The 288,358-nt window shown below is 42.2% G+C and overlaps 9 protein-coding genes and 1 non-coding gene across 14 annotated transcripts in view; 6 read left to right on the top strand and 4 right to left on the bottom strand.

The window, feature by feature from the left end:
- The window catches only part of LOC129332120 (carboxypeptidase B-like), a 37,422-nt gene extending 5,063 nt beyond the window's left edge, over nucleotides 1-32,359 (top strand). Inside the window, exons 3-11 of the mRNA XM_054982971.1 lie at nucleotides 2,716-2,840; nucleotides 6,376-6,475; nucleotides 6,725-6,826; nucleotides 9,163-9,264; nucleotides 12,617-12,727; nucleotides 13,053-13,143; nucleotides 19,916-20,118; nucleotides 30,838-30,922; nucleotides 32,133-32,359. Coding sequence (XP_054838946.1) covers nucleotides 2,716-2,840; nucleotides 6,376-6,475; nucleotides 6,725-6,826; nucleotides 9,163-9,264; nucleotides 12,617-12,727; nucleotides 13,053-13,143; nucleotides 19,916-20,118; nucleotides 30,838-30,922; nucleotides 32,133-32,320 — 1,107 coding nt within the window. The 3' untranslated portion in view covers nucleotides 32,321-32,359. The remainder of the gene's footprint in view (nucleotides 1-2,715; nucleotides 2,841-6,375; nucleotides 6,476-6,724; nucleotides 6,827-9,162; nucleotides 9,265-12,616; nucleotides 12,728-13,052; nucleotides 13,144-19,915; nucleotides 20,119-30,837; nucleotides 30,923-32,132) is intronic.
- Nucleotides 32,360-36,996: 4,637 nt separating this feature from the next.
- On the top strand, nucleotides 36,997-56,081 carry LOC129332552 (mast cell carboxypeptidase A-like). Of its 2 annotated transcripts, none has more exons than XM_054983743.1 (11): nucleotides 36,997-37,079; nucleotides 37,325-37,400; nucleotides 38,654-38,778; nucleotides 40,875-40,977; nucleotides 41,111-41,212; nucleotides 41,635-41,736; nucleotides 44,912-45,022; nucleotides 45,831-45,921; nucleotides 48,530-48,732; nucleotides 51,410-51,494; nucleotides 52,832-56,081. In XM_054983743.1, exons 1-11 carry the CDS (start codon nucleotides 37,006-37,008, stop codon nucleotides 53,017-53,019), a joined length of 1,260 nt encoding a protein of 419 aa, XP_054839718.1. In that variant the 5' UTR covers nucleotides 36,997-37,005; the 3' UTR covers nucleotides 53,020-56,081. The 2 variants fall into 2 exon arrangements, with proteins under 2 accessions (XP_054839718.1, XP_054839719.1); XM_054983744.1 differs by lacking the exon at nucleotides 52,832-56,081 and adding an exon at nucleotides 51,609-51,620.
- Nucleotides 56,082-60,360: 4,279 nt separating this feature from the next.
- Nucleotides 60,361-79,547, top strand: LOC129332210 (mast cell carboxypeptidase A-like). Its single transcript, XM_054983149.1, has 11 exons — nucleotides 60,361-60,499; nucleotides 60,586-60,661; nucleotides 66,488-66,612; nucleotides 66,888-66,990; nucleotides 67,919-68,020; nucleotides 68,335-68,436; nucleotides 68,991-69,101; nucleotides 71,898-71,988; nucleotides 75,188-75,390; nucleotides 76,611-76,695; nucleotides 79,322-79,547. Exons 1-11 carry the CDS (start codon nucleotides 60,429-60,431, stop codon nucleotides 79,507-79,509), a joined length of 1,257 nt encoding a protein of 418 aa, XP_054839124.1. The 5' UTR covers nucleotides 60,361-60,428; the 3' UTR covers nucleotides 79,510-79,547.
- A 42,752-nt stretch (nucleotides 79,548-122,299) lies between these two features.
- On the top strand, nucleotides 122,300-148,703 carry GYG1 (glycogenin 1). Its single transcript, XM_054984162.1, has 7 exons — nucleotides 122,300-122,389; nucleotides 130,927-131,062; nucleotides 133,438-133,612; nucleotides 134,239-134,401; nucleotides 138,271-138,397; nucleotides 146,079-146,298; nucleotides 147,866-148,703. The coding sequence occupies exons 1-7, from the start codon at nucleotides 122,383-122,385 to the stop codon at nucleotides 148,049-148,051; spliced, it is 1,014 nt and encodes a 337-aa protein (XP_054840137.1). The 5' UTR covers nucleotides 122,300-122,382; the 3' UTR covers nucleotides 148,052-148,703.
- Nucleotides 148,704-150,176: 1,473 nt separating this feature from the next.
- On the bottom strand, nucleotides 150,177-186,406 carry HLTF (helicase like transcription factor). The gene is made up of 27 exons (XM_054983628.1): nucleotides 186,320-186,406; nucleotides 182,486-182,675; nucleotides 181,257-181,423; nucleotides 178,518-178,651; nucleotides 178,211-178,302; nucleotides 177,451-177,525; nucleotides 177,064-177,255; nucleotides 176,650-176,742; nucleotides 175,606-175,639; nucleotides 174,440-174,506; nucleotides 173,797-173,864; nucleotides 173,246-173,312; nucleotides 170,004-170,083; nucleotides 169,865-169,909; nucleotides 168,638-168,724; nucleotides 167,961-168,055; nucleotides 166,842-166,985; nucleotides 166,064-166,202; nucleotides 164,022-164,157; nucleotides 163,609-163,788; nucleotides 162,546-162,670; nucleotides 161,421-161,599; nucleotides 156,800-156,919; nucleotides 154,705-154,817; nucleotides 154,361-154,541; nucleotides 153,731-153,811; nucleotides 150,177-153,050 (listed from the first exon to the last, which is right to left on the bottom strand). Exons 1-27 carry the CDS (start codon nucleotides 186,337-186,339, stop codon nucleotides 152,907-152,909), a joined length of 3,048 nt encoding a protein of 1,015 aa, XP_054839603.1. The 5' UTR covers nucleotides 186,340-186,406; the 3' UTR covers nucleotides 150,177-152,906.
- A 4,345-nt stretch (nucleotides 186,407-190,751) lies between these two features.
- HPS3 (HPS3 biogenesis of lysosomal organelles complex 2 subunit 1) lies at nucleotides 190,752-214,700 on the top strand. The gene is made up of 17 exons (XM_054982269.1): nucleotides 190,752-190,987; nucleotides 194,026-194,520; nucleotides 194,830-195,007; nucleotides 196,354-196,442; nucleotides 197,954-198,146; nucleotides 199,205-199,286; nucleotides 200,269-200,423; nucleotides 202,562-202,667; nucleotides 202,868-203,049; nucleotides 203,915-204,095; nucleotides 204,925-205,155; nucleotides 206,287-206,472; nucleotides 208,203-208,391; nucleotides 209,908-210,015; nucleotides 212,137-212,343; nucleotides 213,441-213,531; nucleotides 213,783-214,700. Exons 1-17 carry the CDS (start codon nucleotides 190,765-190,767, stop codon nucleotides 213,908-213,910), a joined length of 3,024 nt encoding a protein of 1,007 aa, XP_054838244.1. The 5' UTR covers nucleotides 190,752-190,764; the 3' UTR covers nucleotides 213,911-214,700.
- TRNAA-GGC (transfer RNA alanine (anticodon GGC)) lies at nucleotides 198,380-198,448 on the top strand. The gene has a single exon. It is a non-coding gene; the product is annotated as a tRNA-Ala (tRNA).
- Nucleotides 214,701-214,736: 36 nt separating the features above from the next.
- Nucleotides 214,737-253,533, bottom strand: CP (ceruloplasmin). 4 transcript variants are annotated; one of them, XM_054982264.1, is made up of 20 exons: nucleotides 253,153-253,533; nucleotides 244,033-244,277; nucleotides 243,689-243,901; nucleotides 241,129-241,302; nucleotides 239,199-239,453; nucleotides 237,994-238,159; nucleotides 234,953-235,092; nucleotides 233,165-233,305; nucleotides 232,819-233,030; nucleotides 230,498-230,645; nucleotides 227,779-227,991; nucleotides 226,827-227,034; nucleotides 225,202-225,341; nucleotides 224,045-224,173; nucleotides 221,690-221,796; nucleotides 220,488-220,704; nucleotides 217,858-217,997; nucleotides 216,890-217,052; nucleotides 215,696-215,772; nucleotides 214,737-215,068 (listed from the first exon to the last, which is right to left on the bottom strand). In XM_054982264.1, the coding sequence occupies exons 1-20, from the start codon at nucleotides 253,305-253,307 to the stop codon at nucleotides 215,027-215,029; spliced, it is 3,285 nt and encodes a 1,094-aa protein (XP_054838239.1). In that variant the 5' UTR covers nucleotides 253,308-253,533; the 3' UTR covers nucleotides 214,737-215,026. The 4 variants fall into 4 exon arrangements, with proteins under 4 accessions (XP_054838239.1, XP_054838240.1, XP_054838241.1 ...); XM_054982265.1 differs by having other exon boundaries at nucleotides 216,893-217,052; XM_054982266.1 differs by lacking the exon at nucleotides 215,696-215,772 and having other exon boundaries at nucleotides 253,153-253,532.
- A 6,616-nt stretch (nucleotides 253,534-260,149) lies between these two features.
- TM4SF18 (transmembrane 4 L six family member 18) lies at nucleotides 260,150-267,783 on the bottom strand. The gene is made up of 5 exons (XM_054983386.1): nucleotides 267,469-267,783; nucleotides 266,130-266,219; nucleotides 265,553-265,695; nucleotides 262,089-262,269; nucleotides 260,150-261,685 (listed from the first exon to the last, which is right to left on the bottom strand). The coding sequence occupies exons 1-5, from the start codon at nucleotides 267,643-267,645 to the stop codon at nucleotides 261,671-261,673; spliced, it is 606 nt and encodes a 201-aa protein (XP_054839361.1). The 5' UTR covers nucleotides 267,646-267,783; the 3' UTR covers nucleotides 260,150-261,670.
- Nucleotides 267,784-271,820: 4,037 nt separating this feature from the next.
- Nucleotides 271,821-279,374, bottom strand: LOC129332867 (transmembrane 4 L6 family member 1-like). The gene is made up of 5 exons (XM_054984164.1): nucleotides 279,198-279,374; nucleotides 274,545-274,634; nucleotides 274,301-274,449; nucleotides 272,306-272,486; nucleotides 271,821-271,872 (listed from the first exon to the last, which is right to left on the bottom strand). Exons 1-5 carry the CDS (start codon nucleotides 279,372-279,374, stop codon nucleotides 271,858-271,860), a joined length of 612 nt encoding a protein of 203 aa, XP_054840139.1. The 3' UTR covers nucleotides 271,821-271,857.
- Nucleotides 279,375-288,358: the final 8,984 nt, after the last annotated feature.

Below are 288,358 nucleotides of genomic sequence, written 5' to 3'. Positions count from 1 at the left end.
ATTGTAATGGTAACTTGCATTCTTTGCAGAATAAGATATCTATACAGCTTTGATTCTATCCAAGTGTACATTTACAATACATCAAATTGCTGAACTACAGATTTTTGAACTACAATTACAATTAGATCAGATTGCTGAACTAATTCGAGGTCTCTGGCAGTGTGCAACATAACACATGGATTCTTGTAATGACCAGCATGGGCTATGTAATCTGCACAACCAGTTTCTTTCTTTCAGCACTGGGTACTTCAATAAAGAGAGAGCTTCCTGTTTTTGTTTTTGATTCCCTCCTTGGTCAAATGTTTTGCAGGTTTTCGTAGTTTCAAAACTTGTGAAGCTTTTTTGATCAGAGATTAGAGCTTCAGCATAGATAGGCATTGTGCTCATGTTAGAGTTGCCAGCTCCAAGGTGGGAAATCTTTGGAGATTTGGAGGCGGAACCTGGGGAGGACAGAACTTCAGAATGGTATAATGCCATAGACTCCACCCTTGAAAGTAGCTACTTTCTCTCTCTTTTTTTAAATAAATTTTTTTATTTTTAATTACTAACATCAAAAACTACAAAAGGGAAAAAGGGAACAGGGGGAAGGGAAAGAAACAACATATAAAAAACACACACTACATCTACAAGTATTGCATTCCCTTCATAATACAATTATTTAAAGTTAAACTTTCTAATATGCTATTAGATTGGTAGATCTTATAAAATACGAACTACAGTCAGGATCAGGTCTTCTTCCCCCCCCTGCGTCTCGGTCGCAGCTCTCTTTGAACAGCTACAGTGGCTGCGCTCACTCCCTCCTCCCCATTCCCCCCTTCAGATTCTAAATCCTCTCCTTGCTGAAACTCTTGATGATTAAACACAAAGTCCCTCAGCTGTACTTCCGATGTTATCTTGTAGGCTTGGTCTTTATAACTAAACCAGATACCTTCCGGAAATAACCATTTGTATTTTATTTCACGCTTCCTCAGAAGAGCTGCAAACCTTTTATATTTGAATCTTCTTTTCCAGGCTAAAAATGGAACGTCCTTCAATATCTTAACCTTGTTACCCAGAAAGTCCAAGTCCACATTGTACGAATTATATAAGATGGTGTCCCGAGTCTTCTTAGATGAAAAATCGATAATAATCTCACGAGGCAGCTGACGCTTCGTTACATATTTTGAAGATGTCCGGCGGACTTCCAGAATATCGCTTTTTAATTCTTCTTTAGTTGCCTTTGCAAATGACGCCAAAAGTTCCGACACCAAATCCTTTAAATTTTCACTTTCCTCCTCCTTCACATTCTGAAGACGCAATACCGTCTGAGCACGATCCACTTGTAACCCTATCAATTGATTCTCCAAAAGATTTACTTCTTTGTTTGTTGCTTTCATGAGTATTGCGTTTTCCCGAGCAGACTGCTCTGCCCCAGACGCTACATCTTTGATGGTTTTCACTTCGTTCTCAACTGAGCCAACTCTTTGACCAATTTCATTTAGCTTATCAACAAAGGGCTTCATTGCTTCAGCGACCAACCATTTAACCACCTCTTCAAGAGACTCTCCTTTCCCCTGCAAAGCAGCCAAAACAGATTTGCCCACAGCAGGGCTCTGCTTTTTTGTCGCCATCTTGGGGGGGGGGGGAGTCCGCCAACTAAGTTCCAAAACTCAATGAAGGGGAAGATATCCGAACCTTCTTAGCTTCAACTCCCACCAATCCTTTGCATACGCTTGGAATGACAGAAGGGATTCACTACTTACAGGTTTTCACCTTAAATCTGCTTGTTGCCGTTCTCCATGGCCCGGCAGCACGCGATGTGCTGCACAAGTCTGCTGGCCTCCGTAGGAGCAAACGGGCAATTTACCCCCTGCATCGACTTCAGGGGGCTCTTCCCACAGTGCTCCGGACCCTGACCCCCTCACTGGGAGTCCTGAGGGTTAACCCTCGCAGGTCAACCACCTGGTCAGGCTGCTCGGGCGCTTCCTCCCAGACCTGCGGAGAGGAGCGTCCGACATGGCCAGGAAAACGAAAACGAATCCGAAAGTAGCTATTTTCTCCAGAGGAACTGATCTCTGGAGGTTGGCAATCCTAGATCATAGTCAGAAAAACATGTAGGATGGGTGGAGCCAGTGTGACTGGAGCCTGTGTGCTTGGTTACGAGCAAAGACTCAGCCCTGTCACTCTCTCTGTACACAAAGATGTGCTGTTTGCTGAAGATAAAAGTAGGTAGAATGAAATTGCCTTTCGTTGGGTTGACCTCAGTGCATTCCTACACAGGATTCAATCTTTCTGAAGTGAATATGATTTGAAGGATGTAACTCTGCCTAGGATTTCACTATCGGTCTATAAAATGTTTTTAAAGTAAAGAAACATATTTTTCAGGTATGTATGTTTACAGGGGGAAAAGAATAAAAATGGTTGAGTGGAACTGAATGGAGCTGGTTACTTGTTGGAATAGTACAGATCTTCATTGCTGGATTGGGTCAGTTTGGTTTAGAGCGACATTTTTATTTTACTGACTTCAGCAAGATTTCTCTACTGTAAGAGGTTCATGATCTTTCCATGGAGATTTTTATGTTGTCCTTTATTTGCTGATGATGAATAAAGAGCAGGGTTTTTTTTTCAAAGTAGCAAGGAAGTGGCATGATCCAACCAAATCCACACATGCAGATAGATCCAGAATACAACTACTTATCTGGTTTTATGAGCATCTTTGTTTGGTTCTCTGTTTAGGTTGATTTCTGGCACCCAGATTCTGTTGCACTTGTGAAAACAGGAATGACTGTTGACTTTCGAGTTGAAGCAGACCTGTGTTCTGAAGCTGAGATACTCCTCCAACAAAATGGACTCAACTATGAGTATGTTTTTTTTTATATATTTGCTCCATTGATATGTGGGTTAAGTAAGATTCCCTGGCTTGGGAACCCTAAGTCCACCTTGGAGGCCTTAAGTCTTAAGCTTTAGAATGTTTTAAATAAAAAAAATAAAAATACTGTGTGGCTTGGCATTGGGAGGGAAGGCAGCATGGGATATCCCAATCTGATCAGATCTTGGAAACTAAGCAGGGTTGATACTTGGATGGGGGACCATCAAACTGCAGAGGAAAGCAATGGCAAAACCACTACAGTTTCTCGCTTGTTTTCAAAGCCCCTTGCTGGGGTCACCAATCACAGTAAGTTAATTGCGACTTGATGGCACATATGTACGTACATACATAGCTTGACATTTATAGTGTGTCTATAATTAATGGAAATCATAGTAACATATTCTTTGGATAAAGAGAAGCTGAAATACAGGTTGTTGAATGTGAACCACTATGCATGTGGGTGTAGGTAGAAAGAGAAGCAGGTAGAACTGGTGAAGCTGAGAAAAATAGAGGCGCAGCAAGGAGCAGAATCCTTGAGCTGCACATGATAGATACAATGAAGTCTGCTAACATAAAGGGAGAGCTGCTATAGGAGCAACCATGGACATTGGGGAAGGGATGGAGCAAAACAAACAGTAAATCCACCCAGATCCTAGAACTGACCTAGGATATTATAATAATGCAGGGAAGAGCACTCCAGCAAAGACCCCAGAAGGGAGTGATAATGATACAGAGTAGAATGTGCAACTTTCCCATTTAGGAGTGACTATAATGCAGATACAAAAATTAAAATATTTTTAATGGGATGAGGTCCTCAGAGTGATTAACATTGCCCCCTCAGTCAGAATGAAAGGCAGACACAGTATTTGGGTTCTAAAAATGGGCCGCTTTATTAAATTCTCAACAAGCAAACATCAACTACGGCAAGGGCCTAACTAGCGGTACACTCCGGGACCCCGCCCTGACCTGTCTGGGCGAGACACCCGCTGCCCCGGGTGCGAGCCATCCATCAAATGGCTGGGACCCATCCTGGCCAGGCAAAATGGTTCACCCCTGTAAAGCTCCCCCACCCAGCTGTACGGCAGCGGGGGGAGACTGGCTTGTCCAGGGGTTCTCCACCCAGGGCATCTGTCCTCGCAACTGGGCCGTCCAGCAGCCAGCCGCTCCTGACAGACCTCAATCCCCCACCAATGGGGAGATGCCAAGGGTGCTTACCGGCCTGCTACAGGTTTCCCCTAACTGAAATCTTGCCACCCAGGGACATCAACCCAGGGATGTCACCCCCCTTTTCACAGTGCAAGGTAGGTGAAAAAACTCCCTTCCCAAGTGCCAATTAGGAACAAGGAGAGAAAAATTCCTACCTGGCGCCAATAGGTGACCAGTTAATCCTGCACTGCAATAGGGTGTGCAGTGAGTGGGCCGAGCACAAGGCACAACTGAGGAGTGAAGAGGGCGGCTAAGCCTAACAAGGCTCCAGTCTCCGCCCTCGCTGCTAAAACCCCGGATGACCGGGTGCACGCCTTCTGCCTTCCTCCTTCTGAGGAGTCAAAGTGCAGCCCCCAGCCTAAGTGCCGTTGCCACTGGCCAGGAGGGCAGGATTCTCCACACCCCCTTATTAGATCCAAACCTCTCTTTTCATCATTGCTCCTTTGCCTCTATTTGTTTTAAATACCTATACCTAGTCTTTGGATGGAATGTGGTCCCTGATTTATCTCTTGCTGAGGGAGCCTCTGAGAGAGATGCTTGAAATTAAAGCCTCTCCTCTGCTGTCTGGTGTTCTTGCTTCTGGGAGCCAAATTGAATCCAGTGGAAATAGCCCCTCCACGAAGTATGGTGACTTGTAACTGTCTCTACTTCCCTCAGTGATTCTCCTAACCCCAGTCTGGGGCATCATGTTTCCTTGTGATACAGGAAACCTTAAGATGCTAGAAACCACTAGAATCAGGGGATAATTCCCAAAGTGACATGTCCAAGGCTGCATCAACCACTTAATGCCCTGAAGCATGAGGTTATATGTTTTCAAGTCTAAGGCAAGCACATCAAGAGGCCATCCATTCTTACATTTTTATCCAATACAATCCATGGGGGAAAAGTGCTTATAAGTCCTGTACAAGGCAGTTTGTGGCATAAACCTCTTCCAGATCATTTAACATCTTTGTTTCAGCAGCAAAGAAAGAGTTATTCTGACACATGCCAAAATACCCTCTGCTATTAAGAAATTTACACAAGTTCCTGTACCAGAAAGCAGTATGTATGTCTGTGAGGCTGTCCCTGACAAAACTTCAGTGATGTGTCCTTGTGACAGCAAGCCTTTGATGTGCAGCTGCAGTGCCCTGACATCATGTCAATGCAACCAGTTCAAGTGTTCATTATGAAGGCTGGGAGTGAATTGTAAACTGGCCTTTCTTACTCTCTAATCCAGTGGTCAAGGACGTCAGATCTGCACATTTCTTTATATAGTTATTTTGTTTGGGTTGAGGGGAGAGAAGAGAGAGGAAGAGGAGCTACCAGCCAACATGTATTGAGGTGGTTCCAATGGACTAGATTATTTCTGTATGTATTTATTTATGTTATTTATACCCTGCTGTTCAAGGTGTATTACACAGTGTAATTCAATATGATTGACAGCTGGGACATTCAATGCACAATACAATAGGCTATAGATTGCAGATATTTTGAAAACAAGCAGAGTTGAAGCAATGCTGAAACAAAACATAAGCAATTTGACATGACATAATAAATGTCAGTAATACCCAGTGCACAGTAGGATAGACCAGAGCAGTGAACAAAGTCAGAGTTGTTGTTATCCCCACAATACAGCTGGGGAGCTGGGGCTGAGAGGAGTGGCCTACCCAAGGCCACCTGCTCAGCTCATGGCAGTTGTGGGAGTCAAACCAGCAGAGTGCTGACTCACAACCCAACCACTTAAGCAGTATGCTACAGCAGCCCTGCAGGGTGGCTCCTGTAGAAGGCCTTGTTCATATGAGCAAATTTAGGGCAGGAAGCGAACAGTATTTTTAAGACTTCCATTTGATTTTGCTTCTTATGGTGTGCAGACATAATCCACTGTCATGTTTTTTCATGTTTTTTGAAACAATACAAAAAACTGCAAAGACCATTTCCTAGAGGTGAAAGTGGGTTGAGTATATACCATGAACCAAATACAGTTCACTGGAGGGAAGGGGACTGCTGTAGCCTAGGAAGTTTGTTTGTGTTTGTTTGTTTGAAACATTTGTATGCCACTTTTCTACCCAATTTATGATCCCCAAGGCAGAAAACAATGATACAATACAGATAAATATTTATAAAATATCAAAAACGCATAAAACATTTAAACACAGAGACACGCAAATAGGGCTGACACTGCACTGCTGTGGTTCATAAATATCAATTGCAGGCACAAGGGAAAGAAACTACTGTTCTGCACACAGCAGTGATTTGCATGAAGGTCAGAAGGCCTGGGGATAGAATATCAGTAGGGAATTGAAAAGTTCCATTTCCACTTGTCCTTGTTGGGTTTATTGCAGAATTTTGATTGACAACCTTCAGACTGTACTCGATGGGCAGTTTGACAGCCATGTTCGTTCTGCTGGACACCAGTATGAAAAATATAACAACTGGGAAACGGTAAAGCATCATTTGTATGCTAAAATTGTCTTCCATTCTTCATGTGAAAGTTTTGCTCAGTGGTGTTGCTTCTATAATTCAGCTCAGTTGAAGTCCCAGACTCCATCCCTGGTATCTCTGACTGACACCAGAGACAGCTGCCGCCAATCAAAGTGCACAGTGGAGATCTAGATGGACCATTGGTCTGACTCAGTATGAGGTATTATGACATGAAATGCCCATATGTACATATTTGTTTTAATTCAATAGATAGAGGCTTGGACAGCTGATATTGCCAATCAGAACCCAGCTCTCATTTCTCGGTCACAGATTGGAACAACCTTTGAGGGACGTCCAATGTATCTCCTGAAGGTATCTGTTTTTGCGTTTCACAGCCAATCTGTCCTGTTCTCTCTTGGCATGTAGGAAATAAAATTTATTAAGCCCTTGAAAACTCCAGATTTGTATTTTTAATAAATGCTTTAGGAAACCAAGCAGGTTTTGTGAATTTCATTATGGTGACATTTTTATCCTTTTTGATTTATAGCAAAGGTTTTCGAAATAGCACAGCCCATAATAAGAGTGTTGACAGTTTGCGCATATAAATTTAACCGCATTCCTGTAAGCAAGGTAAATGGTAATCCACCTTCGTGTAATTGAGCACTCCATCTGTTGTTTGTAAACCTATTTGTTATGAAGCGATCTATAAACTTCAGAACTTTTTTTAACAATATGAAACAAATGATTTATCAGTGTTCCCCACCACCACCTTCTCAAATAGTTTCTGTCATCCAGTTCTTATGAACGAAAGGAAACTGTTTAGCCTTACTTTTATTTTGAACAACAAAAAAAATCTGTCAGATCTCTGCTATTCAAGCATGCGTGGTATTTCTCATGAAAGCAATTCGGAAGATGCAGTTTGCATGGCTGGTCCTCATTTACGATGACCATAGACAGGTCCGAAGGGGAAAAAAAGGTCTACCTTCTCATTACGTGCTACAGAATCAAGCCAGAAGTAGAGGAATGTTCAGTTTGTATGTGACCTTGAGGGGAGCTTCTTGCAAGCCCCTCCTATATTAAAAAAAACCATAATACAAGAAAGAGTCGTGATTTGTACACCTGTGTGTGTCTTTAAGAAATGAAGGAGTGACTTCTCTGAGACTCAGTTGAGGAGGCCAGTTTCAGGACACAGCAGTTCCATTCTGACTTTCAGTAGGTTCAATTGGTGCTGATCCCATAGCACCATCACAGGCTGAATTTAATCCAGTTTCTGCTTTGCTATTTCTGTGCTACGTTACATGTCAATGGTTTGAAGTCTGTCCATGGCTGCACGTGCCATGACTGACTCAGGGCCAAGCTACAAGTGACTAATGACACTTGAATGGCAAGTGGATTGAGTGGAGGGCAAGTGAACAGGGAGAAATACACTTGCCATTCAAGTGTCATTCGTCACTTGTAGCTTGGCCCTAAGTCAGGACAAGCCAACATAGATAAAAATCTGCAAAGGTTAAACACTGCTTTGCTGTTACCATAAAAAGGCCATAAGAATAGGACCATTTGTTATAATCCTGATTATAATCTCAGTTTCAGAACCAATTTGCATTCTTCAGGTGGTCACATGAAAAGCAACCACTAAGGGGCAATTCATCCAACACTGCTAAACATTCTCCGTTGTTTTAGTTTAGCTTGTGGGTAGTTATGGTTAAACAACTCCTGCAGAAATTAATGGAAGTTTCACAGTATCATTGTATGTTGGTATGTCCTTTTAGGACCAAACCACACTTTACGTGAGAAATCTGTGATCTCTAGATGTTTTCTTTACGTAAAAAGAAAATAGTTATGGTGGTGGTTGGATTGAAGATGGACCGGGAAGGAAGCAGTGTCACATAAATGAATCCGGACCTCAATACGTTTGACAAACTCTGTGTCAATTTCATGTAGAGTGAAACAGTGTAGGGGCTAAATGCATTGGTAAGGCGACCAAATGAAAATAACAGGGTTTATGAGACTTTCACTATTGTATAGAAGAGAAGATTTTAAAAGCTTCAGCTTTTCTCGGGACATAATTACATGTTACCTTTTTCCTGTGAAGGTCCCTGAGTTGGATGGAGAGGTGTGTTCTGAAGTTCTGCACTTCCCAGGTGCACACAGGATTGATTTGGATCGGGACTGTGGGGTGTGGAGAGAGGGGTCTTAGACCTCCCTCCTCACCAGTTTCCCAACCTAAAATGAACCCAGTGGTTGCTATTTGCCTCACTGGGGGCTGCCTGTGTTACACATGTCTACAATGAAGAAAGTTGTGTTCCCCGCCCCCAAAAAATTACTTCAGACTGGGAAAACTGTGAGTGCAAGGGAAGTCTAAGCTTCCTCTCTGCCAGCCATGGCCCCAATCCAAATCTAGCCTGGACTCACCTAGGATGCACACAACTACAAAACATTCCCCTCCATCCAACCCCAAGGATGTCCCTGGGGTAAACGTCGTGCGTAATTAGGCTGTTCTTGCTTAAGAAAATTAATTTGACAAAATTTCTTCTTCTGCACGGAGATAAAGAAACTGTTCTGGTTTGCATCTCATCACTCTCCATTTCTGTTCACATAAATCTCTCTCTCTCTCTCTCTCTCTCTCTCTGATTTCAGGTGAGGCTGAAATCTAAAGAAAGAGCATGAGCTGTTTATAATGCCTTCTTATGTTACTTTTATCTGTGCAGGTGGGAAAGAGCGGTGCAAACAAAAAAGCCATCTTCATGGATTGTGGCTTCCATGCCAGAGAATGGATTTCACCTGCATTCTGCCAATGGTTTGTGAGAGAGGTCAGTTAGCCTATAACATCTTCAGGGTCTGCGGAAATAGATTTTTAGTTGGAAGCTGATTTTTTAAAAAAAAATTCTTGGGGAAATTCTCCTGCTGGGTTTTCTAAAACTGTCCATCCCAAATCCACCCCACCCCCACACCATAAATGATCCATAATAATATTCTTTGTTTTTTAAAATCTGGTATCCAGATTAGATTTTTGGGGATGCTTCTCCCACTGAGGGGTTCAAATTTAACTCAGAGTGAAAGCAGATTGGATGGCATCTACTCACTATCAAGAACTGGTTGCACTGTTGTGATGGATACCAGGAGCAAGGCGAGCATTGGCACATGGTGAGGCAGGGCAGCTGCCAAGGCCTGTGGCCTCTGGTGGGGCCCGATGCTGCTGACTCCTATTCACACGCCTCCTCTGATGCCTGCACTCGCAGCCTTCCACTGCTGGTTTGTGAATGCTTCGTCACCTCCGTTTCCAGCTGCATACGCTGCCTGGCACTGTTGGAGAAGCACATGCATGTGATGCACAAAGTATAAGCATTCCAGCTGGTTGTTGCAGTGCCACTCCTAGCTGCACACTTGCCATCCCATCAAAGAAAGGGTGTGCAGGCAGTTTGGGAAGCTGGTGGTGGGAGAGCTTGTGAATGGGCAAAGGAAAGACTCAGAGGCAAGTGGGGACAAGTGGGTCAGAGGGCAAGAAGGGGAGCCTAGTAGCAGGCATGAGGGACCCTGCACTCTTGTCCAGCCCCCCCCCCCCCAACCTGGAACTGGCTGTGATCAGAAGAAAGGTCTACTGCAGTTACACAAAACAGAAGTGCACCAACCAGTGAAAAAAGTAATAGAACTAACAGCATAACAAAAGGGAAACCCTTAGTAGTCTGAATGCACATGATACACAACTTTGCTGAAGTTAAGCATTTCTGGCTCTGGTTAATTCCTAAATAGAAGACTTCCAAAGTGAGAAGCCTCTGCATTAGATTATGAGATGTTCCTTGAGATGTTCCTTGGGGAACAGGAGAGGCACTCTCTGGGTATCAGGATACCAAACATGACAGCTCAATTACTATCAGGAGCTAGGTGGCATGTGTATTACATCAGTTCTGCTGCCACTCCATTGGTTACCAATTTTTTCTGGGTTCAGTGCAAAGTACTGGTTATGTCCTATGAAGTTCTTTGTGATCTAGGCCCCCCGTATCAGCAGGACCACCCCTCCTGATATGCTCCACTTCAAAGCCTTTTGAAGATGCCACCTCACAAAGGAGTAAGATCAGGAACAGCCTGTACACGAGGATCCCATATTGTGATTCCCACTTGATGGAATGGCTTGCCTGATGCGATCAGGATAGCTCCCCTACTATTACCATTCCACACAATGCGTAAAACAGAATTTTTCAGTATGGCATTTTTTATAAAGGGAATAGGATTGTAGCTTTAATGGTTGTGTAAAAGCTGAGGCAGTTTTATGGCATTGTCATTGTTCTGTTGCATTGCTTTTAATTTTGTAATTCGCCTTGAGTCTCAGCATGGAAGGTTGACTATAGATGTAGTAAATAAAATAGAATGCCATAAGTTGAACAGTACATGCACAGCTGTTTAAGAAGCCAGCAGGCATGTAGCCAAGGAGGAACCCATGCATGCCTTTGCAGCTGTGATCCCCAGTGTGCCTGGGAGAAGGAGAAGGAGCTGCATGTGTTGTATATTGGTCTCTTTCCTCCAACCTGAGATTAGCACACTCTCAGCAGTCCTTGTTGACAGCAGTCATTCCAGATAAATTCCACCTTTCCCTCTCCTTAACAGACCTGAATCGTTGCCAATTTTATTAATTCTCAGCGGCAGCCAAAGAGTGGCCATTGGCATTTGAGAAGGGGGTGTATTATCAACAAGCTCCATTCCTGTGATATTTACAGCTGCAACGGTCAACTGCATTTGCCTTTATCAGACTAACCTTAAAAAGCAACTTCCAGCTGCTTCATTCTCATCTTCAGTAGAGGTTACTCCATTAAAGTTATTTTTTTTAAAAAACGGAAGCAGCAGCAGGCAGTAAAAATCCACATCAAGTGAGCTAAAATATTTGACTTGATAGCCTTGGCAGAGTCCCAGCAGTGACAGGCCTCCCTCTCCTGTCTGCTCAGATATGTGTGCACAAGCAGCCTTGGAAACTGAAAGTGACACTTCAGTCACGCCTTTGCAAATGTGATCTCCTTATCTCTCAGTAACCCAGCAGAGAATAACATGTTACCTTATTTAGAAGCTCAGGTTGCTACAGCTATCGCTCACCCTTTGGAACAGTCAATCCCAGAGTTTACCTCGCTGGAATTGGTGCCATATTTAGGAAATAGCTTGAACAGCATGGCTGCATTCCTGGCATACACGTCCCACTGGTTTTAATGGGATTTGTATGCAGATCCGTTAAACTTGCAACCAAGAATCTCTCGTTTTATACCTAATTCATTCTAGGGCTTCTTTCCTTCTTTAATGGGCTTCCCAACTGCAAAATCCTAAACCATAAAGCAAGTTCCCCTGAGAATGATTTTCTAGGAGTACTGCCGCCCCAAGCACAAAGCCATTGCCTGCAGCTTTTGCCTGAAATCAGCCTTTGCCTGTTTTCTATGGCAAAAGCTCACTTTCTGGTGGCATTATACTGCTATAAAATAATAAAGCTCCTGAAATCAGTATAATTCAGCATCATTTCCAGGATACTCTGATATTATAAAGCCAGTACACTAAGTTCTGCACTGAGCTTTAAGATCACAAGAAAATGTTCAGATTATAAAACATGACATGTGTGTTGCATTATTTCAGAAATGAGTTTCACAAACTTATCAGATGTAGAGCTGCACCAAATATTCTGAAGTTCAAAAATTTACTTAGAAATCATAGTCAGTGCCACTAAATCAACCACTGAGAAACATACTCTCATCACCCAACATCTGCCTTTTTCAATGCTGTTCATTACCTTTTTTTGTTTCCCTGGATGTCACTGCTTCTCCACTGTCCTTTGCCCCATCATCCTCACTCATGTTCAATCAGATGGGCCATGGAACCCACATGATTTTATTTATGGCTGCCTGTGGTGTCAGCCTGGGTCAAAAGAACCAGTATCTAAAAAATCACATACATCATAACAGCCAATTCATGTTAAAGGGCAGTGATGGCAAATGAGGGCCTAGACAGTGAAGGGGGGGGAGAAAAAACACAAAGAAGAAATATCCAGAGAAACAAAAAGGAGGTCAAATAGCTTCAAAATACATTCACATTTGCCAAAATAGGGAGGCACTATCTGACATTCAGTTGACATAAAACTAATTAAACAGATTGGCTTATTCTAATTGTTTTATCTGTTCAATCTGTACTTAGGCTGTTCGAACCTATGGGAAAGAAACCATCATGACCCACCTTCTTGACCACTTGGATTTCTATGTCTTGCCTGTCTTCAACATTGATGGCTATGTCTATACTTGGACTAAGGTAAGTAACTCACCTGTTCCCTGAATAAAAAGCTCATCACTCATATATAGTTTCAGATGGGTAGCCATGTTGATCTGCAGTAGAAGAGCAAGTCCAGTAGCACCTTAAAGATGAACTAGATTTCCAAGGTATGAACTTTCGAGAGTTAAAGCTCCCTTCATCAGATAGTTCCACTTCTAAATGTATCTGAGGAAGGGAGCTTTGACTCTCAAAAGCACATATCCTAGAAATCTAGTTGGTCTTTAAGGTGCTACTGGACTCAAATCTTGCTCATGTATCATATATGTCCTTCAAAGTGTATATGTATTAATATGCTTTTTTTCAGTCTCGAATGTGGAGGAAGACTCGTTCTACAAATGCAGGCAGCAGTTGCATTGGAACTGATCCCAACAGAAATTTCAATGCTGGATGGTGCAGTAAGTATATTTTCTCCCATTATAACAAGTATATCCATGTTCATATTTATCCTGCCAGGGTAGGCAAGGTAAAAAAAATAGGTAAAAGTTATCAGATTTTAACTGATTTATAGTGCAATCCTAAAGATAATTACATCCTCCTTTGTGGATGGTGTTCATGGGCTTAAAAGGGTGTTAACGCTGTCAGGTTCTGCCTTGCTTGCTTGCTTGCTTGCTTGCTTGCTTGCTTGCCTGCCTGCCGGCCTGCCGGCCTGCCGGCCTGCCGGCCTGCCGGCCTGCCGGCCTGCCGGCCTGCCCCTCCATCACACTCCTACACACCCCACCACACCCTGTGGGTGGACTTCCCTTATATCCTGCCAGGCCACACCCCTCTTTTGCCTCCTAGCATTAGCCTTGGCTGCCTCAAGCAGTTGCACCTGGGGTAGCTAGTTTGGCTGCATTGGACAGCTACAGCTGTACTCTCTTGGCTGACTGCCAAGCTTCCTCTGCTCCGAGCTTCCAGCAGCCTCTGCTGGTCTTTATTACTCCCTTCCCCCCTGTTTGCAGCTTGGGGCGTGGCCCTGTGCTGCTTCTGCTGTCCTGCTGGTAAGGTAGCTGTCTGGCTGGCTGTCTCTATTTCTTGTGCCTTCTCCCTTTGCCCTGGCCCCCTCCTGGCTGCCCCTGTCTGGGCTCTTAGTCTCCCACTGGAGGGTGGGGCTGGCTGGCTTCCACCTGCTCCTTCTGACCCTCTGGGGCTTGGAAGCTGCTCCACCTTCCTGTGGCTGGGTTGCCTCTTTCTCTCCCTTTATTGCTGGCCCAGGGTGTCTGTTGGGGTGGCTGGGTAGTGGTCCTCCAACTGTCTCCCACCTACACTTCTTGGTAAGTCCAGGGGATGAGACTCAGACTCCAGAAAACACTGCTTAGGATTACACTGTAATCATCTCTCCAAGTCTACAGTTTTAGCTTGATTCCAGACAAGCTAGAAACAAACAAAGAGCAACAACAGATAGACATAGCTTGTAAGCATATAGAATATTCTTTTTAAAAGAATCACAATGGAGAAAGATTGAAATGCAAAATCTATATTTTCAGTGTGAAATTAAATCCCCCAAAGGACTGTATGTATTTCTTTTATTAAAATATTCCCATGCCACCTTTCAGTCCCCAGTGTGCTTCCAATGCTGTTTACCAAAACCACAAAACCCATAAAATATAGATAAAATACTATCCAGTATAACAGTAAGAAATATCAAATATCTAATTAGCCAGCAGTAGAATTTTTTAAAAGGAAGCTATTAAAACACACACACATGGATAAAAGATCAAAACTCAGTCCAACCAATTGTGGTTTGGAGTTCATACAGTTTACAGCCTGTAATGAAGCATATCTTTCATTCTGCCAGCAAGAGGCAGAAATTTTCTTCCTCTTCTCATTAGAAACAGCTTATCGGTTACAGAAAGCTGTGTGTGTACAAGCCATTAACAAAGTTAAGGTCTTTTGTCTTCATTGAAAAGCAGGCATGTGTTTTCTTGGGAAATGCCTAGAGTTGCCTTTCCAGTGAACAGCCAGTTTCACTGAACCTGAACCTATAAGCAGAATGTTGCTCTAGAGCAATCTTGCCTTGACCACACAGGAAAATAGTGTAATGATGACCATGCAATATCCTTCCTTGTGTGGATTTAGCGTCTCAGGTTGAGACGTTTTTTAGATCACGCCAACCACATTGCAGATAATGTTGCAATGTACTATCATGTAGATTCATATACTCAACACAAACATACATATTGTATGTAAACTAGACATCTGAAACTGCCCTACAATGTCCATCTAGTCCACTGTGGTCTACTTTGTCTGGCAGCCAGAGATCTCTCTTGGTTCTCAGGAAGATGCCCACACATACTACCTTGAAAATGTTCAACTGGAGGTTCCAGGTATTGGGTTGGACCCAGCACCAAATTTCCACTTGTGCTCAAAATCTTGTGCAAATGGCAGCATAAAAAAAGACCATGGCAAGTCAAGCTTCTCGTTTCCCCTTTTCCAATTCTACTTGTGCAAGATCTTGTAAAGCCAGTTTCTAAGCACTGTAATATATAGGGAGGGAAGCACAAGGTACCACACAAGATCTTGTTCAAGTAGACTGTGCTAAGTCCATTTATGCTTTCACTTGTGCATCATTGCATCCAGACCATTGAACAGGGAATCTTGTGCATGCAAAGCAGCTACTCCATCACTGCAAAATGGACAGCGCAGTAAAGAGTGTTAGCTGCCTGTGGATAATTCTCTTTCCTTCTCTTTTTACATCCAAGAGTTATATGAAACAACAGTAGGACATATTAGGGAAGGTTGAATAGATGAATTGCTGAGGCAGATTCCTGCCTATAGGAGTTGTAAGACCCCAACTTCTTCAAATGCTATAAAATAAAAACAGGGCTGTTAGCCTATGAGGACAAACTCCAGAGGAATAGATATGTAATAGTGCAATTCTATGCAGATCTAGTCCAGTTTAAGTCCATTGAAATCACAATTACATACCCCAGTACAGCCAAAACAACAAAGTCTTGTGTGTGGAAGGCAGGTCTCCTGCTTCAGTGGGTGGTAAAGGAAAACATCTGATGGAAATCAAGGGGGCAACTGCTGTTGCTGGTGACACCATGACTAGAGATGGGCATGAAGAGCAATACGAACCAAAAAAAAGCCACGAACAGCCCAAGCTGTTGTTCACGAACAAGCTGTCCATGGGGCCCCATTCTAAATGAACAGGTGGTCGTTCCAAGCCTCATTCGTTGCTGTTCATAAAGCCAGACAGGCTGGCACCTGCAATCAATTCCCTTGGCAATTTAGGCAGGGATTGTCTTAACTCTGTCTGAACTCCTGCTGTTGCCCTGGAAACCCCAATCTAAGCCCAATTTAGCTTGATAGGCAGGACTTCCTTCCAAGTGTGGAGCTCCAAATTTGTTACAAGAGAGTAAAGACCATGGGGGAGGGGAGACTCCCAGCTCTGGCTAGTCTTTGCAGACAGTGGAGAGGGAGAAGACAGCTGCTGTTGGCATTTTGATAGAGAGACAGGGAGAGTGCTTTGGAGCTTGAATTTTCATTGTGTGTGGTGGGATTTGGATCTACCCCTTCAGGTTCCAGGGCTGCTGCCAAGCTCTGGGGCCAAGCTATTATTTATTATTGGTACCTTTCCTGGTGCCTGTTCAGGTCAGGTTTCTGGGAGTAGTGCAGTAGGGATCTTGACCAAACTTGGATGATGGCTGGAGAAGAGCCTGCTGGCCCCTATGAACAGCCAACCATGAACGTGTTTGTGAACAGGATTGTGTTTGTGGTTGTTCGTGAGTCTCTGTTCGTGGATGGCAACGAACAACGAACATCATGTTTAGGTTTTTTTTTTTCTGTTCGTGCCCATCTCTAACCATGACATCACTTCCAGCATGACCTGAGAGTGTCACTAATCATAGAATCATAAAGTTGGAACGGGCCTTACAGACCATCTGGTCCTACCCCCTGCCCAATGCAAGAACAGCCTAAAGCATCACTGACAAGTATTCGTCCAGCCACTTCTTGAAGACCGCCACATCCCTAGGTAGCTGATTCTATTGCTGGATTACTCTTAACGTGAAGAAGTTTTTCCTAACCTCCAGGCAGTACCTTCTCTTCTGTAGTTTAAACCCATTGTTCTGAGTTCTATCCTCTGTTGCCAACAGGAACAGCTCCCTTCCTTCCCTAAGTGACAGCCTTTTAAATACTTAAAGAGATCAATCAGGTTTCCCCTCAAACTCCTCTTTCTGAAACTGAACATTCCAAATTCCTCAGTCTTTCCTCGTAGGGCTTGGTCTTCATGCCCCTGATCAATCTGGTTGTTCTCCTCTAGACCTGTTCCAATTTGTCCATATCCTTTTTGAAGTGAGGCATCCAGAACTGTGCACTATATACCACGTTGGCCTGACCAACATGGTATATAGTGGGACAATGACATCCTGTGATTTTGATGCAAGTAATGTTCTCATATTCTGTGGTTAAACCATAGAGCTTGGGGTGAATGCTATAGTGTCACTCCCTTTGCTATCAGGTCACTTCTGGGTCACGCTGGACATGAGATCACCACATCACCGGTGACATCATGACGTTGCTGACCAGTCTTCCTCTCCATCAAAGATTTCCACCCTTACTGACAGCCCTATTGTTGTGGCATCTTAAAGATGTACAAATTGGTTGTTGTGTAATCTGCTGAGATCTAGGGCCCACTTTCTCAGATGTATAATGTATCACATACGTTATTTCTGGTACTTTCTAATACCATGAGAGTTATTAGAAAGTGACAGAAATAGGCACAGCAATTTAAGACATAAGGTTGTCACATGACTTGCAGACCTCTGTGGGAAGCAAGATCCAGCCTGGCGGTGGGTTTCTCTCTGACTCTTTAGGCTGTTTTCAATGCAACCCCATACAGACTTATGTATTGTGCACACTGATTTCAATGGCCTTAAACTGGAGGAACTCTGCACAGGATTGCACTATTTATCTTCCAGGAACAATGTTCGGGTGCCAGGCCTGTTTTTTTTAATCCTTCCCATAATCTCATATCATCACCGAGTGGCTGACTACACATTATGCACCAGCATGTATAATCGAGTCCTGGAGTCACTTTTAAAACTCTGCTCTTGCAGGGATTTTGTGTGGGGAAGGGGAGAGTAATGGAGAATCTTGAACCCAGTGAGGAGGAAAATGCCACAGGGGAGCGAGTACTTAGAATGAAGACTTCTGGTGAAGCCAATGCTTTATAAAAGGAAATGGCATTTTTGTAAAGGGAATAAAGTAGTAGTTTTACTGTCTGTGGAAAATCTTTTTAATGCATTGTTTATTGTATGGTTTTATTATATTGTTTTCTAATTTTGTAATTCAGTTTTGCTGCATATATTATACTGCTTTATAGCATAGTGGTGGTTGTTCTAAATGTTATAAACAGCCTTGAGTTTCAGCAAGAAAAGTGGATTAGAAATGAAATAAATAAAATTTTAAAGGCTCATTACATGTAATTAGTTCATCTGGTCACTTGCTGTTAGGCCCAAACTACATTTATTCAGGAGATTTGTAATAACTTCCCCCTTTTTAAAGGCAGGGTTCCCCAACATGGCATCTGTGGGCACCATGTGCCCACCAGTACTTCCCCCAGTGCCCACCAAGCTTTTTGGAAAGTAGATGTGGCCATTGTAAGGGAGTACTTGTTATTGGCTGCCCTCATTCAAATTAAATGGTTTTCTACAGCTACAATAGCAGCCACAGCCACTGGAAAATCGAGAAAACTGGTAAACACCCAGGCTTGTGGTTCCATTCCCCCTCAGGGCTGTTTTATTCATAAGGCTGACTAGGCAGAGACTAGGGGCCCATCAATTTTTTTTTGCTGAGGCACACCCCTACATAAATTACAATTATTTCTCTTATATAACCTCTGTTAATACGATAATTAACTGCTTCCTTATTGAAGTGAAACAAATTGTCTCTTATATGAAAACAGTTATCCATAAATTATATATATTTTAATAAATAATAAAAAAAATATTCACTTCAAAATATTACAGTATTGAACAATTATACCCCCAGAATGTGCTTTCCTGAAGACTTCTACTCGCACAATAAAAATATTTTTAAAATTGTGAATAGAATTCTTCAAGAGACCCTCAAAATAGATATAGGGCTATGTACTGCGGTCTAGTATCTACCCTACCAGGGTCAGGCTGTCAGCTGTAGTGGGATGAAAGATTGAAGTGCTGGAGGGGGCCTAAAATACCTGAAAGCCTAGAGGCCCAGCCATGGTTTAATATGGCCCTGTTTCCCCCTTCTCTTTGTCTCCCCTCCCCCCAGACTTTCCTTCATTTCTTTTTATTCCACTTCTTTGTTTCTTTTGCAATACAAGGAAAGAGCTAATGTGTTTGGCTCTGGATCCTGCAGATTCCATTTTGGGTTTGGCTGCACCTTCTGTGAGATCCTGTTATCAACGTCCCACATAGCATGTGCTTTGACCCTTATTCTAAGCAATTACAGCTGCGATCCTCGCCTTCCTGGCTGTGCCAGGAAGGCCTAGCAAGGCCTCAGAAGCCTGTTAGCAGTGGGAGTAGGCCTGCCTACAATTCTCAGGAGCCCCTGGGCCATTTTGGCACCCTTTTTGGCCAATCAGAACACAGGGGGCTAGTGCTATATAAGTCTGGGAGGGGGAAAAGTCTGTATTCTTTCTCCCAGGGAGCAGGCCAGAGGAGGTTTCTGCTAGGGGGAGAGACCTTCATCCAGGTAGGGTGAGAAGGCAGGCCTGGCAGACAGACGGACCGTGAGTTCAGTGGCACTAGGGCCTTTTGTTTATTTTACTTTCACCCATATACTGTTGCTAAGGCACCTTGGTTGCTTGTTTGTTTGTTTGTTGTTTGATTAACTGACCTTGTAAATAAACTCTCTTGTTTGTTGTTACTCTGCCAGGTCCTCACGGCTGTTTATTGGCCAAGCTACAGAGGTCAGAAGGGTTGGGACGGTACTCTGGGCCTTCCCAAGGGACCCTAAATCCCAGAGTGGTGGCAACGTAAAGTGGCTCACCCCACCTGAGGCATGACAGATCCTAAAGGCATTTTCCTGGGAGTAATCCTCTTTGAATAACATGGGACTTACTTCTGAGTAGATCTGCTTAGACTCGCTCCCCAAGAAGCATACATTATGAGTTCTGCTGCCCTTTGGGCCAATGCTCTGAGACTTGGTTATTGTCTGTTTCCTTCTAACCATTTATGGTTCCTTCTCATTGGCATGTAGGCATTGGTGCTTCCAGAAGACCATGCGATGACACTTATTGTGGCAGTGCAGCTGAATCTGAAAAGGAGACAAAGGCCTTGGCTAACTTCATTCGTAACAATGTGTCAACCATCAAAGCATACTTGACTATTCACTCTTACTCCCAGATGCTGCTGTATCCATATTCTTACACATATGATGTAACAAAGAACCATGTGGAACTGGTAAGTAGAAACAAAATGGTGATAGCCACTGTAAAGGTAAAATGGTTGTGGTGAACTTGCCCCTTTGGCTGCAATACATTGGTTGCTTTCTTTTTGCTTGGAAAACTTAATTTTCAAATGCCCCCTTTTCAAGTTTTGCACAGTTAAGAGGGTTGAGAGCTGTGATCAGGCAGATATTACTTGAAAGTAGGGGTGCCTGCCAGCCTCCAGGTGGGGCCTGGAGATGTCCTGGAATTAAAACTGATCTCTACAGAGGTCAGCTCCCCTGGATAAAATGACTGCTTGACTGCTTTGTGGGGTGAACTATATGGCATCACATCCCTGCTGTGCTGTTTCCCCTCCCCAGCCCCTTCCCTCATCAAATTCCACCCCAAAATCTCTAGGAATTTCCCAACCTGGAGTTTGCAACCCTACTTGAAAGACTTGTACATAAAGTGACCAACTGCTCCTTCCATTCATTCGTTTGTTTACATTCCCTTATTCTGATAGCAAAAAAAATAGATGATTCATTCTGAAAGAAACTCATTGGTTCAAATTATATGTTACATTTTCTACCATGATCATATTAAGACTTCTTCTTTTTAAATGCAATTACTGGAGCTTTTTTTGTTGACTGAGAGGATGGCACAGGCCAAAAGCTTTTTAACCTGTTCTTCCTTTCCTTTTTTCCCTTCCCTTTCCCTTTTTTTAAAAAAGCTAATAAACAGGGTAGAAACTAAAGAGAATATAGGAGGAGATCAGGTCCGATGTGATATAAAGACAGGTCTTGTTGTGATCACACCTGATTCAGACACTTGATATATATATAACATGTTTTTGTTCTCACTCTGATTTGCAGTGTTGCAATATCAGTGTATTGCAATATGTGTTAGAATCAGTTGTTTTCCATGCAACATCTGTAGCTTGTTTCCGTCAGACAACCTTGTCAGGAAATGCATATGCACAGCTAGGTGTACAACTACATCTAAGATGTCCATTTTGCAAGCAGGTTGAACTGCATAGTCAACAGGGCTGAGGAGTATGACAGGTTCATTTCATCTTATTTTTACATACAGATTTCTGAATGAGTAAATGGACTTTATATTGTATTTTACATAATGGTCCCTGTTTCACTGTCCAACACAGGGGTTACCATAAGTAAGAACTAATCAACACAGAGTACATGTACAGAAACACATGGGGGAAAAGGGAATCTTATTTCCATTTATTCTTTCCAAGCTTCTATCAACCTTATAATGTAATGGGACTCCCTGAGAACTGGAATTTGTTCCCTGACTTACTTGGCCAATACAGAAAAATATCAATGGGTATTTTATTCCTAAGCCACGCTCAAACACATCTTTGAAACACTTAAAACCTAGGAACATGATACAATTTGATTTCTAAAAAGCACGTTTCTCTTCAATAGTTTATTATATTCCCTTTTTTTTTTCAAAAGAGTGATAAAATTCTCAGAAGAAAATTACTTCACTGCTGTGGAATACTAATGAATGGATATTATTGGCAGCAAACACACTGCAAACAAACCGTTTTTAAAAATCAACGGAGATTTAATTTTCTCTTTCAGCTGTCAGAAGTCCAAGGTCAAAACAAAAAGTTGGCCCTAGACTTCTGACAGATTTATGATGTCTCCCAAGTGGAAATATCAGGATTCTGAAGCAGAAAAAAAGAGAAAGGGAAGTTTAATGGCTTTGCCTTGGACATTTGGCAACATAACCCTCTTTTTTCCATTTAAAAATGTATTTTTGTTTTGTTTCATTATGCTAGACTATGTTATTCTTTCAGCCAAGAAGAATTTTTTTGGTGATTATTCCAGAGAACTGGAATTGTTTCTCTGTTTTCTTGTTTGTCCTTGATTCTTTCAAAATGTTTCTAACTTTTCAAATGGTTGTTCACTTCAAAAGCAAAATGCAGGCAGGAATCCAGAAAGCTACTTTAGGCACACCCAAGGACTTCGGTATGGCCGATAGTATTTTTTTCTTTGTTTTCTTTCTTTAAACACCAGATATTAATGCTGTATCAAAATCTGCTGTTGAAACTCTACAGTTTTAAAAGTGGTTTGCCACGCGGCAACATATCAGAAAACATAAGCCCAGGGTCCTTTGAGGTGTATAAACCTAGTTGGGGAAGGTGGTGTGCACGAGCAAGCCAGGGCAGCCACCTCCCCAGCTCCTTCTTACCTGTCGGTGCACCCTTGCCCCTCCCCAAGCCAAGACTCAGGGAACTTGGGTAGTAGTTGGTAGTCAGACATTCTGGATGTGGCTTTCTTCCCATATGTGTGTGAGGCATGCCCCACATTTGGCAAAGTTTCCTCTGTGTACTACTGCCCTACCACCATGAGCACCCTCTCCCACCTCACTCTCTAAGTCCCCACGGCAGGGGGCTCCTGGGCAGAGCCTCCAGCCACCTCCCTAATCACCTGGGCGCTCTGGCCAGAGGTTATATAGGGTGCCCTAGGAACTGATTGGGCATGGGGGAGGGCACTCAGCAGCCACAGAGGCGCAAGCAGATTGGTCTCCATGGTAGTCAGTATCCTATGCTCTGCTGGACCACTTGGGAGGGACCAGGCACAGGGGTGGCAGTCAACTTTTCATGTACAATGGGCACCTGTGGGGTATGCCATCATTTTCCGTGGGGTAACTTTCCACTGCTGCTGGGGGCATTCCCAGACCAGGAACGGCTTAGGGAACCAACTAATTTGCATCCTACCCCCCAGCCTGCCCCCAGTACGCTGGTGCAGGCAGTTATGCCGTGGTTATGCCTACTCCCAGCCACTGCAGCCAGGCACCAGTGGAGGGTACAGGTGGAGCGGCACAGGTGGAGCAGTCAGGCACCGGCAGAGGATACAGGAAAAGTGACATCAGGCTGCTTCACCGATGGAGAGAGTGTTACACTGATGTAAGCCAGGGATACATCAGCATAACTCCTGGTCGGCTCCCTGAGTGCTTCCCTGCCCCTCAGGATTGTGTTGAGAAGCCTCTTTAAATCTCATCACAGAGTAGATTCAACTTGGTCCAAATTTGACGAGAAAGCAATATAAAAATAGATTTTCTTTCTGGTTTGTAACCAAAACTAGCTGACAGTGTAAAAGTAAATTGATTTAGCACTTCAGAAAATCTCGGTCCTGGAGCTTCAAAAGCACCTTCATTGATCTTCTGTGACTATTATTTATATTTACATTTAATATTTTTGATTGAAAGCCAGGTAAGTCAAAGATTTAATTATCCCAACTTACTTCCTTCAAATAAGTTATACTAAAAAATTAATACAATCCTGACCTATTTCAATCAATGGATATCTTGCTATTGGTTTCACTAATGTGTAGATCTTACAGGGTCTTTAATTTTTTTTTTTAAAGATGCTACAGAGTGTAAATTGTTATAAAGTTTTTTTAGGTTGCCACTCAATGCATATTTACCATAACTAAGAACTCATAGTGCCATCCTAAGTGGAGTTTACCCCCTTCTAAGTTCATTGAAGTCAAAGGGCTTACAAAGGTCTAACTCTGCTTAGGCTAGCACTGTAAGTCCTATTGAACAAAGTGGGACTTATTCATAAGTAACTATCAGTGTAATGCTAAGCAGAATTATACCTTTCTAAGCCTAGTCAAGTCAATGGGTTTTCAAGGGTGTAACTGCTTAGGATTGTACCGTATACAAAGGATAAGTCTCTGAGTGAAGGCAATCTTTCTAGATGTAGAATTCAGAAGGGGTTGAGGGAGGTCTTTGTAGCAATCTTGCAAAGGTCTCCAGTGGAAAAAGTGTCCATAAATCATTCAGCAAGAGGGGGAGTAAGATTGATCAAAGTCCTATCTTATCTTTGATGCCTATTGTTACACTGACACTAAACGAAACGTACGATGCCGTTTTATTTTTCCACTTATGATAAGTTTGGTGGTCAAACATCGTTGTTAACATCTCTTTCCAGACGAAATCATTCTCTGCACATCTGATGGAACAGCAGTCAGAATCAGATGCCTTTCTAAGGGTGTACGGTGCCCTCCCTGCAAAGATTTTTTAACAGAAGACTAAATGGGTATCCACTGAGGATGATTCAAATCTAGGGAATTAATATTCATCAGAACATAAAAGCAGCATTCTGGATCAGACTAATGGCCTCTCTAGTCCAGAATCCTATTTTGCACAATGTACAACCAGATGGCCCCAAAGGCATAACAACAGAGCATGGAAGCCAAAGCCTCTCCTTGTTATTATGCCCTAGCTCTGGTATTTAGGGGTTACTGCCTCTGAACATAGAGGTGCTGTACTCATTGTAGGACCCATCCTCCATGAATTTGACTAATCCCCTTTCAAAGCCAACCAGCGCTGGCTAGCACTCTCTCTTCGGGTCTCAAATTCCATCGTTAATTACTTTTTAGAGTGGAGATGTACTTCCTTTCTTCTGTCCTGAATCTAGTGCCCATCAGCTTCATTGGATGTCTGCAATTTCAAAAATTATAAGGAAAATGTATCCATTTTCTCCACCCCATGGATAATTTTATGAAGCTCTAGCATGTCCCCTCTAAGCAAAGATTTTTCTAAACTAAAAAGCTCCAACTCCTTATCCTTTCTTCATAAGGAAGATGCTCACACCCACTGATCATTTTGCTTTTTTCTGTTGCTACAATAACATTTTTGATATATGGCAAGAAGAGCTGGATACAGTTTTCCAAATACATCCATATCAGAGACCTATAACAAAACAAAGAGTCCAGTAGCACCTTTAAGGCTTAACCAACTTTATTGTAGCATAAGCTTTCGAGAGCCACAGTTCTCTCTGTCAGATGCTTCTCATCTGACAAAGAGAGCTGTGGCTCTCAAAAGCTTATGCTACAATAAAGTTGGTTAGTCTAAATGGTGCTACTGGACTCTTTGCTATTTTCCTACTGCAGACTAACACGGCTAACTCCTCTGGATATAATAAAGCATGACCATTTTGTTTTCAATCTTTTTTACTAATGACCTCTAGTATAGAAGTTGCTTTTTCATCATTGCCACACACTGAACATTTTTATTGATCTGTCCACCACAAAACCAAAGATCTCTTTCCTTGTCAGTCACCGCCTGTTCAGATCTCATTCACAGCACTTATTTTTTTCTGTGTGCTTAATAACGCTATCTTTAATAATAGTTCCCACCAATTTGCCTGGAACAGACATTAGGCTAACTGACCTTTAGATTCCTGGACTTCCTCTGGATTCCTTTTTAAAAAATGGCATTGTATTTGCTACCTTCCAGTCCTTAGGAGAGGAAAATAATTTTAGTCATATGTTTCATATTTTTGTTAGGAGAGCAAAAACTGTATTTTAATTCCTTAAGAACCGTCAGGTATATGTCATCAGATGTACGACTTGTTTCAGTTTTCGCCCTAGAACTTCTCTCTTCTTCTCTGATTGTTCTGACATCCTTTCTGAAAACGGTGGCACCAGCATGGATAACCACCCCACATTTTCTGCAGTGAAAACTGATGCAAATAGTTCATTCGGGTTTTCAGCAATCTCCCTATCTTCCCTGAGCAATCCTATCCCATGGGACCAGCCTCCCTGGCTGGCTTCCTGCTTCTGATGTATTTAAAGCAGTTCTTGTTGTTTGTCGTAATGTTTTTAGTAACATGCTCACACATTGCCATGTTTTTAGTCACCTGCTATGTCTCATTTAGCATTTGTTTTCCCAGAACCAGAATTCTTTCTTGTTTGCTTCTTTTGGTCAAGACTTCTATATTTTAAAGGAAACTTTCTTTCCTTGTATGGCTTTCTTCTTTGCTTGTTAACTGCATTGGCATCCTTTTAGATCTGGTGCAACCTTTCTTAGTCTGAGGTTTACATTTATCTGAGCTTCTATGATTGTGAATTATTTTTGTAGCCAGCAAACAGAACACAGTTAAGATTAACTAGACCCTGAGCATCTGGGGTGCTTTCAAACAGATGTGACTCAGTTTTAACAATCTCACAAACAAATTTATAATCCTGGTTCCAGGTAGCAAGTTTTGTGGCTGCTGACCCAAGTATTTATCCAAGGAACACAGGAAGCCCAAACATGGAGATTCAATTGATTTTTATGGCTAATGGGGCATTCTTCCCAAGGTTTTTAAAGAGCTAAGTGCAACTCTAACTACATAAGTCTCTGGACTTATTTTGATGGTTTCTAGTATCTTTTGAAAAATACATAAACTCAGAAATGTGCTTTCAGGCCATATCCAATTTTCAAAAGATAGAATGAAAGGATAGCTGGCCCCCTTTTCTCACTAGTCTTCACTTGTCACACATTATGTTTTCAAGCAGGGATGGTGATTCACTTGTAAAAACAACTGCAACCACTACTGAACATCACCAAAGGATAGGGATATTTGACAGGGTTACAGGAAAGCATCAGAAGGTAGCATTGGGACTGTTCTTGCAGCAATATAAAGGCTCATTGCTCTGAGAGACTACAACACAGGAACAAGCAACTATGTCCTTGACCAGCACTGAGAGCTGCTACATGCTCAGTAGCGGAGTGCTTGCATAGCATCATGAGAGCAGCCCCAGTACTTCCATCACTACCTGCTGACCCCTTCTAGTGAGGGCATGAAATCCCCTTCCCTGGTGATGCTCAGCAGCAATAGCTGTAATGCTCCCAGTAAACCACTGCATGAGCCATCTGTGCTCTCAAGCTAGTCTAAGTTCCACCAAGGCCAGCCTAGTTGCCAGAATGAAGATGGCCAAAAAAAAATCCACGCATGTTCTCATTGTGTCATCATATTCTCTCAAAGGCACTGCGAGGCACCTCTGTGTCTTTCCAATAAAGATTCACACTTCTACAAATCCTTTTTAAAAATTGTTCATGCATATTTCTTCTGCAGGGATGTATGTTCCCATGAAGTATTTTCTTTTGTGGTATGAATAACAAAGATAATGGCACCCCAAGGCAGGAGAAATGGGGTCTACTCTAGAATTCTCACAGCTGTTACACAATAGTCTCAGGGTAATTTCTTGGAAGTAATGTATCATTCATGAAAAGTACATTCCCAAGGTTTCACAACTCCTTCCACTTAATTCATTTTATTGCACCCCTGACAGCTGTATTCACATGTGTGTGTGTGTTTGTGTGTGTGTATACACACAATTTATGATAGTTACTGTGTTTTTTAATTAAAACAACTAAAGCAACCTCCCTTTCTGCAATACTAGACCACTAGTTTTTGGTCAGGAGTGGGACCAACTGCTTTTTGTCTTTACAACAAGACTTTCCTTCAGCTTTCTCTTAATATTGATATGGAGCCAGTAAAAGTCTGTGTATATTTAATCACTTTTTTTTCAGAAACATTTCAGGCTGTACTTTGAATTTGCTCATACTTTGGCCTGGGTCCTTGATTAGATCATCTTATATTCCCACCCGTTCCAGCAAAAATGAGTCCAGCCTCTTCAACTCTTATATGATCTTGATTTTTTAAACCATTTTTTAGTATTTGGAAATTGGTAGACTGGAGAATACCCTGTTTGCAAATGTCAGAAGTCTGGGAATAAACTGTCTGAATTCTGTACATAAACCTGGGAAATCCTGGTGAAGCCACTTCTAGGCCTTGGGTAAGCCCCTCCTCTCAGCCCCAGCTCCCCAGCTGTATTGTGGGGATAATAATGACACTAACTTGTTCACTTTGGATGAGGCACTAATCTGTCTAGAAGAGTGGTATATAAGCGCGGTTGTTGTTGTTGTTATAATAAATAAGTGCTGTGTGATAGGTCTGTCAAGGCCAAAACAAGTATGACAAAGATTTCCATCCATCTCTAAAAGGGAAACGGCACACACATTAAGCCCAACTGATTTTCCTGCACTGTTTTTAGCATTTTAATAGGTAAAAGTGTCCTTTAAGAACCCATATTCTTTTTTTTTCCTTTGAAAGGCTAACAACAGCAAGCAGGGCCTAGTTCTGTTTAGTGAAACCATGCAGGAGTACAGATCTGATCCAAATTGAACCTGCATGCATAATTTCACTTTTAAAGATGGATAGAGATCTGTGATTGCTGTATGTTTCTTTTGGCCATCATTGACCATGAGGCCACAATAGTGGAACTTCCATGTACAGAAGCAGTATATCTTTAATTATCAGATGCTAAAGACACCCCCCTGCAAGTGTTCTGCTCTGCATGAAAGCTTCCCAGGTGTATCTGCCTGGTCTAGATGGAGTGAGTCTAGCAAAGCAATTCTATTGTTACTGATACACACTTGTATACCTAATTAGTGTACTATGGGAAACTTGTTCTAAGTAAACTTCAGAAAGTTAGCAAATTGAAATTACGAGGGAGACATGAAAAATCCACACAGGTTCATGGGATCCAGAGATGGAAGAGATCCCATAATCTGATTACTGGTGCCAGTTAAGATTGTCTTGAGATCAGGGAGGTTGTTGAATATCGACATTGGGCCTGGGAAGTTTAATTTCCTTCCATTATAGCTACACATTGCTTTAATGACTTTGTTCAAACAGCAGAAGCAGCTTTGGTAAGATAACTGTGACTTGGTGAATTGAGCAAGCATAGAAGCTACTCCTTGTAATCTCTCAACTGTCAAATGGCACAAGGCTTGCTATGATATCCTGTAGATGCAAACCTCAAGCTGTGGTAAGGATGGTGAGAGCATGTGAGTTTTAAGCCTCTGCTATCTGTACATCTGATCTTAAACAGAATTGTTTTAAAGAGATGTAGCAATCAATGAGCGAATGTTGTACCAGGCCTCAGTAAGGTTGCCAGCCTCCAGGTGGTAGCTCTAGATCTCCCGGAATTACAACTGATCTCTAGGCAACAGAGATCAGTTCCTCTGGAGAAAATGGCTGCTGTGAAGGGTGAACTCTATGGTATTATACCCCACTGAGTCCCCTCCCCTCCATAAACCCTGCCCTCTCCAGGCTCCACCCCCCAAATCTCCAGGAATTTCCCAACATGGACCTGGCAACCCTAGGCCTCAGCAAGGGTCAGCATGTCATCATTGTCTCTTACTGCCCCCCCCCCCCACATCTCACACACTGCCTCTGTCTCACCCCCTTCACTGCTCACACCACCCCTGTTCTGCCACCTGTCTACATCTGAACTGGATGCTTGAGGAGCTAGCAGGACCTTGGCAAGAAGGCAAGGGGTATATACCTCATGCTCGTCTAAAATTACCAACTTTGGCTTGGGAAATTTCTGGAGATTTGGGGGCACAGTCCAAGGAGGAAGCTCAGCAAGGATACAATGCTATAGACTCTACCCTCCAAAGATGCCATTTTCTCCAGAGGAACTAATCTCTGTAGTCTGGAGATCAGTTATAATTCCAGGAGAATTTCATGCCTTACCTGAAGTTTGGCACCCTATGACCATCCTCACGTCCCAGTAATCCTATGTAGTGTCCATCTAGGTTTGAGGAGAATCTCTGACAGCACCATTGAGGCTTTGCTTGCTCCAAGTATATCGGGTCCAGAACAATCCTCACCTCTCCCCCTAAATGTCTGTTTGCCAGCACATTTGTGTTGCTAACCTCCAGGTGGGGTCTGAAGATTTGCCAGACTTACAGCTGATCACCAGACCTCAGAGATCAATTCCCCTGGAGAAAATGGCTGCTTTGGAGGGTAGACACTATAGCATTACACCCCACTGAGTTCCCTCCCCTCCCCAAACCCTGCCCTCCTCAGGATCTACCCACAAATTTCCAGGCATTTTCTAACCTGGAGTTGGTAACCCTACAGCATGCCAACATCTTCATGGGCAATTTTTGAGTACTTGGGCCAAAAAAGACTACCTGCCCCTGGTCTACATCAGCCCTCTTAACTATGTCGTTATTCCCAGACAACTCAAAAGACAGAAGACTAGATTCGGTTGTGCTGAGACAGAATTCTGTTGAGGGGAGAGTTCAGAATGGCAGCTGGATAGTGTTCTCTGGATCCCCATAGCTTTTTACACACAGTCTCTCTCTCTCTCTGTGTGTGTGTGTGTGTGAGAGAGAGAGAGAGAGAGAGAGAGAGAGATTAAAATATTTGTATGCTGCTTTTTAGACAAGCACTTAAAAGTGATTTCTGGTTATTCAGATAAAAACATAAACATTTAAACCAACAACAGCAGGTCATTTCTATGGGCTCTTGTAAATAATTCATCTTTACAGGGTTTTTTTCTAAAGATTGCCAGAGATGACAGTTGCTGAATTTATATTGTACCATTTCTTTCCCTGCCATAGCCAGGGCCTTTTTAGATCCCTTTTTTTAGATCTCCCAGAACTAGAGTTCTTAGGAGTGTGCAAAGTTTTAGAGCTAAGCTAGAAGTTTGACAGCTAACCCTGATCTGGGAAAAAATGGTTACTATTAATATTGGAAACTCTAGGGTCTGTTTACACAACTATCTGAGGGTGCATGCATGTGACCTTATGCACGATTCCACAGGCCAGGATGCCTTAAATTATCACCATAGTGTTGAGCTGTTTATTGACATCTCTTTTGTGCCACCTGAACCCAAGATAGACTCCAATTGGCATCTACATCATGTGAACATGACATTTGCAATCAGGCAAGTTTACATTACCTTCTTCCTCCTACTACTCCTACTGACGTTTGCAGAATTACCTTGAAGAGGTTAAGAACTTTTGATGTGCCAAAAAAGAAATTTTTCTTGTTGATCAAATAATTCCCTTCAGCTTACATAGCAAATAGCTAATTGGATCAGTTTATGTAAGTAAAATTGCTGAATGCCTGACTTTACCTACTTTCTCCTTGTAGACTACCCTGGCTAAAGCTGCCGTTAAAGAATTAGCTACTGTGCATGGCACAGAATACACATATGGCCCAGGAGCTACAACTATCTGTAAGTATTACCCTAAAATGCAAACACGGCTATAACTGAGCATCAGTAAGGTCGCATCTATATCCTCTCTGCTGCAGAATCCCACATTCCCAAATGAGTGCATTAACATGAAACAAAAAAAGTGTGGGATGAAGTGAACAAGCAACTTTAGATGGTGCTAGATTTCCTGTACCAACATCAATTTTTTGGCTTCAGAATGTTGCATTCCTCTGACAGTCCCTTTCATCCCCTCCCCATCTCTATTGCATTGCTGTGCGAAAATCTTGCATCCAATGCGCTAAACAAGTGCATATAAACACAAAAAGTTTCCCCAGAAAGCGAACTTACCTTTACTTTCCCTTTCCATTCATTCTTTGCTGAACTTACAAAGTTTTGCCGATGCATCAAGCTATGCAATAGAATAATGCACTGACTTGCTCAGCCATACGAGTTTTGAGCTCAGGATCTAGTTGCATGTTACAAATGTGTTCCAGTCCTCCATGAGGACTGACAATAAGAAAGACGTTGCAAGTTCCCCACTGGGAACTCAGTTCATCATGACTGACTAAGTCAGATTGTGACTGCACTACACCAGTTGAAGGGCCTTATGCCCTCACAAAAACATGTGTGTGCCACTTTCCTGGCCTAAAACCATCCTCAGAGTGCTGTTTCTCCCATTGGGGGCTCCTTGTGTGCTGATGGGGTACACATAGGTTTTCCAAATACAACAAATAGCACCAGCAAGGGCCGACTCCTTTTTGGTCAGAAAATGTTGTGCAAGGAGTCATCATCATAAGCCCCTTTCTTCCTGCGTGCCACAGTCTCACTCTGAATTGTGCACCTGTGTGCCTGAGAACTGAATTCACATGACTGAATTGGCAGATCTAGACACAGCCTGAGGACTTATGTGTAGTTAGGTCCTCAGCTTCCTGAACAGAGGAAAAGTTAACACAACCATTTCCCAAGGGATAATTCACCATGGAGTGCATGTAACCACTGTATAACATGGTTACCTGTAATATCCTGCCAAGTGATTGCCTGAGTTTTACTATATATATCTGCACACAACCAGAAATCTCGGGAGGGGATTAAAATTCTCCTTATCATTGATAAATAGTCATTAGCATTCATAGTGGCAGTGATGTGGTGGAAATACAATGAACTTTTGGAGTTAAGCTTCATTTGCCTGTGTTCTCATTTCCAAGGATTTCTGTCTCCTTCATTCTTCCAGATCCGGCAGCTGGTGGGTCTGATGACTGGGCTTACAACCAGGGCATCAAGTATTCCTTCACCTTTGAGCTTCGTGACACAGGACGATACGGCTTCGCTCTTCCTGAGTCTCAGATAAAGCCAACTTGTGAAGAAACCCTAATAGCCATTAAATATATTGCCAGCTATGTCCTTGATCATCTGTATTAAAACAGCAGCCCGGGACTATTAAAGGGAGATTGGATCACACTTTCTGTCTCCTGTGTCTCATTAGAGGCCTCAGATTCTCACATTCTTATCTTACATATACTCTCATGGATTAGTGCTATTCCATGGGAATCTTGGGAGGAGCTGAGGTTCAGTAGTATGTGTTTTGCAATCCCAGGCACCTCCAGTTAAAAGGATCAGGTAATAAGTGATGCAAAAGACCTCTGCCTGATACCCTGGAGAGCCGCTGCTAGTCAAAGTAAACCATAGGTCTGATTCAGTATGTGGCAGCTTTCATGTATTCTCATGCATTAGTATTGTACAATAATTTATCTATTGGACTTGCAGAGACCAGGAGGTAGAACAGCATTGGGGCTCTTTGTGCTGCTCTATAAAGGCCCTTTCTAAAGCATTAGAGACAAGCAAAGTCAGTGTGCACTTTTATTTAACAGAAAAGGATTTGTCTTGCATATCTGAGCTGTGTGGTTTCGTCCCTCTTAGCCAAGTATATAGAAGGCCATCACAGTTGGCTTGCATGCTGGCCCAACTGCAAGCCATAAGCTGTTTACTCCTAAGTAGTTCTTACATTAAGAGTCATCAGGATGGCCCCACAGACAGAGGTCAATTAACTTTAGCTCGCATTTTTTAAAAAAAAAAACCTGGCTAATGGTCAAATTGAACTATTCTTATAGCAAGGAATCACAGAAAATCATGTTTCCAGAATTGAATTGCAAGGTGTTTTTGTATTCTATTGTACAAGGGCTGCCAAGTCCCCAGTGGGGGTTGGGGATCCCCCACCCCTGTCTCATTGCCCACTGCTGCTGGAAGCAGTGGCAGGAGAAAAATTAAAAAGAAAAATAAGGCTTCGTGGACTTACAGGAAGTTCTTACCATAGAGTTCTGGCAATTCTTAAAACTACCCAGAAGTAACAAAGGGTAGCTGTAGGACATGCTCTATGGTAAAGCCAGAAGTCTTGCCATATTTCAAAGTAGCTCTAGGAATTGCCAAAACTATGATAAGAACTTCCTGTAAGTAGACATGGCCTTATTCTACTTTTTAATTTTTCTTCTGGAATGGCGCTCCCCTCCCCCCCACACACACAACCATCCTGCTGGTTGCTAGGCAATCTGTGTTGCACTTAGATTACCACTGCCTGGCAACCTATTTGCTGGGACTGAAATGTGAAAATATAAACCTGTATTGCCTTGGTTGCCACTACTGTCTTGCAAAGTTGTGGTCATACTAACCCCCAATTTAGACACAGAAGTTGAGAAGCAGTGCAACAGAAGACTCCCCTGAAGAATCTTCTGCTAATCAGAGTATAAAGAGTTAGTCTCCCAGGTGAAAGCATTTGGGAGACCGCAATTGGGAACAGAGTAGCACCAGGAGGGGTAAAACATACACACACATCCATTCACTTATGCATTCTCAATTACCCCCTCCCAAGATAGCTTGTGTCTTTTTTTAAAAAAAAAAAGTCCCAAGTGTAATGTACTTAACTGCCTGTCCTAATTACTGCATCTGTGTGTGTGTTATGTGCCATCAAGTCACCTCCAACCTATGGTGACCCTATGAATGAAAGACCTCCAAAACGTCCTATCGTTAACAGACTTGCTCAGATCTTACAAACTGGAGGACATGGCTTCTTTTACTGAGTCAAACCATCTTGTTTTAGGTCTTCCTCTTTTCCTACTGCCTTCTACTTTTCCTAATATTATTGACTCTTCCAGAGAATCTTGTCTTCTCATGATGTGACCAAAGTATGATAGCCTCAGTTTTGTCTTTTTAGCTTCTAGGGAGAATTCAGGCTTGATTTGATCTAGTACCCACTTATTTGTCTTTTGGGCTGTCCATGGTATCCGCAAAACTCTCCTCCAGCACCACATTTCAAATGAATCAATTTTCTTCCTGTCAGCTTTCTTCACTGTCCACCTTTCACATCCATACATCGTAATGAGGAATACCAATGGCTCAATCATCAACCAACAGGGAGACTGCAATGAGGAAATCAGAAGGAGACTGAGACTTGGTAGAGCAGCTGTGAGGGAGCTAAATAAGATCCTTAAAGATAAAGATGTCTCTCTGGGAACCAAGATCAAGATAATCCAAGCAATTACTGCATGTAATTCCTTCATATTTATTTTAGTTTCTATGTTCATATTCATTTTGATAACATTAAATGAGAAGCTTTCTATATAGGCACAAAGCCAGACAGTTTTTGATGTGGGAATTATTCAAATATGATTCCCTACCTGAATTCGTATGTGGTATCATTGTAAGAGGGATGTACCACATTCTCTTCTGAAAAGGCAAAATAGCCTTTTGTGACAGTGATTTGTGGGTAAGTAGAAATTCTACAACATTCTCTGAAATCAAAGACAAGAGTTGCAAAAAATATTCAGCGTATCTTTGTCCCAGCATCCTTAAATTTGGCAAAGCAACCAGTGCAGCATATTAGACTGGCAATCAACAACACATTCCACCAGAGGGCAGCCAAACAATTGTTACCTGGGCCGTTTCCAGATGGCTTACCTTCTGCTGCTCCATGCCGCAATGTCACAGCTCGTTTTCTCATGCGAATTTTGCGCAACATTGCACAAAACTCGCGCGATATTTCGCGTTCGCCCCAGGACGAGCCATGACGTTGCGGCATGGAGCAGCAGAAGGTAAGCCATCTGGAAACGGCCCTGCTATTCACAATGCTGTTTGTTGGAAGAGGGGCTACTAAGCATTGCCAAGCTCCTTGAGTAGTTAGAAGTTAATGAGACACTTTCTGACTCCTATGGAGTGCAATGGAGACATACAATGTCTTTGTACTATCAACTCCAACTCCAGCTAAGAATATTCTGCTGTTATTTATTATTATGTATTTACTCCATTTATACCCCACCATTCTCCCCAGGGGAGACCAAAATGCATACATCATTCTTCTTCCCTCCATTTTATGCTCATAACAACCCTATAAAGTAAGTTAGACTGAGAGTGTGTGGCTGTTTCCCCATGTCCTTAAAGGGATGGCCCACTCACTGAATGCGGCCGGCTTTTCCCCTTCACACCATACATCTCCAATTTCAAAATAATAGCAGGCTGTTTGGCTTCCGTTTTTTCAACATCTTTTTTGAAAATGCACTTTCCTGAGGTCGTCTGGAAAAATAAGAGTGATGGGCTCATTTCAGTAATCAACAGTCAGTTGGCTTGGAAAGATCAGGTAACTCTGTTTAGGATGGCACTGCAAGACAGCCAACATGTATTCTACTCCACTCCAACAAAAACAATTGGCATAATTATTTAGTTATTTGTTTAGACGTCTTAAACCCCTTACAAAGCAACTTACAAAATATAATTTGAATAAACAGAAAAAATAAAAGATGCAATAAAAAGTACAGGAATAGGGGTCCCAGGCATTTCCCCTGGTCCCTGCCAGTGCTTCACAGCCCAGCAGGGGAAAGTGGGGAATGTACCAGTTTTGCACCAGCACACATCACTCTTGGAGGGGTGACACTCTAAGTTAGAGTTTGGGGTGAATCCTAGACAGTTGCCCCTGGCATGCCTTCTGGTGACATAGCTACAAGTAATGTTGCATGCCAGCAAAAAGCTGGCACACATCTCCACCCCCCAGTTGCTCCTAGAGATTAGCCACCAGTGGCTGGCAACACTTTACAGGAAAGAAAATAAAGTCTACAATACATTATAATTAAATACATCCTAGGCTGATCATGAATCCACTGGGCTGATTCACTCAAGGTCAGAGGCTGCAAGCCATGGGAGGAAACCAATGTCCAAGACACCATTGATTCTTGCCAAATGGTTTATGCCTCTGGCCACACCCAGGCTTAGGTACCTGTAGACAGGTAGGGAAACAGAAACTCAGCCCAAACCTTATTTGCTGCAAGACATGTTCTCAAGAATTCCCCTCCCTTTAGTGCTGAAGTTTTGCAATATTTGCCTGAAGAAACACCTTTCTTTCTTAACAGAAGAAAGTAATCTACGAGAACATATAAGTATCCCTTCCTCAGTATCACTTTAAGAGGTCCCCCCCCCCACTTTAACCATTCTCTACTGTTCATCTTCTTTGGATCATTTAGAAGGAACCAGACAACCGTTCTGTCTTCATTTATCCATTGGCTATTTAGTTATTACGGTCGGAAGAGTAACATTTGTATTTTTCCTCACAGGTTTGTTTCATGCTGGACAAATATTTTAACCAGATTGGATAGTAAGTGGCTCTGTATTTTTCAAAGCTGCATTCATTTAGAACAGTTGTGGGGGTTGCTGCTTACAACATAATGGTGATTTTTTAAAAAAATAAAGGCACCCAAACCTTTGCAGATGAGTCTTTTACTGAACGAATAGCCCTGCCTGATTGTTGATTATGACGCCAATCTTGTTATTTGTTTAAGCACTGAAGCAACCTATGGAACTGTTTATCTCATTTATCTTTTCCAGATGACGTCTATCCCTGGGACTTTCTGTTGCATTTTTTTTCTTCTTTATGTTATCTTTATTGTCATATTTTGCAGTCCTGAGGTTCTGGTAGAACTGAAAATTCAGTCAAGATTTTTTTAAAAAATATATAAAGACACACCACCCAATGAAGACGCAAGAGGAAGTCACCTGGGTGATTGTAGTGCATGAAAAGGGGATATATATAAGGGGCAGAGATGAGGGGTGATGTCCAAAGCAAAATCATGAAGTTTATTATTTTATTTTTAGGGCTCCTTGTGAAGCCTCAGGCTGTTTCTCTTGCTCGTCGCTTTGACAGGTACAGTTCCTAGAGTTGGCAGAAAATGTTACCATTGGGCAGGGGGGGTGTTTGGTGGGCTTACTATGTTTAAATGTAGGTATACAGTCCACCAGTTAGTTCTCCATACCAACCCAATTGAAATGAATGGGATAACCCAAAAAAGCACAGTTCAAAGTCCCTTACTTCAAAGAAATGAATGTTGGGGTGAGGAAGGAAAGGGTAGAGTGAACCCAACTTTAATCAAGTAATTCTTCCTATTGAAGTGAAAAAGTGTTTCGTGTGGTACTTCAGAATGAAACTCAAGTGAACTTTCTGAAGGAACTGGCTTCTACTGTATTGGTAAGATTATTCTATATATGTACCATATTTTCATTTTGATGTTTTCTCCACAGATTTTTGTAAAAGCTTTTTATCTCAGAAATACATGTGTTGTGTTAATGTATAATTAAAGCAATGTTATTACAAGATACAAGAATTTTTGAAGAGATGTTTACAGTGAGTTAGCTTACAAAATCGCTTCACAGGAAGAGATAAAAAGAGGTCCATTGTGGCCAAAAACCTTTTTAATACTCACCATTTGAATGTACAACTTCAGTTTTAGGTGGATAGCAAGTTGATCTGCAGTAGATCAGAAGGATTTGCGTCCTGTGGCACTGTAGAGATCAACAAGATTTCCAGGGTATAAGCCTTCAAGAGTCAGAACTCCCTTCTTCAGACTCTGAAAATCTTATTGATCTCTAAGGTGCCTCTGGACTCAAATCCTGCAATTTCAATTTGGCATTCAACCTTGATTTTGAGTTGTGAAATTCTGTCTCCACTGATGTATTAGACACCTTGACGTCTCTTGGCAAGTGTCAGTTAGAAAGTCTCATGACTTGCCAACTGTCAAGTACTAAATATCTTTGCATGTCAAATACATTCAGATACTAATATCACAGTATCTTAATGATGAAATGCTGTCATATATCAATAATGATATCAAATGTCATCTAATATCATATATTCAGTGATGGACAATTTCCTGAACTCAGAATGTATATATTATCCCACCCTACTTCCAAGGATTTCAGGAGAGAATACATGGTTTTCCATTCTTCCATTTTGTCCTTAAAACACTACGGTGAGGTGGGTTAGCCTGAGACACAGCAAGTAGCCCAAGGGCAGCTACAAACACCATGGCTGAAAGGGAGTTAAATTTATGTCTTCCACCACAGACAAGAATTATGAGAAGACTACTTGGAAAGATATCTGTACCTGTGTAGATGAAAAACCAATGATCACTAATTTAGAACGTACTGGAAAAGAACATTAAGGAACACCCCTTCCTATCTAATTTGCATTTCTTTATTATTAGACAGGAATGGCCACAGAGTTTCCATCAGCATTCCTTTTCTTCCAAATGTATCACATTTACTCATAAGTTTCCGGTTCTTGCATGCCTAAGGGAAGAAGGGAGACAATTAAGAAATTTGAGAGAAAGAGGAATGAGAGAGGGAAGAAGATTCTCCAGTAGTTGGAAATAAGTGTCTGCCATTCCATTGACATGAATGCACCCATGCTTAATTACAGCCTATCCATATTTTTCTGCACAGCTTGACTTCTGGCATCCTGATTCAGTTCATCACATTGTCATTGGTACAGACGTGGATTTCCAAGTCAGTGCACATCTGGCGAACTATGTTCAGGTGAAGCTGCAGCAGAATGAACTACAATACGAGTAAGTGATATTTAATAACCTAATGGCGGCTCAAGAGCACTGTTGATTCTCTGGATTATAATGATATACAAAGGCAACTTGGAGAAAGTAGTTGCAGTTTAATTCAAGATATGAATGTAAGCCAAACATCATTAAACTGAGATAGGCAGTCTTGTCTGAAAGAGAATTCTTCAGTAAACAAAGCAAGAACATACATAAGCCATCGATGAACAAAATCAAAGTGTCCACCTAAAAGACTGTACAGGTTAATCAAAATCCATTTAAAATCAATCTTTATTAGGATTTATTAGGAGTTACATCATGCACGCTTAGCAAAATGGAAGTTGATTGCTATACTGAAGAGTTAGCCATGTTAGTCTGTAGTTGCAAAATAGTAGAGTCCAGTAGGACCTTTAAGACTTACCAACTTTATTGTAGCATAAGCTTTCGAGAACCACAGCTCTCTTTATCAAATGCCTCTGATGAAGAGACCTGTGGTTCTCAAAAGCTTATGCTACAATAAAGTTGGTTAGTCTTAAAGGTGCTACTAGATTCTTTATTATTTTGCTATACTGAACAAACTAGGGAAAAATGCATGTTCATTCCTTATACTGGCTCACTGTCTAAGACCAGATTTTGTTTGAGTTTTACAAATTATAACCATTATATGTCACCTTTCTCTTAACTCCTGCCGTCTTCTGGCCGTTATTTTTCCAAGTGGACTGCTAAATATACTAATAAATATGGATTCATCATAACAGTTGTCTGTTAGAATGTTGGTACTGCAAAACCTGCAAAAGATAAACCAGTGTGGCACAATGGTTAGCATGTTATTCTAGGATGTTGGGGACCCAGGTTTGAATCTCTGCTCTGCCATGAAAGCTTGTGGCCAGTCACATACTCTCAGCCTAACCTACCTCACAGGATTGTTTTGTGGATAAAATAGAGGAGAAGAGAACAATGTAAGTCTCTTTGGGTCACCATTGGGGAGAAAGGTGGGATATAAATGAAGTAAATAAATAAAAAATACTGGGGGAAATTCAGAAATGTAGAAATTCATGTGAGTTCTGCCATTGTTATCATTTAAACATGGCTCACATACAGTGAAAACAACCCAGTGAAAGTTGTAAAGTGGAAGTTACAATATGTTGTAAGTGGAATGATACAATATGTTCTCACCTATTATGTTGAGTCAGAGTACCTAGAGCATCGAGTATCCACAAGGGACATACAGTGCAACCCTAAAAACAGTTGCCTGGGAGTAAGCCCCATTAAATAAACTTGAGTGGGATTCTGCATAAATCTGCTTAGGATTTCATATGTAGGGTTGCAGCACTCTTAGAAAGGAGTGTGAAGACCAGTGGTCCTGGCTGCTTTCCAGTGCTGTACTGTTGCTGGGTCCCTAGTTCAGCAGACTGAAAGCAAAGCACTGTAAATATGCAATAAAGTGGCACTATGGTATACGCTGGACTTGATTCATGGCACACGTGCTAAAAAGAACAGCCGCCTCCGCTAACATGTGGAGATTTATTTTCTCATCCTTCCCAGCTCAAAATGGCTTTTTAGCAAACAGATGGATTATCACATCATTTTAAATGTAGTGTTTTTAATATTCTATTTGAATACAGTAAACAAGTTTATGTGCCAGGATTTAATTAGTACGTTTTTTATCCCACTTTTCCTCCAAGAAACTGAAGCTGGCATATAGGGCTCTCCTCCGTTTTCTCCTCATAGCAACCCTGTGAGGTAGGGTGTGTGTGTGGTGCCCTTATGGCAACCTCTGGCAGGGTTTTCATGGCAAGAGACTATCAGAGGCAGTTTGCCATTGCCGCAACCCTGGTCTTCGTTGGAGGTCTCCCATCCAATTACTAACCAAGGCCAACCCTGCTTAGCTTCTGGATCACCTGGGCTACCCAGGTCAAGGCATGAGGTAGGGTGGGCTGAAAGAATATGACTGATCCAAGGTCACCCAGGAATCTTCTACCCCCACCAGGGGCTTGGTATATTGCTTCAATTGATGATGAAGCCAAAGTGTCATGGAAGAAGTGAGCCTTGAGAGGCAATTTGAAGGAACTAAATATTCTACTTGTCCCCCTACGTCCCCCCCCCCAACATAGGATTTTATTCCAAAATCTACAAGAAGAGATTGAAAAACAAATTGATGGAGGGAGCATTTTCCGCAAGCAGTACAGCTACAGAAAATACAATGACTGGGAAAAGGTAAAGCAGTACAATTCGTTTTTGTTTTCCTCTTACAAAAGTAACAGAAGCAGTGCTTGGATCTCATTTAATTGTTTCAAATATTTTCAATCATGAATTCTTTACTGTCTGATTATTATTCTGCAATCCTCAGATTGTTGCATGGACTGAAAGAATCACCAGAAATAATCCCAAACTGGTCTCCCGGATCCAGATTGGAAAGACCTATGAAGGGCGTCCCATGTATCTTCTTAAGGTATGAGGTCAAATGCTTTAATAATTGTTTCATTTACAATGAAAGTACAATGAGGAAGTGACTTAAGAAATGATCATGTTATCTATTTGGGATGGCTACAGTCAAGATCATTGGATCTTTACCTTATATTTATAGCTGCCTTGTAGATATTTGTATAGAGAGGCGGGGCACAGGTATTCAAAATTAAATAAAATCTGTAATGAAAGATGCAGGAGGTGGTGGTGGAAGAATGATTTATGGCTGCTTTCCAAGTGCACCAACCGCAGCTAGTTGCTGTGTCCATGGGTAACCCAGTCATTTTAGTTGGGCCTCAAAGTTACACCCTCTGAAGTCATCCACCACATCCTTCATGGGCAATGTTCTTGTGCGGAATGAATATGCAGTGACAAAAATGTCTAAAGGTGAATGTCTCCTGGTAACAGGTTGGGAAAGAGAGTGGCAGAAAGAAGGCCATCTTCATGGACTGTGGTATTCATGCACGAGAGTGGATCTCACCAGCTTTCTGCCAGTGGTTTGTTAAACAGGTCAGTTATTGCAAATGCTCTATTTTCAGTGTTCACTGCAACTCATTCAACCTGCATTAAGTTTCTTTCATATATTATTATTACTGCTGAACTATATATTCTTAGGTTGCCAACCAGCCAGGCGGGAAATGTCCTACCTCTTTAACCAAAGTTTAATATTAAAAATGGGTATTCAAGGCTTTTCGTTTCATAGAACTAAATAGGTCCTTAAGGACTGCCTACTCTTTTATGAACATACTCAACCACTGTGGTCATCTTCTGAGACCTTTCATCATCATCACCATCACCACCACCACAATAATAATAATAATAATAACAGCAGCAGCATTTGATTTATATACTGCCCTTCAGGAAAACTTAACACCCACTCACAGCCGTTAACAAAATATGTTATTATCCCTACAACAATCATCCTGTGAGGTGGATGGGGCTGAGAGAGCTCCGAGAAGCTGTGACTGACCCAAGGTCACCAGCTGGCTTCAAGTGGAGGAGTGAGGAATCAAACCCGGTTCTCCAGATTAGAATCCCGCCACTCTTAGCCACTACACCAAAGTGTACCCACCTTCTGAGGACAGATAGGTAGCAATCTGAAAAAGGGTGTCATCACAGCTCTACAAATCAAATCAGATTTGGCTAAATGGCAGCATCATAAAGCTAGTACAGAGTAAAGTCACTGTTCTCTTCCTCTGCTCTGAATAGGTAAATCTGTTTGCCTGCTCACAGTCCCCTCTGAAAGATTGCCAAATGAATGGGGGCTTCTCAGAACTGACAAAAGCCTTCATGCAAAATGCCCCCTTTCAGCTCAGCAGTAATTAACATCAAAAAGTTTTCTGCTGAGCTTAAATGCCTACAAGGACTAACTGTTAAAGCAAAGCTTTCAATGCCTGTAGTGAAACTCAATTAGATTGATTGAGATTCCCTAATGTCACTAGTTGCGGATTCTAAAGCAGCCTGCAAAAGCAGGAGAAAGGAGGCTGTTGGCAAGCTGGTCAACTATTTACTTGTAGGACAATTGAAAAGTATCACAAAACTCTCTCTGTCATTGGACCTCAGATACTTCTTGTTAGGAATCCTTACATCAACAGACATGTTTACTTAGAATCATAGAATCATAGAGTTGGAAGAGGCCATACAGACCATCTAGTTCAACCCCCTGCCCAGTACTTGTTCCTGTCTGGGTGTTCCTGCATCCAGGGCTGGTGTCAGCACATGGTGAGGTGAGGTGAGGTACCTGTCAGAGCTTGTAGCTTCTGGTGGGGCCCACTGCTGCTGTCTCCCTATTCACGCATCTCTGATACCTGCATAAAGTACTCTCATGGCCTGTTCTGTCACCTCTGTTCCCAGCTGCATATGCTACCCAGTGCTGCTGGAGAAGGGCATGTGGGCGGTGCCCAAAGCATCAGTATTCCTGGTAGCTATGGTAGTGGCACTCTTAGCTGCATGGACCCACCACCATGCAAGCAGTTTGGGCAGCTGTGGAAGTGTTTGCGAGTGGGCAAAGGTGGTTACGTATGTATGTATTTATTCATTTAATTAGATTTTTAGTCCGCCCTCTCCGCCAGGTAGAAGAGCTTGTGAGTGGGCAAAGGAAGGGTGCACATGCAGGTGGGGGCACATGGGCGGGAGGGCAAGAAGTGAGCCTCATAGAGGGCAAGGGAGGGTCCTAAGCTGTCTCTGCCCATGACATCCCAAAGCCTGGGACTGCATCCCACCTGCTTCTTCATGCCTGCCTTTCTGGACTTAATCCTGTCGTTTCCTATTCTAGGTCCTTCCATCTTTCTCCTCCTTTCCAGACCTGATTAGGCCAGATACCACACATCCGCCCACAGCATGGGCTGGCTAAATCCATCATTGATATTCCCATATCAAAGCCATGAATGAGGACTGGGGGACAGGGCAGAATAATATGTCGTGGAAAGGTCTCAGCGGCACTAGCATAGGACAGAACTGCTACTGAGAATGTGGAACACATACATAGCTTATTCCAGTCTGCTTTTCCACTTGCATATGATGTTATGCAAGCAATTTCTGGCTACTCTCAGAGGAAAGCCCTAAGTATGTCATAAGATCTTGCACAAGTGGAACTGTACTATATTTCCATTTCTGCTTGCACATTGCTAGATTCAAGTTGACTGTGCTGTTCTACTTATAACTGACTTACAGAGACCCCATAGGGTTTTCAAGGCAACAGACAATCACAGGTGGTCTGCCATTGCCTGTCTGTATGAAGCAATCCTAGCCCTCCTTGGTGCTCTCCCAACCAATTACTAAGTGGAGCCATCCCTGCTTAGCTTTCGAGATCTGATGAAACTGGGCTAGCCTGGGCCATCCAGGGCAGGGCCCTAAGCAGGGTTACACCTTTCCAAATCAATGGCCAACAGGATGTATAGGGTAGGCAACCTCCCGGTGGGTCCTGGAGATCTCCTGGAATTACAACTGATCTCCAAGCTACGGAGATCAGTTCCCATGAAGAAAATGGCAGATAGAGAGGGTGAACACTATGTCATTGCTGAGGTCCCTTCCCTTCCCAGACCCTCCCCTCCCCAAGCTCCACTCTGAAATCTCCTGAAATTTCCTACCCAGGAGTTGACACCCTAGGTGAAACTATGTTTGGAGTGCCGCAGTAACTATCAAAAGGAAGGGATACTTGTCAGTGGAAAGTAGGTTGACTTGGAAGATATATATAGATCTCATATCAATGGATGCTTATTCATAGAAATTGTAGGGCTTTATTATCATAGAGGATTTTCAAAGGTAAGATAAAATTCTGGCAACGTAATGACTACAGGAAAAAAAATGGCCAGTCCTTTTATTCAGGGTATCTTAACATCAACAAACTTTAATAGGAAGAATTTACAATCACCTCTTTAACCTAAACCAGACTGCAGAACTGCATCTCTGCCATGATTCCAAAGCCTTTAAGGCTGGACAAAGAATCTTTCTTCATTTGTAATATATATTGTTTGCAACTTTTTTTAAAAAATGGTATGTTGTTTACAGGATTGAACAGATAAGAAATGTAAATCAATGAACAGACAGGAAATAAGAAAAGACAAAGAAAACCCTGTTCAGTTGCAGAATTAACAATATAGATTTTAAAAATACAGATTTTAAGAACACAGATATTTCAGCTGATTAGGAATGGAATTGTACATAATATGTTGGTCTTTTCTAGGCTGTTGTAACATACGGAAAGGACAAGGTCATGACAAAGCTATTGGACAGCATGAACTTCTATGTTCTTCCAGTGTTCAACATCGATGGCTACGTTTGGACACGGACTGAAGTACTGTCTACATTTCTAGCTTCTCTAATGAACTTGGTTTAATACAACTATTTACTGTGACCCTAAAAACTCTGAAGAGGAATGGTAGGTGGAAGGGGGGAGGGGGAATAAGAGGCTGGGTTTGATTTCATAGGTAAGCACAAATACAGAGTGTATACCGCTAAACTACATTAGTATATGCACACATTTATTTATTTATTACGTTTGTATTCTCACCTTTCTGTCTAGCATCCAGGTCCCAAGACAGACACAGTCTTGGATCCAGAGAACCACATACCTGAGTGGCATTTGCAGGGTATAGATCTTTTTCAGCTCCCCTCTTCCACTGCAGCCTATGCAAGAATAAGGACTGGTTTCTGCCAATCAGCCCTTCCCAGTGAAGTCCTCCTCCATACTGTATGCCACAACATTCCCATATAACCAAGGACCTTCAATAATAAATTTTCAGGGGATGCAAAGTGCTGTAGTGGGGAGGAAGGAACTCTTCTTAGTTCACTATTCTCTGAATCCAGACCATTCAGCCCAGATCCACAACTGTTACCTGGCCACCTGCAATTCTCACTTTTTTTCAGGCTTATGTACATGCATGCCATTTACACTTATGAACAACAGGTGAAGGCAAAGGGCAGGGAATTGTGGCAAGGCCAGTCTGGAAGCAGGGTAGGATTGTCACAATCCTTACACCTCAATGTGCAGGAGTTGTATGTAGTTTGTGCAAACAGATAAGATCTTTAAACTTTTCAGAAATAATATGAAGTCAAAGTGCATAGAAAAATAGAAGATAATCTCAATCATGTTATCCTACCAGGATCGAATGTGGAGAAAGAATCGTTCCAATAACTCCAACAGTGATTGCATTGGCACTGACCTGAACAGGAATTTCCAAGTCTCTTGGTGCAGTAAGTATATTTAGTAGCAAAGGAAAATGCAACATGGCCTGAAATGTAATAAGCAACTGAAAACATTAGCAGTAAACCTTGGCTGGTGGGTCTCATTTGATTGTTTCTGGAAACAATCATTTATTCCAGTATAATATAATGGAGGTCAATTCGTTTTCTGCTGGGATGAGTGGGATAAGTTGCAAAATAGTGCTTTCAGGATTTAATGTAAAGCAAAAATGAATGTTAGCATACTTTTAAGGGGTTCTGGTAGGCTTGTAACGCTCATCCAACCTCTGCAGCCCATATATGCTGAGAATTCAAGTGGCACATTCACACAACCCATTCACAACCTGTTTGCGTGATGAAGAATTCACTGCAGCTAAGTCTTCTCTTCAATGAAAAATGCAGTTTATTTTTTTAGAACAAACATCGAGTGATTCCGCACATGTTGGATAATGCACTTCCAATCCTCTTTATAGATCATTTGGAACAGATTTTTTCATGTGCGGAACAAAAAATCCACCTCAAACGATTGATAAAGTGCATTGAAAGTGCATTATCCAACGTGTGCGGAATCAGCCATCAACAGTATTTTCATACAGGAAGTTTAAATCACCTTACTGTATACCATTCACTCAGAGATCTGAATCTTTCTTAACTGAGAGTCTCTTTACACGAGATGCCTTGGTGCATGTTCATCAAGTATAGGGAGCCACAACGTTAGCCGGAAAGCAGAGTTTAAAAAGCACTGGTAGAAATCGCTCCTCAGAGGGCTTGTTAATTTCATCTTCGCCTCCTCCAAGTCTCTCTCAATTTCACCTCCAGTGTATAGCACAGCCTTTGCTCTGCCGCCAGCTCTGTCTTTTTAAACTACCCTTCCTGGCTAACATTGCATCTCCCAACACATGTTCTTCACATGTCAGATGTCTTGTGTAGAGAGACTCGGAGAGGCATTTGTTGTGAATGAACATTCAGGACAGCAGCAGAGGGTCGACATTTGCAGGAAAATGTTTTCCCTTTAAAATTTAAGCTTGGCATTCCTTAAGGTGCTTCACATGCTGGAAGGGATAACACCAGGAGAAGGATACAATTCAATTTTATTAATATTATACCATATAACAATTATTATGAAATGACTGAATCAGTACAAAAGCAAGTAAACCTAGCATAAAACTATCACTCTACTTATAAAATCACTTAAATTGGTTTCCTTGATTAGATATAATGGTACACATCTCTATTAGGTAGTCCCTGTTTTGGACAATAAAGAGGTCTCACCTCTCAGAGAAGTACCTTTGCCATAAAATCTTCAGGTGCAAATTCCCTCTGGGCATTCTGACCTTCCTTGGGTCTTAGAAGCAGTTAGAAGCCCCAATCAGAGTTTGAAATCTACCTTTATCCTTTTAGATATTGACATGTTTAACATTTTTCCGCTCCCCTAATTTTTCATTGGCTTAGTTATACCTTTATCCAAATTTGGAGTTTCATACAAACAACTTACGATGTCCTCATGTCTTTTTGGAAAAGCACGTTGTTTTATTATCACAGCCTCTCTGAGTCAACTCCCCACTTCTCTATTCTTTATACTTTCTGTGTTCCTGTTTCTTTTACATTTATGCCTTATACAAAACAGTTTCGACAATATTTAAGCACTGTCAGCAGATCTGTTTTCACAACTAACCTTAGCAATCTAGCTCAGCAAAGCTTTTAATGTAACTTGAATAAAGGTCATTTCTTCCCTGGTCAGGCTGTTTTATATGCCATAGTAAAATACTATAAAATTAATAAAGGAAAGAAAGAAAAGAATGGTATAAAAGTTGAACTTATAGTCCTTCACATTCACCTTATAAATAAATTGCATCAATAAAGGCTCAAAGACTCACGGGTAAGAAGGCTCTGGAGCAGTGACACTTACTCAGTGGCTCGGAAGCCACACGTGGCTCTTTGGCACACTACTCATGGCTCTTCTGAGCATTGTTCCTCAATATGGCACCTCTCCCATGTTTCAGGAAAGTGGTCAAGGCCCTTGCCTGCTGGAGCTTGTGGTTGGCAGGTGATTTCCATTCTGAAACAATTGCCATCATAGGAATAGGTGAGCTTCAAGCTTCCCTGAGGTGCAGGCCTCATGACGTGAATGGAAGGAAATGAGGCTCGTTTGGTTGTTGGTAACTGTGATTGTGGCTCTCCACAAGCCACAGAGTTAGAGTTGCCAACCTCTAGGTGGGACCTGGATATCTTCCAGAATTGCAGCTGATCTCCCAATGATGGAGAACAGCTCCCTGAAAGGTAATGGCTACTTTGGAGGATGCACTCTATGGCATTATAACCTGCTGAGGTCTCTCTCCTCCCCAAACCCTGCCCTCTCCAGGCTCCACCTCCAAGATCTCCAGGTATTTCTCAACCCAGAGTTGGCAACCCTAAGTGAATACCACTGTTTTAAGCCGTATTTCAAATTAGCTGCCTATCCTGCATTCATTACAATCATGCCATGAAAAGCACAATCTGAGCCAAGCAAGTCCATCTTGAGTCCCACTGAAAAAAAGATTGTAACCACCACTTGACAAACTTGATTAGAAATACAACTTTGTTCAGTATTAACATCAGATCTGTAAATTTTTCCTTGCAGAAGAAGGTTCTTCCGATGATCCTTGCAGCCCAATATACTGTGGCGCCTCTGCAGAGTCTGAACAAGAAACTAAAGAAGTTGCAAACTTCATTCGGGGCCACCTCACCATCATCAAAGGCTATATAAGTTTCCATTCCTACTCCCAGATGCTGATGTTTCCTTATGGCTATACATACAGCATGGCGCCCAATCATGATTTACTGGTATGTGGAAAATATATGCACAGGGTTGATAAACGAACTCTAATTCAATGTTAACAGATTTTCATATGGGTTCATTTTGGAATTCAGAACAAAATTCTGTAGGTGACACAGGTCATTTTCTTCTATTCATCATTTACCCTCCTGTCTTTGGAATTCTACTCCAAAAGATTTCAAATTCTCTTGAACATGTATACTCTTGTTTTCTCTATCAAGAGAAAATAACGAGAGAATACCAATGCATAGTAATGCGTTTCAGCCAACTCAGAGAAATATCTGACAGATTCTCTGCCTATTTCAAACTTAACAATTGCTGTTTCGTTAGACAAACATACACCTGCCTCTTTCCTCAGCTGGATGGGGTCACCTCCTCCAAGCTCAGATGATTATCAGGGAACCACCTCTTAACAATTAGCATCCACTGAGGAATATTAGCATTATTTTGCCACCAAGTTTCAATGAAATCCTAAAGTGTTGCTCTGACAGGTCTTCTCTTCCAACTGAGGGAAGCCACTCTGCCTCCTATAATTTTGGGAACTATGTTTGAAATGTACACCTTCCCTTCAGTTGCTAGATGTTCTTCCAATAAAGTGTAAAGGCTTTGGGTTCTGTACCATGAAGCAAGTTTTGTGGTAAGAGCTCAGAGATGACTGAAGCAGGAGGTTGCATTTAGAGGGAAAAGCTGGCTGCCTCGTTCCATTCTTAATGCCCTCTAAACAGCTAGTTATACTGGAGTGCCACTCGGACAAGATAATTTATTTATCTACTTTATGTACACATCACCCTTCTCCCCAGTGGTTCAACACTGTAACCACCACATCACACTGTGTACATGGGGTACAAATGTGGCATGGTGACCCAAGCCCCCATACCTATTGTCAAATCCTGCTGCCACCTATGCAGCTCATCTACACTATTTTCTACAGATAAGGTTAGCATCTGACAGGCCAGATAGCATCATTCAGGGATCTGGATTTGACTTAGGGGGCTGCCATTCGATGGCCCCTACCCTGTTGCTTTTTCCTTCTCAGCTTGTTCGTTCTTACCATTTTGCCATTTCAGCCATACTTGTAGTGCAAATGGCTAAATTATGGAAACACAGTGATGAAATATTAGAAAGGGGGGCAGTACAAATAAATACAGTACAGTGATGGTGTGCCATGGATGTTGTAGGAAGCAGCTAGGTCCATATATCTTCCTTTTGCACAAATACAGTGCTAAGTCAGGCCCAAAGTACAAAAAGCCCCAGAATCTGAGTTCTTATCTGCATTGTATTCAACTGCAGCACAAGTCAGATCCACCCAGATAGCTATGGCTTCAACAATGCATGTGAAACCCCCACCAAAAAAAAATCACAGGAACAGGAGCTTATGATACCACTGTTTGGTAGGCGGTTTTTGTTGTTGTTTTTGTTTGTTTGTTTGTCTTGACTTTTTAAAACTGTGTTAGCAATTCTTGGTAAATGTTCTTTTCCCTAAGTGCAGCTTGACACCTGCTTACATCATACAGGGAAGACTTTATGGAAACTAGCTTTCCTATTGGAAAACCAGCTTTTAAATTTTGTAGGTGTTTTAAGATAAATGTAGATATATCAATGCTGCCCCCTTGTGTCTTTTACCTACACAGAGAAATACAGGATGTTAAATTAGCACTCCCATCTCCACATTTAGCTTTTTTAAAAAGTGAGATTTTTTTTTTCATATACATGTTCTGTACTTTAAACTGCAAGGAGTGAGAACTGAAAGAAGCCAACACATGGCCCATTGATTTGTGACCCCATGGCTGCTATCAAAGTAAAATTGAAAATTTTGTTTGGAAGAAACAGTATTATAAAAGTAATCACTCCAACTTCTCAGTGGAGCACATACTCTAGCTTTTAAACAGTCTGTATTTTGGCAATCATCTCACTGTTCACATTTAAAATGGGATGCTTTTTCTTTATAGAAACCAATTTGAATTGTTCTCATATCCAATACAGCCAGATGCCAACAAGTAGCATTTTCCACTCACTGTCTGGTGAGAAACTATGAAAGTGTAAAGAGCCCAGACTTGGAGACTATTCTGAACATAGCTTGAGGCACTGAGATATCCCCATGATGATCAGATTCTAACTTTTTAGAAGAAAACAGCAAGAATAAACATGGGATGACTTTGGATTGGTCCACAAAGTTTACATGTAGCAAAAACCCCAGAAGGCATGATTGAAAAACATAATCATTTCCCTATCAGAACAGACATGCCCTATTGCCCAGTGCCCATAAGCAAGGATTGGATGCAAATGAGCCTCAAAGATACATGAAGAAACCATCTGTTCTCAGTCATCGGGATGAAACATAATGCTCCTTCTTGTGAAAGTAGCAAACTCCAGTCTAACGTCTGTCGATCAGCTTACAATAGAACATGAACATGATAAATACATGCACAGGAACCATGCCTGAGAGCTGGGTCCATTGCCTAATTTTTAGTTGACGTTTTAAGCACATTTGTTCAGTAAATAATGAAACTAATGTTGATACATTATGCATAATATGAAGTATTCAAGAATTAAGATATAGCCTATAATTTTACCAATAAAAGATATTGTCTGAGGGTTTTGATCTGAAGTTATTGCAGTGCCACTGAATCCACATGGAGTTGAGCCTTTGGGGGAAAGTAAACATTTACTTCTTTTCCAATACAGAATAAAGTGGCAAAAGAAGCAGTGGATGCTTTATCTACTCTCTATGGTACAAAATACACATATGGACCAATAGCTGAAACAATATGTAAGTATGTTTCAATTTTCTAGAGCTATACAGAACCTACCCACCACTGAAGAACTCTGTCTTATCCAAACTCCCTTTTTCTTTCCTCAAAACCCCATGGATGATTTTCCCAAGAAGCCAATCTGCTTTGAAATTTCACTTCAGGCAAAACTCAGCCTGAGTTTTGGGCAGCTACCATTCCGAAAATGTAATTCATCTCGATTGAAGCTTTTTTGCTTACTTTGAAATCCCTCAAGTGTTCTGCCTCAACAGGAATTTCTGAATTCACTTCAAAACACTGCCTGAGATGGAAAAAGACTATTCTGCAATTTTTGTTTAGAAGCTGATTTTTAAATACTAGTTGTGTCTTACCTCAAATTGTCACTTATCTAGACCTATATTGTTCTCTGTGAGGCAACTCTCCAAGCTTTTAGGACTAGATTTTTCCCAGCTCAAATCCCCGAGATTCTTTAACTGGAAAAACTGGAGACTGAACCTGGAAGACTGAACCTACCACTGATGTTGAACTCTTCTCCTAGATTAATGGACAACTGAGGAAAATTAACATGGAGATTTACCATTCACATTATTAGCCACTACAGCACATCATCATTTTCTTCCTACCTACGGTTACCTCTAGCTCATCATCTGCTTCTTTAGAGCCAATTACTTTTTCCTGCTCTCCAGCTGCTTCTCTGTGATGTGCCACCACCTACAAAGAAAGCCATGCGGTATGGCTTCATTACCTTTTGAGTTTCCCAATCTTACCAGCCACCACAGTCAACAAGGAGCAGGAACTCACCATGCCATTATGAGCCACTTCACATGGTGTTTGTATACTTTACACTAGGAAGTTGGAAGCTCATTGTACGGAAATGGCTGACAGTTAAGAAAGACCATTAAGATGAATGTTTTGTCTAAGGATTCATATCTTACTGCATTTTCAACAGTTGCTTTATGGCATCTTTGCAGCAGTTGGAACACTGAGAGTCAGCAAGAGAAAAGCTACTTTCAGTTTCAGCAAGTTTGTTACTATGACCTAAAGAGCTCTGAAGTGCGCTTGGCCTCAAATTAATGTGAACAAAACTAATTGATTGTTTTATATGTCCCTTCCACGTATTTTTGCCTGGATCTAGTAGATAGAATTTGGGGGGGGGGGGGATCAGTTATAGTTTAAGAGCCAAAGAATTTATTGTTCTTCCACTCTCACAATATTATAATAACTGATAAGTATATGTTGTTTAAACTGCCATCCTATCACACAGAAGGTATTCCCGTTTTACCAGAATTCGTGCCAATATATCAGAATTTGTGCCAATATTTTCTTTAACACAGCCATCGTCTCTCCTGTTTTGCAGACCCTGTCTCCGGTTCTAGTACTGACTGGGCTTACAACGAGGGCATTAAATATTCGTATGTCTTTGAGCTTAGGGACCACGGTCGATATGGCTTTCTGCTCCCCGAATCAAAGATAAGGCCAACCTGCAAGGAGACTATGCTGGCAGTGAAATATATTGCCAATCATATCCTCGCTTCTGCTCCATGATGATGCATTCAAACATTTCCTGGAGGACTTTTCTTTTTCTCTCTTGCATTCTTTTTTTCTCTGGATAATTTTGGCTCCATTGCTTTCTGACTATTTATCTTCTGCACAACCCAAATATCTTCAGTCCTCTTTATGCCACTCATATCCACTCAGGCATCTTGTTTCCTCTTGTAGCTGCACTTTGGGAAACAGTGCTAAATATTTGGGGGAGGGTCTATTTTTAGGGAAGCATAGATCAATCTGTTGAGTTGCTCTGGAACGCAGGTTGGGTTGTTATAATCCTTTTGGTCTAATGAAACTTTGTGTGGATCAGTCAACACTCAGTCTCCAATCTCATCTACTTATCTAGAAAGAGGCATAGCTCACTGCATGTTCACATATAATAACACATACTGTCTACGACAAGGCAGCAGTGGCTTTGGGCAGAAGCCACAAGCAATATCCCAACTCCCACCACTGAGCATTGCTGGAGGAAGAAATTGCTGCACTCTGATGGGTGTCAAAGAGACAGCTGTAGAACTGCCAGGGTCTCTGCTGCAGCACTAGCATTTTAAAGAAGAAAACAGGAATCCTTTAAAACTCTTTTCTGTTTCCTTTGAAGTGCTAATTTAATAAAACCAGGAACCCAGGTTTGACTCTCAAAACCAAGTCACTGCACAACCTTAAGGCAAACTGATACTACACAAGCCTGAAAATTTGTATTTTACGGATTGAAGGACAGGCATGTTCTTTGGAAGGAGACATGTGATCATTGTCTCCTCTGTTTGAGCCCACACAGATACAAACTGCATGGGAACTACTTTCTTGTGGTGCTAATTCCCACAGCTCTAGTGTGTGTGTGTTTGGGGGTGATTATTGAAAACATATGGATGTAGTGATTGTGTGGATCATGTGGGATTTTTTCACTAAGTTGGTACTCTGTCTCCTAGCAAAGTGTTGATTCAGTGGGGCAGACTCAAAGCTGCATGGAAATGGATCCTACCCAGTTTGGTACATGTGTGAGAAGAACTTTGTTTTATTATGACCTAAACTGATAACCTTCTTCCCTGATTCTGATACTGTATACACTTTTGAGTCCAGCTCCTATGAACATGCCCAGAATGAAACTGGATCTGATTCTTGACAACATAACAATCTTATCATAAGTCTGTTGTAACTGATTTACCACCCACCCAAGTTGCTGCTCATTACATATTTCTTGTACCACCACAGTCCATTTTCAGAAACATAACAGTTATCTTACAAACAAGATCATGAGATTATTGAAACACAGACTAAATTATACTGATTAAATCAATAATCTATGATCCCTTAAAAGTTGTGTGAAGTAGAACAAAATTAGTGTAGCTGGAAGGAACAGCACTCAATTGTACCCCCCCCCAAAAAAACCCTATCAATATCCTTTCTGCTAAATGCTTAGCAGAATTAATTACTGGTGAAAGTACCTTGCATTTACCTTTTTCCTAAATGTGCCTACGCTTTCTCAGCTATCCCTGAGCAACATTTTTATATGGTTGCCATTTAACTTAGTAGCAAAGGAACCCTGCCATTGAACATTGATTACTAGGTGATGTATCTCTTAATACGGTCTGAGCATCCATCTAAAGACTTCTAAAATGTTATGGACAGAACATTCCCACAATGAACAAATGCCTTGCTCTGCTACTTTGAAAGTATCTTTTCAACCATGGAAATATATCACTCATGTTAATTTAAAACTGTAATTACTTTAAAAAAGCATTGCCATGCATTTATACAGCTTGAGTCAAAATTACTATCATCATACCACCACATGGCAAGGACATCCCACCCAAGCATCCAGAAGCCCAAGTATGCCAGTTGCAGCCCAGCTGTGTTTTCACAATCCAAACCATATTCCAACATGAGAGCTGCGTTATGTTGCATAATGATTAAGAATATGAACTGCAAGTTAGGGAAATCTCTGGCTGACACCATAGCTCAGCTATGAACACATTTTGTGTGCTTAGGCAGTCCTGCACATTCTATAATACGGAAATAATACTAGTAGGATACTATGCAAAATAGTTGTAAATATTATTGAGGTACAGTTTATGAAGTAGCACTAAATCAGTGTCATTATTGAAGGAATATTGGTAGTTGTAGATTCTTATGTCGCAGTACTTCAAAGATGACAAAAGTTACAGCTTCTGGAATTCTGCCTTCTACAGAGTTATTAAAGATACAGTTGAGTTTGGTGGTAGAGTACCCTCAAGTCATAGCTGACTCATGGCGCCCCCTGGTGTGGTTTTCATGGCAAGAGGCTAACAGAGGTGGTTTGCCATTGCCTGCCTCTGCAACCCTGGTCTTCATTGGAGGTCTCACATCCAATTACTAACCAAGGCCAACCCTGCTTTGCTTCTAAGATCTGATGAGATCAGGCTCATCTGAGCTATCAGTTTATTGGTCAACAAAAATCATTGGTGTGTGTGTGTGTGTGTGTGTGTGTGTGAGAGAGAGAGAGAGAGAGAGAGAGAGAGAGGTGTGCCCTGAAGTCACTTCTGACTTATGGTGAACTTATGAATTAATGACCCCCAAAACATCATTGACATGTTGAGTCTTCCACTTTTCTTACTGCCTTCAGTTTTTCCTACCTTTATTGTCTTTTCCACTGAGTCTCATCTTCTCAAATGATTAAGGCAAGAAATCTATTGGTTCCAGTCACTCTACTTACTTTGTATATAGCACTGAAGCAGCAGTGAACGAAGCTGTCATATTTGTTTCAAGACATGTATATATGTTGTTCCCAAAGTCAGTAAACCCAAACATGTGATTCAGTTCTCCTGCTAGAACTGTAACTCCTGGAAGACGCGAGAAAGCACATCTTATCTTAAGAAGTGAAGCTGCAGATGGACTCTTGAGAATTTTTATGATGTATTGTAGATACTGGGTGATTACAGCACAAAGTAGGCCAACCACAGAGAGGCAGTTGGGTGAATACAGCCTATTTACCATGTTATTTTGGTAACTTACCACGGTGTGCCTGTAACATTATAGTAAGACCTTAAACTTCCTGCCAAGTAATAAATAAAAGGTTACTATTACTCTGCTTCTTAGATTTTTGATCAGGAATGGAAGTGTATTAAAATTCTCCTCACCTTTTGGTAGGATGATACAGACCACCAGCTTGCCAACTGGTTAATAGCTGTCTGGAGTCGCTGAGCTGTCACAACTGTTTAAGGATGAGCAATATGTGTGTGTATAGAATGTTACTTAAGTATTCTCTGGTTGCCATGGCACCCACCTAGAGGAGTACCGACTTAAAGGAAAATGGGTCTTTGCCTCCTCCTGGGCTGACGTAAGACGATCTGGAACATTCAAAAGTGAAATAATTGATTTCCTAATGGGATTCCATAAATTTTGGACTGTGGTGAGGAAGACAGAATGTAGCATGAGAGTTCTAAGGAAGCACAGTTACTCTCATTGTTGCCTGGCATTTTGAAAGAATGTTTCATCTTCATTGCTTGTGAAGGCTGAGGAGAAACAGGAGATAAGAGAGCCAGGAGACATCTGTTCATATCTATGTCTTCACAGGCTGCTTAGCTGAAAAGGTGGAGCCCATGCCTAATGACTGAAGAGAACCAACAAACACTGAGAAAAAAATCAAGACAGTTACATTTTCAAGAGTTTTTGACAGTAACAGTAATTCTTGTTCTCTTAGGATGCATTTATACATATTCTGTAGTGCAACAAAGGTAAATCAGCCCAATACTTAATCCATGTTTAATTAACTAACAAAGGTGTTCCTGATCAAATACCAAACATTAAATTGTTAAAAGAAAAAAACGTATTATAATGATGGTAGGCATTATCTTAGAAGAGGCCCTATTTCTTCTCTTACACGTTTGGGAATGCCTTTTAGAAGAGACAAGGATTGTGTGCTCTTTTTATTCAGGACTTTATTCATATGTAATTTCATGCAGATTTAACAGGTGACTCACACAAAACTCATAATTAATCAACTAAGATTTCTTTAATTGGGAAACAGGCCTACTTGAGAAATACTAGGAGAGAGGGAAAGATCTTACTATCCTGTTTCCTAGTCAGTTACCAATCTTTTTTTATTGGGGTACATGCCTAGTTCTCTGACAGATCTGCAAGAGAATTATAGCGAAGCTCTTCTAGAGTGAATGGGAGAACTATAGTTGGTTTATTTACCAGAAATGTATTGACATTCATAAATGCTACAATCCTTTTCTGAACTCTGCAGTCCTTATGTCTGTATTATCCCAACAGAGAGTGCAATCCTATATACACTTACTTGGGAGTAAGCACCATTGAACATAGTGGAACATCCAGTATATATTACTGAGCAGATGTGCATAGGATTGTGACAAGCATCTTATTTCTCTTACCCTCTGTGCATACATGAGGCCACATAACAAGCCATTACTGGAAATGTGAGGTCTGTGGATGCTTCTAATATCCTGTACATTTAGACCTCACCCGCCACTCACACGTTCCATCCCCAGGAATGCTTGGGAGTCTGCTTCAGATAAGCACTATGGGTGCTCTTTTAAGCAACACCCACTAGCCAAATGGTCATTTCTGGCCTACTTGACAATCTCCTGCAGATTGTAATGGTGGTTTCCATTGCCTAGTAAGAGATTAAGAATATCTTCCAAAAATGTAAAGTGATTTGTCAATGGTAGTAGCAATGGCCAAAACTACAAAGAGACCATGGCATCAAAAGAGAACTCTAGCTTGCCCATTCATACAGTTTCTGTGATGAATGTAACTAACTGGAATTATCAGATTTAGCCTATGAAATCTGAGCAATAATGCTTGTTAAATAAATCAGTAACAGGAGTTGTAAATTTTAAAAAAAGTTTTTCAAGTAGTGATTACAGCAAACAGCCAGAAAAAAAGGATATTATTTATTTGATTTAAAATGTTCATACTCACCTTTCCTAAATATCCCAAGATGGTTTGCATATAAAGTCGTAAGATCAGGGGGGGAAATCTTAAGTAAGAATGGGAAACACAAAATTAATTTGAGTAACTAAACAAGGTTAACCAGGGAAACAGGCTTGCCATTCCCCACCACCCCCACCAGCCCCTCACCCGGCAGGCTGGGGGGAAAGATGTGCATGCATGCCCCACTTCTTCAGCCATGGGGCACACTGAAACCCAGTTCAATAAAAATCGCTTCTAAATGGGCAACTTTTACTGAGCGGGGCTTCAGTGCATCCTGCTGTTCCCCCATTGCACCAGAAAATAATCTAATTTCCAGCTCAACAGGGGAGCCATGAGGGGCACCGAGATAGGTAAAAATCACCCATTTGGAGCTGGGCCTCAGTGCACCTCGCAGCGCCTCCATTGCACCAGAAAATGACTTTGGTAGGGGCAGGAGATCTTTACAGAGAAATTATTCTCAAAGAAATAATTATCTTTGCAGCATTTTATCTATTTATATGGAACTTTAGGGTTAACATTATAATGATAGTGTAATAATATATTGCATTTTGAATGGACAAAGTGCTTCACAAGTTCTGCAAGGTCAATCACTAACCTTCTAAATGTTTAGATATGAAATGGGTTGTTGAGAACAAACATGGCACTGTCAAGTGACCCAATGGTCAAATCGCATCCATGGTTGGCAATTTTTTCTTACTGAAGGCCTTGAGGCTTCATTTAAAGAATTGTGCTAAGCACAAATTTAGGCCGCTAAAACCCAAAGCTTCCTATATCTAAGACCAATACCCTACCCTGTAGGCCACAATGAGCAGAATTATTTAAAGTGGAGGACTTCCCCCCTCCCCATAAATGACAGAAAGATAACTTCTGTGGTAACAAGAGACTATGCAGAGAATGTGCCAGTTATAAAATATGCTGATAAGAAAGGAAGCAGTTACTAAAAAAAAGAGAGAGAGTACCACATTGAGATTAAATTCTGTATGCACGTTCATGATAAAAAATGAGAATAAAGATAAAATCGATGCTTAAAGGAACATTAAATAAAAATAGCCTGGGGGAGGAGGTTACATTTCCGGCCTTATACTTGAAGGTTTCCCCCGTTGATGGAGGGTGGGGGTGGGGTGAGGTGGACTGCAGGCAGCAGGGATGTAATGATTGCTTTCTGGCCAGGAAAAGAGCAATCCTAAAGACAGGGATCTTAGGGCGAAGCTACAAGTGACGAATGACACTTGAATGGCAAGTGTATTTCTCCCTGTTCACTTGCACTCCACTCAATCCACTTGCCGTTCAAGTGTCATTCGTCACTTGTAGCTTGGCCCTTAGAAGCTAAAACAAGTGAAAGGAAAGCAATCAATAATGGGGCAGGGGGACGGTCCTTGCAGGGACTACAGAAAGAGAACGATGACAAGAAATCAAGGGACATGGGAGGAAATGACTTCCCTTGAGTTCATGATCTACCTCAAGAGGTCTGGAAGATCAAAACAAGATTAAGAGGTAATACTTTCATCACTTTGTGATTCTTCACATATTCTCAAGGATTTATTTATTTCATTTAAACCACACCTCTCTCTCCAAAGGGGACCTAAAGCAGCTCTCCTCCATTTTATCCCCACAGCAACCCTGTGAAGTACATTAGGTTGAGATTCTATGACTGGCCCAAAGTCACCAAGCAAGCCGCCATGGCATAGTGAGGATCTGAACCCAGGCCTCCCAGATACTGGTCCGAAATTCTAACTGCTACATCGGGCTGCTCCCCATATATTTTGTGCAATATACCAGCATACAACATGGACTGCATCCCATGTCCACATCCAGAAATTAAGCAGGCACCAAATGTCATGGTGTCAGGATGCTTGCCATGGTTCAGTGTTTTCATCTGGTGGATGCTTCAGAAAGCTCTATAAGCTGTTTAAGCATCTTCTTATGTGGTTCTTCCTGATAGGTTTCTATCTCCATCATGGCTACTAGGATTGGCATGCATGCCCCATCATGTGGTAACATTTCTTAGTAGCAACCACACCACTGCTGATGTAGCTTCATAAGGATGTGTCCAAGATATCTGTTTCCATTTGCTCAGTAGCTACAGTTTGGGCACATTTTCCAATGGACTGCACGAAGAAAAACTTCATTTGACCATATATGAACAAGGTCAATGGGGCTTCTTCGAAAGCAGCAGCCCAAGCACAAATCTAGGCCAATGAAATTAAATCTTATCCCATGAACACGACAGGATGTCTACTCATTATATTTGACTGACGATATCATAGCCCAATTGTATGTCACCACTATTGTCATGAAAGAAGTTTCCCCACTTAATCTAAAGGCACTAAAAAGTATTGTAATTTCATTAAATACGGATGTAGGCATAACAGCAGGAACTTCTTATCACCCCGTGAACACTTCTGAGCAAGTCAGATGATCACAAAGCAGAAAATAAAGATGACAAAGATCAATTGCAGCAGAAGAAAAGAAACATGAAGTCCTTTCTGGCTTTGGGCTTGATTGCCACTGCTTTTGTTCTCACTTCTGCTCGGAGGTTTGACAGGTAGAACTTTCTCACTTAAAACTAAACCAGGGAAGGGTTATTCATGTCCACATATTCTGCTCATGTTTTGACTTTATGTTCCGAAGTGCAAAGGTGTTTCGTGCGAAGCCTCGTAATGAAAAGCAAGTCAGCTTCATGAAGTATTTGGCCACCATTGTACAGGTGAGAGATTTTCACTTGGTCTTCATTCTTAAGGTATAAAGTCTCATCTATTTTTAAATAAATATAGGCTTGGATCCAGTCTAGACATTTTCACAGCTGCAAGCATTTTTGCTCCCACAATGCAATTCCCCCCCCGCCCCCCATCACTTGGCAGCAGGGAGTATTGTGGGATGCTGTGGGAAACAGGAGTAAGGAAAATTGCGCTCAAAAATCTTTGCACCTATGGAAATCTTAGTTTGGAACCAACCCATTGTTTAATAATGACATGAAATGTTAGAGCTGCAGTAATGTAATTCCTTTCATCAGAACTACTAAAATGTCACCAAGTAGACAATAATTAGGTGAAACCATACAGAGTGTAAAATATATTTCTGGACAGAGAAGCAAGGATAGTTTTTCCTGAGAAACTATGAATGCCACCAGTAATCTGGATATGCCAATCATTCACATTAATGATACATTCAAGGACAGAGATAACACGAAAATATAACAAAAAAAACCCGTTTCAAAAAGAGATTACAGCTTTGTTTAAAATTAATGTTTAGATATGTTTTTAATTTTCAGATGTGTCAAAATGCTACAATACTTGAATTTCTTCACCAAAATTGCCTTTCTGTACCAAAATCATAACCTCCATAATCTCATCTTCACTAAAGCTTGTGTTATTTAATTCGATAAACCCAGATTACATCACTAAAATTTGTATTCTGCTATCAAATTGAAATGACCAAAATCTACTTTTGTCCCACTTCCATTTAATTTTCAGCAGTTTTAAAATAATGTATTAATTTCTGTGTACCTCAGTTTGAGAGAGCATGACTGGCTGGTCAGCTTGAGAAAGAGTGACTGGCTCATGTGATTTTCATCAGAGAGCTGGGATTTCAGCTTGGGTCTCAGAAATCCTAGTCTAAGGTTGCCAGATCACCCCTGGAAACTGGCGGGAGGCAAAGGGAGACAGCAGGCAGTGGGGGAGAACTGCTGTAGCATAATAATAACCAGGGGTTTTTTTCTGAGAAAAGAGGTGCTGGAACTCAGTAGCCTTGGAGAAAATGGTCACATGGCTGGTGGCCCCGCCCCCTGATCTCCAGACACAGGGAGATTAGGGGGCGGGGCCACCAGCCATGTGGCGTCTGTCTAATCTCTGTCTGGAGATTAGGGGGCGGGGCCACCAGCCATGTGACCATTTTCAAGAGGTTCCGGAACTCCGTTCCACTGCGTGCCAGCGAAAAAAAGCCCTGATAATAACTTTCGATTCATATACTGCCCTTCAGGACAACTTAATGCCCACTCAGAGCAGTTTACAAAGTGTGTTGTTATTATCCTCATGACAATCACCCTGTGAGCTGGGTGGGGCTGAGAGAGCCCAAGAGAGCTGTGACTGACCCAAGGTCACCCAGCTGGCTTTAAGCAGAGGAGTGGGGAATCAAACCCGATTCTCCAGATTAGAGTCTTGCCACTACATAGAACTGGTTCTAGTGGTTAAGTGGCTGGGTTGTGAATCAGTACTCTTCTGATTTGAATCCCATTGCTGCCATGAGCTCACTAGGCGGCCTTGGGTATGCCCCTCCTCTCAGCCCCAGCTCCCCAGCTGTATTGTAGGGGTAATAACACTGACTTTGTTTACTGCTCTGAATGGGGCACTGGTCTCTAAAAGAGCAGTATATAAGCACAGTTATTATTATTACCAGTGTGTGCACTTTGCACATGTGTTCCCTGGTGACATAATGACATCACCTCTGGAACTGATGTCATCACATCACTGCCATATTGGAACTGCTATAGTTTTGAAGCAAAATGTTTTGGTTCTTCTCCAAAACAGCTTCATCACCAATGTAATGATACTATTTCTTGGCACAAAGAAATTATATTAAATCCCTGGTGACATGATATCGCCAGTAAGAGCTCATGGAAGCTGTTATGTTCTCCAGGTTTCTCCCACCAGAGGGCAGGGAATTCCCCACCCCCCGTGGATGACTGGCAACCCTTGTACTGAATGCCTAATCACTACACTTTATTGGCTGTCTGCATAAACATTTTCTACCGGCTTTGCTTTCTAAGTGGGAGACTACCTGGAAGTTACTGTGAAATGACAGAGATGCAAAGACGTTAAGGCAACCATCTATAAATATCCCTGCAATGCTCAAATAAATTGTGTTCCTCTCCCTTCATAAAAGAATCAAGAGGAAAGTTATCTAGCTTGCAAGGTCACATTATCTTACAGAAGTGATGTTGAAAGCATTACAGTTTCGTCCATAAATTCAAAATGTTTCTCAAAACATATGAATGCTCTTGGTCAGTATTTCTCAAACTAGGGTTTGGAGACCAATGGGGATCTTCAAATCCTTTTTAAGGATAGAGGTCAAGGCTTTTCATCAAAGCCAGCTTATGTTAAAACTGATCCCTCCCAGTTTTCTAGAGACAGGGGAAGGGACTCTCCAACTCAGAGCCAAGCTACAAGTGATGCCTGACACAGGTTGGACACTTGTCAGCTTCCCTCAAGTTTTGATGGGAAATGTAGGCGTCCTGGTCTTGCAGCTGTAATGGAGAGCCAAGCTGTAAAACCAGGATGCCTACATTTCCCATCAAAACTTGAGGTAAACTGACAAGTGCCCAACCTGTGTAAGGCGTCACTTGTAGTTTGGCTCTCAGTAAAAAAGTAGGATTACCTACCAACCTCAAGATTGACCCTGGAGGTGTCCTGGAATTACAATGGATTCCCAAACTATAGAGATCTGTGGCCCTGGAGAAAATGGCAGCTTCAGAGGGTGGACTCTGTGGTATCACATCTCCACTGAGCTCCTTCCCCTTCCCAAACCCACCCTTCCTAGGCACCACCCCCAAATCTCTATTAATTTCCCAAGCTGGAGTTTACAATCCTAGGATAGGATAAGTTCCTCACTTTTGGGGAGGGTGGCAGTTCATAGAGCTGTTTCAACCTGCAGTCACCTACTTCCAAATCACTTCAGAATGCTAGCCAGAAAATGTGCTAATTGGATGCTAGGATCCAGTAATTCATCCTTCGGAACTCTGATTGGTTGATAGATCCAGAGGAGTTAGCCGCGTTAGTCTGTAGTAGCAAAATCAAAAAGAGTCCAGTAGCACCTTTAAGACTAACCAATTTTATTGTAGAATAAGCTTTCGAGAACCACAGTTCTCTTCGTCAGATGCATCTGACGAAGACAACTGTGGTTCTCGAAAGCTTATGCTACAATAAAATTGGTTAGTCTTAAAGGTGCTACTGGGCTCTTTCTGATTGGCTGAGTGGTTGCAAAGAAGTACAAACCTAAAGCAGTAATCCATAGTAACTTATGATGTAAATTGAGCTATTTTTTACAGTTTTCCAATGCAAAGGATGGGAGGGGGGCGGGGAGGATCACTCTGCATCCATAGTCAATAAGTGTTTTTTTCAACTGAATACCAAAGTTAAGATTTTGTGTGATACTCTTCTTTACATATCTCCCCAAGCAGCTCTGAAAGTCCGGTTATTAACTAATAAGGACATTTCAGGTAATCTCATGCACAAAGTCCCTTCCAGTCAAGGAGTAACATTTATTAGAGTTGTGGTCCTATAGAATCAGCTACTGTGAGATTGGTACTTGCAGACCATTTTTCTTAAATTTGCTGTTTCTTACTGTACTGTTTCGAGGTCACTAGAAGACTGAGCCTGTTGGCATATGGTGTGTAATGGAGAGGCGGGAGGAGAGGTCTTAGGAAGTCTGAGGAAAAGATTTAATCAGAACAGGGATCCTTGGGTTGCTAAAGTTAACGAATCATAGCTCTAGAATGGTTTTCTAAGGGCCAAGCTACAAGTGACAAATGACATTGGAACGGCAAGTGAACAGACTCGTGTGTATCCCTCCCTGTTCACTTGCGCTCCACTTGATCACGTGATCAAGTGGAGCACAAGTGAACAGGGAGGAATACACGTGAGTCTGTTCACTTGCCGTTCCAATGTCATTCTTCACTTGTAGCTTGGCTGTCTGTCACATGGAGAAATAGTCAACACTTACAAAGCAGTCTAAAAGATAAGGCTGTAACACATCAGTAAGTTGGCTTTAGGCCTTTTTAATACTCTTCTGTTTGCACAATTAACCCAACTTTGCCTCTGCTACAAAGCTTTATAAGGTCAAATGTAAATACAATTGAAAAGCATGTAAGGATTTTAACAGGGCTTTTGTCATAATGTACTTTTACAATATTTTTCTGTTCCTTTGTAACTCAAGGTCTTTAAGTAGACTTTACTATGAGTCAACCAAATAAGAAAAACCCTTTAATTAATCACCCTAGTCTAACAGTATTAAATAAAATTCCTATTGCTGAAGCTCCCATTTCTTCTCTATGAGGGGCTTTGTTGGAGGCAGGGCTAAAGCTTGGGATATTGTTTCCCAGGGTTCAAGATTCAAATTCGCAAAACGGCATGTTAACGCATTTTATGGATATGTCTTGTAAAAAATAAACTCTCACCTAATTATTTCCTAATCATTGCTAATCTATAGAGATGTCCCGGACATGCAAATAAAAAAGAAAGACCCTTCGTGTCCCATATGTTGGTACCTTCCTGTGGAAACAAGTCCATTTCACATGCTCAAAATGTGTGGAATGAAAGCATATCAAGGGGGAAGAGCCACAATGTAGTATCAAGCTCCATCCCAATCTTTGGCTGTTCATTGGAAACTCTGACTAAATCTTGATCATGTCTAAATGTAAGCACAAGCAGCTTTCTCTACCACAATCAGGAACACAGCTTTCCTAGTTTAAAAAAAAATTATATTAGTGTAATAGTTAACAAGAGCCCATTCCTTCTCTTACTACTGCAAATGGAAAAGTTTTCATGGACTGATAACAGAAATTAACCAAAATTTTAAAGATAAAAATCAAAGGCCCTCAGGGGGTCAGTGGAGATCTCATTCTGGTGATCACCTGTCCCCAGTTGTCCAGCACAGAATGCATTTCAGAGAACTTCAAGTTTCTCTTACTTCATGCCACCATCAGTAGCATTCTTTAGATGTTTGGACCCTAGGGAAAGGCACATTATTGACTCTACTGTCTCCCCTTTGTACACTGAAAAAGCAAATTCATTATTTTAAAAATTTTCTCTATATTTAACTGTATATCCATTTTGAGACAGCCAAGGATGGAGCCTCAGCAGCACCCCTAGTGATTGGAAAGAATCATTGCAGGTCAGCGATGCAGATGCAATACTTGGCTGTTGCTGCCACTCCAAACTGCCACTACAGGGTCAATTGAGTCAATTGCCTGTGGGCCCTATGCCATTTTCTAGCAAACACACAGAACCTGGCGGGGAGGGCAGAGTTAGCTTCTTACTTCATGCTAGACATCTGAATAACTCAGAAGTAGTGAAGATGAATCTCACTGCTCTAAGGGTCTCCATGACACAGGATAAGGAAGAGAGGTCAGGTCAGTGGCAATCACAAAATTTGCACAGCAGAATTGCAACATGTTCAACAGCATAAGGATGAATGACATTGTATGTACATTCTTTTTTGTTCATTAAAACTCTCTGTTGACTCTGAATATAACGCCATAAAAATTGTCTCCTATCCTTCATTAAAGCAGGAGCTTTGCTTTTCTCATCTGCTTACAGATATAAAGGCAGCCTAAACTTATGCCAGTCATGATAAGCAAAGAACCGTTTTATACATAAGTTGATGATTTAAATTTTAGAGTAAGCTCACAAATCCAAAGTGGTTCTATTCTCAAAAATAGATCAGAGGAGGAACAAGTACCAAGTGTGTCCGACATCCACACCTTTTGAGAGTGCAAATTTGTTTCAACAATGGGTCTTTTTCATTTCTTCCTGTGCAGCTCGACTTTTGGTATCCAGATTCGGCCTTGCATATAGTCTGCCAGATGGAAGTAGATTTCCATGTCAGTGCTGATCAGTCCAGCGTGGTCGAGACTCTCATGAAGGAGAATAAAATACAGTATGAGTAGGTTTCCCTTAGCAATTTATTGGGTCTCTTGTTAAATGTGCAGTTAAAAATGTCTGTTTGTGCACGGTATGTATCATGTGATCTGTGACATATGTTACGATGCATGACATATATGACACTATTGTGTCATCCTCTGCAGAGTTACTCTAGTCTAGGTCCAATAGAATCTATGGATTTAGCCTGGAGTGACTCCACATAGGATTATAATGCATAGAACGTACCATTTACTTATAGCTCTTGTAAGAGTTTTAATGTTATTTTTTATCACACAGAGTTTTATTACCAAACCTCCAAGAAGTCATTGAAAAACAGGTTCGCAATGAGACAGATTCCATCAGCAGACACAGTTATACAAAATACAATGAATGGCACAAGGTACAGAAGAAATATCATGGTCTGAAAAGCAAATGTTCTTTAGCAGATGAAGTACTACTGGCTGAATGGAAGGAGGGGCACGTGACGTAGTGTAGTCAGATAGACATGCCCAAGCAGAAAATACCCACACACCCTGTAACATACGATGGGTAATACGTGCATTTATTGTGCTTCTTTTCATTTAACCTATTGATCAATAGTGGCTACAGTCCATCCTGGATGAGCCCCCCCCCCCACATCTGAATTTTAATGGGGGGGTGTAGTGAAAAATACATGTAATACTTTGTACTTTTAGTTTGTTTTACCTGGATTTTAAAAGTTAAATAATAATTAACTCAGAACCGAACCAAGGTCATTCCCAACAGTTTCATCAGTTCTTGATTGGAGAAGGGGAGGGGAGGACACTATAAGAATCCAAAATGTAAGACTCTGGTAGAAAAGGTTGTAGAGAAAGGGCATACAGTTTTACCTATGATTTTCCATCTGGCTATATATATAGATAATTGAAGTCCAGCTATCTGGACAACAGAAAAGGGGAGAGATAAGATATTATAACGGCAAAACCATTACTCTTCTTCAAATAAAGGTACGGTTGCCATTTTTCCTGTGCCTTTAACAAGCATCTAGAATCTGAAGACATTCACAGGAAACAACATCTATTTCCATGCCACAGAACGTGTTACATGCTGATTTCACACAGCTGCTGAAGGCAAAACAGAATGCTCATTTGGCAACCATAAAGGGAGTACAAAAAGCTACAGATGTTATAGTTGGGGCTAGAAGAAATAGGCACACTTGCTAGTATGACCACCCAACAGTTTATTGCTAAGGTATCATGAGCAAGAATCAGTAAATCATATGTAGAATTCAGTGTCTAGCTTTTAGTCTTATGCTAGGTGAACAATGATAAGAGTATTTTTTATTTCAGATTTCAGCATGGACTGCTAGAATTGCAAGAAAGAATCCCGAGCTGGTTTCCCGCATCCAGATTGGAAATACCTTTGAAAAACGACCCATGTATCTCCTTAAGGTACAAAGTTCTTTCCAGGCTAATATTCAAGAAACAGATAAAATACTAATAATGTGATCCAATGCAGAGTTACTACAGTCTATGCTTACTGATTTCAAGTGCTCAGATATTCCAGTGAATTCAGCTGGATTTATTCCCAAGTAAGAGTGCATAGGACTGCAATCCTAAATTTTGCCACAGTTGCAGTGCTAAATGTCAAAATCTATTTCTGTGAAGATTTCAGAATGGAGCCAAATTTGCAGCAAGGACTATTTCTAACTGTAACGGTGACCTTAAAATTGCTACCAATCATTTAAAAAATGTTTTGAAAACAGGTTGGGAAAGAAAGTGGAAAGGGAAAGGCCATCTTCATAGACTGTGGAATTCATGCAAGGGAGTGGATTTCACCAGCTTTCTGCCAGTGGTTTCTGAAAGAGGTTAGTTAAAGACCCTCTATCCTTCCGGTGTAATAGATCTGATTCATGCATGCAGGGGACACGTAGTAGAATGTTGAGATAGATGAATGAATGTTTCCATTTCAGACTGCAGGTGATAGGTTTTAGCTCTGAACATTCTATTGCATACAAAACCCCTTGCAGACAGAAAACTAGCATAGCAGGGCAGCATTTCTGCCTTCTTTGATTGCTGAGCTGACTTTCCATTTTCAGCCAGTTTTAAACATAAGGGTGCATTCTAAACTGTGACCCCCCATGACCTGCCATGATACAGTCTGTACTACCAACTCTGTTCCACTTAATTTCCTGCATGCCAAACAATGGATCAAACCTATCAATCCCTGCCCTATCAATTTGCTACTAATATCTTGCAGCATCAGACCTGTTAGGAAAAGTGAAGATTAATATTTACCCACTAAACAAATTGAATTTATCTAGATTCTATTTAGGGATAGCTGACATTATGATGAAGTACAATGACATAATTTACTTCAGTTAATTCTTAAATCAAGCTGACTCTGGGTTGTCATTCTCAGGCTACTCGGACCTATGGAAAAGACCAAAATATGACAAATATACTAGACAATATGAATTTCTATATCCTTCCTGTGTTCAACATAGATGGCTATATTTGGAGCTGGACCCAGGTATTGTGCACATTTTCCTTATTTTTCTACAGTGCTCCTGACTTGGTATGAAAACAGTACCAGGAATAAATCATAAATACCAGCTACAACAAAAAACAAACACAACAGAGCATTAACCAAATTCATAAGTATGTAGCACCTATAAGACCAACAAAATTTGCGGTACGGGAATGAGCTTTTGTGAGTCATAGGTGCTACTGGACTCTTGCTCTTTTCTACTATTCCAGCATAGGAGTTCATGATTCAGAGATCATTTTAGCAAGTCAGATGAAGTGAGCTCTGACTCATTGTCTGGGACTAAGAGCCCCACCCAACAACTGGAGCAACTATGGTGAGCCCCTGGTGGAAGGCCCACCCAAGAGCAAGCAAGGAAGGGCCAGATGGGCCACAGCACAGGGAGGTATGGATAGGAGGCTCTGGGGACCAGCCACACCCACCACATAGCACAGAGAGAAGGCAGGGCTCCAAGCCACGCCCACAGGCAATCCCACAGATGAGGTCTACGTCCCGACCCCTCTCATGCTGGCACAGGCCAAAGAAGAGACCCTCCCAAGTATCAGGGAAGGGAGGGCTGCAGGAAGGTGAAGCCTGGGCTGAGAACCTAACCACCTCTGTTACCCACGCCCAGCAGGACCACGCCCACTTTCATGGGGCTTTAAATAAGCCCATGGTTGCCCTGTCCACAGGAAATCCTTTAAAAGGCAGGAAACAGGCTAGCCAAGGAGGATAGGGGCAGAGAGAGAACCCACACACACAATGGCTGAAGCTGCAGCCTGCCATTAAATTACATGGGGAGGTGTGGTAGACCTGGGCCCTGTCCCTCATGAATGGTTATCCTGCAATAAGCATTGTTAGTCTTTAAGGTGCCACTGGATTTCTGTTTAATTTTGCTGCAGCAGACTAATATGGCTACCTTTTAAAGTTTGAAATCTTACTTTGTGGTTTGAAAGTTCTTATCACCACGTAAATACATTCCCTCATTGGTCCTAGATGAAGGCAAAATAGAAACTCAGAGGATAATTTTAAAAAATTGTGGACAATAGGTGGAACATAGAATATTGTTCAAGGAATACTAACAACATAAATTAGATTCATCTTTGCTCAAATGCAATTGCCTTAGCTGCGAGCACAAAAAGAGCCCTAATTCATTACTAAGACTATTTTACAATTTATGAGCCATGGGGAGCTCTTAGGCAGTAGACTCAAACATATCAAGAAACTATTAATGAAGCTACAAGAGCTACAATGCAAATGGATACAAGGGATTCAGCAAAGACTTAGCCTTCCTTCCTTATCCCTTCTCTCACAAGCTTGTAGATCATGTAGATCTCTACACATCCACATGTAGATCATCACATGCCAACCATCTGTGCCTGTTTCCCTACCCAGTGACCCATATGATCTTGATGGTTGGCAGCTTGATAACTTATGTATTTCATGTGTATACCCACAGAAATAATCTCATATGAGAGTCTACATGAGATAATCTACACATGGGTTGTATGCTTTATCCTACCCACATCCAAGTGCGTTCCATGTAGAAAATTAATAACATTTGAAGAAGCTCAAACTCACACAAGAACTCTAAGAGGAGAGACCAAGTTGTGGAGATGATAAGATGGTAACAGGATAATCTTCAGTTCCTCAGGAGTGGAGATTCCCTGGAAAGGAATACAATTAGAGATGTACATTTGAATAATAGCGAATAAAAGATTCAAACTGAATCATGCCTATTCTTTAATATAACTAACCCCAAAGGCACAATCTCTGACATTTGGTAACAGTAGCATGGAATTATTCTAGTGTGTCACTGCTGTGCGCGCTTTTCCTGGAGGGGGCAGTGAGGAATGAAAGTGACTATGCATGGATGTTGTCCAACTAGAATTGTCACTAGATATTCTTGCCAAGAAGAATCACGCTGATTGGCATTTGGCATAAAGCCTTTCCATTTCCTCCAACCCTTGCATCATCTCAGGCTTTTGGGGGGCTTTGTTATTTTGACAAAGTGATAAAATAAGTAACATTTTTGTACGTATGCCTAGAGAAAAGGGCAAGTGAGCTGGCAAGATACTGCAGAGCAGACACAGACTGAAATTGACCTGTGTCATGCAGTACCTGACCACATTTCCATTTTGATTGCTGGTTTGGTGTGAATATAGGTTGAGGGAGTAAGCCTAAATAAGTCTATTTGGTAGTAAATCCCATTTTATTCAATAGGGCTTACTCCCAGGAAAATGTTATGATTGCAACGTTTGAAATTTTAATCATTTAATCATTTTATCATTTTAAGTATTTTATCATATTATATACACTTAATTGGAACATAGCACAACAATTTTTCAATATAACAGGTTTTCACTTCCATGGTGTTTTGTTTTGGTGGTGGTACTCACACCACCAAAAGTGGGGATTTTGCTGGGCTCTCCCAAGTCCTGAAGGAGGAATTGATGGAAATCACAGTGACCTTATATATGAGTACCAGCACCTTATCTAAAAAATAAAAAGCAGTCTCTCTCTCTCTCTCTGTCTCTCTGTAATCATAAACTTAAACTAGGCCCTGCAATCTAAGAGACTGTGAAGGAAAGTGGTTTTCTTTACTGTTAAATTATTCTACAGAGCGTGGAGAAGGTTTGCAGAATAAGCATAAAAGCATGTCAAAGATAGGTCGGCTATCTGTAGGCACAGGGTAGATGGCTTTCTTTGAACTGACATTGTCTTACTGTTATAAAGACAACATAAGGGAACAACAAGCTGCCATATACCATTTTTAAGACTCTCAATCATTTTGCCAAGTAGAATCGCATGTGGAGAAAGAATCGTTCCAAGATATCCAGCAGTGACTGTGTTGGTGTTGACCTCAACAGGAACTTCGATGTTGCATGGGGCAGTAAGTAACTTTTCTAAGGCCATAGCTGCCCTCTTTCAGAGCAGGTCTGCTGCTTTTTAAAAGGCTAATCTAGAGTAAAACAGATTAGGATGTATCCAAAGGCTGCCTTCTGCTAAGGAAAATATCTTCCTTGGCAGGTCATAATTCCTTCCATTGAAAGTAGGAGTCATTCCACCAACAGAAGGAATCTTCCTCCAACAGCAGATTCCTCCCTTAGCAAAAGAGAACTTTTAGCTCCATCTCACGATGAATTATGGCACTCCATCTCTGCCAGGCAGCCTGTCCTACTTTCTGACATCTTAGCCTAGCTTGGGTAGATCCTGCAAATCCTCAGAATGGAGAAGATAGGGGTTGCACCCCTGTGTTCCTCCCACTCTCCATGACTCCTGGTACTCCAAGCTCAACTGCTGGGTCACCAACTTGCACCCTAGTCTGCTCCTAGGCCCTCCCCAAGTAGGCCTTTGGTAACTCCACCCCCAGTGGCCACTCACCTGGTCTTCTTCACCCAACCTTTGAACTGCTGTAGAGATGGAGCTGGTGCATAGCCATCCTTGAGAGGATCATCCTCCTGCTCTCAGGCCCTGTGGGTGGTTGTTCTCCTGGTTGCTTAATGGCCTGTCCCCTGCAGGGCTGTAGACCATGCTGGGCTAGACTGCTCCCTGAAGCCTACTCTACCTCTCTTGAACATCCCTAGCCTTGGCTGCCACCACCGACCATGGCTGCTGTCAGCTGAACTACACAAGACAAATTACATGTGGACAACATGTGATTGCACTTACACATGTTTCCCCAGTTACTTTCCTGTTCACTTGCACACTTCAGCCACACGGCAGTTGATTGCATGTAGGGACTGGCATGGGTTTCCTCCCTGTTCTTCCAAGATGGTATCCCATGATGCGCCTTCTCTTTGCACATGCTCAAATCTCCACAGCAGCACAGAGCAAATTCGGTAAAATTTGGCCTTTGTTTCCAATGGGAAACACGATTCAGAACTTTCTGGGAGGCTAGGGGGGCATTTTTGGACCGAATTTTACGAAATTTGCTGGGGACCTACTAAATTCCCTTTAACAACCACCCAAGGTTCATGAAGATTGAACTTCGGGGGCCATGACCCTCCCAAAGAAGGTGCCCCCAGCCATCTCTAATCTCCATTATTCCCTATGGGGGAAACTATTGGGGCTATCCAGGGGGGTGGAGATAGCATTTTGCAAAAGAAATCTTCAAAATTTTCAGGGACATATTCCTGACTTTCCTCTAACAGCACCCCAAGTTTCATGAAGATTGGACCCCAGAGGGCCATTATATGGTCTTCCAAAGAAGGTGCCCCCAGCCACCTCCAATCTCCATCATTCCGTATGGGGAAAACTAGGGGCGCTTTCTAGAACTATCTAGGGGACTGGGGTGGCTTTTTGCAAGCAAAATCTACAAACTTTGCAGGGGACCTACTCCTAACTAATCTCTAAAGACCCCCCCCCAAGTTTCAGAGAGATTGGACTATGGGGAGGGGCATTTTATGGCCATGCAAAGAAGGTGCCCCCAGCCATTCCATTTGTTTTTATTGTAGGGAAAAACTGACTCCCACTGCAAAGACACATGGATCATGGCTGCCATGGTCACAGGCACACTCTAAATTATAATCTACACACCAGGCAACCAAACAGAACCAAAATGAATCCCTCCCCCCACCCCCGCCCCAAAAATTCAGCACCTCCTGAGCAGGCTGACCAGCCACTCTCTATTAGTTTCTATTGTGGGAAAAATGATTTCCACTGCAGAAACACATGGATCATTGCCCCCCCCAGTCCAATCTCCATGAAACTTGGGGGGTCTTTAGAGGACAGTCAGGAGTAGGTCCCCTGCAAATTTGGTGGATTTTTCTTGCAAAATGCCATCCTCAGCCCCCTAGATAGCTCCCCTAGTTTTCCCATAGGGAATAATGGAGATTGAAGGTGGCTGGGGCACCTTCTTGAGTGGGGCATATAAAAGGCCCTCCAGGGTCCAATCTTCATGGAACTTGGGGAGTCTTTAGAGGACAGTCAGGAGTATGTCCCTTGTAAATTTAGTAGATTTCTTTTGCAAAATGCCCCCCCATCCCCCTGGATAGCCCCCATAGTTTTCTTCATATGGAATAATGGAGATTAGAGGTGGCTGGGAGCACCTTTGGGGGGGGGCATAAAATGCCCCCCAAGTCAAATCTTTATGAAACTTGGGGTTCATTAGAGGACAGTTAGGAGTAAGTTGCCAGCAAATCTGATAAAATTTGGTCCAAAAATTGCCCCCCCCCCAGGGCCCCTGAAAGCCCCGAATCACATTTCCCATTAGAAGTAATGGTTGAATTTTGCGAAATGCGGAAAAAGAAAGTGCATCATGGGATATCATCCCTCGTCTCCCCCACACTGAGCAAAATCAGTGCTTTGCACTGGTGACTCTCTGATTATGACCATGGACACTCGCAAATGCAGCTACATGAAATTACAGGACACATGCATGGACTGAAGTTACAGGACACGTGCTCAGTTTGAGGCAAAGTCAACATGGGGAGGTTGGAACACATGTACCTCTCATCACTCGCACAGACTCGAGTAAGTTGTCTCATGTAGCTTAGCTCTGAGACAGGATGCACCGGGGCAGTTCATAGAATTGACCATCGCCATGGCCAAAAGCCACACTAGGGCTGCACCAGGAGGGGCTGGAGTCAGCTTGCTGCTAACACATCTCTCATGTTCTGAGTGCCTTCCAGGTACATCTGGGGGGCAGGAATCATCACCAGACATATATGCTGCAATCATATGTTTGCTGGCTGGCCTTCAAATTACTACGCCTGACACTGAATTTGGGTTTGAATACACGCTTACGGGCAGAGCTCAAGACAACTGTTGGCGTTAGAATGGGAGAAGGCTCAGAAGTACTCTGCTTTATACATCTGTCTTGATAACTATTAAAGACTCAAAAACCCTGCTCCAGCCACTTAGCCCTTGCTTAAGGAGGGGCAACAGCACATTTCCAAATTCACATTGAACAATGCTTGTCTATATAAAGAGATGTTGAAGAGTGCACAGGTACAGCAAGAATGGTTGGTTAGGTGGCCTCTTTCTTTCATGCCACAGTATCTATTTCTGCATTGTCTTCGGAAATTCTATTAATGTGGATCACATTAAAAATACTGCTAACTGAATGCAAATATTCTTTTCACCAACAGCTGTGGATTCTTCCAGAAATCCATGTAAGGAAACATACTGTGGGTCTTCTGCAGAGTCTGAACCAGAAACGAAAGCAGTGACAGCTTTCATCCGTAACCACATTTCTTCAATCAAAGCCTATCTAACTGTCCATTCTTACTCTCAGATGCTGTTGTTCCCCTATGGCTACACATATGATAAAGCACCTGACCATGATGAGCTGGTATGCTGAAAATTCAAATCGTTCCATTTTTCTAAGACTGTCATCTTTTAAAAAATCATATTTTAAATCATATTTTAAATTTGAATATTTTAAAAAATCATATTTTAAATAATGTACATTGGGGCCATAGCCAGCCATCCTTGCCTGGTGGGGCTGCTATATTTGCACTGGATTTGAGAACACCAACAAGATTTCCAAGGTAAAAACTATGTAACTAATAAGCTATCTAACTTATACCCTGGAAACATTGTTGGTCTTTAAGGTGCTACTGAACTCCACCTGAACTATATTTCCAATGGTATTTAGGGGCAGGGAGGGAAATCACTGTTAGTCAATAGAAATGTTGGTTATCTTTTCATCAAATGCAAATTATCATAGTATTTGTATGTGTGGGAATTGTTTGCAGTAATGCTTTTCTCCCTTTGAACATCCTACTGTGATCCTAATCAATGGGTTTTATTCTACCATCTGCAAACGACAGACTTCACTGGTAGTGAAAACATGGTAGAACAAACTTTAGGGGAGGCAGTTTTGCCTGATTCCCTCTCCTCATTATGGAAACCAGGGCCTTGTGGAATTTTGCCTGTGAGGTTCTCCCAGCCCAGAGCATTGACCTTAGTGGGTCTTAAGGGGCTGCTGCAAGAAAAGAAATGCAGTGGAAGAGCCCCTGCTGTGAGGACTTCCACGTGTGGTTTGTAATTAAAGGTGGATTTTATCAGGATTGCTTTGAGATTATAGTGATCCTGGAAATATTCATCCTGAATTAGGGGGGAATTGTGGCTTGACACAGCTGATAATGTTAGATAAGTTTAAGCTTTAAGTTTTTTTCAGTGGAAGCTATCCTATTACAAAGAGTTTTTCAAACTACGTTTAGGCGGGGCAAATCAGTGCTCCATACAGGATAGTGCATCCAGTGGCAGCATTCTGTCTATACTCCTGAAATAAATTCAAAAAGAGGAGGTAGTCAATAGCCCTGCAAAGCAGAGATTGGGCATGGCCTGTTTCTCTACAAAGCTTGGACAATGCCCTTCTTTGTAAAACTTGAAGGAGAATCTTGAAAGGGTCTCTTGTAGGCTATCCCTAAAATCCCCACCATAAGGACAGCAAATGCCGTTACGCTGGCCAAATAATGATACAGTCATCAGGTTTTCTATACATTTGCTCAAATGTACTTTGACTTCTAAGAAACAGGATTGGCTTGTTTGTTTGTTTGAAACCAGAATGAAGTTGCAAAGGGAGCCGTCAAAGCTATATCCAGTCTCTACGGTAAAGAATATACGTATGGATCATCAGCAATTACAATCTGTAAGTTTTTCTCTCTCTTTTTTTGTAAAGATGTCACTGTATTTCTTTATAAATACAACCAGTTCTGGAAAAAAATGTTAAATAGCATCAGGGCTTCCTACCTACATCATGTCTAAAAGAGGGAAACGATGGCATGTCAATATAGTGATGGGAAACCCCTGTTAAAAGAACAGAAGCCCTGCTGGAAAAGGGTTAGCAACTCCATTCTATCTTTCCCTAAGAACTTTCAGTGTCCAAAAGCCTCTGTTGGACACACACTCGGTTTACATTTGGTCTTCTATGTACCTATTGTGAGATTGATTAATGAACACGAGTTGGAGGGAAAGGGCTCAGTGGTAGACTGTCTGCTTGGCATGCAGAAGGTCTCAGGTTCAATCTCCAACTAAAAGGATCAAGTAGAAGGTGGTGTGAATGAATTCTACATGAGATCCTAGAGAGCTGCTGCCAGTATGAGCAGCCAATACTGATTTTGATGGACAAAGGATCTGATAAGGCAGGTTCATGGGTGCTTGTGAGTTCCACAATCAGACCTCACAATGTTTTGCTGGTCCAAATTCCCCTCCCACCAAAACCGTGGTTAGCTCTGCGGTGAGGAAGGATTCGTGAATTTCTCTTCCCCCTGCACGGGAGCTAACAGCAGTTTCAAGAAAAGATCCCCTCCCCCAGGATATTACCTGTCTCCTGTGTGACATTAAACTGCTCTGAGATGTGTCCGCTGGGCTAAGATTTTTGTCAGTAGTGCAAATGAATACGTTGCTGTTCTATGGCTGACCTAGGATGGCTTGGGGAGGAGAGGCTTGTTGTGACAAGGTCCTGCATCACTAACCTGGAAAAGAAGAAGGCAGTAATATTATACCTTAAGAATGCTGCAAGATGTTGATACTGTCTGAGCAGAGAGAATGGGATCCATTGCAGATCTGTATTAGTTATTACAAGTACAATATAAGGGGACAATGATTATTCAAGCTGAACACAGAGCAGAAAGGTTTGGTATGTAGCCCACATACCAAAGATTTATACTCCAGATCTTCCTAAATTGAAGGTTTAAACTAATTTACTGTAGACCTTACATTTAGTTAACGAATGGATGTATATCACTTGATCGATATACATTTCATTGTCATTGGGACTAGTTCAAACATTCATGTTTATGAGCTGGTTTCTGCAAAAGCGACATGTGAACAATGGTTCATGTGTGAATGATCCATCATAGATGTCCCTATAGACAGAACTTTTTTTTATGAGCCCACGTGACATCAAGCACAATACTTTCCAGTGGAGTCAGTGCATGCATAGCGTCGTCAGCTATCCAGTGTACACTTATCTATAACAACAACAACAACATTCAATTTATATACCGCCCTTCAAGACAACTTAATACCCACTCAGAGCAGTTTACAAAGTGTGTTATCATGCTCACAACAATCACCCTGTGCGGTGGGTGGGGCTGAGAGAGCTCTGAAAGAGCTGTGACTGAGCCAAGGTCACTCGGCTGGCTTCAAGCGGAGGAGTGGGGAATCAAACTTGGCTCTCCCGGTTTAGAGTCCTGCTGCTCTTAACCACTACACCAAACTGACATCTAGTGATGTTCACCCATTTGCAAGCCAGGTTTTGGTGACTGGTGGCTGATATGTGAGATGATACTATCAAAAGTATTTTTAAGATGTGGGAAAACATGGAAAGTTTTATCTGTGATGATGGCCCATTCACACATGGCAAACCGTGTGATGCAATAATCACAATGCTGAACACTTATTTATTTATATACTTCATTTGGGTCCCAATGGGACCCAAAATGGCTTAGATCATTCTCCTCTCCACCATTTCACCCTTGCAACAATCCTGTGAGGTAAGTCAGAATGTATGTGTGTGTAACTGGTCCATGGTCACTGAACAAGCTTCCACGGCAGAGTAGAGATTCAAATGGGGGTCTCCCACATCCTATTCTGTCATTCTGACCACTACACCACACCAGCTGTCATGTGGTCATATATATGTTTGCCATCAATTTGCAACTGACTTATGGTGGCCCAAGCCAGGAGCTTTCGAGACAAATTAGGAGCAGAAGTAGTTGGCCATTGTTTTCCTCTGCAGAGCAACCCCACTCATCCATAGTGGACTCCCATCCAAGTACCAATTCTGCTTAGCTTCCAAGACCATGCAAGATTGGGCTGTACCATGCCATTCCACCACCCCACGTGGTCTTAGTCAGAGCCAAATTTGAGCCTAGGTTTACTGGGGGCTTATCCAAAGTGTGTTTGAATATAATAGCTAAGCCCTGAGATGGATAAAGCCATCATTTTAAAAAAGCAATATTCTGACCATATGCAAGATGCAGTTCCTTTACTGTGTGCAGAGTGTGGCAAAACTAGTAAGGCTAAACTAGGTTAGATCCTACGACTCACTTCCACTATGATGGAGCTCTTCTGCTAAATTTTCCTTCTAGGGAGACTTCCCTCGGTGGAGAATGACTTTTTCTAATGGAGAAAGGTCACTCTTTGTTGAAAGAAGTCTCTCTCTGCTGGAGGAATAATTGGTGGAAGAGGGCCATAAGATCCAAATCTTACGGCCTTCCTGGATACTTTCTCTGTTGCACCAGCTAACGTGGCTATCTTTGTTCTTACAGATCCTTCCTCGGGCTGTTCTGAAGACTGGGCCTACAGTCAGGGCATCAAGTACTCTTTTGCCTTTGAGCTTCGTGACAAGGGCAGATACGGTTTCCTCCTCCCTGAATCTCAGATTAAGCCGACTTGTCAAGAGATTGTGCTGGCAGTCACGTCCATTGCCAATTATGTCCTCAACCAAACTTCGTAATTTGGACGACTGCTTCCCTAACCTTCTGCAGAAATCTGGAAAAGAATAAACCATCACATGTTTAAAGAGAAAGACCCCAGAGTTTATTATTCTTGACTATGAGAGTTCTTTGGCCAGCTATTTAGGCCTGATCCAGTTTTAAGCAGAATGGCAGCCCCTTGAGAAAAATTCATTATCTGAAAAAAGAACTTTTAATCGTTATCTAGAAAAAGTGTAAATTTGACATGATACAAATATTTGTTTTGGCGAAACTCAGAAACCTTTTTGTTTAGATAGTTTGCTTTCCTTTTATTGTTGTGGGTTTTTTTTTCCAATTGCAATGTCATCCTAAGCAGAGTTACCCTTATCTCAGTCCATTGAAGACAAAGGGGTCAGAAAGGTGTAACTCTGCTTTGGATGGCACTGTCTACTAATGCAATGTCATTGTACCCTTCACTTTGCTCAAAAAGGATACATTTTAAAATGGAAATTGCATTAGAACCATTAGAACCATGAAGATGAGACCTCCATGGTTTCCATCCTTCCCACCAGGGGGGAAAAAAATCAGAATTACTTGGGGAGCCTTCACACGGTCTAATACAAGCAGCCCAATCCAGACTTGAAGTGGAGAAACAAAAAGTCCCGGCGTGATTGGGAACCCAACACAGGCTGGGGGAGGGTTGTTGGGTAGAAAAGCAAATGGCATAATGTTACATCACATAATAAAGGTCTCAGTACACTTTGTGGGGAGAGGAGATCTGTGACACAGACAAGCCAATGTGGGTGTAGTGTTTGGAATGTAAAACTAGGACTCTGGTTCAAATGCACATTAGCCATAAAGTCACCTTATGTTGGTCACACTCTCTCCCAGCTTATCCTACCTCACAGGGTTGTTGTGAGGATCAAATGGAACATGGAGGAACCACGTATGTCACTCTGAATTGTTTGGCAGAAGGGTGGTATTCTTAAAAATGCAGTGGATAGAGGTGCTATTTTCGATGGCAGCCCCAGAGGTATCAGCACAACAAAGAAGCAAAATGTTATAGTAATTTATGACAGTGGGGACCTACTAGCAATCACCTTTATTTATTATGATCTTGCCCTAATTTAGGCCCAATGGCAGATGGTACATGAGGAGATCTCCAGTGTTCTGAAATTTAACCTATCTTTTAGCCCTTTTCATTTTATACTGCCTTTATCCACTGTTTTCCCATTTTAACTTTTAATTTGCTGTTCTTTTTTTTTACTGATTTTCCTAAGTTTGCTATAAGTTGCTCTGAACATGATACGTTGAGAAGTAGACAATAAATAAATAATCAGAGTAAGTATGGTTCATTGTTGCTCTTCTCAAAGCATTGCATGCCTCGAAATAAGTCAACAGTGACATCTGGTGGATATCATGTAAAACAATCTGATATATTCTAGCTGCCTGGGACTGCCAAACCAGTTGCTAAGCATCCAGCAGGCCACAGTTAGGGGCTAGTGGTGTGCATTTTCCTTGGTAAGTCACAAGCTGAGGAATCTAATTCATTTAATGCTTCTTAAGACAAGTCTAGAAAAATATTGGGGCAGACAGTTTAAATGATAGAGACATATCTGCTCCAACAACGGAGACTGATGGATATTGCAGTTTTATAGATTGGTAAATCAGGATATCCTGGTCCTTTCCACTCATCCTTATAAGCACAGTCCACCCTCAGAACTTTGGTGGCTTTTACCCAGGCTTCTTCACGTCTACAGTTGCAAAATATTTGCATGCTGTTTTGTTACCATTTTTTCGGCATCTTTTCTGGGACTACACTTTCACTGGTGTTTTCTTTTGAAGCATGTTGACAATGCTATTCTTTAGCATTCTTTAGCATCTGAACAGTTAAAGCACTCTTAAGAATCATATCTCCACCCAGTTCCTCTCCCAAGCACTTTCCCTTTCCATTCAGCCGTGGAAGCCAGCAAAACGAGCAGGATGCAAACATGCATGTGTTAAGTTTAAAAAAAAATGTGAAAGGGAGACGGGTGATTTCAGGCTACGATGACGAAAGTTCCTAATTTCCCTTCTAAAACTGCTTTTGTTAGGGACTGTTTGGAGGCTGTCCTGCGACCTCACAGTGCAAGATAAGCACTTGTGGGGAGTGTGTGTGGAGGATGAGTTTTGGAGCAAATCAGCAAAACACACACCTAGAGTGGGAAAAGGGTGGGAACAACTGGCTGTGGGGAAATGGCCCCTGTCTCAGGAAAAGGCATCTTTCTTCTCTCTAGCTTCTAAGAGATTCAAGGATCCATCAAACTTTCCAGCTGGGTTTGGAAGCTATTATCTCACACCAATTATTTATTTACTGTAAATATTTATATGCTATCCTTCAACCAGAGGACTAGTTAAGGACCTAAGAAAACCAGTAGAGCTTCCTGGATCAGATCAGCAGCCTGTCTCACACAGCAGCCAAACAAACAAGCCATAGAGGCTGAGGCCCTTCCCTGATGCTGCCTCCCAGCAGTATTCAGAGGTTTGCTTCTTCTGTACATGGAGGCTCCCTTCAGTCACCATGGCTAACAGCCACTGATGGACCTCCATGAACCTGTTTAGCCCCCTTTTAAAGCCATCTATGCTCATGGGCATCACAACCTCCACTGACAATGAATTCCACAATATAGCTGAGTAAAGAAGTATTCACTTTTGTCTATCCTGAACCTGCTTCCCAACAATTTCATTCGATGCCTCCAAGTTCTGGTATTATGGGAGAGGGAGAAAAGGCTCCCCCAGTGGCTGACAAAAAATTAAGACAATTAAAATCATGTTAAAACAAAAATTTAAAAATCAGTTCACAATGTACAAAGCAACAACAAAAATAACAAGCAGCAAAAAGTATTAGAATCAGCTACCAGACAGCCAAAGTAAAAATCCATGTTTAAAAACAGGTTTAAAAATCAAAAGCAGCAGCAAGAACTATCAATCCGTAGTGGGGGGAGGAGTAAAACAAATCTCACCTAAAAGCCTAAGAGCTCAAATCTTCACAGGAGACCAGAAAAACAGCAGATCTGGTGCTAGGCAAGTGTCCAAGGAAAGGGCACTCTATGGAGGCTTGAAGTGCCGTGAGAAAAGGGCCCTGTTCCTAGCAGCAGCCTAGGTCACCTTCACAAAAGGAGGGAAGCAGAGCAGGACTTGCCTGACTTGGTCAAGAGACCAGGAGAGCCATATGGGAGAAGATTCTGTACCTCAAGAAACCACCAAAATAATAATTAATACCAGTACCAAATAACTTGCTCCAGATTCCTCTCTCCAATTTGCAAAAAGCCTTGTTAAGGAAAATGGCTCTTTATGATTTATAACTCTCTTCTTCTTTCTGCCTCCAGATACTGATGAGAGAGGACCAATCCATCAAGCAAAAATATCCTTCTCTGAGTGACAGCATAGTAGAGGACTAAATACAATAATATCACTGGATTTGTGTACTTGATCAGAATCATGCCCTTGCAGCTCTTTGATGTTAAAACAGCAGAGGGCACCAGCACATCAAAATGATGTTCTTCTGACTATGAATGAGAATGGACACAAAGGCAGCCCCTTCACAGGACTTAAAGCTACCTAAGAGTTCTTCTAGAGGGTGTGCCTTCGACAAACTGACTCAGCAGGCCCACTCACAATTTACAAGCAGAGAATTCACAGACCAAGTTCATTGCTGCTAGACTACATGGTCTGGCAGGATCAATGCAGTTCTCTCATCATTGTTAGTTTATTTGCTTCCTTTATACCCCCACCTTTCTCCCCAGTGGGGAAGCAAAGAGGCTTACATTGTTCATCCCTTCTCCATTTTATCCTCACAACAGCCCTGTGAGGTAGGTTAGGTGGAAAGGGTGTGACTGGCCCACACAAGGTTCCATGGCAGAGTAGGGATTCAAACCTGGATCTCCCAGATCCTTGTCTGACACTCTACCACTACATGGTCTTGCATGAGTGTAAGCATTTGCAATCCTACTTATCAGCCAGATAGATACCTTTCACAACATAATGAATTGTGATTCCTGTGTTTACTGTACATCATCTGTGGCTCCTCAGTATATTCTCTTTTACCCCCACGAGCACTAAAAAAGGCCTTGCATGGTAGTCACACCTCTGCCAAAACACTGCAACTATGCTAACCCTTTTGTGCTCATGGCTGAAACATTATAGAGTGGAGAAAGAGAAATGGATTCACTTCTAGGGGGCAGGAATCTTAATAGGGTTGCTAACCAGGTGAGGCCTGGGAGATCTCCTGGAATTACAACTGACCTCCAAACTACAGAGATGAGTGCCCATGGAATAAATATCAGCTTTAAGGCATCAAATCCCTGCGGAACGCCCTTCCTTTCACAAGTTCCACCCACCTCAGGCTCTACCCTCAAATCTCCAGAAATTTCCCAACCTGATCCAGGTCTCACTGAAAGTACACACTACTCTCTATTTATGCCATTTCAAAAATAACATAAGAATTTTTCTTCCATTACTCATAAGATTGTATAATGGGATGAGGCTGCAAAGCAGACCAATGTTACACATTTTATGACGTCCAGAAAAATTGTTTTGAAGCCCCATATGTGTTAAAGGAAAGGATTTAGGACTGAACTTACAATTGATCTTATCTTATTAAGAATTCAGTGTTAAGAACAGACAAGGAAAAGAAAGCTTAAATATTGGCTAACAGGGGGGCAACTTTTCCAAGGAATCTGTGTCCTCTAAAGCAGAGATGGCTAGCAAGCTGTCAGAGACAGGCCCTGAAACAATCTCATTGGGCCTCTGGAAGCTCTGCCAAATTTCAGTTTGAATGTGGAGAAAAAAATTGCTCCCAGTCTAAGGGGAGAGAAACAAACTGTTAACATTTTATTATAGGTTTTTACTTGTAGGGCAAGAAACTGTTGGCTTGAAAGAGCTACTTTGCTGTGTATGAGTCAGGAAATTGCAAGGAGTTTCTTTTAACACCTTGAATGGCCTCTTTATTCTTTCCAGATCAGATACAAATTTTACATAAATTTGTACTTCCTGAGTTTCATGATTCCTTGAACCTGTTGTTTATCACTGTCCTTTTTTCAAACCTCCTACTTAAAATGAACACGAAGTGAGGATCCACTCAGAGCATCTGAAGAAGTGAGCTAAAGCTTAGGCTAGGATAAAACTTGTGTTCATCTTTCAGGTGCTACAAGACTCCTGTTTATCCTTCATGTGTGAAATACTATCCAGCTTCATAGTGAAAGTGCTCAATGGATCTGTAGGGTTGCCAACAGGCCTGAAGGGAAAAAAGCCATGTCCCTTTAACAGAGGCTTAATCCGTGGAAATGGGCACCTGAAGGTTTTCCTGGCATGGAGATAAATAACATCACCTGATAAATAACATTCCATTCTGGTTGGTAGCTCTGTCAGCAACATAGGAGTGCTGTGGGCTATTTGCCAATCATTTGGGAGAGGGAGGGATAGGGAGAGGTGAGGAGCAAGCTGCTTATTTCCTTCATGCCCTCAAACAAGACCCTTTAGGCCTCCAGCACTCTTGAACTGAAAATTGAAACTTTGGCCATTAAAGAACATTATTTCACTTTCTGAAGCATGGAACAGCAATGCAACTTTTTAAATGCAGAAGTACAGAAATTCATGTAGAGCAATTGCAATATGGGGCTAGAGTTTTCGCAGGGGAGGGGGGTAAGTAAAGAGCAAGCCCTAGCCTTAGAGGGAGGGCAGGAAGGGATGAGCCTGTACTAGGCTCTTGTGGCCCTTTCTGATATACCCAGGTTAATGCCAATCATCACTCTGGGGTGTCAGGAAGGAATTTTCCTCCAGGCCAAACCGGCCAGGGATCCTGGAGATTTTTTGCCTCTCTCTGGGCAAAGAGCAGGGGCCACTGAGGGAGGTGGAGGGGGGATAGCTGTGAATTTCCTACATTGTGCAGGAGGTTGGACTTAAGGATGCCAGACCCCGGGCCTGTAACTAGGGGACAGGGTGGGGGTTGGGAGGGGGTACGCCAGGAGGCCTCACCAAAGCATTTCCTTGTCACATAGAGAATGTAATTTCTGGTGTGAAGCAGAAGTAACGGGTCCCATATAGGGCCAATTTGATAAAAATTGCCCCCAAACTCTAGACTGGGAGTCGATTTTTATCAAATCAGCCCTGCGTGGGACCCATCACTTCCTCATTGCTCGGGGAATGATGTCATTGGCACCAGATGCTAAAATGACATCACTCTCAGCATGACAAAGTGCTCTGGAGTGCATAGGAGCAAGCTGTGAGGTTCTCAGGCCCATTCCCATGCCTTTGCCCCCCCCCCGCCTGCCCCCCACCAGCCAGGTGAGAGGTGGGGGGGCAGAGGCTGGAGGCGGCGGATTCCCCACCCCCAACTGGGGAATGGGATCTCAAGTTGGACTAGATGGACCTTGGCATCATTTCTAGCTCAATGTTTCTATGACTCCAGACCCAGTTGGCCAACTGCCTACAGAAAAATGTCCTGTCCTTTAATAGACATTTAATGGGATGTTATTTACCAGTTGATGTTATTTTACCTCTTTGCCACCAAAAGCTTCAACTGCCCATTTCTACACTTTAAGCCTCTATTAATGGGACAAGGCATTTTCCTCCAGGTCTGTTGGCAACCATAGTCACACACCAAGCCTCTGCCTTTCAAGAACAGTCTGCAGCTTAGGACTTTTATCAGCCAGACTGCCTGAAGTGTTTGAGGGCATGGGAGGAAGTAAACACTACAGGAGTATTACACACAATTTTAATAGGTCTGAATGGGAAAAAGTGAGGGCTATGCAAGATTGTCTGCTTGGGGGAATGAGGGGGGGGGCGGTTTCCAAACATTTGGGGACAAACTTTAGAACTTGATTTTGGGTGAAAGGTCCGAGGGCTCACCCAGTTCTGCAGAACTGTGCATAGTCATTGTGGCTGGCCCCATTTACATATTTAGCTATCCACATTGGGTTAGCTTTTTACTATTTATAGTAATGATCCAACCACACATGAGGGTGCTTCTTCTGTAACTGACAGTACAATCCGATGCACACTTCTCTTAGAGTAAACTTGCACAGGATTGTGATGTAAGAAACCCACTTCTAGGTGGCAATAAACATCATTGTAAAGGTTGGCCACTTGTGAGAGGTCAGCTTACACAGCAAAGCACTAGGGATGCTACAAAATGTTGTGACACCCCCCCTCCACCACCACACACACACACTGTTTCAAATCAAAACTCCACATTTTGATTTTTAGTCAATTTCTCATGAATTGAATCCATGAGTCTTTGTTTTCACACCATTTTTCTGATCCCTTGTGCTGAGTTTCTTCCGCTAAATAGTAAACATTATTTTGTGTCAATATATAGATACCATATAACAGTTAAGTCATATAAATGGCATAATTCATTTTCTTCATTTATACCCTGACTTTCTCCCCATGGGGCCCCAAAGCGACTGACATCATTCTCCTCGCCTCCATATTATCCTCACAACAACCTTGTGAGGTAGCTTAGGCTGAGAGTGTCTGATTGGCCCAAGGTCACCCAGCAAGCTTCACAGCAGCAACATATGAAAACAGGAGGAGGAAGGGAATAGGTGTACATCAGTGCAAGGCGCCCTAGTGAACGCCCACCTTGGACCTCTGCCTAGAGAGTAAAGCGAGCACAGAGCCCGGCCATTCTGCTTTTCAAGTGGAGCAACACCAAGATGTCCATTTCAGACTCAGAGTTTAGACAAATTGTTTGTTCCAAATGATACTGAGATAGTTTCATCCTTGTATAAATTACTGGACAGAATCCAGTTCCACATCACTAGACGCAGAGAACTTATGCCATTTAGCATATAAGTAGGGTCTGTCTCCAGGATGGCTGTACTGTTTCCTCCAAACAGTTTTATGACTCCAGATTTTGTGGCTACTAGGAGACAAGATTCCTAAAAGCAAATCACCTGGAGACTTAAAAAGCAAAATAACATTGCACAGCAGCGCCATGAATTTCTTCAAGACTGTAAAGATCAATTACATTGTTTTCCATAATAATTAATTGATATTAATTTGGGGCTCACCAAATGCTAACTGTGTGCACAAGATACTGTTTAAGTCCCTGCCACTATCTCTTATAAGAGCATTCACATATTCAAGTTTTACTTTCACTGTGGTATTATCTCTAGTTGTGCTTGACACGATCAAGAGAGCACCTATCTGTCTAATACAGTGATCCGCAACATGGCATCCATGTGCCCCAAGGGCATTGCCCCATAAAGGAAAGAATATAGAGAACAAATGGGATAACTGTAGGCTTCTCTGACCTGAGACAATAGCAGTTCTGAGGGCCATTTAAGGTTCAAAAAATGGTAAAAATCCCTCTTCACTTCACACCAGGTGCTATGCTGTAGCATAGTGATTAAGTGGTAGGGTTGTGAATCAGCACTCTGCTGGTTTGATCCCACTATTGCCTTGAGCTCAGCAGAAGGCCTTGGGTAAGCCACTTCTCTCAGCCCCAGCTCCCCAGTTGTATTGTGGAGATAATAACAACATTGACTTTGTTCTTTGCTTTGAGTGGAGCCCTAATCTGTCTAGAAGAGCTATATATAAGTGCAGTTGTTGTTGTTGTTGTTGTTGTTCCTATTTAGCAATAAAAATCTGCTGGAGTTCTCCAATCATCCAACATCTCATCTAGTTTGACTAGGGTTGCTGTTCCTCCAGGGGTGGTGGAGATCTCCTGTTCCCACCCTCCACTTCCCGCCACCACTCACTTGGCCAGCAGAGGGAAAGGCAGGGGAACAGACCTCCTGAGTGCACTCCTGGGGTAGCATGATGAGGTAACTCCTGGGAATGACATCATCGTGCTACCCCAAGAGCGCTCCCACGCTTTGCAAAGGGCCAATTTGGGTCCCAAACAGTGTGAAGTGCATGCACGCGAAGAGTAAGAGTAAGTTGAATGCTGGTCCCCCCTCACTGGGAGGGTAAGGGGACCTGGCAACCCTAAGTTTGACCTTTAGCTTCCTTTGGATGGAAACAGGGGAGAGAGCGAGAAAGCAAGCAAGCTGGAGACAGGTGCCTTTCAATTTTTGCAGAGACAGAAACACAGCATAGCTCTCTGCTGGGAAACCCAATGCTCTCTCAATAAAATTACACATTGTTAAAGAGATCCATGACCCCAACATTTTATCATTAAAAGTTGCCATATTGGAGGGCTGTCTCCTTTGCCAGACTCTGATGAGTATGCCATTGAAAGATACCAAATATTAGAAGACTGCCTCCTTCCTTAACACTGGCTCCCACTGAGTAAATGTCAGCCAACACTCCTAGGTTATTAACCAGGACTCCCTGCCCCCAGTGGAGGACTGGCAACTCTAGTTGCTCCTCACCTGTGCAATTCCCTTCCAAGGCTTTCCAACAACAATCGAGTATGAACATGTGGCTTTTGGTGGCCAAGAAGTTAAGCTGCTATTGGGACAGAATTTTATTCATTGATAGGTTTAATCTATTTAATGTTAAGTGTTCTTTTTAGCATGCCATTTATTACATTGTTACTCTTTGTGAGTTCTAAGACTGATGCTACAATAAAGAACTTTCATGCCAATCCATTTGACACTCCAATGTGGAACACATCTGCTAGTAAACAAACCTCCTGATCGCAATACAACTGAAACAAACTCAGCTTTCACTGAATATTGCCCAAATCAGTGTGGAAATCACTTCAGACATTTGGTTCTTGAAAGACGGTCTTCTTGAAAGCCGAAGCCCATTTGTCAACAGGTTTTATTGAGCCTCACAATTCTGCTTAGCCTGAGCTTGATAGAACTTGGGTAGGCGCTATTCAGTGCAATCCTTCACAGTGTTACACTGTTATAAACTCATGTACTTCAGTGATTTTAGGAGAGTGTAACTCTGCTTAGAATTACACTGCTAGTATAGCAATAAAGATGAATGTGCTGCCAACCTTTCTGCTTTGTATTCTCAGCTGATCTGCATGGATGAATTTGAAAAAAAAGAACTCTGTGGTCAGTTTCAGCTGGAATAAGTGCACTCTTGTCCCAAACAGCTCTGAAGCAATCCTCAGTTATTTTTGAGAATGACCCCTATTCATTCACTATGAGCTGCTGGCCACAGTAGGTGAAATCTAATCTGAGCTTGTAGTCAGGAAGAGGTGGGATGGAGAGGGTTATTAAAAGTTTTGCTGAAACAACCCACAGTGCAATTCAAAGAGCCATCCAGTCTCTAGGAACCCTAGTGCTGAAGTTCAGCAACCCACCAAATCTCAATGGACCTGTACCAGTTTAGCTTGCTGTCATGACTTGCTGCTGATAGGAGAATACCCATGTCTGGACCCAAATGTACACCACCAAGTACTAATGAGAAGCAGGTAGCCATGAAACACTGATATAATTCAACCAAATCAGTGGCCCAGTCGGGAAAGAATAGGGAAGGGGAAACCCAAATCCCAGAACCAGCAGCTTAGCCCAAGAGTAAGATATGAATTCTACCACACAGATGTACAGTTCACTCAGTTTCACAAATGGTCCTTAAAAACCCCTATTAGCAGCAAAAATAATTTTAATAAATTATGTCAGGTGGGATCCACATGTTTTGAATTAAGTTCTTCACCAATGGAAATCCTCACTCACCAGATGTTGGACACAGTGGCCCTTTTATTATAGTTATAGAGAGGACAGTTTACTACACTGGAATGTTCACCTAGTAAGATTGTCTCCTGAGGAAGACTTCAAATGTTTTCAATTTAATTGGAACTCAGCTTGGAATAGTTCATTAAAATTAGTTTTTGCACTTAGTGGCCTGTAGCTCCTGTATTTTCCTGTGCTGTAAGTGAGGCTCTCTTTTTAACCACATTAAGCCTGCTATTCTATTTACACTGGTTTCCAGTCTGTTTCTCAATACAAAGTGCTGGCTTTAAAGCCCTAAATGGGTTAAGAGGACCAGAATACTGAACAAACCACTCCTACTTGCATCAACCTCCCAAAGACCTGAGGTCAGCCCAGGAGCCCTTCCTCAAAGACTTAGGGTAGCAGGGATTCCCTGCTTTTTTGAGCTTGCAGGCACCTTTGGAATTCTAATACGACATGGTGAGAGGAGCCACAAAATGGCTGCCAGGGTACAAAATGGCTGCCATAGGAGATGGAGCCAGTCACACAACAGCTGCTCAAATGTGTTAACAAATGCCCACAAACCTCATAAAATCAAATTTCCCCTCAAACTAAACATAGTAAAGAGGATAGGATTGCCAACATCATACTGGGAAATTCCTGGATATTTGGATGTGTGGATCCTGTGGAGGTCCCCTGCCAGGTCCCCTGGTGTGCGGGGGTGGGGGGAGTCCCCTGTTCCAGACTCTGCCCTCTGCCACCGCTCACCTGGCCAGTGTGGGGGAAAGGCCCCAGGGAACAGGCCCGGAAGGCAAAAAACCTCCAGGAGCAATGCAAATTGAGTGTGCTCCCCGCAGACGTGATAACATCACTTCCTCAAGTGACTTCATCATGCTCAGCAGTGGACATGCTCTCGCACTTCATGGGGGCCTAAATTGGGCCCTGTGAAGGGGAGGAGCATGGCTGATGGTGGCCGCGATGACATCATTTCCAGAAGTAATGTCATTGTACCTGGAGAGAGCACACGTGTGCTTTGTACGCATGCAAGGAGACCAGAAAAGTAAGTGCTGGGTTGCCCCCGCCCCCCACCAGAAGGACCTGGCAACCCTAAAGTGAGGGCCGTCTGTGGGAAGGAGAGGGATTTCTGTGGGGCACAATACCATGTCCACCCTCCAGATCAGCCATTTCCTTCGGGAAAACTGATCTCTGTCATCTGGAGAGCAGTTATAATTTCAGAAGCTCTCCAGCCTAACTTAGAGGTTGGCAACCCTAAAAGGAGGAGGGTGCTGAATATAAAAGCTTTTAAAAAAATAAACTATCAATTTGCCTATGTAAGGGAGGAAGAGGGAAGGCAGCCCAGAGCAACCTGATCTCATCAGATCTCTGATGAGGCAAGGGGAAAAAAGCACAGGGCAGGGTTGTCCTATGGTCAAAGTTCAGTCAGCAGAAAGTAGGCAGGAAGTGGAAGGAACCAACAAAAGTACAGGAAACATTCTACATGCAGGCAAACATGAGTCAAATTCAATTGCTAGGAAAGATCAGGGTGAAATAATCCCCAAAGAACCACTAAAAACCAAGAAAAAATGTAAAGCCAAAACTAATAGCTCCAGAGAACATGTAGAAGATAGGATAATACGAAGCAATAATCAGCCAGAAATTATGTATTACACCATGTAGAATACCTCTTAGATACTTTGGAAATCAAAGGAGGGGTAGAACTTGGCTGTGGGAAATACCAGTATAGGGAACTTCTTTTCCACTATTCACTCCTCCTCAGAAGTCTATTGTCTCAATATATATATATAAAAGGTAAATAGGGTGTTTGTATAAATTACTGTGTGTGTTAAACACAGACATTAAGATAGCCAAGGGCTCCAGTGGCATTGATTGTGAAGTGGGTAGATCATGGTTAGTTTAATTGATTAAACCATGGTTTTGTGTTAATGCCCGAATCAACCCCATTATCTCCAAAAGCATGATAAAATATATACAAACAATGCAATGCAATAAAGCAAAACAGCAGTGATATCTGGTAAAGTGTAACATTCCATTAAAACATACAATACAGAAGATTTGCCTAATTTCAATTATTAACAATAACAGAGCAACACGGTCAAAGCTGTAGCCAACCAAGAGATATCCCGTGTGTAATTAAAGTCTTATCTCCATAAACATACAATCAGCAATATATTTATTAAGATATTCCTATTATATAACCAGGACTCATGCCACATATTACAATACAATTATAGTTTCAATCTGTAGGCGTCATACATACTCCAGCCAATCAATTAAAGTGTCTCGTGCTTCAAATCCTATTATTCATACTATTAAAGTGCAATTGCTTTCTAATGTCACTTGACACAATTTGTCATATATGGAGTCAATTTCGCCTTATATCTCAATTCAATATGTGTGCGGTCCACGGTTGATCCCAGACACTGTGTAGGTCACAGAAGACATGTAGACCTCAGCAGTATTCTTTAGGTGTACATACAATGTTCTGTGACTATAATATTTTCTAACGAACGGTCCAGATTCCCATAAAGTCCGTTTCCAAGGTTCTTTCTCAAAGAACACAGTCGCTGGAGAAACATACAATATCTGGTTACACATGGGTTACATACAATTCATACAATTCATAATTAATCACAGTACACATTCCCAATCTAATTACTCACTCAGAATTTCCAATACACTCTTTCATGTTAATTTCCAATACACTTCTTCTTGTTAATTTCCTTTCGTCAATTTCCTTCATGTGTATACCATTAACTAACCATCGTTTTATCTACTGATCAGTCTCCACACCCAAATTGCACATTATCCCTTCTTAAAGTGATCCTACATCTCACTATCCCAAGAAACAAGTAAAATCATTTTCCATGTTTAAACCCTTAGGTATAAGAGTACCAAGTTTATGTATCCAAAATGTTTCTTTTTGACGTAGTTCCTTTATTGTAGATGCATGTCCTTGTCTCCGGGGCCTGAATAAAATAGTAAAAACCATATCCATGTTTTTGTGTTTTTTCTCTTGATAATGTTGCACTAATGGGGCTTCCAATACATTGTTCTTAATTCTAGATTGGTGTTCACTCAATCTTGTCTTTACAGAACGTACAGTGCTTCCTACATACAACAATTCACATGGGCATTTTATCAGATAAACTACTCCTTCTGTATTACAATTCACAAACTCATTTATGATATTGATACCCAGTTGTTTCACCTCCTCTCCATTCATGACTAGGGGACATTGTTTACATCTACCACACTTATACATTCCTTTTGGTAAACCTGTATCCATTTGTTTTGGGTGGTAGTTCAAATCTGAATGTATTATCCAGTCTTTGATGTTCTGTGTCCTTCTGAAAGCTACAAGAGGAGGCGTTCCACAGCCTGGGATATCATTAACTAGGGGCCAATATTTCAAAACCGCCCTTTTGATGGCATAGGCTTTATCACTGTAATCAAAAACGCCCACAATACATTCTCTATTTTCGCGTGTTTTTGTTGTTAATAGGTCCCCCCTGGGTGCTGCATCAGCACGTTGTCTTGCCCTGCACAAAACCCAGTCGGGATATCCCCGATGTTTAAGTTGTTCATAGAGGGTGTTACTTTGATTAGTGTAATCCGAGTCTTTGGTGGAGTTCCGTTTAAGTCGCAAAAATTGTCCATATGGTAAATTGGCTCTTAAATGTCAGGTTCAGTGGGTATCTGAGCTGTACTGTCTCCATTTTCTAATGCTTCTAGTGTTTAAGTGCTTTCCCCACAGGTGCACAAGTTCCCAAGCAGACTTCTCACCGAACGAGATTGTTTTGTCTAACAACGTTCCATCCCAGATTGGCCTTGACAGAGTCCAGCTTCCCAAGACTGAAAGATGTTGTTTTGAGAACTGTGGGGGGAGGCTGGCTCAGCTGGGAACTGTTACTTTGTACCTCATGATTTGCTCTTCATTGGTAACAATGCTCTTGTACCATCCTGGATCCCTTATCCAGGACAGTGGACTATAATGGGTCATTTCTACAGTAAAGTTTCCTTATTCAAACAATGGACTCTTGTTTGCTTGTAGAGGAGAACCTGTAGGAAGGATATTATTTAGCCACAGTCTGACATTTTGTTACCAATCATGTCTCAGTCGGGCCCAGCGGAATCCAAAGCCGTCCCAGACAGGGATCCTTTGTTTGAGCCGTATGCGTCTCCCGACAACCCACAAGTGCAACCCCAAGAACTTCAAACACCTGCACCAGCAGGGAACGGAGCTTCAACTACTACTCCGCCTGAGTTGATCCCAGCCAATAGTCCCCATGCAGCCCCGGTACTCTTCGTGAAGAAAAAAGACGGGGGACTTCGACTGTGCACAGACTTTAGGGGACTTAATGCTGTGTCGACCAACAACGCCTATCCCATCCCGCTCGTCCGGGACCTTCTCAACGTCGTGGCGCAAGGTAAGATCTTTACAAAATTGGATTTAAAAGATGCTTACTTCCACGTCCGTATCAAGGCGGGAGATGAGTGGAAAACCGCGTTTAATACACCCCTCGGACAATATGAATACTTAGTTATGCCTTTTGGATTGACGGGAGCCCCGTCTGTATTCATGTCCATGATAAATGAAGTACTACATGAATTTTTATATAAAGGAGTGGTGGTGTATCTTGATGATGTGTTAATTTACTCAGACTCTGAGGAGGACCACATTCAACTAGTTCAAAAGGTCCTGGCCACTCTAATGAGTAATAAATTGCCCATCAAGCTATCCAAATGTGAATTCCATAAAACTGAACTCACTTACCTTGGTTACTGTATATCTCAAGAAGGTTTAAAAATGGATCCAACCAAAATACAAGCGATCCAAGAATGGCAAACTCCCACTACCCGTAAAGAACTGCAGTCTTTCTTGGGATTTGCCAACTTCTATAGAGACTTTATTGCAAACTTCGCGCAAATCACGCTCCCCTTAACAGAACTGTTAAAAACCAAAGATAAAGGGGACCAAGCAAAGAAACCCTCCTCCAAATTACAATGGACACCCGATTGCCAAACAGCCTTTGAATGTCTGAAAGGGCAATTTGTAACAGAACCCATTCTCTGCCACCCCAACGAGAACTACCCTTTCATAGTACAGGTCGACGCCAGCGATACTGCAATTGGAGGAGTCTTATTGCAGAAGGGGGAGGATGGGAAACTGCGGCCTTGTGCATTCCTATCAAGGAAGTTTTCGGAGGCTGAAAGGAATTGGAATGTGTGGGAGAAGGAAGCCTTTGCAGTAAAAGCAGCCCTCACTAACTGGCGGCATTGGTTGGAGGGGGCGCGCCACCCCTTTGAGGTTTGGACAGACCATAAAAATCTGGAGGCCCTTCGAAGCCCCCGCAGATTAAATGCCAAACAATTACGGTGGGCAGAATTCTTCTCCAAATTCAATTTCACTTTGAATTACCTCCCGGGCAAAACTAACTTTCTTGCGGACGCCCTATCGCGCATGCCCCAGCACAGAAGCAAACGGGAGGAGACTATAGACACTGTCTTCTCACCTACGCAATTGGGAGGCGTGGTAACTACACGCAGCCACGCAGTCCAGCCCCTCCCGCACAGTCAAGAGTGGAAAACGAAACTTAAGGCTGAGGTGGAAAAGGAGGGGGATAAAATACCCAAATCCAAGCTGAATCAATCACCACAGGGGTATTGGTTATCCGGAAATAGATTTTATGTACCCGACAGCCTACGAAAAGAGGTCTTACAGCGGTGTCATGATGCCCCCACTGCAGGACACTATGGGTACTTGAAAACGCTGCATTTAATACAACGGCAATTCTGGTGGCCGGGCATGCGCAAAGACATTTCCCAATACGTCGCCTCCTGCCCCATTTGCCTCAGCGCCAAAACCCGCAAGGGAAAACCTCCGGGGCTATTGCAACCCTTGGAAACGCCCAACAAACCTTGGGAAACGATATCCATGGACTTCATCACTGATTTGCCAGTATCCAAGGGACATAACTGCATTTTAGTGGTAGTGGATCTGTTTTCCAAACAAGCCCATTTCATTCCATGTACCACTATACCTACCGCTTGAAAACTGGCAGATCTATTCTTAAAACACGTTGTAAAATTACATTCTTTTCCGTCCAAGGTAATTTCGGATCGCGGCGGACAATTCGTTGCCAACTTCTGGCGGGAGCTTTTACAGATGTTAAATATTGAACAAGGAATCAGTTCAAGCCACCACCCACAAACCGACAGGCAGTCCGAAAAAACTAATCAAATCTTAGAGCAATTCCTTCGTTGCTATATCAACTTCCAACAAGATAACTGGGTGGACCTCCTCCCTCTAGCAGAGTTTTCATACAACAACAGTGTACATGCCTCTACAGGAGAAGCCCCTTTCAAAGTTGTGTACGGAGCCCACTTTAACCCTTTTCCACTGGACGCTCCCCCTTCCTTTTCCCCGACTTCGCCAGATGTGTCTTCTTGGTGGGGGGAGGCAGCCCAACAATGGACTCTCATTAAAAAACACCTCGAGAAAGCCAAACAGGATTACAAAAAGTACGCCGATCGCCACCGTGCGGCCGAATGGGATTTGCAGCCTGGAGATCATGTTTATATATCCACCAAAAATCTAAAACTAGCACAAGTCAGCCGCAAACTAGCCTTAAAATTCCTCGGACCTTTTACAGTGCGCAAAGTGATCAACAAAGTGACTGTTGCTGTAAATTTACCCAAAAATCTGCGCCATGTACATGATACATTCCATGTCAGCCTGTTGAAGAAGGCTCCAACAGATGATAAATGGCACGTCAAAGCTCCACCCATTCCAACGTTAATTGATGATCAAATACACTATGAAGTACAACAAATTCTGGACTCTAAAATCAAACGCAATCAGTTATTTTACCTCATCAGGTGGAAGGACTTTGACTCTGGGTTTGATGAGTGGGTGAATTCTGTACATGTTCATGCTCCTAGATTAACCAAAGCTTTTCATACTCGCTATCCATATAAACCTGGGGGAGATTTATTTTAAGGGGGGCAGAATGTCAGGTTCAGTGGGTATCTGAGCTGTACTGTCTCCATTTTCTAATGCTTCTAGTGTTTAAGTGCTTTCCCCACAGGTGCACAAGTTCCCAAGCAGACTTCTCACCGAACGAGATTGTTTTGTCTAACAACGTTCCATCCCAGATTGGCCTTGACAGAGTCCAGCTTCCCAAGACTGAAAGATGTTGTTTTGAGAACTGTGGGGGGAGGCTGGCTCAGCTGGGAACTGTTACTTTGTACCTCATGATTTGCTCTTCATTGGTAACAATGCTCTTGTACCATCCTGGATCCCTTATCCAGGACAGTGGACTATAATGGGTCATTTCTACAGTAAAGTTTCCTTATTCAAACAATGGACTCTTGTTTGCTTGTAGAGGAGAACCTGTAGGAAGGATATTATTTAGCCACAGTCTGACACATCCTGGCCAGGATGAAAAGACTTATAATGGAGTAAGGAGTTTTTATCTGTTTTTTTCTTAAAAGGTCTCACTGCCAGAGTACCATCCCCTCCTCTATATACTGTCACATCTAGGTAGTCCACTGATTCCCTGCTAGCATGCCAAGTAAATTTGATATTGGGGTGTATTTCATTCATCCATTCCCCTAATTTTTGAATGTCAACATTTTCATTGGTCACTAGGAGAAGGTCATCTATGAAGCGTACAAATATAATGACAAGGGGGGTGCTATTGTGGTGATGGATAAAAAAGATTATATGATGGAATTAAATAGACAATTGTCCAACGAATTAGACTACCAACTTATTCCTGCGGATCCTGTCAAGAAGATAAGTCTCTTGATTAAGGTGACTGTAGATGAAGCACTAGCCTTAGGACACATCACAGAACTGGAACATAAAGGGTTAATTAATACATCCCCTAGAACACCAGTTCTGTATATACTACCGAAGATCCATAAAGAAGGTTTTCCACCGCCTGGACGCCCAATAGTATCGGGCAGCAATTCGGTGTTGGAACCGTTATCCAGATACCTTGATTTTTTTCTACAGAACTTTGTAAGGAAATTGCCAACCTTCCTGCTAGATACAGGGGATTTTATAAGAAAATATGAGGGCTTTAAATTACCAGCAGGGGCCATATTTCTAACACTAGACGTTGCCTCACCAATATTCCTTTGGAAGAGGCACGCTTAGTGGTAACGGAAACTTTGAACCAACGAGAGAATCAACATCCACCCACTTTTTTTCTAATATCCCTCCTGGAAATAATATTAGAAAACAATTACTTTAGAGTGGAAAATAGTTTTTTTGTCCAAGTCCGCGGAGTTGCAATGGGATGCTCTGCAGCACCCTGTATAGCAAATCTTTTTATGGGTCATTTAGAACATCAATATTTTTGTAATCCTGCTCAAAACCCCTTTTGGAAGGACATCATTATATTTGTACGCTTCATAGATGACCTTCTCCTAGTGACCAATGAAAATGTTGACATTCAAAAATTAGGGGAATGGATGAATGAAATACACCCCAATATCAAATTTACTTGGCATGCTAGCAGGGAATCAGTGGACTACCTAGATGTGACAGTATATAGAGGAGGGGATGGTACTCTGGCAGTGAGACCTTTTAAGAAAAAAACGGATAAAAACTCCTTACTCCATTATAAGTCTTTTCATCCTGGCCATTTAAGAGCCAATTTACCATATGGACAATTTTTGCGACTTAAACGGAACTCCACCAAAGACTCGGATTACACTAATCAAAGTAACACCCTCTATGAACAACTTAAACATCGGGGATATCCCGACTGGGTTTTGTGCAGGGCAAGACAACGTGCTGATGCAGCACCCAGGGGGGACCTATTAACAACAAAAACACGCGAAAATAGAGAATGTATTGTGGGCGTTTTTGATTACAGTGATAAAGCCTATGCCATCAAAAGGGCGGTTTTGAAATATTGGCCCCTAGTTAATGATATCCCAGGCTGTGGAATGCCTCCTCTTGTAGCTTTCAGAAGGACACAGAACATCAAAGACTGGATAATACATTCAGATTTGAACTACCACCCAAAACAAATGGATACAGGTTTACCAAAAGGAATGTATAAGTGTGGTAGATGTAAACAATGTCCCCTAGTCATGAATGGAGAGGAGGTGAAACAACTGGGTATCAATATCATAAATGAGTTTGTGAATTGTAATACAGAAGGAGTAGTTTATCTGATAAAATGCCCATGTGAATTGTTGTATGTAGGAAGCACTGTACGTTCTGTAAAGACAAGATTGAGTGAACACCAATCTAGAATTAAGAACAATGTATTGGAAGCCCCATTAGTGCAACATTATCAAGAGAAAAAACACAAAAACATGGATATGGTTTTTACTATTTTATTCAGGCCCCGGAGACAAGGACATGCATCTACAATAAAGGAACTACGTCAAAAAGAAACATTTTGGATACATAAACTTGGTACTCTTATACCTAAGGGTTTAAACATGGAAAATGATTTTACTTGTTTCTTGGGATAGTGAGATGTAGGATCACTTTAAGAAGGGATAATGTGCAATTTGGGTGTGGAGACTGATCAGTAGATAAAACGATGGTTAGTTAATGGTATACACATGAAGGAAATTGACGAAAGGAAATTAACAAGAAGAAGTGTATTGGAAATTAACATGAAAGAGTGTATTGGAAATTCTGAGTGAGTAATTAGATTGGGAATGTGTACTGTGATTAATTATGAATTGTATGAATTGTATGTAACCCATGTGTAACCAGATATTGTATGTTTCTCCAGCGACTGTGTTCTTTGAGAAAGAACCTTGGAAACGGACTTTATGGGAATCTGGACCGTCCGTTAGAAAATATTATAGTCACAGAACATTGTATGTACACCTAAAGAATACTACTGAGGTCTACATGTCTTCTGTGACCTACACAGTGTCTGGGATCAACCGTGGACCGCACACATATTGAATTGAGATATAAGGCGAAATTGACTCCATATATGACAAATTGTGTCAAGTGACATTAGAAAGCAATTGCACTTTAATAGTATGAATAATAGGATTTGAAGCACGAGACACTTTAATTGATTGGCTGGAGTATGTATGACGCCTACAGATTGAAACTATAATTGTATTGTAATATGTGGCATGAGTCCTGGTTATATAATAGGAATATCTTAATACATATATTGCTGATTGTATAATTTCAATTAATAGCAATAGTCAATAGAACACTCTTCCCAGATTATGTCGAACATAATTCAGTCATTTCAGTATGTTGTCTGCCTAAGGCTCTGGCTGTGTAATGGTGACAGAAATGCAAAGGATAAGGGGATGCTTTTGCTGAAGGATTAAAGTATAAAGATCATGAAGTGGGGGACAACGAGGAAGCTCTAACAGTTTGGTATAGTGGCTAAGTGCAGCAGGACTCTAATCTGGAGAACCAGGGGCAAATCCACATTACTCATTCTAAGTCTCATGTTCCCCGCATTCCCCACGCAATCCCGAGTGCCGGTCACATTACCTCATTAAACAGACGCATTTCATTCGCATTTCTCCCGAATATGTGGTCATAGGTTTTCAACGGGAGTTTCACGGTGGCCGTGAACGGGCCAATGCGCAATTTACGCCGTTTTTTTAAAAACCACCCCCTTCCTGTCTCTCCGGCTGTTCCAAGAGTTCCTATTGGCTGATTCAACTTGCAAGTGCTCCATAGTCTGCAAAAGACTGTTTTTGACTTCATAGCATTGGATTTATTGATTATGCTGTTTCTGAATCAAATCTGGTAGTTTGAAAAATCATTTTGGGGTGAATCCATCCTCAGAACGGACTCGCTAAACTTCCTTTTCAACTGTTTTTTTTTTTAATTTTATATTACTGTAATATCGAAATTACGAAATATTGAAATAATGACACTCCAAGGAAGTGAAACTTCAGTAAAATTCAGGCACTGAACTGTCCTGCATAGGACATGCCCACGAAAGCTTCCCACATGCTTCCAAATTTCCAAAAAAGAAACGGGAGAGAGCCATCAGTGCTGTCAGTGGGGGAAAGAGAGGCATCATTATCTTCAATGATGTTTCTTTATAAGGCAAGATTGAAATAACGGAAAAGTGCGCTCAAAAATTTTAAAAAAATGGGCAGGGGGGAAAGGTCCCGCCCAAAAAAGCGGTTTTCGAGCGGCTGTGTGACCGGAGGGACGCGTGAGAAAGACGGATTGGAAGCAGGAATGTGAACAAAGAGGAAAAAATCACGGATTGGAGGCAAACGGAAGATATCCGATAAACATGCGGGTAATGGGTGAATGTGGATTTGACCCAGGTTTGATTCCCCACTCCTCCACTTGAAGCCAGCTGAGTCACTCTCTGGAGCTCAGGGTGATTGATAATAATAACACTTTGTAAACCACTCTAAATGGGAGTTAAGTTGTCCTGAAGGGCAGTATATAAACATATAAATCGAATGCTATGTTATACATATTTTAAAAATCCAAGAGATAGCTGTATTGCTCTGTTCCAACAAAACTAAAATCAAGCCTTCTGGCACATAACAGACAAACATAAGCTTTCGTGGGTTAGAGCCTGTCATCTGATGCAGGAAATGCATCCTAGGATGGCAGATATGGGCACAGAAAAACAAATAGTCAGCAATAGGATCTAAATATCATGATTCAGATCCCCCACTCGCAGAAGGATTTCCATTTCTGGAGCACAATTTTCTCGCTCCCCTCCCCTCCCAAAGCAGCCTGGGAATCTCCTGTCTTCTAAGAACAAGACTGGGGCAGGGGGGGAGGTTTCAGGCTGTCACAAGGGGCAGAAAGTGAGAAAGTTGTGTTCCACAGGTAGAAATCCTTTCACCCACAGAAAAACTCCCAAGAAATGCAAAGCTCAAATAAATACCAAATAAGCATAGTGATCTCTCGCAACCTCAGTGTTAGGCAATAATATCATCTTGCTAGATATGGTAATCAGATTTAACACATCTAGTCTGAGGGCCAAGCTACAAGTGATGAATGACACTTGAACAGCAAGTGGATTGAGTGGAGAGCAAGTGAACAGGGAGAAATACACTTGCTGTTCAAGTGTCATTCGTCACTTGTAGCTTGGCCCTCAGAAGAACTCCAAATTCCCCACCTTGGATAATATTAAGCTTCCTGATTCAGGTTTCACAATTTCTTTAGAAGTTCTGTTGAAGAATGGTGACCTTTGGACACAGAGTGCCCAAGAGATATTGAAATAATGAAGTTATATTTAGAAGTGGAAAAGAAAGTGTGATAATGAAAGGCTGATCCAGAGCCCTCTGATGAAAACAAAGTACGTAATAACGATAACATTCAATTTATATACTGCCCTTCAGAGCTACTTAATGCCTACTTAGAGCAGTTTACAAAGTATGTCATTATTATCCCCACAACAAAACACCCTGTGAGGTGGGAGGGGCTGAGAGAGCTCCTAGAAGCTGTGACTGACCCAAGGTCACCCAGCTGGCTTCAAGTGGAGAAGTGGGGAATCAAACCTGGTTCTCCAGATTAGAGTCCTGCTGCTCTTAACCACTACACCAAACTGGCAACATGATACTGTTGTTGCAACCTCAATAGATAACCTGAATTGTAGGTGAGTATACTTAATGGGGAAAGGAGGGATAATAAGGTAGGAAATGATGTTGTAGAGGACAGGGCCCTTGCAATGAGCAAGCCCCCTCCAACATCTACATAAACTACAGCAGCACATTGTCGAAGGAAGTGGGACCAGGAATCGGGATTGGCAAATGCGTTCTTGAAAACCGCTGTGGTTGTGGCTGTTTCCTGTCTAATGTGACTGCTTGCAGGCTTGCTACACACCCAACAGTAGAGTAAGAGAGTCTACAGTAAGAAACCTCCACTGGAAGTTACAATTGGATAGTGAAACAACAAATGAGATCCAGCTCCCACACCATTTGGAGATACCCTTATCATCAAAGGCTGCAGAAGGAACAACATCATTTACAATATATTAGCCCTACTTACTGTTTGGCTAGGATTTTTACAATACAAAGTGTCATACAATATTTAGAGAGCTTGCCTTCAGAATACTCCCATGATCTAAGACACTGTGATACCCTTTTTACAGATAACATTCGGAGTGCTTGCCAGAAGACAGATTTATTACATAATTGCCGAGAGCTTGATCATTGTGAAGTATTTGCTGGAGGTAAGGAGCCCTGTATGTCCCAAAGATATTTTGGGATCGTAGGATACTTCCTGCAAGATATCTGAGATTGTTCAGTGATAAGAGTGGTGGTAAAGCTTTGTACAGACACACATTGAGAGGGGCTTATACCTAAGTGCAGCACTTTACTTTTCTCCATATGACTGGGTTCACTTATTTGGGGGAAAGGGATGCATCTTTGTTCCTCTGAGAACGAAGTGTGTTCTCGCCAGTGTATCTTTCCTCCTCCATTGGCATAACCCCATCTCAAATTTCCCGGCAAAGGCTTTGCTATACACTGGAGCTGTGTGAAGGGGCTGTGAAATGCCAGAAGGGAAACTTCAGCCCATTATAACCTCTCCAGGTCCAAGCCTGGCTCTGGAAGGCAGCTCCAGCCTAGTTCCGTTCCTCACTGCCCTCTGGTTGCAATTCCACACACTTTTAGACTGGAGAGGTGAAATTGACAGAACCTTCAGGGAGACAAAGATGGAATTAACAAGCCCTCTGAGGAGCAGTCTCTGTGGGCTCTGTCTTTTTAAACTACGCTTCCGGGCTAACATTGCATCTCCCTACACTTGACGAACACGCACCAAGGTGTCTCGTATAGAGGGACTCCTAGAAACTGGTTTTTAATTTATACAGTTCCTGTCACCTGGTCATTACAGGAGAGAGTGTTACAGCTGTTGAAGGGAAACTGCACTTCCACCAACACTCAAACTACAATATAAACTATTCTCATCTCCCTTCTTCCTTTCCCCTCACCAATGTTTGCTTCTCTCTTATCTACTCAGTTTAAAGTATTTATCTGTCCTAGTATTTTTTAAAGACACAGGTAGGTTACGTATTCCTAGTTCCGTTGTTCTTCCTGCAGCAAAGCTCTCTTCCATGTTATCTACAACTTGTGTGAACTCAGCAAGGCCTGCACATCCTTCTTGAAACTGTATATTTCCCCTCTCAAATGATTACCATAATCCTGTTCCTTAAGCTGTTCTTTCAGCACAAGACTCATTCATTCAAGCAGAGCTGGTATCAGAAGACCCATTTGTAAAGACTGGAGAATGCATAAATACATCTCTAGGCATAAAACCCAAATTTATTCCTGTTGTAATTCCCCATACAGTTGTGAACACCAAGCCACCAAGGAAATATAATCTTCTCCTTTATAAAAAGTAAAACCGGCACTATGTTCTATCACAACTCCAGAATTGCTTTCTATAAACACCGCAAGTGCACACCGTGACCACTGCATCAATGACGTCCTTGAGCCTTCCAAGAAAAACATTCTTCTAGTAAAAATATCTATTTATTTTTATATTTTCCAAAAGGACAGAGAGGCATTGAGCTGGGAAGAATATTGCTCCACCCTTCATCCAAGAGCAGAAGGCTGCTCCTTTGCTAAGCACAAAGAATTTGTGTCTCATACTAATACTTTGTAGTTTGTACCCATCTTTGAGGCTTTCTACATATGAATGAGCATGTCAGGATTTTTTTTCCCCCAGATGATAAAAATTCTGTAAACTGGAACAAAATTCTGAACATCAGCATGAATATTTCAGGGTACATGAAGAAGAACAGAAACTTACTCCTGAATGTGATTTGGCCTGACAGGGCTGGAGCAGGCCCTAGGGTTGCCAAATCTGGGTTGGAAATCTCCTGGAGATTTGGGGATGGAGCCTGGGGAGGGCGAAGTTTGTGGAAGGGAGGAAACTGTTCTCCGTAGTTTGGAGGTCAGTTGTAATTCTGGGAGTTCTCCAAGTCCCATCTGGCAACTCTACAAGTGAGGCAAATCCAGGAACACATTACTTCTAGCTAGAAATATAGTGGTTTTCTCTAAATTTGCAGCAAACATATGATACTGCTCCCAAACATCAATATGTCTCTTACCTTCCATAACTGGATGCTGGAATAACTACACTTGTTTATTCTATGTGGACATAGTTTCATGGTATTCAGTAGATCCAGCTGCTTATACACTCCCAGATGCCATATAACACTAATGATTTTTTGAAATATTAACTTTAAAACAGAAATATTAACTTCAAAATTGTGAAAGCATATTTGAACACCCAAAGGTTAGGGAATTTTACACTGTTGTTAAAACTCAGCTCTGTCTCTTAAATATACAGTATGGTTTCCCCCTACTTTTAAAATGTATTATCATAGGAAATTCATACACTCCAGATCCCTATTAAGAAATATAATATTATAAATATAATATAAATAAATATAATCCCTATTAAGAAATATAATTCAACAAGCAAGCTCCCATAGTAGGCTTTAGCAATGAGTGAGCTACTGTGGTGACACATTATGCTATATAATGAGAAAATGGTGGGAATATGGATACTGTACCTGTTGCAGATGTGCTGTAAGTTCATGTGAATGGGCTTTTGGGATCCCACTCCCCTGGCAGATGCAAGGATCCCCCGCTTTTACCCTCCACCCCCACCTCCACTTACCTGGCCGGCAGGGGAGGAAAGCACAGGAATGGGCTTCCCGGGAGTGTTCCCAGGGCAGTGCGACAACATCACTGACATTGTCGTGCCACCCCAAGAGCACTCCCGCACTTTGCCACAGACCAATTTGGGCCCCAAACAGGCCAAGTTGGGCCCATTAGTGGCCTAAATCAGCCCGCTGTGAAGTGTGTGTACACTCCCGTGCCTGTGCAGAAGCGATGTCACCATGCAGCTGTGGGACTGCGCACCCACACAGCGTGCACACGTAAAACATACAGAGGGGAAGAAGGCGGTAAGAACCAGGTCTCTCCACCTCCTGCCGGGAGGGTAAGGGGAACTGGCAACCCTAACTGGCTTGCTGGACTATAGCAACGGCCAGTTCACTATGGTATTCCTTCTTGCTTATTAGTGGTGCCTTGTCATATAGTGATTCCGCACACATTGGATAATGCACTTCCAATCCTCTTTATGGATCATTTGGAACTGATTTTTTTGTGTGCAGAACAAAAAATCCACCTCAAACGATTGATAAAGTGCATTGAAAGTGCATTATCCTACGTGTGTGGAATCAGCATTGGCTTCACTCACAGAGTTCCTTCGTACACATTACCCCTCGGCACAATGGAATTAGTACAAGGAAATGTCTCCCATATTATTGTAGATAAGTATGAATAAACTATTAGGTTGATTCATCTAGACAACCAGGTGATGCAGAGAAACATTCAGACAGGATATGAAAGTCAGCCATCATTTATTTGCCCCAATAATTGGTATTTAGGACAATATTGTTGTTGACTAGAGAGATACCTTTTGTGACTGTTGGTAGATCAGTCCTCTATGAAAGGATAAGCCCTAGGGCATTGTTCGCTGTAACGTTCTGCAAAATAAAATAACACAGAAACATCTTGCAGAAGTAGGGCTAAGTCTCAGCAGCAGAACACATACCTTGTATAGAGAAGGGCTGAAGTTCAATGCCTGGCATCTCCTTCAGTCAAAGAATCTCAACTACTGGATCACAGGAATGCTGTCAATATAGTTTATCTGGATTTCAGAAAAGCCTTTGGCAAGATTGCTCATGATGTTCTGGTGGGTAAACTGGAGGACTGTGGACTGAACTCTAGGGTGGTTAGATGGGTAGGGAACTGACTAGATAGCCGCACTCAAAGAGTAGTTGGCCATGGCTTCATGTCTGATTGGAGGGATGTGCCCAGCAGAGTGCTACAGGACTCAGTCCTGGGCCCAGTGCTTTTCAACATTTTTATAGAGGATTTGGACAAGTGTGTGAAGGAATTCCTCAATGAATTGGCAGTTGACATCATAATGTGTACAAGCAGCCTCTAGGGGACAGCTTTCTGGATGTTCTTCAGTCTTGGCCCTCCTGTAGTGGCTGCTGAGGCTGGACTGAAGGCTGACAAGAAATGCAGGCTGGGCCCAAGTGAGAGCTGAATAAAAAAACTGTTTATTGTATATAAAGCCAGCATGTCATGGTGTTCAAGACACAACATATGGCGACAAGGATATACTGAAGCCCAATCTTGGCAAATGACCAGTCTCAGAAGGGAGTGTTTCTCTATTTTTTGGTTGATGTTGTAAGTAATTCCGCAAGATAGGAGAAAATGGCTGCCGCAGTGGGGACTGTGTCACAATTTGAACCATGGCAACAAACTTGGGAGGAATATTGTGAAATTATCACACATTTTTTCACTGCAAATGATGCAACAAATGATAAAAACAAAGCGATTCTGCTCAGCAGTGTGGGGCCTTCCACAAATAGATTGATGAATAATCTTTCACTACCTGAAAAACCCAGTGGTAAAAATTGTAAATTTGTTGAAGAACCACTATAATTTGTTTGTAAATTTGTTAAAGAACCACTTTAACCCTGCTTCTAGTGAGACAGTGGAGCATTTTAAATTTAATTCATGATCCAGAATGTCTGTAGAGTTCATAGGGGAGTTCTGGTTGAACTTGAACATCATGACACAGCAGACACCAAACTGGGAGGAGTAGCAAACGCCCTTGAAGATACAGATAGAATTCAACAAGAACTGAACACACTGGAAAAGTGGGCAGCTTTGAACAAAATGCAATTTAACATGGATAAGTGCTGGGTTCTCCACCTGGGTAACAAAAATGCAAAGCATACATATTGGATGAGGGATACACAAAACCTTGGGAGATGAGCGGATGGGAAGCTAAATATGAGTAGTCAGTGTGATGCAGCAGCGAAGAAGGTAAATGCAATCTTAGGGTGTATCAAGAAAGGTATAACATCCAAATCACAGGATGTCATTATTCCTCTATATATTACATTGGTCAGGCCCCACCTGGAGTATTATACGCAGTTCTGGAGGCCTCATTTCAAAAAGGATGTGGACAAATTGGAACACGTGCAGAGGAGAGCAACCAGGATGATAAGGGGCCTGGAGATCAAGCCTTACGAGGAAAGACTGAGGGACTTGGGAATGTTCAGTTTGGACGAGGATGAAGTTGAGGGGAGACATGATTGCTCTCTTTAAGCATTTAAAATTTGTCGCTTCGGGGAGGGAAGGGAGCTGTTCCTGTTGGCAACAGAGGATAGGACTCAAAACCCTGGGTTTAAACTGCAGGAAGAAAGGTATCAGCTGGGCATTAGGCAAAACTTCACATTAAGAGTAATTCAGCAATGGAATCAGATGCCTGGGGATGGAGTGGGTTCCCCCACACTGGCAGTCTTCAAGGAGCGGCTTGACAAATAGTTGTCAGGGATGCTTTAAGCTGTTCCAGAATTGGGCTGGGGTTGGACTAGATGATCTCTAAGAACCCTTCCAATTCTATGATTCTATAAATGAGCAGGCACATAAAGCTACCTTATACTGAATTATATTATTGGTCCATCAAGGCCAGTACTATTTACTCTGACTGACAGTGGGCCTCAGGGGCCTGAGGGTCTTTTTCATTACCTACTATTCCTGGTGTTTTTAACTGGAGATGTTGGACATTGAACTAGAACCTTCTGCATGCCAACTAAATGATCTACCACAGTCCCCACACAGGAGTTGGTAAAGAGCTCTTTCTGCCAGAGAGCTACAGTCAGTAGGCTCTTCTGCACCAGGGGCATAACTCACTTTCCCTGAAGACAAACTAAAAGGCATGGAATCGACTTGTATGTGGCCATTCACATCTCTCATGTTTGGTTGGTGTGGTACCATTTTTTTAGTCCGCACCATGCCAAAATGAGTCAGGATCATAAGTGCTTGTTGTGGTCACCGATGCCGTCACTTGTGGTGTCACAGCACCAGCCCTTCTTTTTTTTGCACATGTACTGAATCGATTCATCGCTGGAGCACTGGATCAAACTATTTCCTGGATTTCAGCCTCTCCACCCCTCCATTTCTCCCTTTGTTGAAACAATGGAGGAAAGGGAGAGACACAATTCAAACATGTGCTTGAATCACTTGCACGAACAAGGAAATGTTCTTTCCTAGAAGCAAAGAGAAATAATATTTTTTAAAAGGATCTTTATTTTGAAGTGATCATCTCATCAGAGCAGCGCTGTATTGCTGGCAAAGCTTCATTCTTGCCTCCTTCTCTGTTGCTCCCAAGCATCTGTTTCTCCACAATGGGATAAAAAGGGAATCTAAAACTTAATATTAAAATCTTTATTTCTGATACTCAGATATTTAGCCCCCTATACAATATTCCTATCTGTGCCAAAGCAAAAAGAATAAAAAGGGAAGTTCCCCAAACCAGCAATTCATCGATTCTGCACTGGACTTAAAAAAAAAATTAAAAAAGAGGGGGTCAGGATGGAAAGGGATGGGGAGTGGCTGGATAATGACAGTAGCCAATCACAATGCAGTGGACTGGCAGGGGGGGTAGGAGGGGGGAGAGGAATGCCAAAAACAGAATACAGAGAATGCAGGGGAAACAGCTGACTGCAAAGCAGATTTTTTTTTTTAAGTCATGGTATAAGGACTCCCAGAACAGCTGAAGAAAAGCCACATAATGGCCAGAGTGACTACTCATGGTGGCAAATCTGGTGCAGAAGGTCACCCAAAAACCCTCTCTGCAGTAGGGAACTGAACTGATGAAATTGACTCATGCAGACTTGGATTGTCAAAGTCAACAATACTGAACTATGGTTGTTGTGGATTTTCCGGGCTGTATCACCTTGGTCTTGGCATTGTAGTTCCTGACGTTTCGCCAGCAGTTGTGACTGGCATCTTCAGAGGTGTAGCATTGAAAGACAGAGATCTCGCAGTGTCAAAACAGAGATCTCTCAGTGTCAATACTGAACTAGATGAACCAATGGTCTGACATGGTGCCAGGCAGCTTTGTACATTCATATGAAGCTTTGTACATTTATATGTGTGTACTTTGCCCAGTATATTGTTATGAGCTGGTCCCTACAACGAAGGCTCTTGACATTCTATAGGACACCAGAATCCAGATGCTGCATACTGAACAATCTATGCTCATCTATATTTCAAAGAAACAAAAGCATTGAAGTGCAAAGATAACATCCATTCAAGATAACATTGAAGCCTCTTTGCATGAACTTTAATAGGCACATAAGAGGCACTCTCAAAAGATGACCTGCCTTTCGGCTCCTCTGCTTTCCCATCCATCCTATATAAATATGGCTACAAATTATAGACTAGTTCTTGGAAACAAATCTACTAATGAGTAGAATGTAATTGAAACATTAAAAGCAGATGCTTGCCAAGTGTAAACTAGTAGACTTCCATTAGCATCAATGGAACTAGGCAGACACACTCTAGCCAAGCAGCTGAGATGACATACCATATTGCACTTTGTTGTGTTTGCTTCATCTGCCGAAATCAATGCCCTCACAGAACCTTGGCAAACAAAAACATAATTTATTTTGTTCTACTATTTGTTTTAAAAGAAGCAAATTTTCACCTCAGACCAACCCTCAACACACACACACACAGACACAGACACATGTCACAGACCACTTCTATAAGATTCGATTCTTTGCAATCTTTGAAAGACTAGTGTCAGGATAGAAAGGCTGTAAAGTCACAATCTACCAATAAAAGCATGAGAGATTGTGAGAGTCCAGCTCAGTATAAGTAGCTGGGAGAACACAGCCCTTATCTTCTACTTACCTAGATTGCAAGCTTCTCACCTGACAAGATTTTGATGCCTGGAAGTTGAAAACAAATCTATTTTAAAAGGCACAATAAACAGTGAAAACTTCCCCAAATATTAAGTCCCACAAGGTGAAGGGTGCAGAAACAGACTAGTGATATCATAATTATATCAGCCAATAGGAGGCATTTTCAGTCTAGCTTTCAGCAAACACTGAAATACCCTTTTTAAAGCAGTGGTTCTTGTTGTCCAGTTGTTGGTCAAATAATTAATTGCTGACTCTGAAATCTGAAAATGGGGGAACTCCCACCACTGCTTTAATGTACAAGACACTGGGAGATCATTCGGATTTCAAAGTTTTTTACAGTAAGGAAAATATTAGCAGCTCCAGTCTTTCATTATTCCCTCTACCCACATGGGTGCTACCAATAGGTGGTTATAGATAACTTTTCATATCTAGAGGGTTCTTTTGATGGCAGCTTCTCATTAGCATAATGGAGCAGATTCAGAAAACCTCAGAAACAGGAAACGGGGGGGGGGGGGACATGGTGCATGAGTATCAGAGACAATACAGGGTCAAAAGTAAAAAGAAACAGAAGAGAGGGAAAAGGTTCATTCACTTTGTGGCAGAAGCCAGAATAGGATGACAATGTATTAAGACTGGGTATTTAAAAAACTCCATTTCAAATCCTCGATCAGATATGAAGTTTGCTCGTATCCTTGAAAGGAGCCGTTTTCTTCAGCCTAGCCTTTCTCACAGGAGCTCTGTGCTCCTTCGAGGAAAGTCAAGTTACAAATGACCTAGATAATAATATGAAAAACCTGTAGTTAATGTAGAAAACTTGTTTGAAAGGATAGTGAATCTGTTCTTGTTTATACGTGTGGCTCGCTGTCACTTGTTTACTGAAGAGCACAGAGAAATGTTTCTCTTTCGCTGGCAGAAAGTAGCAAGTGCTGGCAGAAGGCTGTGTTTGCAGAATCGAGTCATAGAATCCCACCCGATATAAAAAAAGCTAGGAAGCTTAGCTACAAACAAGGACCTTCATGTTCATGACAGAGCAAGTTTGACTTGGGATGGTTTAGGACTGAACCGAAACTTTTTTTAGTTTTCACAATAGACAGAAACAGTTGAAAGGTCTTGAATTTAATTTTCCACAACAAGGGCTAAAAAAAAGTTATGGTCCTTCCCCCCCACACACTGTCTTCTGTTGACTGTCAGTGAACATCTTTAAAAAGTGATTTTATTCATTTAGAGCTACAGGAAAAACAATTTGAAAAAGCATCGCAGGGCAATAAAAGGATAAAGCATAAAATACGTACAATTGTTTGTACAGGCTCCACAGCCCAGTGTTATATTTAGGATCTTTCTTTTACTTCTGTTGTCTCAGATTTCATTACTAGCATCCCAGTTCTTTGCCCACTGGTGCCTGAGGAGCCAGTGGGCAGAAATGGAAGGAAAACTGGAGCATGGGCCAGCATTGTGCCAGCACGCTCATGTCACTTCTGGGAAAAAATGAAAGTGTTGTTGTGGACGCTTCAGAATTTACAAATATTCCATGGTAAAATCATAAAATTTTTCATAAATTCTAGAGCGCCTAATGATATCACTTCAGGTTTTCCCATATGTAACGTAGGTGTGCTGGTGCAGCATCAGCATGCCTGGTACCATTCCTCAATTTCTCCAATGGCTATGCATTAGCTGTAGTTACATTTGAGTGAGAATCCTTTTCGGTAACATTCAGTGAGCTCAGCTCGTGCCATGGATTTCATCAAAGTCTCCAGTTTTATCATCAGATTTCCAGCTAATTCAATGGTAATTTTTGCAAACATACTGGGTAGGACTGCCAATCTCCAGGAAGAACCTGGAGATTTTCTGGAATTACAACTGACCTCCAGATTACAGTCGCTAGTTTTCCTAGAGAAAATGACTGGTTTGAAAGGGGGATTATGTGGCATTATACCCTGCTGAGGTCTCTCCTCTCCCCAAACCCCATCCTCCCCAGGCTCCAACCCCCCAAACTCCAGGAATTTCCCAACCCAAAGTTGGCAACCGTAATACAGACCAATGCACTTCAGTCCTTTATACATAGCAGACCTCCCTACAGTACTGTAGTACATTATTATTCTTAGTAAGGCTCATTCAAAGACATTTATGGGCTGATATAGAGCAAGGATCAGCCATATGTTCCCAACTTTGTCCAAATAGCTGCTTTCTTAACTCTTTCGCCCACCAGCAATCAGCTGAGAGAGTCCTAAAACCAATAATGCCTTTCCACTGCAATGGCTCATGAAAACTGCACATCCCCCTAACCTAGGGTTCCCAAGTGCTTGCCAGTGGTGGGCAAACTCCCGGGGATTTGCCCCCTCATCCGCTGATCACCCAGCGATCGGCAGGAAGGGACAATTTATGTGGATCCATGGAAGACCATCATACCTAAGCACCAATGTTAGATTTTTTTTTCAAATGTGCCCTGAAAGCCCGCGGGAGTAAATGGATACAATGCTGGACTTGGACCAAGAAGACCAAGTCCTAAATACACCATTATCTCTGACTTTGGGCTAGTCAGTATTTCTCAAGCCAACCAACTTCAGAGGGTTGCTGTGAAGATAAAATAGGATGTTCCCATGTACATGAAATATTTGGAAGAAGGGTACGCTACAGTTGGGATGATAATAAAAACATGCACAATAGTTTGTATCAAAACGAACAAGAACCCATCCAACCATTTCGGAATCCCTTCTTAGCATTTTCTCAATGATAAAAACCACGGTAGGTGTATACATGGGACAGGGCTTTTTCCATGGTAGCACCACAGCTGAGGAAGGATCCCCTTGCCCCTTCCATGTTTGTCATAGCTTGAATGCAATGGAGATGATATTCAGTTGACTGCTTTACTTTTATTTTGCAGAGGGTGGGGCAGTCGTCCGCTTAATGTCTGCTGTACTTTTTGTGCTGCAAGTGCAATGATTGCATTGTAAAATATTTTACATTTTGTTGTGAGTCGTATCATTGATCCACTTTGGATGGAAGGACGTTCTTAATAAATAACGATACCTATTTCTCCAGAACAATTGTTTGCATTGATATATGAGGCTCCCACTCGTTCCTGCTTCCTCTTTGGCTCAAAGTGCTCCCCTGCCTTCATGGTTACGTAAGCATTGCTCCTGAGCAATTGTCGTTACCCAAATGGTCTTCCTGAATATAAGCCATATTGGCATTAAGTACTTAATACAATACAGGTTGGACCCATTGCTCACTCTTAACAGATCTATTAACATTTTATGAAACAACTTTAATATCAGCTTGAAATGTTTTTCGACCTACAACAGCATTATGCATTATCCCAGCATTTGGAGCTCTAAAACGCATTTCATACTAAAAGAACTTTTTATCAGATCACTGAAATTTCTTTTCCAGTGTGTAGGCGGGTGGGGTGGGGACAGCAAAGTCCAGGATTTCTAAAGAAGACTGCTTGACTAAGATACATTATCATATGGACTTTTGTTTATGTAGCTTGTCAACAAAGCTGGTCCAAGGTCCTAAGGCAACCTTTACAAACATCATCAATACAGGGGATTTTCTTGCATACTTAGGACACCAGGAGGATTTAGGCATGCTTAAGGCTGGAGACAGACAATTGTTTTTCGCGATGTTAAAGGTGGGATGGTACAGGTATTGATGGACTAGTTTGTCATGCTGAAGCATTATGGAAATCTGCGAAACTTGGGAACAGAGGCAATGAATATGCACACCATATGAAAGGATGTCTCCGTCACACACACACCTGCAATTCTCTGTAGGGGGAAAATATTTTTATTTAAATATTTATACTCTATTGTTCTCCCCAGTGAGAACCCCAAACAGCATATAACATCATTTCATGCTGTCTTCGCAACAACGACACTGTGAGGTAGATTAGAGACACAGTGACAGGCCCAAGGTCACCCTGCATGCTTCCACAGCAGAATGGAGCTTTGAAACTGGGTCTCTCAGATCCAGCCACTACATCACCACTATCTGTCTGTCTCCATCACTTTCAGTGAGACAAGTACGAGTTCTTATTTTACACAATGTGAAGTGGCAGTAAGAGGGAATTTTCCTATTATGATTGCTTATAAAAACTGTTTTCTGTGTTGCGTTGATACAATACAAACGCCGCTACATGCTACTCCTGTATTGGAAAAAACACAAGAGAAAATTTAAAACAGGTCTTTATGTCTATGACTGGTATGCACAGTGTTCCTGCATAGAAAATAGGTCCTGGGACTGAGCCAGAACAAGCCATAGATCAAGCAGGCCATCTGCTGAAGACAGCTCCTCAATTTGCAGGTGATTGGCAGATGGGTAGGGCTGAGCCTGGCAACTAGTGGAAGTGTTGGGGGCATGCGGGGGGGGGGCATGCGACATCACTACATCACTTCCAGGTACAAAGCAGAAGCAACAATGGTAGCTCTAGGAATCACCACAAATTAATGGAAAATGCTGCAGTGATTCCTACAGCGACCATTGTCATTTCTGAGTTATACCTGGAAGTGACATGCTGGGGACTAGGCCAGCCCCCCCCTTTTTTCCTCCCACCGTCACTTGGTGTGGTGGCAGGCCACGGATCAAATCCCTGTGAGCTTGCCCACCATAACCAGGCAAACGGTAAGCCTATGGATGGGATTAGAATGCAAGTTTTGGATTCCATGTTAATCTCTGTTTAATGTAAGCACCCTTACTTGACACAGTACTGAAATCAGTAAGTAAACATACATTAGCTGACACTGTACAGTAGCTGAACATATGAAACTGCCATATACCAAGATGGACCATTGTCCCAGCTAGCACGGTATTGTCCACTCTGAGCGACAGCTGCTCCTCACAGTCTCATAAGAAACACCGGCTAAAGATTCTTTAACTGGAGATGTAAAAGACTGAGGTTTGAACCTTCTGCATACAAATAACATGCATGCTCCATTACAGTAACAATGCCATCCTAAGAGCCATATCATGAGAGTAAGTTCACTTTAACAGACTTGAGTAGGATTCTGAGTAGACCTATTTAGGATTGTTTTTTAAAGTCCCTAGTCATTTGCCTGTGTATATTATTGTGGATCTTAGAACTATATTTATTACATTTCCAAGAGATCAACATTTGGAAGTGTTGTGTGGTGTTGATTTAATGCACATTTCACCTGCAACATTCTACACTAGAAATAACCAGGAAGCAGCATGATTACTGAATTAACTGCAGCAAAAAGGCGGCAAAAGTTAATGCTTTAATTGTAACCATTAAAAATGCATACTGACAAAAGCTGTATTAATTCTTAGAAAACAGATACCACTTGCTAACTCCAATGGAAAGGTCATACCAGAAACAGAACCATGTATCTTTACTTAGGTTCCAAAGCATCTGTGCAAGTCCCCTGCACAAGTCATATAGGGGTATACAATGAAAATCTATGTCAAGTGATTCCAGTCTAAACTCATTGATTTCAATGGGCATAGGCCAGAGTAACTCCGTATAGGATGACACTGTTGGCTATAGATCACAAAGCATTGCATGCTGAAGGGACTTTGGCTTGGCATAGGAAACTGATACAGCCCAATAACAAAAAATGTGAACAGTTAATGCAGTGGAAGTATTTAAAGTGATGAAGCTGGGATGTGAAAGATGTTTGGCATGTCTGTTTGGAAGCTATAAAACGTAACATGCTAGGAATACAGATTCCAAACCAACTGAAAAATGATGCAATATAAAAAAAAACAAACCCTAATTTCATTCTAGTTTAGGAAAGCAATCTGGTGTTTGTACTTCCCCCATCTACCTCAACAAATGACTTTCTGTGTGGTGTTTACTTCTGGATCATAAACTCAGAACATTGGGACTTTTTGCTAGCTAGTATATAAAAGCAGATTGTATAACAGGCTCTGATTTACAGTACTATGCCAGGGCTCTGCTGGTGACAAGAAGGATCCCTCTACTTTCCAGTAATCAGCTATGATTACCTCTGTTGCAAACAGTTACACAGTCCTGCTCTGGGTAGACCATGCTTCTGAAAAAGGCTCCCTGAAAATGTGAGTAAGACAGAGAGGAGGCACACGGTCCCAGGTCCAATGCCCAAGTCTCTAGGGAATGAGCAAAGCCAGTGATCTCTAACATGGTGCCCATCCGTGATGTGGATTTTCTGGAACAATTAGAATCAGAAAATTATCCAGTGACCTAAACTGATAGTGATCTGATTTAGCATGTTTATTTTGACTTACATTTAGTAATCAAACATTAAAAGTAATGCTCGTAGATTTGTGTCCCTAGAGTAACCAATATTTGAACTGAAATATGTGATAGGGGAAGGAAATCAGTTGTGCTTTAAATGTTATGTTCAAACAAATTCATAGTTTTGTGCAGGAGTTGTTTTTATTGGAATCATGCTTGTAAATATTTGATATAGCATGTACTTCCCTTACACTGTTTAGATTTAAGGAAGGGGGAAGGCACTTAAAACCTGTTGACAGGCTAGACTGTAGTCTAGCACTCTGTTCAGCAAAATTTACTCTAGCCTAAGAATCCTTCTTCTGACTTAAGCAGCTCTGTACAGCCAATTCAGTGAATTCACAATGTTCTATTTTTTGTATATGTATTGTGATTTAAACTTCACTCCTCAATAGTTTAGAAATCAGTAAACATATGTTCTCTTTCATACAAGCAGTAGGGATAATCACCTGAAAAACATTAATTACATCTTTTAAACTGCCAGGCTTGCCTAATATTGTATTGGCCAGGGTTCCCCAACGTGATGCCCATGGGCACCATGGCACCCTCTACTGCATGACCTGATGCCTACCAGGTTTTCCATGACTGGAGGTTCCAGAGCCACAGGAGGATAAGGAGGGCTGGTAAGGCTGTAATTCCCTTCCCCTTTCAGGTATTCATTCTTTTTATTCTCCCTTCTTGTTGCGGTTTGCTCCCCTTCCACTGAGGCAGACACTTTGTATGCTAAAGTCCCTCTCATGCCCTGAGACCTCTGAGGCACAGGCCCCTCTAAGTGTTCCTCAGATGGATTCTGTGATCTGGCCACGGCAACCAGTTGTGGACCCCACCCCCAGAGAGCCAACAAACTAGGAACCACCTGGAAGGCCCTGCATCTCAGTGACACCTTCCGATGACCTGGACCTGTTGCAGGAACCCTGTCAAGGTCCCTTGCCCACAAAGGTCCTTCTCAGAAGGGCAGAGGCGACAAAGGAACATAAAACAAGCAGACCAGAGTCCACTGCTCTCCAGTCTCTTCCAGATGAGGTGTAGTAGCTCTTAACAGGAGCCAGGACAAGTCATTAGCAATATTTGATATAGCATGTACTTCCCTTACACTGTTTAGATTTAAGGAAGGGGGAAGGCACTTAAAACCTGTTGACAGGCTAGACTGTAGTCTAGCACTCTGTTCAGCAAAATTTACTCTAGCCTAAGAATCCTTCTTCTGACAGGGATCCCAGCTTCTTCTATCAGCCTGCAGAACCTTGGAAACTTTGCTGGTTTAACAGCTCCTGTAAGGTTTGCTGGCGGCTGCAGAGCCACCTGGAGTACTCCTGAGTCTATGCTACAGCCTCTGAATGAAACTACAGAAACTCCCTCCACTCCCTGTTTGAGAGTGTTAATTGAAGTGTGCAAAAAAGGCCGCTGATAAGATAGTTTCCCAAACAACATCCGAGCCCTTCCAGCACACTAAGAAGAACATACTTCTTCCATTAAGCTCATCTGTAATGAGTACAGTCCTGGAAATAGGGTTTCTTCAATTCCAATTCTGGGTGTGTCCCTGTCAGACTCTTTCATATTGGACATGATGAATGGGATCAATGCTGCATTAGTCTGAGCCTGGAGTCATACCCTTGGAGCCCATTAATATTGGACAGGATCCAAAGATCCAAGCACCTAGTTCTCTGCACCTAGCAGGGGTGGAGCCTGGAGTTTTCTTGAGAAGGAGCCCTGCCACCAGACATACATACGTCACACCATATGACAAACCACTTTACAAACTGAGGAGAATTTCAAAATAGTTTTGTGGGATGTCTGAAAAGGAAAACAAAAGCCATGCTGTGGCTCTTGGAATCCTAGCCATCAGTTTCAAAACATCACAGGATCTATATGCTAGAACAAATAATAAAACTGGCATCTTATTGTTCTAGGACAGAGTGGACTAGGACATTAATAAACTGAACCAAGTGGTCTTTACAGTGTTGGTCTCTTGGCTCAGAACTGGGACAGTCGAAACACATGAGATGAAATACCTAGATTCAACTCGTGTTCTCTTATCTAAAGTTTTGTCGGGAAGTGTAGGCATCCTTGCAGCTTAAAGTTTAGCATTTACAGAGCAGCAGGGAGAAGTGCAGGTGCAGGTGTGGGGGTTCTTGCAGCTTAAAGTCTCCCGGTGCAGCCAGGCATCGCTCTGCAGGGCCAGGCCGGGTGAGGGGAAGAGAAAATGCCGTGATGCACCTTGAGAGTAGGAGGAAAGGCGCCCCACGCCTGCACTTCCCTCCTCGCTGCTCTGTAAATGCTAAACTTTAAGCTGCAAGGACGCCTGCACTGTAAATGCTAAACTTTAAGCTGCAAGGACGCCTGCACTGTAAATGCTAAACTTTAAGCTGCAAGGACGCCTACACTTCCCGGCACACCTTTAGGTAAGAGAACACGAGTTGAATCTAGGTATTTTGTCTCATGTGTTTTGAGTCTGTGACAGAGATGATGACAAGGAAGGGCTATAGGCTCACCCACAGAACTTGTTGCCATTGTTGCTGGACCAAACAACCCCTACAGCAAAGTCACTACTGCTGAGGCCACTTCGCTCAGCTTGTTCCTGGCTGCCACTGTACTTCTAGAACAGCAGCCCACAAAGAACTTTTCTTGTAAGGCAAAGGGCCAGTCCATCACTGTCTTGGGCTACAGATTGGTGACAGAGAATATTGAGCATTTGTATGACATGAACACATGAAGCTGCCTTATGACGAGTAAGACCACTGGACCATCAAGGCCAATATTATTAATTCTGAATGAGAGGGGTTCTCTAGGCTAGAGGTCTTTCACATCACCAACTGCCTGGTCATTTTAACTGGACTGAACCTGAGACCTTTTGCATGCAAAGCAGATGCTCTACCATTGAGCCTCAGCAACTGCCAAACAATAAAATTCTACAGGTGGAACTGAAACATGGGGCTTTCCCCCCTCCCCATTCTCTTGTCCTCCTTGTTATGAACACAGAAGCATAAGCTGGCCTTATTGAACATGTAGTGCCTATGAGAAAATCAGATTTCATAGCAGAGGAAAAGTTGGCATAGACAAGATTCAAGAACATCAACTGAACACTGCATAAAACGCGTAAAAATTATACAATATCAGCAATGAAATAGAATCATAGAGTTGAAAGGGATCTCCAGGGTCATCCAGCCCAACCCCCTGCACAATGCAGGAAATTCACAACTACCTCCCCCACACACCCCCAGCAACCCCCTGCTCCATGCCCAGAAGAGGGCAAAACAGTGTCAGGAGGATCCCTAGCCCAATTGGCCTGGGGAAAATTGCTTCCTGACCCCGAAGTGGCAATCAACATTACCATTACGCCAAAGTGGCAATCAGCATGCAAGAAGAGGCCACAAAAACTAACTACTGATGTAACCCTTCCTGCCCTCCCACTCTTGATCTGCCTAGGTTCACAGAATTTGCATTGCTGTCAGGTGGCCATCTAGCCTCTGTTTAAAAACTTTCAAAGAAGGAAAGCCCACCACCTCCCAAGGAAACCTGTTCCACTGAGGGACCACTTTGTCAGGAAGTTACAACAAACTCATGTCATTCCAGCACCAGCCAACACAAAACTGCCATCCCAGCACTCTTACAGTGATTTCAATTGATTTAAGAAGGGGGTCACTTTGCTTAGGATGGTACTGTTAATGACATTTTTTTTAAAGGTACAGGCCAACAACCCGACAAGCCAAAGCACCAGCAAACAAAAGCTACAGCAGAGAGCATGGAATGACTATAGAAAGTTAACTACACTCCAAAGGGAAATTCTCAACTGGGGAATATCATGGGGGGAGGGAAACACTATCTACTGACTGTGTACCATGTTGTGGCATTTGTTTAATTTTTCTGCAACTCTAAAGCTTCCATTAGATTCCACTGGAATTGCACTGCAGATTCCACTGGAATTCAAATGAGGCTTCATGGAACCTCAGTCTCTTTTCCAGATTATCAGACTATAGCATAATAAAGGTAGCTATGGTAGTTCACATATGTTCCACCAAGACGGCAGACTTAAAGAGTCTGCAAAGTTTCTTCTGCAAGATGCTGCCTTTTTTTCAATTCACAATATTTTTTCACCTTGGAAACCACAACTGTATATTCATTACATCGGCATTTGTCCTCAGAATGGCAGTTTCACAAATGACACAGGAATCTATTGGTGATATGAATGATTTGCTACACAGTTGCCTCCCATGCTTATATCATTTTCAGATGCTTTATGTTCTTCTGATGCATTAGCGATGGCATATCTTCCTGCCACAGTTTCTTTTTTAAAGTGAATAAATGCCAGCAAGACTACTAGTTCACACACAAGAATTTCCTCGTTTTCTGTTCTTTATGCAGCCTATGCATGCACACTTAGAAATAGGCCCTGCTACATTGTTGGGCTCATTTTCAGGTAAATTAGTGTATAAGACTGCAACCTTTGTTCCTGTTACTTCCTTCAGTTTTGTAAAGCTTTGCACTTCCTTCGTTAGGATCAACTATACATCCACCCTGAATTTGTTTTAGTAAAACTGACAAACAATAGAAAAGATGCCCCCTTCCACTTCCACCTTTTGCTTTGTTAATCTCGGGACAATCACAGAAAAGTTAAAATGGGACTGCCATTCACCAACCATCTATGTTAAGCTTTTTACATGGCATTTTCATGACGCCAGGCAAGGAGTTTGGTGTCCTTCTTTTTATAGATAATCAGGAGTAAAAGCCTAAGAAAAATGTTATTCTAGCAAAAACTTTCACTTTGCCATGAAAGTTTACACTGGGGGAAAAAATTGGTAGGTCTTTAAGGTGCCACAAAACTCCCATTCATTTTTGCTGCAATGGACTAACACAGCTACCCACACTGGAACAATTTTTATTATTGTTTTACAGATGACATCCCTTATCCCCAGTCAGCTACCTCAATGTCTCCTTAGCATCTCTGCACACTCCCTGAGCCCTTAAAAGTAGGTAGATATATTTATTGCAGGCCTTTCCTGCCTGCCTAAGATGATTATTTGTTGAGGAGCTGACCAAAGGCCAGAAACCCCCGAACCTCCCCTGACTGATGCGACCCACCTGGAGTTCTTGAAGCGGCACCATTGGCCGCCTTGGCTTCCTCGGGCCCTCCCGGCCCTCCCTCCAGCCCGCCCTCCCGCTATTCTCTGGCCATTCCCTTTTTGGTCATCCCGCGTGACCCCGCCTCTCCGCTTGGGCTCCGCCTGCGCTATATAAGCGGTGGGGGCTCAGGCCAAGGAGGGAGAGTAGCCGCGATTGCAGCATCTGCGAAGCGGGTTCGCGCACCTGGCCAGAGCAGCCGCCGGCACCATGGCAGGTAAGCCGGTTCCCCGCCCGCGTGTTCCCCAGCGCCGCAGGCAGGGCGCCCGAAGCTCTTGCGGCCGCTCGGACTCGCTCTGCCGGCGGCTCCTCGGCCCCGTCGCCTCGGGCCGGGCGCTCTCTTCCCCTTCGAGGGTGGCTTGCCGGCGGGCGAGAGCCGCCGCTTCAGCCTCTTCCGTGTTGTGGGCGCCTCTGCCGCTCCGGGAGTAGGAAGCGAAAGCGGCGCGCGGCGGCCCAGCCCGCGCGCGCCTGGGTCTTGCCTGGGGAGACCCCAGCTGCTCCCTCGCTCATGGCGGCTCCTATTTTTAGGCTGGCTCGTGAGCAGGGCTGGCGCGTGAGCCTGCGGGGGTCGGGGGCTGAGGCGCCAGGGCGCTCCTTGCCCGGGAAGCAGCCCTCTCGCTTCGCGCGGCTGCGAGACCCCGTTCGTTCTCCCTTCCCCTTCCGCAAGGAGCTGGTGGGACTGGCCAGCCTCTTGCCATGCTTGCTCGTTGTAAAGAGGAAGACCTCCTTGCTTGTCCAGTAGCACCGTAAGACCAACTAGATTTCCAGGGCATGAGCTTGAGAGAGTCAGAGCTCCCTTCTTCAAATACTGTGGACCAACACAGCTATCCATCTGGAACTATCTCCTTGCTGGTGTGACGGGCCCACGATGCTGTATGTTATAGGTGGGTTAGGTGTTTGTGTTAATCATTTACACCTTTTAGAATCTACCAGCTTGTCTTGGCTTTGCAATAATGCTCTGACAAGAAGGATTCCCTAGACTAACCGACTGATTATATCAGGTATTTCCTGGTCAAAAGTTTTACTAACCTACCTAGTGATGTAAAGTGCAGTGAGACTTTTGTATCTACTCATCTGTTAAAACAGCTGGGTCTTAATGGGAGGACCAGTATTGTATAATAATATAATAACAGTATTTATTTATAACTGTTACTGTAGATGAATTAGTGCCCCACTCAGAGCGGTGTGGGTGGCTGTGCTGGTCAGCAGTGGAACACCAGGATTTGAGTCCAGTGGCTCCTTAGAGACCAACAGCATTTTCAGGGTGGAAGCTTTGGAGAGTCAGAGCTTCCTTTTTCAGACACCAAAGACATTGTTATTTTTTTTTATTTCTGTCATTTATAGTCTGTCTTTCTCAATGAGACTCAAGGCAGATTACATAGTATGAGATTAGCCAGTCAATATCAAGGACATTTCAATAAACAATGCCATAGGATAAATAAATGCAAGTTAACAAAGATATCACATTAGCAGAAATCTAATACAGAGTTGAAGAAATGCTGAAACTGAGCATAAGCAATTCTAGGACTGACATTAGACAACTAGAACTAACCCAGTAGGGTCATACTTAAAGCAACAGATAGTACGTAAGGCAACATAGAGGTGAAGTCTGTGGTCCCGAACTCATTAGCGAAGCATCTCTTTGAAACCACCTCCTTACCATACAGCCCTCCTATCTGAGTAAAAAGCCTTTTTGAATATTCAGTTTTGCATCCTTTGCAGAAATCCAGGAGAGTGGAGGTTCTCCTGACTTCTTCCCCACAATACAACTGGGCCGGAGAGGAGTGGTTTTCTCAAGACTGTCTACTGGCTTCATGGCAGTAATAGGATTAGAATCAACAGAGTACTGAGTTACAGCTGGATCGCTTAACCACTGTGCTACATTAGTTTAAGTGTCTCTTTACATTTGTGACCTGCTCAGTGTCTTTTTTAAAAAAATAAAAACCTAACAGTTCAAAAATTAAAAGTGCATCCTCAGTATGTGGAAGTGCTGTTAATCTAAATGATGAAGGGAAGACAACTCTACCTTTATAGGATAATATGGGGATGCGGGTGTCAAAATGAGCCTTTGGTGGTGTGAAGACTGAAGAGTAGCACTATCAGTGTTCGCAAGAATTTATGATACTTAAGAGGCAGGAGTCTTGAAATTGAGAAATAGAACTAGAATTTATAGGGAAGCTCATCAGAAATGCCCCAGATACAGACTTGGAGGGTTAATCCACCAGTAATGGAAATACTCAGCAACATTATAGATTTTACCTACTGTCACTGAAGATGTATGGCCTAAGCACTGAGAAAGAAATGTGTAGTGCCCTTTTATTCTGTGTTCTCAAAGGAGCATGTGTATTTGTGTTTCCCCTTCTGTTGCTTGTTTTTCGCAACAACCCCATGAATTAGGTTAGACCAGGGCTTTTTTTTCCTAGGAAAAGAGGTGGTGGAACTCAGTGGGTTGCCCTTGGAGAAAATGGTCACATGGCTGGTGGCCCCACCCCCTGATCTCCAGACAGAGGGGAGTTTAGATTGCCCTCCGCGCCACTCAGCGGTGTGGAAGGCAATCTAAACTCCCCTCTGTCTCGAGATCAGGGGGCGGGGCCGCCAGCCATGTGACCATTTTCAAGAGGGTTCAGGAACTCTGTTCCACTGCGTTCCAGCTAAGAAAAAGCCCTGGGTTAGACTAACAGTAGCTGGCCAAAGATCATCCAGCAAGCTTCATGGCAGAGTGAAGATTTGAACACAGGTGTCCTAGGTGCTACTCGGGCACTGGCTTGCTCCAGAACAATTTGCTTTTTTGTGTGTGTTTCATCTAAAAGTGAGCAGGAACAAGTCGTATGTTACAATACCTTGCTTTGTCTGCATAAATTATGAAAGCTCCATGTGCGACAGCTCTTGGACCATAAACTTTACACCTGGATTGAATTTGACATATGAGATTTTTATTTTTTCTGAGCTGCAGCACTTCAAATGGTGTTTTTGGGAATCATAAAAAGTAACCCAAGTGGTGTTTTGAGTTGCACAATATGAGAGGGGAACAGAATATGGCAATAAATATTAACTTTGGGACATGTCTAAACTCCTGAGGATGCAGGTTAGTACTCCTCAAATATGGCACTAATCTTGTTTTCTGCCCTTCTCAAACTTTTATATGGTTGTGAACAAAATAAGCTTTATTTTTAGACTTGCTATTGTGGGCCCTAATAATGACTCATTTAAATAGTACTGTAAATACTAAAATCTCATGGGGTAATATTCTAGCACTCTGATGCATGTATTGAAAAGCTTGTGGCTTCCTGTTGAAATCCTATCTGGAAAGGCCCAACCCTGATAGCAGAAAGTCTAGGTAGGATAAGAACAAAACAGACAGCAAAGTTTCTTTAGATAGATCTCTCCAGCTCATTCTACAAACAACCCTGCTGGTTTTGGCCACCAAACTGTTAAGGAATGCTATTTTATGGTCCTGGTTTCAGTATGGATTTCTGCCCTTTCAGAAAGCAATAGCCAGTTTATAGGCTCTTCGTTCAGTAATGCTGGTTTTAGGCTTTTCTTCAGATTCTTGATGAAGGACTTGGGCTCGCCAAAGACTTCTTAAGCAATTGCTTCTATTCACAATCTCCTGTCAATTCCTTACTCAGGTGGCCTCTCAAGGAACCACACCTATAACTAGTGAACTCTCCCCTTAATTGGCTATTGCAAAGAATGTCTGAAAGCACAGCCAAGGTGACTGAATGGGGATTAATACTTGCATCTGTTCTCAGAATAAGGTGGATACCTTTGGGGGATTGTACAGTACTTGGTCACAAATAACATCTAGAAGGTAAGTGGCTCTTGCAGAAAGATCAGTGACGAGGCTTCTATATATAAGCACCACTGAATAGGTTCACATAGTGGTTTTTCTTTTTAGTGAAATTACTTTCAGATAGCTTCATGGTGATCTTCTTCCCTGAGGACTGAGCAGAATTGGCTTGCATGCCACAACAAATTAGTGACGATTTGACTGGGGTTGCTGAAGTGGCACCTCTTGCTTGCACACTGGCTGTAGCTTTTTGGAGAGAGAGAAGCTCGTTCAAGGTGGGATATCTTTGTGTGGCCTTTGGGCACAATTTCAGGGTGCCTTTAGTATCTTTAGTTTTCTTTAAACGCAGGTTAAGACATGCAACTCCTTGTATATGGCTCCCAGCTTGGGGATCTCTTATTTGTGACAGATGTGTCACTGCTAAAATCTTATTCAAGGCATAGAGATCCAGAAGCACTTTTAGGCTTGGTTTAAAAGTATCACCAAACCAAGATTTATAGTTGGGGGAAAGCCTTAGGGATTACTCATGTGATCCCTTCTTTTACACAGCAGGAGTGAATCAGGGCCTGAGTTTTTAGATAGCAATGGTTTGCCAGTTAGAGGCAAACTATGATTTGTGTCGGTCCTACAAATCAGGCTTGTAGACTAGAACCAACCTGATAGCTTACAGGCCTAGTGTGAACTGTAGTTTGCCAGTTCAAATGCAGACGGGTTTGCTGAAAAGCAGGAATTGGCTTGCAGTATGTTCAGGAGGCAGAGGGGAGTTGCACAAGCTAACTTGAGATTCTCCTTTAGGTATCCATATCAAGCCATGATTTGGCATTGCATATTGTAACCAAGCTTGAAGCTGCAAATATAGTGAAAAAGACTTGCTAAGTGTTGGGAATGAGCATCCAGTTCTACATCTCCTGTCACTGGATCTGCTGGTCTTTGAGCTTCCATTGCCTAGTCATTCATTGTCTCGCTTAATGAAGAGCAACATTGTTGGGCTTGTGCTTCTTCTGATCAGCTGACCTCTGTTGGCAGTTCATCATTTAGCTCAAAGGCTCTTCTTTTATAAAAGTGGGAGTGTGCACAGACAAACCTTGTTGCATTATCCCAGGGTTGTAGTAAGAGGAGCTTATAATGACTGGTTGAGAACAACGAAGCCACTCAAGAACTACTTTTGGGAGCTGGGTTGCCAGTACTGTGTGGCAGCTATTCTGCATCTATTGTCAATATCAAGAGAGCACAGTTGTACTTTCAGACAAAATGGGAACTGACCTGACAAATGTAGACTTGGTCCACAACTAAATGTTGCATCTTGCCTTAAATTGCAAACACCAAGGCTCATAATTTGAAGTAGAGGGCAAATGCAGCCCTGAATCCAAAGAGGAAAGGCAGGACAGAAATGTTCTAAATCATGCATGGGCAGAAGGGATTCTTAATCCTTTCTAGATGTAGATTCTTCACTGGCTTTACTCTTACTGAGGAAAAAAAAGTTGAATACTTGTAGTTCTCATAAATGAAAATAAAAGTTTAGTGCTGACCTCCCCCTGTACCAGTCCTCCCCTTCAAATTAGTTCAGCCTCTTATAGATTTCAGGGGCACTTTCTCTCTTAATGCAGCTGCAAAACTACATGTAATGTGTAGTTCCACCCTTTGTGGTGTGCTTGCTATTAGAATTGAACTGGTGATCCCCAAGAAGTTACTTATGTCAGTGGAAAGGTGCTGGGCCTTCAAAAGCCAAAGCAAGAGATGGGGAAGATCTGGCTGGAAATAGGTATTCAAGTTAAAGCTCTTTTGAGCAAGGAGCCATGGATGCTCTGAGGTTATATGGTTGTCTTCCCTTCCTGAATAATGAACCAACAACTCTGGTTAGGCAGAGTGCTTGGCCTCACCTGGCTCTCTAGTAGTAACACTCCCTTCCACTTTAGCTTAAACCAACTTGGATTTTCTTACTCACTGGAAGTTCTAATCACTCAACGGAACCCGATTTTAAGAGACTTTGTTGGCTCTTTTCAACATGTTGTAGCATACTGTAACCCTTTACTGATGTTTTGCTTCTTTACAGGGGCTGGGTGGGTGGTAGTTTTGGCACATTACGGTAGATAGCAACATTGGCAAAAGATTTGACAAACCCTTGATTATTCAGACTTGTATTATAAGATCCATCCGTTCATAAAAACAATCACACGGTCTGTTACATAAATTGGCCCTTATTTATGGTTTGTTTGAAAGACTTGAAATTGCCATTCTCATTGGTTGTTGGGGGTTTTCCGGGCTGTATTGCCGTGGTCTTGGCATTGTAGTTCCTGACGTTTCGCCAGCAGCTGTGGCTGGCATCTTCAGAGGTGTAGCACCAAAAGACAGAGATCTCTCAGCCATTCTCATTGCTGGTGACTGACCATTCAAATCCATTGTGCTCTTTTTTTAAAAAAGGAGGCCAATCTGGATCTCCCAGTACTGCTTGTTCAGTAGGAAAACGAGATACTCATAAATATATTTGATTTCTGTAGGGTTTAATAGGGGGTGAAATCTAATATAGCTGCTGCTGTGTGTATTAGAAGGCAGAACATGGAAGTCTGTATCTGGGACTGGATAAACCTTTACAAGTCGGACATACACAGTTTTAAAGGCTGGTTATCCATCTCTTGAAAGGATAAGGATGTTTCTCTAATTTAGGTAAGAGATAAGGTGTGTGGGGGAGGGGGTTGACTCAGACTCCAGAAGTAGTCCTGAAGTTTTTTTTATCAGTCAAACTTATGGGATTTGGACTTTCATACTTCAAAAAGTCCTGACATTGCAATGAACGGACTGTAATAAAGGGTTTGAAGAGCTACATGGTAGTCTTGTTATTTTCAGGCCCAAAAAATATTAACTAAACAGACCTTCAAGAATTCTAATAGTTCAGTTCTAAGGAAGAACTTCCCGACAGTCCTAGCAGTCTCTCAGTGGAACAGGCTTCCTCAGGAGGTGGTGAGCTCTCCTTTGGAGGTTTTTTAAGCAGAGGCTAGATGGCCACCTGACAGCAATGCTGATTCTGTGACCCTAGGCAGCTCACGAGAGGAAGGAAGGGCTACATCAGTGCTTAATTCTTGTGGCCCCTTCTTACACTCCCAGGGTAAGGCCAATCGCAATTTTGGGATCAGGAAGCAATCTTCCCCAGGCCAGTTTGGCTAGTGATCCTGTAGGTGTTTTGCTATCTGCTGGGCTTGGAGCAGGGGTTGTATTTGTGAATTTCCTGCATTGTGCAGGAGGTTGGACTAGATGACCCTGGAGGTGCCTTCCAACTCTGTGATTCTAAGTTCAGCTTCTTGAAGTTGGTCTGATATAGTCTACATAATTTGAATTGCCTAGAAAAGGAATCCTTACTGCATTCCATTGGGGAAATGCATGTAGCAATACTAAGCTTGCTGTCTTTGAGGCGTACAGGTTCCATGTAGATATGGCCAATAAGTTTAAGGGACTTCTGGACATTGATGTGGTGGAGTATATATACCTTTCTGTGTTCAACTCCCCATACCTTACTAGTTTTAAAGTTTTGTCTTGCTGTTTGGTCCTCCACCAATCATACTAGACCAATCAAAGCAGAGAAGGAAGCATTGCCGGGCTTGTGTGTGTATGTATGTGTCAGTTGTAGCCTGCCTTAATTGTTCTACTGTGGAGAGACTCTAGCATTAATTTAAACTGAGCTGTAAATCCCACAGGCAAGGCATTCAAGAACCAAACACTGGATTAGTAACTATAAACATTAGCTAAAAACTCTGGCATAACTCCATACAAACGTTTTAATAGCAATTCAGCAGCTTTGGTTGTTCATCTCCCCCTTCCACATTTTAAAACTTAAGCTATTGCCCAGCAGACAGTAATAAAGATGTAGTGAAGTAATGCAGATTTTCAAAAGGTGTTATGTTTGAATTTTCTGTTTTTTGATTTTCCTGTTTCTGTAGATTGGCTAGGTAAGTGTGCCCTTAATAGTACCATTCCAAATAACAGTTCACATCATCATACTGGTTTAGCAGCTGAATATTAAACGTGTTGAACCAAAACCCTGGGCGCTACTAGACTGAACTTCTAACTGAATGTATTTTCTGCTGGAAGTTAATACATGTCTGTTATGGCTTTAGATTTTTTTGCAATATAGGAGATACTATTTTGCCTCTGGCGAGCTAGTGTTCACTTTCTTTGCTGTTTGCACTGAATATCATCTGTGCATTCTAGAATCTTAATATGGAAATTGACCATCCAGAATAAACAAGTGGATTTTTTTTTAAACATTATGCTGCAACGTAGCATGCTTGGGTGAGGGGGAATACCTCTTCTTTTGGCCATTGTGGAACACTTTTGGAGTATTAACATCTCCCAGTACCTTAATCACTCACTATTGCTGTCTAATAATGGTCTTTTGTTGTGTTTTTTTCCTCTCATTTTGAGCTGCATGTTGTAGTAAAAAAGGTAGCATGGGAATTTCAGTTAACAGGCACCTGAAATAAACGTTAACATATGAAGTATCCTGTTGGATCAGATCAAAGATTCTGGTTCCCTAGTGGTCAGTCACAGACTTCCACAACATCAGGCAGGAAGAGAACACAGGTTTCTGCTGCTGGTCTTTAGAAGTAGTGCACAGGTTTAACCACAAGCTCAGATTCTGCCAAATCTTTGGTATGATTTGATTCTATGTGAAAAGGTAGCCTTGAAATCATTTGCTTGTTATCTTCTTGTGCACTGCAAGCTTCACTATATTCTAGATTTTTGGTAAGCAGCTTGCCTTTGCATCAGGATGGCCCAAATAACTTGCTAAAGAAAAGGTTATGGTGCACAAGGGAGAAGGCTTGTTGGCACCAATACGTGGCTTGGCACTGCATCTGAACCATGCCTGTCTCCTAGTTCAACAATGTGATATGACTTTAGAACACAGTGAAACCCTTGGAACAGTGCTCTCGAGTACTCAGCACTGACGTGTATATCTCTTTTCCCTTAAGATCAATCTTTTGTGACACTAGCTACCAACGATTCTTATGTGAAAGGAGCGCTTGTATTGGGGTCATCTCTACGTAACTCCAGAACAACAAAGAGGCTGACAGTACTTATAACTCCTCATGTGTCTGATGCAATGAGGTAAGATGCGAGACAAGCGTGTTTTCTAGGTAAGCCACCTGATCGGTAGCTTATGGTGGTGCTGATTCCCTCTCAGCAAAAACATGTATTTGGTTACCAGTGAGGTGAGACACTGTTGCAAGACATTGTTGCGTGTATTTACTTAAAGCTATGGATTGTGAATGGAGTTGATTCCATCTTGAGTGTGACGGAAGGAAATGAAACTAGCTGAGATTCAGATATGTAGAGACAGGGGTTCTCCAGTTTCGAGAGGCAAATTCCATTTCCTTTGGAAAGGGTTGTCAAATACCCAAGCTACTTGCACCATAAGGGAAGTATGATCTTCCTTATAACTCTGTTAAAGAGAGAAACTGCATTGATGCCATTACCTTTTGGAGTCGGAAAAGGGGAACATGCATCAATTCAAACAATGATGTGGAATTTACATGAAGTTATCCCTTCTGTAACTACTTCACCTATGCCAAATACAGACTGCATTGTGTACCTTCATGTCTTGCCTAGGCATTTAGAATTAGCTAGAAAACACTAATAAATGCACACTATGCTAACTGAGGCTTTCCTAGCTTGCTTCTCCAGCATTTTAGGGCTAGAGCAATATAGGAAAGAAGACCTACACAAAATCTGCTTATTTGAGGCATGCAGATGGGTTCTGCTCCGGCACTGCAGTTTAGCCACATTGGCAGTGTATGCTGTTGAAATATAGCTGTGGTCTTGTTATGTATGCAGTAGGTATTGCATGCTTCTAAAAAACACAGGATCTGCATGTGAGCACTAGGGCATATGCAATCTACCAATAGGTTGCTGGAGTAACATTCAATTTTGAACTGCTTAGGTCTTTGTGCTGCAGTTGGTGTATCTAACTAGAGAATAGGATGGAGGGTAAGCAGTTAAAAGACAATGACTCTCAGTAGAAATTTGGAACTGCTGAGTAGGAAATGGGTGAGACAGTTGTTAAAGAAATGACTGGTACAACACATCAAGCACTTTTCCTTGTAAAACTGCTATTTTTAAAAAAAATATGTTGACAGGTGGGTAAAACTTAACAGTATGGCCCATGTCCATCTAAACCTGAGGGCAGGCTTGCTCTGGAGTTCAGCTGCATATATAATGGCTGCAAACCCCCTTTTAGATGAGAGATGCATTGTGAAAGCTTCTCACTCACCTGGAGTCATACTTTCATAACTGAGTTTTCCTTTCAGAAGGACTGGCACAGCATTGCAATATACTAAAGTTTTATTCGGTTAGCAGTAATGATATTGCCCCTTGTATGCCAACGTAGGGCATGAAACCAAAACACTTGTGCTAAAGATTAGAATTAGTTCCTCCAGTGTTCACATATCCATGGTAAGTGTTTTCTTGTTGGACAACATGATAATCAGTCCCCTTAAGATGGTCTTTCAGAAGACAATGTAACCTCCCATGCCTTTAACCGAACAAAATATCTCATGCTGCGGCTCCTCCCAATGCCAGCATCACTCCGCCAGGAGACCTGTCATAGAGATGGTATGGGGAGTAACCACAGCAAGGCAGCTGTGTCTACCACGCCTGGCATGTGCTGTCCAAAAGAAATCATGCTATTGTGGTCCTCACCTGGGCTCTGCCTTCCTTCTGTTCAGGTAAAAAGCCCCTCATATCCTGCAACTACTTATACTTTCTTTATTTAAAAAAAACACACTTCTGCATGTTAAGAACAACTTGGAATGAAAACACCAGCTCACATACTCTTTAAGCACTATGTAATACTTCGGTAATTAATTGTGGACATATAAGATTAAGCCACTTTACAAAGAGTCATTAAAGGAAATTGAATGGGTGGAATATGCAGGTTTAAAGTATCTTTAAGGTGTTTAGTGCCAGAACACAACAGTGGGCCAAAATGAACTTTAAGCTTAAATAGTATCCATACCTCATTTGGTATGAAGTGTGTTCTTTAACCAACTGGGCATCCTAGAAACATATTGGGGGCTGTGTAGTGACTTCTGGACACACAGCAAAAAGCTTCCTGTTTCTTTGCTATAGCTTAAAATAGCCAGCTGGCTTATCAAAGAGTGTTCTAAGACTTCCTAACCCACATGCCTGTGTGGGTGTATGCAGTGTCCAGGGAAGCTCTGACAGCCCTTTAGAGTCACTAATCTACCAACTTACAAGAGCATTATCTGAAGTCAACATTCCTGCGCTCTGTCTTAGAATCTTGCTGCAGGGATTTTAAAAAAGCTGTAATATACACTCTTGAGCAAGCTTCTAAAGGCTGTGCCTAGTTAGACCCCATGTAGGAGACTGCTTCCTCATAGAAATGTTAGATGGTTGGCTGACAAAATTGTGAGCAAGTTGAAAGCACTGGATATGGATGTAAAATGTGTAACTCTTTTCAACAGGCAAGTCTTGGAAAAAGTCTTTGATGAAGTAAAACTGGTGGATGTGTTGGATAGCGGAGACTCGGCCCATCTTGCATTACTCAAAAGACCTGAGCTTGGTGTTACATTGACAAAACTCCACTGCTGGGAACTGACACATTATTCAAAGTGTGTGTTCATGGATGCTGACACAATGGTATGTATTATTGCTGCTTAAAATACAACTTAGCTCAATTTTATTGGTTTAGGCAAAGTTTAAAATGGTAGCGTTTCTAGTATGTTGAAGTACTGGCATGGCAAAGTTTCATGGTATTGTAATAGTCTTGGGGGACAAATTATGCTGGGTTTGAAGTATTCCGGCATTGAGCTTGAAACAATCCCACATAAGATGCTTTTCCACCGGAGGAAGGTGTCATGCTGACAGCCTAAAGCCTCCAGTTTTGGATTCATATTCCAGTCTATGCCCAGTAGCATTGATTCCCTGCTTAATTGCTCTGCCAAGATGGAACAGGATTTCCTGATGCAGCCTACACTACAATGGATACAGGAGAATCCCAAAAGCATTACTCTTGTCCAGAAAAGAGTTTGATCCCTCTGCTTACTAGGGGCTCCAGCCCACTCTAATTGGACTCTTCCAAAAGGGATGCTGTTATTCTAGCAGGTGGTTGAAACTAGAAGACATGCAGTCCAAGGAGATGGATATTTAAGAAACACTAGGCTATTCTTGAAGATAGCAACCAGAATTATTGTGTTCTTATAACATATATTGGAACTGTTCTCCAAAGATGAAACAATACACTTGTAACTCCAAACTCTAACCAGGTTTTGTCCAATATTGACGAACTGTTTGAAAGAGAAGAGCTTTCTGCAGCACCAGATCCCGGCTGGCCAGACTGCTTTAATTCTGGAGTTTTTGTCTTCCGGCCTTCCATTGAAACATTCAATCGGCTATTAGAACTTGCCACAGAAAAAGGCAGCTTTGATGGTATGTGTTTGCCTGGACTAGGCACCCTGAGCGGTAAGAAGGGCTCTTGCGAAGAAGGCTCCGGGGAGGTTGATTCTTATGAACCAAAAACAATATGCAGGAAATGTTTAATGCTTATAGGAATCTAAGCTGGTAGAAGCTTTCTGTAGATTTGGGTTTTGCCTCAGTGGAACTGGAGTACATGAAACATTAATAAGATTGTCTTATAAATTGGCTGACATGCAATAGAGGAGAAGTATCTACGGATAGATCAGGTGCCTGCTCACAAAGCCAGGGTTTGCCTGGGCTTTTCTCCCTCTATCCCAAAAGCTTTGTGTAACGTAAGTGATTCCTGTACTATACTATAGTTCCGTCTGTTGTAGTAAAGTGAATGCTACTGTCCTTTCTAGCTGCATCTGCTTCATTCTTTAGGCAAAAGACTGGCCCACCTAATTTTGGGGGTTGTGAAAAGAAGAGAAAAAGCAGGCAAACAAGTTCCTTCATTACTTTGCTATAGTTTAAAGGCACTCGTTTGTGTGTAGCTGCATACGTTTGTCCAAAATGTGGTGTTCACAGGAAGGGAATACCCAGGCTGCTCCTTGGATACCAATATTCCTCTATCACCCCAAGTTATGTAGTTATGTTTAAGAGGAAAACTTTGGGCTTTTCCAGCCTACCCAACTTCATAAGGTTGTTGAGAAGATAAAATGGAAAAGAAGAGAATGACGTTATTGCTCAGCGTGGCTCACAAAACACAGTATAAATACTGAATTATCTGATCAGACTTGCCATGTAAGCAGATGGGTGGCGCAGTCCTGCAAACATGTCATGAAGGACTTTAAAATGTTACATCTTTTAGATTTGAGTCTGGGTCCCCTGGACTCAGCATGCTGCCTCCCCACAGCAGCTGTGGTGACTGTGCTAAAAGACAGAGAGCCCAGGTGAGCTGGGAACTGAAATGGGGGCGGGGGGGGGGGTACTTTTCCCTTTGTTCTCCTGAGCCAAAATGGCTGGCAGGGGAAATTTTCCCCCACTGGGGCTGTTTCATGTGCCGTATTCTGCACATGTGGAGCAGCCAAAAAGGGGAAGTAACCCCGCCCCCCCAAGCCATTTCTGGTATTACTGCATATGACGCAGCCAGAAAGGGGGGAAATAACTCTTTATCCAGTGCCCTTTCAGGCCTGAAAAACAACGCTGAAGGGAAGAGCCCTTCCTCTCCTCACATTAGTCCTCCATATTTTTCATTGTAGAGACTTGACAAACCTTTGTCTTTGCCTTCTGGTGTCCTGCCCTCCTTTACTCAAAATGGAAATGTGCTATTCCACAGCTCTGTTAAAATCTAAGTATACAACCTTTGCTCTAAACAAGAAATGACATTGCACTGTAGTGAGCTGCTATCCCATTTTTGCAAGCCTTAATTGGCTTTCATTTACGTTCAATTGTTCCTGCAAGTTGAATAACAATTCAGTAAGTGTCATTAATTAAATTCACTACCATGAGGATGCTCAATGCAGGTTGTTCTGGACAGAAAGAACATTCTATATGAATGTGTCCTTGGGTTATGCTACTACGTTATTTCCAACTATAGGGGCTTCTGCAGTTGTCAGACAATGGAGACCATTCTTGGTGCAGTGATATTCTCTGTTCGTTTTATTCTTATTTTCATTTGAAATCCAACAACCCAAGGATCTGAAAAATAGCAGTATCAAGTAGCAAGAGTTATTTAAGACTAGCGCTGGACTTCTTGGCCAACTGCAATAACTTGTGCATTGGCACCAGCTAAACTGGCACAGATATTAGAAAGCTTGGCGTAGCAGAAAAGAGATTTCTTGGGCTTTTGTCTTGAACAGAAATAAGGTGAAGTCTTGTGGTCTGTTCATGACTGTGCTTCACTCAGTATAAATTTAATTAGTTGGTCTAATGATAGTGTTGCTTCAACCCCACAAGCCACTGTACTGTGCAAGTGCTACTAATGTGCACATCTGAAGGCAATGTTGGCACATTGGAGATTAAAGCTCAAGCAATGAGTCTTTGTGCTGTGGGGACTAGAATTTGAAATGGAGTGCTACGTCCTGCAGAAACAATTTTCATTTATACCTTGCCTTTCTCTCCAGTGGGGCCCAAAGTGGTTTACAATACCACTTATCCTCACAACAACCTTTTGAGTTTGGATAGGCTGGGAGTGTCTGACTGGCTCCAGGTCACCCAGAAAGCTTCTATAGCAGTACAGGAATTCAAACCTGGCTCTTTCAGCTTGTAGTCCAGCAATAACCACTACACTATACTAGTTCTCAGGGTAGACATGTTAGTGTTGTTTTAACTATAGAAATATATGTAATTAGCTTAAGGGTGGTTATCAGTATTTGCTCCCTTGGCAGAATACTAATTCCCATAAGTCTAACTTGCGTGCAAAAGTAGCACATTAATTCCAGTAAGTTGCCTTTAAAGCATATTGATAAGTCTGTTAGACCAGCCTCTAGAATGAACAAAGCTGTATACTGCCTATAGCTGTAGATGCATAAAGGTCACAGTGCCTTTAAGACTTTAAACTGAATTCGAGTGTATTGTCTGCCACTTGAACTACAGGGGAGAGCTTGCAATCAAAGTATTGTGGGCTGTTAGGGCAGACTTTCAAGGGAGTAAGGGGTTAACTATGCAAAGCCAGTGTGCGTAACTTATTCTTAACACTAACTTCTTGGTTGTGCAGTTTCTAAGAACAGTTTGTCCTTGTGTGAACATAAGCTTAAAAGCTAATATATCAGACCAGAGAACAGTTTCATGTATCCTTTTCATTATAAGTGTGGGATGTTTTAGAATACAGTAGCTCCAAAGCCAGCCTTTATCTAGGGCTGCTGGTATCTAAAACTGAAATGGATCTGAGCACTTGTTACTAAATGACAATGGTACAAAGTGCTACTTGAAAGAAATCCCAAAACAGGAACATCTAGCTTCAAGCCACAGCGGCTAAAGGAAAGTTACAGGATAGAGCCTTAAGTTATGCTAAATTCTAACCTGCGGTGGCCTAACCAGGGGATTTTTGTTACTTCAGCCTTGATGGAATCTGGCATTGCCACTATTTTCTCACTGTTCCATGAGGTAACAATTGAGGTCTAAAATGAGAACCTGCCAAGTTCTGTCCTAGCTCTGCCTCTGAGCCTGTCAGGCTCAGCTGTGGTTCTGCCCAAATATAGTCCACTCAATCCTTGCTCTGTTACTGGAAAAGGTGTACTAGCTGCTTTTAATAGCAAAAAAAGGCATCTCATTCAAGAACTTTACATGTAGGAAGCAACACCTGGACATTAGTGTTGCTAGCTTCCCATTTCCGCTAGGCTGAACGAGAACAGACTAGTGTGGCTTGAATGGTCACCATTCAACTCGACATTTATTGCCTTCCTAAAAGGCAAAATAGCTTGAAGGTCTACTGTACGACACACAGCCCCTTCTCAGGTCACTGGAGCAAATGCACTAGGCAAGATGCCAGTGCTTCAGAAGCAAAAAATATTACTTCTCTAAGTCATTGGTGTGGAATGGAAATATAGCCCAATGGCACAGCACTTGGTTTGCAAGCAGGTGGCCCTGGATTCAATCTCAGCATCTCCAGTTGAAATAGTCAGGTGGTAAGTGATGGGAAAGACCTGTGCCTGAGACACTGGAGACCCACTGCCGATCGTAGTAGGCAGTACATACTGACCTTGATCAGAGGAATGGTCTGATTTAGTAGAAGGCAGATCGATTTGTGTAAGCCTATTCAGGACTTTAACATCATTCATATCTGGTGACCTGGCACCAGTTTTTGGATATCAAGGTAACCCAGCGCCCTTTGGATGTTGAAGAGAGGATGTTGCAGTCTTCATTTTATGTCTCCTAAAATTATCTCCTTCTTTTTTAAGGTGGGGACCAGGGATTATTAAATACCTTTTTCAGCAGCTGGGCAACAACAGACATCAGCAAACATCTGCCTTTTATTTATAATCTAAGCAGTATTTCAATCTACTCCTACCTCCCAGCATTTAAAGCGTAAGTCATATGCATGATTAATTTTCCTTTAACAATCTTTGTGGCTTGTGCATTCATGTTGTAGTAAGGCGGTTTCCGAAGCAGGGTCAAGCAAAGACTTGTACTACTTCAACTTTATGCAAGTTTTGGTGTTACACTAGAACACCCACAGTTGCTTTCACATTGGCAGAAAGAACGCAAAAGCAACTTTCACATTGGCAGAAATAACTCCATAGCCAAACTTTAAAATGGTTTTTAATGAAGCAGTCAAGCTTTGTGTATTGAACTTTGGGGTTCGCAGATAGACTGTATGAAATGCTTTCTACTCTTTTCTTGATTGCTGCATAGGAACCCGGTGGGTCACGTGAGCTTGAAACGCATCCAGACGGAAGGAAGGTTCTGCATTGTGGCTCATCTACTTGTATGGACTCAGATGTCCCAGGGCCCAATGAGAGGAGTCTATAATGCAGCACCTTCTGATACTATTATGTAGGTCAGAGGTTCTGATTCTGCCTTCATGACATAGAACTGTGCCAGAGCAGCTCCTTGGGTCCCAACCTTTGGAATGAGTCAAATGCTGCCTTGGGTGCCAGTGCCTAATGCTCAGTCTTTCCTGCTTGGAGAAAAATGGGCTGTACCAAAATGCTTGTGAAAGGGAGTATGCTGTAACTCCAGCATAGGCATTTGGACTAGTGCATAATAAAATTCTTTGGGGAGGAGGGAGGTAGCCTTCAGTTCATGGCTTTGAAAGTTACTCAAGGAAGTCACCTAGGGCAACACAGTCTTATGAACAAGAATCTATTATGAACCTTTGAAATTCTAAACTGCCTGTTCCAAGCAAAAAAAACTATGTTAAATAACGGGGAGTCTTTCAGGTCTCCATTACAAGCTGACCTTCACACCTGTTTCTAGTAAATCCCTTTCCACCCAAAATTCTAAAGAAAGAACCTTTGAAATTCTAAACATGCATAGTTATAGTAACCCTGTTCCTTCCTTTCTCCATGCCGCTGCCTTTATTGCAACAAAAAGTAATGCGTGGCCCAGTTGCATCCTCATATTTACCTTCCACAGCTTTTCCACACACAGGCTTTGGGGTTCATCCTCAGCTTGTTGTTAACATCTACTGGACTGTCTGCTGCCGTTCTTCCTTGCCTTATACAGGACAAATGGATCTTGCTTTCGGAGAAACTCAAATGGTTCTTGTGTACATTTGGCTGAAATGACTGGCCTTTACATTTCTCAGGAACTAGAGTAAAGAGTCATGCCACTCATATAACCAGAAGTAAATGATGAGCAACCGATGTTGCTTAGAGACTCTAGGTGGTTCAAACAAGCTGCTAGAGTTTAATGGAGCAGCTAACGTAAGCAGGGCTGTTCATGGCCCAAGTTCAAGCTACGTCTTGTGATCTCAGCATCGTATGAAGTACTGTCAGGTTAAAATTAGAACACTTATTTTTAGAAATCAATGCAAACTAGAATGAATAACTTGTATGAGTCTCTGCTAGAGAGTATCTGGCCTGGTGAATGCTATTGTGATGTATACTTGGTAGAGGAAGCAGAAGAAACAAATGTCTGCCTAGCATACTTGTGTCAGATCTTGCATAATTTGTCTTGCTGCTGCATTGAACTTGGAACATGGTATCGTAGGCGAGGCTGCCCAGGGTTGCCCTTCTCTAGACACACTAAAAATGACAGCTGGGAGTTTGAGGATGTGACGCATCATGCTGACTGTTCCAAGAGCAGGCCATTCTAAGACATGCCAAACAGCTAGACTCATGGAATGGACTCAATCATATACCCAGTTATGAACGCATCTAATCTGTTGGCTTTTTTAGAGTGGAAAGGGATTTACTAGAAACAGGTGTGAAGGTCAGCCTGTAAGCAAAAAACGGAGACCTGAAAGACTCCCCGTTATTTAACGTAGTTTTTTTGCTTGGAACAGGCAGTCTGAAGTGGACAAATGAGATCAAACAATTATATAACAAGCCTGGAATGCATGGGACTTGGCAAGTAAACCCCAAACGTTCTAATGGGTATCAAATTCACTTACCAGCTCACCGCACAATACTGATGGATCTTCTCGAAAGAGCATCCATCCTGGCTTGGTTCCTCCATTACTCTTAAGCTTGCTGTCTTCTACTGTTTGGTCAGGGCTGTGATTGATTTCTGCATAATTCACTATTTTAGGGCTGGGGCACCACGTCAGTATATGCGCAGCTCATCCAACTAGTTCTGCTCTGGCTCCATTCTTTCACCCACCTCCAGTTGCTTTACTTGTAAAATTCAGCTCACCCCAGCAGGGCTTTAGAGTGCCCGTCCTGTTCAGTACATGAAGCACTATGACTAAATGTCCTATATAGAAGTTAATGAGGGAAGGGAGTAGGGCACTATGGAGTCTACAGTCCATTGCTGGCTGGAACCCTAGCAATAAAACTCTCAGAAGTAAATAAGGCTTCTGTACAAAACTTCCAAGTAGAATAAATTCTTCAGATGTAAGCAGGCAACCTTTTTTTTTTATTGCTGTTCCATACTATGAAATAAGAATGTCTCATTTACAGATGAGGAGATGCAACTGAGAATCCTTAGGTGCACCTGTAATCTTTCAAAAAGTGTGTTGGTTTGGGACTGCCGCATAGCTAATGTTTTACAGATTTCTAAAAGTGTAATAATTATAACCTATGTTGTGTTCACCTAGCAGTTGCCACTGTGTGGCCAGTGGGTTTTTAAGAAAAGGCTTAGCAGTACCTATTCTGTCCACCAGATCCAATAAACTAAGCCCTATACAGAGCTCCCAGCAAGACGGCTGGAGCATGTGAACTTAAAAGTTCACGTTGAATGAAAGTTGAATGAAATAACCTTGCTTACACTGCACATTCATAATTTCTCTAGACCTGATATTCTAGAAATATGAGCTGTTGTAAGTGTGTCAAAGTCTGGAATACATGACCTGTGAAATGACTGGCTACGGACTAAGACTGTTACTCAGAGATGAAGCACCACAGCTGTGGATGCTGACATCCTAGAGGACCTTCACTTGCTAGATTTGCACCAATCAGCTGTGATTTCGGAAGGTTGTGTCAGAGGTTGGGCGACAGTAAGCAGTAAAATGCTTTCTCAAAGCATGTCCAATGCTGTGCTTCATATCTATCCAGTAGAGCCAGAATAACATGACTTTGGCCACTACAAATCACTTCAGGGTTGTTGTGAGGATGCAGTGGAGGAGGAAAGAATGTAAGCTGCTTCAGGTCCCTACTGGGAAGAAAGGCAGGATATACATTAAGTAAATAAACTGCGTGAGTGACATACAAAGAACCCTGTTGGATCAGACTAGTAATCCACCTAGTCCAGCATCCAGCCTCACAGTGGCCAACCAGTTTTCTGGAAGACCTGCCAAAAGTGAATGGAGGTCGAGGCCTGCCTCTGAATGTGCAGGTTCCCTTTAGTCACCGTGGCTAGTAGCCCCCAGTAGACCTATCCGTCATCCATCTAAAACTCCACCCTGTCTAAAACTGTATCTGTGGCCATCGCCACATCCTCTGGCAGCAAGATCCACATTTTATACCCTCATTGTGTAAAAAAAGTATTTCCTTTCGTTCATCCTGAATCTACTGCCCATCAGTTTCATTGGATGCCTTTAATTTCTAGTATTTTGGAAGGGGGAGAAAAAGTTCTACTTTCTCTACCCCATACATAATTTTATAAACCTCTGTCATGCCCCTTCCCCTTAGTCTCTTTTCTAAACTGAAAAGATCCTCCTGGAGCTCTTCAATCTGCCTTGGTTTTCACCATCCTGAATAATTTTGTGTCATTTGTAAACTTGGCCACTACATTGTTCACACACACGCCAGTTTGTTTACAAGAAAATTAATTGGCACCAGCCATAATACAGATCCTTGTGAGACATCAATACTTACTTCTCTCCTTTGTGAGAACTGTTCAGCTATTCCAGCTCTTGTCTGTTTCACCCATTTTTAGTCCTTAAGAGGACCTGTTGTCTTATCTCATAACTGCTAAGCTTACCCAAGAGTCCCTGGTGAGGTATCTTGTCAAAAGCCTTTTACCTACTTGCTTGTTTGCTTTCTGAAAGAACTCCAAAAACTTGGTATGGTAGGACTTCACTTAGTAGAAGCCAACTCTCTGCAGGCATTGTTTCTTTGTATGTCTAATAATTCCATCTTTTATTATAGCTTCTCCTAATTTTCCTGGGACAGATGTTAGGCTAACTGGCTTGTAATTTCCCAGTTTCCCTTTGGATTTTCTTTAAAGAATTAGTGTAACATTTGCTACTCTTCAGTCTTCTGGTACAGTGGCTAATTTGAGCAACAAGTAGATCAACATGTCACATTTAAGTTCCCTAAAAACTCTTGGATGTATGCCATCAGGACCTGGAGACTTACTGGTTTTTAATTTCCCCAATAGATGTAGAATTTACAGGTCTTACAAGGTCAATTTCACTCCTTCAGACTTCCTTCCTGAAAACAGTGGCTATGGCCTGAGTACATGTCCCAGACTTTCCACAGTGAACACAGAAGCAAAGAATTTGTTTTATATTCTCTGCTGCCTCCCTTTCTTCCTTTTGCATTTTTTATTCTCGCTTTTCTGGCTAGCTTCCTGCTTTGGATGTCTTTAAAGAAATGTTTGTCTGTCTTGATGCTTTTAGCAATCTGTTCCTCAAATTCTTTTTGCATGCCTAACTACTTACTTGCCATTCTTTTGCCAGACCCTGTGGTCCCTTCACTGACGCAGACCTTTCACTTTTTAAAATAAGGCTTTTTGCTTTACGGCTTCCTTGACTTGGGTTGCTAACCATAGAGGCATTTGTTTAGACTTGGCACTACCTTTCCTATCCTGGGGAACGCAATCTACCTGGACTTCCGTTACTGTGGTTTTAAATTTCAAAGCATCCTCTAGAGAGTTAATTCTCTTGTGTTACCCTTTTTGCCTTTCTTTTAACTATTCTCTTCATTTTTGTAAAGTTCCTTCTTTTGAAATCAAGTGTTACTGCTTTGAATTTTAGGGGTAACTTTCTGTTGACATGAATGCTGAACTTAATAGTGTTGTGGTTACCGGTCCCAGTTGGTGCAAAAATATCTACATCATGTGCCAGGTCCCAAGCCTCACTCAGGACCAAGTCCAAGATCACTAATCCTCTGGTTGGTTCTGTGACTAGCTGTTCCTGTGGACAGTCATTTACGAAGTCTAGGAATCTCATCTCTACAGCACAACTTAAGCACATGTTTATCCAGTGTGAGGTAGTTGAAGTTATCCAGTATCACAACTTTAGTCACCACCCTTATTTCCTTTTCCATCTCAAGATCAGCCTTAAGGATTAGATCATGTGGGAATAGTATACCCCCACTTTTAAGTAACCCCTTAGGACCAGGTAGTTCCACCCATTTTGCTTTTTGCTGGGGAGTTGATTCCCCTGACGTGTTCTAACTTACTTGATTCCATGCCCTTTTTGATGCACAATGCAGCATCCCTTCTAGCGTTTCCTTCCCCGTCTTGCCTGTAGAACTTATACCCAAGGATGACTATATCACGTTGACTTCCCACATTACAGCAGGTTTCTGATACTCACTATATCTAAATTGTCATTTAACACCAAGCAATCCAGCTCCCCCATCTTGGCTTGGGTGCTTCTAACATTGGCATAGAGACACCTACAGTACCTGAACCGTGCTTCCCTCAGCCCCTTGTCTCCTCACAGGGCCCTCTTTTGCCATCCTACTCTCACTCCCAAGTTCTGTTATGCTCCTACCAGTATTACCTTGAATGTTTACACCATCATCCCTTTGAAATTACTTGTCCCAAACTGGAGACTCTCCACCTCCTGTCAGCTTTCCTCCTGGGATGAGTTTGAAAGCTGCTTTGCCACCTTTTGGATATTAAGTGCCAGCAGCGCGATTCCCTTTTGGTTCAAGTGAAGGCTCTCTCTTGTACAGTTTTGGTATGTCCCAGGAGGTACCCCGGTACCCAACAAACCTAAATCCTCCTGGCACCATTTTATCATCCATGCATTGAGACCCCCTAATCTGTGCCTGCATAGCTGGACCTGTACATGGAACCAGTAGCCATTGCAAGAATGCTACTTTGGAGGTTCTGGCTTTTTTTTCTAGTCACCTGAATTTCCTTCAGGGCTAAACTACATTTCCCAATATTATTGGTTCCAACATGCACCAGAACTGCTGACTCTTCCCCAGCACTATCAGTCAACCAGCTTAGACAGCACATGAGTTCCTCAATCTTTGCCCCAGGCAGGCAAGTCAGCGTGCAGTCAAAATGTCTGTCACAGGCCCCGCCCTCTGTATATTCCTAATAATCAAGTCACCCACTGCTCAAAGCCCACCTTCTCCAAATCCCAGAGGAGTATCCTTAGTAGGAGAAGATTTGGTCAATCATCTGAGGAAGGGGCCCTTTCTAAGGGATTATATTCTTCCTTCTCAGCTTGATGCCCTCCAACCTCAAGACTCTCAATCTCTATGACAGAAGAGCTGTCTGCTCAGAGTGGGCCAGTTCTGGTGGATCCTTGTATGTCTTGTCCATGGGCCTCCCTGTTTTTCTCAGCATCTCCTTGTTGGCAACCTTAGACTCAAGGAGACAAACCTGTTCCCTGAGAGTTAAGAGCTCCGTGTATCAAGCTCACACCCAGAATTTCTGCCCAGTGGGCACTCCCTGCAAAACACTCGATTGCCCCCACTTTCCTGCTGGCTTCCTGCCTTCGTAACTGGTTTGAAGATGGTTTAAGTTTGAAACCAGGTGCTTCCCTGAATCTATGCAGATTTCCGTAGCAGAAAGGATCCTGCGGCACGCCACCTTCCTGCTGATGTGGATCTTGTATGGCCTTCCTCGGGAAATGCAGACTACAAGGGTTTTCTCCTGCTTCCCCTGCACCTCTCCCACTGAATTCCAAGCTCCCCTATTAGAAGCCATTCTCGAAAGCGCTGGATGTAATCTCCCAGGAAACCTGTGTGGCTCTTGCAGACATCTTCATTCTATGTAATGAATGGATGGTGCACAAGAGCATTTGTCAGTTCTGCACAGGGAAAAGTAGAGAACTTTGCACTGAACAGAATTATGCTTATCTAGGCCTCAACTTAGTTTTAAAATGTAGCCTTTTAAGACAGTAGATGTTTGGATTTGGTGTGGGCATTGCAGCTGTATGCTATTTCCATGGTAAACTGATGCACGAAACTTAATACATGTCACAGAGCTTGAGGGTTTTTTTTCACCTAGGTGTAAAACATTAAAAGTAGTAATATAGTCTTTGGATACTAATTCCTACTGGGGGAATTCTCCAGCTTTCTTCAGTTCTCATGTTAATACTTATTATGGCTTTAATACACTTGTGATGAACCTTTAATCTTCTTGGGGGGGGGGTTGTGTTAACATGCACCAAGTGCAACTATAGCTTACCTTTGTGTGCTCTTAGAGAAAGCCTTAGTTGTCTCTGTATTAAGGATCCCTGAATATGCCTTCATGACCAAACAGATTTAAAAAGAGCTGCTCTTCTACAGAGTTGGACCATTAATCCAGCTAGTTCAGCTCCCCTGCCCAAGATCCTGAGGCCTTTCCCTGCAACTACTACCTGGAATCCTTCTCTGGCACTGTTGGAAGATGAATCTGATATCTTCTGCATGCAGAGTAGAGCCCCACCCTAGGACTGAACTTACCAAACTGAGCAAAACTTCTCATCCAACAGGTTTGGGACAAATGCAAAAGTGGTGCACTTCCTGGGAAGAATGAAACCATGGAACTACTCGTATGACTTCAAATCAAAAAGTGTCAAAGATGATTCACACGATCCCACGATGGTTCATCCAGAGTTCCTCAACATGTGGTGGGATGCCTTTGTCACAGATATCTTGCCGTTACTGCAGCAGCATGGCGCCATTAAGGACACAGCCACTGGTGTCAAGGCGGTATGTCTTATCCTCTGCTTTGATCGGTATGTGGGGTGACAAGGGTTGTGGCCCTTGCTTGCTGATCAACTAGATGAGTTTCTTTTATACTAAGCAGACAAGCAATGGTGTTCTGCAGCTAGCATGCCTACTTAAAGAAACAGCTTGCAAGTTGGCACTGGCGAGGCTACTGAATGAACTGACAGCAGGTGATGTGACTGCAACCCAAACGGGCTGGTTTTTTCCTTAAGTGGAAAACTGGCTCAGGTCTGCAACTGTATCAGTTGTAGTACAAACAAAGCACCAGCTGCTCCTCCAGGCTGTGCTTAACTAGAGATTGACAGCAGCAGACATTTTTGTGAATTTGACAGTAACTGCAAAGTGGGGATAAGGGGTATCTAAGGTGTAGCATGCACAGGCAGGAGGTGGGGCTGAAGCCTCCATGCTTTACCCCAGCTGCATACCTCCAAATGTGGATTACTTATGTCCCATTTTGCCAAAAGGGATAGTAATGCATGTTCCTCATTACTAGACATGTTGAAATGCCAGTTGGCAATACCTTCTTGGACTATATTGTTTCAGGATGAAATAGTACGGAAGGGAGTATTGCATGATCCCATATCCAGGCTGCTGGAACATAGAGAAGCATTCAATCATGCAACCTACTCTCCATTCTGCGGTGTTAGTTTCAAGTGAACTATGACTAGGGATCATGATGCTGTGTTATGAGAATTTGCTAGATTGACTAGTTGAAGTAGTGCTTGAACCTTGAAAATATTGCTAGCTTACAGTAATTCTTCATCTTACGTACACAACTTAAGACTGCTCTCAACACTGGAGTCCAACAGTTGCCTGCATTCTTATGGTCAAATAGCCATATGTGGTGTCTGTATACCAAGGGACTTATCTTCACAGCTAGGCTTAAAAATAAAGCACTATTCATGGGAAACTAGAAATGGAGTGACTTTATTTGTAGCTTATCACCAAAAGAGCCTGTGGGTGCACATCTGAAAGTACCCATATCACAAAAACATGTCTTGAGCTTTTGTGCTGTAACTTCTCTTATTACTGAACTAGAACTGCCATGACTTCTGGTCCCTTCCTAGCTAAGGCCAGCTAAAGGAACCTGGCTTTAGTCTGATACATGCACTCCCATGACACTCAAGGCATAGCTTGGTCATACAGCGAAATGCTCTTTCATATACAGGAAAATGAAGTTCTTAAACCTTTCTGAAACCAGAGGTACTGATCTGTTCTTGAGCTATGCTTTTTCTTGTTCCTATTTCACCTTTCTAATGAACTATTTGCAGCTATCGGGCTTGGTCTATACACTGGCTTTCTCTTGTGGCTTCTGCAGAGAGGTATGAAGAACTTAACACCTGTTGCTAACTACCTGTCTGCTGTTCTCCATTGACTTGAATATGCTCATTTGTTTTTGTTTGTTTTTTTACAGCATCTTCATTTTGCAAATGGTGCTTGCTGCTTTGCATGGAAGCATCTCATTGGCTTTCTTATTCTTGGCCCTGCTTTATGCCTGTCCCCTTTGACATGAATGCAGTGTCTGACTCTCTCGTGCTTTCCTTTGTAGGAAGAGGTCGCAGAGGCAGTGTCCCACCTGTCACTTTCCTCTACAGAACTGGCACCTTCACCACCATCACCACCGACCATGTCTTCAGAAGAAAGGAAAGAGCGATGGGAACAGGGCCAGGCTGACTACATGGGAGCAGACTGCTTTGATAACATCCAGAAAAAACTTGACACCTACCTCCAGTAGAAGCACTTGTATCTGCTTGACAGACATCAGCAATACGAGGACTTGTTCCAGAGCTGTAGCAACTAAGAAAAGTCTGATAGGTGGTCAGTTATACTTGTTAGCAGCTCTGCCACTGCTCAGCTAAAGGTTGTTGCACTCTCACATGTAAGAACTGAGCAAAAGCTGTTTAAGTATCAGTCCTTGTGCCAATATGTGTGCCCAACAGCCGTATCTTTTCCTGTTGCACCAAACCTAATGCTGTACACTCTATAAAGAACTCATTGGGAACAAGGCACATAACTGGCTTGAAACGTACTACTTAGACCTATAGGACTGTGCTTTACCTCTTCTCTCCCCTCCCCAGAAAACTCTATATTTTTTGCTTGCTATATTAAATAATGGCTAGAAGTTAAGGCAGCTACAGTGAAAGGGGAGGGGGCTTGCAGAAAGGACAAAATATGCAACATCTGACTTGAGACAGTACTGCTATTTATTCTGCCGATTTCCAGCCATACTGCAGATTCTGACCAGATTTCTATGCACAGTTCCTACAGCATGGCAAAATGCTCTTGTTCAGTTCTGTGTACTTCTTGGGACTAGTGAAAAAAAGTTGCTGAACCGTTACCTGTAATCACACTGAAAATACAAAATAAAAAGTCATGGTAAACTTCCAGTTCTCAAATTGGTCAAAGGACAGTAAAGGGTAGTATTTATAGCCTATATCACAATCTGCTTTCCACTAAACTTTGGCTACTACATTTAAGTAATGCTACCCTTGATACCAAGGAGAAATGGACACAAAATATTCATCACTAGACATGGGCACAAACCGCATTACGAACGCAAAAAACCCACAAACTGCCTGATCATCTGTTCACGATCTGGCGGTTTGTGAGGGTCCATGGCCAACAAACCAGTGTTCGTTGGAAGCCCAGTTCGTTGCGTTCGCCTGTGGTTCGTGAAGCCAGACAGTCAGGCACCATCAATCAATTCCCTTGGAAACAGATCCAGGGGAATGCCTGAACTCTGTCTGCACTCCTTCTGTCGCCCTGGAAACCCAAATGGAAGCCCAGCTTACCTTGATCGGCAGGTCTTCCTTCCAACCATGGAGCTACAAAGTGGTTACAACTTGGGGGAAGACACTTGGCAGGGGTGGGGGTGTTCTGTAGCCATGGGCACTCCAATCTCATCCCTGCAAACCCTGATAGGCAGTTCTGACGGCCAACCACAGCCCTCCTGCGTTGCTCTATGGGACCTCTCCTTATAAAAAGCACTGGGCTCCCAGGCTGGCTTTCAGTTTCAGCGAGCAGTGGAGTGTGACAGAGCTGTTGCTTGCTACTTGCTAGCCTTTGGGGGGAGAGACAGAGTACAACTGAGCTGGGATTTTTGGGATAGGGGTCTATCTCCTCTGGTTCCATGGCTGCTGTCTGGCTCTGGGGCCAAGCTCAGTGGGCACCACGGCTGACGGCTCACACGCTATTATTGCCTGATCTGTTCAGGTCTGTGGGAGTGGTGGGCTAGGGCTCTTGACCAAACTTGGGTGCTGGCTAGAGGAGAGCCTGCTAAACACTCCCTGTGAATATGGGCTCTCTAAGTGCAACGGGGGCCATTCCGATGCCCATGAACCGTGAACCGGTTCAGTAACGGGAAATGTTCATTATGGTTTGTTTGTTCCGGTTCATCGGCAGCACCGAACCACGAACTGCAGGTTCGTTATTTTTTTTTTGGTTTGTGCCCATGTCTAGTAATCACTATTTCAGCAGATGTTTATTGTAGAGTCTGCATTTAAATACCTGTTTATTGTGTATTAAGACAGATTGTACACAAACCTTTCTGCTTTGTGGGGAAAATACAAGTTCAAAACTAACTCCAGGACTGTGTGCTGGACATGCACATGGTGTTAACTGAAGAGTTGGTTCTTCTATGCTCCTCCACAAACTAGGATTCTATGTCAGGTTAACACATGCATCTACATTCCATTATGGTATTGGTTTTTAACTGGGGAGAAGAGAGCTAGAAATCTATCTCTGTAAGACAGGTCATTGTTGTGGCTTCTCTACAGAAGTTTAACACCATGGCCCATGCAAATGCTGAGTGTCTGAACTAATTATCTGTGAGGCTAAGAAACACAGGGCCCTCAAGCAGATAGCATTATACATTCTTATTTTTAATGTATACAGTTCTCTTAAGTCACAATATTAGGTGTTATCAAATGCAAAAATCCAATGTGTGGGTTCAGCTCTTAAGCATGTTAAACCAGTATGTCAATGAATGCTTAACTGGAACTGTGAGTTCATTCAATGAGAATTAATCTGCTCTCAGAATATTGCATGTCTACAAAAAAAAAACCCAGACAGTAATACTAATCTATTAGCTGAGCCCTAAAGTCTTTTGTTACGTAACAGTATGATGCATTTCCTATAGCAATTTGTCAAAGTGTTGGAAGGTTCCAAGCCAACTATCCTCCTGGGTTCTTCTGAAGCACCTCCTCCACTGAGATAGAAGATTGCTGGGATTGAAGACCCTGCAGTGTTGGGGGGTGGGGGGAGTTTATTGCCATGCCAGTCACAGACAGAAGTTGCCATGCACAGAAACAGGCTGCATCTAAGGCAAAGCTGAGGCTGTGGTAATGATTTGAACTCTCATACCTACAAGACCACAGCAACTTTAGTCAGAGCAATCAACAACTACCCATACACATGCCTTCTTTGTGGCAGCTCCCACCCTGTGGAATGGCTTACTCTAGTGGTTGGAATCCCACTATTGCCGTGAGATCAGGCCCAGTTCCCCAGCTAGATTGTAAGGATAACACGACCACTGACTTTGTTCTCTGTTCTGAGTGGGGCACTTACCTATCTAGAAGAGCAGTATATGAGTTGTTATTCCCATTTTGTTCACAAAAAAGCGCTTCTGAACAATTGCTTTACATAGTTTGCAAAATGGCAAGTGCATGGCCGCCTTCCTGACCTAAGCCATTCCACAGGGTAGAAACTACTCCGAAGGAGGCATGTGTATGGGTAGTTGTTGATTGCAGCACCAGCAGTAGGCCCTGCTCTGAGCAAAGTTGCTGTGGTCTTGTAGATATGAGAGTTCAAGGCCATGCTGCGCTTTCTATGGGATAGCCAATACCATGAATTGAACTTGGCAGCTGGATGGGTATAATATGCATGCTCTGCCTGGCTCCTGGTAATATCCAAGCTGCCACATTCTGCATCAACTGGAATCTCAATTTTGAGGAGACAGAGGCACAGTGCATTACAGGAGGCTAATCTTAATGTTACCATTGCATGGATCCCAACGGTTTGATCCGGTGAGTCAGAGTAGGGGACCATAGAATCATAGGGTTGGAAGGGACCTCCAGGATTATCTGGTCCAACCCCCTGCACAATGCAGGAAATTCACAACTAACTCCTCCCCTATACCCCTTGCGCCATGCGCAGAAGATGGCAAAACACCATCAGGATACCTAGCCATACTGGCCTGGGAAAATTGCTACCTGACCCCAAGGTGGTTAGGCATTACCCTGGGCATGTAAGGGGCCACGAAAACTAATGCACTGGTGCAACCCTTCCTGCCTCCTCCTCATGATCTGCCTAGGTTCACAGAATCAGCATTGCTGTCAGATGGCCATCTAGCCTCTGCTTAAAAACCTTCAAAGAAGAAGAGCGCCACCACCTTCCGAGGAAGCCTGTTCCACTGAGTGACTGCTCTGAAGTTCTTCTTAATGTTTAGCCTGGCCTTTGTCTACCTTCAGATGGAGACTGTCAGTCAAAGCTACCATGGCTGTCTTTGTCCCACAGCCCAGCCTGACACGAGATTGAAAAAGGTCCAGAGCAGAGAAGTTAACCAAGAAGGCCTGGAGTCTGTCTGATATTGCACTCTCAATCATGTGGCCCAGGAAGGGCAGGTCTTACAGACCGGATGGTAACTGGCCATATCATTTTTCTTTAGGGATAGCTTCAAGTAGTGGATGGATAACTGTCTCAGAACAGTTGCGGGAACGTGCCATGAGTTAGTGCCAGATTTATGATGAACACAGAGAACTCATTAATGTGATTCTTACATGATTTTAGCAGCCAAGATTGGCAAGAATCCAATATTTCAGCCTGCATCCATATCAGACCACAGTGATATCACTTGTTACTGCTTTAACCTTCTCAACTAGGGCTGGAGAGGCACAGTATAATTATTCTAGACAACCAGGTTTTACTATTTTGAACAATGCTGCTCTTTGAAGGACTGGTTTACAACTTGAAAACAGAGGCAACTTAAGACAAATTTTTACTTCGTCTGATACAAATCAAGGTTCTAGCAATATACATTAAGCTCCAATATAGAGTGAGATCTCAGAATGTTACCAAGGTAGCATCCTGCAACCAACCATCCTGCTGCAGATAAAAAAATGTACTTTTAAAATTGTCTAGATAAAGTCTAACCAGGAATTCAAGAAGTTTTGCTCCGATTCTCTAAACAGGATATCTTCTTTTACATTGTTTGATGAGAATGCTTGCACAAGCATACAAACTAGGTTATCTAAATGGTACTTGACAAAAAAAGGATGTTAGCATTTGTTACCACTGTTGACAGTCTGCCTTGAACCCAAATAAAACGGGATGATGTTATAAGATTAACAAGCGTTTAGAAGAAATAAACAAATCATCTTTAGTCATGCTAGTTTAAAGTCCCTGATAGTTACTCTCCCCAAACCTAAATATCTTATATTAGAGTTAGATGAAATTTAACAACCCTTACCCCAACTTTGTTGTGCAACAGAGCTTCTGCCCACAGATGACAGAGCAATTCTAAATATTTATTTGCATGCTGACTTAACTGTTAGCATCATATCAGCCTCAAGTCTGGTCCCAACATAATAAAATTATAAATCCATCAAAGTTTTAATTTCGTTAATCTTGATTTCACTTGAGGAAGGCTTTTTGGTTCCAAAGGCTCCGGCTGCAAGCTCTCTCTTCTTGTCCTGAATTTTCAGCATGTTTTCTTCCACGGAGTGCTTCACAATGAACTACAATGAAAATTTTAAAATATGGGCAAGCAAAAAAGGGTTACAAACAAACAAAAAAGGCTTAGTTTTGTAAAAAAATACATGCAACTGAAAAGTCACTGCTGGGTTGACTCCCTATGACTCCCTCTCAGATTTGCTCCAACAGAAAAAGCTCCTTCCATCAGAGAAGGACTTGTTGACTTAGCAGAAGGGAATGACAGGATTCGTCCTATTACTGTGAAGCATTAACTTGCTCTTATTTCTCATGGTACGACAAAACTTGGAAGTCACAGGGGAAAAAAGAGGAACAATTTTTCATGCTCTTTTGCCTTTCACTGGAGCCAGTTGCCAACATAATATTATTTCCCTTATGCTCTCCAGTAGAACAGCTCTCCAGTACAGCAGCAGGCTTCCATACATGTATTCCTAACTGGGTAGGGAGCCACACCCACAGTTCCCCTTCACAGTCAGTTGGCATGCAAAGCTGCTTGAAAACCTGAGGTTTTGCCAGTTGCATCTATGCAGTCTGTTCATTCCCAATCACATTATGCAGCACCCGAGAGAACGTCAGCATATTCTGCATCAAGGGTACATGTACAAATAAAGTTCACCACCACCACCACCCCCCGCCCCCCGGCCAAAAAAAAAAAAACACACACCTTTTCCACAACTATTAGTCCAAAAATAAACTGCCAGCTCACCTTCGTGATGATAACATCCTGCTTCTGGCCAAGTCTATGGCATCTGTCAAAACACTGGTCCTCTGCAGCAGGATTCCAAGCCTATCAGAGAATTAAATATTCAAGCTAAGCATCATTGTTAAGTGATGTCATTTCAAATGTAGATTCTTTTTAAAATAATCAATAAAGCACTATGGAAAAAGACTTTGCCAAGTGATTTCCTACAGCTGTATTTGAAATTATACTAGCAGAACACTGAAATTTAAAAGGTCTTCTTAGGTTTAGAGTTCATTTATTAAAACATTTTTTACCCCGCCATTCTTGCTTTAGACACATGACAGCATGCAAAGCCACACATAGGTAAGCTGAGATCTGCAATTCATCTTATTATGATAGTCTACTGGCTAAGAAGTTCAGTAGTAAATAATTCCAAACAACCACCTTCTCTGCCATCAAACTTAGTAGATGCCAGAAACCCAACAGCTGGTGACATAAGCCTCTGATCAAAGAGTCAGACTAGGGTATAATGATCAACCCCCCAAATATGTGGTATATGTTGTGGGCTATTAACATTATTACTTGCCCCAGAAACCAATCTGGGCTGAGAACGTGCCTAAAGTTAAAAAGTAGTAATAACTAGACTATACTTACTGGATCCATCAAGAAGACTCGTGAGGCTGCTGTCAAATTCAAACCAATACCACCTGCTTTTAGAGATAACAGCATTACAGTTGGGGATCCAGCTTCGGTGTTCTGGAACTGTTCAATGGCCTCTACTCTTTTCTTCTGCCTCATTGTCCCGTCCAAACGAGTGAACACAAACCCAGATTTCCTGTAGCCGGAAAAAAATTGGAATGTATGTGAGGCAATCACCTATGGAATGTTTTTAAAAACATTTGAAAAGCTACTGCACAAGTAAACAGAGCAATGGAATAGTATCTAGTATCCTCTACTGATTTAAGTGATATTTTAAGTAAGCATATATTTCTACTTACCTCAGTGGAACTTCTATTAGAGAAAGGAATTTTGTGAACTGAGAAACAATTATACTCTTAATAGCTGGATTTTGCTTCCTTAGATCTAGCAAAGCATGCATTAGGGCACTGATCTGAAACACACAAATACAGCAAGACAGTTAAGTTGACAAACTTTACCTGGCTTTTCTAGGTTAGCGTTATAATTACAAAGGAAGAAAGAAACCTGCACAATTTCAAAATCCAGTTTAACAAACTGACAAGTTTTTTCATTCCGTCTTCTGTTGCCACATATCAAAAATCCTTTCCTCGGGTAGATGAAAGCCCACAAATATTGAGGAAGAAATAAAACTAATTTCCTATGTAAACAAAGATTCTCTCTACACAAGGCATCTTACACGAGGACACTCAACTGTAGGGAGATGCAATGTTAGCCAAGATGCTACCTTTCTATATGAGGGTAGTTTAAAAAAAACAGAGCAGGTGGAGATTGCTCCTCAGAGGGTTTGTTAATTTCATTTTCGCCTCCTGAAGGGGAAGTGAACTTGACAGAGCCTTCCAGGAGGTGAAGATAAAATTAAGAAACCTCTGAGGAGCAATCTCCGCCAACTCTTTTTAAACTATGCTTCCCAGCTAACATTGCATCTCCTTACACTTGAGTGTCCCTGTGTAAGATGTCTCGTGTAGAGAGACTCAAAGATTCTTGTGACACTTTAAATATGTTCTGGCTCCATGAGCCAGAAGCCACTTCATCAGATACTAAATCGCTAAAGACTGCTGCAGCCAGCCAACATGGCTACTCTCCTCAAATCTGAAAGATATTCTTTTGGAGATTGGTAGCCTCAAAACTCTGAAGTTAACTCATAACTTATCAGTGCAGCATACACTGAAGTTTAGATTACAGCAAAGAAGTTACATTAATAAATGGAATAAAATTCAAGCAAAGCACAGAAGATTTCAGGAATTCACCATCCCAAAAAATAAGGCCTACTGGCTTTATGCCTGCTCCGTGATTTCAGAGACCATTGTACTAACTCACTCCATATTTTCTTTCTAGAATTCACTCCACCTTGTAATGACAGACTGTGACAAATCAGGGCAAATGAGAAAGGAATCAACCTTGTAGAAACGGAGAGAAAATAAAGCCATGTCTTTCACTGACCCAGCAAGACAGCCCATAAAAGCCAAAACCATCAAAATAAGCAGAAATGAAATGGACTGACTTGAGACTTAAGTAGTAAAAGAAATGAATCTAGAGGGAGCACTGTGAACTGTTAAAGACTCAGTGAGAAGGACAGACAGGAAAAGTTGTGCTAAATATCAACATGGGGGCAGGGGGAGAGAAATAGATCCAGGATGCTATACACAAAATTATTCAGAAAACATACGGCCCTCTGTGTTATACTTTCTTTTTATTAAGCAGAATACATGTACCAACATTAGAGTTTCCAACTGACTGCAGCACAAACTAGTCAAAGCAACAGAAAGCAAGGATGAATGCTTTCTCAAGCCAAAAGACAGAGTGTTGGCAAGACAGGCTGAATGGCTGCCAAGTAGTCAGCAGCCTTTGTGCCACTTTGAATAGCAGCTTGCTTATGTAGCAGAGTTCTACTACATACATCTGCAAAGTGTCTATTAATGTTTTAAGAGTGTTTTCCCTTGAAGAAATTTTTTTAAACAGGGCCAGTAGCTAGAATTTGTTCTGACAATGCAACTTTGGCTGGGATCTAACAAACTGCAAGCAGAGGGTTTTCCTTTCCCTTCGTGCTACAGCACCCTACATTCCAAAAGCTGCTCCAAAAATCAGACAACCTTCAAGGATGATGTGGGATGCAGTCATAGATTACTGCTGCAGGAGTGGGGGCGCAGAGGAGACGGTGCAATCAGTGTGCTTCCAACCCAAGCCAGTCATCACCCCTCCTCCATTCCCATACTTTAGAAACATGGATTAAGAATCTGAATGGTTTCTCATCTTGTGGCTATAATCTAGCCTTAGAAATACATTTTGTTTGCAAAGAACAAGATATTTTGATTTTTTTAAAAAAGAAAACTCATTAAAAAAGCATTTTTTTCCATGACAAACCTACAATGACAAAAGTTCAAATGTAATACTTACCTTTGAACTCGATACCCATTCCTGGTCAGACTTTTCCACGTCATTAGAATCTTCTAAAGGACATTCTACAAGTTCTTCTAATCTGACCTCTTTCCTGCAAAGAGGGCACTTAGCATTCAGCTGCAAAACAAGAAGTGTTCGATAGTAGTGTCTTCTGAACACACGCATACACAAACACACTGTCCTTTCCATAACATTTAAAGGGTTAAATTTAAAGTTCTACAGGATGCAAAGGAAAGAGGAGGTTTGGGTTTGCTGGATTTGAGATCATATTTTGCGGCTAACTGTCTGGTTTGGATGAAGGAATGGATTTTGTTAAAAAAATAGACTATTGGACCTTGAAGAGCACGATTTAAGATTTGGGTGGCATGGATACTTATGGTACGACAAGGTTAAGGTCAATGTGGAGTTTAATAATCATTATGTAAGGTGTGCCATCTTGAGAGTATGGAATAAATACAAACTTAGGTTTTGTTCAAAAATACCTCTCTAGTTATCATCGCAAGAAGCTCATTTTAGAAAGCAAATGGTGAGTCCAACTAAATGGTTAACTTATCATGATTTGTTGGAATTCTCTCAAGGTCCAATAAAAACTAAATCAAGAGAGGATTTAGCAACAGAAGGGCATATTAGCCAACGGTTTTCTTATATGCAAATCTCGGAGAAATTTAAGTTAGACAGGAGACATTATGCCTTTCAGCAATCTAAAACTGAATTTGAAATTGCCCTCTGTACAAACGATGAACATGTTATTTCTAAAATGTACAAACTTTTGTTGATGTTTGAGACAGAAGAAGAGTAATCATAAAAGAATGTATGATTAAATGGGCAAAAAAATCTTGACATATTAATAGAGCAATGAGAAAATATGTGGTCGAGCGGGTTGAAATTTACATTAAGCTCTAGTATTAAGGAGAATGTTTATAAAATGATGCATCGTTGTACAAGGACGCCTCAAATGTATGTTGGAAATGTGCTAAACAAGAAGGAACATTTTATCATACATGGAGAACATGTAAGAAAGCAAAGGGATTCTGGTTGCAGACACAATCATCGATTCAGAATATTTTGAAGATTAAAATCCAGTTGAAACCAGACTTTTTTTGTTGGTAATGATGGACAGGCAGTTGGAAAGAAGCTTCAAAACTTCTTTTTTATATTTGATCACGGCAGCAAGAGTACTGTATGCACAAAAATGGAAAACTCCAACATTGCCTACAATGGAGGAATGGTGGATTAAAGTTTTGGAATTTGCATCAATGGCAAAACTTACTTCACTGAACAGAGAAAAGACATTACCTACATTTTTGGTTAAATGGAAACCGTTTATAGACTTTTTACATGAAATAGATAACAATGACTTGATATCTGGATTTAGGGATTAAGAATCACGAACAATAGAAAAAAAGATGACTCTTATGTTTAACATAGAATAAGTGTGACTTTGAAAACAATACATATTTGTTGCGGAGAATATCAGAACTCAATTTTAGTTTTAGTCTGTCTTTTTCTTATCCTTTTAAATTGTATTTTCCTTTATTATTACCAGCTACTTGTCTTGTTTTTTATTCTACATTATATGTATTGTTATGTATATATGTGTTAGTGGGGGGGGGGGGGTAGAATGTGTTTTTTATCTTTTATGTTTACTGTTTATAGCTTAAAATTCTCAAAAAAAAAGAGCATTGGGTTTTGATCCCATTTAAGGTCTGACTGATTGCCAAATGTGCAACTCCTAACAAAGGTTGCTCAAGACTCAGGGGAATGGGGTTGATTGCCTCCATTTTCATGTACGGTAGCCATCCAGTTCTACTTTTATGTTTCAGTCTGTGTCACACATAAAGCTGCTACTCTCAGGTCTGAAATTAGGCAGATGAATCAACAATTCCACTTCATTCCAAGAGGTGAAGAAAAATTTTAGCCAGACAGTATTTTTAAACTTTATGAACTCTGACTCCAAGCCTAACTAACAGACTAAAGGCCTAGCACTGTCCTTTAACTCTTGATCTGTGCACTTATGGTTATTTTGAACTTTTCTATTCTGCCTGCCAGGAAACCATATCCACCAGCTTCATAGGAACAGCCAAAAAGCTTTAGAGTACCATGCAGCAAAACCTTTTAGGAGACTATCCTAAAGTGTGCATATAAAGTCCTGGGGCGCTGTATCCACCAGAGCAACACCAACTATTGTTTTAGAACATGGTTTGGCCTCAGTGGAAGACCATATGCTGCAGCCCTTCCCCATATAGAAGAAAGTTGCAAGAGACACTAGGTTGGATCCTATGCATCTTCTCTGCTCTTCCAAGTGTTCTTGTTGAACAAGCTTTGCTGATACAAACGCAGGGGAGACAAATCTGTCCACTTCCTGCTCCTCGCAGCTGCCCATGTATTATGGCTTTTTCTCAATGCAGCCTCCTCCTCCTACTCCATTATTGCATTTTCATCTTCCACAAGCAATTCTTAGGAAAAGAAGAGGAAGATGGGCCTCCACCAGTCATTTCCACTGGTGCTGAGGGGGATCCAATGCACTATATTTCAACTATAAGTTACATTACTCACACCAAAGCCTTAGAGTCAAGCACAATCAGACTACCCACAAAAGATTGTTGATTTCTACAGTCTCAATTCTTTTCTGCCCAAGAATGAAAAAAAAACAGCAGATGATAACATAGAACATTTAATTTTAACACGATAACAGATACTCATTATAGTTGATCTAGCGATACACTTGATATGCATATGTATAATCTGAATAGATTGCAGGAAGGTTTATACTGTGGAGACTGGCCATCCTAGAGTCCATTTCTCTTTCTTCAAGAGGTGTTTGGGCCTCTACTAACACTGCAATTTTACTTCTTTGTACTGGATTAATGTGAAGATGACCTAGTACATTCTTTTCTCCAGCTCTTCATAATCGATCCTGGTTATGTAACAGATGCATAATACTTTGTTGTTGCTGATGAATAAAGAACTCTCACTCAACTCTAAATGCAGGATCAACTATTATTATTATTCATTCTTTCCTTTTTAAAGGAAACAAAGCTGTAAATGCAGAATATGCATACAACCACCACTGAAAAATGTATACTAACATGACAAGCATGTAACAAAAAAACCCCACCACTTCAGTACAGAGAGGCTGATGCACTGTAAGAACTCTACTAATCTCAATATGATCCAAACCATAGACCTGTTTGTATCAGAAATGCTCTGAATCCAAACATAACTTCCAACACTTGAGTGGGCAGAAATCTTCTAATCTGACAATTCCATTACCTGTTTTCAATTTCCCAGTGGGCAGGAGGAGGCAAGAGGGTGCCAATGAAGGGAAGAATGACTCAGCATCACCAATAAGCATGTGACAAAGATGTTGAGAACATACTGATAGGCATTTCTGTGCTACTCATTTTTGCTCTCCACCAATCACTGCTTTATTTCACAGGCTTTGGGAGAGCTTTCTGCTTCTATATAATCATAGGTCCTTGTTGTATAAGCAGTTCCTTTACCTGGGACTGTGCATGCTGGGCAGACAGAGATTAAAAAAATCTTGCCTGTCCTGCCTTGCTGCTAGAAAGTATGAGGAGGAAACCGAGACTATGGCTTGCTCCTCTTCACAATAGGTAGGCAGCACCAATAAGACCAGGTGTGATACAGGGTCAGAATGAACTGCTTTCTCTCTATTTGTAAGAGAATGCCTGATTCTGGAACATTAAGCAGGTGCACATCCCATTCCCCTGATATATGTCCTGATTCTAAGCTACCCCGTCAGTCCTAGTAGGAGAAAATAGATATGAGGATCTATTTTTAAACAAAATCAGAGCATGGGTTTAGGACAGCGAAACTTTGGCCCATGTGCCGTATTATTCCAAAGGCTGAAACATCTCCCACCCCACATCTGGTCCAGATAACTTCTGGTACAAGAATCAGGCGGAGAAAAAGCAGTTCAACGGGGGGGGGGGGGGGGGTGAGGTGGAGAATGCCAACTCAACTTATTAATTCCCACCTTTCCTCGTAGTTCACAATGACATATAATGCAAAATTAAACACATTACAATTTAAAAGCTATATATTCATTAAAAATTAACTCACCCACAGATTCTGGGGGAAATGCTTGCCAATTCATGCCTGTTTACATTTGCTGTGCAAGTGAGAACTTTAATTGCCCATAGGATGAGGACACTTTTCCTTTTTGCCTGAAACTTGGGAAGCATGATCCCATGAGTGATGGGTGCAATAATGAAGAATTTCACTGGGGGCAAGGGAGGGGTTATACTTGGAAATGTTTCCAGTGGAAATACCAGAGTGATCTCTAAATTCATATGGCTTTAATTCAAATATTAAGAAACCAATTTTTAAAACAATACGCAACCCAAATCAAACTTTTTTAGAACACCCCTAGCCAATACAACTGACAGATCAGTATCAAAAAGACAGCATGCTGTTTGATGCACAAACAGAACCCGCAACTGAGACAGCCTGGATTCACAGCAGCTATACATTTAAAGGGCTTATAAAGGAATTCGATTAGTTTACCAACACGATGACAATTATCTTTCAGTTACCAAGACTAATGCACATTACTTTAGAATAATTAATGACAGGACTGAGGGTGATAACTAACCTTCTTACTTTGGATAACTTCACAAATGCATGGCTTACAATACACATGAGCACAGTGGGTTATCACAGGAGTGTTGAGGGAATCTAAGCAAATAGCACAATCTTCATCAGATCCAGAGCTTAGAATTTGCTTCATCTTCTCTATTAATTTTGCACGCAGCTCTTCAGGAGTACCATTACCTGGCCAAAGAAACACACTACATTAAAGAAAAAACATGTCAAAGTACATCATTATTTGGATATTACAGCACTAAACCAGGATATAGTAGACTCACCATTTGGGTTTGTTAATGTAAAGCAGATCATATCTAATTAGCCGTTTATGAAAGAGCTAAATATACTCAGCCATTGTACTTATATGCTTATTGGACACCATCTTTTAAAGTAAAAGTAAATATTTACTAAAAGTAAATATGATGGAAAGTGCAGTTGAAGTGACACTTACGAACCAATTGATTTTTCCTCTGGTTTTACACCATCATCATAATGAAATGCTGTATTTCTTAAGATTTTGTTCAATGTTTCACACACTGAAGTTGTCACAGTTACTAAGATCCATTAACTTTTAACATGAGTATTGAACACTCATTCCTCAGACTCTGCAAGATTAGCAGATAAATCAGAGGAAAGAAAAACAAAGGAAAAATGGAAAGGACCAAGGCCTGGCTCAGGCCATCAATGAGCCAGGCAGACGTTGGGTCAAGAGAAACAAGGACATTCAACAGCCCTCCTTGTAGACGGTTATGGCATCTTCCTCCTTCATGCACTACAGGGCCGTTTAGGGGTAGCAAAGAGGGATAAGATCATATCTCTTCTTCTGTGGTCCTTGTTAACTATACCAAGAAGAGTCTTTCAGCTGCAAAGAGGTCAGACACCCTAATAGATTAAAAGGGGGGTGTCAAAAAAGAGGCTTGCATTTTCCAGTTCATCATAGGCTTTACCTCTCTAAACATAGTCGCCTGCCAAGGATGTAACCACACAGATCTGAATGCTAAGCAACTGTTAAAAGCAAGATGATAAAATGTATGTAGTTTTTTTCATAAGCACCATAAAATCAAGTTTTTCCATCTATTTTTCTTAGCACCTGTGATGGACATCACAATATTTTAGTAATGAAGATCCTAACCTTCTTCACAAGTGGATGAAGGTGCATGTGCACAGAGATGTGGATGGCAGCACAACTGTCTCAATCTAAGCAAGGCACCCAGAACGTATGCATAGTGGGACAAAACAGTTCCCTCATTAAAATACCTGAAAAAGAGCAAAGTGTGTCTTACAGTTTCAATATTACTTCATAATGTGATTCATAAATCCTTTAAGCTTACAATACAAATTATGCATATGCACAATTTATTTTGCCTATTGTGTCAGTCTCACACACTGTTTCTACAAAGCACACCTCTATTTGCATATAGATCCAGAGGAGTTAGTAGTAGCAAAATCAAAAAGAGTCCAGTAGCACCTTTAAGACTAACCAACTTTATTGTAGCATAAGCTTTTGAGAATCACAGTTCTCTTCGTCTATTTGAATATTACTCAAAAAGGCCCACCTGCTTTGAATTAAGTGTACAACACAAATAATTTTCATGTGTGACTAGGCCTCTGAATACTTCTATATGATCTATCAGGAACACTTGGCTAAAACCTCTTGCAGTGTTTCAAACATCACATGGTTTAACAAGGCAAATTGCTTTGTTCGAGATTGCAGCAGTCCAAGCAGGAACTAAATAGCTGTAGACGTTAGTACATTCCCACTATCTTGCCTTCTTGATAACACAGACGTATCTGATTATGTCACTAACTGAAGACAATACCACGAGCATTTCATCAATTAGCGCTACTATTCAGATAGCAGTTAAGCATTGTGATACTGTGGTAACGATAAAAGCAAAACATGCTCCATTTTACATTTAAGTTATCCTAAATCTGTACCATGGCTTTTTTTCAGGGGGTAGGTGCCAGTAAGGAGTACCAAAACCTCTTCGGCATTTGGGAGTTGGGCTGAGAGGGGAGAACATCATAAGAGCCGGTGCTTCTTTTTTAAAAAAGAAAAAACCCACTACATTCCATAGGTTTTTTGCTACTAAGTATACTAAAGCAATTAGATATTGTCCAAAGTCAGACTATAACAACAACTGAATGCAACATAATGGAATTTTTTTATCCACTTAACAACTGGCACTGTTTACCTGCTAATAGCAGCTGTGCTCTCATTTTTCACTGAATGATAAATTAGATTCTCTTCCTCTGTGAGATTAATATGCTGAATAAATACTTTACGTTCTGGAAGCTTCAAAACTGGCTTCCCTTTAACTTTGCTTGTTTTCGTTCTTCGAAGTGTAATGCTCTTAATCAGGGATTGTAAACGTCTAGCAAGACAAAGAAAGTGCCATTAGACAGATTATATTAATACTTAAATTTTATATTTCATTGCATTGCTAAGCTTTGTAGAAGGATCTAGTCAAAGTTGTGTGATTTTCAGCATTAATGGAAAGAGAATTACTCTTTATTAGATAATTCTAAAGTCTGTATTCCTCACAGCAATTAAAAATAGTTTTTGTACACCATACATTTCCCAAAATATACTGGAAGTATTTCATACTTAAGCCCATCTTGATGTCCCATAGTCACCGGACGCTGGATTGTTCGGTGCCACCACTCTCGGTCTGTAAAAGGCTTCAGTTTCAAAAAGGACAGAAGAGACCACAAGTCCTTCAAGGAATTCTGAACAGGTGTACCTAAAAAGAATGCATGGGGGTGGGGGGAGGACCACATACATTACACCATGCGATTAACAGAACACAGCAAAGTCAAAAGTAGTAAGCAAAACATAAATCGATGATGCTTAAACCTTACCACAGAATTCCTTCTGAATTATAACAATTGTCAGCTTGATTTATTATGTAAAACTAACCACACATATTTTACATATAACTAAAATTATATTTATAATGTTACTCCTCTGTACTAGCATTCTGTCTCCCAAACAAGACTATCTGAAACCACTTTCACATATTTTAAACATTTATTAGTTCCTCATAGAGTCAGTGATGTAAATATGGCCAAGTTTAAAGGCTGGCTAGCAGATGAGAACCCACAGGCTTATGAGGCAATATATTAATATTGAGAACATCACATGCAGGAGATGTGGCAGTGGATCCTGAGGATTTTAATTCATGATTAAGAAGCGAATGCTTAAAAGCAGCAGCTCTTTGCAAAGAAAGCTTTAACGTCATGAAATGCAACAGTCTTGGCATCTACTGAGCTTTACTATTGAAATATCTTTTAGTCATGTACAGATGTACCTCATAAGTCCAACAGTACATTCTCAGCAGAATTTAGCAAGTTTAAAATGCCTCACTCTTTGGTTGTTCCAACAATGCAGCCGAATAGCCTTTTATTGACACTGTGAACTTTAATACTGCATCATTGAATTCAGAATGTGTTTACCTCTGACCAATGAGAATGACATTCATAAATCATTCCAGCACAGCATATTAATGCAAGACAGAAACTAATTTGGTGCTTTTCTGAATCATTAATACTGCCAAGCACCAGTAGCAAACTTTAAACACATACAAGTTTCTCAATAAAATATAATTTGAGGTCTGCAAAAAAGATGACATCTTGTTCTCAGAAACAAACTCTAAGAACACAGTGTACATGCGTGACTTAAGATTGCCTATCAGAACACAAATTCTATATAACCACATTACTTCATAAAAGGCATGGATGTGTGTCCTAGTTGTACAGCAGTATCGTAACTGGGGCCAGAACCTAAACCCATTACTTAATTTTTAAGTGACAGTTTGAAATCCACTCTCAACTGTCCTGAAAAAGATACTTTCCTTGGCTTATGAATCTGATCTCAAAAGCCCATTAACTCTAAATTGACAGTGACAGGGTTAAAATCTGGTCCAAACAGGACTTACAAATCTAGTCCTTAAGAACTACACTCACTTCATATATCAATCTATTTCCCATTTGGACAACTTACATTGACTGTGAGACTGAGACACGGTCTTTTCCTCTATTAACTGCAGCCAGTTTATACTTCTTACAGTGGACATAGTTCAAAAACCTAAAACAGCATCAAGTAGCTACAGCTAAGGCAGCAATCACAAAGGTGTTCTCTCCCACCAAGGCAGTATCTGTAGCCAAACAAGTACAAGTCTAGCCTAGCAGAAGCAACCACATCTGATCACTGGAAAGAGACAGTATGAGAATGGGCATAGGAGATGTGCTGCGGCTTCTTCTTTTGCTATCCCTAGCCTGAGCATCTGGCTTGGTCAGGTGGAAAGGAAATATAAGGAACACCACCCTAATGGAAGTGGGCTCATCTCATATACACGCATCTCTGGGCCCCTTTAGGGGAGAGGAACAAACAGAACCACTGAGGGGAATGGGGAAAATCTGCAACTGACAGTTGCCCCAGTAAATAGTAAACTGTATCACTAATTAGAAACATTTTACAGGGTGCATATTAAATAAGTATCAAAATATTGCAAACTACTGCAATTTGTCTGCAAGCATGCAAATCCTACAGGAGTCAAGAAAACACTACACATGCACAGCTGTTTACACCTAATCTCATAATCCAGAAATTCACACAGGATTGCAGTGTTCTGCCTATGGCATAAATACCTGTCAAAATCCATCTTCTCTGGGCATCCAGATCTAATATAGCTTTAGTTTGCTGAGCTTTTGGGTTTCGTATTGTGTGTCCTTCATCCAACACCACTCTCAGCCACTTAAATTTGTGCAAAGGACTATCACTTTTTGCCTGCAACAAAATAAGAACCTCACTCAGAGAACATCTTTATTGTGTCTTATAGAAAAAGAAGTGAATTTGATCTAAGAGGAGTAGAGGAAATCAGCTGCATCAAGTGTGTCTGCCTGCCTTGAAAACAGACCACTCAAGCCCGACCTACAGTGTACCATGAAGCATGTATACCATCTGGAGCTAAGCATTCACTTTAGCATTTCCCCCAAAAACAACAGGACAAGTTAGACCAAATGAAAATCCTTAAAAGCAAACTTTAAGGGCTTCTGTGATGCAGAATATCAAGAGACGCTACTCCTTCGATAACAGTCCATTTAGAAAATCTGGGTAATTTCCAAGCCCTGCATCATAATTATGTAAATACTTCAATAACTTCAAGAGTCCAAAGCTACAGTATTATCCATATTTCTGTAAGGAGAAGTCATTGGATTAGGCTGAAATTGTAACAACTGAACATTAGTCTTGAAATGTTGCTTCCTTCAAAAATATTATTGCAATGAATTTCTTGAATAAAAGGCCTGAAAAAGTACTGGATTAAACTTTTATACACAAAAGTCTTGTTACTATAAAATATACACTGTTATTCCTCCCTAAGGCACTAGGCACTACGTTTTTACTAAAACATCTCAATTTACTTACACTGTAGTCACTAGACAAAACGCTGTAAGTTGTTAACACGATATCTTGTCTTGAAAGGACTGCTGGGTCTTTGCTGCGCTCTGAACCATAGTAAACATAAGTGTTCAGATGAACAGCTGGATCAATATGTTGTTCAAGCTGATCCTGAAATGAAAATCAACAAAAGATAATTATGAAAACTGACTGCGATCCACAATTATCACCAATAGTATTATTTTCTTCTACTACTTACTGATGACAGTTCAGTGAAATAAGGAAAGAATAACGACGTGGATTAACCAAATTTATTTTTGCAACGGTGAGTGAGAAAGGCCAAAGTCACAGTCCTGACTGAATGTTCAAAACCTATAAGGTTCATTTAGCATTTTGGAGGAAACACAATCTCTTTTTACAGAACGTTTTCTTTCAATTGATGAATGAGTATTAATGGTTCTCTAGCACCTGCTGCTATGACATGGATTGATTTTTACAGGGCTGTCGTTTAGGCTATATTTATGGTTAATTTTGTTGGAACCCACCTCAAGCTTTGGACTAATCAGATACAGATGTTATAAATAAGCAAACAGAAACAAAGGCAGGGAATTTTTTGTAAATGAGGAGAGCTGTGCACCCCCCATGCCCCAAGAATATCTCTAGCACATAGAAAGGGGGGGGGGGGTAACTTTTTTGAGCTACTAACTTTGAGGACTCATTTACAAGACAGTATTCAGAGGTATGGTTCCATTATAACCACCAATTATAAACTCAGTTATTTGGATTTTGCTGATTCTTAGTTTATTATTTCATTTTTCTAAACAGTTTTCATGTTGGTATTAGTCCCTTTTCTTTGGAAATTTGAACTAACACACAAGAGGTTTCCATCAGATTACCAGCAGCAGCCATGCTGGGCAAAAGCCCCATCTGGCCCCACCTACTTTCTAAAAACACTTGGCAAGTGCCAAGAAAAGTGTCTGTGGGCACCATGGCACCCACAGAAGACAAACAAAAACTGGTAAATTTTCAAAGGCTAGAAAAACCAGGTAAGACATTTCAACAGTGTTCTACTGAAGGAACACTATTCAAAGACTGATACTACAGAAACTATAATTGAAAAGACAATTATTAAAAAACAAAACTTACAGTCCAGTTGCTGAGGACAGAAAGCGGACAGATGATCAATGTTGCTCTAAGGCTCTCTTTAGCTTCCACTGTCTTAGACTGCACAGCAGTACCACCTTAAAAGGGAGGGGAAGAACATACCACTAGCAACGCGCACACAGCAATGTTCTCCTATAGTCCATAGAGAGGTGAAGAGCAAAATGAATTCCAGGCACTGTCTATGTGATAATATTCTTGCCTTCTTTTTTGTCATCAAGCTGCAGCCAACTTAGGGTAACTCCGTAAGGTTTTCAAGGCAAGGCACATTCAGAGATGGTTTGCCGTTACCTGCATCTGAACAGCAACCCCAAACTTCCTTTGTGGTCTCCCATCCAGGTATTAACCCTGGCTAACCCTGCTTAGCTTCTGAGATCTGACAAGATCAAGCTCCCTTGGGCTATCCAGGTCCTAGCTATTATTTTGTTTACTTTGTGTGTGTTATGTGCCATCGACTCACTTTTGACTTATGTCAACTCTACTGGGCGGGGGGGGGGGGGAGGAAGAGAGGAGTACCACATTGGAATTCCTACATAGGCTTGCAGATGTAAAAGTTCCAGGCATCTCCCTCTCCCCTCTCCTGCATATTAAGTAACTGTGCTATGAGCATTTCACTTTGACTAACACTGTAAAAGGAACAGAGTGAATTGTAGGCTCAGTACCTTTCTTCTTCGCCTTCTTTGAAAGAACAGCTGGTTCCCCAAGAGCAGAGGCAAATGCATTATCCTCCAGAACATCACAAGCAGCTTCTGTCAAGAAAAATGGTTTTAGAACCAAGTGTTCACATGTTTGTGCAGAAGTTTCATTTTGAAATCCATTTCACTGAACAAGTAAATAATTTAAAACGTGTTATTTCAAGGAGACAGCTTACAAAATACTCAGTCAAGTTAGCATTTAGCCATATGTATAATTCTTGTATAATTAAGAGATGAGAACTAAAAGTCATCCACTGCAATTCATTCACAAAAGAGGAAGATTTAATGACAAAAGTTTGTAAGTGAGAAGCCAAAAAAAGAACTGGGAGGGGTGGAAAAGACACAATCTAGAAATTCCACACTTCCCAACTAAAATCTCTCTCTCAAGCATCCTTTGAGCTCTTAGGGGCTTGAGCAGACTGATTACTCCTCCCCAGACATTATTTTTCCTTTAACTGATTTTTAGCTACTCTCAATATTCCATCCCTTTGAGATCATGTTTAATCCTCACCAGGTCAGGTTTTAGGTTTACTTCCCTTCTTCATTTAGTTAATTTACTAAGTCATATTTCTCAACCTACCTGGTAAGTTCCTCAACTAAGTAATGGCCCCAAGCCTGACTCAGGATGGCCAAGTTTTGCTGCCTGAGATATCTACACAACATGGTCTGCTCTAGCAGACAAGGACTTTCCAGGGTCTCAGGCACAGAAAAGTCTTTCTAATACCCATTATCCAAATTCTTTCAACTGAAGATGCAAGAGAGTGAATTCAGGACCATCTCACCAGCAAAGGTCTCCAGAGCCTCAGGCTGAAGTTTTTCCAAGTCTCGCTACCCAACAAACACCCAACTCTAAATTCAAGATGCATGAAACTGAACATGGGATTGCATTAAAAGCATATGTACTATCCTTAAGCACAGTGACACAATGCACCACTACAGAACAAAGCTAGAGAACTCTAGCAAAGAGGAGCATTTATTGATAAACAGCAGTGCATTCTAAACAGATAATTAACACAATGAATATAAAAATTACAAATATTTGCAAAGTGTTCTAGTGCTAATTATCAAAAGACTAGAATATTCTCAAATTAGAGAGGTGCAAAGAATATCATATTTCATAAATGTCTCACAGCACAATTCCCATATAAGCCCAATGATTTCAACAAAGGTTTTAATGCATTGTAGGTCTCATACCTTTTCTCCTTTTTCTTCTTGCTGGTTGTGTTTTTTTAGCTTTGGCTGGTTAAAAACAGGACAAAAGTTAAACTGTTATTAAATGAATAAAGATATTAAGCAGGTATCACCACCAAGAAATAAATTAAATGAAGCTCACAGTTTGCTTTTTTGCGTGTTATCTTTTCTTCTGGCTCTGAGTCGCTACTGTCTGTACATTCGGGTTTCTGGCCTCTACCGCTAAGACATACAAAAAAGAAAAAGAAAAAAAGAAAAAAAAAGATTCGGTTTCGTTTTCCCGGCCATGTTGGACGTTCCTCTCCGCAGGTCCGGGGGGAACTGTCTGAGCAGCCTGACTGGGCGGTTGACCCGCGAGGGTTAACCTCCAGGACTCCCAGTGAGGAAGCCTGGATCCGGGGCGCCGCAGGAAGAACCCTCTGGAAGTAATGCAGGGGGTAAATTGCCCGCTTGCTCCAACGGAGGCCGGCAGACTTGCGCAGCACCGCGTGTGCTGCCGGGCCATGGAGAACGGCAATAAGCAGATTTAAGGTGAAAGCCTGTAAGTAAGCGAATCCCTTCTGATTCTTAAGCGTATGCGAAGGATTGGTGGGAGCTGAAGCTAAGAAGGCGCGGATTTCTTCCCCCTTTACCGAGTTTCGGAACTCAGTTGGCGTCCCCCCCCCCCCCAAGATGGCGATGAAAAAGCAGAGCCCAGCAATGAGTAAATCGGTGATGGCGACGCTACAGGGGAAGGGGGAAACTTTGGAAGAGTTGGTGAGACGAGCAGTTTTCGATGCTGTGCAGCCCTTTGTAGCGAAACTGAATGAAATGGGGCAAAAGGTTGATTCAGTGGAGAGCGAGGTGAAAGCCATTAAAGAAACAGCAACCGGAGCAGAGCAGTCTGCGCACGAGAACGCAGTACTCATGAAAGCAACAAGTAAGGAAGTGAAGCTTTTGGAGAATCAATTAATAGGATTGCAAGTGGACCGTGCCCAAACGGTACTGCGTCTTCAGAATGTAAAAGAGGAGGAAAATGAAAATTTAAAAGATGTGGTGTCTGGACTTTTGGCGACATTCGCAGAGGCAACTAAAGAAGAGTTAAAAAGCAACATCTTGGAGGTCCGGCGGACGTCTTCAAAGTATGTAATGAAGCGGCAGCTGCCTTGCGAGATTATTATTGACTTTTCATCTAGGAAGACTCGGGACACCATTTTATATAATTCGTACAATGTGGACTTGGATTATTTGGGCAACAAGGTTAAAATTTTGAAGGATGTTCCATTTTTGGCTAGTAAAAGAAGATTCAAGTATAAAGGACTTGCGGCTTTCTTGAGGAAATGTGATGTGAAATATAAATGGTTGTTTCCAGAAGGCGTTCTGTTTAGTTATAAGGATCAAACTTATAAGATTACATCGGAAGCCCAGCTGACAGACTTTTTGTTCAATCATCAGGAGTTCCATCAAGACGAACGTCCAAAGTCTGAAGGGGAAGGTGGGGGGGAGGAGAGAGCAGGCACAGCTGCTCCAGCTGCGCAGAGAGAATTGAGACCGAGACGCAAGGGGGGGGGGAGAAGATCTGATCCTGAATATGGCTTGTACTGTATAAGATCTACTAATCTGATCGCATGTTAGAAAGTTAACTTTTAAGAAAAATTGCAGCATGAAGGGAACACAAGAGATGTAGTGTAGTGTTTATTGTTTGTATGTTGCTCTTCCCCTTTTCCCAGTCCCCCTCCCCCTTTTCCCCCTCTTCCTTTCCCTTGTATTTTTGTAGTTTTTTGTAGTTTTCCATGTTAGATATTAAAAAAACAAAAAAAAATTCAAAAAAAAAAACATGCTATTCCATGTCTATATGAAACTGCTGGGAGAGGTCACCCAGGGATTTGGAGTAAGATGTTATGAATATGCAGATGATACACAGTTCTATTTTTCCTTAACAGTTAAATCAGCTGAGTCTATGGAAGTCTTGAATAGGTGCTGGAGAATGGATGAGGCCCAATAAACAAAAGTTCAACCTAGACAAGTCTGAGGTACAGTAGGTCAATGAAAAAGCTGTTTGGGCACTATAGAGTCAGCCTGTCCTGGAGTGAGTGGCACCCCCCTTGAAGAAGCAGTTTCGTAGCTTGGGGTTACTACTGGATCTTGGTCTATGGTTGAAGTTCAAGTCTCCTCCATGGCATGTAATGCCTTTTATCAGCTTTGGCTGGTACAACAGCTACAATCAATCCTCGAAAAGCATAATCTGGCCCCAATGATCCATGATCCGGTCACATCTAAATCAGATTATTATAATATGATTTAAGTGGTACTGCCTTTGAAAACAATTCAGAAACCTCAATTGGTCCAAAACGTGTTGGCCAGGTTATTGTTAGGGGTTGGTTAAAGCAATCGTATCACCCCTGTGCTGAAAGATCTACACTGTTTACCAATCTGTTTTGGGGCAAAATACAAGGTACTGGTTCTCACCCTTTAAACCCCTACACATTTTGGGGGCAATCTCCTTCCATACTATCCAGCTCACTTGTTAAAATCTGCCTCTCAAGCCCTGCTCTCTGTGCCCCTGTCTTCATATGCAAGGTGGGTGGCAACTAGAAACAGGGCACCTTCAGGGGTGGTACCTCACCTTTGGAACGCCCTTCCTGAGGCTAACCTGATGCCTACTGTGCTGCCTTTTAGACATCAGGCAATATCTTTTTATTTAGATTTTTATTTAGGAGTTTTTTCTTACCAGCTTTTTAAAATGGCCTGCTTCTGGTCTGAGACCTGTGGAAATTTTTTATACTGTTTCTATCCAATGGCTTGTTTTATATTGTTATATTATTTAAATTATAAGCCACTTCAAGCAGGAAATCTGAAGAGGTGGCATAGAAATATTCTAGATAAATAAATAGTAAAAACACATGTAATACTCCAAAGTCACAAACTAGTACCTGGTAAGTCAGATTGATGGGAACATTTACAACAAGCTCCCAGTCATCATCAACTGCTACCAGAATACACAGTGAAGTAACTGGGTCTGCTCTTCACATCTGGAAGAGCTTTCATTTTGTTATACTGCAAACAGAGGTTCTTCTCAGTATTCTGTGGTGACTTACTTTCTGAAACAGATTAGCGGGGGAGGAGAAAGATTCAGTCTGGTGATAGCAGAAAAATGATTCTATTTAAAGCAAAAAGGCAAGCGAAAGAGCACAAAAGAACTTTTAAGAACATAGCCAGGTTAATTTTGTAGCATGATACCTCTGTCTTATATATTTGTTATTTACAGCGAACAGGCACAGTCTTCACGTATTTTCAACCTGAAGCAATAATGCTGTTGAGGAGAACTAAAATATTTAAACTGTTTTTCCCATATCTATTTTATTCAGAGGCCTACAAGCAAAGAGAATTTTGTCAGATTCCTACCTTTTTGAACTAGATGACTGAAGCAGAACAGTTTTGTCTTTTTCCTTTGTATCTGAAGCACTGGACACTTCGAAAGAAGAATGCAACAAGAAAAGTCGACTATCTGAAGGAAATTATACTTTCTATAAATAAGAAATTCTTAAAATTAGCTGCTACAAGTGGGGGACCCATGACTCACAGGGCATCTTATTTGCCCCCCTTTCCCCCCCTCTATTTCCTCTTTTTTCCCCCCAAGCAGGCCCCCCAGTCTCTCCTCCTCTCCCGTTTTTTCTCTCCCTTGCTCGCCCAAACAGTCCCTCCCCATCTCCTTTCTGCTCCATCCATCCCTTCAGGTCATTCTTCTTTCCCCCTTTTCCAGCATCTTTCTCTCCCCAGTATAAAAACCCACTAATTACAACATAAGTTTCCATGCACAGTAAGTCTCACAGCTTTTCTCCTTTTTCTAGTTCCTGTCTGTGTTCATTTAGCTTTGGGTGGCAAAACAGGAAAAAATGCCAAAGAATAATTAAATGAAGGAAGATATTAAGCAAATAAAATCAAATAAATCTCACTGTTTGCTTCTTGTGTTATCTTGTCTTCATGCTCTGAACCACTATATGTGGGTTTCTTGCCTCTACATCTGAAACATTCAGATAGAAAAATCATTAACAACACATAAAGAAGTAGAAAGCCACACGTTAGTACCTAGTAATTTAGACTGACAAGTTCATTTGTACAATCTATACACAATAAGAACATTCACAATAAGCTTCTCAATTACCAGCTGGGACCAGACTACGCAATGGAGTAACTGAGTCAGATCTGTGCATATGGAAGAGCTTTATATTGTTTTATTACAAATATCGATTCTTCTTAGTATTCTACGGTGACTTCTTTTTTGAAACAGGGTGGGAGGGGAGAGATTCAATCTGGTGATAGTGGAAAAATGGTTCTATTTAAAGCAAGACAACTTTAAAGCAAGAAGAGCAAAAGCAAGCTCTTGGAGGAATATAAAAGTGCTTTTTAGAATATGAATTTTCTGACCATGATAATTGTCTTATATGACATTTATTACTTCATAGCAAGCCACAGTCTTCCCCTATTTTCAAGTTGAAGAAATGATGTTGTTAAGAAAACTATAACATTTAAACTATTCTTCCCACATCCATTTTATTCAATGGCCAACAGGCAAACCGAGCAATTACAGATTCCTACCTCTTTAGATGGGATGACTGAGGAAGAACACAATCATTTTCTTCTTTTGTATCTGCAATACCTGGTGCTTCGAAAGAGTTATGGAACAAGTGAAACAATTTGAAGAAAACTGGCCATGCAGATTTAAAAAAACAACAAGTTTGATTCAGCAGAATCTGCCACTATAGCACAAAGATCATCATTGCATGACTGAACACAAGCTGCGCGTAAGCAAGAAAATATATTTAAACAGTATGAGCATTTTAAAAGGCATCCTGTTAAGCAGAGTTCATGCCTGAAATACTGAAGGGTTCTATTAAGCGTTTTGCATAACCGCACTCCCTGACATTTCATGGTTGGCTCCAACTCCCATGGTTGTGCCGCCATCCTGTGCCTGAATTCCAATGGTGCCTGCAGGCTCAAAACACTGGGGATCTTGGCTTTATATAAATAAAATATTCTCAGAATTAACAGCCACAATTGGGGTGGCCAACAAGAACACACAACAGGTATCTTGTTCCCCTTCTGGCATTTCCCCACTATCTCTCCTTTATCCTCTCCCCTATTCCTGCTTCTTACTCTCCCTCCTCCCTCCCATCCACCAACCTTTATTTGCCCCCCCCCCCAATGTCATCTTTCCCTCCTTCACACTCCCTGGAAGCCTTTCCCCCTTTCTTCTCTCCCACCCACTTAACTACCTTTGCCTGTTCTCCCCACTTCAGTTTCTCCTTATCTCTAGTTTTCTTGCTTCCTTTCCACGCTTCCATCTCTTATCTTTTTCCAGTGAGTCTCTCCACCCCCCGTCTCGACTGACAGAAAAAAGACAACTTAATATTGCTAAAGTTGTCTATCAATCCCAGACAGGGCTACCAAGATCTCAAGACCTAGCCCCATGAGATTTTAGTCAGCATTCATCTCTTAAATGTACAAAGGTTGCTTCTAATATGGGGGAGGGGGCTTAATTCCAGTGGAAAGTTTTGTTTATAGATTTTCACACTTTTCTGCAAATTGGAGACTTGCATCAGGTTGGCAAGAAAAAAACCTCTACTTGTCCCTGGCCCCACAATGTGGATTCCTTGATCCATACTCTAGAGCCCGGGACAAAATTAGATATAATGATTTGACAAAGTAGATTTGGCACAGATTACGCGTTTCTAACTAAAGTGTCCAAATTTAAAACATATTACCTTTTAAGTCACTTTTCACAGTAGAAACACGTTTCTACAAAAAAAAGAAAATCTTTCAGGACTTTGCAACCATCACACTATTATTTACAAAAATGTTATGCCACTTCTCCAGGGAACCTGCCCGAGTCAGCTTACAAAATAGAGCCTAATAAAAACAGAACATTAGAACTAATTAATTAAAGTTCAGTATTAAAAACCCAGCCAGAGCATTAAAAACATAGACCACTGAGCAGCTTAAAATAACAGTTTCCAGACAAAAAGCCCACTAAAATTAAGTTAAAAGATCAACCTCTTAATTAAAAGCCTGGGTGAACAGAAATGTTTTGGCCTGGCACCTGAAAGAGAATAATATAGAAACCAGGTAATCTTCAAAGGAAAGGCCACTGTCTCTAGTTGCCACTTCTTTCTCCTCTGAAGGCAGAGGTACAGAGAACAGGACTTGTGAGGTAGATCTGGTAGGCTGGACAATATTAGAAGAAACGGTTCTTCAAGTACCCTGGCCTCAAGCCATATTTGAACCCACTGAAGCTTCTGGACCATTTTCAAACGCATCTCCACTTAGAGCACATTACAGTAATCCAGCCTGGATGTCATCAATCACGTAGACAGATCAAGTTCTTGAGGAATGGAGTTTCAGCAACAGCTAATCATAGAATCATAAAGTTGGAAGGGACCTCCAGGGTTGTCTAGTCCAACCCCCTGCACAGTGTGGGAAATTCAAAAGTACCTCCCCCCCCACCCAACTCCCAGTGGCCCCTGCTCCATGCCCAGAAGATGGCAAAAAACCAGGAAAGGTGCTACATACCACAAAGGAGACCTGGACCTCCAACTGTAGGCCAGGATCCACCAATACTCCTAAATTACAAACCCATTCCTTCAGGGGGAGTGCAGCCCCCACCAGGACAGGCTGACTCCTCTATTCTTCAGCAGCTTTGTTACTGAGCAACAGCACCTCAACCCTGTCTGAACGGAGCTTCAGTATTACTACAATAAACAGCTCTATATTGGCATTAACAGATACAAGATCAAGAATGAATATCTCACCTCCTTCAACAGATCACTTTTCTTCTCAAGAGGAAGAGGATTGCCACCATGAGAATTGGTAAGAATGACTGCAATAGTGGTAAGTGTTTTACCCTAAGAAATGCAAGCATAGTAGAAGTTAGTGTTTTCACAAATGAACCATAACAACAACAACAACCGATTTATATACCACTCTTCAACTTAACACCCACTCAGAGCAGTTTACTAAATATGTTATTATTATCCTCACAACAAACACCATGCGAGGCAGGTGGGGCTGCAAGAGCTCTGGGAAGCTGTGACTGACCCAAGATCAACCAGCTGGCTTCAAGTGGAGGAATGGGGAAACAAACCCAGTTCTCCAGATTAGAGTCCCAACACTCTTAATCACTACACCAAACTGGCTCTCCCCTTTTCTATATAGCATATAGTTACCAATCCCATATCATCCGCCAATATTCCTCCAAGAACATTTTCAGGTCGGTTTTTTTCAGCAAAGTTTGTAAGTGTATTGTAGAAGTAATTGTCTCTCTCTTCCCAAAATGGAGGCAACTCCTTATTGTTTTCACGTGAAATCATCCAAGCTAAAGCCTGTTTCTGGTGTGGGAGTAATGGTGTTATAACAGCCTGAAAAAAAAAATCAAGATGATCACGCTATATTCTTCATACAGAAAGCCATGATGAGTAGAAGTTGTTCTATTTCATTCTTTTCCTTCATTATTTTCTAGCATTGCATGGTTATCCCTGTTTCAATTTGTCCATCAATATACTTTCTTTTACCAAGAATATAGACCAAAAGAGCATAATGAAAAGAATGTATACCTCTGCTGCTTCCATTTCACGTGTTTTATCATCTTCTTTCAAATCTTCAAACAGTTTATCAAACTCAGTCTTCAGCTACAACGGAAGATGAAGAACTAAAAGTTATTTTTAAAATAACAGCTAACATGTTAGGTAGCAATGGCTAATATAAAGCAGATGCTTTAGAAGAACAACATTCTAAAGTTATAAATAGGGTTATTTTCTTATATAGACCCTAGGTTTTGAAACCCATCATATTCTAGCAAAACTTTACACACATAATGACTCTATTCTATAAGCAATTCCCTTTCTTATGCACTTCGTTCCTCATATACAGAATTCAGAGTGTTCCCTACACTATAATGCCCAAAACTTGACAATCCACACTTGCTATATGGGAATATCATTGGAATACACAGACCCGTATCTAACTAAACATGGATGAAAGGCAACTAAGAACTACAAAGTTCCTTCCTAGTTCAAACACATTTTGTGACCGACAGAACTAAACAATTGACAGTGGTCTTTGCCTTTTTATCAGCTAACCAGTAGCAAAACAAGTCTTTAAATGGTATGTTAACATAATTTTGTTTCACTCTCACAATAATGACAATGCAAAGAAAACTATTTTAAGACTGGGGCATTTAGGTTTTAATCTCTGAAGAAGAAACACAGATAAACAGATATTGAGCTTATATGAACTAATTTTAGTACTTAAAAATGAATTTAAGCTTTTAAAATAACAACTCACATTGTTGAAAAAAACAAGCATGAATTATACCTGTTCAGTTGTCATTTGTACAGCAGCATGAACTGGAGCACTGTAACTGGTTCCACCTTTTCCAGATGTTCCACTATATCCAAAACCACAGGCTGTCATTTGAAAGTGCGGAGAAAAAGACTACTTAACATCTGCAATTCTGCCCTGCGCATTCATTCCTGCACTCAGTAAGACAAACTTATTTCCATTTCTAAAGTTACATAATTTAAAATAAGCTGTGTTCAATAAGATAAATGAAACTCTTTGTGCTTTAGTTTGATTAAATGCATTTCTACTGATCTCACATGTAAAATAAACTATAACTTACATTTTCCTGGAGGAGCCAACTTAAATTTATACATGTCCAGATAATTCAGAACTGCTTGTTTATTCTCTGGTATTCCCCAAAAACTCAGCTGTACTGGCATAGTAAACGTACTACGTGCTCCATAAGGAACAATCCTAAAAAATAAAAATAAAGACTTACATAAAAATAAGTTCTATCTAAATTCTCTTAGAAAAGTAAGTTTTATAAGGAATCATAAAGGAAGCCTGGTAGGTAATAAAAAGGAAATTAAGGGACAAAGGGATGATATTTTGAAAGTGGAAAGAGTGAGAAAATAAACTGTTCTTACTGACAGCCTATTTGCATGCAGATTACTTCACTGTAATGTATAGACCCATCAGTACTATTCCTTAAAAGACAAACATTTAACACAGCAATCCTAACACAGCAGAGTTACTCTAGTCTAAGCCATTTACGTCAATAGGCTTAAACTTGAGCAACTCTGCCTAGGATTGCACTGTAAGGTGATTTTCATATGGGGACAGGCAAGTATGCTTTACTCATTGCTGCTATAGCTACTGATATAGCACAGTGGCAATTGGACTTCCACATGGCATGTTTCCTCATAGTTTCCCTGCCTTAGATCCACAGCAGCAGCCATTCCCTCCCTGTGCTTCCTCCTTTTTTAAAAAAAAATCAATGATTTATTGTTATAACAATATGTCTAATAGGTTCTTTTAACTCCAACTTTTGTTTTAAAAAGTAAGTCTCTAGAATGGGCCTTCTACATGGCATACTTCCTTATAGTTCCCTGGCCCTAGTCCCCCAGCAGCAGCAGCAGCAGCCCCCTCCCCCATGCCACCAGGGCTTTCTTCCAGTTGTTGTTGCTGCTGCTGTTTATACCCCACCCTTCCCGTAAGCGGGCTCAGGGCAGGTCACAACAGTAGATAAAATATAGAGATAAAATCACAATCATTTAACACAGCCATCTAATAAAACACCTGCTCACCATATAAAAAACCATACAGCATCTAACGGAGGTGGAGGTGCAGCTTAATCATGCATGGTTGCTCATATATGGGGGAGTAGATAGTCAAATACCCCCCTACAAACATAGGGGAGACTGGGAGAGAGGCTCATTTGATGGAATCCCTGATGGCCTCAACCTGGCAGAATATCTCCATCTTACAGGCCCGCCTGAAGAAGACAAGATCTTGGCAGGCCAGGGTGTCCTCAGACAGAGAGTTCTACCAGGTCGGGGCCAGGACCGAAAAGGCTCTGGCCCTGGTTGAGGCCAATCGAGCCTCCCTAGGGCCAGGGATCACCAGTAGGTGCTTACCAGCTGATCGCAGCACCCTCCGGGGAGTATATGGGAAGAGACGGTCCCTCAGGTATACTGGTCCCCGTCCAGTATTGAAAAACCCAGCAATTTAATATTATAATAAGTTTAAAAGTCTTTTAATTCCCAGCCTTCATTTGTCTGTAAATAAGTAGTTTCTAGTCCATTCTGAGATCTTTCCTCTTACATCTTTAAAACTAAAGGGGCTAGAGACTTCCTTTTTTATTTTCCATGAATAATTATTTATGTTATTTATAGTCAGCCTTTCTCACTGACTCAAGATGAATTACATAGTGTAAGTCAATCAAAAGCTGCTGGTACATTCAATAAACAATACAATAGGGTACAGATTACAGAAATTTAAAAACAAGCATAATTCCAAATACAGAGATAAAGCATAAATACTATGACAAGACATATAAAAAACATGGAAATTCCCAGTATGTGCTCATCTACACCAACAGACAGCAAACTGTACTACAGCCTGCAGCCCTATTTCCTTTACCAAAGCATCTCTCTTAGCCTTTTCTTACAGCAAAGATCCACAATCCCCATTAAAACCCATCAGTGCTCACAGCCACCACTACATCCTCTGGCAGTGAAATGCATGATTTAATTATTTGTTGAGTAAACAACTATTTCCTTTCATCCATCCTGCATCTAATACCCATAAAATCGATTGGGAGCACCAGAGCTCTATTACTGTAAAAGAGGGAGAACAAGTTCTCTATCCACTTTCTCCACCTCATGCACAATTTTGTAAAACTTTCATCTTGCCTCTCAGACCTCTTTCTGTGAACCTATGACACATACTGTGGTACCGTGTGACAAACAGGCCTAGTCCCTCCTCTCCCAGAGACAGCCAATAAGAGCTCAGGGAATTTTGGGATGAGGCTGACAATTGAAAACTATTGAGAACAGCAGTGAGAAGAGGGAGATTAGCCAGCCTGAAGAAAAAGATTTTCGAGTTTGGAAAAACACCACATGAAGGCTGCTGAGAACTGTTATTTTGTAACTATCTACAGTTAGGATGGTCTGGGGTCAGAAGTACAAATGTTAAGGACAATGTATCTCTGTGATTGAATCACTCAAATACTGTTTAAGTTATAAATAAATACTCCTTTTTTCTCTGCTTAAATCCTGCTGACTGGACATCTAGTGTCTCAGGGAAAGTAACACATAAACATAAACACACACACACACACAACACACACACTCTTTCCTAGGACTACACCACGCTGAATAACATGATGATTACTTCGGAGTAGACCACTTAGGACTGCTTCCTAAAATCTAGTATCATAACCTTTTGAAAAAGTTTAAAAACACACACTTTTATTTTGAGGATTATCATTAAGTTGCTATTCAAGGACAGTTTGAATCAAGGGAAAAAAGACAGTACAGTATTATTACGCTTATAATTGGGGGGGGGGGGAACATACCCTTCTATGAGTGCCAATTTGTTGTCCATGATGTCTGCCAGACATGCAGCCAGCTCTTTTTTAATGTGGCCTACCTGCTCTCCATTCACATTGTTTACTTTTATAGCATTCACATCGTATCGGTTGTTGGGGTCTCGCTGAAGCGCCACCATTTCATTATTATTGACCTGTACAAAGAGCTGAATTAGCCTTCTGAGGCATAATAAGTGCACCATAAAATATGCAGGATCTACCTGCACTATATTATCCCAAAGACACTGCAAATGAAAACTAATTTTAACTTTATGCTACATTTTACCTACAATGCTCTTAATGCAAATATTAGACACAATGAAGTAGCCAGTCAATAAGGTTCTCTTCTTCTACTGTTCACAAAGGAGCTAGTAGACCTTATAAAACATTACAAAACTTATTCTCAGATGAAAGCCAACGTTGAGGTGAATATTGAAATCGTTCCATTTTATTTTGAGATAAACATAAAAACTGAAATTTAACAGCAGTTTATACTAGCAGAAACATTATCTCATTTTCTAAATGATACTTCTAAATTCTCACACTTGTGCTCTTAATAAATTATTAAACATTTAGTCTTTGACCTCATCATCAGCATGTATAAATGAAATATTTGAAAGTTAACAGTATTTTATCGAGACTGAACAAAACAAAGCTCTTGTCTATCAGATGGTCTGATTTTGTTACAGTTTTTATTACCCATCGTAGGCAAACTACAGACAAACTAAAGTGTGTCTGCCCCATGTATAAATAAAGGGGATAGTGAAATGTAAAAAGATCAAAGGAACATGGAATAATTCTCCTCCTCCACCTTTCCTCCTCTGCAATCCCTCTCACCTTAACAGTTTTTCTGTACTAGAGACCAGCTGTAGAAAGAGAACAGATACTACAAATTGGTTCAGCAGCTTCTCCCACCCTAACACCCATGCAACCCTGCATTTAAAGACTCAGGCATGTCACCATCTCATGCAGTATGGCCATTTTTTCAGCAGAGGCAATCTCGCCTAAATTTTGGAACCTGACATTGTACATGCTTACATTTGACTTCACTGGAAAATGCCGAGTTTATTAAAATGTTGATAGGAACCCTTGATACACCTTGAACTGCATGCTGGTTACAACATGCTCAGACATCTAGAATGTTTATATAAAAATTAATTATTCTGTCTTTCAGGCTGGTTCTCCATGCCACCATTTCTTGTACATTCTGTGCTTACCACCCCTGTATAGTAGCGCAATCCGACCACACTGCCTCGCATAGTTCCAAATAAGACAGCTGAATCAATATCTTCATCGGTCATTGCACTGCCATCTAGCTCCAACAAGTCTTCTAGGGGAGAATGAAGTTCACGAGTAAAGGGGTTATAAAGTTTATCTCCATACAAATCAGGATCCAATTGCAAGTTTCTGTAGAAAAAAAATTACAAAAGAAAAACTTCTGTGACTTTTTGTGTTCAAGAGCAATGGATGGGTAGCCATGTTAGTCTGTCTGTAGTAGTAGAAAAGAGCAAGCCTCCAGTAGTACATATAAGACTAACAAAATTTGTGGTAAGGTATGAGCTTTCATGAGCCACAGCTCATTTCTTCAGATACAGCTAGAATGTGAGTCTATCTGTCCTTATATCTTGGTGAGTGGAGTGATTACAGAAGCCAAATGATAATAGCCGCTGAATGACAATGGCAGGCATGATTGAATAGGGTGGGGTATGCAGAGGGGTAGTGGGTGTGGCGAAATTAGCACCTGCAATGACAGGAAGCCTATGTCTCAATTCAGTCCAGGTGGATGCATTGTGTTGAGCTTCGTTATCAGTTGCAATTCAGTAGTTTCTCTAATTTCCTTTTGAAATTCCTCTGCAGGATAAGAGCAAGTATGTATATCATTTTATTCAGTGTTTACTTTCAATTAATTTTTAATCAGTTTAGTTCCTACAGTTTATCAAAAAATACTCTCCAAATCACCAAATGATGAGAAAAGGGAGGACCAATCACATCACTTTTAACAAATCTCAAAGAACAACAAAGTCCTGATCTGGGAGACGTGCAGTGCAATCATATGTAGAATTACTCTGGTGTAAATCCATTGGTTTCCATTGGTATCTTAGATTGGAATAACTGTGCATAGGATAAAACTGCGCAAATCCTAACAATCTGACATGATTTAAATAATACTGCATGAAAATGCTAGTGAAGATTTTTGGCAACTGTAACATGTGTACATTCACATTTTTTAAACTGACCTCAATAAAAATCGTGACATAGATGTGGTATGTGGTGGAGAGTGCCCTCAAGTCAGAGTTGATTTATGGCAATCCCTATCGGAGTTTTCATAGCAAGAGACTAACAGAGGTGGTTTGCCGTTGCCTGTCTTTGCAACCCTGGTCTTCGTAGGAGGTCTCCCATTCAATTACTAACCAAGACAGACCCTGCTTAGCTTCTGAGATCTCACAAGACCAGTCTCACCTGGGCTGTCCAGGTCAGGGCGTATAACATAATACAATCTTTTCTACTTTAAACCACAGCATTTCACTGAAGTGTGTTTGGATCTATATACCATCCTATCCCAGGAATACAAGGCAGCTAATGATATTCAAATGTTTACACAGCTCCTTGTACTATGAAGAGGTCAGACTAAGAGTTGAGACCATTATTAGAAGGAAGTGGGGTGGGGGGAGAGAATAGGAAAATAGCCCATCATTTAAAAATTATCAGGACTAGAACTTGAGAATGAGAGTGGAGCAGTAAAGGAGGACTATATGAGGAAACTAGAGGTTTGAGGGAGGTGGAGATCCCTATAAAGGGAATAAGGTACAGGTGCCAATGCTAGAAGTCTCCAAGTCACGATCAAAGCTAGAGTGCTTGCCATTAAATGACAATATAGATACAGTGGGCATTTCAGAAAACTAGTAGAATGATGAAACTCAAAAGGACACTGTCATCCCTAGATATAAAGCCTATAGTCAAAACATGGAGGGTCAGGTTGGGAGTGCTCTATATATCAAAAACAGCACAGAGTCAAGTAAACTAGGTTAGGGGAAGAAACTCCCCCACAGAATCATTATGGGTGGAAATTCCAGGCCCTAAGTGTTACTTAAAAGAGGAGGTGTACTATAGTTCTCCTGACCAAAACCATGAGGCAGACCTCAAGATGGAGAGGGGAATAACAGTGGTGAGTAACTAAAGAGCTAATGTTGTAACATTAGGTGACTTCAACTACCTTCACATTGATTGGGCAAATATGTGCTCATGCCATTTATTTACTTATTTAATTCATTTATATCTCACCTTTCTCCCCAGTGGGGAACAGCTCACAGTGTATCCTCTCCTTCATTCTGCCCTCGCAATAACTCTGTGAGGTAGCTTAGGCTGGCAATGGGCAACTGGCCCAAGGTCATCCAGCAAGATTCCATGCAGAGGAGAGATTTGAACCTGGGCTTCACAGATCCTAGTCCAACATTCTAACCACTACACCAATGAAACAAGCTTTCTAGACATCATAAATGACTGTATACATGAACAGTTGGTAACAGAGCCATCGAAAGGTGTACAGCCTCTGAACTGCAATCTGAGTGGGGCTAGAGACTTCATGTGAGATGTAGATGTTGCACTGATTGGGAACAGTGACCACTACACTATTAAGTTCAACATTCACAACAGCAACAATTTGTCCCCAGATTTTTCCAAAATAGTTACTTTTGATTTCAAAAGAGAACATTTTGACAAAATGAGGAGACTAGTCAAAATAAAGTTAAAACTAGTAATAAAGAGAGTCATGTTCCTTAAAGATGCCTGGAAACTATTTTAAACTATGCTGACTGAGGCCCAGATAGAATGCATACCTCAAATCAGGAAAAGAACCAAGAAGTCTAAAAGGATGCTGGCATGGTCAACAACTCAAGTCAAGAAAGCTATAAAAGGCAAAAAGTCTTCTTCTAAAAAGTGGATAATTTCTCCAAAGTGAACGGAAAGGAACACAAGTTTTGACAGAACAAAAGAATATAAAGATTGCTTAAGGAAGCCAGGGAGACAGCAAAGAAATTAGATTAATTCTTTGCATCTATTTTTCACTGTAGAAAACGTGGGCCACACAGCCACACCAAGCCACTGTTTTTTGGAAAGGAGACAAGAGATGAAGTTCTAGGACTAACAAGTAAACTGAAAACCAGTTAAATCTGCAGGTCTAGATGGCATACACCTAATTCAAGAGCATCCGTTCAACAAAAGCATTTTATTTACTCCACACAGGAGGAAAGCACCAGAATGAATTGGGAGGACCACATGACTAAATGTCCCCTGTGTTAGTTGCATGGTCCTCGAAGACTGCACCCTGAGAGGAAGCTATGGCCAAATGGCAGAGGAGGTGGGCAGAGACCAGAAATAAAATATTCCTCCCCTCACTGAGGTGTGTTTGAGCGTGAGATCGATTCTCCTCTCACCATGATGGTCTTGTGTTATTCCCTACCCTCTTCCTCTCAGGAGAGGGAGATGGGAAAGAGGCTACGGGGAAGGCAACAGGAGGATGTAAGGGATTCAATTTCTTTAAGCTCTTTAAGTCTTGAAAACAAACCCACTTGGAGCGGTCCACGCTTTAACTTTCGTCTTAAAGTGCGCACGGTTAGCGCCACCTGGCACACCTGCAGTTCAGGTGAGGCGGTCAAAGCCTAGGGTTGCCAGGTCCAAACCGAGCACAGGATCAGAGCAGCCGCCCACCTCGTCCGGCATCCACACCGCAGGCTCTTGCCAAATGGACGCCCTCCTGCAGAGCCCGCTTCTGCCACCCCAGAAAAGGCTCAGTGCCGGAGCAGAAGGGGCCGTCGCAGCCGCTTCTCCCAGCCCTTCCCACTCCCCGCAGCTCCCAGAGAAAAAAATCAGGCTCAGAGGCTGCCCAACACCGAGACTTTGAGCTTAGCAACGGGCATCTCCGAGTCGGGCACTTCTTTCCGTCTCGAGGCCGGAACCGCACTGTCGACCCTAGAAATTAAGACCGGGAATGTCCTCTCAGGATGCCCAGGAGCAGGGGCCTCACGGGACCCGCCCAGCCTCCCCAAACCCACCTCAGGAACCTCCACGCCATGGCGCCTCAGGACAGCAGCGGCGCCCCCTCAAGCTTCCCTTCAGGCTGCGCGCTACACAAACACCTCCGGCTGGAGCCCGACCGGAAGCTTCAGTCACAGCCGCCGCCGCCGCCGCCGCCTCCTGGGAATGACTGGCAACCTCCATCCCCAATCACCGAAAGGCTTTTGCCAGGGTTTCCCCAATCAGGTGTTGAGACGGAGCGGGAGCCTACCCCGATTGGCTCGTTTTTACCCACGTTGGCCGTGTTTTTGGGCGCCAAGCTCCGGGGCCTTCATTCCACCTCTAGGGTGTCCATAAGGGGTGGGAGCGTTTGAAGCCCAAGCAGGCATGCGGGAGCGCGCCTGGGAGCACAGCCTACCTTCGCACATCTACAGCCCTATTGGAGGCTGATTTCCTCAGACGTAAGATTCACTGAGTTTAGTGGTGCTTATTCCCCAGTAATCTCATTCATAGGGCCGCCATAGGTCGGAGATGAGTGCATATAACACACACACTCCCCAGTAAGGGAGTGTTTCAATGTATGGCAAACGGTGAACTCTAATCCATGAAAGTGTAGAGGCTTGTTTCTGCACTCAGTTGTCTGCCACCCCACCTTCAATCTGACCATGAATCTAACCATTTCCACACAGGAAATACTTTTTCTGGCAGCCACTGGACAAATACATGATGGAAGCATAAAAAAAACGTTACAGCGGAAGTGTACCGATTGCAAGACATATCTACACACCTCCACTAACCATCCTCAATACACCAAACAATCCATTGTCCACAACCAAGCTTTACTACAGCCATATCTGCTCCAATCGTTCTGATAGAGATCCACACCTGCAAGATCTATAAGATAATCTGGAATTACAGTACCCACCTGCTGTAATAAGAAAATAGATCAAAATAGATCAACAAAGCCAATATGATACCAAGAAATGACATGCTACAAGATAAGCCTAAACAAAACAACAACAGAACACCACTGACAGTCACAGTTTCCAGCTCAAACCAGTTCAATTGGTTTGAGCTGGATTGCCAGGTCCCTCTATCCTCCTGCCAGGAGAGTTGGGACCTGCCACTTACTTTCTGCTGGCTCCCTGTATGTCCTTGCGTGGGCGCAAAGCACGCACGCACTCCAGAGCCGGTGTCCAGAAGTGATGTCACCATGCCGGGCATGCAGCAATGTCACTTCCGTGAGTGATGTCGTCGTGCCAGCCACAGGAGTGCTCCCACGCTCTGCACAGGGCCAATTCAGCCCGTTTGGGTCCCAAATCAGCCCCAAACGAAGCGCAGGAATGCTTCCACAGCTGGTGCGAGCACATCACTTACAGAAGTAATGTCGCTGCACTGGCTGGGAACACATGCACAGCGTGCACTCCTGAGGGGTCTCCTGGTGACAGGTAAGCTCCGGGAGCTTGCCCTCTCCTGCTGATCACCCAGCGATCGGTGGACAAGAGGGCAAATCCCTATGAGTTTGCCCGCCAGCAGCGGGCACCTGGGAACCCGATTCAATGCATCATTAATGATATGCTGAACAGGTTTTGCTGAACAATACCATTGTTCACCTCTGCTGAACAACAGTATTGCTCTCTCACAGGCACTGGGAGCCAAATCATCTTGCCCACAGACAGCCTGTCATGTCTGTATCCCTCCATCCATGTCATAGTTCTGGGGGTTGAACAATTGCTGATACTGTGCTTTGATTTCATATTGCAAATGCTATAATCCTCACTTTCGTTTCTCTCCCTCCTAGCCTGAGAACAGAGCTGTGTAATCACTTTCTTTGAAGCTCACTGAAATGACCTTGTACCATCTGAAATGTTACCGTTTCTATTATGCCTCTTTCTGTCTTGTCTAGCTGATGTATAAACTCCAGCAGAAGTTCCCAGACTTCTTCCCACTCGAATTTGTGGTTTGGGGAGGAGGGAAATGAGTATTAGAGCTGTACTTTCCGCAAGTCTCTATTCCTCTCAAGGAAACTGTACTGCTTGGAGGCTTTCTTGCTTCTGAGTAATCCTGTGGACATATATATGGAAAGAACTGGATTTCTGAATAAAAGCCATTTAACCAAGAACCTGTGTCTTGCTGCAATGGTCCAGGGATCTGTCTACCATATCCTGTCATCCATAGCCTGACACAGCCCCCTTCTTAAACAACTCCTCGTTCACCACAATGCACTTCCCCACATGGACATGAACTGTGGAACTAGGGCCTACAATAAACAAAAATGCAAATCTGTCCTCATATCTTATGTACCAATAGCCAAGTGGCCCTGATCTAAGGGTACTTAAATCCAAAGACTGGAGCCATGAACTGACAAGACAGATCTTCCTACACCTGAATAATGCCCAGGTTTTCAGAAAAAAACTGAAAACTAAAAGAAATATGGGAAGGGGTTTAAAAAAAAACCCAAAATGATAAAAAGGAGCACCTGCAGCCTTCAATGCCTGTTGCTAGCCAACTATAACATTTTAGCCATATTCCAGGCTTGGTTTCTGTCAGGAAGGCAGAGAGCCCTTTCCAGGGCTATTTTGACCTTTGAGAGAGGATTCCTTGGGACCATGCCCAAAAGCAACTTCCAGGCTACTTATACCACATGACTTGCATGATTCACCCAGGCCTGGTTGCTTGCTACCATTCAACAGCAGCCAGTGTAGCATATCAGAGTTGGATCTGGGAGACCCAGGTTTCAACCACCACTCTGCTGTGGAAGCTTGCTGGGAGACTGTGATCCAGTCACATACTCTGAGCCTAACCTACCACTCAGAGTTGTTGTGAGGACAATATGGAGGTAAAGAGAATAATGTAAGCTGCTTTGGGACCCCATTGTGAAGAAAGGCATATAAAAGGTAAGTTGTTCAGTGGGTTTGAAAGAGAGGATATAAGGTAAGGTTAGCATATGGAGGCTGCCAGGAGGAAATAAAGAAGAGAAAGGGATGCAGGGAGAACTGAAGCACCTCCAGCAAGTCATTCCATCTTCCTCAGCATGCAACTGGACTTGGCTCAGCTGGCACCACATAACTGGGCAATGAGGAGAGACTGCTTGGGGGAGGGGGGAAAGGTGAAAACAAGGCAGACAAAGGTGGGTGGGAAGGAGAGCAGGAAGCGGAAAAAGGGGGAGAGGCTATGGGGAGCAAGGAAGGGAAAGAGGAAAATTAGATGCCTCCCACAAGTCCTTGCAGGTCTCCACTTGGTTATTCTAACACCACCATCACTGGACCTAACACCAATTATAATAATAATAACAACAACAGCAACAACATTCGATTTATATATCGCCCTTCAGGATGACTTAACACCCACTCAGAGCGGTTTACAAAGTATGTTATTATTATCCCCACAACAAAACACCCTGTGAGGTGGGTGGGGCTGAGAGAGCTCCAGAGTGCTGTGACTGACCCAAGGTCACCCAGCTGACTTCAAGTGGAAGAGTGGGGAATCAAATCCGGTTCTCCAGATTAAGAGTCCTGCACTCTTAACCACTACAAACTGGCTCATCATCTCACATTGGTTCTCTTGGTCCTCTTTTAATGCTATGTATACCATCAAGCATCAGCAATGCCTTTCCATTCTCTACATTGGACAAACAGGTCGGTTCCTTTGCAAAATAATAAATGGACATACAGCTGACATTTAAAAAAATCACACACCATTCAAAAAACAGTGGGTGAACATTGTAATCTTCCAGGACATTCCACTGTTGACCTGAAATCGAGTTTATTTGCAAGTTTGGAACAATGTACCTCCCTTTTTAAAATTTGGACATAGGATTTTTGTCTAGTACTACAGGTGCTAATTTTTGCCCTTCTTATCCCGTGCGTCAACGCATGCTAGCTTCTTGATACTAATGTGCAGTACTCCTCTCATCCTCTGCCTGTATCTGAGGAAGGGAGCTTGGACTCCAGAAAGCTCATACCTGGAAATCTAGTTGGTCTCTAAAGTGCAACTGGACTCGAAGTAAAACGTGAGGCTTACTTCTGAGTAAACCTGCAGCGATGAGCTTTTAAAGTGCCACTAGGCTCCTCTTTCCGCTTCTGCGGCATAGAGTCTTCAACGGATTTAAGGGACCAAATTCTGTTTAGGATTGTACTGCTAGCAATGCCGTCCTGTGCATGACTGCTTGGCAGGAATCACTGTGTTAAGCAGAGTTTACTCTCAAGTAAGGGTACACCAGCTTGCAGCCTAACGCTGCCTCCCGTCTCTGGCATGGTTCCCCGAAGCACCTTAGCCGGAGTATAAATGAGGTTTCTTTTTCGCTCAGCAAATCTGCCCCCGCGTGGCCGAAATGCTGCCACTGTGGGATGCCGTGGCGAGCATCGAAGGCGCCGGCGTCTCCTTCCAGCTGACCAGCGCGGGGCGGTGCCCTCTGCGGAAGCTGCACGCTCATTCCGACTCCTGGCTGCGGAGCGGGCGAGGCCGAGGGCCAGCGGGCGGCATGGTGCAGCTGTACAATTTGCACCCGTTCGGTTCTCAGCAGGTCGTGCCCTGCAAGCAGGAGCCGGAGCTTTTCTGCTGCGGCCGCGATGCGCTTCTGGTGGCCTGCGCGCCGGGCGCCTGCCGGGTGGAAGTCTTCGCCGTGGGCCGCTCGGAGCTCTGCGAGCCGCTCGGCTCTTTCAACACTTTGGGCCGGGTGCTGCGGATGGCGTACAGCGAGGCGGGTGAGTGAGGGTGCCCGGGGCTCGCAGCTCAGCTGTGTCAGTCTTCCTTAGCCGCGCCTTCCTTACAGGGATGTTGTAGGGATTAAAGGAGGAGGCATGAGTTACATACATTGCCGTGAGTTTTGTGAAGGGAAGCTGGGCTAAGACAATGTACTGGCTACATATAGTACACTTGACTGCAAACTTGAAAAGATTGTTTTGGACAGAGATCCTAAAGTCATGGTTGTTGTGGGTTTTCCGGGCTGTATTGCCGTGGTCTTGGCATTGTAGTTCCTGACGTTTCGCCAGCAGCTGTGGCTGGCATCTTCAGAGATGTAGCACCAAAAGACAGAGACCACGGCAATACAGCCCGGAAAACCCACAACAACCATCGTTCTCCGGCCGTGAAAGCCTTCGACAATACATCCTAAAGTCACTTGCTAGAGAGTAAACATTTCAGAGTAAGCATTTTAGGTCTGTGTTACACAGTGCTTTGAGTGGGGTTGAGTGAATCATCATAAAGCTAGTGTAGTGTACCGATTAGTGTGCCGGATTGGGATCCTGGAGACCCAGGTTTTAATCCCCATTCAGCCGTGGAACCTCGCTGGGTGACCTCAACCAGTCATATGCTTAGTCTACCCTACCTCAAAGGGTTGTTGTGAGTACAATATGGAGCTGAGGATAATTATGTAAGCTGCTTTAGGTCCCCACTAGGAAAGAAAGGTGGGGTGTAAATGAAGTAAATAAAGAAATTAAGTGACATTGTGTTTGTGCACAAAAGAGTAGCAAGAAAGATCTGGTATTTCAGCTTCAGGATCCTGCTTTCTATACCAGGTCTTCACAACACCGTGCCAAGTAAAATTTCTCAGGTGTTTCTTCAATCATGGGCAGAATATTTTTGTCTCTGCCACTAACTCCCTGCAACTAATTTTTGTGAGTCTGAGATTATGAGCCTTTGGTAATTAAGCACTATCTGAGGGGAAGGGATTAAATCTTGTGCGGTTGTGTATTAGTCTTTAAATTTGCTATTAAGGCATGACTCAACTGTGCAAATGATCAAGAGTGTCCATTCTTTTCTGGAAACATGACTTGTTGGATTGTACCAAGGGCTACTTTGCAAGAATCTGAGCAACTACCAGCCCTTAAGTGATCCACCAGAAACTGGCCAGTGAAATACCCATGGGACACAAACTACTATGTGTAGCCAAATGCTTTTATCAAGGGATGAATTTAAACTCACAATTACTCCTTTAAAATAATTATTTATTTACTCCATTTATACCCCACTTTTCTCCCTAACGGTTGCCACAGTGGCTCATTACATCTTCCCATCCTCCATTTTGTCCTCTCAGCAGTCAGTGAGATAGATAAAGCAGAGAATATGTGACTGGCCCAAGGTCACCTGACAAGCTTCTATGGCTGACTGGGGATTTGAACCTGCGTCTCCCAGATCCTAGTCTGACATTCTAACCTCCTCTACTCCACATTAATGTATTATTTCCTGCTGCTTGGCTACCACAGAAGTACCAAAGTGATGCAAGCCAAGTTTCAGGGAATCTAAAAAATTACATTGTGGTGCCACCCAACTCTCTTCAGCTATGCTACCACAAAAGGACCTATCTTTATAGATCCCTGTCAAGTAATCGCTGATCACAACTGAGGTATGAATAATTTAGCTTTCTTTGTAGCCTGGTATAAATGAGAAAGATGGCTAATTCCAGTACCCTTGAAGACAGCAGACGTTGATTGTTTGGTTGGTTACCTCAGCAAATGTAAAATGATCATGACCAAAATTAATCTGTGACATCATTGCCAAAATCAGTTTCTTTTTGAACTGTGATGTCATTACAGGCCTCCAGTGCCTTGATGAGCTTTTCGTTACATAGAACAATGGAGGGAGAAGCCAGTTGTGAATTCAGATCAGTAGAGATTTTGAGTAATCTAAAGACGAATGGAATGTTTTCTCTTAATCTGGATTATCTCTTTGCAGTCAAATGAAGAATGTGTTTGTGCTATGATTGCTTTCTTGGAATCTCGGAATTGACTTAATTTTTAATTGCAGCTGTAAGTAAGTCGACGTAAGTGTAGAAGTTGCATACATAATCTCCATGTAGTCGGTCTCGCTCTCCCTCCCTCCCTCTCTGTCTCTCAGACAGAAAGAGAGATTGACTCCACCAATCACAAAAATAAATACAGAAACAAGGCCAGGCCAGTGGTGCTAGAAAGGAAAATTTGTAATCTTTTAACTCAGTTTTTAGTGTTTTGAATACTGAAAAACTACCAAATTCTCCGACAGAAGCCATATTGGCAAAACAAATAGGGAATTTGGGAAATTTTAAAATTGAGTAATAAAATATTTTTCCCTTTCTTGCAATATCAGCCTGACCTTGTTTTTACATCTCTGAGTGTAAAGTGCCATCAAGTCACAGCCTATTTATAGCAACCCCCCCCCCCCGGCAGGGTTAAGGCAAGAGACAAACATAAGTGGTTTGCCACTGCCTGCCTCTGTGTAGCGACCCTGGACTTCTTTGGTAGTTTCCCATCCAAGTACAAACCAGGGCTGACTCTACTAAGTTTCTGAGATCAGGATAGCCTAGGCCATCCATTCTACTCACAGTTTTTGTTCTAGCCAGGATGCACGATGGTCATTCATCAAAAGCACAAAGCATCACTTGCTGTTTCACTACAGATGAGTTGCTTGGGGGGCATGCAGTATTTGTGCAACTGAGCACAGTGTAATCTGGGCAGAAAAACAAAATTCAAGTACCTTCTTAGGGCTGACAACTAGCAGATTCCAATGACATTTTCATCAGATTCAGTAAATTTACAACTTTGTTTGGAAACCCCTCTGCTTACAAATGGGACTGGATCCAGACTAAACTGGCAATTTACACTAATTCTTCCTTCCTGCACTTTTGGGGCCTCAGTGGACTGCCATGGGAGGGGGGAAGCAGCAAGTTCCAATCAGCCATTGGAAAATGTAGTTTGGATCTAACGTACGGTATGCATCAGATTTGCTCTGTAATCCTAGGGTTTCAAAATGTACTCTTTTTTTCCAGGTGACTATGTGGTTACTATTGAGGAGAAAAACAAGGCCCTCTTCTTGCGAGCTTACATGAACTGGAGGTGCTTGTCGTCTGGGAGCTCTCGCGTGTGCGTGCGGATGTTGGGCCACAATCCACATGCATCCTACCCTGAAGCTTCGAAAGAGCAGATGTCCATTATAGAAATGCCTCTTTCGGACCCTCCCTTGTGCTTCTCTTGCTGCCCACTCAGGGGAGATCTCCTTGTTGCCTGCAAGAATAAGCTAGTTTTGTTCAGCTTAAAGCAACTGGTGGTGAGCCAGGATCTGTCTTTACTGGACTTTGAACTTTCCTTAATTTTGCACGTACAAAATGTCACCCCTGAAGAAGTGGCCTTTTGTGCTGGATATGTGGCCCTAACTGTAGAACTAGAAGTCCTGATTCTCAAGCTGGAATCAAGTGAGAAAGTGGCTAGAGGTACTGGACCACATGGCTGTGAATACGTAGTAAAAGAAAAGGTTGTTAATGATGGTAAGTGTGGTATTCAAGATCTCTGGATTGAGGCTGCATAGTGTTTGGCTCATGAGCATTTTTATGCTGTTAGGGATTGGAGGGGGGACACTTATTAAAAAACCCCTTTGCCTAAGTTTCTACACATTCTGGTCTGATCTGATCCAGCAGGGTTCTTTTTATGTTCTTATAAGTCGAGGTTATAGTCTTATTTAATACTGGTGGTACCTTACGCAGCGCTAACCATGTTTCAACAGAATACTCTGTTTTTTTGCTGTAAGTCTGCGTTGAGCCAATTTATGGAAGTGACCTTTTGTTTCATTATTTAAGGTGTGTTAGAAGAAGCAAATTCATCTCAGCAGCCTGACTCCGATGATTTTGTTATCTGTCAGCAGCCTATGGAGCTTCTCGGGGAAGAAAGCAAGTTATGTGGAATACCAGTTACTCTGGAGTCGACAGGTTTAGTTGGTGAGAACCCACACTTTCAAATGCGATATGTTCTATACAGGTAATTGCAGTAACACTTAACATTTGTTTCTTGAAATAGACATTCACATGTGTATATAGTTAATCCACAGTTTTAAGCGTGGCTGCACCCTGGTTTTTTTTCCAATGCATCTGTTCTAATCTTGTAGCAGTGCCCTGGGGTGGTGAGAAGTCATAGCTTCTACTTTCCCTGTATTACAACCAACGTAGTGGTTAGAGCAGTGGTACTCACTCAGTGGAGTATGTGGCTCTTTCATATGCCACTTGGGTATCTTCTGACCACTGTTCAGAAAAGTGGGCAAGGCCCTTGTCAGGTGGGGCTTATGGTTGGCAAGTGGTTTTCATCTTGAAACAACAGCAGCCAGAGGGACAGGTAAGCTGTGAACCTCCCTGATCATGGGTCTCATGCCTGGGACAAAAATCAATGTGGCTCATCTCGGTTGAGGTAGGTACAAATGTGGCTTTCTGTGAGCCATGGAGACAGTACTCCTGAATGCCAGGCTAGGATCTGGGAGACCCAAGTTTGAAGCCCCGCTCTGCCGTGGGAGCTCACTGGGTGACTTTGGGCTAGTCATTCTCTCTCAGCCTGATCTTCACAGGGTTGTTTGAAGAATAAAATCAAGGATGGGTGAATGGTGCTGAAAGCCACTTTGGGTCCTCACTGGGGAGAACAGCACAGTATAAATAAATATAATTTTAGCCGGCCTGTATCTGATTTTTCCCTCTTCACTCTAAGCAGCCATTCCTTTTCTTTGGAAGAAAGGTAGCCTTCACTTTACTGCAGTATCAACACGAGCAGTAGCTATAAATTCATTGCACCCTCCATACTTGATATTTTTTTTAAGAAAAGGAGGTAACAGCAGCTCTTGCAGTGGTCATTGATACCCATTTTCCTTGCTGTCTGTACATTGGCTAAGGAAATAGAAGATGTATTTTATGGTGTGAATTGTGTGTTGAAATTGTAGCTAGAGCAACGCATGGAACATTATACTATGGGGAAATTTGGGGGCAAAGAACTCATGTGACATACTGGAGGCAGGGCATAGCACAGTGGCAGAATTTGTGCTTTACTAGCATGTCTCCAGTATCCACAACATCTCTTATGGTAAGAAAGGGGAATGCTAATGGTAACACCACTACCAGCCCAACTAGACCAAGCTAGGCTAGATAACCCCGTGCTTTAACTTGGCATAAGTCAGCTTTGTATATGTATGTTAATTTTCAACCCTGAATCATTCCTTTGGAGTGGACCTTTAAGCTGTTTTCTGAAAATTCCCATTTTTTTACCTGAGTCTTGTGTGCCTCTGGTTTAAAACTGTATTTTGGCTTAGTATGCTTTTTTTTCTGACCCTTCAAATTCTTTTATAGGCGGTTTGCTCCAGATCTGTCTTCATTTGTCTTCTCCTCTGAAGAAGCTAGGCTGCATTCTCTTCAGTTGCTACCTATGTATGAAACAGGTATGTTTAAGGACATATAGTCTGAAAAGCGTTCACTCTGAGCTTCGTATGTACCATTTTAATGAAACATTGGGGAAAAACTTGTATAACAGACTAGAATTCCTTATTGCTTTTCAGTTAAATTCACTTCTAATCTTACAAGAGTATTGTCTCTAGATAGAGGTCTATCTGCATAATAAATGGAATAAAGTACTTAATGTACAAAAGAAACCTAAGGGGAAATTGGGAAAAAAGGGAGGGGAATCCACTGAAAACATCATAGTGAGCAAAGCCAGAGAGGCAACGGCATGATGAGGAAAAGTCTGCTCTAAATCCAGAACGTTGAGTGTTTTCTCCATATTTTACATAGCAGTCATAAAGAAATACCAGTAAATATTACCACAGGGCTCTTGTTTACTAGTATGGCAGTTCCATTGAACTTGGTTAGGCTTACTTTAAGGTAAATCTCTTGAGCAACAAGTCTGTGCTTGGCCGAGTGATTTCACAAAAGGATGCTAAATACAGGAGCACCTTAAAGACTCAACAACATTTCCGTGGTTTCAGAGTCACAGCTCACTTCCTCAGATACATTCCCACTTGCACATCCACTGACTTGCCCTTACAGGAAGTCCAAGATGGAGCCTAGCTCTGCTGTAACATAGTTATTAATTGGTAGGTCTTCAATTCATCACTCTGTTAGTTCAAATCCCACTACTACTATGAGCTGAGCAGGTGGCCTTGGATAAGCCACTCCTCACAGCCCCAGTTCTGTTATGGAGATAATAACAGTGACTTCATTTATTGCTCTGAGGGGGGCAGTAATCTGTCTAGATGAGCAGTAGATAAGTGCAGTTATTATCTTCGCCATTTCTCAGATCACAGTCCATAGCCAATGCTCTGCAGAGCCATTTGCTTATAATTTTCTCAGACGGGCTTTTTTTCAAGGGGGAGCCTTGGCCCAGAGGGCCCACCTGTGTGAATGTGCACTTGTGCCTTGCAACGCTCACCTTTTTTCTAAAAATATTCATTGCGTCATTTGTAACAATATAGTCAAATAAACTAACTTTAACGACATTTTTGTCAAGTGGTTCTCCGTTTGCTTTTGAGATCTGATTACTAGCAGAAGACAGTCTTTGTGCATGAGATGAATGGAAGTAGGAGACGACGATTTAACTCCATGAATTCTAATATTTATTGCTAGATAGGCTAGATGTTACTGTGTCATAAAACCTCTTTATTTGCCTTCTCTAACTTGAAAATAAAGGGTTAGATTCCACCTTTTAAAAAGCCATGCACTTGGGAGGGAGGCCTTTCACTAAACTCCCCTTCCTACAGCAGACCTCCAACTTCCCCATCAAGCTATTCCTGTAGTCCCCTAGAAGTAGCATTTCAGTGGGCATTTTAGACTGCAGGGGACAGAAGAGAGAATCCAAGCCAATGAGGTGAGATTGGGGTGTTGCATTATAAGTTGGTGCCTTTCTAAAGATATACTGGGATATACTGATCTTGTAAAAATCACTTCTTTCTTTTAGGGAGTTCTGTGAAAGCTGAGGGAAGAGAGACGGCCAAGCGAGAGCTGCTGAGTCTTTTCTGTTTTTTCTCTCTGCCTCACGTTGGGTACCTCTATGCAGTTGGCAACTTAGTAGAACTGATTTCTACTTACCAGTATTCAGAGAAGTCCCGACAGGCTGTTCTCACACCCCAGTTCCTACATGTCATCACAAGGTGGGACGCTCAAGGTTTTCTGGATGAGGGCTTTTGTTGTTGGGGCCTTGTTCAGGTTGTGAACATGAACTCCAGTAACACTTCTGCGTGCAGATGGTTTCCCGTTCAATAAAAATGTTTGAATTGTTGCATGAACAACAATTTTGTAGTGGCTTATCACTATCTGCCACTATTAGATGCCCTTGATTGCCAGCACCTGGGTGAAATGGGAGCATTTGGAGCTTGTATTTGGGGCCATGGCTCAGTGGTAGAGAATCTGCTTGGCATGCAGAAGGTCCCAGGTTCAATCCCTGGTTGAACCATTGAGTAGTACATGATGTGAAAGATCCCTTTTCTGAGTCCCTGGAGAGTTGCTGCCAGTCAACCATTGTGTGAGGCTGCCTGATGAGTTCAGTTCCTGACTGGACCTGTTGGACCTCCCCTTCCTGACTACAGTGGAGTTTCCTGAAGGATTATGGCACCGGGACTGGGCAGCTTCTGCATCTCCTAAAAGACCAGAAGTCTCTTCATGCATTAGCGGACACAGTTGGTGTCAAAGGTCCTCCATCCATGTCTTGTGTAGCAATCACACATGACTCACAGATTCTCCTCAATTCCTTGGCTTGCTGTGCTCGGTTTGGATCACAATAGGGCACACATGAAGAAAAGGCTTTTCCTCCCCATTTTTCTGACCTAAAATAATCCATGGTCTTTAGGAGCAATCCATGTACACAATTTTGGGTGGCCCTCACAAGCCAAATAGTGCTCTTGCCAGACCGTTGCAGCTTGAGAAAGTGGTGCACGGGGGCGAAGGCTGAAAGCCCCCTTCTCCATACACTCCACAGTGGCAGTCAAAGTCATGTAGGGGGTTGTGGAGATGCTGCAAGGCATGTGTGACTCTTAAACTGGACAAGGGGCGGGGACAGGGACCCACAACCCACTCTGTCATGCGTGAAGAGACATCCTGGGATATACAGAGAATGAGGGGTTGGTGAAGCATCTGCACATGGCAGCATCATTGTACATCCAAGCTCAATTATAATGTGTATTCTGTCTATCTTCTCCCCTTTTCTCTTTAGTAATAACCTGCAGTGCTTTACCGTAAGATGCAGTGCAGCAGCGGCTCGTGATGAAGATCCATACATTGATACAACCCTGAAGGTGGGCTCCTAGGCAAACTTTCTGATTTACCTATGTTTTTTTTTTCATACCCAAACTTTCCTCCAAGGAGCTCAGGGCTGCTCTGCACTCTTCTACTTTATCCTTCACAAAAGCCCTTTAAGGTGGGTTCAACTGAGAGACTGGGACTAACCCAATGTCAGCCAATTTGCATTATGGCTGAGTGGGGACTAGAAACCAGGTAACCCAGTCCTATTTAACTACTGCCACTACACAGGCCTCACATCTGTGCCCCTGTAAAGCAATCCACTTGGAACATTTCAGAATTATCAGAACATCTGATCAGGGTAGAAAAACAGTACTTCACTGATAGCCAAAACTGTTACCAGCTTTGTACGTGCCTTGGTTTGAATCCACGAGGGCATTTCTGCCTGGCATTTTCAGCCACACCAAGAGCAGGGAGGTGAGATAGTCATGAACTGTGGGCAGAAATCCATACGCAGAAGTGCTTCAGTGAATCCAAGCCATTGCTCTGTTCACATGCTGTGCATGGGGTTGCAGATTTCTGTGGCAAAAGACTGTTTTGGGGCTCCATGTGTAAGAAATCCTTGGTAATTCAGTTCTTAATTTTCCCACCCTTAACAGGTCTAGCCTGATCTCGTCAGTTCTCAGAAGTTAAGCAGGATCAGCCTTGGTTAGTAATTGGATGGGAGACGTCCAACGAAGACCAGAGTTGCAGAGGCAGGCAATGGCAAACCACCTCTGTTAGTCTCTTGCCATGAAAAACCTACCAGGGGTTGCCATAAGTCAACTATGACTTGAGGGCAGGATTTCATTTCAACAGATCTGTGTAGATGTGCATGTGATAAGAGTTCTTGGAGGCACGCAGCACAAGACAGAGATGTTTGACAATCAGCTCTGCAGATTTTGAAGCACTTTTAAGCTCATAGCAAAAATTGTGCTTTTTACTCTAAAGATACTTGTCGAAGTGGTAAACTTACTAACACAAATTCTTTCTTCATAGGCTTGTCCCCCTGCTCTGTTGGATGTTTGTACCTTGAGAATGCAGCTCTTCATAGGGCTGAAAGCTATTTCTCATTTCAAGAATCATATCATCGTTTTGACAAAGGCAGAAGCTGAAGATCTAACGGAGAAAAAAAAATCTTCAAGAAGACTCCTGTAAGTACAGTCATTTCTGAGATTGTGTGAAGACTAGTGTAACAATTTCAATTTGTTTTTTAACCTTGCCTTGGACCTTTCATTGCAGCAACCTCCTTACATTACTGTAAACTTTACATCAGGAGGTCTCTGGTCACAACCACAAGCACAGTGCTTTAGGTGTTCTCCATTTTACCCAGGCTTATACCTCAAGACCTTTCGGATTTGAGTCCCACTGCAAACAGCCCCAGTATGTTGCTGCCTCCATGACTTCCTTAGTTCCTAAAACATTTTTGCTTCTATCAAAGGCTTTCGCCTTAGACTTTCTCTGTTAACTGGCATTATAGAAAGGCTTTTTTATAGATGGTAGTCTGACAGAACAGTCAAAATGTTGGGGGTGGCTGTGAGGTAAAAAAGGGATCCTTTTTGTATAATAAAAAGTAGAATTTATAAGTATATACACATGATGGTTGCAGAGTATTGATAAAAATATTGGTTTCAGAACAGGCTCATAAGCTTGGTTTCAAAAATACATATATCTTAGTTTCAGGCTTCCACACAGTTTGCCCAACTTAGGCAGAATGAGTCCCTTTCAGGCTTCCACACAGTTTTGTCTCACTTTGTCAGAATTTCTCAGAACTCCACACAGATTCATTGAACTTGACAGAATGAATACTTTCTCTCAGCAAGCGGACTAAAAACTGCAGTTCACTATGCCCCTTAAGGTACAGCTACTGTTCAGGTACAGCATGTTCCAGTCACCCATGCAGCCGCCTCTTCCTTGCTTTTGAGTCCTGCACTGAAACCCACATAACCAATATTCAAAACCGAACATTAACACAAAATGTATGTAAATGCAAAATATGAAGATCTGACAGAGAAGAAAAAAGCCTTCAAAAAGAACTCTTGTAAGTGCCGTAGTTTCTGGGGTTGTGTGAAAACCAGTTTGTGATATGAGGAACAGAAATGGGCTTGTGAGGAAAAGGTGACTCCAGTTCTCCATTTAAGATAGTGCCACAGGGAGTGAACCAGTAAAATGCAGGCTCGAGTGGGACCTTTGCCATTCAGGTCCATCGCTGCTTGTCAGCTGCCAAATGCCTGGAAGGGCAGAGCTGCAAGACCCATACAAACGGAAAGCTGATGCTGCTACACTATTTAGTTTTCAGACCTCTTACCAATCACTCCGCTCATCATGGAACGTGGTAGTTTCATGGCTCAATCTCATTCTCTGACTTGTGGATAACTACTAGCTTCTGTGAATTGTTGGATCAGGAATGAGTTTTTCAGGGAGGCTCAGATTCATTTTCAGGTTCGGGAAGGGGAGGATTTTGCTTGTGTTTGCAGTCTTCCATCCTATTAATTCCATGTTGTGTCTTACGTGCATTCTGCTTGTTTGTTGCAGATGGAGCTGGTTGAGTAGATGTGGCCTAGGCAGGAATCTAAGGGAAATGGGTTGGATCGCATGTGTCTACTTTAAGTATTTCTATCCTACTGGGGACCAAGAATGGCTTACAAAGATACAATCAGACAAACAGCCACAACTATGGCTTGTGCAAAAGACTCATTCTTCTAGCCATGCCATGACTTCAGTTCCTCGAACAGGAAGAGAAAGAAGCTCAGCCTTGATCTTCTATAGCTGGCACACTTGTTCCCAAGTTCCCGCTTTCCTGCCAACCTCCTTAATAGCTGTCAGTGGGAACAGGAGTCTGTTGCCAGAGAAGATGACGTATCCCTTGTTAGCATTCCACTCTTGGCAACTAGAAGGATGGCTCCATTTCTCTTGTAAAGAAGAAACGCCAAAAGAGCTGCTTGGCCCACATGATCTTTATACCAACTTTATACCATACCATTTCGCTATTCATATAGGCAGGCCAATTGCATGTTTCTGTGCTAGCGGCTAGCTACTTTGATGCAGGAAATAGTAAAGTGCAGATTGGTTTTTCATGAACTCTTTGAGTTCCCATCAACTTCCCCTACTCTCCTTGGTTCACCTTTGGTTTCAAAGCCATTGAATTCAAGACAAATGCTCTTCAAATTAATGCTTAAAGCAACTAAACTATTAGCAAAAAGTTTTGTATTAATTCATATTGTTGCAGAAATTACTGAAATACCTGGAAGTTTATAATTGTATGTTAAATGTGTTTTTTTTTTCTTTTTAGCTCACGTAAGACTGATAACCAGCCCAGGGTTCCACCAGAATTTGAACCCGGCTGGAATTTGTACATCGTTAGCACAACTTCTACTCTTCAACTTTATAGAGAAATGGTATTGTTACTTTACTTTGTTGGTTGGTTACAGAATTTTATTTTGGCTGGGTGCATTATTTATCTTATTTTATTTGTCAGATTTATATCCTGCCCTCCCTGCAAGCGGGCTCAGGGTGGGTCGCTACATTAAGGAATAGCGTTCTGGTATGTCTGATGTCTGGGCTGAAATCAGTTGGTGTGTCCTGTTTTCTGTCTTAGGTTGACTACAGCAAGATCTATGAAAATGTGAGAACAGAGAGTTGCATCCATCTTCTGAGCGAAGCTCACTTGTTAGTTAGGACAGCTTTAATGGATCCTGATCTAAAGGAATCGGAAGAGAGGGAAGACCTCCTCATGGCTTTTCGGGAAAGTTGTGCTCTCCTAGGAGATTGTTATAGCAGGTTGGCATTTTAACAAGCTACATTATTAATGCTGAAGCAGCAAAGATGGGAAGCCTTCAAAATAGCCAAAGGCTTTAGGTTTCCTGCAATAAACATGCAGGTGCCTGATTGATTTGCAGGCCAAGTTAAACTTCCCTGATAGGTCAACCCCAAAGTCCTTCCAACTTTGCAGGTATACAGCCTAAACAAAGTTGCAGAGGCTGAATCCATCACAGCCAGAAATGCCCCTGAAGAAAAAGGAGTTTCTTCTTGTCCCAAAGCACCATCAACACCCCAGTCAGGTGGCGTCTTATTTGCTTAAAAGATGAATCCAGCAGCAACTGGTGTTTGATTGTTAGCCTATGACTCCATTGAAGGGTTTATGCCTTGTGTACAAGACAACTCTCTCAAGGATTTCAGTAGTAAATTTTTATTGCAGCTCCAGTTCATGAGGTTAACCATCATCTTGCAAGCTGTGGGCCTTATGCTGGGAATTCAGTGTTCATAGTGCTGGTGGTTTTTATTTATTTAATTTTCAAGTGTACAGGGGCCCAGTTCATATCAGGACCATGGCATGGGGGAGGAGTGTTTTAAGTTTACCTCATGGTACCATTTTCCCAACATGAAATGGTGCCTGAGAGCTGCTCTTGGGCCTGTTGAGCAAATCTGAACTGAGTGGCTGTGTGCCTGAACACAGCTTATAAATATTACTGGGATCTCAAAACACCAGAGCTGCTGGTGAAGCTCTAGGTTGCAAGCATTCATGGCTCAATAGCTTGAAAATTACGAGAACAAGTCTGTTAATGAAAAGCCTCTTTATACATCACTTGCTTTTCTAGCCAGAGTAGTTCTTTAAGGCTGCCTCTGCTTACTTCTGTACATCCAGGTTTGATACCAAAGACTTCCACCTCACGCTGCCTTATTACAAAATGTCTGGTCTATCTGTGACTGAAATTTTGAAGAGGGTAGATTTGAGCTCTGAGGATGAAGCACACAAGTATGGAAAGGGGTTTATATTTTACTTGCAACATGCCCTTTATGAAGACACAGACGAGGAGCTGAGTGAAGTAAGTAAATAGATTTTCTTTTTCTCTCATAATTTTTTTCCCCATGGGAGGTGGCTTGCCTGTGGCTTACCTTCATTCTGTGGTCATTAATTTGTGTGAGCATTCATGTGACTCAGGAGCTCAGGGGACTTAGCGGTGGTCTCTTTTTTTCACAGCCAGTCTCCTGAATGTGGCTTAGAGACCAGGCATTAAGCACCTGGCTGCTGTGTGTGTTTCACAGGAATAAATTCACTTCGTGTCTATGAAAGTTGTCCCAAAAAGTAGGGTCTGATTTTTTAAAAAATCTTAGAAAGCTCCATTAACATTTGCACACATGCAGATTTACATTTGTTTCACAATTGCACCCCCTTTTTCATCCTAAGAGATGGCAAAAGGAGTTTGTCAGTTCCCCTGGATTGATCTAAATGCTAAAAATACTAAGGTGTATAGACCTTTGGCAAAGGAAGGTGCTGATTTATTACTTTGTGCACCATATCCTGTGATACTGAGAGTAACTTACCTCTTGCTCCCCAGTAAATAGGTAGTGGAAACAGGCTTTCAAGTGGATTTTCCTAGTCAAGAGTATCCCAATTTAAATTTTTTTCTCTTGGCAACCCATACCTCTAATGAACCGAATAAATGAGTTCACTTGCTTCTGTATTTTTTGAATGTGTATGTGTGGTTGGTTTTGTTCTTTTATTAATTGCTAATCTTTGCTGCCCTGGTACAACCCCTGAAAAATTTTAGCTGAATTCCTCAGAATATTTTACAGGAGGGAGTTGCTTGTATCAGAAATGAAGAACATTTTTGATGTTCACTTTTCATGTTTCTTTAACTATTATTATTTTAGGATTTGGCAGCCAAAGTGCTGCGAATATTCTACCTTGCCGAGCCTAACCAGATGCCCCACATCATCTGCAGTCCGTGCACCAAAAATGTATGTCCTAAAATGGCGATGGACTATCTGCAGAAGGTGGAAGAAGTGGTGCCGTCTGTGGTGGTGAAACTCTGCAAGGCTTCTCTGGCTCTGAAAATGGGAGATCAAGACAGATGCCAGAAAGAGCTGGACAGCTATGCCGAGGTACCCGTCACTGATCAAAGAGTTGCTCTTTCAGGTTGAGGCTTGAGTTGTCTGTGCAAAGCAATTCCCAACAGAGGGAGCCAACGCTTGTCCTTAAACACTGTTGCCGCTTCATTGTGAGTCCTCCGTAGCTTTCCTCCATCCTCCTGCCCCCTGCTCGTGGATGGCTCAATGTTCCTTTCTGTATGCAGGGGGTGGGGAATGGCGCACTGATCCCTTCCAGAGGCCTGCTTCTACAGGCAAGGAGCTGGGCAAGAAATAGCGTAAGTTGCTAGAAGAGGAGAATATCCAAATTGCTAATTAAAGGGATCCTCACAGTTTTGTTTAATGGAAAGTAACTTAAGTTCTTGGCATGTAGAACATAAACATTTTGTTGCTGCCATCCCATTACATAGCCAAAAAAATGTTGTCATGACTACTTTTAAAAAATAAAAATAAAATTGGCATCACTCAATTTGGCCCATAGTTGTTTGTGTGTTATGTCTGCAAAATCTACTCTGGGGGGTTTAGAAATGCCTGTGCTAAGGCTTGGCAGAGCACTTTCTTTGTTACCACAGTATTCTGGTAGGGCTGGCACAGGTGGGACATTTCCCTTCACCTCTTTTCTGCCCACCCCCTGCTGCAACCCCAATCCATGAAAGTATGTGGGGGAGAGCCTCACACACAAAAAGTCTTGGTATCTTTCCTAAACAGCCATTCTCCTGCACCACACATGGAAGGAGGGGGGGGGGTGCTGTAAGATTTCTGAAGCAAGGCACTGATAATGTAGGAAAGAATGCCTGAAAAGATCTCCAATCCTCAAAGAACCAAAAAATCAGTATAAGTCTTGATTGTAATGATCATCTCAGGGCTGCTTGACCACTGGCTCTTTTAAACACGTTCTGAGATGCCAATGACAAAATAAATGCACAGTTTCACTTATGAATGGAATAGTTTCCCTGCCATGGGCACAGAAGTGTGAGCTCTTTCCTAGGTTTTATTTACATACTTAAATGTAATGCTTTGTGCGCCGTGCATTTCCTTGGGTGGTTCTTGGGTGAACTTCAGATCTGCCTTTGTTCAAAGTGAAACCACAGGGGAGAAGACAAAAACTAAGTCTGCTTCTTACTGGTTGTTGTTGTTTGTTTGCAGTTGATGCAGGTGTGTGGTTTTATTGTGGAGCCAAGACTCCTGAGACAGCAAATTAAAGGGCAGATTATTCCAACTGAACTTGCTCTCCACCTGCGGGAGACGAGGCCTGGATTTCTCGTGGCTTCAGTACTGGCTTTACATGAGAACAGTAAAATGGAATTGGAAGAAGCAGACTCTTACATCAAGGTCAGTCCCTTGGCATTTTTGCTACTTTTATCATTGGAACTTCCAAAAATAGCACCATTCCCATTCCTGGGCTTCATAATTAGAGGGCAAGAAACTACATAAAAGTTTGAGTCATGCTTCTCATACAAGTCCTGAAATAGTAAGAGGATAACTTTAATGAATGTATATAGTTTCAGGTAGGTAGCTGTGTTGGTCTGCGGTAGAACAACAGGATTTGAGTCCAGTGGCGTCTTAGAGCCCAACAAGATTTTCAGGGGATAAGCTTTTGAGAGTCAGAGTTCCCTTCTTCAGATGCAAGCTTATACCCTGAAAATCTTGTTGGTCTCTAAGACGCCACTGGACTCAAATCCTGCCGTTTTAATGAATGTAGTAACCCCCCTTTTGGTTTGGAGTTAAACCAAAAGAGATGACTCCCTGTGGCAGCAGTTTTGAAACTTTAGGAACCCAGAGTGTAGCAATGAGGACTGGAAATTTCCCTGCTGCAAGCACTAACTACTGTGCTTGCAGTAGGGCTCAAGACCTAGCAGTTTGGGTCACTGCACACTACAGTACTCCTCTCTGAACAAGATGAGCCTAACCATTCCTCGATATGACCTCATGAACACATATACCCAGTATGTGAGCAGAGTCATTACCATGATTACCATCAATTACCATGATTTTGAAGAATGGAAAAAATGTCACTACAGTTACAGGAGTTATGTCTGACCTGGTTTACTTTCTAAGGTGGTTCGTGACCATGCTTATTAGGCATCAGTTGGGGCTTCTTTTCTCTGGGTTGTGCCCTCATATAATTATACCAGATTTAGCAGTTCCATTTTCCTGGTGATCCAGATATAATAGGAGAGATGTGTATAAGCAAGATCTGCTGTCTGAAGAAGGGAGCTCTGACTCTCAAAAGCTTACACCCTGAAAATCTTATTGGTCTCTAAGATGCCACTGGACTCAAATCCCGAAGATGTGCTGAATATCGGAAGATAATCTACCACAGTCTAAAAAAGAGACAAAAATCAAACAGCAGCAGGAGACTAATACTCTGTTCCAAATTGTAGATCCCACTGCCTTTCAATCTTTATCTTTCGACAGAGCAGGAAACAGTCTACCAAAGTTACTTACATTCCCCTGTTTAAATAATTTTAACTGCATTGGATAACACACGTCAGGTTGTATCCTACTGATGGTTTCCATGAGCCGGAGGGGAGGCTTTTGCCCATCCATCCTTCCTACAGCAGGCCTTCAACTGCCTTCCTGCAGTTCGGGGTGGCTGTCCTCTGTTTCTCAGAGCCAAGCTACAAGTGACAAATGACGCTTGCCTGGCAAGTGAACAGACTCACGTGTATTCCTCCCTGTTCACTTGCCGTTCACTTGCGCTCCACTTGATCAAGTGGAGACTCAATACACATGAGTCTGTTCACTTGCCAGGCAAGTGTCATTCATCACTTGTAGCTTGGCTCTCAGTAGCCGCATTGAGGGGCCTTTTGCACTGCAACAAGAAGAGGCAGGTGACAGAAATCCTTCTGTCAGTGAAGATTTTTGACAGGATCCAAGCCTCTGTAATAAATCACTTTGTATCCTGCACCTGTTACTATTAGACTTGTGTGTGTGTGTGTGTGTGTGTGTGTATTTCCTTTCCTGTTTTGTGGTACTGTCCCTGTGGTATATTTATTTACATGAGCAGTTTAATGGTTAAGTGTTCCCCTTGATGTTTTTTCTTCTCTTTTGGAAAACAGATGCTGAGTGCCAAAGATGAAGACGCTGTTCCACAGCTCTTAGTGGACTTCTGGGAAGCTCTCCTTGTAGCTTGCTTCCAGGAAGAAGTGGTGCGGGAACTGCAATTTAAACTTGCTTCGCAGTATGTTAGGAGGCTGTGCAAGAAGCAGCTGCCTGATACTAAGCCACTGAAAACCACAGAAGATCTGGTAAGGTGCCATTTGCAAAATGCTTCCCAAAAGCAGAAGTGTGCTTTTTCATAAGCATCCTGCATTGATGCTTGAACCTGCCTTGATCCATGCTGTCATCTGAAATAAATAATCTACAAGTGCACCAGCGTTCTTTTTAAAAAAAAAAAAAATTGATATTTTAACAATCTCTCCTAGTTCTTTGCCAAGGATTTGTAATACAGTCCTGCAAATTAAGAACCCAATCCATCCTCTTGTGTATGTGCAGATGATGCAAGAGGAGCTCCTGGTTGGGTTGAGGGGAATACCTTCCACATCTCTCCTTGGCTTGGAGGGCAAAGGTCTGCATGTGTTTCCCTAATGGAGTTGCACTTTCTGTGCTTCTCCCAGTGCCCCCTGTACAGGTGACTTACTCAGGAAAGTATCAGAGAACGCAGAATGGGATCTTTTGTTATCATTTCTGTTTCTTCTAGTGATAAAGATAAGGAATTGTGCTTCCTCCCCCCCCCCCCAATTAACCTTGCTCATGCAAATGTGACTCTGCTTACATTTTGGGTTTGACTGTATAATCAGGCATTTTTCACACTTTTTTTTTTCAAACTTGCTGTTTAGACCCCAGGGGCTAGAATCTTGCTTTTCATTTCGCTGCAAGCTATGATCAAAAGAAATACTCTGCTGCTCAGTCCTATGTTTGTGTAGTGTGTATTCACAGAAGCATGGCACGCACAGAGCCCTTGCCCTTAATAAATGTGCACGTAAAGCGCAAAACTCCCAATGAATAGTTCTAAAATAGAATTTCCCCCCATTATTCTACCTTTATAAGGAACCAAGGAAAGTCAATATTTTTTTAAAATGACCTTGATATAAACCACAACTGACCTGGAGGGCTAAACAGTATAAACAGTACTACTTCACCTTAAGTTAGCTTTGCATTGCTTGGGAGGAGAGTGTGAGTTGAAGCACAACCTTCCTTCGTTTTTGTTTTATTTTTGATCTGTCTTTCTCAGAGACTCGGAGTTGCTTGCTGCTGTTACTTATATTGGATATAGAATACACAATGGCCAGAGCACTGCACTTGGGTGTAGAATACAAAATGCCCAGTGCCATTGTAAAAAGAAGTCCACCTCGAGAGTGGGATGCTTTGCGGCTGTCCTCACACTTTGTCCCTGGAGATCAGAGGATCTAGCGGCTGCTCAGGAAGAAGGTGGCTCATCTTCAGAGTACTGTATAAAAGATCCAATTCAGGAGGGGCTTGATTTTCATCCCAAGGGATGAACAGTCTTTGCAGACAGCTTTTTTTGAAGTCTTTATCAGCAATGACGAGTACCTGCAGAACTGCTCCTGGAAATTGTTCCTTTTTCTCAGAAGTATCTGTAAACTCCCGCATTTCTTTAGAAACTTTTCTGATTGGGGAAGTGCCTACATCAAACTGTTCTGGTTTTGTCGTCTTCAATTTAATTTGCTTCGTCAGAATAGTGGGATTTTGAAATCAAATTACATAGAATACAGAAACGTCTCTGTTTTTTTTTTTCCCCAGATAAATTCCTGTGGGCATTACGGACTTATTTTTCCTTGGATTACATTCATGATGTCATTAGCACCTCCTGCTGAACAGAACTTCTCTGAAGACCTTTCAAAATTACAGGTATGACTGCTTTCCATACACACCCCTCTTCATTCTGTATAGCTCATCCTCAGACAATAACTCTAATAGAAGTGTGCAGCTTTGTTTTAGCAAGGCGGAATATCTCACCTGTGAGGGTTTGCAGTCACAGAGCACCTGCTTTAAGCTGGGCTGCTTTCTGTGCAAAGCAGCTATGCACACTTAGCATACCAGTGTAATACTCGCATTGGCTAGAACTCTGGGGTACTAGCTAAGCACGTGTAGCTGTTTTCTGCTGTCAAGTATCTTGTTTAAACCAGCCTGTTACCCATGCAGAGTCCCCCAACTGATTTCCTCTCAACAGCTGACCTTTAAATTATGCTCAGGTGTCTGCAAGATAGGAGAATGGGATTGACGTGTGTAGCATGCAAGTAGACACACATTTTTTTCATCAGAAGTAGGGGGAAGTCATGCTGATGAACTGAACCAGCATCCTGCAAGGGTGGTAGATGGTGCCGTCAAGCTGCCACTTACTAATGGTGACTCCATGGACCTTTCAAGGCAAGAGACATTCAGAGGTGGTTTGTCATTGCCTGCCTTGGCATAGCAGCTCTGATCTTCTTTAGAGGCCTCCCATCCAATTATGAAGGTCGACCCTGCTTAGCTTCTGGGATCTGATGGGAGTTGGCTATCCTGGGGCCTGGCGGACGCTTATATGGCCAGAGGCTATGTGATGAATTATAAGGGGGGTAGTGGAAATTTTCAAAGGCATGTATGGATGTTATAGAACATCTTATATGTAAACTCTGGTTTTAAAATATCGACCGGTCTTTCCATTTTTATTTCCCTTTACTTGGCACATACAAAAATCTAGTTGATGAATGCAACTGATACATGAAGCAGGAATTTTCTGGAACTATTTTGATCCCTGTGTAAAACGGCATTCTTTAAGCACAGCTCCCTAAAAATAAGACCCAGTGGCAGAAATCTGACTGACTTCCACTTCAGCATGTTGCTTAGTATCAGGCTGAAAATATTCCAGCATGCAGCAAATGAAAACACCCCTCTTCAAAGAGACTCTACCACGACTTGACTACTTGTTTCTAAACCTCCCCCCTCCTTTTCTGGCGCTGTTGAAGCCAGGCAGAAACTAAGAGTTGCTCTCAGGTGATTGAAAAAAGATTGACAGATACAGGTTTGACAAATTGTTTCCCATGGTTCTTTTTTCCCAACTTAAGATCAGTTATAAATACGGACATGGCAAGAGCAACTTTAGGCTTACTATAAACAAACCAAATACAGACCTGCATTTACAGCATCCTAATTCATATAGGTGTTAATTAATTCAGCTATATCTTTGTAACTTCCTGTTGAATCTCCTTATCTTGCCCATCCTGCACTAAGTTCTGTGTTAATCCTAGTTTGTCCATCAGACAACAGTTAGTAGTAGCCAGGGCTTTTTTTGTGGGAAAAGAGGTGGTGGAACTCAGGACTGCACAATGACGTCACTTTGGGTCAGCTGGAACAAGGAGGGAGTTTTAAAAAGTTTAAATCACCCTTGGTGAAAATGGTCACATGGCCAGTGGCCCCACCCCCTGATCTCCAGACAGAGGGGAGTTTAGATTGCCCTCCGCACCGCAGCGGCACAGAGGGCAATCTAAACTCCCCTCTGTCTGGAGATCAGGGGGCGGGGCCATGGCCATGTGACCATTTTCAAGAGGTGCCGGAACTCCCTTCCACCATGTTCCAGCTGAAAGAAAGCCCTGGTAGTAGCCCACACTCACTTTGAACTAATCACCATTTGGATCAGATCTTGTTACAAAGAGAAGCTGGTTAACCCCTCCTTCCGTTGTGAATGTGAATACATTGGCTAAGGGAGGCATTCATTATGCTTCTGATGAAGTGGTCTCTAACTCACAAAAGCTTGTGTTGGAATAAGTTTTTTTAGTCTTTTAGTTGCCCCTGGATTCCTCTTTTAATGTTGTAGCTTATCTGCCTTACCAAGCAGTTTTACAGCTCTTATAAATGGATCATTTTTTCCTTCAGTTAGAACTGCATTATAAGCTTAATTTTTAAACAGCGGGTATATTCAGTTACTCCTAAAACCTTGAAATTTTTCTCTTGTCAGAGATGCTCAGTCTTTTTTCCCCTACCTTCTTTCAGTCCCTCTTATGTAGCCCACACATTGATATAACTTCCATCCTGCCGTTTTTGGAAACTCTTCCCGAAGAGACTGTTTCTGGTCTGAGCATCCATATTCTTTGCAATACGCGGTTAGGGCAGTACGAGACGGCCATCGAGAGGCTGCTGGAGAGGTGTCCTGCCGCAGTCGTCCCTTATGCCCAGCATGAGTTGAAAGATGAGCATCAGGTGAGATGTGGTGTTGTATTATCAGCCTTTGTTCTGTTCTCCCTTACCTTAATTAACCTGTATGCTTAACACCACAGCAGGTTTGCTGTCCATTAAATGACCTGAAGTGACCTGCTCTGTTTATCAAACTTCTGCTTTCATGAGACACGTGCTTCTTTTTTAGGGTTTTTGAGTTTCTGAACGATCAAAGTGAAAGATATCTTGAAGGGGCTCTGTAAAGTACTCCCGTTTCCACCCCTTGGGAAGGTGGAAAGGGTATACTTTCTAGAACACCAGTCTTTATTTCTGTAAGAATGGAATGAAAGTGGACAAAAGCACACATCACAATTGGCTAATTAAGGCAGAGATAGCTCATTTCCCCGGAAATGAGTTTGGGAACCCGTGTCTCAGCTAAATGGCCCAAAGAGGCAAGGAAGGAAGTGTGTATGTTTGTCACAACATGAGAAAAGACAGCTGGTGAGGAGCTAGGCTCCAAGAGCAAAGAGGAAGTCTGGATCTACACGCCATTAAATGTTGCCCAGTTCAAAGCCTTAAGAGGTGCCTTTGGTAAAACCCATGGGTCATTGGATATCAAGCTGCTGTAATCATATCCTTTCCAGACATTCCTGTTTGGAACAATAGTACTATATCCAGTGACATGGAGTGGTGCCCTCTTGTACATCTGATTCCAGCTTCAGTCATCAAGGAGCGCAGCACTTTTTGTGTGTTTGTTTCAAGCTAATAAAGCTTCTGGCCTCTTGGAAAGTGACACAGTTCACATATATACCAATTGTTGCCTTTATTTTCGATGGGTATAATAGATGAAGTCATTATCACTTTTACTATTTGTTGAGTTTGAAAAAAGCCTTTGTTAAGGCTAAAAAAATAATCTGACACATTCCAGGCTCTCTGTTTAAGATTTTGGTTTTACTACGTTGGTTTTGAGTTTTTTGGATTGTGTACTAAGCAGTAGAGAGATTTCTCAGTGCAATCCTGCAGTGCGTGTACTTGGGAAGCAAGCCCATGTATGAATATACTCCTCAGTCTCTACGTATAGGATTGCAAGTGTTGACTTTTGCTAACGTTGACTTTCTTTTGGGGGCTTGTTGGTGACTTAGGCGCTCTGGTGGCAAAAACTCCTTCCTGAGCTCTGTAGAAGAACCAGACATGCCGGAGACAACTATCCTGTCCTGCTCTCTTCCCTGAAAGGTAAGTAATGTTTTCCACAGCATTAGGCATGTGACAGTGCTCTGCAGAGCATTTAAAAGCCTTCTGGAGTACAGAGGGCTGGAACGTCAACGATTACGTTAGATTATAGGACGTGAGGTTTGCACCTCCAGATGAGCCTCAATGCAATATTTTGAAGGGAAAAAACCCCTTAAAACTTAGTGGGAATGAGTCTTCATAGTAATGTGTTTGATTAACCTTGCTGAAATTGTGTATTGTTCTACTTTGTACAGAAACATTATCTGTCCTGGCCATGGAACTGGAACTGAGGGACTTCTTAAATGTGCTACCAAAAGATGGCAATGCAGCTTTTTTCCTGCCACACCTCCTTCAGTGCAGCAGGAGGAGACAAGTGACGTGAATGCCACAAGAAGCAGCGTATGAGCTTCAGTAAACGTAGCAAGAAAGCTTTCCGAGGAATGGACTGAAAGACCTTTCTTCACAAGGCAGTGATAAATGAAATGGCCTCTGTCGTGTATCACTCAGAGTTCCTCCAACTGAAGTGGCTTTTCCGCTTGAAGAAAAGCCACTTGAGTTGGAGGAAAGGTTTCAAACACTGCTGAATGGTGGGATACAGGCCAATAGGTCGAGGGTGTTACAGCAATGTGTTAGGGTGTTACATAGGAAGAGTAGGGTTTACTCTTTGCCTGGGTCACGTGTGGCTTGACAGTCATGTGAAGGACGGTCATAACCTTGACACAGATTTGTAAAGCATCTTTTTTACTTCCACTGATTGTGGTTACTACATCCCAGTGCTTTAGAACTTGGTTTACAAGTGAGCTGGGCGAAAAACTGCAGAAAGCTGGGCAAAATACTTCAGATAGGTAAGCAGTCCAAGTACACTTACATACTAGGGATACAACTTAAAAAAAAAACATTTTTGTGAACATCAGTGTCTGGTATAGTTATGTCCAATCACCCTATCAGGAATGTTTCCATGCCCAAGGGGGAATAAGCGGCTGAAAATGCAACTCTGATTTGCAGTGTGTGTGTTAGAGGAGTTTGCAGAAGATTGTATGCAGAATGGCCTATTTCTGATTCAAGAGAGAACTATTTCTAAGGAGCTGTCTCTCCAGTTCGGTTGCAAGAACCAGTCAGTGAGGCTGTTTTAAGCATTAGATCAGATCTTTTTTCTTCCTCTTGACAATAATTTAACCAAAAGATTATTGCACAGATTTTTGCTGAAATGGTGACAAATGCGATTATTTTATTCTGTCTCTGTTCTGTACATAAGGAAGCATCTGCAGATGTGATTTATTCTTCAACATTTTAAAATGTACTGCTCACTAGAGGTGTTGCAATTCTTGAATACTTTCAGGGCTTCGAAGCACCATTTGTGTTAAGTGACTTTAAAAAAAAAATTTTTTTTAATCACTTGGCATGGGATGTTTTTGCAGCTTATTCTGTCTAGCCGTTGGGATTTAGTTTTTGTAGGTTTTTTAGTGCTGAGAGAACTACAGTGGAGATAGTGGCACCCTTACTTGCATTGTAGCAGTACCTGGGAGCAAATGGTAAGCATCTGCAAATGACAGAGAAATTCAAATTCAAATGTGATTTCAAATAAACATGTCATGAATAATGTATTAAAACATGCATCATATCAAAATTATAAAACTTTGGTTTATATTCAGTTGCTTTAGTCATTTACCACAGATGGACAAATGCTTTAGAAACATTAGTCACGTGGGAAATGATATGAAGTCTGATTTTTATGGCTAGGCCAAAGTGGTTCCTATTGTACAGCTGCATGCAGTGGGGCACCCATGTTAGTATCCTGAGTTAGCAAGCAATACTGAGCTGATTCACAAAATAATGTTAAAACCATCAAGCCGTATGACATCCCTGTGCAAAGCAACAATTTCTGGATTGTGAAAGGTCTAGCAACCATGCACCTGCATCGTTCCTGATTATTGCAACAGAGCCTTCGGCTGTGGCGTTCTCTTGTGGTCACGGATGCTGTTGTGCCAAAGCAGTAATACCTAATGCAGCACTATTTGTGCTTAACTCATTCCTTTTGGAAGAATAGTTAAAATCTACCATCTCCTTTTATATAAAAGTACACAGAAACTACATTACTTACATATTTTATACTAACATCTTAAAATTGCAACTGCCATGGCTGCAATGCAGAATGGAATGGACTTACCAAGCACAGGATGCCACTGAAGCTAGAGTGATGGAAGCTACTTTGTGCATTGAGTGGATCTTTCTCACTTAAAGAGCCTGTTGCAAAAGAAAGGCTTTTAAAAAGGCGTCTGCCTTGAGCAGCTCAGATGCCATGTTGGTGCAGTTAGGCTTTGAAAATGCAGTTCCGTCGCAAGTCTATCGCTAGTGTCAAACTACAGCTAGCACCATTCAAGCAGCTGATCAGCTTGAGTGTGGTTTGGTACACAGGCCTATGCATGCTCAGCTCTGCTGCTAGACAAATGCCTGGTGGCATTAAAGCCGCTATTCTGTGAGAATGCAGCCCAGCTGAGAGGCAGGCATAGCTGCTCTATAAGCCCCCTGTTGTTCCCTGACCATATGCAGTTGTATAATATCTTGCATGTTGAAAAGGTCTTCCCTATGTCCATTGCCAAGCACCTTATCTCACATTTGATTCCCACCCTAATCCTTAGTGTATATATTTACTTAACCCTAAATATTATTCCCAAACAATGCATTCACAGATTAGAATGCATAGCTTCAGTTGAGGCCTCTTTAGTTTAAAGATACGGTTTGTTAGCTTCTCCTATGCTACATCTACTCTGCCTTCTGAGGTTGGCACAGGTATTGGGAAGGGTGGAGGACTGCTGGAAATCTTCTAAAAAGCAGTTTGCCTTATTTTTAGCAAGAGAGAGGTGTTTCCTATTGACATTACTGGAATTTCAAATGTGTACACATTCTGGTATTTTTTTGAGTTCTAAATCTTGCTGCTGGAGAAACCATGAATTTATTTAAAACATTTTTATCCCATCTTATCTCCTTGGATAAGGACATAGCTCATAATCCAATTTTTAAAAATTAAAACTGATTAAAATAATCAATTTACCAATTTGAAATCATGCAGTCTTAAAGCACACAAGAGTTAAAATGCACTGGATCAGAAATTCATTTGAGGAAAAATTATATTCCACCAACTGGTCTCTGGCATAGGACTATAGACATCATATTTAGGACCTCCTAATCTGAGGTTAGAGACAGTACCCACTTGTTTGTATGGGCATAAATCATGTAACTACTACTTAAACACAGACATGCAGGCTGTTGCCAGCCTTTATCAATGAATACCCCTTCTTAGTGGAACAGGGATACCACTAGGAATGCAACATTTTCTTTTCAACCACTGGAGATTTCTCACCACCTTTTGGGAGCACGGTGTAGATAGTCTCCATCCCCGCATGGATGTGGTCAGTCACGTGGCAATGCAGTAACCATGACCCAGGATACTTTGGCAACATTTCAACAGTTTGAAATGTCCCAGGGAAAAGATCAAAGACATCTGCCCGGTAAGTCCCGGTTTGCTTTAAGGCAAAACAAAAACATCACCTTATATCAGTCATAATTCAAGAGGGTAAATACTAATTAGTTGAAACAAAAAAAGCCCAACAAAATGGGACTAGACTGGGTAATTATGTAAAGCTTTAAGTATACAAAAAGATGTAAATGAACTTTTTGTCTCATGTTTATAATTCATTAAATTTTATGTTCAATCTATATTAAAAGGCCGATCCCACTTCTAATTCTTGCCGGTTCAGATGTGAAAAAAGGGTAGAGGGAGTGTGATAACAGGGTTGCTATCAAAACACTTTGGAAAAGGGAGTAGAGGACCATGTTTCTTCCTCTCAAACTCTGTATTGCTTCTCTGCCAATTTAGGCACTGAGGAACAACAACTGTCCTACTTCCAGGCCAGCCAAGTTGTAAATAAACAGGATATCAAGGTACTTAGTAGAATCACATGGTCCTGCTGGGCTGAAAGAGAAGCACTGAGTCAAAAGTTACTCCACTATTCACAAAAGATCAATGAGCATGCTCATTTATGGAAACCAACAATTTAGAAGGAGCATCTCACATTCAGGGTAGAGCCACCTGCTGCATGTTTATAAGGAAGTAGGTCTAATTGTCACTTAAATGAATGCTGGAGTGCCTGTTCAAGGAAAACCTCTGGATTAAACCCCTGAAGAACTGCCGCTAATCAGAGATGACAGTATGGGCAGGGACAGGGGTCTTGCCAGTACAAGGAAGCTTCCTCTAATCATCTGACCCGAGGCAGCAACAGTATCCTTTCCCCTGGCTATAAAATAGAGAGCAGGAACTTTGGTATTTACCTTGTAATCAAAGCTGTGGCCATGGAAATGTGCGGTGTGCATATCCACTTCATTGCCCATTCCCAGCAAGTACCAGCTGACCTTATCTCCAACGTGCATATTAAGGCCATGCAAGTTTCCAAACAGCTGTCCGTTAATGGCTAAGGAAAGAAGTGTTTGTAGTCATAGTAAAATTAGTGTTTTATTAAAAGAACTTCTAATTAACTGCCACTCTCTCCTGCTACCTCCCAATTATATTCAGTAGCAGCTACTTCAAAAATTTAAATCGGCTCCTTATTCCCATTAGCACCTACCGATAGAGAATTCATTCCCCAGCCATAAATATTAGATATTTTCAGCAGTTCTTACAACTTCCAGACTCTGGTTGCTTTTAGTCTGAGCACGGTTCAATCACTACTTTCACTCTTTTGGGACTACTACGCCATTGGATCTAATTAGAAAGGCAAGGGTGTTGTATGAATCTATGGGACTTTGATTTTTTTTTTCAACCAGAATCTGTAGGGCTCATCTCACAGATTCATTGGCTTTTATTAAATTTTGTCCAAGTTCCTTTCATCTGCACAGAAGTCACCCTTACTTCAAGTTAGAGGTTTCTATAGTGGTCATTCAGATTCAGAAAAATCCTGCTGGTCTAAATCATCTGAATGAGCTTGCGGGCTGTGCTTAAACAGGCTCGAGTGAGAGGACTTCTCATCCAGCTCGACCACTAGCAAAGAAACTGGCAGTAACAGCCCTCTTGTCCCTACCCCCTCCAAACAGCACCTGCAAAACCCAGAGTCATAGATCCAGAGGAGTTAGACATGTTAGTCTGTAGTCGCAAAATAGGAAAGAGTCCAGGAGCACCTTTGAGACTAACCAACTTTTTTGTTGCATAAGCTTTCAGGAACCACAGCTTGCATCTGACAAAGAGAACTGTGGTTCTCGAAAGCTTATGCTACAAAAAAGTTGGTTAGTCTTAAAGGTGCTCCTGGACTCTTTGCTGCAAAACCCAGCTGTATCTTTCGAGGGGGGTTGAACAGATCAGCTGGAACACACAGAGAAGAGAAACCCACAGTGTCTATCAGCCTTGATGCAGCTTATATTGTACACAGTGACCAATATGGCTACCCTTCCAGACTTTGTCCATTAAAGTGTTGTTTTTTAACCCATAGCACCTTAAAACCCCATTTATTCAATCTCTCTTTCATACACACACATTCACACACAGACACAAAACACTCCACTATAGAGAAAAATATTGTAAGCAGTTGTTTAAAAAAAAAAGATGCAAGCAGTGATATTTCTCCCTAATCTGTGATATTTCTCTATTAACTATATATAAGGTAAGTACAGTGAACATCCAAAACAGCAATAATAGCTAAATTTTGCTGTTTTGAATCAAGAAGCTTCCAATATGTTCAGTTATTGCTGTTGTAAATGTTTTGGGACTAGATTATGCTAGTGGATTCCTCCAGCAAAAGGAGCTGCATTTTACCAACAGAAGAGGCACTCACCCTGTTCACAAGTTACAGTCAGAGTACATTCCATGCACAGTATACATTTTACTTTTCTTTGTTTGTACACTGAGTAATTCTCATGTTATGTTCAATGCACATACAGTTCATCATGTGATTTAAACCCCCTATTTATTCAGGTACTGGCCCCTGGTTGCATTTGTAAAGGGAACACACCTTGGTTGTTTCTTAAAAACTGATGTATGCACGTACATGCAGGGTGTACTTGTGTTCACTGTAACAGATGAATGGGTTTCTTCCACAAGCAGAAAAATACCTTGCTGGATCCTTGCACCAAAGGAAGAAACACACCAGTTCATGCAAGTGGAACAAAGTGATAAGATTCAGCCTAGTGTGCTTATCTCATGCATATAGTCAGACTCTTGCATTTCATGGCCTTTTGGTCACACTGTTTACCATTTCTTTTCTAGATGTACATTAGCATCCTTCAACTTAAGATAACACCCCTAGTCCATTAAAGCTTCCACACCCATAAGTCTAAGGTGTCACTAATCTTTCCTCTGTTATATGGCCCTGCAAATCATCTCTGTTGATGGGCCTAGTTGATTTTGTTGCACACTATGTTAATTCCCTCGCCATTTGGGAACAATGGTTGTTGTGGGTTTTCCGGGCTGTATTGCCGTGGTCTTGGCATTGTAGTTCCTGACGTTTCGCCAGCAGCTGTGGCTGGCATCTTCAGAGGTGTAGCACCAAAAGACTACACCTTTTGGTGCTACACCTCTGAAGATGCCAGCCACAGCTGCTGGCGAAACGTCAGGAACTACAATGCCAAGACCACGGCAATACAGCCCGGAAAACCCACAACAACCATCGTTCTCCGGCCGTGAAAGCCTTCGACAATACATTTGGGAACAATGTTTGCACAACTGTTTTCAGCTCATTTTCTGTCAAAGAAGGGAAACGTATCTTTCTAATTATGAATGGCAAACCTACCTGGAACCAAGGTTTCGCTTACAAGAAGTATGCCAGATAGGAATATTTTTGCTTTTACATAGAGGGTAAGAAGCCATCTAAACTGTTGCAGTTGTGAGATGCTTGTTATTTTTCCAACTGACAGATGCACAATTAGTAATTTGGGGATTTGGTGGGAATAGTCAACTTCTTCTCAAAACATACCATGCATTTTATTGCTTTCAATAAATTCCTCATCTTCTTTATTCACTTCTCCTGGCTTGGCCGAGTATGTTTGGATATTTTCATCCAAGTACCAAGACTCATTTTCATCAAGCACCAAAAAAAGAAGAGCAAATTGCACCCTCTTTTGTAGTGGAAGTATGGGCAAAGATTGCCTGTGACAGACTAAGAGTGTCCCTATCAACCCACTGTAGAGGTCCTGCAAGAACAAAGAATACAATCAACACAAGTTAATAATAATTAACAAGTGCATAAGATGAAATATTGGCCCATCTCAAACAATCTAATGCACTGAATTGTACTACATTCACATCCATTACACACAAAAGTTGGCTTGTATAAGACAAATTTTAGATGCTTTGTGGAAATTCTCAGTCTCTTAGGGACTTGTTACACCCATTCTTCCCTCCACCAGGTCAGCCATTCCAGAAACATTGAGATGCACAAGATCCCAACCCAGTTGTCCCTGACAGTTCCCAAGATAATCCCACAGCACTTTTGTGTCTAGTGAGGAATGAATATGAACCTGGTTTAGAGGTGGCATGTGCTCTCAAAGGAGAACTGAGGACTGGATCCTATGGCTCCCTTCCACTAACATGGACCTGTGACTTTCTTCTGCCAAGTTTTCCTTCACAAAAGAAAGACTGAAATGAAAGAAAGACTGAAGAATGAAAGTCTCTGGTGGAGAAAAGCTAAGGGCCAAGCTAGATGTGCAGGTTTTTAAAGAGTTGGGTCTGGGTTCCCTACAACCACACAGCCGCTTTGAGGAATAACTGTTAAAAAATAAAAGAGAGCCCAAATGGCCCAAAATACCTCCACGGTGTGGGGAGGGGCTCCCCCCTAAGCCATTTCCCCATGTCAAAATAGCAGGGAAGGGAGGTTTTTTCTGCTCCACGTAGAGTATTCTGTGCACATGGAGCAGAAAAACAGGAGAAAACTCCCTCTGGGCTCTTGAGACACAGGGAAACTGCTTGAGGGAAGAGGGAGGAGCCTCTCCTTCCCCCATGGAGGTGTTTGAGCTCTCCTTTATTTTAACAGCCATTTTTTTAACTGCTGTAAGGCTTTGGAAACCCAAGACCCAGCTGTAAAAACCTTCACATCTAGAGAGACCCTATGCCTTCCTTTGTTGGAAGAAGGCTTCGTAGAAAGGAATCATAAGTTAACCCCTGCCGTTAAAAGCTTACCTTAACTTTATCCACAGTTGAGTAATATACCCAAGGGATGCACTGGGAATCCCCTTTCTGAGGACCAGATCTCACTGGGAGTTTCCAAATGTATTCTGTCATTTCACCTGAGTGATATAGATATTCATGCTTTCACAACATGCATCAGACTGGGTTTATTTTCTAAGTTTTGGTTAATTTGTTCCCATCTACTGTTATTAGGAAAATCATATGGTCAAAGTCATGGACTTTTTTTTTGCTGTTTTTCCTCCTTTCATAATTGAAACAAGCTAACGTTAGCAAAAATCCTTGGGCAAGAAAGAGTAAATGACTGACTCATTGCAGTTGAAACAAAAGTAGAGTGCCACCTGTTTTACTACTTACATTTTCCATGAGTTTCCTACACACCAAAGAATGACCTAATTATTGTGGCCTTTTCTCTCCATATTGCCAGCATTGTAAGACAGAAGCTTAAGATTCTCAAAATATTATCCCTGAATGAATGGGGCTCCTCTGCATTTGCAATTATAGGCCTGCTGAAATATCCAGATTAATTCTGCTCTATTGATGATTAAAGTTTTTTTGTTAAATTCAGTTTTGTTAGCTTGGGTGGTAGAGGCTGCTGTGTCAAGTCGTAGTTAATTTACGGTGACCCCTGCTGGGTTTTCCAAGGTAAGAGACTAACAGAGGTAGTTTGCCATTGCCTGCCTCTAGATAGCAACCCTGGTCTTGTCTGGAGATCTCCCATCCAATTACTAACCAAGGCTGACTGACTTAGTTTCCAAGGTATGACAAGACAGAACTATCCATGTCAGGGCTTTGTAAGCTTATATCATATGATGTGTGAACACAGTGAGTTCATGGAATTGATCTTCCTCCTCCCCACGGAAATTTCCCATGGCCCCCAAGAGTGGCTCCCATCCCAACTTTGGGGTTGGAGAGCCCCTACTCAGAATGCAGCATGAGGGTTACCACAAGAAAGGGGAATGGCAGACATCCCATCTCCTCAATTTCCCTTCTTGCTGTAGTCCCCCACACCCCATTCTGTGCTAGTATTGGGAAGCACAAGGAGATAAGATCAGTACTATGCATTCTTCTTTGGATCCAAGCCCATATTTCCCCCCATTTTTAAATAATAAATATTTGCAACATGTAAGCTTATATCATATGATGTGTGAACACAGTGAGTTCATGGAACTGATCTTCCTCCCCCCATGGAAATTTCCCATGGCCCCCAAATTCCCCCCATTTTTAAATAATAAATATTTGATTCAAACTTGGCATTTGCATCCTTCCAAAACTGATTTATAAAATTACAGTTCCCATCCCATGTACAGATCATTTTAAATTACTGCATCCATGTGGCAGCTATTATCCCATTCAGGATCACCATACTACTGCAGGCACAGCCATCTATCATGAAAGTCAACTAATCACATGATAACTATTGTGTTGTCAGAATGGTAAATGTAATCTGAGACATCTCTGTGCTTTACCAGAAAGGAAGGGGAAAAAATGAGGAGATCCAAGGCGATCCACAGAGTGGCATTTTTCTCTGTTTCGTCTCTGACCCAATCTGATTCCTGAATCCTTGAGGTGAAAGTGATCATACGGCTACTGCCTGAAAGCAGCCCTGAACCACAGTACTGCAAAACTGCTGTAAAGCTGCTTGCTTGAAAAGTGGCCATAATATTTTAAAAAGGCAGATCTTAGCTGCGGTCATGTCAATCATTACCCTATGCTCTAACATGTATTGTGGCTGTGCCAGTCCCGGTTTACATGCTACCCCCACTGACGTGGAGAAAAACTACAGAACAGTTACAAGATTTTCCGTTGATGCTATTGAAATATGCTAGTAATAAGCTTCTAGGACTTGCAGATAAATAGTACACAATGATTAATTAGTAATGCTATAAAAAGATAATGGAACAACTATTCACTGTGATTATATTAAATGAAATGAGTTCAGCATGGCAAGTCTCTGAAATTATAATGCCAATTACAGTGACAGATCAACAGTATCGGTGATCATAATGCCATCTGTAAGAACTGCTGTTCATGCTTCATTTGGCTCTTGATAGCATATAAACCCCAGATTAAATTTACACTGACCACATGCAATATGATAGTACATGCATGTATCATTCCCTGCTTTCTCTTTCCAAGGACTCTGTCCCCCTGGTGATGTACCAAACATCTTCCTATCAGCACTGTTTTTGCTAACATTTGATGGCATGGAGTTAATTAATTTCAAAGTTCTACTAGATCAGTATTTTAATGTATTTTACTTCTTTAAGGGTTTTTTTTAACTTCTATCAAACCACAGCTCTTCAAAAAAGGAAAGACAAAATAAGAAACAAAAAGCGAGGCAATTACCTGGAGAGGTTTCCACTACAGTTGGGGAGTCGGTTTTCACTCCATGAGCGTGAACCGAATAAGACTTAGAGGCCTTATTTTTAAAAACAATTCTGATTTTATCTCCAACATGTGCAACAAGTAGGGGACCTTGTTTGGAGAGAGAGGGGAAAGATGCCCTTAAATACACAGCACAACAAGAAATAGGATTATGACAATACAAAGCATGATCAGTGCAAAGGAAAGCAAAGCTTATTTAAGAACCATTGAAAATATTCGGGTTTAAGCATTTTGCTATATGCTTAAATTTAATTGATTTGAGTTCCATGTAGACATGATGACTTTCTTCTGGATTTAATCCAGTGTTTTGCACAATAGTCTTCATCCATGCCAAAACTTTCCATCTCTGATCCACACATAGCTTCACCTGAAAAGAGGGCCTGCTTCCTTCACCTCAATAAGGTATCTCAGGCTCCCATAAAGTTCAACTGCTAATTAAAGAATCCCACATATACTTTACACTCATCCAGGACTTCCAAGGGGTTCAAGTGCATGACCATCTCTTCTATATATATGATGCACATGAGCTCATAGTTGTAATAAATGGAGACATCCCTGCACATATTGGTGTTCTGTGTGGACACCCATGCATGCAAAGAATGTCTGTTTTGACTCACTGGCTGACATTACTTTTGCAGAGGCCCCCAACCATGATGCACCTGTGGGTGTTAATGACATTTTCTGAACAAGTAGTAGGCACCACCATAAAATGGCTGCCATGGGGTTCAGGGTCAATAACAATATATTGTGAGGTTCCAAGCCAACTATCTTCCCATAATGGAGATAGCTATTTCTGAATGTGTGTTCCCCACAGATAGAAGCACTTCCTACTAGAGTGAGGTGGAGGGAAGCCATTGTTGGCTTTTTGCTTTAAGGCAGAAGAAAATGGTTGCCCGGGATTACATCAGTGGGACCCATGATGCTCTTGGGCACTATGTTCAGAATCATCACTACACTACACACACTTGTGCCCTCTTCAGTCCCAAGTTAGGTGCATCAACTATTGCTTTGAGCATCACACTATAAAATACAATTCATGTCAAGATAACACCAGTATTTACAATACTGGTATCTATAACATTGGTGCTTTACCAATGCTTAGACCACAGAACCAGTACCTAGAATTCCCAGATGTTGTTCTTCTTCCTTTCTTTCTTTGGGTGTGCTGAAAGTGCTGTCAGTATATTCTCGATAAACAACTTTCTTGTATTTTGACCCAATAAATTTATCTTCTTTGTTTAAAAATGGGTTCCCTGGGCTGAATAAAACAGCATAATACTTGTGAGAGTAATTTTCAAAACGTTTCAAGCATTTAATGTCAGCTGGCCCTTAAGAGGACACAGTTGGTTTTTCTGCTGTGTGTCTCATACAGTTCTTCCCACCTTAGTTAAAAGGGGTAGTGTAGTAATAATACAGTGCTTAAGGGTAGGTCATCTCTGTAGTGTGACAAGCCACTCCTGAAATAAACATTGTGCCTCTAGGAATGATGGGGGATCCTGGCACTGGGGTGGAGGTGCATCAAACTCAGGATTAAAGCCGAGAAGGCAGCGGGAGGAGTGTGTGATCTGATCACAGACTAACATATAATGTCAGAGAGGAGCCACTGGTCTGACACTGCAGTGCAGAATTCATTCCTGCTTGAGAAGCCTACATTTTCCTAAACCTGCCTTATCTATTATATTACAGACCAGCAGGCTTAGCAGATTGATGGGTAGGGATGGGTGCTTAGGGGACCAGTGGAATGATGGCGTTTTCTGATATACTGTGTTGAACACCTGAAACTGCCTCCTACACTCTGTCTATCAAGGTATGTCTTCCCTCACTGGCAGTGGGCACTTCTTAAATTGGAGATCTGGGGATTGAAACTGGCACCTTCTCCATGCAAAGCAGATGCTCTTCCACTGAGCCACAGGCCCTCTTCTTGCCAGACTTACCAAATCATAGAGGGCGATAAATACTATAAGGAGAACAGTGGAAAGCCAACGCAAGAATGAAAGAAAATAGATGGCTTACTATCAGTGCAATCCTAAACTGAGTTCTCCTCTTCTGAGCCCATTGACTTCAATGGATTTAAAAGGATGTAACTCATTTTAGGATTGCACTCTATACAGCTTTGTTATTTTTGCTAACTTCAGGGGGAGAAATCTGGAATATAGAGAGTACTGTGCAGATTTAAAATGGCATCTCTCTGAAAAGATGCACTAATGTGTTAAGAGCTAAAGATCTTTGATCAACCATGCCCATTACTGCACAACATGGATGTGACTTTATGTTAATCAAAGGGCTGGTGTAATAATGCACACTAGTGAGTTTTACCACCCATGATGTCCTGGGGTGTTCCCTCGGGAGTATGCTGTCTGAAGCACCTGCTTTACCTCACTTTGCAGTAAAGCCATCTCCGATGTTGGGGGACACAGCTTCCTCAACCACTATTGCCCACTACAGATTCCATTCCACATAATTTATATGTATTCACACCTTTGCACTGAAAGTTCAACATGTCCCTAACAAAAGACAAACTGGAAAGTCTGACTGTGTAATTATCCAGTGTGGTGTAGTGGTGTAGTAAGAGTGTCAGACTAGGATATGGGAAACCAAGATTCACACCCCCACTCTACTGTCAGGCTTGCTAGGTGACCTACGTGTCTCCCTCTCTTCCTGATCTTCCTCACAGCATTGTTATAAGGATGAGATGGAAATCTCAGATACGCTTCTCTCATTTTGTTTACTGGATCAGTATTACCTTTCATCATGGAACTGATGTTTCTCTTCCTCCCATGTCCTATTAGGGGAATAGTCCCATTCAGTCTCTATAGCAGCAATGTAATAAGTCTTCTGATCGGAATACACCTCATTGTCCTCTGTTGACAAACCGCACGCCCTCACTGCATACCTCTGTTTCATGCCCCCCGTATAATGATCTGTTGTCAGGCATTCCACTTCAAAGATGCCTGAAGAAACAAAAAGAAATAGATGGCTGACAGCAAATCAAACGTACCAAGCTGGCATGATGTGCAGCCTGAAGAAGAACAGCTCTGGAACAAACGCTATAATCCAGATGAAGATATAAGACGATTGGATACAGTGGGGGCACTTTTCAGTGTGAATAGGATCCCGATGCAAGTGTAACCAGAAGGAACAGAAAAGGAGAAGGAACAGAAGAATATGCATGTGTGACAAGCTTGAACGTTCTCAAGGAAGTAAAACTAATTTCAGACCTCAGCAAAACTAAGAGGTTGCTCTATTGTCCTTAGCAATATAGAAAGTGTGTGCAGTCCTTCCTGTATTTTGGCATCAGATGAGAGTCTGGGGGGTGTTCTGGGAAGAGTTGTGCGACGTGCCACGGAAGGGTCCTACACCAGTATAAGGACACAACATAAACCTCTGCAAAGGTACTTCTTGTTCAGATGAGTGACAGACCAGTCTGGGCTCAGCTGCGGGCACATGTGCAACTCTGATATGTTGGGTGAACGCATTTGATGCCTGAAATAAAGGCCCGTGGGAGCTGACCCTCAGATGAGAGAGCTCTCTATAGGATTATGGGAAGCAAAGGGCAGGGTTTTAATTCCAAATCTAGGATTTAGAAGTTCCATCTGAAAAACACAAGATGTGGTGAAATGTGTATGTTGTCGTGGTCATTACTACAGTGTCCAAATGAGGGTTCCCAGTTAGTAAAGATGGTTTTCTTTACTCACCTTCTGAGTCAGGCTTCATAACAGCTGTAACAGAGGAATGTGGAAACAGGTTGACTGTATCCTGCCTTTTTCCTTGAACCAAAAAAGTATTTCCTGAAAAATATATTCCATGAATATCGACCTCTGATCCCAAGCCAATCAAATGCCAAGAAACAGTTTGCCCTCTACACATCTCCAGGCCCTTCTGGTTTCCATACATGTATCCATTTATGGCTGCAAGAGAAGTATTAATACTTAAGCACATTCTGTGCCCAAACTGCTCAACTAATAGTGTACAATATACATATATGGTGGTGGAAGAGAGTGCCGTCAAGTCATAGCTGACTTATGACAACCGCTGATGGGGTTTTCAAGGCAAGAAATTAACAGAGGTGGTTTGCCATTGCCTGCCTCTGCATATCAACCCTGCTCTTCCTCGGAAGTCTCCCATCCGATTACTAACCAAGGCCAACCCTGCTTAGCTTCTGAGATCTAACAAGATCAGGCTTTCCTAGATTATCCAGGCCAGGGTGTGTATGTGTATTATTTTTCTAAATTTAGTATGTTCTATCAGTTTAAAAAGTTAGAGGCCTACCAACCTGCAGAACAATACAAGGGAACACAGACAGTACCCTCTGCTGTAGAAAAGACTGTAGTGTACTTTTTTTCTAGAGAATCCATCACCAAAGTCCCCAGGAATGTTCAAAATGTATACAGCATCAGACAAAGAGATGTTAGCTCCAAGGGGCATGCAGCAGTATCTGTGTGCCTACACACAGAGGAGAGGCTCAGAGACAGAGGATCTGCTTGGTATACCGAAGGTCCCAGGTTCAATCACTAGGGTCTCCAATTAAAAGGATCAGGTAGTTGGTGATGTGAAATACCTCTGTTGTGTAAGAAGTAAAGGCTTATATGCTGTCTCTTGTTCCTGGTCTCAGCTTGCAGAGGGGCTTACAATAGAGTTAGAGAGAGAGAAAGGAAGACACATTATACTGCTCTATCTGATGCTATCCCTTTGAGGTGTAGATCGCTACTTTCAGGGAACTTCCTCATCCTCCTTCATCTTCCTCATGTGTACACACACTCTCTCCATCTTGCCACCATGGAGGACACGGGGCTTGCTCCCTGCATCCACTAGCATCCTAGTTTGGATAGATTAGATTAGATTCTATCTCTCTTCTTTCCTATCCTGAGTGGAGTTCCTAAATAAAAAGACTCTTATTTTCTTTACTGAAGTAAGTGGACTCTGTGTGAGTTTATTGTCTCATCAGCATGCGCACACACACAAACACTTAGCTGTGCTCTCTAAATTGCTCTGCTTTACTTATTTATCCTACATTGCCAACATATTGAAACCCCGGAGAGCCACTGCTAGTCTGAGTAGACAATACTGATCGTGATGGACTGATGGTCTGATTCACTATAAGGCAGCTTCATGGTTCAAGCCGAGGCCCTGCATCTCCATTACCACCTCTTGACGTCCTTCCAGTAAAGTTGCCAGTAACAGTGTCCTGCCCTCTGCTGTCAGTGGAGGTAGTTGGGATATTTCCCACAATTCAACCTGTTAGCCACTCCTGACCACATGCCCAATCATTTGAGATATAGGCAACCTGGATGTACTTAGGAAATCTGTGATGGTCTGCATACTTAGCTGGCATCCTAAGCTACACTGTGGATGTATAAGCATGGGAGGGGAGCAGGGAATGTTTTTTTTCACTCCTACAGATTAAATGGAAGGGTTAATAGGTGTGCCTGCTTTCTCATTCTGTAAGCAAAATTATCCAGGGGGGGTTGCTTTTTTCCATGCTGATTCCAGATGCTTCCCATTTCCAGTCCTTATGCCAGTGTGGGTATGCCAGCGTCAGGTTTACAATGATGCAGCATTGGCCCAATGCTATACCATGCAGCGATGTATCTCTAAGATATGCTGGCAAAGAGGCATAGTTGCCACCCTAAGTAATTTCCAAAATAGCCTCAGGATGGCACCAACATCTTTATAGAGAGGACCACCCTGCATTTCTGAAGAGAAGCTGTATGTTGTTTTAATGCTATTTGTTTACTGTTTTATTTGTTTTTAACTGTATTTATGTAAATTGAAATGTTGTACTCCGCTCTGAGCCCGCCTGGTGGGGAGGGGGGATTAAATAAATAAATAAATAAATAAATAAATAAATAAATAAATAAATAAATAAATAAATAAATTTCTAGGACTATATTATGGCTACATATCAGACCTGTACACACTGGGCCACCTATAGTTTAGTTGTGACAAGAACCCATTGAAAGCAATAGATCCTAAGTGTTAATGATTTTTTCAGTTCGTCAATATGTGTAGCAGGACAAAGCGGTAAGCTTCTGAGGTGGTACCGTAGACTGTACCACTACAGACTGCAGGTAGAAAATAGTCCCTTGATTCTAAAGGGGAAATTAGTACATCCAGCCAAAGGATTCTACCCTTCTTGCTGTGATGGTTTTCTATGTCCAAGAAGTTATACAAGGAAACTCCAAAAGTGGCATCCCACCTGTAACCTGAAATAGTGCAGGCCATTTGACCACTCAAGAACGCAACTGACTCCTTTCCCCCTCATTCAGTTGCATGTCTATACCAGGCCTTAGTCATATTTAATTTTAGGTGAACCAGAGCCCTCAGTGCCAAACTCAGAAATAACGTAAGTTACTTTTTTTCTGTAAAGAATTGGCCTTACTTAAATCAGCAAATTAGCCAAAGGGAAGCCCTTACAATGCATCTTGTTGGACTCCTGGAAGTCTTCATCTTCCAACTCTTCAATCTCATTTCCTATAGAGTGCAAGATATTGTCATGCAAGTACCAGCTGAGATTCTCATCAAATACCGTAGCGAGGAGGAAGAATTCCTTGTCGACATTCTTCTGTGAAGGAAAAAAAAGGTTTTAGAAGCAAATACAAAGGTGAAAAAAAAACTAAACTAGAAGTGGAAACAATGCATACCTATTTGTCAAACAAATTCTGAAATCTAATTAATAAAATGTCTTAACATTTACAGGATTCTGAGGTAATTTTAAAAAGAGCTCTTTTTCTGTCTTTAGTCCTATTGCAGTCCTAATCCAGGATTGGTGGGGCAACCTCTTATACCCATGTATGAATAAGTGCAGCTCACTTTGTTTATGCATTTATTTCATTTATACCCTACTTTTCTCTCCAAAGGGGACCCAAAGCCACTTACAATATCATTCTCTTCCTAATGTTATCCTCACAACAACCCTGAGAGGTAGGTTAGCTTGAGAGCATATGATTGTCCCAAGGTCACCCAACAAGTTTCCAGTTGCAGAAAAAGAGCCGGAGAACAAGAATGGCTGTGTCTGTGTTTACTAAAAGCAGATTTGTTTTAAAATAACTTCACTACTAGAGAAAGACATGCAGCTCCTTCAAAATGGGGAACAAGTAGAACATTCCTAAAACAATAGCAACTTTCTCAGCAGCAGCTATTATCAATCTGTTGGTCTTTATGGCACCATAAACATTTGTAGACTAGACAACTCTCTTGTTTCTCTGTTCCATAAAACAGCAGAGAGCTCCTGCAAGGGAAAGGCAGGTTAGTGCTGGCTGGCTCTAGGATTTTGGAAGCCCTTTGACAAGGTGCTCACAACAGAGTACCCTGTGACATAGAAGAGGAAAGGCCTTCATAAATCCTCCGCACGGCCATCCCAAGAGTTTTTGGTGCCCTAGGTGAACTATGACTGCCCCGGGCCTGCCAGGTCCTCCACTATGGTTAGGAAACCATCACCCCCCCCCCCACCCATCGCTGCTTGTGGCTGTCAAGGGGAAAATGTGTCTGGAAATGGAGACGGCAGGCTGGCAGGCACTCACATGACATGTGTCCACATCCCCCAGTGATTACATCATTCCAGGCACAACATGGAAGTGACAGGTTGTGCCAGGGCCGACTTTTTAAAATATCAGCTCAAAACGTAGCATTTTGAGCCAATTTTTAAGGAATTGGCCCTTGGCATAACCCATTGCTTCCTGGACACATCAAAAATGATGTTATCACTGGATGAGTACCTGTGGCCCCCCTGCCCCCTCCCCTGCCCCTAGTGTTGACCTGGGGGGAACCTGGCATTACCAGGCAAGTGGCAACCCTACCCAGCTCTCAGAGCTAAGCCACATGAGACATATTACACGAAAACGCTCAAGTGAAGGGAGATGCAAAGTTAGCCAGGAAGCATAGTTTGAATTTCACCTCTCTCTACAGAGCCAGCTAGATCGCTCCTCAGAGGGTTTGTTAATTTCATCTTTGCCTACCCAAAGGCTCTGTCAATTATTATATAGTGTTGTCAGTCCCCCAGCAAGGGATCCCCCACCTCTTGTTTCCCACTGACACTTGGAACAGTGGCAGGATAAAAATTTAAAAATGGCTGTTAGTCTGATGGTGTGACAGCACTTCCATGAAAAACCTCGAAGTGATGCTACCTCTCTCTAGGAGTAGCCAGAAACCCTATAGAGTTTCTAGCACCACCACTCTTGGTCTCCTGCTGGTTGCCCAGTTGGGCCTAGCAACCCTAAACTACCCCACAGGACTCATTGAGCCAAATACAACCTAATATGGAGTTCTTACTAGGCACAAAAGAAAGGTATTGAACCACAGACAATTGTTCATTATTTAACATTTGATTTATATACTGCTCTTCAGAACAACTTAATGCCCACTCAGAGCAGTTTACAAAGTATGTTATTATTATCCCCATAACAATCACCCTGTGAGGTGGGTGGGGCTGAGAGAGCTCGGAAGAGCTGCAACTGACCCGAGGTCACCCAGCTGGCTTCAAGCAGAGGAGTGGGGAATCAAACCCGGCTCTCCAGATTAGTCCTGCCACTCTTTGCCACTACGCCAAACTGATGTTTTTGTTTTTGTGGATCACAACCTTAAACTAAGTACTACAGCAGATTATCCAACACCATTTCAATATTATGCACCACAACATTCGCCAAAACACAACCAGGATACTCTTTGAAGCATGACTTATGAAGACAAATAAGAATTAGAAATGATGCTGACAATTGTAATCATTCTTCATGCACTACCTGTTTCCCTGATGGAAGAAGAGACCCTTTCTTGCACACCAAGAGCGGGCCTACCAAGCCAGAATTGGTGTCCTTGATTGCATCTGATGCTGAATAGTAAAGCCAAGTTAAACAATCTGGATCTTCCTGTGCAGGACTCACAGCTTCTGACACCTTCCACTCATAAGTAAATGTAGCTCCAGGATCCACATGTGAAGATGGAGCTGCAGTGCCTGTATAGAATCATAAATGAACATCCACAGATGGTCAGAAGGCACCAATTATTCATCCTCTGAAAAATATTAAGAACCATTGTTTATTTCCTCCAGTGCATATGACAAGATTTACTGAAAACGTGTATATTTACCTCCAGAGATGGTGTTGTATAAAGAACCCTCATTGTCCTTGCTGTAACTCACTCCATGTGGCTGAATGCTGAATGAGTGGTTGCCATTGTTTCGGAAGGTCACACGGATGATGTCACCAACTTCTGCTCTGATGACAGGTCCTATTTTTTTTAAAAGCATATTTAAATTATTATGTAAAAGTACCGGCTAGAGTACATATGAAATGCATAATGTGTACATCAAGAAGACCAGAACATTTGAAGAGTCTTTCTGGATTAGTCCCAAGGTCCATCTAGTCCAGCAACCTGTTTCCCACAGCAGCCAACCAAATCCAGAAGGCCTAGAAGCAGGACTTGGAGGCCAAAGATTTCCTCTCAGTTTGCCCCCTCAGTAATTGGTTTTCAGAGGTCCTCTGTAACTGATAACGAAAGTTCCTTTCCCCGTTATATCTAATAGCTATTGATGGGCTTATTCTCCTTAAAACTTTCTAATCCCCCCTTTAAAGGCATCTAACCTACTGGCCATTGATATACTTTGTGACAGTCAATTCCATCTCGTTTGTGCAATGTGTGAAGAAATGTTATCTTTCATCTGTCTTGAATCTATTACCAATCTGCGTACTCCCCCATGAACCTGCCTAACCACTACAATTATCTTCCGAGGCCCTGCTTCGGGTACCCCCATCTTCTGAGATTAGACAGGTGGCATCCTAGGAGAGGGCCCTCTTTGTTGTGGCACCAAAACTCTTGCACTCCCTCCCCAGGAAAACTTGTCTGACTCCTTCTGTAACCATCTTTTGCCAATGGGTGAAGACTTTCTTGTTTTGTTTGGCATTCCCTCAGTGATCCTTCCTTCCTGCCCAGTGTTTTAATTGTTTGTATGTTTTGTATGTATTTTAGGTCTTGTTTTAATTGTTTTAATGATATGCTATTGTTGGTTTTAATCGTTTTTAAGATATGGTTTTATTACATATCTCTTAATTTGTTAGCCACCTTGGTGGTTTGTTAGGGCAGAAAAGCAGAAAAATTTTGTAAAGTAAATAATAAAAATAAATAAATTGAATCCATTCCCCGTGATCAGGAATGTTTGGAAAGCAGTATCCCTGATCACAGAGAGGGAGCATACACACACGCAAAATTTCTTCACACATAAACCCATTGCTGATGGGCACAGGGGCAGGACCAGCATGCCAGTGCCCACTTGCTATCTCCATGCGTTGACTGAACACATGAAGGGGTCATGTGGTTAGGACTACAACTGTCTTGCAGACGGAGGGCCAAGTTACAAGTCATGAATGACACTTGAATGGCAAGTGAACAGACTCACGTGTTTGCGCAAGTGGAGCGCAAGTGAACAGGGAGGAATACACGTGAGTCTGTTCACTTGCTGTTCAAGTGTCATTCGACATTTGTAGCTTGGCTCTGAGTCATCTTTTTTGTAATCTGAGAATCTCCAAGCTCTTTCGCCTTTCTTCCTCAGGAAGTTGTTCCATCCCTTTAATCAATTTGGTTGATCTTTTATTTGCTCCTTTTCACACTTATGGTATCCATTTTTGAAAGGGCATGACCAGAAGAGTACACAGTATTCCATATGTAACTGTACCATAGATTTAGACAAAGGTACTGGTTATTTTATTTCAGTCGCTTTCATACTAAATCCTAGCATAAAATTGGTCTTTTTTCACTATGACTCCATGCAAATTACACTTTCATTATATTTATTCACATTATCCCAAGATCTCTTTCCAGGCAAGACACTGCTTAAAAGCTCATCTGCTTCTGACTTCCAGTGGTTTAGAATAGTCTCACCCAAAAGTCCAAGATGTTCTTCCTCGGGGAGCCTCTCCTTGGGCTTCATAAAGGTGGCATCAACATATTCACGGAAGACAGCTTTTTTATAAGTTCCACCAATCCTTGTTTCATTTTTTTCAAAAAAGGCCTGGGACTCCCTGTGTAACAGATCCAATTTTTTCTACAGTTTAATTTAGACTCAGCAAAAGGAAAATAAATTCTACATTTGTTAAAGCCTTTCACCTTCCCCCACCCCCAACCATCTTTTATAATTTGAATGATAAGATTTTGGACAGAATCAGACTTGGAAAGCTTGAAAACTACAGTCTCACATGAGCAACTCAACAGGTAATGTTAACCACATGAAATAATTACATTGAAGAGATTTCAAATTATTAGCATTTATTTTTCTCTAAAGAAGTAAGGATGGAACACACCACCTTCCCCTTTCTTATACTTACAACACTGTAAACAAGATTAGCCTAAAATTAATTATTTGGTTCAGACATCATGCAAAACCATGATATATATTTAACTTATAACCATATAAGCTAAATATGATTAGCCATACAGTTAGGTACGGTACATTAAACCAGGATCTGAAACCATGCATCATGGAATGTGGCTAGAACTATAGGGGAACAATTGCTGGATATAACCAAGAAAGTTATTCAAGATGCCTATGCACACAGAAACAGGGCTAGCCCAGCCCCATAACTAGATAGATGACATAGAATAAAACAACCCTAGAATAAAACAACCTTGGAGAAGGGCATAAAACTATAGAGTTATACAATCGTACTTCCATGTGTAGAGCAGTTTAGAAGAGCAGTTTAACATGTATCAGTATCAGTATAGCCAATGTACCAAGACCCAGGTGCAGGGAGATCTGAGAATGGCAGGAATGTCTAACGTCATAGAAGCTGGCAATATAATAGACGTACTGGTGGAGGGCCAGAAGATATTTAGATGTATGAGAAACTTACTCACTAATCCTAAGCAGACTTTGTTAACACAAAATGTAGCAAGAGTGAACTATCTACTGTTATATATTTCAAGAAGATGTTTCAAATATGGATAACCTTGTTTGGTGTATGAAATCATAAGATAATAAGTTAGCCAAGAATTTGAGTCTTTAAAGCCGCTATTATTAAGAGAAGGTTCTGAAACTCTATAAATATGACAAGCTAAACTGATAGAGAGTTTCTTCTTAGAAGAGGCTCCTTGCTTGTGACCTTCGTATCTTTGGGTAAGATACTTTTCTGGACTCATGTAATTGCTCTCCTTTAATGATCTATGTAGTTATAATGGATAGTATGATTTTCTTTTGATTGAGTTATTAAGAATACTAAATAGGTATGCTGTAATAATAAAGGCTTAAAATGGAAACAGAGACTCCATAATTGTATTACTTGTGTACTATACCTAGTAACAAACCAAAGACTTTATCTGTGGTGTACCTCTGGCCAGGAGTTAAGTGATTTGAAATAGGAAAGCTAACTGGATGCTCAGAGCTTCTTAAATGCATGCCTATATCTGAATCAAGCCTGACCAGAGTCATCCAGATCACATGGTTTGAAGCTGGATTGTTAACCACAGTTGTGGTTCTGCAAGATACAGAAATGTGGACATCCTGGTTCTTTCTGTGGTGCTGGCCTTGTACATTACTCTCTTAGGTTGCCAGCCTCCAGGTGGGGCCTGAAGACCTCCTGAAATTACAACTGATCTCCAGATTAGAGATATCAGTCCCCCCCCCCCGAGGGTGGGATCTATGGCATCATATCTCACTGAGGTCCCTTCCCTCCCCAGAGTCCACCCTCTCCAGGCTCCACCCCCAAATCTCTAGGAATTTCTCAAGCTAAAGCTATTCCTCACCTACACAGATACCTGGCTAGAGTAAAGGTATGTAGCCAGCCTTTGTGGAGGCAAAACAGGATTTGTGTGATTACCTGTGAGCTGAATCCCAGCTTCACAAACCAACCACAGTCAGAATAAATCATGGTCTTGCTTTCAACGTGATGGGTCTTTCGTTGCCATACTCCCCAGAATTTTTCCTATTGGATTTTTGGCCCAGCTCTGTGCTAGATAGGAATACCAGATCTCTTGTTTCGATATTAGTCGCCTCTGTTCTTCTGGTCATTGCTGGGAACTGGAAATCCCTCAAAGGCCCATTGCTAAAAAAAATGGTATCAGAAAATCCGGGAGTAATATTTGATGGGTAGGATTATGCACAATCCATTTGTGGGGAACTTGCATATGGCAGTCCCTTTATTTGAATATGATGAAACATGGAAACCAATTTTAGATGTTTTAAATGCCAAAGAAGTAATTCCCCCAATGCAACAGTTTAAATGCTTGTTTATTGTAATTCTTGGGGTTTTAACAATTTGCCAAGAGTGGTTTTGATAATGTCTTTTATGGCTTAATTTTAATCCCTTTCTTGTTTATACTGTACAATTTTATCATTTCTTGTATTAAATTTGGAAAAAGAAAAAAAATGATCTTGCTTTATGTTTGGCCGGGTCACCCTATAAGTGTTGTGGCTAAGTGGGGATTTCAACCTGGAACATCCAGGTTTGATTTTTAATGAGCATATCTAATACACCATTCCACAGTGGCTCTTTAAATGCAACTGTGTTCCAATTTTCTTCCAAGAGGTGCTCTTGAAAAGAACCTTCTCAAGTTCCACAGAAGGAGAGCTCCATAAGGTACCATAAAACCTTGATTTGGTTCAGACATAGCTCAAAATCTTGGTGCATTATAACTATGGTTAGTTTGTGAAACTAGGATTCAACTCACAATCACTCATAGCCTAATTTGCCTTGACAAATACTGATTTCATTTTCCCTCCCTTTGTTATCTGGGAGGGAGTCCCTAGAGAGCAAAACAGAATTAAACCAGGATTATGCCAGGAAGTCTGGATTCAGACATCATGTGAAACCATTGTTAAGACTCTGTTAATAAATCACCATCAGATCCTGGCTTGATTCTACTCTCAGTTGAGTAATGTGCAGCCACTTTGTCACTCTTTGACTGATCATTTAAAAAGAAGTATTTACCCATCATATACTAATTCTTCTCCTGTGAAGTTATTTATGCCAGACGGGGCATAGTTCCAAAAGATTTCTTCTGCAGCAATATAATAGTGTCTTACGTTCACAGTTTCCTGGGGAGAGGGAGCAGGGCGTTGACAGTTTTTCACTTCAAAAATGGCCTGCATACCACCTGAATAAAAGGAACACAGACAGAGTAGGTTTGAGATGGCTGTTTGCTGATCACTAAGACCTTCTCCCAGAAGACTCTGTGAACTCAATGGCCTTCAGCAATCTAATCCCTTCCCCACTCCAATGAAATAATGATCATACCTGTCTATCTTAGATAATTATGTAAAGTATACAGAGATATATACATATAATATACATCAGTGCATCACCAGGGATATTCTAACATTTGGGCAGACTCTATGGTTTAACCATTACATCGCATGTGACCTCCCTCTCACACACACACACGCCTGTTAGTTGCCAGCCTTGTGCTAACAACCCTAACAAAACGTGGTTTGAAGTGGGCTTCGGTTCACTGTGGTTAACACTGAACACAGTATGGCTAAGGCAGCCACCCATTACCCCAGTCTCTTTGGTATATAGCCTGTGTTAACATTTTTTTATGTATAGCCCTCATTGTATATGGATCTATTCTTGGTATCAGTCAGCCCACTTTACGATAAAAGTTGACCTTTTGCTATAGTGGCCTTTGTCCAACATCTCCTGCCGCTGACTTCAAGTCAGCAAAAGCCAGTTTCCTCATAGGAATCCTCACAAGAATAAAAAATCTAGGAGCCTGGGATTTTGGAGTCACTGGGTCCATCCAACTGTGATAAAGCTGCCCAGACAGGCATTATTATACATTTTGTAACCTACAGAACCTGTTAGTCATGTTATTATTCACAATTATAAGCAATCATTGATTTACTTGAAAAGGTGACTTTTATGGTTTTGTAATATCATAAGATATATATATCTGGGGATTGCTTCATGTTCTTTTGGACAAAGTCCTCTTAATAAACTTTTGTTTGTTTCATCTAAACTCTCTGTGCCTATCTTTCTAGGGTTTTTTCACTCATAAGGAATGAACCTTGTGCTATAAATCAGCAGTCTGGGCCCCAGTCCGTAAAAGAACGTCTTTTCTGATGCTTTTAATTCTCAAAAATGATAGTTGTGATAGTTTGGGGGTGTAAAAAAAAAGACACCAATTTATTTGATACCTTCTATATGATCATTGACTTGGCAGCTAAGCAACCATTCTCCTGTGTTCTTTGCCACCATAAGAGCATCCACAAACGTAGCAGGGAAGAGGTTGATTGTATCCTTTCGATGTTTCCTTTCTGTCAATGTTTGCCCATGAAAATAAGCGGAATGGATGTCAACTTCATTCCCCATGCCCAAAAGATGCCATTTTACTTTCTGTTCTGCACACATTGTGAGGTTGGGAAGATATCCATACATATATCCATTGATTGCTGGGGGGGGGGGAAGTAATAGCATATTTAAACTCAAGGTGAGAATTAAAATGTTAATTAAACATCCAATGAAAGAAGAATAAAACAGCAATACCAATAACACTATCTATAAAGACACAGGCCCTTTTCACACTACTTACCGGCTCCTGGAACGTTGCAAAACATCGCGCAAAAACCGCGGAAGATAACGTCTTCTCGCAAGAAGACGCTATCTTCTGCGTTTTTTGCGCGATGTTTCACAACGTTCCAGGAGCAAGTAAGTAGTGTGAAAAGGGCCAAAGACTCCTTGGCCTAGAGCACACTGACAAACAGATCTGAACCACCACTGTAGAAATTCCTTTAGGCTGCTTCCACACATGTTGGAGCAACTTTCAGTGCTCTTTAGTATCATTTGGAACTGGGTTTCCTTATGTGAAACAGAAAAATCTACTTCCAAAGAAGTGGCGTCAAGAAAACTCCATATCTGAAAACCTTTTAAATTTGGACCTGGAGTTTCTTTTTTATAGAACCTATTTGAAATCCAATGTTCTAGATTTTCTTTGATTATTATGCTCTTTTTTCAACCTTCTGCAGAAAGCTCAGGGTGACTTCCGTGATGGTTCCCAGCAGTCTCACATTCAGAAGAAGGCGAGGGGCTGCCTTGGCTCAGTGGTAGAAGTACACAGAAGGGTCAATCCATTTCCAGTTAAAAGGATCAAATAGTTGGTAGTAAGAAAGACATTTACCTGAGATCTATAGATCAACTGCCAAGTCAGAGTACAAAATACTGACCTTGATAGACCAGTGGTTTGACTCAAGATCAGGAAGTTTTGTGTGTTCCTGATGCTACAGCATCAGGCATTCTCAGACTATCCTCAAAGAAAACAATCTACAGTCCAGCTTATGTAGACATGTTGCATACAGAGATCTTCATGCAGTGGCTGGAAAACCATCTGTTGGGCATGTTCTAGCACTGAGCAGAGATTAGACTAGGGTCATTTCCACACAGCTTACCTCCCCTCGGAACAACCCAGAACATCGCACAAAAACGCAGAAGATCGCGTTTTCTCGCGCGAGATTTGCGCAATGTTGCGCGATGTCGTGCAAATCTCGCACGAGAAAATGCGATCTTCCGCTGTTTTTGCGCAATGTTCTGGGTCGTTCTGAGGGAAGGTAAGCCATGTGGAAACAGCCCTGGAGTTCCTGAAGACCCCTTCTGACTCTAAGATTCTATGATATGCAAACAGCACATTGCGCAGAAATTTCTGAAACAAGGCTCCCAATAAGGAGAGCCCCATCGGATCACACCAAAGATATAAATTCCTTACAAGGTGTTTATTAGTTAATGTGTTTCTAGATGGGGGGAATGATCAAGTATAGTTTAATATTATTCCAGTCTTGAAATCTTCTGTACTCAAGTGAAATCCAAAAGAACATCATAAAAGCCTTGCTGAATCAGAAGAAGGGCCTATCTAGTCCAACATCTGGTTTCCCGTAGCTGACAACCAAATACCTTCTGAAAGTCCACAAGCAGAGTATGGAAAAAGCTCTGCCATTTTCCACCCAGAAACTAGAGATGCAAATCTTGTTTAAGTTGTGGACATCTATTAAATTTACACATAGTTCTTTGTACATACATTGATCTGCAAACAAGGGACTGAAACAGACACAGCTACTAGATCTAAAATCTTCTTACAGTGCATTTTATTGCTCTCTTGGAAGTCCTCGTTCTCTTTGTCGACTTTGTCAGGTTCAGAGCAGTATGTCTGGATATTCTCATCTAAATACCAGCTGAAGTTTTCATCCATTACAGTGAACATCAGGATAAATTCTAGGTCAATGTCTTTATCTGTTCCATTTTGCAACGAGCCTAAGGAAAAATGCAAACATATCACGGGATGCAGCTGCTGTATGTTGGAAAGAAAGAGACACTTTGCACACTCCTGTCAGTAGTGGCCAAACCACTTCTTATTCAGCTTCAGTGCTGTGTCCAAATGCAGTGCTTTATTTCTCTTCAGGTAAACAAATGGCAGCCATTCATTAAGGCTGCCTTAAGGACTTCAGGGTCTAGCATGAGCAGCAAGTTCATGGGTCTCAGATTGCAGCTTCTTACTTTATTCCCTAAAACTGGGTGTAAACTTAAAAATCAAAAGCCCAATTAAAATAGAATTATTGTAATCATCTTCCCCAAAGATTAAAAGGATAGCAATGGATGTGCATCATACGGGAGGGAACTCCATAGCCTCAGGGCCACCACAAAAAAAGTACCATCAAATGAGGCCATTTGAGGATGCTTTGAAGATTGTGGCACACAAAACAAAGCTTCTCTAGATTATTTAAGTTTATAGATAGACTCAGGATGGAACAAATGATCCAAACCATGCAGAAATTTAAAGGTCAAAAACTACCAGGAAACAAACTGGAAGCCCATTAAACTGAATTATGACTGGTATAATATAGTCTAAGTCATCATATCTGTTTGCATTTTGAAAAAAATGAATGTTTTGAGAACCTTTCAAAGGCTGCCTTAATAGAATGCATTAAAATAATACAGGATGGGTGTCAGCAGGGCACATGTATCTGTGGGCAGATAAGACTTCTCCAGGAAAGGTTACATACCTAGGATGGTTTTTTAAAAATTACTCCAGGTGTCAACAGCCATCCTGTAGAAGAGGTAGGTCCAGAAGTCTAACCAATTGGCAAACCTGAGTCATTAGGAGTGCTACCATGTACAAAAGAGGATGAACACCACCATCTAATCAGCTGAACTCCCACTGAACAATCAGCTTGTTTGCCCTAATCCAGTCCATGTGGCCAAACATTGGTTCAGCAGATCCACTCCCTCTTTAAGACTTGATTACAATGAGAGCTGCTGTAGCATAGTGGTTAAGTGGCTGGGCTGTGAATCAGCACTCTGCTAGTTCGGCTCTCATTACTGCCATGAACTCTGTAGGTGGCATTGGGTAAGTTACTCCTCTCAGTCCCAGCTCCCCAGCTGTATTGTGGGGATAATAATAACACACTTTATCCACCTTTCTGTGTCAGTAATCTGTCCAGAAGGGTGAAATATAAACACACTTTGTTGTTGTTGTTGTTGTTGTTGTTGTTAATGAGAGGAAGAATGGGCTGCCATCTGCATGCTGATGACACCTCCCAATTCCTCCCAACAAACTCTCCCAGCAGTTATGAGCTGTTGTTGAAAAGCACAGGAGACTATATGGAACTTTATGGAAACCCTACAAACAAAGGCTGAAGGAAGAACAGCACTCTCCTAGCACCATTTTCTGAACCCTGCCCGCTAAGATAATTTCAACATGGCCCCCCAATCCTATCCCAGCTATGTAGGCCAGGAGAATTCCCTCCCCCCATCATCTCCTGGCAGAGGCTATCAACAAGGTTGGAAAGTAGTAAAATCAGATATGGAAACTACATCCAGATAATTGGTTTCATCCAAGGAAATCTAGAGTTAATCATAAGCCCAAGAGTCATCATATGCCCAAAGGTCATCATATGCCCAAGAACTGAATGATGGAGGTTGACCTAATTATATTAAAATCAGCAGCATCAAGGGACAGTTTCCCTCCAGAAGTTATTGTTCCATGGTTTCTTTAAGTGCCATCCCTGTACATAAATAAATCTTTGTTGTTTTGTTGAATCTCCTGCTTCAGTGATCTCTGTACTCTTCAGGCACAATACAAAAATTACCTCACAACACTGAACCCAAAATTATTACACTTACTACTTCAAGAAAATCTAATAACTGAGGGGAAAGTTTCCATTTCAAAATAAACCTAGTTCCCCAAAATTACAGGAGCCTGTGTGGATTCCCTCAGCTGCAAGAAAACACCTGTCACAGAACAATTCCCTCATTCAGTTATCCGTATGACTGATTCTCCTCCAGCCACTCCCAGAAGGTGGAAGTGACATGAGTGGTGCATGCTAGTTCTTGTAAGATCAGCATCAAGAATCTTAGCTACATCCTCAGGTTGCATAAACACTGACATTCAGGTACACTCTCTCAGCAATCTTTTAAAAAAACCTACTTATTGTTTTTATATATAATTGTGCAGTCCACCTTGAGTCTCAGTGACAAAGGCCAAGTATAAATGAAGGAAGGATGTAAATAAACAAACTCCATATGAAGTGCCAGATAAAATCTGAGCAAGAAAACTTATGAATAGACTTTCTTGGTCTCTCATTTTCTGAGACCAACATGGTTCCAACATCCAGATGCCATCCTTTGCCACATTTTTTACCTTTCCTACAAGTGATGAGCGGTCCAACAAGCCCCGAAGCAACATCCTTAGGTGCGTCTATATGTGAATGATAAACCCTAGTCAAACAATTATTATCTCCTTCTGCTGGACCATGGTCTTCAGTTATGTTCCACTTATATACATACTGCTCTCCAGGTTGCACACTGTCATCTTTTTTTTGCAAACCTGAGGTTTTGTCAGGGTAAAAAGCACCTAGGAAACACAACAATTAGAGTTATATGCAGCGTCTGCTGAATCGAAAGAGCATACTTTACTAAGATTTTTCTTTCCTCCCTGTAAGCATCAAAAATAGAAGACTTGTTAGAATACTAGGTCACCCCTACCTTCATTTTCTTTTGTATATTTGACACCATGCGGATGCAGAGTGTAGGGTCTCTTAGCAAAGTTTTTTAAGTAGACAGTAATGGAATCTCCAACTTCTGCTTTGAGAATGGGGCCTAGGAAGCCCAGCCAAAAAGGTTTTTTAACAACTGTAGTATATGAATTATCTGTGAATTGCATGTAGACAGCTTTTTTATATATTCTTCCTATCCGGTTCGGGCCTTGTTGGAGAAAGACATTTGCTTGCCTGAAAGGACAATACACAAACAATTATGTCAGCATATGCTCCTCTTTAAAAACACAATACGTAACTGTTAACTTAATTAGTGCAGTGTTTAGGCTTCACACAGAAAGATCCTCAGACTCAGTATTTAGAGACCAAAGGGGGAAATATAAATAGAAAAGAAAAGCAATTTTCTATTGTTCAGCTAACTACAGCACACAAACAGAAGTTGTGTCTTAAATATGCAAGCAACGGTTTTATGATAAGAACCTATACTGTTAGAGTACATGCCTATGTTTTGAAGGAGAAGAATTCTAGCCGTTTATTGAGTCATAAATGCAATTATGGTGAGATAAGCAAAATAGGTAAGGATCTCAGATAGGGCTGCAGGAATCAGTATACAAATGTCATACTTGGCCATTTATCACAATGATTTGTCAAAATGACGATCCAATGAGTATCAATGATGAATTTCCCCTGGTCTGATACCAATTAATTCCATCTGCATCCTATTCTTTGCATCCTGCACTAGAAGTCCCATTATAGTTGCCAATTGGCCAGGGGGGAAATGTCTTGCCTCTTTAATAAAAGTTTAATATGTGGTAATGGACAGTTGAAGTTTTTAATGGTATGGAGCTAAATAATTGCTACAGATCAAACAGATATTAAAGGGAGATCTAGTATGACACATTTTAAAATCTGGCAGCTCTACCCATGTGCAAAGAAACCCATTAAGCTGGGGGGAAATCATTTTTTTGGCCAGATCCTCCTTGATGGGAAGATGGAGTAAGCACCCCAGATCCTGACTGGCCCAACAGAAACTCGTTGTTTGAGGGACCCCTTGGAGTGTGAGCTAGCAAGCAGCAAAACTGTGTCACTCTTTTGCCACTCCCTCTTCCAGAAACCAGGTGTAGAAAATGTGAGCTATCTGCCGGGGGTAGGTGGTGGGTGAGACTGTGTAGAAGTCTTGTAAGTGTTTGGGTAGCAAGAAACTATGCCAATATCCCATTTCCTGCTAGAAAGAATTATTACTTACTCCAATTTTATCTCACTTTTCTCCCTAATAGGGACCCAAAGTGGCCTACAACGTTGTCATGTCCTCTATTTTACCTTCACAACAACCCTATGAGATAAATTAGGTTGAGAATGTATGACTGGCCCAAGATCACCTAGTGTTCTTCCATGGCAGAGCAGGGATTCGAACCGGGGTCTTCCAGATCGTAATCTAACAATCTGATCATTACATAGGGAGATGGAGCAGGAAAGTCCTTTGTGCTCCTTGCAGTGAGATATACTACCAAACAGGGCCGGCATGCCCATAGAGGCCAGGTAGGCGGTGGCCTCAGGCGCGAGGGCACTGGAGAGGTGCCGGAGGGGGTGTCGGGGTGGAGGCATGCGCCGCGGAGCTGGTGTGGCTGGCCTGTAGCTGCTGCAGCCAGCCAGCACCTTGCCGCTGCCGCCGCCGCCACCACCACACGACCCAGCCGGGTGCAGCAGCCACGAGCCGCTGCCAGGGCGGCGTGCGGAGCGCGGAGCAGCCTCCGCCCGCCACCCCAGCCATCCACTGGCTAATGCCCCCAGCTTGTGCTGTGCGATTATGTCATCACACGATGACATCATTGTGCAGTCCGTGGCATGTGCGGGGGGTGCCGCTGTTGCCAAGTAGGCCCCCTCTCCTGCTTTAAGGCCTGCCATGAACTGTGTTAAAGTTTCCTGCGTTACTGTTTTACTGCTACACCAAAGACTGCCCTGCACGTGTGTGTCCTGATACACGTGTCAGTTTCCTGTATGCTGTTTTATTACCTTGCTGCTGCAATAGACTGTGTAGTTTACTGACTCCATGTTTGGTTAACTGCACAAAGGACTCTTTTCCTGGGCAACCCTGCCCAGACCTATATCTGGACTTCCCAGTGTGTGTTTGGACTTTGTTACAAGTGTGCCCCGTGCCTGCATTGCCATCTGCCACGGACCATGCCTGTTCCCTGCTTTGGACTGTGTTTTACGTGCTGTTCCCCCTGCCTCCATGGAAGCCTGCCTCATATGGGCCCAAGCCGCGGCTAGCAGCCGGGCACCTGCCGGGGAAACCTCCAGCAAGCCTGGCTAGGCGCTCCCTGGTCAGTTCCCGCCTGGAGACTCCCGCGGTTCGGTCCCCGAGCTTGCCCTCGCTACCGGGCAGCCTGCTATCCAGCCCCAGCTATGCCCAGCCGGCATCCATGTTCTCAGGCAGCCAGAAGACCCAGGGAAGAAGACTGCTTTGAGAAGCCATTTCGGCGAAGCGGGCACACCACGTCCGCAGCGAGAGTACCTCGCCCCGCTCTGCATATCTTAGGAGCCGCCCCGGAGAAGGAACTAAGTGCCGATCATCCCAAGCACTTAGAGAATGCATCTCAAAGAAGCCTCCGCATTCCAGAGCTGATGACATCAGGACAAGCCCTGTCCGCTGGAACATCCTTTCAGCCCACTCGGATTTCCCCCTCCCTCTTTTGTCCCCTCTTCCTGAGGTGTCACTTATCACAATCAGATTACCAAAGTGGCCCATCCAAGCCATTCAGTAACCCATTAGAACCTTTGTTTTAATCTGTGAGAACTACCAAGTACAGCACCAGCCCCAGGGTACGTTTTGGGGTATTTAAGCCGGCCTCTCAGACCGCACCCTACCCTATCCAGAACCCCTTGCTGTCCGTCTGTGGTCCCAGTGCTGGCGTTGGGCCACCTCGTTGTTGTGTCTCTGCTTCGCTTCAGGATTGTGAGTATTCCCCACCAATGTTGGGAACCTGCTAATGCGAAAGTCTCTATATTTCTTACTCTGTATTTCCTAGGTCTTGTGTGCTTTCTTTGTGTGTATGTGCAAGTTCAGGCTTACGCCACATTATTAGTAAAATACACGTGTTTGGAACCTATTTGTAGTCTGCCTCTTTATCACTAGAGTGTCTGGAATCGGGACCTCCGTAAACATAGGTTAGATCCGCGCTAATTTTAGTTACAGACTGCTAAAGCTAATTTCCCCCTTATAATAAAAAGCAGTTCTGGTAACACCGCAGGCGCCAGAAACCCTGGCGCCGGCAGTGCTACCAAAAAGATGCCAGTTCTTAAATGCTGACTTAGCATGTTAGGTGTATGTTACTTAGGGTTGCCAAAACTGGGTTGGGAAATCTGTGGAGGTTTGGGGGATGGAGCCTGGGGAGGATGAGGACAGAGGCAGGCAGTTAGGATTCTGTTTTTGTGGCGCCATGAGCATTGAATCATAACTGCCTACCTCTGTTTTGGAAACGGTGATGTTAGAAATTGCATGACGGAGCCTCCAGTGTTCTGTGAGTGGGGTGCTATTTTTAGAACATGGGGAAACAGCCCAGGGTTGTGAGGCAGCCATTAGCCTGTTCCCTTGAAAACCCCAGCAGGGGTTGCAGTAAGTCAGCTATGATTTGATGACACCCTTCACTACCAAAGAATAAAATAAATGTTTTATAAAGTATGCAGGCCATGAAAGTGCAACAAAATCATATGTAGACGGTTTTGCTTAACTTGAGGCTTGAGCTTTTGTTGTTGACTTCACTCTTGTGTGTCCAACATGCTCCACCCCAGACACTGCCTATTGCCTACTCAGAGCCAAGCTACAAGTGACGCCTTACACAGGTTGGACACTTGTCAGCTTCCCTCAAGTTTTGATGGGAAATGTAGGCATCCTGGTTTTACAGCCTGGCTCTCCATTACAGCTGCAAGACCAGGATGCCTACATTTCTCATCAATACTTGAGGGAAGCTGACAAGCGTCCAACCTGTGTCAGGCATCACTTGTAGCTTGGCTCTCAGTACAACCTCCTGCCTCTGCTAGGCATTATTTCCTTCTACCCCTCCCCTGCCAGGCCCCACTGCCTTGGTCTGCCAAGCGTTATCCAATATCAGTTTCAGCTCTGCATCTGAACTTCAAGAAACCAAGCAATCCTAATGTCCCATCTAGTAGATATTTATCCCATTCTTAATTCAAGGAGTTTGGGGCAGGCTTCTATCTAGCACCTCGGGAGAAGCACCCTCCCACCTCTCCCCTTCCCCTGTGATTGCCTGTGTATTTAGCGGTTGGTGAACCCCTTAGGAACACCATGGTAGGGCTAAAGTGGGCTCTGCAGGGAAGGCTCTGCAGTGAAATTGATGAAAATGCCCCCCCCCCTTTCTGAGAGTGGATCTTCCACTAATGGAAAAAATATGATTAGGATCTATCCCATTTTCTCCCCCTTTTTCATTTTATCCTCATAACAATCTTGTGAAGTAGCTTTAGCTGAAAGAAAGTGTCAAAGTTGCTAGCCCTAGCAGGCACCCCAGCAGGAGAATCTGGTGTGTAGGCATGAGCAAAAGCAGAACCATTTTGCAACAAATTCTGGTGACCCAGATGGGACCTAAACCTGGTTACATAGGACCCTCGCAGAGAGGATGGACGATACAGGACAACAAGCCAGCACTGGTCTGATTGAGTCCTTCATCTCTTTGCCTTGCCCGGATTGTTGGTGATATCCTGGTAAACAAGGCAATGCCCATCGGAGAACTGACAGGAAATTGTTGTGGGGGGTGCACTATCTTGAAAATCTGAAAAGAATCTGCTCTCCATTTCATAAGTCTTGAGGTGAAACCAGAGATAAGACCTTCAAATAGGCACCCACAGAGTAGCCTAAGTGAGAAATGCAGCAAGGTCTGGGTAAAGGAGGGAAACAGACTCCTCTAGAATGTGTCTCTCTCTACATAAAACATCTTACATGAGTAGGATCAAGTGAAAGATCTTACATTTGTTCTTCCATTGTGGATACATATGAACTTGAATATAAGACCAAACAAAAAGTAAGTCACTTGAGCATTCCATGTAATAGTCTCTCTACAACAGACATCTTACACAAGAACGCTCAAGTGTAGAGAGACGTAATGTTATCCAGGAAGTGTAGTTTAAAAGGCCAGAGCCAGAGATTGGTCCACAGAGGGTTTGTTAATTTCATCTTGGCCTCCTCAAAGGGGAGGTGAAATTGACAGAGCCTTAGGAAAGTTGAAATTAACAAACCCTCTGAGGAATGATCTCTGTGGGCTCTGTCTTTTAAACTACCCTCATGCAAGGAGATGAAATTGACAGAGCCTTAGTTTAATGAGAGGTGAAATTGACAGAGGATAGTTTAAAAAGACAGAGCCACAGAGATTGTTCCTCAGAGGGTTTGTTAATGTCATCTTCCCCTCTTCGAATGCCCTGTCCATTTCACCTCCCCTTCCAAGTGGCAAAGATGAAATTAATAAATCCCCTGAGGAGCAATCTCTGGCTCTATCTTTTAAAACTCTGCTTTCTGGCTAACATTGCATCTCCCTACACTTGAGCATCCTCATGTAAGATGTCTCGTTTAGAGAGATACTAAGATGTCTTGTGTAGAGAGAGACTAAGTTTTTGAAAAATTGAGAGTGGTTTACATGACAAGGTTGCTAGCCCTAGCAGGCAGCCAGCAGGACAATCTAGTGTGCAGGGACAAACTATTTATTGTTTAACCATAGTGTTTAGGGTGAATTCTAGAGCTTTGCCCCGGTGCAATGACATCACTTCCAGTTTTATGCTAGAAGTGATGTGAGTCCTTGCAATGCCACGCCCACCCATTTCCCCAATCACCCTGTTGAGTGGCAGTGAGGAACAGGAGGCCAGGGCAGGAGGACATATAGGGAATTTCATAGGTGAGATCTGATACAGCCAGTGTGGTGTAGTAGTTAGAGTGCCAAATTAGGACCTGGAGGATCCAGGTTTAAATTCCCATTCCACCATGGAAGCTTGCTGGGAGACCCTGGCCAGTCACTCTCAGCCTATCCTCCCTCATAGAGTTGTGAAGATGAAATGTAGGAGAGGTGAATTTGGAGGATTGTATCATTTCAGAGAGCATTATTTTAAATGGCCAGTGGTGAGTCCATTTTTCAGGAAGCTGCACAAGCCACAAATTAAATGACAGATGCATGCTATTGCTCTTTTTGGACAGTACAAATAATTAATATTTAATTATAAGACTTCCTGTTGGAAGACACTGTGTCCTTCTTTACTGAAAAAGGCTTTCGTAAAAACATTGCCTTGTAACTAAGATTCTCAAAAGCTAAAGGATTTAAGTAAAGGTTAAAAGTGAACCATCAAACTTCATAGTCCAAACTTAGCTCCAGAGTAAACCATACCGCTCACAATAAGCTTACACCAAGAAGGAATTTGATCCAGAACTTCTGCGATTTGTCAGAGAATGAATAGTACAGCAGGAGTCCAAGGGCAAGTAAGGTCTGCTATGTGTCCCCTGTCAGCACCACCCAGGCTCTCCTCTCCAACCTTACATTGTGTATATATTGTTATTGCTCTCCAGCAAGGCATTTTAAGTCTTATGGTCTTTGCATTGGTTTTCCTTTCTTGCCATACTAATTTCTGCAAACAAAACAAGGCCAATGTCTAGTGCCTGTACTGAGCAAAGTGATGGCCTGAAGCCAGGATTTGAGATGCTAAATCAGCTAAACCATTGTTAAATGTGTGATTGTGCTGGCATGTGTTACTCTTGGCATCTTATGCATTCCAGCTGAGGTGTGCCTTGAGGAAGTACTAATAAATTTTCCCCTTGTCAGTGTTTTCCTTCAGCTTTCTTGTCAACATTTCTCTAATGCGACACCAATCCTGTCACAGTTCAAGGGGTCCACTCAGCCCCTGCCTGTCTATCTAAGTATATTTTTATACATAATGTACACAGAGTACATTAAGTACATTTTTATACATAAGAGCGGCAGGACTCTAATCTATACACTTTTATATGTAAGAGTGGCAGGACTCTAATCTAGGGTTTGATTCTTCACTCTTCCACTTGAAGCCAGCTGGATGACCTTGGGTCAGTCACAGCTTCTTGGAGTTCTCTCAGCCCCACCCACCTCACAGGGTGATTGTCATGAGGATAATAATAGCACACTTTGTAAACTGCTCTGAGTGGGTATTAAGTTGTTCTGAAGGGTGGTATATAGAGAGCCAGTTTGGTGTAGTGGTTAAAAGTGTGGGACTCTAATTTGGAGAGCCAGGTTTGATCCCCCACTTCTTCACTTGAAGCCAGCTGGGTGACCTTGGGTCAGTCACAGCTTCTCGGAGCTCTCTCTGCCCCACCCACCTCACAGGGTGATTGTCTTGAGGATTATAATAACACACTTTGTAAACCACTCTGAGTGGACGTTAAGTTGTCCTGAAGAGCGGTTAACAGGAGAAAATGAAGAATCAATGTCTATATCTTTAAAAGGAATCCTCTCTGTAATGAAACAATCTGGGAGGTAGGAAGGAAATGCCAACAGCTATTCCTGCATGTCCAATCAGAGGCTGATTCCGCACACATAGCATAATGCACTTTCAATGCACATTGTCAATCATTTAAGGTGGATTTTATGTTCCGCACACAAAAAAATACGTTCCAAATGATCTATAAAGAGGATTGGAAGTGCATTATCCAACGTGTGCGGAATCACTCAGTATTGGTTATCTGTCCAAACAGCAGCACCAACTTCTCATCCTTTCCAAGTTAAAGTTCTCCTAAGCACAAATATGCTTTAGAAATGTTCTACTATGGTGGGAGGAAAGGTATATTTTAAAAAGTCAAGGATGGGGAAAAGGAAGCTGCTTTACTGTCTATTACAACTCGAATGCTTAAAAAAAACTCCGTAAGGCAAATCAGGTCAGGTCAGCAAATTTTATTGATTTTTTTATATGTGAAATATTTTTAACTCACTTGTCAGTCAAACTGAACCACAAAGTAGTTTACAATAGCAATAATAAAATAATTTATAATAAACATCAACAATAAAATGTTCACCGTAAAACGACCAACAGTGACAAATCAGAAAGTAGTCAAAAACTCTGAACAGAAAAGCAGGCTGGTAGATTGGTAATGGTAAAGCATAACATCTTCACCTTAAAGCCCCCTCCCACAAACAGAGTCTTTAAAAACCCCGTACAAAGAAAGGAGGTGGTGGAACGGAGCCAAATAAGGCTGCTGATATATTTGATACCACTACCATGAAGATGCTGTCCACCGTAGTCACCTACTGTTCTTTTGATGGCAGAGGAACTCCATGCAGGGTTTTTGCAGATGACCTAAGCATACAAGATGGTTCATGAGAGAGGGAGCAGGTGCAAAAGCAAAAGCAAAAGTCCAGGACTCCCATGTCTTTGATATTGCTGTAGAATTTTGATAGGCACAGCCAGAGCTTTTAAAAAGGAAAATGTGGAATATGCAGGAAGGGTTGCTGGCAGGGGGAGACGAAAGGGGCACACTTGATCAGGGTCTGTGGTTCTACAGCAGCCTGAATTATTTGTTTTTCTTTTCATATTGTTATCAATATATACATTTACTGACATAATCAAAACTTTTACTTGACTTGAATTTTTTCCACTGTGCAAGTGTTAATTTGGAACTGCTGATTCAGTTATCTGATTGCACATTTTTTGTAAAAAAAAAAAAAACAATTGGGCATAGTTCCTGAAATTCCTTCTTTTACATGACTTATCCCTTCTGAATTGATTGATTACTCTGGATATTGTTTTTAAAGTGGCTGCTCCTTGTAACATCTCCTCCACTCTCTGTTGACTTTATATTTGAGAATATGTACTGCCACATAATAGATGAAGCAATCATGCATTTGCTGAAGTGAGTTCTGACTCACGAAAGATTAGGCTGGAATACATTTTGTCAGTCTTTAAAATATCTCTGAACTCCTGCTTTACTTTGCTGCTATTGACTAACAAAAATATCTCATCTGGAGTAACATTGAATAAATCACTTTCTGTTTGGTCATACTGGAATAAAGATTTGATTGAAAGCCAGCTGAAATCAAGAGAGATAAAAAGCATATTTTCAGTACAGTTAGTGAAACTGATTATGACTTACTCATCTTCTGAAAAGGCCTTCCCCGATATTATGTTCTTTGTCCCCGGTGCATAATTCCAAGCAGTTTCTATAATCCCAATGTAGAACTCTCTATTTTCTGCTTGAACTTTTGAGAAGTAAGAAACCAGCAAGCAATTTAGTAAGAAGAGCTTCATTTTCTGGTCCTTCTTAGAGTAATGAAGTGAAAGAAAAGCATGTTCCCTTTATAAGATCAGCATTTCCTCCCTCACTTGTACAAAAACATTGCACAATGCCGTTTAAAATAAACACATCTGATGCCGGTAAGTCAGGCAGTTTGCTTACTGTTCAATAAGACAAAACTGTTTTATTTCAGTTCCTGCTAATCTCCTTCAGATGCCAATCAGCTTTCAGACCTGATTGTGTGCTTTTGGGAATTTCCAAAATTAAAAGGATTAAAGATTAAAGGGTCCCTATTCAGGTGCAAATATTTAACATTTCCCAGTATGAAGGCAGTGACCAGCTTGTACCTTGGAACTGGTGCAGCTGAATCTCCAGCATTGCATAACATGCAACCATGAGGTCAACCAGAGGAAAACGTTTAATAGTAGCAACTAGTCACCAGAAGTGGGACTGCCAACCCTCTGAATCCTTTTCTGGCAGAACCAGAATTTTTCTTGCCACCTGGCTGGTTGTCAGAATTTTAAAACAGGCAGTCCTTTTTCTTTTACTTCTTTTTCACATTTCCTTCTTTTATTTTTCTTTTAAACTTGATTTACACCCCTTTTGGCATATTCTCTCATTCTGCCACACAAGCATCATGAATTCTCTCTTCCCCAAATTGGCTAGTTCCGTTGCACAGAGTGTTATCTGGAATGTATGTACATTGCTGTGGTGCGATGTAAAAATAAACAGTGAAATCCTATGCAGAGTTACTTCTCTCTAAGTTTAGATAGCAGTAACTCTGCTTAGAATTTCACTGAAAATGGTGTAAAAGTGAAAAAACCACAAGCCAAGTCAAGCTGAATGTTTCTCAGAGGTTGATCCTCTGGGCTTAGTGCGAATGTTTTGCTTAACTGCCTGCATGGTCCCAACACAACCAGACCCACACTTGGCCTCATCTGAGTGTCAGAATTTTTTTTAATAGGTTGGCTACTATATCATTAGGAGTGAATAGATTGCCGTCCATATTTATTTGTCCATATTTATTTAGATATTTATACCCACATTTCTCACCAGTGGGGATCCAAAGTGGCATACAATATTATTTATTAGTTTGTTTACTTGCTTTATTCAGCCCGCCTTTCTCTCTGACACTCAGGTTTTATTAGGCAGTGTAAAACGATGCAATCAAATAGCGTGAGACATCTAATAAGCAATGCAACATTGCATCTAATAATGCAATGCAATTCCGCAATTACCTTGAATGCAAAGCCAATACTATTTATGCAAATATTTTATTGCTACTTTAATAAGAAGGCTCCTAGACAACAAAACACTAAACCATTGTGCTTCCAAGGCCATCCCTGTTTAATTAATACAAGTGTCAGGCAACTGGTTCAACACTGAACTCACCATAACAACATAATAACCGTGCGCTTATATATCACTCTTCTAGACAGATTAGTGCCTCACTCAGGGCCAAGCTACACATGACGAATGACACTTGAATGGCAAGTGGATTGATTGGAGGGCAAGTGAACAGGGAGAAATACACTTGCTGTTCAAGTGTCATTCGTCATGTGTAGCTTGGCCCATAGATCAACGGACAAAGTCAGTGTTATCATTATCCCCACAATATGGGGCTGAGAGGAGTGGCTTACTCAAGGCCACCTGCTGAGCTCATGGCAGTAGTGGGACTGGAGCGAGTAGAGTGATGATTCACAGCCCAGCTGCTTAACCACTACGCTACAGCAGGTCTGTAGCTTAGCCCTGATGGATTAGATCAGTGGTCTATCTAGTTCAGCATCCTGTATCACACAGTAGCCAACTAGTTAGTTTGGAGGCAACAGCAAGGTATAGATTCAGCATTCCTCTGATTTGTCCCAGCACTGATATTCAGAGATTTGTGCCTCTTAATGTGGAGGTTCTGTTTAGTCACTGTGGCTAGTAGCCACTGACAGACTTTTCCTACGTGAATCTGTCTAATCCCCTTATAAAGCCATTTATGCCTGTGGTAATCACGTCATCCATTGGCAGCAAATTTCACATTTTAATCACTCATTGAAGTAAAGAAGTATTACTTTTTGTCCATCCTGAAACTGTTGCCCATCAACTTCATTGGATGTCCCTGAGTTCTAGTATTTTGGGAGAGGGACAGAGTGTTCTCTCTGTCCACTCTCTTTACCCTGTGCATAATTTTATAAACCTCTGTCATGTCTTCCATTTAGCCCACCCCCCTACCCCCCCCGCAACTAGGGCCTACCTACCTACTTCTCATTCAGTCTCCATGGAAGTTTTGAAATGTTTATTTTTTGTCACTTGTTTCAAATATCTGGAGATCAGCCAATCTTCTTTCCACAAAAGTACAATTGATTTGTATCTCCTGTTACCTAGCTAGCTTCTGCTGAGAGTTCCAAACAACATAAATATTTGTGTTATTGATAGTGTGCTGCTTATGTGTCTTTAAATCCTTACATTTTGCAAAAATCTCTGTGTGAAAAAATATTATATATAGGCACACATATGCATGTACCTGCTTACTCACATAGAAGGAATTGGAGGCGTTCCTCTTTGTGCCTGCTGCAACTCTACCTTTCCCCTCTCTTGTCACTGGCTTCAGGTCTACTTTCCTAACACACACTTACCCTGGCTTATCTGCCCCCCCTTACTTCTTCCTAGTGCACATATATTACTATTAACACTTTGAGTGTGACCCCTCTCCATTTTTTTTCAAATAATGTTTTTCTGCAGACCCAAAAGTTCCCCTACATTTGCAGAGCCCTAAATCATAACTGTGACTGCCCTCATTGTATAGGTTTTCCAGTGCACACAGGGGGATCAATCCTTAGCTATTGCACAAGGTGATAATTTATTTATTATTTTATTTATTTAAAATATTTATTAGCATATCCTCCCAAAAAAAGCTCAAAGCAGCTTACTGTATAAAATATAAAATACAGACAAACAAAACAACAATATGGAGATATATATGCATGGGCATTAGGGATGCCAGACCCCGGCTCTCACTTACCTAACAAGCGGGGGGGGGCGCACCTTCTGGGGGCGCTCCCCTGTGGCACTGCGCACTCTCATGCACAGCAGCTGCTGGGATCGGGCCCATTTTAGCCTGGATTGGGGCCACTGCGGAGCGCGGGAGTGCTGCTACGCTTCGCAGTGCCTCAAAACAGACCCGTTTTTGCCAAAATCAGGCTTGTTTCGGGCCTGTTTTGCCACGGATCCAGCCCATTTTGAGGCACTGCGGAGTGCAGTGCTCCGCAGTACCTCAAAACGGGCCCAATCTGTGGCAAAATGGGCCCATTTTCAGGCACTGCAAGAGAGTGCAGGAGCATTACTGCGCTCCACAGCGCCTCAAAATGGGCCCATTTCAGCGTGGATCGGGCCCCTTTTGAGCCCCTGAGGAGCCTGGATGCACTCCCAGGGGCCGCACAATGATGTCACTCCTGAAGTGATGTCATCGCACTTGTGGGGGGCGCGTGCTTTGCGCTCGCGTACCCCCCTCTCCCCCAAGGTAAGTGCCAGGCCCCTATTCCCCGCCGGGAGGTTGAGGGGGCCTGGCAATCCTAATGGGAGTTGCAAGTTTGGGTGATAACCCCATGATCAGCATTTGTTAAGGACACTGGGGGCCAAGCTACACATGACGAATGACACTTGAACAGCAAGTGTATTTCTCCCTGTTCACTTGCCCTCCTCTCAATCCACTTGCTGTTCAAGTGTCTTTCGTCATGTGTAGCTTGGCCCTGAGTCTCTCTAGATGTGCAGCTTTTTAAGGCGTTTCTGCAGCCATACAGCAGTTAAAAAGTAAATGGCTGTGAAAAAATAAAGGAAAGCCCAAACGGCCTTACAATGCCTCTGTGGGGCAGGAGGTGCTCCTCCCTTCCCCCTCAAACAATTTCCCCATGTTTGTCAGGATACTAGCAACTGCCATACCCAGGAGCGGCACCAGGGTTTTTGGCACTCGCAGCCGGCCAGCGGGCCTGGCACATGCGCACACGCATACATGCGCGTGCACCAGCCTGTGTGATGATGTCACGTGTGATGTCATCACAGGCGCCTGCGGCAGGCGGCTGGAACAGCATGTGAGTGGCCTCTCAGCTCTCCCACTTGGTTGCCCTGCGCCGCCCCAGATGCCTGCCCGCGGCTGCTGCACCTGTCCGGGGGTGTGTGCTGGCGGCGGCGGTGGCGCAAGGCGGGAGGGCTGGGAGGCTGCAGCTCCCTGGTGCACACTCCTGCCCCCAGCGCCTCCTCCGGCGCCTCCTCCGGCGCCCTGCACCCTGAGGCAACTGCCTACCTGGCCTCAATGGGCGCACCGGCCCTGGCCATACCCATGTGTGTGTGTGTGTGGGGGGGGGATGGAGGTTCCAATGTTACAATTATGTCTTGCAGCTTCTCCCTCATGAACTGACTGTGAAATGTGCCTATGTGGCCTTGAGGGCTCCCTTGTGCAGATAGTTCCCAGCCGAAAGGGGAGGTACAAATACTAGCCTGGGAATGATATATGTAACTATGCTTTTGTGGTGCTTTATTCCTGACAAGGACCATCATAAGATCATGATACTATAAATTTTCAATAAAGCTTTTCTAAACCAGAGAAGACTTTGGGTAAGAGTCTTGGCAGATCCTTACAATGTTTCAATAGCATGAAGGGGGAGTCCCCCCCCCCAAATTTTTATAGCTTGTCATGCACAGAACACTCCACAGAAAAAATAGGGAGGAAACTCCCTCCCCCACTATTTTGACATGGAGAAACAGCTTGATGGGGGAGAAAGGAGCCCCTCCACCACCTGCAGAGGCATTCGGAGGCCACTTGTGCTGTTCTCTTTTTTTAACAACTCTTCCCCAAAGCTGCTGTGTAGTTGCAGGGAACTTGAGTTGGGTCCCAAATGGAAATCAAAATTTCAAGTTAGAGCAAATTTGAAATGGCTGATACGCAAACCTGTTATTAATGCAACTGTTCTCCCAGCTTCAAGAGCAAACAAAAAGATGTGCTGTATTCTTTGCTTCAGTAGAATTGCCTTCACTCAAGTCAGAACATAAGGATGAACTGCTAAGGCAAAATGTGTGGGTCACATCCGTGTTTAAGAATAGGGTTGACAATGCAATCCTATGCAGAGTTACTCCAGTCTAAAGTCATTATCTTAAGTAGACTTTCATTGGAGCCACTCTGCATAGCAAGACATTGTCAGAGTAGTTGGCAATAAGCTGATATTGAGGCAAATTTCATTATTCAGCTTTTGTAGAGACATGACGGCATCACATAATTAAGAGAACTGAGAGGATGGAGAGGAAGAACTTTAGGGCAGTGGCAAAGACCAATGGAGTAATCCCATTTGACCAGACTAAGGGTGAAACACACATAATGGCTGTAAACGTTGTCTCCCCTCTTGATGGGATTGATCTGACCACTACTCCTATACTATCTTAATATGATATGACCCCAGCTGATGATCCCAGGATTTCCCAACATAGTGCCCAGGGGCTCCATGGCAGCCACAACATCTTTCATAGAGCCCACCAAATGTTTTCAGAAAGTGGATGGGGCCAAGTGGGCACTTGACTGGACACTGGAGATCCAATTCGTTGACATATTAAAATAACATTGTTTCAGCAGTAGCTGCCACTGTAGTGTTGGTTTTATTCTCTCTCACTTCTCTTTCCCCCTGTATTTTTAAAAATTACCCTCTTGTCCTCTGTACTTAGATTTCTTCTGTGTGTGTGTGACTCCATATCTTGCAGCAGCCATTTTGTGGTTGGCTTCATCTCCTCCAGCAGCCATTTTGTGGTTGGCTTCACCTCCTGTAGCAGTCATTTTGTGGTAGTGCCCTCCACCACCCAGTGTCAGAATCCCAAAGGTGACCACATGGTCTCAAAGGCTGGGGAACCCTGTCATCATAACCTATCCTGCCATTCTGTCTTTGGTAGTTTTATACCAAATAATGCCCCCTTGACCTCAAACCAAAAATTGTGATTCAGGCAGAGATCCATCCTCCTCGCCCTCCAAATGGCCCAGTAAACCTTGAGTCACATGAATCCTCTTCTCTGCTCCAGTTCAGAGGTAACAGGGCAACTTGCTATGGCACCTGTTCAGTATTAGACTGATATTTATAGCGCAATCCTATGCTGAGTTGCTCCAGTCTACACCTATTGAAACCAATGGGCTTTGACTGGAGTAACTCTGAATAGGATTGTACTGCCAGGTATCCAGAGTAAAAATAATCTAAAATGTGTCTCTTGGAGTGCATCGGGGTAGTCAAATAAAGCTCAGGGTGAAATGATTCTACAGTTTATGAGATCCCATTATACAGTTTTCATTCAGCACTTGGTTAATTTCAAACCTAACTCTAAACAAATTCCTCTCTTAAACTGAATGCTATTCCCTCAACTTCTAAAGGTCATTAGAGTGGTGGTCTCTGGCATGCTTGATAGCTACTTCAGTGAAGTGTACAATAGTACTGCTAGCAGTCTTTGGCAATGGCTTGTCTCTTAACACTTAGTAAATACACAATTTTAGTTCATTTATTTATTTCACAAAATTTTTACCCTCACAAGGGCCACCAAGGCTGCTAACAAATTAAAACATACATCATAAAATATTATTTTAAAACCAACAACCCCTCCCCCCAGCATATCATTAAAACAATTAAAACCAGAGCTAAAATCAGGGCTTTTTTTCAGCTGGAACCTGGTGGAATGGAGTTCCGGAACCTCTTGAAAATGGTCACATGGCTGGTGGCCCCACCCCCTGATCGCCAGACAGAGGGAAGTTTAGATTGCCCTCTGCGCCGCAGCGTGGAGGGCAATCTAAACTCCCCTCTGTCTGGAGATCAGGGGGTGGGGCCACCAGCCATGTGATGCTTTTCACTGAGGGCGATTTAAGCTTTAAAAAACTCCCCCCTTGTTCCAGTTGACCCAAAGTGACGTCATTGGCCTTGGGAGCATGCGTGCACTTTGTGCACGCACATGTGCACCACCTCCCAGCACCACCTCCCGCCAAGAGTTGCCCCCTGTGCTGACAACCCACTGAGTTCCACCACCTCTTTTCCCAGAAAAAAAGCCCTGGCTAAAATACATACAAAAACATAAAAATAATTATTAAAACATTTGGCAGCGAGGAAGGATCACTCAGTCAAATGAAACCCACTTCTTCATCCACTGAAAAAAGATGGCCACAAAAGGAGACAGACAAGCGTCCCTGGGGAAAGAGCTCCAGAGTTTTGGTTCCAGGACCAAGAAGGCCCTCTCCCAAGTAGTCAATGTTTATATTCCCCCTTACTCTTTAATAATTTAAGAAATTATTATTATGAACATTGTTAGTTGGTTGTGGAAATCTATGCTTACAAACTTGAGGTTAGATATCCAAGATGTATACAATATTAGCAAGTGACTTCAGTTCACATTGATTGTGGTAGTGTAGGAGTTGTGGATGATTATGTTGATAAACTTTATAACACAACAGGAATACAAAAGATCTTTATATTAATAAATCTGGAGTAGCTTTTTGCCATCAATAATGATCAAATTATTGATAAATTTGATCTACTGATATTAAATGGTAAAATGGAAGGAGATGGTGAGTTTCCTTATTATAATCAAGGAGCACCCTGAGAAAACACTGCACATCTGTACACAACAGCACGAATGCTTGGAGTGGAGCTGCTGGCACTTGGAGGGGGAGGACCTGAAATAACTGCAATTGATGAAATCACCATGATCCTTTAAAATCAATTGAGCAGTGGGAGAAAAAATGAGAGGTAAGAAGTGGCAGATACCCTGATGTCACTTCCAGAGGATCACTCGGAAGTGATATCACAGCCTCAGCAATGCTGTTGGGATTTCACCCAGTCTCTATAGTCTTTACTATAGAGACTGTTGCAGGGGCTGTGATAGCACATCTGGACAATCACCTGGAAGTGATGCACAGCCAGGGCACTGCTTGCAAAAGCTCCTGGGATTGGCAGGCACAGGGCTTGCAACCCTATCTCCTGCAGCCCTGTTGAACTTAACAACACCTGAAGCAAGGGAACTGACATGTTGTGCAAAACGGTAGGCCTGCCACCATTCAACACGCAGGGATGGTTATCTCTGATTGATATGCTTTTTAAAATACCAATAGTAGGCATCCCACCCTGGTGGCTCATGATTTAAATAGACAAGAATCACAGGGAAAGGGAAAGAACAGAAACAGGGAGCAAAAAAACACAAGATACGCAAAAATGGTGCTTGCTTAGAATGATGTGGAGCACTGTGAGATGCAAAATATAGAGATTACTTTCTATGTAGCACAAATAAGTGGATGTGGAACAGAATCAGAAGCCCTGTTTTTTCAAAAAATTATCACCAGAGATATGGTGGCATCTTGGCAGGACTTTTCCCTTGACTGTCAGATTAGCCCAGGCTGTGAAAAGAACAGAAAAAGACCAAAAAGGTTTTTTTAAAATTTTTAACTCACAGGACCTGAGAGCCATGAATCTATTACAAGTTCTTTGATTTGTGACTCAAATGCTATGTCTCACCATTGCAATTGAGTGTGATTTGTTCCCATATTTTGCTATTTTAGGAGAATGCATAGAACATTGTTAATATTAAACTTCTTAATATTTTGGCATGATCAGAATTAAGGAGGATTTCTCACAAATCCTTGATGGTCGCACCTATGTGGAATAGCACTGAACTTAATATATGAGCAGAAGAATGGGGGGACAGCATTCTGAAATTGTTCTGTGGGGAGGAGAATAGTATAAGGCAAACGGCTTAAGGCTCATGCAAATGTGTTTTTTAAATAAGAACATGGCTGTTACCTGAATAAAGACAGGATAAGTTCCACACAGTATCCTCTTTAACTCTGCAATCACCTTCAGAAAGCAAATTAACATTTGGAGGCCACTAAGAGCTATCAGAATAGAAAATAAAATTATGTTCCACTCAACTACATAAGCTGGCTCAGAGCATTCAGACCAGGAAGTGCGATCCATGAGGTAACTATGAGAGACACAAAGCATAAAGAAAATAGAACTGATTATTATTATAAAGTAGCCAAGGGTCTATCAGGTTTGACAGGTAATATAAAGCCAACCCTTTCTGCAACTCAATTTCCCATTCAGATTTACCACCCTACTCCCTATCTTTCCATCTTTCTCTGAGGTCACTGCCACAAGAGACATGGTTGCTTTTCAACCCAATCCCCAATGCAAACAAAGCAGGTACAGTAATTTATGCCTGGTCTTGTCCAAAGGTGCAAACCTTTGGCATGAGCCAAAGAGAACGTATCAAAGAGCTCTTGGCCCTTAGCCTGCGGCTCATAGCCTGCAACTCTTTGTGAATCATAATACCAGAACTAACATCAGCTACTTTAGATCCGATCATCTGCTGGAAGAGTGTCTTAAGTGCCTGTTTGTTTGTCTCTGCTTAAGTTGTAGTTTTCTTTGGTATCGTTTGGTATATATGCTGTCCCCAGAGAGGGAGACAAGTGGAGTAAAAATGTTTAAAGATGCATTGCATCTCTCTCTTCACCCACCCCTCATTTCAAAGGTTCTACAGAGGAGGGCAAGTGTCATACATGTTCTAGCCCTTACATTCTAGAACTGTGTCTTTTCTATTTTTTATTTTTTATTCATGAAGCAAATTCTGACACTTCAAGATTTAGCAGAGGACACGTGGAAACAGAGGAACATTAGCAGGTCACAAATTTACACGCGGTTTTAGTTCCATGGGAAGAAAATGATAATACATTTCATACCCGTCTTTTCCAAGCAGGGGAATTTCAAGGGGGACTATTTATTTCTTTATTTAAAACTTTTCTGGTTTGCCTTATTTCCTCAGATTCAAGGGTGCTGTAACTATAAAAACATTTTCCAACCAACCTTTCTGAATTTATAACATATGCATGAGATGGATATTTTGAAACTCAAAGATCCCTTAATGGCTTTCCTCTCTTTTTTCTGTCTGGAATCCGACATACCACTGACGTAATCTGAATGAGAATGGCAGACTGCGTAGCTACCAGGTCATCAAGGGGTACAATATAACAACAAAGAGGATCCCTCACAAAGAAGATCAATTATATAAGCCATGTAAATTGCATGTGAAAGGCAAATAAGTTAATGTAAATTAATATAAAGAGTGAAGATAAATTTCATTCAAAATTCAAAAGAGTGCACAATGAAATTCACCATCCAGTAAATACATATAAAGAATACAGTGAAGCAAACATATCGCAAATTGAAGCCGCTAGGATAAAAATGAAAAGTTCACAGTCCTTATGGTAATGTAGTTCAACAGATATAGTGAACCATCAAGGTCAGTAAATTCCAATCAATAAATATGTCCATTCAATCAAGGAAATGTTCTTTGTCTTTTGCAGGTGGTGTAAAAGAAGTCAGGACGTCCAAGAAGGATGCAACCCACCCGCCTGACAATCAGGGCCAGCAGAGGTACCTGATGTTTCATAGAAAACGTCTTCAGGGGTAGATACACATTTCACCAAACTTTTCAAAGTGCAATTTACAAAGCCGTAAGGAAACAATCAAAGAATCAGCAGCAACAGTCAACCGTCAAAGGGTGGCGGCTCTGCCCTAGTCTTCAAGCGGGGGGAGGGGCACAATAATTTAACAACAGATGGGAGATATTTTCCCACATGTACTGTAATCTATTCAGTTCAATAAGAAACCAGTACACCCCTGAAAGCCTAGGGCTGTTTCCACACAGCTTACCGGCTTGCGTTATGTCCCAGCAGATTGTGCAAAAAACGCGGAAGATCACGTTTTTTGCGCAATTTGCTGGGACATAACGCAAACTGGTAAGCCGTGTGGAAACGGCCTAGGAAAGACCAGGTAACTTGAAAGGCAACGACGCTAGGCTATGGGCAAGGCGCCCACTGTATCTGGTATAGGCAGCAGAAATCCATTAGAATTTAGAGGTTAAACTCTGTACATTCAGAGGAAGAGAGTCTGGAAATGGGAGGAAATTGGCTGAATGGGGCAGCTACAGAAATGGAGTGTGTATGGATAGCTTGAGCACCAAAACCCACAGTGTGTCTATGACATTCCTGTCTTCTTTCTCTCTTCTTTGTCCTTGAACAGCAGAAATGGCACCAGAGGCATTTTTAAAACTCAGAATTACTATTTTATTTACTTTAGAGGGAAAGGTTAGGTGAAATCAGGGGTTGAAAAATTCTGAGGTAATTAAACATAAATACCTCTGACATAAAATCAGTACATGCACTGACTTTAGTTCTTATGCTCTTCACAGATACTTAAATTCTTACGTTTAGGGGCTTTTCTCATGTTTTTCCCCAAACACTCTAGTACACTTTCTTTTAGTATTCTCTTTCTCTTTGGGGTTTAAGAAGGCTGGTATCCACTTTCTAGTACCCTCAACCCTTTCTCTTCAAACATCAGTGCTTTTCTTCAGTTTTTTTGTTAACTGAATCTGAAGGTCTCCACAGGCAGTTTCCAACCACATCTGGCCAGGGATTTCTTCACTCTCCAGAGCTACCTCCCTGTTTGACTGGGTTGGGATGGGAAAGTCTCCTCTCCTTAGAAGATCTATCCCATTTCTTTGGTCTGAATGGGAGTCTGCACCTAGATCCCAAACTTACTTGCCAACTTTTTCCCAGTTCTCCTGTCAGGTACTAAACTGCTCTCCCCTAGGATTCAGAGTCTCTCTACACAAGACTTCTGACACGTGCTCTTCACGTGTCAGGAGACACAATGTTACCCATGAAACATAGTTTTAAATGACAGCACCAGTGGAGATTGCTCCAGAGGGGACGGATTCTCTCACAGCTCTCCGCCTCCTCTGGCATGCTGGACTGTCCGGAAGGGAAGACAATCCAGCACACCATAGGCAGTGGAGGGCTATAAGAGAATCCATCCCTTCCGGAGTGATCTCCGCCAGCTCTGTGTTTTAAAACTATGCTTCCTGGCTAACATTGCATCTCCCGGCACTTGGAGAACATGCGCCCAGGCGTTCCAACTCTTTCACACTCCACTTCTCTCAGCTAGGGCTGAAAACAGACCTTCCTCTTTCCAGCTCCTGCTACCCAATCAGATTCCTTGGAGTAGCCTGTCACTCAAAGCTCTCTGAGTCTGTGAGAGATTAATCCTTAACAGTCCTTCAGCTGTTTGAACAGCACTTCCTGGCTTTTAAGAAGTGCCGTTCATCACAGTATCAGACCCAAAGATACAGATAGGATAGATAGGATAGGATAGATTTGGCCTGGACACCAACAAGAGTTGCCTCAAGGGCTACTTACAATTCTTACCTGCCCGGAGTGTCTTTGAAGATATATTCCCAACCAGATGGGGTTTTGCAGTAAGAGCCCTGCACTAAACCCAAGGTAGACATGATGAGACTGTAGCCAGAGAATGCAACCCCAAGCAACGAAAGCACAACTGAAATGACGCTCTGTGTTAAGAGAGATCACAAGGTTATCTTGATGAGTGCAAGGGAATTCTATGCCAACCACATTGGCTAGATAATATCGGACCCCGAGTCTGACTTGGAAATGTTACACTATTTTAGATTTCACTTTTTAACTTCTGAAAACACTGAGGGGAGATCCTGCTGGAGACAGGAAGAAGTTGGCAAGGTTCCCAGAGTATCTCTGTTGATAATGTCACATGCAAAATATATATATAAATTTCCGTCTATTGGAGAGCAACAGTAGCAACTCTTCCTGTTGTTTTTTCTTTCCAGATTAGTTATTGAGATAAAGGTTCTCTTTTTTTCCTCTCCAAGAGCAAGGAAGGAACCAGCAACAGAAGGGGTCAGAAGACAGAGTCAAAAGGGCAGGGTGGTTCTCAATATCAGTTCCATGTATGCAAGAAGAAGGAACTCACCCTGTATGTTTTGGTGCAGCTTTCACTCTCGCAGCACCGAGGGAAGATTTCTCGGTCCAAGATGATCAAAAGTGCTGCTAGCAGAAGCATCTGGAAGGGCAGGAGTGGCAGATATGTTCGACACAGAGTTGGATAAAATTAAACTCTGAAGTTTCTTTGAAAGTGCTATCAATCTCATGATCTGTTCTGTACAGACTTATGCAGCTACTCAAAGGTATGGTACAAGCATTATTCATAAATAAGTGGGGGGAAGTTAATTATGCAGTTAATTGTATAGCTTTTCTCACATTGCAATCACATGATGGCTTCATTTCGTAATTGTTAACAGAGATATTCAATGTCTTGTGCTGCACACTATTCCTGGTTTAAATTTTCCCATATTGGAAAAGCATGGTTATGGCTCCCTTAATGAAGTAAAAAAAAACAGAAGCAGTGTTCCGAGGTATGAATATTATCTTTTTTAAAGAATCCCACACAGACAGCAAAGATGGGGCCACTGTCCTCAGACAACTTCCCACCAGCAGATAATCATTTGGCTGGAGAGCTATATGATATCTTACTCAGCATGATAGTTAATCTAGTCCTAAAGTGGATATCATGTTGCTCACTTCAAGGGAGGTGGGGGGGGGATCCTTGCATGCAGGGATGTGTGCTGAAAGCTGATTCCTCCACTGAAACACAAGGGGAAGCCCACTTGGGTAAGACCTTCATGTGTGCCTTAGAACATTCATGGATCTCTGGCCTCTTGGCGATTTAACTTAGCAAGTGTTGTAAGCAGGCTATTAGTACTTCTCGTTAGTTACTGGAATGTTTTACAACTCTAGCAGAAAACAAAATTGGACACTAAAAAGGGGACATTGCATTCATTATTTTTCTGCATGCTATTTATACATAACATGGGTTAGCCTTGCAATCTGTTTCAGTGTCAGGGCCCACAAGAGAGCTGCTGTAGCACAGTGGTTAAGTAGTTTGTCTGTGAGCACTCTACTGGTTCAAATCCCACTCCTGCCTGCCATGAGCTCAGTAGGTGGCCTTGAGTGAGCCACTCCTCTCAGCCCCAGCTCCCCAGCTGCACTGTGGGGATAATAATAATGCTAACTTGTTCACCAATCTGGGTGAGGCACTAATCTGTCTAGAAGAGCTGTATATGAGTGCAGTTATTATTATTAAAGTCTTCTTTCTACTGAAGTAGCTGACACTTTGATTTCATTGCCTGTGAAAAAGTCATTCCTCTTCACCTCTTCTTGCCCCTTCCTCTTTCTTGTACTGCAAGAGCAAACAGTCATAACACCTTGCTGCGAGGATAACTAGAAGCTGTTAAGTAAAGCCACACACTTACCATAATACCAGAGAAACAGATTCCTTCAAAATACCACACATAGTTGGTGAGGTTGTTGCTGGATGCGTACAAAGTCTTCCCATCAGGAAAATATAGCAGGACATTTATAACAATGCTCCAAAGTGCGAGGGGTATTAAAAAGCAGCTTAAACAGCCTCTGCACTTCTGTAACCCCATCTCACCAAGACAGAAAAAGTGAAGGCTTCTTTGCTCTCCACTTCTATCAAATGAAACCAGTTTCTTGCTTCCACTGATTCATTTTGCAAGTTCAAGAACTGGTTGTTGGCAGCTGTGTCAAAACAAACCCAGTGCTGAAGGAAGGCATCCGTGTTTGTAGAACAAAAGGCAAATGCCTGTGATGAAGCGCTTGTCCTGTCCTTGAAGGGGGGGAGGTGTTCCTCTGAGGCACTTTGCCTCTTAAGAGAATTCCTGCTGAATTCCATGTTAGGAAGAGACCATTGGGTTGAAAGGAAAAAAATGGATTGGATTATGTCATCATGAGCTAGCAGATGGGTAGTTTTTGCCTCTCCCTGCGACAGAGGGATTGGTTACTGCATGACTGAAAGGTGCCCAGTAGAAATCATGTGCTCTGGCCCAAAGGATGCTTCCTTTGATCTCAGATGTGCAGAGACTGGCTATGCATACTCAGGGTCCTGCTCGATGTGACTTGTACACAGTGCCATCAAGTCACAGGTGACTTAAGGTGACCCTGAAGGATTTTCAAGGCAAGAGATGAACAGAGGTGGCTTGCCATTGCCTACCTCTGTGTAGCAACTCTGGAATTTTTTGGTGGTCTCCCATCAAATTACTAATCAGGTCTGACCCTGTTTTGCTTCTGAGTTTGGATGAGATCGGGCTAGCCTGGGCTATCCAGTTCAGGGTTGACATGTTATTAGGATTTATTATTTGTATCCTGCCCTTCCTCTAAATTCAAGATGTAAGATTTTAAAGTGCAGACACAGAAAAGACGCTGAAAAAATGGAAACCAAACACCCTGCAACTGTTTTGCCAACAGAGATGACTGGATTCCTTGGGGAAAGCCACCAGCGTTCTGTGAGTGGGCAATCCCTGTAAGGATGTGAGAAAACAGCCGATGACAGCACATAGATGCTCCTGAAAACAGCGCTGCAGTAAGGAAGTCAAGTTGGAGAGACTCATCCATGGGAAAAGTCCTGGTTGCTAGAAATGATGCTTGATGTTACAATGGAGATGCCTGAAGCTCTCCAGGAAGGCAACCAGCATGTCTGACTGCCCCCCACCCCCCGCCACATGTTGGAGAAGACACATGGCATGAAATGAGAACAAGAAATTATTTCTAAGAAGGGTCTAAGCATTGCTTAAATCTAGAATCTGTTAACATAGAAAAAGTTATCTATTTTTATCATTTGCCATTTTATAAGTATTCTGTTCTTAGCTTTTTTAAATGCCATGTAGAATAGTGGTTAAGAGGTTGGGCTGCATATCAGTACTCTGCTGGTTTGAATCCCACTACTGTCATGAACTCAGCAGGTAGTCTTGGGTAAGCCTCTCAGGCCCAGCTCCCTAGCTATATTGTGAGGATAATAACACTGACTTTGGGCCAAGCTACAAGTAACAAATGACACTTGAATGGCAAGTGGATCAAGTGGAGCGCAAGTGGAGGGCAAGTGAACAGGGAGAAATACACTTGCCGTTCAAGTGTCATTTGTCACTTGTAGCTTGGCCCTGAGTTCATCACTCTGAGTGGGCATGATCTAGAAGAGCAGTATATAAGTGCACTGTTGTTGTGATTATTATTTCTGATTTGACCTGAATAATGAAAAATATTTACTTTTAAAATATCAAATTGTGTGTTTCCTTTACCTGCACTATGTTTTGGTTATGTTATTCATGTTGTTTGTTACTCAATATTGTTTTTTTTCTTATAAAAATATTGAAAAGGAATCTTTAGCAGCTTTTAATAGCGAGATGTTTTAAACATATTCACTCACCTATTGAAAGCTAGATTTTCTACTTCATGGCTCAATCATCAATCAAAAGAGAGACTACAACCAAGAAATCATGAGATTGAGATTAGGAGCTATGAAGGAACTAGAAAAAAATCCTTAAGGAAAAAGAGTGTCACTGAAGACCAAGATAAAGATAATTCATACTATGGTGTTCCCTATTACTTACAGATGTGAAAGTTGGACGGTGAAGAAAGCTGACAGGAAGAAAATTGACTCATTTGAAATGTGGTATTGGAGGAGGGTTTTAAGGTTACCAGGAACAGCCCAAAAGACAACTAAGTGGATTCTATATCAAATCAAGCCTGAACTCTCCTTAGAAGCTAAAATGACTAAACTGAGACTATTGTACTTCGATCACATCATGAGAAGACAAGTCTCCTTGGAAAAGCTGAGGGCAGTAGGAAGAGAGGAAGACTAAACTTTTGATGACTTGATTCAATAAAGGAAGCCATAGCCTTCAGTCTGCAAGACCTGTGCAAAGCTGTTAATAATAGGATGTTTCCGAGGTAATTAATTCATAGGGTTGCCATAAGTCAGAAGCAAAGCGAAGGCCCATAATGCCCATAACAGTGTTGTTAAGATAGCTGACACACAAAGAACCTATCCCTCCCCCTCCCCCCTCCCGATTTATATTGGGTTTATCCCTGTGATTTATTTATTTGCTTTATTTATACCCTGCCTTTCTTCCCAGTGGGAACCCAAAGCAGCTCACATCATTCTCCTCTCCTCCCTTTTATCCCCATAACAAGGATGTGAGGTAGATTAGGCTGAGAAGGTGTGACTGGCCCAAGGTCACCCTGTGAGCTTCCATACCAGTGGGAATTCGAATCTGGATCTTCCAGATCCTAGTCAGACACTTTAACCACTGTACCACCACTACCCCAAATTGTGGGAATTGTAGGTTGTTAGACACCCCTAGCATTTTCCCGCTGAACTGCAGTTACTAAAAATTCTTGGTCACAGGGCATGTCTATTAAGATGTTAAAGTATGATATAGAAATGTACCCTAAGAATCAAGAGTTGGAAGTGAAAGGATATTAGCACTAAAAGCTAATACAGGGGAGTGAAAAGGTGAACTCCCCTGTAAAAGAAGACATGGGAGAAATAATTTGGGTTTATTGTGCCTATGAAGGAAGTTGAGGGTCAAGGAGGGCCCCTCTCAGGGTACATAAGAATTGCTTGGATGCTAGTTCTGTTAGGTATATTTCTTTTCAGGGAGCAAGAGAGATAAATATGAAGAACTTTGAAACAGAAAGCACAAATATAAGTGTTGGATTTTTTTATTGGTTGTAATCATAAATTTCTTCATTTCTACATCCAGTTTTCCTTCATCTATAGTTTCTTCTGTCTCTCACTTTTTTGTCTCCCCAGTCCAGCCCATTTTCTACATTTCTAGCAGTCTCTTTAGAGGAAGATATAGGCTCCATTCAGACATGATATGAAAACTACAGTATATTTTGGCAATGGCTAGTTTATGAAACCAGGATTCAGTTTCCAGTTGATCAGTCCAGTCCTGGTTTGTCTTGACAAATGCTGGTTTCAAATGTCTTTGTAGCCAAGGAATGAATGGCAATGGTGCTGGAGAACAACACAGGATTCATCCAATGTGTCTGCATTTATATATCACATGAAACCATAGTTAGTCTTAATTATATTTACAAACCACCTTCAAATTATGGTTTCAGATCCTGGTTTAATAAATCTTAGCTCGCCATAGGTAGTGAAGTGGCCTGTGTTCTATCATGCTAAACCATGGTTTCATGTTATATCTGAATTGAGCCATAATTTTCTAAGAAGTGATTCTCGGTCCATTGCACTACCCCAAACATTTACCAGAGGATTAACACTCCAAAATAATGGATCTTGATTGTTCTAGATCAATGCTCTGATTTACAGCTTTCTTAGTAGAAACTGCAGTTCCTGCTGCTAGCATCTAGAACAATAAAACTTTCAGGGGGGGGATCAATTTACATATGAAAATATATCACAACAGTTACCTTGTCATCTGCACAAAGTCTAATATTAAATTATGCTTGGTTATTTGAATTATGCTACTAAAAATACAATTAGTGTCTTGTATCTTAACCATGCCAGGGGTGAGGGGGCAGCATACACAGACCAAATCTTTAAATATAAGTCCTGGAAACTATTGAGTTCAACAAAAATCTTACACAAGACATGAGAATCAAATTTGTGTCCAGTTAACTGCTAAATTAAAACTGATAGTGCTGTTTAGGAACTTTCACGAAACATGAGAAAACCATCATTTCCATAATAATTGACAGCATATGCCATATAAAACAATTCAAAATAATAAAAGTCTTGAGAAGTCAGGTCAAAAAACAGGCATAATTACGGTAAACAATAAGATGTTCTCAAATGACTGTCAAGTCCAAAAAATCTAACAAGGGTTTTTCTGAAAAAGAAAGAAGACATACATTTGGTAAATATACTAGACAGTGAGATCCCAAAATTTAATACTCTTTTCCATTTGTCCAATGTAAATAGCACATTTCAGATCCTACAGATTTTTCAAAGAACTTGACTGGATTCTCATTCAAACACTGCTTATGTGATATTGTACAACTAGGTAGAGGATGTACTAAAATGATTTGGGTCAAGTCAAAAAGCCACAATCCAAAACACCAATGAACTTGAGCATACTCAATTCTGCACTGGATAGTGGCCAAGCACCTTGTAGTCCCTGCCTGCACATGAAGTCCCAAACTGTTACAGCCATACTTAGCTTGCTGAATCAGCTCATAAAAGGTTGTGAAAAGCTTTGTTGGGATCAAAGAATCCCCAGATTGCTTTTGTAGAGCTTTGGGTAGCTTTTTAAACACACTCACCTCTCTGTGACTATGACACATGGCCCAGGCACCTCCAAGACAGCCGTGTATTACTTGGATGGTGCACAGAATCAATTCAATCCCACTCAGGATAAGCAGGATGGAAAAAAGAGTCACATTCCATTGAATAATATACCTCGGCTCCCGACACATAGACCAGTTGCTGTGCTCAAGCAGGTACCTGTTTAAAAAAACTACACATGTTAATTTATAACCTTTTAAAGAAAGAAAGAAAAAAATATTTGGTCTGTGAATGCCAACAAGCATATCCTTCACCACAGTGCTGTTCTGATAAATTGCAAGCATTTGTCCCCATTTTTCTTTTAATTTGCTTTAAGGAGGTGCTGGAACACCCCACATGGTATTAATTAATTAATGTATATGAACTCCATCTTTGCCTTGTGGCTCAGATGGTTTATGATGCCAAGATTTGAAACATACAAAATATAGATTTAAAACATACAAAATACAGTAAAACCCCATTAACATCCCACCAAAAATGCCCAAAGCTTAAATCCTGTGGAAAGAAAACGGCCTCACAGCGTCTCCTCTACAGACATTATCTCCCCCTCACATCCTCAGAGAATCCATTTCTCAAAGTGGGAACCACTGCTGAAAAGAAATGGGCTTTGACAGATGCTAAGCATGCAACCATAAGTAGGGGAACATTCAGAAGGTGACAAGCTAAAGAAGTGGAACTGGTTAATGAGCACAAATAGGGGGAGATGGTCTTTCAGATATGCGAGTCTTGGGCCTGGAAAGCTTCAAAAATCATAGCCAGCAGCACCTTGAATTGAACTTGGAAACAACCTGGTAGCCCAATGACAGCTGGTCTAGGCCACCCTGCAACAGTGCTACTTGCACCCACATATGGCCTAGAATCTCAAAATCACACTGAATTAAGTTCATTTTAGTATTATTTTTTGGCACTAAATTTTTCCCATTTAAAAAAACCATGACTAAGGCTTAGTTCTCCCTGAGGTGGTAACTGGTGCCTGGCTGTATCTCTTTTCTGGCATGTGTGTGAGTACAGTTTGAGATAGTGGTCACATTATAGTTGACAAAAACCAGGTTAAAATACTATGAAAACTCAGTGGCCCAACATTGAAAAGCTTCATGGAGCAGGACTTTTCTCCTTCCCCCTTCTGATGTAGTGGACTAAGCCCCCCAAATCTTGTTCCAGGCGGGGTCAGTGGAACCTCAAGTACAGCATAGAGGGCTAAGTGGTTGGGTATGTGCCAGTAGGTATCTTGGGCCAGTCATTCTTTCTCTGCATAGCTAACCTTACTCAGTTGCTGTGGGAGTAAACGGAGGAGAGATGAGCCCGTGTACCATTCTGAGTTCCTTTCAGAAAGAGCAGGATAAAGAGGTAATAAAATTAATTGCGTATAGAGACATGGAGTTTTCTATATGCAATTTCTCTTATTACCTCTTTATCCTGAAAGGTTTTATAGCCCAGTCTTCTCCTTGACACCACAGGTTTTCTATGTGCAGGGAATTCTTTGGTGTGGAGAATCAGGGGTGGTCTTAGTCAATGGGCAACCGCCCCAGGCCCTGTGCTGTGCATGGCTGCCCTCAACCTTGCATGAGGGTTAGGGCAGTTCCTCGCTTGGCCCGGGGGGTGGAGTGAGGGAGGTGGGGAGGTGGCATTAAATCTGGTGGACTTCTTCACAGGCTCCTAGAATCACTAAGATCACCCTGATGGGGGAGTAGTCTACATGTAAGTCTCCACCCAGACTTACCATTTCAGATTAAAATACATACACTGCTGTTGGCAGTTCATACCATTTAGAAACAATCTGCATTCAGAATTAGCTAGTGAGGAGGTGTGATTTTACTCTGTTAATTGTGCAAGTTGACAAAAACAGGCAGGAGCCTTCAACAGCCAAGTGCCGAAATTCTGATGCTGCCATGTAACACTCTGTCCATTGTTCAGAAACGCAACCACCCAGTACATACCCAGAATCCTTTCATGCATGAAAAAAAATTACATACCCTCCATAGGAGTTAGAGAATGGATAGCACCAGATCCTCTCAGTCCAGCAAAAACAGTAAGGGCCCTGGGACAAGGCCAAACAGCAAATGATGAAGCAGTATCCAGCACCAGCAATGCCAATACAGGCTGCTACGACTACTAGCAGTGGCTGCAGTAGGAAAGCAGAAGGGAATTGTCAACATCTCTTGTATTTCTAAGGGGCATTCATCTTTAAATGACTGGAGAAGAAGAAGGTTCACTTACTGTGCAATTTCTCCCATAGTGCTCATGGGCAAAGCAGCCGTGGCAATGGTCATATTCTAATCCAATAATGATGAACGCTGGGACCAAAACCTGGTTTAATATAAAAAAAATATGATTTGCATTTCATTGGGCTTCTCTATTTGTTATTTTTTTTTAATCTCAGCCTCGCAGGTTCCTGATTAGTTACCAAACTGATTGCGCTGATTAGCACGGCCCAGCTCAGGTTTGTTTCTCACACCGTTTGAAACAATTTTTTGTAGAAAGATGGAACTTGGAAAGTAACCAAAACTGCATCAACTGTAGAGCCTCATGAGGGAGATATAGGTGCAATGAAGCTCACTGGGTTACTTGGGCATAGGCGTTCTCTCTCAGCCTAATTTATCTCCGTGAGGAGAACAAGGAGGGGGAAGAATCTTGTATATTGCCTAGAGCTTCTTAGAGGAGGGGCAGAGTAAATATTGACCAGAAAGATAAATGGAGCTTAGGCAGGAGCTGACTGGACATTATCAAGTGGATGGTCAATAATGCATAATAAAGAATGCCATAGATAAATGCAATGGCAAAGGAAAAAGGAACATAAGAGCCCTGCTGGATCAAACCAGTGGTCCTTCTAGCCCAGCATCCTGTTTCACACAGTAGTCAACCGGTTGCCCAGCAGGGCTAACAAACAGGGCAAAAAGGCCAAGGCCTTCCCCTGATACTGCCTCCTCCTCCTCATAAAAACAATAACAACAACAACAACATTTGATTTATATACCGCCCTTCAGGATGACTTAATACCCACTCAGAGCAGTTTACAAAGTATGTTATTATTATCCCCACAACAAAACACCCTGTGAGGTGGGTGGCGCTGAGAGTCAGACCAAACGAGACATTTTTCATGAGGTGGGTCAGTGCAAATTTACCTGGGAAACGTAGGAGACACCTTCCCCTCTCTGCTGCTGCTCGCTGCCCTCTCTGAACGTGTGTGTTTGTGTGGGGGGCTGGAGCCCCGAGGCATCCTCCCCCCCCCCATCTCCTGCCTGTTGCCTCACAAACTGGAAAGGAACTGAGGGAAAGTGCTAAGTTTCTTTTGGGGGACTGCAGGGCGGGGGATGGGATGAAATAATGACAGAAGAAAGCAAAGGGGAAGGGGAAGGAGGAGAAAGCGAGAAGGACCTGGAGAAACAGCTGCACCTCAGGGTGTGCGCTTTGAATGAGCTGCTGAAGACGCAAATCCTTCTTCCAGGCACAAGCCTGCTGGACGCGAGGGCCCCAAAGACCATTCTGGGGCAGGCTGCTTCTACTTTCTCCCGGAACTGTGACTGACCCAACGTCAGCCAGCCAGCTTCAAGTGGAGGAGTGAGGAATCAAACCCAGTTCTCCAGATTAGAGTCCCATGCTCTCAACCACTACACCAAACTGGCTCTCAATAATAATAATAATAATAATAATAATAATAATAATAATAATAATAATAATGACATTGCAATTCCAGGGGATGCCAGAGTCAAAGAAAAAGAACAAGAAAAAAATGATTAAATATAGAGATCTGGCAATAGAAACCACTCGACTATGGATGAAGAATACAACGGTAGTCCCCATGTCATCCGGGCACTGGGAACTACTTCAAAAAACTTTGCAACTTATAGGGAAAAACTGCAGCTTTCTGATATAACACCTACAGAACTGCAAAAGACGGCGCTACTTGGAACAGCGTACATTTTACACTGATACCTGGCTGTTACTTAGGTCTCTGGTGGAAACTTCTATCAGCTCAGCAAGGCCAATCAATGATAACGTGATCTTTATTATGATGTTGTGTGACATTTGAATAATAATAATAATAGCACATATATTAATGCCTCACCCAGAGCAGTGAATAAGTTAGTGTTATTATTATCCCCACAATACTGCCAGGGAGCTGGGGCTGAAAGGAGTGGCTTACCCAAGCCACCTGCAGAGCTCGCAGCAGTAGTGGGATTCAAACCAGTAGAGTGCTGATTCACAGCAGAACCACTTAACCACTGTGCTACTGCAGCACTGAGTGTCAGAGCTTTATGGCCTCTGAATGTGGAAGTTCCCTTCAGTCACCATGGCTAGTAGCCATTGGTGGACCTCTCCTCCATGAATCTGTCTAACCCCCTTTTAAAGCCATCTGTGCTTGCAACCATCACTACATCCACCAGCACTGACTTCCACAATTTAATTACTCTTTGAGTAAACAAGTATTCCCTTTTTGTCTGTCCTGAACCTGTTTCCCGTTAACTTCATTGGGTGCTCCTGAGTTCTGGTATTATGGGCGAGAGATAAAAATCCACTGTATCCGCTTTCCCTTCCCTGTGCATAATTTTATAAACCGCTATCATATTGCTCCCTGGTTGTCTTTTTTTCTTTCTAAACTGAAAAGTCTTAGTTCCCTTCCTCTGTACTTTTCCCAACTCTGCAATGTCCTTTTTGAAATATGATGACCAGATATGGCATATTGGACAACTACCCAGAGTACTTTGCAGTCAGCTAGTTTGCTCTAAAGCAACACCTATAGCTGCCTAATATTCCATCAGGCTGCATATTTTAGGGAACAGATTACCATCCCCTCCACCCTTTTTTCCCTCCTGTTGCTCCTTAGCCAGAGGAAGACTGAAGAAGAATTCAAGAATTTGAATTCACAGGGACCTAAAACTAATCACATAATTTATTCTTTAGGAACTTCTCTTCCATATCATGTTTGTACCACCTAGAAAGTTTTGCCAGTGGTTTGTTCTCTCTTTTCTATTTGCAATGATGGAAATTTTCAGTCAACAACTGATTAAAAAATGACAATGGGGTGATTAATTAATTAGACACTGTGCACTAGGCTTCTCTGCAGATGAAGCCACGCAATCCAGACCACAAGCAGAGAGCAGGTGCAGCCCAGAAAATTGCCGGCACACCACCAGACAACACCAGATGATTCAAAGAAGACTAACCAGGAAAGAAAAATCTCCACCCAGACTTTAGGCCAGGAATGGTCATCTTCTAAATGGAGGGGGGGGGGGGGTCTTTCTGCCTAGACAGTGGACAGGGCTCATGAACAATCACATTGTAGAAGAAATGCACCATCTAGCTGTACATGCATTACATTCAGATGTACCACAGGCCCCCTCTAAATGATACTCAGTACACAGGCTCAAACCTGGATCTATACGTACATGTATCTGTCCTTCTGTTTGGTGGCAAACTTCAGCATAACACAAAAGAAACCAATTTTCAACCTAAATTTCTTAATATCCAGCTTACAGACATCGATGCGTATACCTACTGACAACTTCAATCTTACCAAGTCTCAGGAGAATAGATTCTGTACAGAATCCATCCAAAAATGAATTATTCTTTAAAACCATTTAAATCCATGTTTATAACACTTTTTACAGAGTTACATGTTAGTATCTGTAACACAAATGATACAGCTATAATTTATTTATAGCATCTATAAAAACAAAATAGCCTCCTGATCTTTCACTGAGAGAAGTTACATGAGCAAAATGACTTTCATGTATAACAGGTTATGAATTATAAATGGTATTTAAAGCCATCTATAAACGTGTACATACAAGTCATTTTTATACATGTAAATTCTATCGCTGAAAGGTTAGGAGGGTCTCTCTTTTGTGTTTTGTAGAAGCTTTATAATTTATACTGGAGCTTTTCCTAAGAATGGTCACGGAGGCTTAAGAACCATTTGCTGGTTCCATTGCCTCCTGCATTATACTCCTTTAATTCAGTTTTAAGGGCAGTCTCCAGAATCCAACAGTTGTCTTCATTCAATAGGATCATGAACCACAAGAAGGGACAAGGCTCCACAAAGGTTTTCGATCCACATCACCCAGGCATCTTTTCGGGTCTCATTGGGTCACTGCTGAGCTGAGTGGCCTGGAAGTACTAGCTTGTTCACAGCCAGAGCCACTGAAGTTGCTTTTCTCCAGGACTATTTTAATTTCTCAGTCTACCCCCCACCCCAGTTTTAATCATGCCCTGTAGGAAAGAAATCAAAGAAAGAAACCAAACCAAGCTTTGGACTGGAGCTACAGAGCACGTGACAGGGTTTAAAACTTAGAGTTTTTACAATTTGAATTCTGCCCCACCCCCCATAGTCATTTGCCTCAGGATAGAAGTGATGCAATTTTTTCAAAGGACTCCAATCACTCCAGCTGATATGCCATAATTCTTCAAGTAGGGTAATCAACAGAGGCTTAAAGAGTAGAAATGGGTAGCTGACATTTTTCAATGCATGGAGGTAAATGACATCATCCAATATATAACATCCAATCCAGCCTCAATTAAAAGGAAAGGACATTCCCCCCCCCCTCCCGACCTCAAACTTTTGGCAATTCTATCTTCAAGAGACTTCTTGATGGCTTGGCATTTCTTGGATGTCGGCCAGGGGTCTTGGTCAAAGTTGTGCATGGCTACAAGGCATCAGTTAGGAATTCTTGAATGAATGAGAAGGAAAGGAACCTCCCAAACAGAAGGCATCTTTGTACCTTAAACAGGCTTGAAAAAGTGGCAAAACCTCTCACCCAACTAGGCAATTTGAAACACTCCAGAAGAGAAATCCAGCAACTGAGGGAAGAAAACCTTCTAGGCATTCATGGTCACAATGGAGAAATAAAACAATTCTTCAGTTGTACTCACCAAAAGACCTCCTCCTATAATGCCATGAAGACAACCCACATATTTGCCGAGAAGGTTATGTGCAGCAAATCTTGTTTCACCATTGGGAAAATAAAGCAAAACATTTGCCACAATGCAGAGCACAGCAAGAATGAGCAGCTGGTGCCCTATGTATCTACCACACCTCCCAAAGCACATGTCGCTTGCCGCTTTGTAAATGGACTCTTAGTAATATTGTCCTTATACCAAAGACCAGCCTGCAGGTGCCTGCTCGAGAAATCAAAAGGGGAGAGTGAGCCAGGCTCACACCTTCTTAAATACTCCAGGCTACCTAGTCACCTGCATGGTGATTACCTCTCTACCTGACCGTCAGTCGGGATTACTGAATACAAGACCTAACAGAGGCACAGAGTCCCTGGCCTGCCTGTTTCCAATCAAATGTTTCTCAAATTGCTACAGCGCTTCTCTTGGCTTTAATTTTTCCTTATTGGAATGAATAATAGCGTGTGCAATCACACACGACTAACAGGTTTTTAGACGTGAAGGCACCTTTTTGGGGAAACTGGAAAGAGCTGAAAGAAATAAAGGGAAAGAGAGCAAAAATTCAGTCCTTCTTCCTGGTACAATATAAAACGTAGTTAGCAACAATATAATCTTTTTCATCTTTATGTAGAGTATGTAAGCCTTCATTGATTTAAGTTGCTTTGAAGGTGGAATAGTTAATATAAAGACACAGAAACTGACTTGTTGAATCCAAGCACACGTCGTGCACTCTGTCTCAAACCGTGGCCAATAAGATTTTCCCTAGAAACACACAAACAAGCAGGGCTTTTTTTCAGCAGGAACGCGGTGGAACAGAGTTCCGGAACCTCTTGAAAATGGTCACATGGCTGGTGGCCCCGCCCCGATCTCCAGACAGAGGGGAGCTTAGATGCCCTCTGCTCAGTGGCGCGGAGGGCAATCTAAACTCCCCTCTGTCTGGAGATCAGGGGGAGGGGCCACCAGCCATGTGATGATTTTCTCCAAGGGCAACCCACTGAGCTCCACCACCTCTTTTCCCAGAAAAAAAGCCCTGCAACCAAGTTTAGTAGAGATTGCAGCTGGTAATCAAAGGTATACCACCTCTGACCATGGAAGTTCCATTCTTAGAATGCATCCCAGACCAAAGCTACAATCTTGTTTGGTGCTTCCTTCTTAGTGGCTTTGGCCACTTTCACATGTCATTTGCCACGATTTATTTTCATTTGCCAGCTTTCAAGGTAGAGTTATAAACATTTTGAATAAATGCATTTAAATTAACTAATCAAAACTCAGCTTTCTAGATGAGACCTGTTGAAGGAAGATAGGGATGATGACACACATTCAGCTCTAAGAGCCTTTGGCTTTTATTTTAGTTTTAATCAAATTTGGCATAGTGGTATGTCTGGAGATAGGACTTCTGTTGATTTACTTAGCTTATCAGGTCCAAAGGACTTTTGGAACAAAAGGTCTTAATGGATCCCTAAAAACCATGGAGGAAGGGGCCAAATAAATTTCAGAAGGCTAATACCATGATCTGGTGCAGACATCCATAAAGATCCTATTGCAGAGACACCCACTATCCTTGATTCTGAAAATATGGGCTCACACCACCAGCAAACCTCATGTCCTGAGCAGGTTTATATACGAGGAGGCAGACATTCAGAGACTTTGGTCCCATGTAAAGTTGCCAGCTGCATGGAGGAAAAAAATGTTGAATAGAGGCTTAAAGGGTAGTTCGTTACCAGGTGGTGTTATTTATTGCCGTGTCATGAAAAGCTTCAGCTGCCCCTTTCCATGCATTAACAGTGCAATCCTAAGCAAAGTTATACTCTCCTAAGTCCATTAAAGTCATTGGGCTTAGACGGGTATAACTGTGCTCAAGATGGCACTGTAAGTTGTGGTTCAAGGGACAGAATGTTTTACAGCTTGCCTCTTGGGAACCCTAGCCACCCAAGTGGAGGCCTTAAAGATCAAAAGTCACACTTGTGCTCTAAGCTCCATACTCAGGCCAGAAACCAGACTGAAAGAGATTGGATCCGCTGGAGCTGATACACCGCCATACTCTTAAGCCACTTGCCCCCAAAGGAAAAAAAAAGGAGACAGGGCAAGAGGTTGTTTAAATAGCTGTGGTCCAGAGATTTATTTTAAGCTGCAGCTTTAATAGAATTCTAAGGGGAAGGGCTTATGCTTATTGGCAAGGTTGGATCCAGACTGATATTTGTGTGGGAGTGAGGATTTCCACAGGAGGAGTACAATTCTCCTGCCTCTCTCGTAGAACAGTGCCAAATCCTGTTTCTGGACGTTCTCTTTCCTATAAGGACAGGATTTCAGGAGGCATTTCAGGCTAATGTCGGAAGGTAAAAAAGTAGGTAAAGGTGCAAGCACCGAGTCATTACTGACCCATGGGAGGGAAACATCACGATGTTTTCTTGGCAGACTTTTTACGGGGTGGTTTGCCATTGCCTTCCCCAGTCATCTACACTTTACCCCCAGGAAACTGAGTACTCATTTTACCAACCTCGGAAAGATGGAAGGCTGAGTCAACCTTGAGCCGGCTACCTGAACCCGGCTTCCACCAGGATCGAACTCAGGTTGTGAGCAGAGCTTGGACTACAGTACTGCAGCTTACCACTCAGCACCACGGGGCCCTAAATGCAGGAAGGACAAGGCAGGAAAATTGCTCTCTGCATACAAAGCCATGCTTTTGTATGCAGGAAGTCTCAGGCTTAACCTGTAGAATTTTCAGTTTTACAAAAGAGCGCTAGAACCTGAGCCATGAGAGAGAGTTCCTTCTAGTCAAACGCAGGGCCAGATGAACCAGTGGTCTGACTCAGTATAAGGCAGTTTCATATATCCTCGTATTTAGTACAAGCTATTATTATGCCCTACTTGGCCTACCATATGCAGAGGTAGTCTGTTTACTAAAAAGTACAAGCAATGGGCTCAATAGACCTTCCTCCCAACTAAATATGCATAAAACCCACTTTTCATTTCAGTCAGTCAGTCGGTCAGTGTTTTATTACTGCCCACAAACTATACAGAAGCAGAAAAAGTAAGAAGAAATATCACCTGGTAAATAACTTCCCATTAAGCATCTGTTAAAGGCACAGGGAATTTTCTGATCCAGGCAGTTGGCAACCCAACTTGTGAAAGCTCCCTTTAAGTTCCGTGGCTGTTGGCCTTGGTGATTTCCTTCAGCACACGACAACTTCCTCAGAATGTTATCAGCATCAGCAGGATTTAGGTGAGAGAGCCTGTGTTTTTGGCTTTGAAGTGTATCAGTCAAATGTAAACATGACCCCCAGGCTTCCTCCACAGAAGGAGAAGTTTACATCCTATCCAGCTGGTGAATGGCCTGCTGGTGAGAACTTCCTCTATTATAGCATGTTTTACAAATATTGCCTTTAGTACTTGATATAAGTTCAAAACTGCCCTGTTCAAAAATTCAGCATGATCTACAAATCAGAATTGATTTTGTTTAGGCCATCCATCACAATAAGATGAGAGCTGTATAACTAAAATAATGAAATAATTCATTTGTTAATCTAGACCAGGTGTGGGGAACGTCCGGCCCGTGAAATCATTTGGTTTGGGCTACAGGGCTGGCGTGTCCATTGAGGTGGAGCCAGCAAGCCGCCTTGAGCACAGCTCTCTGAAGGAGGGGCTGTGGCCCATGCCGCCCCCCCCCCCCGGCCTGACCCGGCACCAGCGCCACAGGACGCACAGCGCAGAAGCAATCAGGCAGTGCCTATTGCTTCGTGCGCTTGGTGGGTATTGGACATTGGGAAGGTCAGTTTGTAGCCCCTCAAAGTAGCTTCCAGCAGACACTCCCGTTTTTGCCACTGTGAACAGAAAATGACAGGAAAGGGGGGGTCCCATGGATCATCCAGGGTTCAGTATAGCAGGCTTTTTAAGTTGATAATTTTTAAGTTGATAATTTTGTATGGCCCGCGAATGATGTTATAAATATCCCAATTGGCCCTTGGCAGAAAAAAGGTTCCCCACCCCTGATCTAGACAAACATTACTAGTGGATATATTCTACTACAGAAGCAAAAGCAGCAATCTCTTCAGCAGTGTCTTGGTCACCATTTGCAAATTCCATTTTTTGTTGGTTAGCCCAATCATCCTTCCCACAAAAGAAGTGTCCTGCCATACATTTGTATCTTTATAAAGATGCGACAGATGCTGCGCAGGAATATCCTCTATAATGCCTTCATCACATACACCATGTCTGAAGGCAAATCTTGACAAGGGTTTGTTCAAGGACTTTGAATCAGACATGAGATGGGAATGTTGTGCCTCCCAGACACACTGTGGCCCTTTTCTGCTCACAACCAGGACCAGCCCAAGGGCTTTGGGTTCCCTAGGCCAGACACTAAACTGCCCCCCCCCTCCACTAGCCTGCCACAGTCCAGATGTGTGCAAAATCCAGGTGGGCAAGAAGCTACTGTTGTCCTATGAGCTGGGTAGGTGGGGAGACTGGTGGCAGCAGAGGAGCTAGCAGTTGCCGGCACTTCCTCCCTTCGTCTTTCACAGGGAGGTGGCGGGGAAGATAGAGGAAGGTAGGCCAAGCCAACAAACTCAGGCAGCCACGGATTGTGCCAAGTGTTTGTTCAAGGACTTTGAATCAGACATTGAATCAGGCATTGTGCCACTGGGGCTGAGGGTGCCACAAAGCTGACACTTCCCCTGGCAAGCCTCTTTCGGCACCTCTGGCAACCTGCCCTCTGGTGCTCTAGGCAACTGCCTGAGTCCTCCTAATTGGTGGCCCAACTGTCCTTGCAATCACAGCACTTAGTGACAAATGGCATCAGCTGTTCAGCTTGCACTCTTTTTGCATAAAATGATTTTGCAACAGAGCAAAGAACTTCCCACCCCCATCCTTTGGGGCAGCCTGAGTAAGCAAAATTGGCACGGTGGGGGAAGGCTGAAGCTGCTTCTGATTGAAGCAGATTTGCAGCAGAGCTGGCTTCACCACTGGCCCATTCCCACTCCAGCTACCTGAGCTTCCCACCTGGTGTTTTTTCCCATTCCTAAGATTTGCTTTCCTAAGATTTGGCTAAGGAGGAAACATGTCCCCAAGCGTCAATGTAAATGTCTTCACAATGTCACTCCCCTTGAAAAGAGGCAGTATGTGTACAGACATGGATTTATGCCACTTGCTTATAAGTGATCCACTGACAAAAGTATAAATCGCCCTCTTCTGTAAAACCAAGGGGCTGATTAGTACACATCTGTCAGTTCTATCTCCATTGTGAACAAAGGAAAGCAGGCGCACGCAGCATGCATGCACACACACACACACACACACACACAGAATATGCAATGACAAAATGACTTGGAAGAGCCATGAGAGTAATGTGTGTGCTGCAGGAATGTCTGCACTGGTGCAAAATGAAAGAAGAAGATCCGCAATTAACAAGCCTTCACAAAACCACCAAGCTCCACATCCATCCCTGTGCTCTAGTACATTTGCAGTGTTAATACACTAGGCATAGCTGCATAGGAGTAGAAGTGTTGTCGCTGCAGGGTTTTCCCTTTATGGTTACACTTTGCCTGATCAAAGAGGTATATTAGAGTTGTTTTGTCCTCTCCAATTCTTTAAGCGTGGGATTTAGGAATTAATGATGAATTCGGCATCGTGAGAATCTCTGACTCCATTCTTCTTTTTTAAAATGGCAGATTTCTAGTTTTTAACTCTTGTGACAAGATCAAAAGCCTATGGAGAATGCTTAGTGGTATTTCAGAGGTCTCATAGCCTCTTCCTACAACTAGACGAAGCAAAATAGGTAATGTTGAATGAAGACGTATATGACTTATTTATTGATTAGGGTAAATATATACGGTCTGCAGCTGGATTTGGAGGAGGAGATGTTGGGACTGTATCTTCTCATGTGTTCATGTAACTTCTCTTTGTATGGGTTCTATGGGGCTTAGGAAGCAAACTTCACACAATTTTAAGTTACGAAAAGATTTTTTTAAAAGCTTTTAACAATTAATACAACTATTTTTTTCTTTAACTAAATTTGTAAGTGCAGCCATACAGAAACTTTAAACCAACAATGTCCCTGAAAAGGTAAACAGTTCAACTTGTCTGATTCCACCCAGTGGCAGAGTCCTTTTTCAAAATTCTTCCCCTTGAAGCAACTGGAGCCCAAGCTTCTGTCCTCTTCTTGGGGAATTACAGCCCTGTAAAAGTAATACAATCCCACTAACACCAACCAAACACAATACACAAACACCACTTTTTGTCATATTGTTTGTTCACTTACAACATTTCTGATTACCTTATTCAAGGTGATAAGAGCATATTAATTATTGTTAAGCTCCCCAGCAACCAGCTTCTTCCTCAGGGGCCTGGCTCTAGCTACTGACTCCACCCTACTGGGCTACACCAATTACTTCATCGGGGTTACATAAGCACTTGGAATGACGAAAGCAGAAGTTGGATTGTGTGTTGCAAAGCATTATTCAGAGGTTGAGGCTGCAATCCGTACTTACGTCTAAACCATACTGAATTCAGTGGGGCTTCCTTTTGAGTAAACATGAAGGGGATAGGGCAGTGGCTGTAACAGAGGGCTAATCATGTCCCAACATTGATTCCTAAATTACTGTTTTCCAGAGGTCCCATAAGCAACTTGGTGGTTAATCTTGTTGCACTGGGGGTATGAAAACAACAAGATTCCAAAAAACTTGCATCCCAAAACGCAGTCCATTTATTTTATGTTGGAGAATGTGATCGCTGCGTCTCTGAAATCTCTGTTAATCTAACTATTACTCTGCAGTTTTGTCAGCAGAGGGCACTCTGCTTGTGTTTCAGATACAATTTCTGTATTACAGGCAGGAACTGCGGGAAAAAAAGAGACGCAAAGAGTCCATTACAAAATGAAGGGCAGTAACATTGCTTTTTATTCTCAATTTTTCCTATATATCTATATGTGCATTCACTTTATGTTCACTTTATGGGGAGAAAGGTGAGGTATAAATGAAATAAACAATACCATCACAAAGATGTATATTCTATATTTTACTGAAATACTACCTCAGTTATCAAAGTGATATTTCTAGGCACAATAAACATCTTAATAATGGGTTTTGTTGTTTATTTTCAGCATTTTAACCCACCTTTCTCTGAAACTGCACATAAGGTAGATTGTAATGATAACAAAAGCAATAAACAATTAAAAGCCCACAAGAGCTAACAAAAACTACCTATCTTCAAAAGCAACAGGTACCAGTGTTAGAAGTTTTCCTTAAAAAATCCACCTTACAAAACTTGCAGAATCTCAGCAATGTCAAAGCTTTCTTAACCACTTCAGGGTTGCTACATCATAGAACAGGAGCAGTCACAGAAAAATGTCCAACTATGCCATTCTAAGCAGATCTCCTCAGAATCCTACTAAGGTATATTCAATGGTGTTTCCTCTCTGCAAACTGCTCGTGGGATCTAGCAATGACCAACCTACCAAACCTACAGATGTTGATGAGAGGATGCAAATATCAGTAGAATGCCAGCTAAGGAGTTGTGGAAGGGAAACGTTATATATTTTAACTAGTGTTTTGTTTACACATGGATGATATTTCGAATAGATGCTTGTTGTTTCATTGTGATATTACTAAAGCCAACTTTAGCTTCAGAAACATCATTGAACTGATTTAAAGAAAGAAAGAAAATACTCTGAAAAACCTGTATAATGGACTTGGCAGCTCTTCATGGGTGCATGTCATCGCACAAGCCAGGACCCAGGACCCAATCTCCTGCCCTTTGTTGGCCTGTGTGGATGAGAAAGCTTGCACGTAACGAGTCAGATCCCTTTGTGCACATTGTGTGACAAATATAGTGCATGAAGCATGAAAACAGGCAACCTCTTCCCAGCTCCCAAACCTTTATAACTCATTACCAGTAGATGTTATTGAGGTTAGAGTCTTTATAACAAGCAACTCACTGCAGGTAACACTGAGGGCAAAGCTACAAGTGACGAATGACACTTGAATGGCAAGTGTATTTCTCCCTGTTCACTTGCACTCCACTCAATCCACTTGCCGTTCAAGTGTCATTCGTCACTTGTAGCTTGGCCCTGAGAAGCTGTAACAAGCGTATAAAGGGTAGGAAGCTGAAGGTGACTAGGCAATTAACTAATTTTCCCATTATTTTCCTTGACATTATCTGTCTCTTAAGCATTTGGTACTAGGTGCTGTATAAACAAGAAGTAGTGATGGTAGGACTACACTGCAGGCAGTTTACAATGACTAGGTGAATTTTAATCTCAAGGAAAATAATTGGTGTAACACAGATGTCAACAGAAAGTAGAAAACAGAAGCGAATGCAGCAGGTATTGAGAAGCCCTTAATACAGACATGCTAGCCTAACTCCAACCCTCTATAAATTCAAAGTATTCACCTTTACTGGTCATTTTTTTCCACTGATCACATGGCTGGATCTGGAGCCCGTGGCTATAATCTGGAATTTAAACCTTCAATCCCTCTGGCTATTCCTATTTTCTTCAACCCTGGGTGGCATGGTGCACTCCCACACACACCGTGGCCTGATTCAGGCTGAAACATGCTCTGCAGCAGGCCCGATTCGGGCAGAATCATGCTGTGCAGTGGGCCAAGCCAGCCCCTTGGTGCGTGTGGGAGCGCTCCCAGGTCGCCCTTTGACCCATGTGATGATGTCACTTCCCAGAAGTGATGTCATCGCACAAGCCAGGAACTAGGACCCAGCCTCCTGCCAGGAGAGTCAAGGGACCTGGCAACCCTATTACATACCTGTCCCCAGGGCTCATTTCAAGGGGGAATGCGCAGGAACACAATTCCAGCAATTCCCCAAAGAGGTCACATGTCAGGCGACCCCGCTCACCTGACTCCCTGCCATTTTCGGCCTGTTTCATCCTGGATTGGGGCCGAAATGGCCCAGATTGGGCCTCTGATGGGTGGTGGATCACTCTCTTGTTCAGCAGTGGCCCAATCCTGACCATTTTGGGCCCCTTTTCAGCCATTTTCAGCCCCTTTTTGCCATTTTGGGCCCAATTTCGGCCCTGAATGGCCAGGATTGGGTCCAAAGCAGCCAGGACAGGTAATGTCACTGGGTGTGGCATATACAATCAGTTATGCTAATGACACATTTCCGGTGATGTCAAGGGGTGTGGCATATGCTAA

The sequence above is a fragment of the Eublepharis macularius genome, chromosome 6 (genome assembly GCF_028583425.1).
Source record: "Eublepharis macularius isolate TG4126 chromosome 6, MPM_Emac_v1.0, whole genome shotgun sequence".
Classification (NCBI taxonomy): domain Eukaryota; kingdom Metazoa; phylum Chordata; class Lepidosauria; order Squamata; family Eublepharidae; genus Eublepharis; species Eublepharis macularius.
Note: the sequence above shows the minus strand (reverse complement) of the source record. Positions and strands in the feature narration are given on the sequence as shown.

Excerpts from the sequence above, each read along its gene's own strand:
- TM4SF18 (XM_054983386.1), bottom strand. The coding sequence starts at position 267,645 with ATGGGGTTACAGAAGTGCAGAGGCTGTTTAAGCTGCTTTTTAATACCC. Across the intron at positions 266,220-267,468 it reads TCTGTTTCTCTGGTATTATG|ATGCTTCTGCTAGCAGCACT; the intron begins GTAAGTGTGTGG and ends CTGCCCTTCCAG. Across the intron at positions 265,696-266,129 it reads GCTGCACCAAAACATACAGG|AGCGTCATTTCAGTTGTGCT; the intron begins GTGAGTTCCTTC and ends CTCTTAACACAG.
- GYG1 (XM_054984162.1), top strand. Across the intron at positions 133,613-134,238 it reads TCATGGATGCTGACACAATG|GTTTTGTCCAATATTGACGA; the intron begins GTATGTATTATT and ends AACTCTAACCAG. Across the intron at positions 134,402-138,270 it reads AGAAAAAGGCAGCTTTGATG|GTGGGGACCAGGGATTATTA; the intron begins GTATGTGTTTGC and ends TTCTTTTTTAAG.
- LOC129332867 (XM_054984164.1), bottom strand. The coding sequence starts at position 279,374 with ATGTGCTTTGGGAGGTGTGGTAGATACATAGGGCACCAGCTGCTCATT. Across the intron at positions 274,635-279,197 it reads TTATAGGAGGAGGTCTTTTG|GTTTTGGTCCCAGCGTTCAT; the intron begins GTGAGTACAACT and ends ATATTAAACCAG. Across the intron at positions 272,487-274,300 it reads TTCTCTAACTCCTATGGAGG|GTACCTGCTTGAGCACAGCA; the intron begins GTATGTAATTTT and ends TTTTTTAAACAG.
- HLTF (XM_054983628.1), bottom strand. The coding sequence starts at position 186,339 with ATGGCGTGGAGGTTCCTGAG. Across the intron at positions 177,256-177,450 it reads GTGAAATGGAAGCAGCAGAG|GCTGTTATAACACCATTACT; the intron begins GTATACATTCTT and ends TTTTTTTTTCAG. Across the intron at positions 154,818-156,799 it reads AATGGGTATCGAGTTCAAAG|ATCAGTGCCCTAATGCATGC; the intron begins GTAAGTATTACA and ends TGTGTGTTTCAG.
- CP (XM_054982264.1), bottom strand. The coding sequence starts at position 253,307 with ATGAAGCTCTTCTTACTAAATTGCTTGCTGGTTTCTTACTTCTCAAAA. Across the intron at positions 235,093-237,993 it reads GAAGAATTAGTATATGATGG|GGAGTCCCAGGCCTTTTTTG; the intron begins GTAAATACTTCT and ends TCTGTTACACAG. Across the intron at positions 221,797-224,044 it reads TGTAGTGGAAACCTCTCCAG|GTGAAATGACAGAATACATT; the intron begins GTAATTGCCTCG and ends TATATCACTCAG.
- LOC129332552 (XM_054983743.1), top strand. The coding sequence starts at position 37,006 with ATGAAGTTTATTATTTTATTTTTAGGGCTCCTTGTGAAGCCTCAGGCT. Across the intron at positions 41,737-44,911 it reads GCCAGTGGTTTGTTAAACAG|GCTGTTGTAACATACGGAAA; the intron begins GTCAGTTATTGC and ends GGTCTTTTCTAG. Across the intron at positions 45,023-45,830 it reads ACGTTTGGACACGGACTGAA|GATCGAATGTGGAGAAAGAA; the intron begins GTACTGTCTACA and ends TTATCCTACCAG.
- LOC129332210 (XM_054983149.1), top strand. The coding sequence starts at position 60,429 with ATGAAGTCCTTTCTGGCTTTGGGCTTGATTGCCACTGCTTTTGTTCTC. Across the intron at positions 60,500-60,585 it reads TCTGCTCGGAGGTTTGACAG|TGCAAAGGTGTTTCGTGCGA; the intron begins GTAGAACTTTCT and ends TATGTTCCGAAG. Across the intron at positions 60,662-66,487 it reads ATTTGGCCACCATTGTACAG|CTCGACTTTTGGTATCCAGA; the intron begins GTGAGAGATTTT and ends CTTCCTGTGCAG.
- HPS3 (XM_054982269.1), top strand. The coding sequence starts at position 190,765 with ATGGTGCAGCTGTACAATTTGCACCCGTTCGGTTCTCAGCAGGTCGTG. Across the intron at positions 202,668-202,867 it reads TTCAACTTTATAGAGAAATG|GTTGACTACAGCAAGATCTA; the intron begins GTATTGTTACTT and ends TTTCTGTCTTAG. Across the intron at positions 206,473-208,202 it reads AAGCAGACTCTTACATCAAG|ATGCTGAGTGCCAAAGATGA; the intron begins GTCAGTCCCTTG and ends TTTGGAAAACAG.